The 288,358-nt window shown below is 40.4% G+C and overlaps 2 protein-coding genes and 1 pseudogene across 3 annotated transcripts; 1 reads left to right on the top strand and 2 right to left on the bottom strand.

The window, feature by feature from the left end:
- Positions 1 to 12,805: 12,805 nt before the first annotated feature.
- LOC121476581 lies at positions 12,806 to 14,599 on the bottom strand (annotated as a pseudogene).
- A 106,465-nt stretch (positions 14,600 to 121,064) lies between these two features.
- USP47 (ubiquitin specific peptidase 47) lies at positions 121,065 to 238,354 on the top strand. Of its 2 annotated transcripts, XM_041729779.1 has the most exons (29): positions 121,065 to 121,318; positions 160,066 to 160,125; positions 165,383 to 165,586; positions 169,513 to 169,626; positions 171,104 to 171,242; positions 176,612 to 176,708; positions 178,301 to 178,446; positions 178,880 to 178,959; positions 186,884 to 187,033; positions 204,395 to 204,490; positions 204,567 to 204,719; positions 207,227 to 207,394; positions 209,535 to 209,666; positions 210,106 to 210,182; positions 210,694 to 210,749; positions 213,173 to 213,285; positions 214,213 to 214,317; positions 216,435 to 216,642; positions 218,992 to 219,107; positions 221,316 to 221,435; positions 223,149 to 223,926; positions 228,590 to 228,765; positions 229,115 to 229,195; positions 230,894 to 231,009; positions 231,351 to 231,469; positions 233,898 to 234,028; positions 235,689 to 235,736; positions 235,830 to 235,960; positions 236,792 to 238,354. In XM_041729779.1, the coding sequence occupies exons 1-29, from the start codon at positions 121,280 to 121,282 to the stop codon at positions 236,964 to 236,966; spliced, it is 4,128 nt and encodes a 1,375-aa protein (XP_041585713.1). In that variant the 5' UTR covers positions 121,065 to 121,279; the 3' UTR covers positions 236,967 to 238,354. The 2 variants fall into 2 exon arrangements, with proteins under 2 accessions (XP_041585713.1, XP_041585714.1); XM_041729780.1 differs by lacking the exon at positions 160,066 to 160,125 and having other exon boundaries at positions 121,066 to 121,318.
- A 4,524-nt stretch (positions 238,355 to 242,878) lies between these two features.
- Positions 242,879 to 286,298, bottom strand: DKK3 (dickkopf WNT signaling pathway inhibitor 3). Its single transcript, XM_041730730.1, has 8 exons — positions 286,198 to 286,298; positions 285,722 to 285,957; positions 277,723 to 277,857; positions 274,616 to 274,699; positions 247,663 to 247,755; positions 246,275 to 246,419; positions 245,316 to 245,472; positions 242,879 to 244,474 (listed from the first exon to the last, which is right to left on the bottom strand). The coding sequence occupies exons 2-8, from the start codon at positions 285,932 to 285,934 to the stop codon at positions 244,255 to 244,257; spliced, it is 1,047 nt and encodes a 348-aa protein (XP_041586664.1). The 5' UTR covers positions 285,935 to 285,957; positions 286,198 to 286,298; the 3' UTR covers positions 242,879 to 244,254.
- Positions 286,299 to 288,358: the final 2,060 nt, after the last annotated feature.

Here is a 288,358-nt window from a genome sequence, read left to right as displayed (position 1 = left end):
GTCTACCCACCCCCCAGGATGGTAAATAGAGAATCTCAAGTCAAACAAAGGTCCTTACCATTGCAGTCTGGCTGCTGAATTCTCAGGGCTGAGCTAGAGGAGTAAAACCAGTTAAGTTGCTATTACAGCTGTGCCCTCCAATCCTAAGCTCTCTCTCCAGACCGTTTCAGTATCTCTGACTCCTCTCCATCCCCAAGCCACTGAGCAAGTTTAAGTGTCATCTCTCACCTCAACCAGAACAATAGCTCCTTGACTGGTTTCATTCATTCATCAAATATCTACTGACCTCCAGCTATGACCTTGGAGAAAAGTAGTGAACAAAAGAGACAGAACCTTCAGGGCACTCATAGTCCTGTGAATCCCAGCATCTAGTATCACTCCTCTATAGTCCATCCCCCACATTAGCCAACAAAGAAATCTTCTAGAAACCCAGACTGATCATGGCCCTCCAAGGCTGAAAATCCTCCCCTAACTCCTCACTCCCAAGGATGAAGTTCAAGCTCTGCAGCTCACAAGACCCTTCCAAATTTAGTCCCACCAAACCATACAGCCTCATCTTCACCTTCTCCCTGCCCTAGCTTCCCCCTTATGGTGAAAAGAGCTTAAGGAACAAAAAGCAACAAGTAGCACTTGGTGCACCTGGAACTTGTGGGCAGAGGGCTCAGCAGGGCCCAGCTGATTCTAATGTACAGCCAGGGCTGGGAGTCACAGTGGGGCTTGGTCTTCCAGGTTTTTAATGGCTTTATGGGGCTATAACTGCCAGATCTGTCACCTGAGATCATTTCTGGCACCTAACAGAGAGAAGCCCACAGCCCCTCTGTCCACCTGAGTACCAGCACCCGAGCACCTTAGAGCAGGTAACATGTAAGATGTGGTAGGTTATGATGCTTCACCAAGAGGGTCCCAATAAGCAGGTGGAATTGAGTGGGCAGAGCTGGTTTGCTGCAAAGAGGAGCTAAGGCAGTTGTGCCCTCAGGAAGGAGCTAACAAGCCCCATTTGTCATTCAGTTAGGACTTTTTTTGTCCATCCTCCAATGGGTCAAGTAACCTTTCCAGGGGGCAGCTCTCCAGCCAGGTTCTCCCTCAGCCCTGCAAGTAAGAAATGGAACACAAGTCTTGTAGCTTATTCTAAAAGCAGTCCTCATTGTTTCGGCATAAACATTTTTGAGTAGAGAAAAGTTGTCATCAGATCTATGTTTAGAAAGATAGCTCCGACAGCAGGGTTTTTATTAGTAGTATAATATCTTCCAGTCCACAAACTTTTACTGCATTTCTTCTGGATACCAATCACTGATCTAGAGGCAGGAGATTTAAAAAATAAATAAATAAGATACAACCTTTCCTCCCCATAAGCCAGTAGGGAAAATAGGCTGGTAAATAGATCATTATAGACAAAGAAGGAAACGGGAGGCTAATGATGTGCCCAAAGTATCACAGGTGACTTGACCAGGAGGCAATTCCTGAATTAAGTCAAAGAAGATGGATAGGGGAGTTGGCCAGGTGGAGGTTAAGTAGACATCCTAGGGAGAAGGTCAATGTGAACAAAGGCTACTTAAACAGATTAGGGATAGCCTGACAGAGAGGAAACTACATTGAGTGGAGGAAGCTACCAGGTGTTTGAAGCATTGTGTATGGGGAAAGGAGTCATCATAGCAAATGCTTATACGGTGCTTACTATGTGGCTGACACAATTCTAAGCATGTGTGTATGTGGGTGTGTACATTTATTTTGTGTACATATATATGTATGTATGTACCCATTTAATTCTCATAACAACCTGATGAGATAAGACTATCACCCAATTTTACAGATGGGAAGAGCGGGTCACAGGCAGTAAAAGTGACTGCTCTAAATCACACAGCAAGTGGCCGAGCCAAGATTTACACCAAAGTAGGCTGGCTCCTGAACATACATTCTTAACTGCCGTGTGCCACTACTTTCTATGACAGATCATTGGACCAAGCCACACTCAAAGAGATTAGATGCTATCATATAACAAAGGGAGCCAGTGAATTGTTCCATATCAGAAAGTGGGACTATCACATGCATACAGAGACAGAATTGATGGAGGAGATTTGAGGGCAGGAATAGCCAGTGAAAGATTGGCTATAGAACAGGGAAAAGGAAAGTCTGAATCAGGGCCATTGTTCCAAGGGTGAAAAGGAGAAAAGAGACTCGAGAAAAATTCTGGCATTTGAATTAGTAGGACTTTGTGATTCACTAGAATTGGGCAGATAGCACGGATTCAGAATGCCACCCAGAGTTCTAATTAGGATGGAAAACAGAATTGAAGGGGAGGGATGATGGTCAGATTTAGATGCTGGATTTGGGGTGTCCATGGGCATTCAGTAGGGATGGAGGACAGGCAGCTGGATGTGCTACTTCCACAAGGGCAGCAGGGCCAACAGCTTTGTGTGAGCATAACAGGGAGGGGGAGGTGAGGATGAATGTTACAAGAGGCCCCACTGCCTATCTCTCCCCATAAACCTGAGTACCTCTCCACAAAATGGGTTATCAGTACCTGTCACTTATCAAACTCTCCAACATACTGAAATATTCATTTTTGGCCGACATTAGGCTTTCTCTACAAGCAGGTGACGTTAGATTTTCCCTCATCAAACTCTATTCATTATTCTAATTTAATTTCTCTGCAACCAGAGAGTTAGAACTTTTTTTTAATGTAAAGTCATCCTGACCTGAAAGGCACAATTGCTTCATACCAACATGACAGATCAATTTAGGAAAGCAAGAGGCTGATAGCATAACTTCCAGGCTCATTTCTGAGAGCTGAAGCTCATTCCAGCAGTCTGGGGCCTCTCAGGCAGTTTGCTGAAGTGGTGAAACTCCTCTTATTGCTGCTATATAGATTCAAGTCAGAACATCGTAACCAAAAAAATAGCCCCAGAATAATGACTGCCTCCTGGTGTTCTCTCTAGCTTTCCTGGCTCAGCTGAAGATGAGAAAAGATTGCAGGAGACATGCTGCCCACATGCTCCATTCCCAATTCTCCTCCTGATTGCAGGAAACATGGCTGTCCATATGCTCCATTCCCAAAGCTCCATTCCCACACCCAAGGAATCCACTTCTTTCTGACTTGGCCTCCGGTCAGCTCCTTCACTCCATCTCGTCTCCATCCTTCACCCTCTTAGTCTCTGCTCATCATCATGCAGGAACACAAATTAATATCAATCATGGCATTGAAAGCCACGCTATCCCTACTTTGTTCCACAAAACCTCATCATTGGTTCAGCCTGACACTTCCCTCATCCATCTTTACTTACAGGTAGAAGAGATCTCAAGATGGTGGGAAAAGCTAACATTCTATTGGGTGGAGAGTGCAATGACTAGTTATCAATGCAGTAACCACTCTCCCTTCCATTCTGTAGGGGCAGAGTGCCCAGCTAACCATCTCCAGGGGTCTCAACAAGAGGAAAGAGGCCAGGGCTTCTGGGGAACCATGTTAAAGAGGGCTAACTCAGCTGAAAGAACACCTTTTGTCCCTACACTCTTTCTCTTCTTCCTACTGGCATGTGGTTGTGACAGCTAGAGCTCTTCAGCCCTAACTGCTGACCTTCAGACTACTTTTAAAAGTCAGAAAATAACCTGATAATGTGTTTAAGCCATTGTATCTGAGTTTTATTTCCTAGTAACTCTGCTATTGTGATTCCCCCTGAGACTGGAAAGTAAGAAGACCCAGAATGGCCTTTCCCAGCCTTAGCAGATATTTCTTTGGGAACAGACACAAGAGCATTGCATTGAAATTACTATTATGTGTGTCCATCTTCTACCTTAAATAGTGAGCTCCTTAAAGGCAAACACTCTTGATGCATTCACAATTACAAAGCAGCACCTACCACAGACCTGGCACAAGGCAAGGACTGTGTGAAATGTATGTTGAATAAATAAGTGGAAGCTCTATTGGGGGTCTTGTGTTAATGACTGAGTCCCTGGAATTAGCTAATCAATGAAGTTATGTACCATCCGCCTTATATGCAGGATGCCACTATTTTCATCAAAATGCAAAATGCACCAGGCTTCATTGTCTCCACACAGTGGTTGTTGAATTGATGCCACCTTGAGATGAGAAGAAACCCTTCCTGGGCATTAAAATATTCTCTCATGGTTAGTTTTTTTTTCTTTTTTTTTCCCCCTCAGTGCCCGTCACCCATTCACCCCCACCCCCCGCCCTCCTCCCCTTCTACTACCCCTAGTTCATTTCCCAGAGTTAGGAGTCTTTATGTTCTGTCTCCCTTCCTGATAACAAAAACATGGTATTTCCTGAGGATCTTCTAATGGTTGATAATTAATCCTAACATCTGCTTCATGAGTTACATGCCCTCATTGCCCCCATTTTACAGGTGAGAAGTCTGAGGTCCAGAGGTGAAATGAGTTCATGTACTATTCCACAGTAAGGCAGGGATCCAAGCCCAATTGTGTCCACACCACTCCTACGTTACCTTGCTTCTTTTCTACTTCAAAGCAGTTTTAGAACTGAGACTCAGATAATCTCAGTTCCAAAAGAGAAAACACCAATGCACAGAAGGAGGCCTATGTTTCTCACCTTGTGATCTCGAGGCTCTCTTAACCCCAAGTGAAGAAGTGGTAAGAGGGAGAGGAAAGGGCCATGAGTCACTGGTGGCCTAAAGCCCCAGAGTTCCTCCTAAGACCTGAAAACGTGTGCAATTGCCTAAATTAAAATCAATATGCTGCTTGGCTGGAAGGCTGCACAATTGTTTTTGATGCTGGGTATATTATGTTCTAAATGTTTAATCTGGCAGAGGCCATAAAAGACAAGTTCCAGGCCATTTGGAGCTTATATTGCGAACAAGATGGTCTGGGAGGCAGCTAAAATGAAAGAAAAAAAAAAGAAAAAAAGACAGAGATCCCAATAGAGTGGCACAGACAAATTGATCTGGTTCTGACATGGATGCTAGGCATCAATTCAGGGTGAAAGAGACTCCTTTGTTGATAGGAGAAAGGCAGTGATAAAAGCAAAATGGTCAGCCGTCAGACCTTACTTTCTAATGCTTGGGGAAGCTTCCCTGAGATGGCAAAGAAATCAATATATCTAAGGCAGCCGTGTTGATTCGTGGCGCCAGACAGTCAAGAAAGGCAATCCTACCTTCCAGATGTTAATAGATGACCATTTAGCATGCACAAGTCTGATGCACCACATGCCCAGAAGGGCAGATCCTCCCAACCCAAAGCCTGGACTGCAATAAGCACATATAAAGTCCCCTTAAGGAATCCTCCTATTGAGGGCTTCCTGACTGGGGGAAAAAAGTCTAGCATGGGTGGTTAAATGCTCAGGCTTAAGTGTTAGATGTAAATTCAGATTTTAGCTCTTCGACCTACTGACTACATCCACTTTGTAGCCTGTCTGGGCTAGGCCTCTATTTCCTCATCTAGTGGATTCCTGTAGGAATAGAAGGAGTATTGGTCTACCAGCAGTGAGGTGAGAATTAAAGGGCATAATTGGGGACACCTGGGTGGCTCAGTGGTTGAGCGTCTGCCTTTGGCTCAGGTCGTGATCCTGGGGTCCTGGGATCGAGTTCCATATCAGGTTCCCCCTAGGGACCCTGCTTCTTCCTCTGCCTATGTCTGTACCTCTCTCTGTGTCTCTCATGAATAAATAAATAAATAAATAAATAAATAAATAATCTTTAAAAAAAAAAGAAAAGAAAAGAAAGGAGATAATCGGCACAGTTTCTGGGATATAGTAAGTGTTGAATACATGTTACCTGTTAGTATTAAGGTTCTCAGTATGTAAAAGAGCATGGACCAAGCAAGGCACAGACAGGCAGGGGGAGAAGCAGGCTCCATGCAAGGAGCCCGACATGGGACTCGATCCTGGGTCTCCAGGATCACACCCTGAGCTGAAGGTGGCACTAAACCGCTGAGCCCCCCAGGTTGCCCGCAAAGCAATATTTAAACGTCAGAAAAGGTCAAGACTTGGCCTCTCTTTTTTTGTACTGCAGGCATTAGGTGGCATTCTTGGCAATGGACAGTGTCTGGCATCTCTTGGTTGTACGGCATTAGGATTTCAGAGCAGGGCAGAGCTTGAGCCTTGAAACAAACTCATTGAAGTGTACCCAGGGTTGATTAGATGGAATCCTCCTTCTGGAAATACCCCAGGGCATGAGGGCCATCACAGATTGTATAGTTATTACATGCCAGACACAGTAGCAAGCACTTTATAGCTACTCTCACTGATTTCTTGAACAGAGGCACAGAGAGGGTAGAAAATTTGCCCATAGTCACACAGCAACCTTGGAAGGAGGCAGAAATCACGTTTTTTTTTTTTTTCCAAATTTGGGTTTCTAAATCCAGTATTTTTTCCACGACATCACAGCTGTGCCTTTATTTATAGAAATATAAAAAAGATGGCAAAGGAAATGTTTAGCTTACTTATGAAAGCCAACAGTTTTTTAAGAGTCTATAAAATTACTTTAATTTAACCCATCTGTCTATAGAAACTTACTGCAATAATTACAAATGTTACCTGTTCATTTAAAGAACAAATATGCAAAATCGCTACTTGTAATACTATGTTATGCCAATAGTGTGCATTACCTAGTTTTTCACTAAAGAAGTATCACCATGTAGTAAAAAATAAGAAAAGTGGGTTCAAATCCTGGTTTTATCATGCATCAGTTCTGTGGCTTTGGACAAGCTCCTTAACTTCACTGAACCTCTATTTCCCTATAAGTGAAAGGCAGCTTTTAAAACTAATCCCAGGAAATGAACTAGGGGTGGTGGAAGGGGAGGAGGGCGGGGAGTGGGGGTGACGGGGTGGCGGGCACTGACGGGGGCACTTGACGGGATGAGCACTGGATGTTATTCTGTATGTTGGCAAATTGAACACCAATAAAAAATAAATTTATTATTAAATAAAAAATAAAATAAAATAAAACTAATCCCAGGGCAACTGCAACAAATAAATTACATAATATATATGAGGCACCAGTGTCTGGTAATACTAAATAGTGGGAAATATCATTATTCCTGAGAAATAACTCTTCTTTAAAATATTCTCTAATTCAGACATATTACTTACTGTTCATATAAGCAGATTTCACTATTACACAAGTCTGATTAGCCAGCAATTCCACTTCCAGGAATTCAGCACAAGGAAATGCTCATAACTACAGAGAAAGATGTGTGTGTGTGTGCATGTGTGTGCGTGTGTGTGTGTGTGTGTGTGTGTGTGTGATGAGTTACAGAATTGTTTATAATAGGGAATCCCTGGGTGGCTCAGCAGTTTGGCGCCTGCCTTCATCCCAGACATGATCTGGAGTCCTGGGATCGAGTCCCACATCAGGGTCCTTGCGTGGAGCCTGCTTCTCCCTCTGCCTGTCTCTCTCTCTCTCTCTCTCTCTCTCATAAATAAATGAATAAAATCCTTTAAAAAAAGAATTGTTTATGATAGTAGGAAATGGGAAACAACCTATATATCCATCAAAAGAAGAATGGTTAAATAAATGATGATTTATCTATATAAGGACAAAATTCTCCTGTTAAGAGCTTGAGAGCAAATATTTTCAGTCTTTGTGGGCCATGCAGCCTATGTGACAATTACTCAGGGCTGCTGTTGTAGCACTACATCAGCCGCCAACAATATGTAAAATAATAGACCTAGATATTTCTCAAAAAAAACAAATAGAACTGTATTTAGAAAAATAGATGGAAGGCCACATTTGGCCTCAGTGTTTTCCAACCCCTGATATATATGACTGAATACTACACAGCTATTAAAATAATAATAATAATAATAATAATAATAAAGTAGACCCTCATGTATTAAGACAGAAAGATATCCACAAGACCTCCTACAAGTCATAAGAAAAAGGTAAATAGCACAATAAAAATTGGAGAGAAAATACGAACAGGCAATTCATAAAAGAGAAAATTCAAATAGCCAGTTTGAAAAGTTGCTCAACTAATTAACTTTTCCAAATGCAAACTAAAACAAGAAGATCCTAGATGCACTCATGACATCTGCAAAAATTAAAACACTGACAAAATCAAGGGTTGGTGATACTTTAAAGAAACGAGTACTATCATACACTTTTAGAACAAATATAAAGTAAGACAATCACCTTGAAATTTTCTTTGGCAGAATCTATTCAAACTGTAAATGTGCATATCCTATGACCCATCATTTCCTCTTCTAGGTCTATACCCCAGAGAATCATGTTCACATGTGTTCAAAAAGATTGAATAAGAAAACTGACTGAAGCATTATAATAGAAAGAAAATGAAAATGACCAAAGATCCCCAATAATGGAATGGACAACTATAATCCAAAACATTCATGTGGCAAAGTACAATTCAGCAGTTAAGAGGTGTAAACTCAATCTATATTCATAGATAGTTCTCAGAAATATGATACCAACTTTCAGAACAATCTTTACAGTATGACACAATGTAGGTAAGAATATGGACATAATTTAAAAAAAAGAATATGGACACAAACTACAAATCATACACTTGTTACAGGAAATGTACATGTGTAGAAAGGTATTTATTTATTTTTATTTAAATTTAATTTAGTTAACATATTCTGTATTATTAGCTTCAGGAGTAGAATATAATGATTCATTATTTGCATTTAACACCCAGTGCTCATCACAACAAGTGCCATCCTTAATGCCCCTCACCCAATTATCCCGTCCCCCCACCCACCTTTCCTCCAGAAACCTTCAGGTTGTTTCCTATAGTTAAGTCTCTTATGGTTTGCCTTCCTCTCCGTTTTCATCTTATTTTATTTTTCCTTCCTTTCCCTTTGTTCATGTGTTGTTTCTTAAATTCCACATATGAGTGAAATTATAAGGTATTTGTCTTTCTCTGACTTATTTCACTTAGCATACTACCCTCTAGTTCCATCCACATTGTTGCAAATGGCAAGATTTTATTCTCTTTGATGGATAATATTTGATTTTAGATAGATAGATAGATAGATAGATAGATAGATAGATAGATAGATAGATACACTCATGACATCTGCAAAAATTAAAACACTGATGAAATCAAGGGTTGGTGATACTGTAGAGAAAAGAGTATTATCATACACTAATACTACATATATATATATATAGTGGACCTTGCTTCCATAAAGATTGGAGTATTTAAAGAAAGATCTGGAAGGTTATGCAGTAAATGCAAACAATAGTTATCTTGAGACATAGGAGAGAAGATAAGAATTAGAAGTGGTGGCCCACAGAGACCTTAGATTTACCCATAATGTTTTACTTTTTAAAAATGAAATAACTATGTAATATCTCATAATTGAAATAAATATTCTTAAAATTTTCATGATATATTAAATGAATAGCCGTTACACAACCATATATATTGAATGATGGTATTTTACTTTTAAAGTTTTTGTGTGTGTTTGTGTCTGTCTGTCTGTCTGTCTGGAAGGGTGATTACCACATAGTTAACAGGATTTTTTTTTAAGATTTTATTTATTCATTCATGAGAGACTCAGAGAGAGAGAGGCAGAGACACAGGCAGAGGGAGAAGCAGGCTCCATGCAGGGAGCCCGATGTGGGACTCGACCCGGGTCTCCAGGATCACGCCCTGGGCCGAACGCAGCGCTAAACTGCTGAGCCACCCGGGCTGCCCAGTTAACAGGATTATACAGTAGTGGAAAGGGAATTAGAGCCCGGGAAAGAATAATATATTAGTCTGCTCAGGCTGTCGTAACAAAATACCACCAATTAAGTGGCTTAAACAACAGAGATTTATTTCTCACAGTTCTGGTGGCTATAAATTCTAAGATCCAGGTACTTACAAATTTGATATATGGTGAGGGCTCTCTTCCTGGCTTATAGATGGCCACCTCCTTGCTGTGTCCTCACATAGCCTTTTGCTCCTCCCTGTTTCCCAGGGAGGAAGAAAAGAGGGGGGAGGATCAAGGGGAGTAAGCCCTAAGAACTCTAATCCTATCTGATCAGGAGTCCACCCTTATGACCTCATTTGAACCTTAATTAACCTTGGAGGCCCATTTCCAAATACAGCTGCACTGGGATTTGGGGCTTCAACATAGGAATTTTGAGGCAACACAAACATTCAGTTCATAAGATACACTTTCCTCTGTTGATGAGAGAGTATGGTGTGGAAACCACGCTGCAGTTGGAGTTGGCTAGATTCTAACCCTACCTGTGTCACTTCAGAGCAGCACGGCCATGTGAAAGTCAACCTCTGTTTCTTCATCTGAAAAGTTAGGATAATATTGTTGTTTAATATGGTCCTTACTGTGTCTCAGGTATCCCTGGCATGTATGTATGTATGTATGTGTGCGTGTGTGTGTATATATATGCATATATATACATATAGATATATACATATACATATATACACACATATACAACATATACAAATATACATATATACATATATGTATACACACACACACACACACATATATATTCCTCAGTTCAACCTGTGAGGTAGGATCATATTCCCATTTTAGAGATGAGAAAACTGAGGTGCAAAGAAGTTCAGTGACTTGCCTAAGTCCTAATGCTAGAATGTGATAGACCTGGTTCCAGAGATGACAGTCTTAAGTCATAACTAGCCCTCTAAATGTAAGTTTTTGTTATTTTCACTTTAAATAATACATATAAATATGTATTTCTATAATCCTTGAATTTTGTAACTTAGAATATATATGTGTGTGTATACGTGTATATATATACACATATATGTATGTATATGTGTATGTGTGTATATATGTAGTCTTAGTTTCTTATTGCTGCCAACAAAGTCATGCTTAAGACAATAAAAATGTATTTTTAACAGTTACAGAGGTCAGAAGTCTAAAACCAAGATGGTGCCAGGGCTATATTCCTCTTGGAGGCTTCAGAGAGAAACCTGTTTCCTTGCCCCTCTGGCTCCTAGAGGCTACCTATATTCCTGACTCATGCTGTCTTTCTGCATCTTCAAAGTGCATCTGGCTACATCACCACATCTCCTTTTTCTAACTCTGACTCCTTTTACACCCTTCTCACAAGGACTTCATCCTTATGTTGAGCCCACCCAGATAAATTCACGGTACTCCCCCATCTCAAGATCTTTAAATTAATCATATCTGCAAAAGACTTTTTGCTATAAAAGGTAAACATATTCACAGCTTCTTGGGATGAGGATATTGTCATCTTTAGAGGCCATATATTAGACAGAATGTACATATACACATCTACCAATATAGTTTAATAGAGGAAATTTGACACTTTAACCACATGTTAAACATATATAAAGTATACTGATTAATAGCACATTTGCCTTCACAGCACATTAGACACAAACTATATTTCCATTTATATTTTTTTTAAATGCAAGAAATGAGCTAAGGACAAGGAAATCTGGCTGAGCCTCCTATTCAGGAGATGAGGGCCCCAGGAGGTCAGGTCTCATGTTTGCCACAGTTGAGGAATCACTGATCTAGTCCAGCACAGCAGGCTAGAAAAAAAGTGGTGACTAACTGGACACACAAGTGTTCTGAGCCCCAGAGCATTCAAGATACTTGCTTTGGGACAGCAGGACAACTTGAAGAGCCCACCTCCAGCAGTGGGTCAGAAAGATCCAGACAGAATCAAAGGGCCACTTGTCTCAACTGGTCCCAGGGTCTGAATCAGTTTTGATGCAGCTCTCTGACACCTCCTTGCTCAGGCTTTGACAATGTCTCCTAAAATAGCTTCACTCTAACCAACCTAAGTGCTAAATCTTCTGCTCCAGGAAAGAAGAGAGCTTTGTGGTTTCCTTGAAAAATCCTTGCATCTGGTGTTCAGCAGTAAGAGCCTCAGTGCTGCCACTAAGTTGATTCTGTTTCTTCTTGAAAAGACTCCCCACACAATTCCATGCATTTTAATTTCCAATCGGCAATGCTTTGTCACGGTAACCACAGCGCCGCTGCGTCTCAGCAGCTGCTGTATGGATCTTCAATGATCTCCTGGCCGAGTCTGTTTCAAGGGACCATCTGTAGTTCTGAGTTACACACACTTCCCCCCAACCCCACAGGGCAGCTAGTCTGACCAACCTCCCGTCATGTGTGAGCCCCACCAGGATGTTCCTTTGCTTTGACTTTGGTCTGTGCTAGACCCTTTCCCAGTAGTTAGATATAAATATGGTAGCTTGGTAGATATGGTCAACTCTCAAACTATCACTCGCTGCACTCACAGGTGAATCTAGACCACGATAGGAAGGCATGAGGGGAAGGTCAGAGGTCAGAGGATCTGGTCCCTCTGCATGCCCTGCTACTGCCAATTGGTCAAGGGAAAGGCAGGTTACCTCCAAGTGTCATATGACGAGTAACAGACAGATTGATACAATGTCCCTGTCACTAACCCTGTCACATCTTATGTAAGCCACTCCTACTCACTTATCAGAGTCTGAGTGTCCTTTATCAGATCAGTTTATGGGTCAACTAACATCTCTGATAACAGCCCATAGCACTATCATTTGCATTTATTTCAGATCATCATTAAGATTTCTTCCAGCTCAAAAAAGTCTACATTTTATTGAGGTAGCTCTAAATTATATATGGAAAAAAATAAACTTAGACCATGATTTTTTAATGAAATTATTCAAAATTAAAAGTTTTTACAACTTAAGATTGATCAAGAAGAATGTGATTGTTTAAATATGCCTTCCATTCCTTCATTCTTACACACAACTTTGAAATAGGTGTTAAAAACTGAAACATGGTGTCTTCTACTGTAGTCAACTTGGAATCCTGTCTTATAAGACATACACACCTCTTGACACCATGGGCCATATGGCTGAGGGTTCTTCCCCCATATTTTTTTTTTACCACCAAGCAATATGGAACCTTTATTTTTAAGGTAATTTCTGTACATCTGGAGCATGAGAGTAATCCTTTTACAAATGGAACTGATTACTAGAATAAACGACGACAAAACCAAACTGGCATTTGATGTGAATCCAGAGGAGTTTAAGCTTCAAATCCAGCCAAGAAGTTTGTGTTACAATCTCTTTCAGCTTAGCATCTGATTGTTCTGAGATCTTTCCATCGGTCCTTATATTGCCTAAGAGGGCTTGGTGATAACATGAGCCAAGAAATCATGCTCAAACTTTGTGATCTTGCTGGGCTCCAAATTATCAAGATATCCTCTGACACCAGCATAAATAACAGCCACTTGTTCTTCAACAGCCATGGGAGAACACTGTCCTTGCTTCAGCAACCCAGTCAGTCACACGCCGTGACTCAAGGGTTGTTGACACCATCAAGGTCAGAACTGAATTGAGCAAAAGCAGCAACTTCACGATACTGAGCCAATCCCAGCTTCATGGTACCTGCCACCTGCTTCATGGCACTCGTTTGGGCAACAGATCCAACACAGGACACAGACAAACTGACATTAATAGCAGGGTGGATACCTTTGTAGAACAATTCTGTTTGCAAGATCTGTCCATCAGTGATGGAAATGACATTTGTTGGAATGTAAGCAGACACATCACCAGCTTGCGTTTCTGACTGGTAAAGCAGTCAAGGAGCCACCACCAAAAGAATTGTTCATTTTGGCTGCTCTCTCTAGCAGACGGGAGTGTAGGTAAAACACATCATCAGGATAGGCCTCACGACCAGGGGCCCGGCGGAGCAGCAGAGACATCTGACGATAAGCAACAGCCTGTTTGGATAAGTCATCATAGATGATCAAAGCATGTTTGCTGTTATCTCTAAAATATTCTCCCATAGAATATCCAGAACAAGGAGCCAGGTAGTTAAGTGGAGCAGCATCAGAAGCAGTAGCTGACACCACAATGGTGTACTTCATGGCATCTGCATCTGTAAGTCTCTTCACCAACTGGGCAACAGTAGACCTCTTCCGACCAATATCAATGTAGATACAGTATAACTTCTTCTTTTCATCAGTTCCATCATTGAGATGTTTCTGATTAATGATTGTGTCAATAGCAATTGATGTTTTGCCAGTTTGCCAGTCACCGATAATCAGCTCACGCTGACCACGACCAATTGGCACCAAGCTATCCACAGCCTTAATGCCAGTCTTCATTGGTTCACGCACAGAGATTGAAGGAATGATCCCAGGGCCTTTCAGGCCAACTCACCTACGGGTCTTGGAACCAATGGGACCCTTTCCATCAATGGCATTACCAAGGGCATCTACAACATGGCCCAGTAGCTCCTTGCCAACTGGAACATCCACAGTGGCTTCTGTTCTTTTCACAATATCTCCTTCCTTAATTAGTTTATCATTTCCAAACACAACAACACCAACCTTGTCAGGTCCCAAGTTCAGAGACATACTCTTTAAGCCTGAAGAAAACACTACCATTTCTTTGGCCTGAACATTCCATGTACACGGGCAATACCATCACTCCTGCTTAGGACATGCCCAGTCTCTCCAAGGTCAACAGAGGTATCAGCTCCACGAATACGCTCTTCAAGGACAGAGGACACTTGGGCAGTGCCAGTCTTCTGAAGACGAGTGTCAGAGGCATGGAGGTTCCTTGCAGCAATGAAGGATGATCTCAAAGCCTTTTTGGAGACCAGCCCAGCCCACCGAGGGAGGACACAGGCCACAGCCGGGGTGACGCGCACAGACAGCATCTCTGCAGTTTCTCTCGGGTGGTTCCTCTGCAGCCACAGCCTCCAGACTGACTGGGCTTCCTCCATATTTTAAATATGACTTATGTCTACCAAATGTAGCAGAGATCACACGGCTAAGACAGCACAGAAAAGAGAAGGGAGGACTGTGCACTGAGTAATACTGAGCCTATTATGTATCAGGTATTGTAACAGACATTTTCTGTGAGACAGATGTTGCCCCTAAATTTCAAATGAGGAAACACATTCAGAAATGTTACATAAGTGACCTAGGTCACACTGCTAATTATGTGGATGTTGGGATTCATAATCTGTCACTAAATTCCATGCTAATGTTTCTATATCGTGCTGCCTCTCCAGCATGTTAAAGCAGGCTAAGTTTTCAAACAACCACAGAGAAGAAGGTGTTGGACGTGACCATAAAATCTGCAAGTGAGCAATATAAAAGATTATGACAAAGTTAGTTAACCACAAGCCTGAGCTTCAGTTCTCTCAACATTTCACTAGGTATTTATGAATGTATTACTCTAGAGAAAGACTCTATACTTGTAAGTATATTCTTGGAATTTGTGTGGAAACCAAGTCAAGATTCCATTTCTTCCCCCCAAATGCCTTAAGGTCTTTTTTTTTTTGCCCCAAGGTCTTTAATGCCTCCCATTATTTTGTTTCTTATTTTCTATCCCTTTCTCTCATAAAATTCAGAATTGACTCTATATCAGGGTTTCTTCACCTTGGCACAGGCTCACCTTTCAGAGTCCTGATAGTTTGGAGGATAGAGGTATCACAGGGGCCAGTGAGAAGGAGCTTTGCAATGACTCATGATTAGATGGTATCATCTCCAACGAGGTACCAGGCAGTAGGACAGGATGGGTTTCTGTGTCTTATTGGTCATGGATACATTTCATGGCATCCTCCGCACTTGTACCACTGCCATCACAGAACTTACAGGATTACAAAGAACTCAGTATTACAAAGAACGGCCCTACTCTCTTTTCTACACTGCTATGTCTTTGACCCTGTCAAAAATTGTTACATTTGATGAATATAGAGCATATTTTAAAAGAAAAAGAAAAAAACCTCATTCGAATAGCTAATAGTGTCAAGAGACATGCCATCTCTCACACGATAGGAATTCAGAATTGACTCCAGATCAAGGTTTCTTCACCTTGACACTATTGACATTTTGAACAGATGATTCTCAGTAAGAATTACGAAGTGGGTGGTCTGTATCCCCCAACCCCAACCCTCCTCCCCTAGCTAAGTTCTACTCATCTTTCAGGTTCCTGCTTAAACATTATTTTCTCTGAGTAGTCTTCCCAGCCTTCCTGCACTCTAGTTGACATATCCCCTCCAATTTGCTTCCAAGGCACTCTGAGCTTTCCCCACTGAATACCGTTGTAATGGTCCATTTATTTAGAGGATGAGGCAGAGAATTCGCATAAAACTCTATTTTATCTAATTCCTCATTCATTGTTTTTCTCCTCCTACAGCATCTTTGCTAAACTGTTATCAAATCTCTACCTTCACACCTTCAGTAATGAACCCACTATGTTTTAAGACCTTCATCTTATTGCTGAAGAAGTAAAAGTGTGTCCGAATAGTAAATCCCAATCTTTCTTCTTATAATTTTCTCTTGGCCCTGGCTTTACCTCTAGGGGCCACTTTCAGAATAACAGGTAGACGTAAGCAACTTAGAATTGTTCAACATTCTCAACCTAAACAGACCTCTGCCAACCACCCAATCTTTCCTGCTTTCATATCTCCTTGACTGGTCAGCCGTGTACTTTCAGGGAATACAGAGTCTTGCTTTCTGAATGAGAGATGTGTGATAAGAAAAGCAAACCACAAAAAAAGAAGGAAAGAAAGAAAGGAGAAAAAAATGAGTGGGAAATATCAGAAAGGGAGACAAAACATGAGAGACTCCTAACTCTGGGGAAAAAAAACTAGGGATGGTGGAAGGGGAGGTGGGGGGGGGGGTTGGGGTGACTGGGTGATGGGCACTGAGGGGGGCACTTGATGGGATGAGCACTGGGTGTTATTCTATATGTTGGCAAATTGAACACCAATAAAAATAAATTTATAAAAAAGTAATAGTAAATAAATAAATCTCACCCACAATAGAAAAAGAAAGAAAAAAGAAAAGAAAAGAAAGAAAAAAAGAAAAGAAAAGAGAAAAAGAAAAGAAAAGAAAAGAAAGAAAAGAAAAGAAAAGAAAAGGAAAAGAAAAAAAAAAAGAAAATCACAGGAGGGATAAATAAGTCTCTTCCAGGCCCAGCCTAGAAAATTAAGGTCTAGGTCCCAGGGAGACTCAGGAGCAAAGTATCAACTATGCAACATCTGGAATCAGCAGCCCCTCTGCTCCTACACAGGGTTTTGTGAACGCTCTTGAGATACCAAGTAGAGGCAAACCCTGCATATACGCTGGGAAGTCCAAATGTATATACCAAGCCTCAAACCTGGTCATTTGCCCAACATGGGTGTCACAGCCTGACTGTGTCCCCCTCAAAATTCCCAGGTCGAATGCCAACCCCCCAACATGATGTCAATTGGAAATGGAGCCTTTGGGAGGTAAGTAGGGCTAGCGTAGGTTGTGAACGTGGAGCCCTCCTGAGGGGAACAGTGGCTAAATCATAAGGAGAGGAAGAGGAGCGAGATCTAAATGTGCTTACACTGAGGAAAGGCCGTGTGTGGACATAGTGAGAAGATGGGCACCCGTGAGCCAGGACAAGAGCTCTCACCAAGAACCAAACTGACCAGCACCTTGATCATGGACTTCCCAGCCTCCAAAACTGTGAGAAATGAATTTCTGTTGTGTAAGTCACCCAGAGTCCGGTATCTTGTTGTGGCAGCCTGAGCACACTACTACAGCAGGCAACCCAGAAAGAGGTTCACACACTTCGAGGAAAGTGAGCAGCAAAGTGCTTGCCTCAAAAGACATGAAGAGAAATCTCACAGAGGAAGACATGGACATGGCCAACAAGCACATGAGAAAATGCTCTGCATCACTGGCCATCAGGGAAATACAAATCAAAACCACAATGAGATACCACCTCACACCAGTGAGAATGGGGAAAATTAACAAGGCAGGAAGCCACAAATGTTGGAGAGGATGCGGAGAAAAGGGAACCCTCTTACACTGTTGGTGGGAATGTGAACTGGTGCAGCCACTCTGGAAAACTGTGTGGAGGTTCCTCAAAGAGTTAAAAATAGACCTGCCCTACGACCCAGCAATTGCACTGCTGGGGATTTACCCCAAAGATTCAGATGCAATGAAACGTCGGGACACCTGCACCCCGATGTTTCTATCAGCAATGGCCACAATAGCCAAACTGTGGAAGGAGCCTCGGTGTCCATCGAAAGATGAATGGATACAGAAGATGTGGTTTATGTATACAATGGAATATTCCTCAGCTATTACAAACGACAAATACCCACCATTTGCTTCAACGTGGATGGAACTGGAGGGTATTATGCTGAGTGAAATAAGTCAATCGGAGAAGGACAAACAGTGTATGTTCTCATTCATTTGGGGAATATGAATAATAGTGAAAGGGAATATAAAGGAAGGGAAAAGAAATGTTGGGAAATATCAGGAAGGGAGACAGAACATAAAGACTCCTAACTCGGGGAAACGAACTAGGGGTGGTGGAAGGGGAGGAGGGCGGGTGTTGGAGGGGAATGGGTGACGGGCACTGAGGTGGACACTTGACGGGATGAGCACTGGGTGTTTTTCTGTATGTTGGTAAATTGAACACCAATAAAAGTTAATTAAAAAAAAAAAAAAAACAAAGTGCTTGCCTCAGGTTTCTCACCTCCAGGCTCTCCCCTCGCTCAGGCTGCCAGCAGCCCCCCCTCACACACCCAGGCCGCTCAAGGAAACACGTTTCTCTCCCCAGAGGGTGGTTCCCCGGGTACCATGCCAGGCTCTTTACTCTCCCCAAAGCCAACTTCAGACCTCCCAGCACCTGCACCCCAGATGGTCCCACCATTTCTCAGAAAGGAGCAGTTACATTTGTATCTAGCCAGCACCACTAATTAAATGTGATTTCAGGGTCTCTCATGGAAGAGAAGCTTGTCTTCCTCAGGGGTTTCTGTCTCCAATCTTACTTCCCCTAAATCATTCTCCACACTGATGCCAGAAGGGTCTTTCTAGAACACAAATATAATCTTGTTACTCCCCTGCTTAAAGCTTTTTGAATGACTGCCCACTACCTTTAGGGTGAAATCTGAACTCCTTCACCAAACTCCTCAGTACTGCCCCTGACCTCTTCCTGTGAGTCATGGCTGACCACTCACCACTTGGCCCCTAAGTTAGAGATCCCACACATCTGGCAGTTCCCCTAGGGTCCACACTCCCTAGGACTGTTGCACCCTTCCCTGAGCCAATCCCCCACCTTCATCCCCTCTCTGGGGGCTACTCCATGACCTGCCCCTCAACTCCATATCCACCAGCTGAATTAAGTTCTCCCTTCTCTATATTTCTACACCTCATATGTTTGCCTCTAATATACACAACAACTCACAAACTGTATCTGTCCTTTAATCTGCTTATTTTCCCCCTCACCCATAAGCCAAGACAATCATTAGTCTTTATTTGTAGCCCTCCTGCTCAGTACAGAGGCTGGCACATAGTTGGTGCTCATGTATGGTTTTTGAATGAATGAGTGAAGGAATAAGTGGCCTGTGATGACTGAAATAATGATGAGTAATCTCACCATTATGACAATTTCTAAGACCTGCAAGTGGCCCATGACCTGGTTAATGCTATATTAACCTCTCTTGTATATCCACTTCCATTTCACAGCAAGTTTCCAAATCCATGAAACACTGTCACTGTCCAAGTTGGTGACTGTTAGCCGCATGTGGTATTTAAGTCATATTAAAATTAAGTAAAATGTTAGTTCCTTGGTCACACCAACCTCTAATAGCTATCATGCTGGACAGTGTGGATATAGAACATTTTTATCATCACAGAAATTTCTACTGGACAATGCAGGTCTAGAATAAAGCACACGAATTGGGATTACAAAGAGAATATATACATTTTTGCCCTCAGGAAGAACAAAATCTAACCTAGTTAATTCTGGCTTGTCAGAAATTAGACAAGCATTTTTGTCTTACCTATGGTTCTGAATATTCATATGTAAATTATTTCTCTGTTATGATAAAGTAAACAATTATTTTAAAATTCCTTGCTCCTTAAAATTATCCTTTTTTTATAATTGCCATATGGCTCACTGATTTACAAGGGTGTTAAGAGACTTAATTAATGTTTATTTGGAGATTTGCCTGTCAGGGTTGTTATTAGAGGATCCACGGAGATTCTGCTAGTAACAAAAAGTTTGGTGGAAAACCCTAGCTCATTTGAATAGAGGCATGCAAACAGTGGGAAGAATTCTCTAGTCAGATTTAATTTATCACCTTCCTTTATCAACTATTTATTGAGCATGTACCATGTGTTTCGCAGTGAATAGCAGAAGGAAAATGTGGCTCCTGCTGGAAACTTGTCATTACTTCCTAGTAATGGAATCCCTGGCATCCATCAAAATTGCTATCACTGGGAGTGAAGCTATAAGGAGATGAAATGGAGATGTAGAGGGTACTGGCTCGTGGCTCAGGCTACCCCTGCCTTGATGGAGTCACCATAACCCTGGTTGTTAGCTTTGTGGTTCTAGAACTGAATTATGCCCATATACTCAAAAGGGATGGATCATGATCATGATCATCATTATCATCAACATCATCATCATGATAATCACTAACACTTAGATAATACTATTATGTGCCAGTCACTGTGCTAAGCCATAAGTCATGGATATATGACTTATTAATCAATTACTTGCCAAATGTGATAGCATTTCCTACTGACCTAACACTAGTGTTTGCATCTGGGAACCTGCTTTAGAAGTCCAGAGGTTGCTTGGTGGGCTTTGACTACTGTAGAACGCATAAGGTATCTAGCACCCCCAGCTTACCCTACCCAGTTTACATAGTTCCTAGAGCAGCTTCGGAGCTCTTTCACTTAATCCACCTTCTAGACATGCCTGATTGGTCAAGGTAGATGCTTAACTCAAATGGGCCATAAGCCTCCTCTTCAGGATATATAACTTGGGACAGAAGAAAGGACAGTGAGTCCCCTTGCAGTGGTGAAGACTATAAGGCAAAACCCAGAAGCCATTGGGATCTATTTTCTCCACCATTTGGAGATAGTGTGTAGAGAGAGGCAGAAGCCAGCCCATGAGAGAAGCAAGGAAAGTCCTAGCCACATTCAAGCTCCTGATCCCCTAGTGCCCTGACTCCAACCTCATCTCTGATCCTCCTTCACAGCATTCATCTCTTCCTTGGATCCCAAGCCAATAAATCTCTCTTTTGACTTCAGGTTTTTACATTGAATTCCTTTCACTTGCAACCAAAACAGTTTTAATACAGATGTCCTCAAAATAGGGTCTAAGCCCCTTAGCACGGAGCAAAGGCCCTGCCTGACCTGGACCCCACCTTCTTCACCAAGGTCATGTCCTGCCACTCTCCCTCTCTCAGTGCCCAGGATACACCATGCTCACTTTCTCCTCATGATTTTCTTGCCTCTCAACTAGAAGCTCAAAGATGATAGGGGCTGTATCTGTTTTGTTTACTTCTTTATTCCTAGGGACTAGCAAAGTGTCTTTCATACAGCTGGGACCCAATAAATATTTATGGAATGACTTCATGGGCCACTATATCAATGGAAAGTGAATAGTCCTGAACAACTTTCACCCAACCACTGTGAGCGCCTGAGGAACATCACATCCCTGCCTGCAACAAGAACACTTCTCTAGGTCAAGAACACTGTCTCCCCGACTTTCAGAGCCTCTACCCTGGACAATGTTGGACACTCAATGACAAGTCTGGCCCTAAGGAATTCCCCGTAAGCCCTCACTGCAGACTAGCCTTCTCTATCAGCAAACCTCCCTCAAGTGTTGACCCGCAGTTAAGTTGCAGCTGCAGCCAAGTTAACACACGTAATGATGGGAGATGCTCCAGTTTGACTGAGGCTTGATAGACTTGGTACTCCCACACAGCTTTTTACTGACTATCTTTTACTAACTTCCCATTTTATGAACTCTTGGGACATTTCTATGGAGAGCTGATCTCATTCTATGACATTTTTATTCTTCCTAATTTCACTCATAGGAGGAAAGTAAACTTGACTTAAGGCTCTAGGGTTTCCAGGCCTGTTATCACTCATCACTGGGATCCCTGTCATTGAAATTACTACAGCAGCACTACGGTAACCACAGCACAGAGAGGAGGCTGGCTCCACCAGCACCATCACCACAGCATCAGTTAGCAACAGCAAACTCCAGGCAGGGTGAACAATAACAGTTAATTGGGGGTTTTTTTTTTTCTTCATCATCATTTAAATCCATGCAGACCTCTTCTTTTTTTCATTCAAATTTAACTTGCCAACACACAGTGTAACACCCAGGGTTCATCACATCCCATGCCCTCCTTATTGTCTGTCATCCAGTTACCCCATCCCCCCACCCACCTCTCCTTCTGCAACTCTTTGTTTCCCAGATTTAGGAGTCTCTCAGGGTTTATCTTCCTCTCTAATTTTTCCCCACTCAGTTTCCTCCTCCCCCTTCCCTTATGGTCCCTTTCACTATTTCTTATATTCCACATATGAGTGAAACCATATGATAATTGTCTTTCACCACTTGACTTATTTCACTTAGCGTAATACCCTCCAGTTCCATCCACATGAATGTAAATAGTACATATGCATCCTTTCTGATGGCTAAGTAATATTCCATACATACGCCACATCTTCTTTATCCATTTATCTGTCAAAAAACATCTCAGCTCCTTCCACAATTTGGCTGTGGTGGACATTGCTGCTGTGAACATTGGGGTGCAGGTGTCCATCGTTTCACTACATCTGTATCTTTGGGGAGGTGCAATTACTGGATCATAAGGTCGTCTATTTTTAACTTTTCGAGGAACCTCCACACGGTTTTCCAGAGTGGCTTCACAGTTTGCGTTCCCACCAATAGTGCAAGAAGGTTCCCCTTTCTCCACATCCTCTCCAACATTTGCTGTTTCTTGTCTGGTTAATTTTAGCCATTCTCACCAGTGTAAAGTGGTATCTCATTGTGATTTTGATTTGTATTTCCCTGGTGCCAAGTGATGTGGAGCATTTTTTTCATGTGCTCATTGGCCACGTGTAGCCCTTCTTTGGAAAAATGTCTATTCATGTCTTCTGACCATTTCTTGACTGGACCGTTTGTTTTTTACATGTTGAGTTTGGTAAGTTCTTTATAGATCTTAGATACTAGCCCTTTCTCTGATATGTCATTTGCAAATACCTTCTCCCATTCTGAAGGTTGTCTTTTAGTTTTGGTGACTGTATCCTTTGCTGTGCAGAAGCTTTTTATCTTGATGAAGTCCCAACAGTTCATTATTGCTTTTGTTTCCCTTGCCTGTAGAGACGTGTCTTGCTAGAAGTTGCTCTGGCTGAGGTCAAAAAGGCTGCTGTCTGTGTTCTCCTCTAGGATTTTGATAGATTCCTGTCTCACATTTACATCTTTCATCCATTTTGAGTTTATCTTTGTGTATGGTGTAAGAGAATGGTTCAGTTTCATTCTTCTGCATGTGACTATCCAATTTTCCCAGCACCATTTATTGAAGAGACTGGATACTCTTTCCTGCTTTGTCAAAGATAAGTTGACCACAGAGTTGAGGGTCTATTTCTGGGTTCTATATTCTGTTCCATTGACCTATGTATCTGGGTTTTTTTGCTGGTACCATACTGTCTTGGTGATCACAGCTCTGTAATTCGGCTTGAATTCAGGCATTGTGATGCCCCCAGCTTTGGTTTTCTTTTTTTTAATATTTTATTTATTTATTCATGAGAAACACACACACACAGAGAGAGAGAGAGAGAGAGAGAGAGAGAGAGAGGCAGAGACACAGGCAGAGGGAGAAGCAGGCACCACGCAGGGAGTCCGACGTGGGACTTGATCCTGGGTCTCCAGGATCAGGCCCTGGGCCAAAGGCGGCACTAAACTGCTGAGCCACTGGGCTGCCCCCCAGCTTTGGTTTTCTTTTTCAACATTCCTCTGGCTATTTGGGGTCTTTTCTGGTTCCATACATATCTTAGGATTATTTGTTTCAACTGTGTGAAGAAAGTCCTTGGTATTTTGATAGGGATTGCACTGAATGTGTAAATTGCTCTGGGTAGCATAGACATTTTCAAAATACTTATTCTTCCAATGTTTTCCCATCTCTTTGTGTCTTCCTCAATTTCTTTCCCAAGTGTTCTGTAGTTTTTAGAGTACAGATCCTTTACCTCTTTGGTTAGGTTTATTCCTAGATATCTTATGGTTTTTGGTGCAATTGTGAATGGGATTGATTCCTTAATTTCTCTTTCTTCAGTCCCATTGTTAGTGTGTAAAAATGCAACTTGACTTCTGTGCATGGATTTTGTATCCTGCCACATTGCTGAATTGCTGAGTTCTAGCAATTTTGAGGTGGAGTCTTTTGGGTTCTCCATATACAGTGTCATGTCATCTGCAAAGAGTGAGAGTTTGACTTCTTCTTTGCCAATTTGAATGCCTTTTATTTCTTTTTGTTGCATGCAGACCTCTTTTATCAATTCCTTTCCTCTTTGTTCCCTGCCCTGCCCTCTCTTCACTTCCCTATGTTCTCAAGATCACTGCATTAGAGGCTACTGTGGATCAGAAAACAGGAGAAGAACAAAAAGAGGAAGGAGAGATGACAAGAGAAGGTACTCCAACCTCTCACCCGCTCTCCCTCAGGTGCTTCCTTTTCCTGAACCCTAACCCCCTTCCCTTGCCCCTACTGTCCCCCTTACGCAGATTGGCACCTGGCCCCAGCCTGCCCTCCAGTGCCCTGCTTTGATTGCAGATTCCTGGGCTGTGCAGCTGACAGTTTGAATCCCTGGGCTGGCTGCCAGGGTGTTCCACTTCTCATTACTTTTCTCACTGCAATTCGTTTCCCTATGATTGGAGACAATCAGGATGCCAAGAAATGGTTGTCCCAGCCCTGTTTGGCAGTTACATAACTACAAACAAGTGTGCACTGCCCCATCAGAAGCAAGTGAGCTGCTAATGAGGAGGATTAATTACAAAGTGAAGGTCACCCCCAGAATGACCCTTCACCACATTTCACCCACTGTGGGAGAGAGGCCAGGCACCAAAGTCTTGGCTGCAAGGACCAAAATAACTGCACAGGGGCCCTTTTGGAGAGTGGATTGCTGAGCCCTATTTATGGGAGCAGAAAGGGGATGGGGAGGGGTACAGTTCTCCCATCCCTGAGAACCTTATAGCATGATCCCCCAAGGTTGTCCCAACATCAAAAGAATTATATACTCTAGACCCCTTGACCTATTTGTCATATTCTTCCTCCTTATGTCCTCTTGAATGACTCATGGCTTCGAGTCCTTACTTATGTTTCCTGCTTCAATATACTGAAATATATCCAGTGGTGGGGGGTGAGGGGAGTCTTCAATGTTAGTCAATTCCCCCACACCTCTTAGTGGACTGTGCCCTAATGAACCACCTACCAGTTATACTGAGGGTCCTGGGAAAAAGCAACATAGAGGAACCCATCCAGCACCATCTGTGGATCCTAGCCAGATCTTTTCAACAAGCCATATCTGTGCTACCATAAAGTTTTCTCTTTTATACCTTTCTATGAAAACCTAAGCAAACTTCTTTGATACTTTCTCCCTCTTCAAGCTGCCACAAGTTATGACAAACATCACTTCTTATGTGATGAATGGGAAGACAAGTCCCAAACCAGAAAATGGAAGAATTAGGAGAAAATCTTTATTCTGAGCATGAGGTAATTGGGTATGTGGCTCAGAATTAAAGCTGAAACATATGAATTGACTGGAAGTCCACTTGGTTGCAGTCCGACTGGTTGCAGGTATCTACCCAGGCCTTAGCTCCTATAGAGCTATAGAGTTTTCCTGTGTCTTGTAGGTAGTAAAAGTCATCTTCTCCAGTTCACTTTTGTCCATTCCTTTCTCACTCATTGACAAAATAACACGAATCAATACACAAAGTTATTTTGTGTTATTGCGTTTCTTATCTTCCAAAACTACCCCCTCCTCCAATGTTTCTATATTTTTGATTGAATAATAACATACCAATACCAATAAATGTTTTCAGATTTATTACCATAAGGCCATGTCTGTTTTCATCAAATGCCAAGAAATGTACGTTTCTAACATACTATAAATGTAATCTATTAGCAGGAATCTGAGGTCCCACCAAATTCCCCTTTCATTCATCATTTTTAATTTACAATATGAACTTAGTCCTTTCTTCCCCAAGAATAAATATAAAACAGTTTTAAGGACGCCTGGAGGGGCTCAATGGTTGAGCGCTTCCCTTTAGCCCGGGGTGTGGTCCTGGAGACCCAGCATCAAGTCCCACATCAGGCTCCCTGCATGGAGGCTGCTTCTCTCTCTGCCTGTGTCTCTGTCTCTCTCTCTGTCTCTGTCTCTCTCTCCATATCTCTCTCTCTCTTTCTCTCTGTGTGTCTCTCATGAATAAATAAATAAAATCTTTAAAATAAATAAATAATTAATTAAACAATTTTAAGAGGTAAGGACCAGGAGTGTACAGTACAAGGTAGGGAGTGGCAGAGAATGAGGTTGATGGGGTAAGCATAGGCCAAATAATGAAGACTACGAGATTTGCACTCTATCTCATAGACAAGTAGTATACTTAACATTTTTCTATAGACAAATCATGATACTGTTCAGATGCACACTGCCAAAGGCATACCCAAATTTACACACAATTCCCCAACTACCAGCTATAAATCCCCCTTTTCACTCCCCATCAAGGAACACCTCACCATGCAAGTGATTTAGGATAATGTTATTGTAGGAATAAACATGTATCCACTATAAGATTGAAGTAGATAAATCATTCACAATCTTTAGGACTTTAACTCACCAATAAGTTTCTAACAACATGCAGAGATTTTTGCCTATTTTTATTCCCTGACATATCCCCCCTAAAGACTTTCAGTAGTAACTGATACATAATAAATATTTAATAAATACTTGTTGGATGGATGATGGATGCATGCATGCATGCATTTGCTCTAGAGGTGATGTGACAAACCAATGTGTTATGTCACCAGAGGCTGACAACCACTGTGGCCAGAAAGCATGCTTCCACTAAGGCTTTTAAGTAAGGAGTTGACAAGATCATATGCATGTTTTTGAAAGATCACTCCACCTGCTGTGTGAAGGACAGGAGAGGAAGAGCCCAACAGCAGGGAGACCAGTTAGGAGGCCAATGTAATGATGCACATAGGAAATGATGAGTTCCTGAATCATGACAGTGGTGATAGGCTGGAGGGGAAGGAAGGAATTCAAGAAATGTTTATTAGAAGTGGAAAAAACGTAATCAAGGGATCTTTTGCCACTGTGTTTTTTAACAGAATTAATTATGTAAGCCAGAGCCAAGGACTGGGAATGCTCATCATACTGAAATCATAGTGGCAAAGCCCAGCTGCCATTATATGTAGGCAGAGTAGGAAGTCACCTCCATATTATAATGTCAGGAGCACATGGAGGAGCTGCAATCCAAAAATATCCATGCCACCCACGGCCTGAAATTATACCACCAAAGCAGCATTTCTTGGTTTTAATCCTCACCTCTCCAGATGACTTTAAAGCATGCTAATATACTTGAGAAGGGGGAAAAGGAATATTTACTAAGTGCAAATAAGACATTAGGCACTCTGCACACTTTTATCAAATTCTCACAATGACCTTGTGATTTCAATATTGTTAGGGGGAAACTGAAGCTCAGAAAGATACCTGGGGTTTGAACCCAGGTCTTTGTAATTTCCTTTTTCTTGAGAGAATCCTGACTGATACCATCATCGTTATTGTTTTTTTTTTTTTTCCATCATCATTATTGTTACTGACACTATTTCTCTTTTGTTCCTTTTACAACTATGAAAGTAGTGGGTCCAAGGGAAATGAAAGTGGTAGAGGCTTTGAGAAGTATGAGTGGTGCAGACAAGACGGAGTAAGTGTACAGATAGTAAACATATTCAACTTCACAACTTTCCCCAGGACTACACTTCAGTGGGAAGTGTAGGCAGGCATCTGAGCCACATAAGTTAGTGTGGTCTGGGATTCTGAGCACTCTCTTTCTCAGGAGCTACACGTTATCAGATCGCAGCAAAAGCTCTCAGGACAAGGTCGCTGTGGTCTTGAAATAGTGACAAAACCCAGATCAAGGAGCTGAAAATGGAGACAGGAAGAGTCATTTCCCCCATATTTTCCAGATAAATGGGAAGAAACTAGCTGACCCTGACCCTAAGAGGAATACTGCCCACATTTAAAAATTCACTTTTCTCTTGAAGATTTTTTCATTTGACTAATCCTTTCTTGTTCTTTTCTTCCAGAACTCAGTATTCATCTATATATGAGCAGTCCTTGAGTCCCACTTCACAGCTCCCAGAATTTTGCTTTCTTCCTACTTTTTTCACGTGAACACTTAAAACAGCTAACAGAGCTGGATTGTAATATCACACTTCACCAACAGGTGCTGCCAGCTATGTTGTCATAATGTGTCCATGATGTTGTCAAACCTAAAAATAAGTTAAATTTCAGTTTATTGATATGGAGATGTATGCTGGCTTAATGGTTTGTAAATTTGAAATGTGTACATTGAGTTTACTTTATCAAGGCATACAATGGAAAGGAGGGACATAGGAGAAGTCAAGCTCAGAGGAAGAAGGGCGAAGGTGAGAAAATAGTGAGAGATTAGGCAGGACCAGCACCAAACCTGAGTGAGAGCACATGAGAGCTGGGTGAGAGCCAAACTGGGTCAGACTGAGCACCAGCGAGAGGCCCAGGTTAGATCTGTTAACTCTCTCAGAACTAATGAGGACCTCTAATTCATGTTTACCAAACTTACAAAACACTAATTGATAAACCAAATGCAGAGCCATTAAATTTCAGAGAAAAATTTAAGCTATTATTGGTCTGGAACCCAGGACCTCCCCCTGGATAATGGTTAAGATAAACTGACAATATTTTAGCATCTGGCACTCAACTTTTCTAGAGTCTTTGGAACATTCCATCTGTGGGCAATATCAAACACATGCTACATGCTGGTATAGCTAAGTTAAATCTCATGCCAACCTTCACAGTCTAGAAAACCTTCCTGAGACTACACTGAATTTTCACAGCAGTTACATCCACCCACTCTCATAGAGTTATATCCACTCTTTCTTTCATTCATTAATGCTTATTGATGTCTACTACATGCCCAGCAGTGGGCTAGTGGTTGAGGGTGTAACTGGTGAGAGAGGCATGGCTTCAGTTCTTATGAAACTTAATTAGTTTGGGGAGTCAGACTGTTAACAGAGAAACGAAATCACTACAGAGTGCATGAGGGATATGAAGGCATAGGATCCTGCAAGAAAGGAAAATGGAAGGCCTCCTTAAATGGGGTGGAAATGTGACTTTTAACCTGTGACCTGAAGAAGCCAACCTTACAAAGATAGATAGAGAATATGTAGCAGGGGCTGGGATTCCAGGCAAAGGGAAGGCATGTGCAAAGTCTCTGAATTTGATGTGAAAATAATTTGATGTGAAAGATGATCGGCGTTGCTGGAATATAAAGAGCAAGGAGATCACACTGTATGAGATGAAGTTTAGACAGGAGGCTGGGGACAGATCATGCAGAGCCTTGTGTGCTATGATAAGAAGTTTGGATTTCATTTGAAGTGAAATGGGAGTCATGGAAGAATTTTAAGAAGTAGGGTGACGTGATATGAGTTGAGTATTTAAAAGATCACCCAGGCTGCTGTGTGGAGAATGCATTGTGGCTTAGGTGAGGGTCATGACCTTCTAGATAGAAGGAAGTAAACTGAATTGAGACATTTAGGAAGGAGAATCGAGAGATTTAGTGATGGATTGGATGTGGAAGAGGGAGAAAAGCTAAGGATGACTCCTGGGTTTCTAGGAGGTGGTGGGACCATGAACTAGAGAAAGACAAATTATCTCCTAGGAGAGGTTTCCTGTACCAAGGTCAATAATTTATGCATTCAAAATTCTAGAGTCAAGCCTTTGTTTATATTAGTAAAGGTTCTCCCCCACCCCAAATCTCTGGGTTTATTAAAATCAACCACAAAGGCCAAACAGAGTAGCAGGCACTCACAATCCTCCTAAAGAAACATCAGCTCAAATAACAATGTTAAGAATGGACTCTCTCCCATTTTAACCTCTGTAATATGGAGGGGCAACGCCACACATCTTTAATTTACCATCTCAATCAAATCAGACTATTAAGGTCACTCTTTAGACACTCAGACACAACATTATTAAATCCTATCCACTTATCATTACTATTGTTCCTGTTATTAAATGTTTATAGGTATCTCTGGAGACCTTTCGAATGCTATTCAAGAACTAGAATTGTTTACATTAACAGTTAAGACACAATTTTCAATAGATTTCTTTTACTTAGCCACCATTTATGAATTGCCTACTGTGTGCTAGCCTTTATCAGATCTTAACAATTGCTCCGTGAGGTGGGGGTCATTGTTCTCACGTGAAGTCTGAGAAAATTAAGATGCACAGAGGACATGACTGGGCCAAAGTCATGAGCGGTCCTTGCCACTTAGGTACCTTGGACACAACAGTCATGTTCTTTTCCACTCTGCTCTTCTGAGCATGCTTCTATTTATGATTTCCTTGGGGTTATCAACAACCTTGTGCATAAGTGACATCTTTATAAGCATCAAGAAGAACAAGCCAAATGCCAGGGATAGCACACTGAAGAGCCTACTGGACCCAGACAGATGCTAATTAGTGAACAGACCTGATAGAAGGAAAAATTGGGAGTCACAGGGACTGTGGTAACCTGGGGAGCACATGCCCCTTCCAAGGAGAGCAGCATCTTCTGACCTTCACATGACTGCCACTGCTAGGGATGTGGCCTGTGTGACCAGACCTTCTGCTTTATCAAGTAAACAAAAATTCCAGCTTTCCATGTGAGCTCCCCCAAGTTTTAAGCTTGCAACAAAGCTCAAATATTCCTAAAAGTACTGTGTCTGCCAATACCATGCACACCTAACAAAATGGGTATGTGAGCAGAATCCAGGCTACAGGCTGCCAGTTTCCGGCCTTTATTGTACAGATCGTTGAAGCATTATTTACAATCTGGAAGAATTTTAAATGATCTTAATGTCCAGTGGTGTGGGCTGGTTCAGATAACTGTGATGCAGCCATCTGATTGATTTTTTACAGCCTGTAACAGTCAGCAGTATGAAGACATGCAGCATACTAAAAAATGCTTAGGATAAACAGCAGGGTGACATGATCCTGCTATGACATTAAATTCAAAAAGCAAACTACAATATGATACCCAGCCAAGTGTTTTATATGTTGAACTGGGGGACAGTTACGAAAGTGAACACATGTGAAAAATCATTGAGCTATACAGATATGCATATCTCACAGCACGGATGTCATACCCCAATAAAAAAATTAATGATGCCTGGGCTATGATCACTATTCTGTACATTTTTGCATGAATATGGACAAGAATTTCAAGGAAGCATGGGCAAAGAAAACAATTCGATTGTGTTGGTAGTGCATTGCCCTTTCCTTCCTATTAATTTCTATTATTGTAATACGGTATGGGGGGGATTCCTCAAAATATAGTATCTAAAAAGAGTAAAGAGTGGAACATAAGCTGATTAAAAATAAACAAATCAGTAAGTAATTACCTTCCTATTTCAATGCAGATTGAAAGCCCAAAGGGGAAATTCGGCATTTACTGTTTGATCTGGGTCACTTTCTTTTCACTCCTCCCCACCTACACATATTGAGACCCCCACCTGCTGCCTCAGCACCATTCTTAAGTAGGTCGGAAGGGAAACTGGGAGCCCCAGCCCTACAAGATAAAAGAGACATGACATTGTCAGCCCACGGTCCCCTGATAAGCTTCCAGGAAGTCAGAAGCACCTCTCTGCCCATTGAGCTACCCTTGTCCCCACTGAATCATGTAGAATGATTTCTGCTGCAAGTAATGGAAAAGGCAACCAAACACTTAAATACTGGAAGAAGTTCATTATCTCATGTATCTAGAATTCCAAGTCACCCTACCTGGATCCAGAGGACCACAATCAATAAGTCAATGATGTCAGCAAGGGCTCAGGTTCTTTCTATATCCCTGCCTTCCCATGGCTGTCCCTCCAATCAGATAGCAGTAATAGTTAGAGGTGCATGTAATCAGAGAGATAGCAGAGAACAAGTACTTTGTTCACATCCAGCAAAGGAGTGATGTCGTCCTCTGGTTTTTTCTTTAGGAGGGATTTTTTTCCCCAAAAGCCCCAATTAGACTTCTCATGTCTCAGAATCAGTCACATGACTGTTTTAAAATTAGTCCCCAGAAAGTAGGATGATGAAATTACCATAAACAACTTGGACTAATCACTTCAATTGAGGCTGATGTGGGACACCAACCCCAATGTCCTTGACACCCTTTTTGATTTTACCTCCAAAGAAATATCTTAAATGTGTCTACCTCATTGGTTTCCAAGTTACCATAATCTCATCCTTGGACTATATCACACTCCTCTGAACTAACCAATCTACAAGTTGCTGGTGGGTAGGAACTGTCGTTGCACACCCAGCTCAATCAAAGAGCCAGAGCATTAAGTCAATCTGCCTAATAAAGTGTAGGAGGTAGGCGGCATCAAGGCAGAGAGAGAAATGGAAGAAAACTTTGTCTTGATGTTGAACTGTGCTTCTTTGCATATGGCACGGCACCAGCGTTAGCTCTTGTGACACCTTAGGTTATAATGTGATTCCAGGACTAACTGTACTTAGAAATCAGTAAGCTTCTCCTGGAAATGCCAAGTTTCAATCTCAGAAAGAACCACCTGCCCAGGCAAAATAAAATGAAACACACAAACAAAAAAACCCAAGGAAGTTATTCATTCATCTGATACATTTTTGAGTACTTATCCCATCCAAGGCAATGTGCTCGACCCTGAAGATAGAAAGGTGAACAAGACTGACAGTCTCCTCTCTTGGAGCTAACACTATAGCAGGAAACACAGTGATTAAACAACCAATTACAGCCTAATTATTTAATTGCAGTTTTGACAAATGCTATTAATAGGGAAATATAGGCAACTGACACCATATAATGGTTTGAGGTGGGAGGCATGAAATCAAAAGATGCTTCCCCAAGGAAGTGACATTTACTCAGAACAGAGTTCAACCAGAGAAAAGCTAAGGGACAAGCATTCAAGGCAGGGAAAACTGTGTGTACAAAGACCCTGAGACAGAATGAAACAGGGAAAGACTAAAAAGGAGTATGTCTAGAAAATAAAAGGAAGAGCAGGAGGAGATAAGCAGGAGAGGCAGGGGCTTGTAAATAGGGGTAGACCAGCAGGACCTTCTGCCCTAGAGGTTTAATAAAGTGATATGAGCATGACACCACAAGCAATTGGGAAGAGACCATCAAAAATAGAATAAATAAGCTGTTTCTAGAGTTCTAGGAGAAAGAGGGCACCCTGATGAGAGAATGGGGCTCTGATCAATCTAGCTTGAGTCCAATTCACGTTCCCTACCCAGCTGTAATACTGTAGCTGCCACACAGCCACTGATGGTGAATGACAGGATCACCTTCCCAGTGCCCTTAGGGCTAATGTGCCCCATGTGTAGGCTGGGACGTATTCCTAGATACCTGGGACATGGATCTCCCCACTGTCCTGGTCCTGGAGTCAGCCTCCTTCCTACCCCAAGATTTTGCATTCCAAACAGGAGCGTTGTCTGTTCCTCCAGTCACTGGGCTGTGAGGAGGGGTTAATTTGCCTGTTAATTTTCCACATGAGGTAATATGCACAATGAAGCACAAACGAGAAGCAGGACCTCGACACTGGCTCCAGCAGAGAAATCAATTCATGCTTTAAATTGCTCTGGGTGACCCCCAGTCACCACTGGGTTCCTATTTCCATCTATCCTGATTTGTATAAAGTTGTCCTCCTGGAGCGTGCAGACCCCAAGAGTACCCTGGGAGGTTTCACTGCTGCACCCCGGTGGCACAGTAATGGCCCGGTGAGAAGGAACGCCACTGGGGCGGGCAGGCAGAGGTAAGGCCTGCTTGGCCAGCTCAGTGTCAGCAACAGTATCAGCCAGCCTGAGCTCTAGCAGGCTACCACCAGGGGTTCAGAGGCCACTCCCCTCTCCCCACCACCTGATATCTCGGCTGATTAACTGTCTGGATCACTTATCCATTTTACAAACATATAAATGAGTGTCAGATATTGTGTGTGGTTTAGAGGAGATAAAAAGATTAAAAAGATGCCCTTGTACCTTAACACTGGAGATTAGAAGAAAGTCAAGCAACCTGGGTGTCAGTCCTAGCTCTTCCATTTAATAGCTATGCGACCGTAGGCCAGCTGTGTAACCTCTCTGCACTTTCTTGGTGCCTCACCTGCAAAATGGAGACAACACTTATTTCCCAAAGTGGTCCTGTAAATAAAGTTTCCATGTACTTGCTTTTCACAGACTAGGTTGCATAGATCATCAGATGTGACGGTTATAATTGGGATGATCTCACAGAAAATATAAGCCACACGCAGGGCGCCTGGGTGGCTCAGTCAATTGAGCATCTGACTCTTGATTTCAGCTCAGGTCATATCTCAGGGTCGTGGGATGGAGCCCTGCATCTGACTCTGCGCTCCATGCTCAGCAGGGAGTCTGCTGGGAATTCTCTCCTCTCTCTTCTTTTGCTCCTCCCTCTGCTTGCATGTGCTCTCTCTCTCTCTCAAATGAATAAATAAATCTTTAAAAAATTAAATTATTAAAAAAATATATATATATATTAAAAAACAAAGAAGAGGGGTCCCTGGGTGGCACAGCGGTTTGGCACCTGCCGTTGGCCCAGGGCCCGATCCTGGAGACCCGGGATCAAATCCCACGTCGGGCTCCTGGTGCATGGAGCCTGCTTCTCCCTCTGCCTATGTCTCTGCCTCTCTCTCTCTCTCTCTGTGTGACTATCATAAATAAATAAATAAATATAAATAAATAAATAAATAAATAAATAAATAAATAAATAATCAAAGAAGACTAGTGGTTGCTGAGCACTGGGAAAGGGGAGAATGGGAAGTAACCGGAATGGGCACAGGCTTTCTTTTGGAGGTGATGAAAATGTTCTAGAGTCAGATTGTGGTAACATCTATACAACTCTCTGAATATGCTAAAAATCACTGAATTGTATACTTTGAAGGGATGAAGTTTATGGTATGTGAATTGTTTTACTTAAATGTGTAGGAATGTGTGTGTGTGTGCGCGCGTGCGCACGCGCCCCATGTGGCACATACAAAATCCACTTTGGATATATCTCAGGAGGAAATATATGCAATATCAATTAATATGATGCAGATAGGAAAAAAAGCAGTGCATTCTATCATGAGTCTAAAGCAAGAGTTTCAAGAACAAGCAATGGGGCTTGCAGGTTTATTAGGCAATCCTGATGCTTCTTGCAGAGGCAGCCCATCACAAATTGGACCAGCCGCAGTTCAAGTGTCACTAGCTGCTTACGGCTAATGGCTATGATTTTGGACAGCACAGTTTTAGAAGGAAGACTGAAAAGAAAGGAAGGAAGGAATTGAAACCTTCCCACCAATTGAAACCTCCTGCACGCTGGCCATGCTTTCCAATACTACCTTATTCCACCTGCAAGGTAGATGGCACTTGCTCCGCTTTGACATTTGAGTGTCATTTGAGGCTGAAAGAGGTTAAGCAAGCTTATGAAAAAGGGAATTTTGTTTTTAAGTAGGGAGAGAACATGCCTGAAGAGAGGAAACAGCTAACACAAGAAAAGGGGGGCAACATGATGGGCAGAGGAAGGTCCCAGGAGGTGTATGTGGAAGGTCACTTGAGAAGGACAAAATCTCACAAGATAGTTGTGTTTTACACATGCAGAAGGTGTTGGAATTAGCTTTGCCTTGTAGAATTCTCAGATGCCAGAACCATAAGAGCAGATAGAAGGCCACTCCATTATCAGCTGGGGTCAACTTGAACAAGAGCATCAACAGAAACGTGTGTCTGCTCAGCAGAAGCTGGGATCCCAGCTGCAAGGGTTTGCAGCAATGACAGAAGCAGCCCATGCCCATGCTGCTCACTCTGCATCTCCTGGCTGCCTTCCCCCCGACCTCACCAATGCTCCCATCCCACACCCCAACAGCAACAGCAGCCCTGGCCTCTGTCTCTTCAGACTCTTCAGAGTCCCTCTCCAATCCCTTTCTTTCCCCTTGCCTCTGTGTCACCTGCTTCCTTTTCTCTACAAATCCTTATTTGCAAGCCCCTTTCCTCCCCATCGTCATAAATAGTCCAGGAGAGGCATTTCTAGAAGCTCCTCTTTCATGTAGGTAATTAAAGTAGCCCTCTCTGAGGTAAGTCTCCTCCCTAAATCATTTCTCAGATAAGGAAACTGAGGAAAGGAGGGGGACAGAGCACCCACTCCTTCTCCGGTGGCATTTCCCAACACCGGAGTGTGTGTTGGACATGACTATTGGTTCTGCTCCAGTGACCAGCTCAACATGCTCCCTGACTGCTCTCCCAAACTTCTTAAGATAATGCTTTAACAGGGACGCCCGGGTTGCCCAGCGGTTAAGTGTCTGCTTTCGGCTCAGGGCGTGATCCTGGGGTCCTGGGATGGAGTCCCACATCGGACTCCCTGCCTGGGGCCTGCTTCTCCCTCTGCCTGTGTCTCTGCCTCTCTCTGTGTCTCTCATGGATAAATAAATAAAATCTTTAAAAAATAATAAGCTTTTACAACTTGAGGAATAGGAAGGTTGGAATAAAGCCAAATTCTAGTTCAGCTTCCAGCTCACAGTACACTCCAACCAGCGTTAAGTTAAGCAGCTTGATATGGTGAAAAAAAAAAAAAAAAGATTTTAAGTATCCAGACTTGAGTCTGTGTCCTGACTCTGCTACTTTTTTAGCCGTGTGGCTTTGGACAAGTTACTTAACACTCTTCTCCCAACCCTTAAAAGCTTGATTGCCTTGAGTTTTAAATATATATATATATATTTTTAAGAATAGGGAGATTTAGGGGCACGTGGGTGGTTCAGTGGTTGAGTGTCTGCCTTTGGCTCAGGTCGTGATCTCCGGGTCCTGGGATCAAGTCTAGCATCAGACTCCCTGCAGGGAGTCTGCTTCTCCCTCTGCCTATGTCTCTGCCTCTCTCTGTGTGTCTCTCATGAATAAATAAATAAATAAATAAAATCTTTTAAAAAAAGAATAAGGAGGTTTAAAAATATAAATGGCTTTCCCAGTTGCACTAATAGTTAAACAAAGTACATGCACAAAAGGACCAGTTCCTCAGCTTCTCATGGCTGTTACTTTCCTTCATACCTTTCTTCTCCAAATGAAGAAAATCAGGCTAACCCTGCAGGCCAGTGTAGACACAGGGTTACTAGTTTGCAGGACTCTCAGCCCTGCACACTCCCCTGTGCTCACCCCATGGCTCAAAGACTCACTTGCTTTTTCAGAGAAACACCCAAGTGGAACCAAAGTGATGCTACCTTTTTCCCTGCTCCTGCATTCTTCTGTTTATAGGACCAAAAGAAAGCTAAAAAATCCAACCCTCATTCTGAGTGTGCAGACAGGATGGCCTCCTGAGATTTCTTCCATCCATTAATGAGGCCTTGGGTACTTTTGCAGCTCTAGCATTAAAAGCCCCGATTAGTCACACATGAGAATCCTCCCTGGGGGCAGTGTCAAGAAAGGGACAGGATGGAGGAAGTTGGGTCTGCAAGGATTTTGTGGTTCAGCAAACCCAGACACCCAGTTCTTTTTATACTCGGCATCTAAAATAGTGCCAAGAACATGGGTAGAACTCAAAAAATTAAATAAGTAAATGGCATTCTAGGAAAATAAGACAGGATATTAAAAAGCCTAAATATGTAACAGAATATAGTATGTTTGAGAGACTGCATACAATTTGGTTTTACAGAAATGTAAAATGGAAGAGAGATAGGGGGGTCTGACCAACAAAGTTCAGGCAAGCTCTGTGTACCCACCTGAAGGCAGACCCAGACCAAAGTCTACACCCTCACCCAAAATCCTCCCTCCCTTGCCAAAGTCTATACCCAAATCCTCCATTTCCCCATGCCCTGCTGTAGCTGGTTTTTCTTTCCCTTCTTCTGCTCATCCTTTGCCTTTATGAAATATGTCATCATAAGATTTGTGTAGTTTTATCCATCGTAGCCAAAAGCAGGAAACAACCCAATTGTCCATAAATGGATTAATGTATAAATTGTGGTATATCCATACAATAGGATACTACTCAAAAATTTAAAAGAATAAACTGATATACACAGAAACATGAATGAATTTCAAAAACATTATGCTAAGCAAAGGAAGCTAGAGGACAATGAAATAATCATCAAAGTACTGAGATAAAAAAACTGCCAGCCTAGATTCTATACATAGCAAAATATCTTCCAAAACCACAAACAGAATTACCATATTTTTAAACTAATAAAAATTGATGAATTTGTCAGAAATCTTAATGAAAAGTTTTAATGCTTTGAACTAAATGATACTGAAAACCTGACAGAGCAAAACCAGGAGGATAGGGTTAAAACTATGCTTAGAGAAAAATTATACCCTTAAAAAATACTTAGAAAATAAGAAAATTGTATTAATCTAAGCATCCTTCTCAAGAGTTAAGGAAAAAGGGGATCCCTGGGTGGCTCAGCGGTTTAGCGCCTGCCTTCCGTCCAGGGCGTGATCCTGGAGTCCCAGGATCGAGTCCCACATCGGGCTTCTGCATGGAGCCTGCTTCTCCCTCTGCCTGTGTCTCTGCCTCGCTCTCTCTCTGTGTGTCTCTCATGAATAAATAAATAAAATCTTAAAAAAAAAAAAGAGAGAGAGTTAAGGAAAAAGCAAACCAAAACACCAAGAAAAAAAAGAAGGAAGAAAATAGGATGGTAAGTAAAGAAATAAACATATGATAGAGAAGATCAACAAAGCCAAAAGTTGACTCTTTCAAGACTAATAAATCTTATAAATCCCTATCAAACTAATAAAGAAATAAAAACAGAGAAACAAATAACAAAGGATAAATAAATGGAACATCACTACAGATTCCATAACCATTAAAAAGATAATAACTACCATAACTCACCCAAAATGAAGTAGATCAAATAGTCCAATAATAAAAGAAAATAAATTTGTAATTTTAAAATTCTCTCAACAGAAATCTCCAGATCCAAATGGTTTCATTAAAGAATTCTACCAAACATTGAAAAAAAATACCAATTCTACATAATATTGTCTAAATAATAGAAGAGGAGGGAATACTTTCCAACTCTTTTAAGAAGCCAAGATTATTCTGATACCAAAACTAGACAAAGACAGTGCAGAAAGAAAGAAAGAAAAGAAAGAAAGAAAACTACAAACCAATATCCTTCAAAAATACAGATTAAGTATTATTAAGAGAATGTTAGGAAATAAATTCAGCAATATATAAACAGAAGTATACACCATGACCAAGTAGAGTTTATTCCAGGAATGCAAACCTGGTTAATATGCAAAAGTCAGTCAATGTACTCCATCATATGTGTAAGAGGCCAAAGAAGAAAAACCACATGCTCATCATGGAAAGCTTGTAACAAAATTCATCACCTATTTATGATACAAGCTCTCAAAAAAAAAACCCCAAAAAACATACAAAAAAAACCCCTAGAAATAGAGGGGAATTTTCTGAACTTAATAAAGAACATCTACAAAAGCCTACTATACCATTTCTACTAGATGGCAAAAGACTGAATGCTTTCTCCCTAAGATTGGGAAGAAGGCAAGGATGTTCATTCTCATCATTTAAAAATCAAAACAAGGGACACCTGGTGACTCAGTGGTTGAGTGCCTGCCTTCAGCTCAAGGTGAGAACCTGGGTCCAGGATCGAGTTCTGCATCAGGCTCCCTGCGAGGAGCCTGCTTCTCCCTCTGCCTATGTCTCTGGCCCTCTCTCTCTATGTCTCTCATGAATAAATAAATAAAATCTTTAAAAAATAAAAAACAAGGGCAGCCTGGGTGGCTCAGCAGTTTAGCGCCACCTCCAGCCCAGGGCCTGATCCTGGAGACCCAGGATCGAGTCCCATGTCGGGCTCCCTGCATGGAGCCTGCTTCTCCCTCTGCCTATGTCTCTCTGCCTCTCTGTCTCTCTCTCTGTCTCTCATGAATAAATAAATAAAATAAAAAAATTAAAAATAAAAAATAAAATAAAAAACAAAACAAAGCTTTATTGAGGAATAATTGACATACAAAAAACTGTACATATCGAAGAAGGACAAACATTATATGTTCTCATTCATTTGGGTAATATAAATAATAGTGAAAGGGAATAGAAGGGAAGGGAGGAGAAATGGGTAGTAAATATCAGAAAGGGAGACAGAACATAAAGACTCCTAACTCTGGGAAATGAACTAGGGGTGGCGGAAGGGAAGGAGGGTTGGGGATGGGGGTGAATGGGTGACGGGCAATGAGGGGGGCACTTGACAGGATGAGCACTGGGTGTTATTCTGTATGTTGGCAAATTGAACACCAATAAAAAATAAATTTATTATTAAAAATAAATAAATAAATAATAAAAACAGAAAAAACTGTGCATACTAAATGCATGCAAATTAATAAATTTGGAAATAAGTGAACATCCATGAAACCATGACTATAATCTATGCCATAAATATATCCATCACCTTTCAAAGTTTCCTTCTGTCCTCTTCATATTGTGTGTGTGTGTGTATCTTTGAAAAGAACATTTACCCTAAAATCTACTCTCTTGGCAAATGTTTAAGGATACAATACAGTTTTTGTAAACTTACTAGGCACTATGGAATACAATAGATTCCTAAGTCATATTCATTTTGTATAACTGCAACTTTGTGCCCTTTGACTAATAACTTCCTGTTGCCCCCTGCTATCATTATACTCTCTGCTCCTGTGAATTTGACTATTTTGTTTTTTGATAATAGCCATCCTAACAGGTAATAGGTGATATCTCATTATGGTTTTGATTTGCATTTCCTTGATGGTTAGTAATGTTGAGCACCTTTTCATGTGCCTGTTCTCCATCTGTATGCCTTCTTTGGGGAAATGTCTACTCAGTTTCTTTCCCCGGTTTTTAATCATGTTATTCATTTTTCTGCTATTGAGCCGCAAAAGTTCTTTATACATTATGCACATTAACCATTTATCAGATATATGGTTTGCAAATATTTTCTCCCACTCCATAGATTGCATTTTCCTCTTGTTGACGCAGTTCTGCAGAAGATTTTTAGTTTCATTTAATCTAACTTGTCTATTTTTCCTTTTGTTGCCTGTGCTTTTGCTGTCATGAACAAGAAATCATTGCTAAGGCCAATGTTAAGAAGCTTTTTCCCTGTGTTCCCTTCTGGAAGTTTTATGGTTTCAGATCTCGCAAGTAAGCCTTTAATCGATTTTGAATTGATTTTTGTGTACATTGTATGTAAGGGCCCGATTTCATTCTTTTGCATGTAGATATTCAGTTTTCCCAAGACCATTTATTAAAGAGATTATCCCTTCCCTGTTATGTATTCTTGGTACCCTTGTCAAAGATCAGCTGACTATATACGCATGAGTTTATTCCCGTGCTCTCTATTCTATTCCATTGGTCTATATGTCTAGGCCAGTACCTTACTGTTTAATTACTGTACCTTTGTCATATATTTTAAAATCCAAACGTGTGATGCATCCAGTTTTATTCTTCTTGCTCAAAAGTACTTTAGCTACTCAGGGTCTTTCATGGTTCCATACTAATTTTAGCTTAATTTTAGTTTTTTTTTCTATTTCTGTAAAAAATGTCATTGGCATTTTGATAGAGATTGCATTGAATCTGTAGATCACTTTGGGTAATACAGACATTTTTACAATATTAATTCCTCTAATCAATAAACACAAGATGTCTTTCCATTTATTTGTATCCTCTTTAATTTCTTTCATTAATGCTTTATGGTTTTCAGTATACAAGCCTTTCACCTCCCTGGTTAAGTTTATTTAAAAGTATTTTATTCTTTTTTCTTGCTATTATAAATGGTATTTTTTTTCAATTTCCTTTTTGGATAGTTCATTGTTACTGTATTGAAATTTTGATTTTTTTCCCATGTACTTATTTATTAAGCCTTTTTTAGTCTATATAACACGCATTGCACAATACATGGCACTAGTAATTCAGTCTTTATTGCTATTAGGTCAGGTTCTCTACAACCAGAAAGGTGCAAGAATGATAGAACTTATGAGAACACCTGTCATATAGACCCAGCAGGTTTTAATCTATCAACCTGGTCCAGGGAGGAAGATGGGGGAACATAACATATTGATTAAAGCAGATCTGCCCATCCTCCTAGGATGCAGCAGTACAATGTTCCCTATTTTTCCTTTGTTCCTGCAGTCCATACCAATCCACATGAGTCTCCACTGCCTTTCTCTAAAATCCATGTTAAGCAACTACTGTAGCACTTATCTTTCCTTGAGTATCCAGCCCCTGTGCTTGTATATGATACCAGACCTCAAATGTCTCACTCCCTGTATCTCCATTCCAGCCCTCAAGTACATCTATACCCTGTGCTTCAGCCTATTATCAACTGTCTCTGTCCACATTCTGAGTGCCTCCACTCCATCTAGAAAACTAGTGTCTTCATTTACTTCTTCTCTAGCCTCTGTCTAAACTTGCGTATTTCTTCACCCTGTACCTGCAGCCCATGTGTGCCTCAAGTTGTCCTTGCCTACTGTGTCTCACTTGGTTGCCATTTACCTATTAAAAGACATCTTGATTCCTTCCAGATTTTGCCTGGAATATTCATTTGACAATAAATATGCCTTATATATGTTCTTAGTGGTTTTTAGATGGACATATGTTTCACACCAGTTAGGTATATACATGGGGGCACAATTGCTGCACCATATGATGACACTATGCTCAGCTTCACAAGAATCTGGCAAGATATCTTCTCAAGAGGTTGTGCCATTTGTATTTCCATCAACAATGAATGAGATTTCCTGTTGTACCACATCCTAACTGGCAAGTAGTATTATCAGTTTTTGGTATTTAGCTATTTTATTAGATGGATATGGTATCTTACTGGTATTTTAATGTGCTTTTCCCTAATGCACAATGCATATACTTTTTCAATAATTCTCCAATGCTGAGCAATTTTTACATGTATATATATGTATATATGTATGTATATATGCATATATATTTAATTAGTAAGTTTCTATTCACGTTGCCCAATTTATTTTACTTTGGGAAGTTTGTTTTCTTATTATGGAGTTTTATTAGTTCTTATTTCTTATTTCTTATTGTGGAGTTTTATTAGTTCTTTGAATATTTTGCATGCAAATCTTTCTTTAGATATGTTTTGAAAATACATTTTCATAGTAAGGGGCTTGTCCTTCCATTCCTTGAACTTTGTCTTTCACAGAATAGACACTTTAAATTTAATAAAGTCCACATTATCAATTTCTTTTTTCATACTTTTTGCGTTGGATCATACTTTTTGCATTGTACATGAAAACTAATTATCAAACTCTAACTCATGTAGATTTCCTCCTTCCCTGCCTCTTGCAACCACCAATTTGTTCTCTGTATCTATGAGCTTGGCATTTTGTTTTGCTGTGTCTTGTTTTTAGATTCCACATACAAGAGAGATCATATGGCATTTGTCTTTCTCTATCTGACTTATTTTACTTACTATAATGTCCTGGAAGCTCATCCATGTTGCTGCAAATGGCAAGGTTTCACTCTTTTTTATGGTCAAATATTATTCCAGTGTATGTGTGTATGTGTGTGTATATATGCATATATGTGTGTGTATCATAATTTTTTATATATTTGTCCATTGATGAATACTTAGGCTATTTCCATATCTTGGCTATTATAAATAATGCTGCAATGAACATGGGGGGTGCATATGTCTTTTTTAATTAGTGTTTTCATTTTATTCAGATAAATATTCAGAAGTGGAATTGCTTCTGTTGTTGTCAAGGAAACAGAACAATTAGAACTTCCAGATTCTGCTGCAGGAAGTGTAAATTTGTACAACCACTATAGAAAACTCTTTGGCGCTGTCTATGAAATTTAGCTGCATTCATAATCCATGATTTAGCAATTTTATCAAAAGATGGAAATCTAAATGACCATCAATAATAGAATAGATAAATAAATTGCAGTGTAACCTACAATAGAACAGAGCAATGATAATGAGTGAACTCTTGCTATATGCAACATCAGTGTTGAATCTCACAACATAAAACTGAATGAAAGAAGCAAGGCACAGAGAATATTTCATGGCTCCATACAATTAGCAAAAACAGGTTTAAAAATCTATGATGTTAAATTCAAAGTCCAATTTATCTTTAAGAAAGAGAGGGAGAATAATGACTAGAAGGTGACATTAGATGTCCAGAGGTGCTGCTAATGTTCTATTTCATAACTTGGTTAGTGGTTTTATGAGTGTTTTCATTGGTGAAATTCGCTGAAATTACTTAAAATTTATGTGTGTGTTTTGGTATGAATGTTACCTTTCAAAAAAATTTTATTAAAAAGTTAAATTTGAAGTGGTGATGATCAGCAAATACTAGACACAAAATGGGTAGAAACTTTTAGATATAGACTTCCCCAGGGAGGATGCCAGGAAATACCAATGATGCAGGGGGCCAGATGCCCAGAAATGAAGAACTGATCAAGAGTAAGCCTCAGGAACCAAGAGCAGGTCGGGCCAGGAAAGAATGCCAAGATACCAGACCGCGAAGAGGTGAAGTTAGAAGATCCCTAAAATACAGTGGCTGAAAGAAGCTCAAAAATATTTTTTTTAATTTTTATTTATTTGTGATAGTCACAGCGAGAGAGAGAGAGAGAGAGAGAGAGAGAGGCAGAGACACAAGCAGGCTACATGCACCGGGAGCCCGACGTGGGATTCGATCCCGGGTCTCCAGGATTGCGCCCTGGGCCAAAGGCAGGCGCTAAACCACTGCGCCACCCAGGGATCCCCCAAAAGTATTTTAAAATGAAGGAAGTAGTACCCAGATAAGCATTCAAGCTAGGCATTATAGAGCAATGAGATGATCTGAAATTGTGACTCGCTTTAAGCATCCATCCCAATCATTTTTTAAGTCTGGGTTCCCAACTGACACAGGTCACCTTGCAATCTTAGACTACAGAACTTAACTTTTATCTGACAATTCCCGAAGGATTTCAGTGGTGGAGGGGAAACGGAGTTGTCGCTCTGATACATACTAAATATTCAAAACCACCCTTTCTCTGTCTCTCCTTGGTCTTTGAAAAACCAAGAATGTTTATAATACAATAATGAAATAAAAATAAAGTCATTCATCAAGAACCCTGTATTTATTTTCTTTATGTCTGAAGGTTGTTAAATCCTAATTATCCTGAACTATTTTCATACTGCTGAGCAGCCTCCACTTATGAAGTCAGTAATTAATATTCAATTTGCCTAGAGCTTTCAGATTTGCATGTTAATTATTGATTTCTTAATCACCAGGATGGGTATTTGAAAGCTTTAGAGAACACTGACATTTCAGTAAATGTTAGAGTGATCATCTCTGTAGATTGGGGTTTTTAAGAAAATATTTTGCAATCTTTTATTTTCAGATTTCCTCTCCACCTGCAGCTCTGATTCTTTCCCTGAGGCATCTGCTCAAGCTTTGCACTACTGTTATTGATAGAATCATGAGTATAAATCAGGAAAGGGATAATGTCACGGTCTCAGCCTGGTCATCCTTCTACCAAGTGTCATCTCTCCAGAAGGGCAGAGTGAGGTACATTAGCAACCAAGAGTAGAGACAGACAAACCTAGGACTTACTTGGCTGGATATTGGGGAAGTGAACTGGCGATAGCGGTTGGTGTAGTTGATATATCTGGATTACCCAAAGCATAGAACTCAAAGAGACTCTAGCTGGGAAATTGAGAAAATTGATGGGAGGAAATTCTGATGGTAGGGAACACCTGACATGCAGGTAACAGCAGCATCAAGTTGTGGCCAATCAGTTCTTTCACAGCAGACACCAGCCAATCACAGGAGGACCCAAGGAACAGGTCTATCCAAGCCCCAAGGGAAAGAAACTGACAGAACTGAAGATGTTTTCATTAATTTTCCTGACTGAGTTGGAAGCCTCATGTCTTCTGACCATCGTCTTTCCAGGGTTGGAGTCAGAGAAGCAACACACACATATACATACACAAGGGCTCATCGATATCGGGAAGCTCATGCAGTATTTCATGACTGAGGGTCCTGAGGAAAAAGAGGTCAATATGCCAAATCCATCCAGGCCATGCCCTAATCAATCAGAAGGAGACTACTGAGAGCCAGGAAAAGACATGCTTGGTCAAATGCTGAAAGAAATAAGGTAGAAGGAAAAGACACTGCAGGGATATAAGAGGTTGGATTACAAACAGACAAAGATAGAGGAGATGTGGATATGGAATGCGGCTGCTGAGAAATAATTCTTGAAAATACAACTTCTAAATCCCTTTATTTGCTGTGTGACGCCTCACTGGCCAAACAGTGAACAGGTATAAAAATGAAAGGCTCTCACTAGACAAGTGTTAAGAGGGTTGGGATAGGAAATGCTATGGCTTAGGTGCTCACCAGCAAACAGTCTCCCTGGAATAGCAGGTCTGCAACAGGTGACTCATAAACTCCATCCAGAGTGGGGGTGGATACGATACAAATTTCGTTCCTGCTGTCAGGTTTGGCTCACCCATGCGGTGGGCCTAAGCCCACTAAGGGTGAAAGGAATGAGGCTTGACAGAAGGCTGCTATGGAATTCCAGGCTCCCAATTTATGCTGACCACTACATTGATTCTACCTCATGTGTTGATCTAAAGATGATACTTCCCAGCAAGAAATTTAACCAATATAACAGCATATAAATATCAACGGCCCCTGTATCTTTAAGTACCCAAAAGTACCCTAGTGCAGTTTTCAATAGATTATATGACCACTCTTCAACCATACAAGAGAAATAGATTTGGAGACCTTGACAGCTAGTATCTTAAATCACCTAGCGGGGTTAAACATGAATCCACTTTTTTAAGCAACTTCATGCAACACTTCAAACTGGGGGCATCAGGCTTGCAGTTATCCCAAGGTATTAAGCAATTCAAGAGGAAGCCAAATGCTTGGCCATGTGTACGTCCATCATCATCTTTTTATTCTATTCCATTCTTTACCTGAAACATGTCTGCCCCATACTGAGCTCTAAGCCTGGCTTTGAAGCGCTCCAACATAAGCTGATGTAGCAGCCACTTAAAAATGGCTCACCCAATGTTCCATCTCGACCATCCTCTCACTTACCTGCTGTGGTAGACTGTATTAATAGCTCCAATTCTTTATCCTCCCTGGGCCCATTCCCTTTCATTGTGACATTTCTGTTCCTCCTACTAAAAAGTCAAAGAATATTCCCAGCCCACGTCCACTCGGCCCCCAACTTGGGTCCTGTCATATGACTTGCTTTACCAAAGTGAACGTGAGTAGGCATAAGTGAACAAATATCTGAAAAGTCCTTTTTCTGGTTCCAAGAAGCATCTTCTGGATCTTCTGGATCTCTGACATGCTCTCAGCCTACTCCCACATCCATTTTAGGAGTATAAGAAAATACAATTGCTCCCCTACACTTTTGGGGGCAGCAGGAACCCAACAGTTTGTCTAAGGCCCTTCCTGCCCCTAATACCTTTATTTTAGTTTCCTGTTCCCATCCCATGGCAGCATGGGAATTGCTAAAACACTGTCATCTTCTAGCATTCCATTAACTCTTGGCTCCTCCATATTTTCTAAAGATGATAGACCCTTCATAACCAATTTGGAGCTAAGACACAGGAGGCTTTCCCAATGATCCTCACCTGCACACACTCTCTTCCTTCACTCCCAACTTTTCTCTCTCTTCGTCTAAGTAGAGAGATTTTTCTTTTTCCTCTATTAGTAGAAATAGAGAGAAAAGGGAACAGGCTAGCCAAGTATTATTCCAAACCTATTTCTTTTTCTTCAAGTTTTTGTTTTAATTCCAGTTAGTTAACATACAGTGCTATATTAGTTTCAGGTGTACAATATGGTGATTCAACAATTCTATACAACACCCAGTGCTCATCACAACAAGTGCACTCCTTAATCCCCATCAGCTATTTAACCCATCCTTCCAACTATCTCCCCTCTGGCAACCATCAGTTTGTTCTCTATAATTAAGAGTCTGTGTCTTGATTTCTCTCTTTTTCCCTTTGCTCATTTGTTTTGTTTCTTAATTCCACATATGAGTGAAGTCATATGGTATTTGTTTTTCTCTGACTGACTTATTTGGCTTAGCCTTATACTCTCTAGCTTTGCCTCTGTCGTTGCAAATGGTAATATTTCACTCTTTTATGACTGAATAACATTCCATTGTGTGTGTGTATATAAATGTCTTCTTTATTCATTTATCAATCGATGGACGTTTGGGGGCTTCCATAGCTCGGTAACTGTAAATAATGCTACTAGAAACATAGGGGTAGCCCTTTGAATTAGTCTTTTTGTAGTCTTTGGGTACTCAGAAGTGCAATTGCTGAATCATCAGAGTTTTATTTTTAACTTTTTAGAGAACCTTCATAGTATTCTTCATAGTGGCTGCACCAGTTTGCAATCCCACCAACAGTGCACAAGAGTTCCTTTTCCTTTACATCCTTGCCAACACCTATTTTTTGTTGTGTTGTTGACTTTAGCCATTTGGATAGATGTGAGGTGATATTTTATTGTAGTTTTGATTTGCATTTCCCTGATAGTAAGCAATGATGAACATTTTTTCAGGTGTCTATTGGCCATCTGGATGTCTTCTTTCAAGAAATGTCTGTTCATGGCTTCTGCCCATTTTTAAATTGGATTATTTGGTTTTGGGTGTTGTGTAAGTTCTTTATATATTTTAATTACTAACCTTTTATCAGATATGTCATTTTCATATATCTTCTCCCATTCCATAGTTTGCTTTTTAGTTTTGTTAGTTGTTTCCTTTGCTGTGTAGAGCCTTTAATTTTTATGAAGTCCCAATAGTTTATTCTTGCTTTAGTTTCCCTTGCCTCAGAAGACATATCTAGAAGAACGTTGCTATGGCTTCTAAGAGGTTACTGCCTGTGTTATTTTCTAGCATTTTTATAGCCCCAGGTCTCTTATTTAGGTCTTTAATCCATTTTGAATTTATTTTTGTGTACAGTATAAGAAAGTGATCTTGTTTCTTTCTTTTGCATGTTGTTGTCCAGTTTTTCCAACACCATTTGTTGAAGAGACTATCTTTTTTCTTTTGGACATTCTTTCCTGCTTTGTCAAAGATCAATTGACTGCATAGTTGTAGGTTTATTTCTGGGTTTTCTATTCTGTTCCACTGATCTATGTGTCTATTTCTTGTGCCAGTAACACACCATTTTGATTACTACAACTTTATAATATAACTTGAAGTCCAGAATTGTGATGATGCTTCCAGCTTGGCTTTCCAAGATAGCTTTGGCTATTTGTGGTCTTCTGTGGTTTCATACAAATTTTAGAATTATTTGTTCGAGTTATGTGAAAAATGCTGTTGGTATTTTGATAGGGATTGCATTAAATGTGTAGTTTGGGTAGTATAGACATTTTGCCAATATTTGTTCTTCTAACCCATGAGCATGGAATGTCTTGCCATTTCTTTGTGTTGTCTTCAATTTCTTTCATCAGTGTTTTAGTTTTCAGAGTACAGGTGCCTCCTAACCAAACCCACTGTGAAATCCTCTAAGGACTAGATCTTTTTGTCCCTTCTCTGTCTCACTCATCTCTCTATCCCCAGGACCAGCCTAGCACAGAGTCTGGCATAGATTAGCCTTCAGGAATATATAATAGTGGTTGTGGTCAAAAAACACTTGAAACTAGGGATGCCTCGATGGCTCAATGGTTGAGTGTCTGCCTTTGGCTCGGGTCATGATCCCGGGGTCTTGAGATTGAGTCCCATATCGGGCTCTCTGCAGGGAGCCTGCTTCTCCCTCTGTCTATGTCTCTGCCTCTCTCTGTGTTTTTCATGAATAAATAAATAAAAGCTTAAAATAAAAAAAAGAGCACCTGAAACTAATTGCAGTGTCACTTATCCTGGTCCAAATATCTGGACCATGACTTTGGGGATCTCCTTAGGACAGCTGACAAAAAGCTCCTAGTGATTTCCTGCTGTTGGCCTTCACCCGTTACCCTGACCATGAACTAAATCTCCCATGTGCTCACATGGTTCTAGTATCGACCTGAACTTGTTTCTGTTCCTCCTTGAGTCTCAGAGCCTCAGAAAAAATATCTAGAGAGGAGGAAAGGGGAATTATTTGAGTAAGTACAGCCTTGAACACCAGTCAGAGACAAGCTGTGGAAGAATAAACATCCTCCATGTAAAAATTGATGTGCAAAGCACTCTGGGGCAAGTGCGAGGTGCTGTCTGGGTCAAGGATGATCATTACCTCTGCTGTCTGGACCACTGGAGACAGGATCCATGACCCCAATGCATCTTTTCCATCTTTGACATAGATTATTCTATGAATTTTTGATGTTTCAATCTGTGTACTTTGGGGAGAATAGTGGTGATTACAAAAGAGTACTTTCCATCCTCCCGGGGATGTGATAGATGGCTGGCTTCCGAGCGTGGCTGCAGCAGGGAGACGCTGAGGAGGCATCCTCCGCTGTGAGCTGCTCTCACGTATACCTCTTTTGAAAGGCAGACTAAATCCTTTCAAGATAGAAAGCAGTGGGTTTACCTCTTCCCCATTTTGGCAATTATCCTTGGGCTGCTCTGTCTCCTACAGTTATGGAGTGGTTGTTTGGGATTAAAGGAGCAATTGAATCTGTATCAAAAATAAGTTTGAGATTCCTTGCCTCCCTGACAAACATTTTATTACTGCCTTTGCAAAGGGGCATTTACCTGTCTGTCAGAAATATACTTTGTTTTCATTTCATGTGAAATCCTCTTTTACTTCTGAAGACATATCTGTGGAACAAAATGAATGCTTCTGACAGACATTTCCCAAGGGGAAGCATGAGCCTTCACCCTGCCCGAGGGGTCCTGGCCCTTAAGCAGCACTATTTTGTTGATGAAATACAGTCATGGCCCCATGTGCTTTAAAAGCAGAATCCCATGGATTTCACTCATTGCCAAGGTCTCTGCCGCTGCCCTCATTCACATGCTATTTAAGAGATTCCTTTCCTGAACACTCTCCCTAGGTTTTTTTTTTTTCCCCTGAAATAAGTACTTTGCATTTAAAGGGGGAAGGTGTTGTAGCTCTGTGACTGTGGAGTCCCTACCTAATTAAATCCTGGGATGTGGGCTCTCTCCTCTTTCTTAAATATGCTTCGAGTTAGCAGCACACATCCTCTGGGGTGAGTCATCCAGTTTCCAGGCTGTCATCTCTTGCACATAATGAAAACCTTGAGAGTGTGTGGTCAAGAGCCAGCTCTAATATTAGTGATAATACCTTCCTAGAGCTTTAGGTTTGCAGACCACGTTCACATCTCCTACCTTTTTGGAGCCTTTAAACAATCTTAGGAGGCTGATGTTTTCCACTTCCCAGACCTGAAAGTGAAGACCTCATGAAGAGAAGGGTCTAGCTAGAGTCCAAGAATTCTATGGATGGTCTAATCCAGTTCTCCTGAATAGATATCCCAAGCTTCTTGCATTGCCAAATAAAAAACATTACCAGTTAGACCAAAAGTTATGGGACTGTGGCTTGGCTCCAGGTATATGTTGGGCAGGTCCACAGTTTCCTGGGGAATTCTAACAAGCAGTCAGGGCTGAGAACAGCTGCATCCCCCCAACCCCCACACACAGCCCTCCTCCAGACCCTAGCTCTGCACCCAGGGATGAGAGTGGAGGTAATGACCTTTCACATAGCAAGAGGCTGGGATGTGCATATATGATTTTATTTCAGTTTCTCAATCTCTGCTCCATTGACAGCTGAGGCCAGATAAGCCTCTTCTGTGGTGGCTGTCCGATGTATTAGAGAGTGTTTGGCAGTATCACTGGCCTCAACCTATTAATGCCAGCAGCAACTCCCTCTTCCCTAGTTGTGACAGCCAAAAATGTTTCCAAACATTCCCAAATGTCTCCAAGGGAACAAAATCATCCATCCCCAGTTGGCAACTACTGTTTTATTTCATTGTATTTAATGTACACTTATTTGTCTCTCCTTAACTGTGGAGCTACTTGAAGGCTGGGGCTATGCTGTACTTACGTCTATAATCCACAAACCTAGCAGCACACAGCAGAGACCTTTCAGTTCAAAGTGACCATTTAAATTGACCTGTTATTCCTGGGAGTGATCCTCTGAGGGTTTGCACTTCACAGTCCTAGTCCTTTGGCCATTGTTTATTAGACAAAAGGTAGGTACTAATTCAAACTCAGTGAGTCAGATTCTCTCCCCTTCCTGTTGGAACTGAGGAACTGAGACTGATAGACCCAACATCAGCATGGGTAGCTCTTTTGCACAGATGAGTTGAGAGCTGTGAGCAGCCTTTTGCACCTATCACATGAACTGAGATGCAGAAAAAGTCAGTCTTCAAAGAAATAAGAGTGAAACAGATGTTCAAGCAGAGACTAGGGACCAGATGAGAGCATCTCTGGGTTCATGATGGCTTTTCAGATATTGCCTTATGATTTTTCCAGTGCCCTCTGAGGCCTGGTTGCATTCTTGTCCTTGGGTTCTATAAAACTTCCCTCCATCTTTATGACAGACACACTTTTTGCATGTAAAATAGCTTGAATTGGATTCTGACACTTGTAATCAAAGAAACCTTATGAAAACATGAGATCTGGCACTGGGTAGATAAGCAACAAACTTTGTTTAATTAATTGATCAATTAATGAGTGCGTCAGCAGCCCATGACAAGAGGTGGTGAGAGTAGAAAGGCTCTACAAAAGCAGTACTACCAGCTACCTGAGGTCCACTGGAATGGAAAAATGGTTCATGCTTCTAGCCTGTGCCCAGCCCTGCCTGGAAACAGAGGCTGATCCAGACACTGGGCGAGAAAGGGTTTGGTGGTAGAGTAAGAGGTGCAAAAATAAAACCTGATAGGGTGTTGACCAGAATCCAGCCCTCTGGGATTCTAATTCAAACCACTGAGTCTTTCCAAGTTGGGCCCAGCCTGGAATAGGCCTCCAACTGGCCTGCAGAGAATCTAATTATTCACTCAGCCACAACTGTTGTCCTAAAGGGGGACAACAAGGGGACTCCCAATTCTTAGACACCACATCACAAGGCAATTTTGCTCCCATCTCCCTGAGAGTCACCCAGGATGAGCTGAGATTGCTCCTCAATATGAGTCTGCAGCAGACTAGGATCTGAGGAACACTCCCCCGGCTTTCCTATGGGCACACCAGGATGGCATTTTGTTCTAAAAGGCAAACAGGAAGAAATGTGATACCAAGGGCAAGGAGGTGCCCCTCTCATGAGGCCAGAAAAGAGAGGCACAAAAGGTCCCTGGACTGAAGGACAAGCAGATGAGTGTGGTGGAAGGACTGAATTTCAACGGTCATCAGGAAGGCTCTGTAGCGTTAAGAGTCGCTACGCATTGTGGCAGCAAATAAGTGAAATCAAAACCACAATGGCCAAGATGCTCAACCTCACTAATCACTAGAGAAATGTAATTCAAAACTGCAACGTGATACCACCTCACATCCATTGGGGTGACTATTATTTTAGAAAACAGAAAATAACAAGGTGAGGATGTGGACAAGTCGGAACTCTTAAAAACTGCTGGTGGAAATGTAATATGGTGCAGGTGCTCTGGAAAACAGTGTAGTTGTTCCTTAAAAATTAAAAATAGAATTACCCTATGATCCAGCAATTCCGCTTCTGGGTATATATCCAAAAGAATTGAAAGCAAATTCTCAAAGACATATTTACACACCCATATTCATAGCAGCATTATTCACAATAGCCAAAAGGTTAAAAAAAAAAAAAAGCCAAATGTCTGTCAGCAATTGAAGTAATAAACAAATATGGTACACAACCACACACACACACACACACTCACACATGCACACACAATAAAACATCACTCCACCTGAACAAGGAGTGAGATTCTTGTACATAACTACAATACAAATGAACTTTGAGGACACAATGCTAGGCCAACACAAAAAGACAAATGCTGTATGATTCCTCTTATATAAGATACCTAGAATAGTCAAATTCATAGAAACAGAAAGTAAATGGTGGTTGTCAGGGGCTGGGAAGAGAGGGTAATTGAGGGTTGTTGTTTAAAAGATAAAGTTTCAGTTTTGCAAGATGAAAAGAGTTCTGGAGATTGATTGTATAGCAGTATGAATGCAACTAACAGTACTGAGCTATATATACGTCTAAAATGGTGAAGATAGTAAATTTTATGTTATGTGTATTTTACTACAATTTAAAAAAACAACTGTAATGCAGTACATGTTAACTAAACTGAGTTTAAATAACAGATTTTAAAAACCATAAATAGGGATCCCTGGGTGGCGCCACGGTTTGGCGCCTGCCTTTGGCCCGGGGCGCGATCCTGGAGACCCGGGATCGAATCCCACATCAAGCTCCCGGTGCATGGAGCCTGCTTCTTCCTCCGCCTGTGTCTCTGCCTCTCTCTCTGTGACTATCATAAATAAATAAAAATTTAAAAAAAATAAAAAATAAAAACCGTAAATATAGGGGTGGTGGAAGGGGAGGAGGGCAGGGGGTGGGGGTTAATGGGTGACGGGCACTGAGCGGAGCACTTGACAGGATGAGCACTGGGTGTTATTCTGTATGTTGGCAAATTGAACACCAATAAAAAATAAATTTATTATTAAAATAATAATAATAATAAAAATAAAAAACCATAAATAAATAGTAAAATAAATAATAAAAACTGCAATGATTGAGAGTGTCACCAACTTGCCAAAACTAGAGAAAGTGGACAACCAACATTTGCTCACAAAGCAGATACCTTTTTGTGAATAGTTCATTGCATAAGGCAAATTACCAGCAGCCCAGAGTTTTAGGCAAGGGACTTTGCCTGAGTAATTTCTCTTGGACAACCTTTCCCTGGAAAACCCCCAAGGCGTTTGTTTGCACAGCACGTTTCTGTGTCCACTCTTGCTAATCTATTGTACCATCTAGGGCTATCTCAGGAAGCCATGATACAAAGGCAACCCGAAGAGGGCACCTAATCCTCTCCATCAGCTTTGTGAGTGTGGACTATCCCTGTCACCAGGGGATCATAGGAGTTGGGATTGCAGAGCAGAAAACAGAGAGATAAGCGATTTTGACACTGTTAATATTGGAGACTACTGAAACTGCTGGGTATCGAGGTAGATGCTATCATTGCTGTATATCAAGAAGATAAATTTTGGTGGCTTGAAAGAGAAACCTATAAGAAAAGTGTATGGTCATGGAGGAAAATGCCTCCTTGATAAGTAAGGACTATCATTCAGACTCATGATGGTGGGCAGCCAGTGGAATAAATCATCGCCCACAGCCCCACTGAACCCTTAGCAGGAGAATCCCTGTAGGAATTAAATAGACTCATCTTTCCTTTGCTCAGTCTTCCTGGGACAACCCCATAAGAGTGAGCCACTCCTTCCTCACAACCCTAGTGATTCCAGGTGTTCTAATTCAACTCCATCTGGTTTTGTCAGGACCTCCCAGATGCAGAGACAATAGGCATGAGACCTATATATCCTACCCAGACTTCCTTCCCCTACCAGGGTGGTATCAGTTTTACCCAAACTCCCATTTCCCCAATTTCTGTCCTCAGACAGCCATCAGGACATGCAGTATGCTTAGGATCACTGGTCTGAGTCCCCATCACTTACCTATAGACCCCACATCTAGGGAAGAATCACCTAGGGGAGGATTCAGGAGTGTGGAATCCTACCTGGTAAGGGAATATTGGGAATATGAAGACATTCAGAAACCCCAGGAAGAGGGTCACCCATCCAGAGGCACAACAGGACAGCCCTTCAAAATCTTTCCACTTACAGGCCAAAGTGATTGATTTTTTTTTTCCCCTGAATTCTCCCTCTCCCATCTTCCTTCTTCTGAGACAGCAATTGAGGGTAGATAAGCTGCCTATTTGTACAGTAGTGCCTCCCAGTTTTATTGCAAATTAAACATGCACACATTATAAACAAACAATAGATGTCTCTAGAGCAAATATAGGGCTTTCAGACCTCTCATAAATTCTTCAAGAGGAGCTCTTTCCGTTTATAGCCTCAATACAATTGTGAGTGAGTTACAGCCCTGTGTGGGACGTTAACAAGGAGACTGCTCACTTAGGGGTGTTTATACCACAACACCACAATTCTTGGACTAGGGAAATTGTATCCAGTCACTCACTCTTACTTCCTTAAAGTTTTAAGTGGGGAAACCAAAAAGGTTGAGAAACTCACCAGTAAGCAGCAGAGCCAAGACAGAACATAGATCTACTGACTCCCAGCCCAGTGCCCTTTCTGATACCCTGTGAGCTCCAGGGACCTGACATAAATAAAAGAGCTTTTAAGTGCTTGTAATACTCAAAACTCTAGATGATCATGTCCTGTAAAAAGTAGGAAACCAGAGCAAGAAGCTAAAAGGTAGTTGTAGGAGATAGAGTTATAATGTCAACGACAAAATCAGGAGTCAAATGGAAGAAGCAGAATGGGAGCTGTGTGGTCAGATTCTTATTTCTGAGGGATGATGCAGAAAACACATAGACACGCAGGACCAATCCCAGGGATTAGGAGATGGACAGGAAGCATGGGGATTTCTAGTACTGAATCTGGGAGCAAGTTTGCTCTTAGAACATTCCTCTTTTCTATGGTATGGGCTTAGTGCCTTTTTAGAATATCTACCTCACAGCAATTCTTTGTTCTGGGTCTTATAGAAAGTCAACAGGGGCATCATTCAAGTAGGTCCTAGACCCAAGTGGGTTCTGGGAGGCTTTAGGAGAATGCCTTGTCCCACACAGCAAATGGCATCATGGCCTCTCCAGTAGGCATCATGTGACCCTGACAGGGGGTAGTTTCCAATTAAGATAGGTGCTGGGATATTTGCTACCATATTCAGATAAGGAAACTGAGGCCCAGAAAGGCCAGCTTACTGAAAATGACATAGCTGGTAACCAGAGCCAGAAAATTCCTTATTTAACTCTGTCAGACTCTCATTCTGGTGTTCTTCTACCCCAAACTTTCCTCTAAACTACACCCTGGCACTCCTGCCTTTCTAAACAATGTTTTAGGTGATCATTATTAAAATTAAAATTATTATTATTATTTTCTAGTCAATTGAATTTTACTTTTTAAGGACATTGTCAGTGTCATGATGCCCTTCAAAAATTATTGTCAAAATTCTAGAAGAACTTTCTCCAACCCTCACATTCATGGGCCTGAGGAAGGGTAAAAGAAAGCAGGCAGTGGTAGAGAGCAGGAGGTCAAGATGAGTGAGTGATGTTACCTCATATCTTCCCAGCCCTTCCCTGCACTTCTTGTGGGATTGTCTCTTATGGAAAGCGACAAACCCTATGGAGATAGCTTTTTTCTCTCCTTGTCCTCTCCACAGATATTCCCATTTGACTCTAGACAGCTAAGACTATCTTTCCTAAAGGAAATAATCTATAACACTGTAAAACGTAAAAAAAAAAAAAAAAAGATACTAAATGTCCAAAAAGAGTGAAAGACTCAAGAAAATCATGTTGTATTCATTAGATAGGTAATGTGTAGTCATTATAAGTGACATTTATGATGTTTATAACATGGGAAAATGCAGTCTGCAGAGTCTTCAGTAGAGAATGATCACAACTATGTGAGAACTGGAAATAGAATTCTATATAGGGAAAAGGCTGGATAGAAATGTACCTAAATACTAACCATGGATGATTGGAGTGGTAAGACTATGAGACATTGTTAGTGGCTGAATATTCATGTCCCCTCATCCAAATTCATATGTTGAGATCCCAACGCCCCCAGATATTGCTATTAGCAGGTGGAGTCTTTGGGAAGTGATTGGGTCATAAGCACAGAGCCCTCAGGAATGGGATTAGTGCCCTTATCAAAGAGAGCCTAGAGAGCTCTCTCACCCTTTCTGCCATGTGAGGACACAGTGAGAAGACAGCTGTCTATGAGCCAGGAAGTGGGCTCTCACCAGACACCAAATCAGCCAACACCTTGATCTTAGACTTTCCTGCTTCCAGAACTATAAGAAATAAGCTTCCTGTTTAAACCAATCAGTATATATTTCTGTTATACTATCCCATATTTTCTTTCTACTTTCTGTTTCTCTGATTTTCAATTTTTTAATAATGAATATAAATTGTGTAACAGAAAAAAAAGGTAAACTTTTTTAAAATTGCCTTTCCAAATCATGCTAAAATTTCAGAGAAAATAGTGTGTAGTGGCTAAGACTCAAATTCACTTACTCCAGTCAGAATGGCTAAAATTAACAAGTCAGGAAACAACAAATGTTGGCAAGAATGCAGAGAAAGGGGAACCTTCTTACACTGCTGGTGGGAATGCAAGCTGGTAGAGCCACTCTGGAAAACAGTATAGAAGTTCCTCAAAAAGTTAAAAATAGAGCTACAGTACAACCCAGCAACTGCACTACTAGGTATTTACCCAAAGGATATAAACACAATGATCTGAAGGAGCACCTGCACCCCAATGTTTATAGCAGCAATGTCCACAATAGCCAAACTATGGAAAGAGCCCAGATGTCCACTGACAGATGAATGAATATGGAAAATGTGGTGTGATATATAGATATAGATATAGATATAGATATAGATATAGATATAGATATAGATATAGATAGGAATATTACTCAGCCATCAAAAATGAAATCTTGTCATTTGCAATGACATGGATAGAACTAGAGGATATTATGCCAAGCAAAATAAGTCGATCAGAGAAGGACAATTATCATATGATTTCATTCATATGTGAAAATTAAGAAACAAAACAGGATCATAGGGGAAGGGAGGGAAAAATAAAAGAGGTGAAATCAGAGAGGGAGACAAACCATAAGAGACTCTTAACTCTAGGAAACAAATTGAGGGTTGCTGGAGGGGAGGGGAGTGGGAGAGGGAGAAACTGGGTGATGAGCATTAAGGGGGACACTAGATGTAACGAGCACTGGGTGTTATATGCAACTGATGAATCACTGAGCTCTACCTATGAAACTAATAATATACTATATGTTAATTGAATTTAAATAAAATAAAGTTTAAGAAAAAGACCAGGTTCAAATAGATTTGTCTGAATCCCAAGGTAAATTGTTAATTGTTAATTGCTTTATCCCTCTGTGCCTCCATTTCCTCTTCTGTGCAGTTTGGATAAAACCAATACCTAATTCACATTTTCACTGTGAAAATTAAATGAAGTAAGTTTGAAAAACATCTCTCCCAATACCTGGCACATAGGAGGTGCTTCATAGTATTTATTACTGTTGCCATTTATTACTGTTGTCATTATTACTATTGTTGCTAAGTCCAGCGCACAAGTTGGTGGCCAGAGTGCATACAGGATCAAGAACAGCCTGGGTCCTCTCTGGGTGGATTGGACCCCTGAAGATGGCAATGCTAGAGGTAACTTTGAGCTTTTCGATTCCTTCAGAGCTACCAGATGGTTTGCAGGAAAAAGAAGCTCCTACGCAAAGAACATTGGTCAGTTAGCCAAGTCACCATTCTGCTTCCCTCTGAGTTTTTCTGGTTTTAGACCTTCTACAGACAGAATTGCACTTTCTAGGGGGACTCACTGTGAATGAATTTTTCCAAGGAAAAGATTCCCAAGTTGTTTTCCAGATTTATATGTGTTCTTTTTTATTGGAAACTCAATTCTTACAGTATAAGGAATGCTCCTGCTGCCAAAAGCATTCATCAACAAAGATGAGAGATTGGACAGGATCACCACAGAATTCCAAATTGAGTTTCTCTCAGGAAAATGACCATTATGTGTCCAAGAAGTTCTGCTAGCTACTTGGCATTAAGGATACGTGACTGGAAAAGTAACAGTCAGTCTTCTGAAGTAACATATTTCCTTAGAATAAATGAATGGTTCCCTTAATTCAGGTCCTTAAAATACTATTTGAGCAAGCTCTAGCCCATCACATCTCTGTTCTGAGAACTGTATTGTTCATTTACAGTCTTGGATTATTAGGTGCAAACAAAGATACTCCATAGAGAAAGACCCTCTTCGCTGCTTACAGATTTTAAGTATGAAACTGGTATCCAGGGTGAAGATGAAATCAGAGGATTTCTGCCAATAAATCACCTTAGCAATGCCCGTGGGGACCTATGGAACTGAAAGTCACTGTTTGCAAAGATATGTTGATGACGTACTGTTAGTTTAAAATAACTATGAGTCCACTGAGCCCAGTATTTTCTGCCATTTCTTTAAAGCTTATAGTAAGATAAGTCCAAATTAGCATGCCTTCCTTCAGAGGTTTCTAGGATAGTTTGCATATGTGCCTCAGTGGCACTCCCACACATCATCAGGCTGATCAGTCCTCATGGGAAAACTGAGGGAGCTTGGCACCAGAGAACAAAGACTGGACATATCCACTCCTTGTTTTATTTCCAGGTAGCAGCATCTCCTGATACATACTCCTATACTTTCACCCATTTCTAGTGCTGGTGGAATAAATAGTTATAAAGAGTTGAATCTGTTTTATGGATGCAGATTTTAATGAATACAGAGATATGTTTACCCCCAATTTATCCTCTGCCTCTGGCAATAAAATTTGACTGCATCTGAAGGAGATTTTCATAGTTCTATAATGAAAGGCAGCTTATAGCATGAAAAAGCTTATAGCATTTCAGAGAAAAAAGAAAAATTGAAGCCAGGGGTGGTTAAAAAATATCTCCCACATCCCTTACAAGAAACAAACTATCCTATCCATGCCCAGAGTATTTGAGATTTGCAGCAGAGAATCCTTCTAGTATTTGATGTTTTCATTTCCACGGTGACTGACACATCTCAGTAGCATAGTGAATGCCTTTCTTCTGGATTCCTTTCCAGCATTATCATTATTATTACCATCACTGTTAGGCTAGGCACTAGTTTTGCCTAAAGCAACAAACCATCAAAAACTCAGCTTTCAAGGCTCTCCCTAAGTTATCCTTATACTTATAATGGATCTTATATTATCATTGTTGCATTTTTATTTCCATCAGACTAAGACTCTCCAGAGACCTGAAAACTCCCTTCACCTCTGAGAACAGGAGAGCATGCTAGGGCTCCATAGATTTCTCCCAGGCAAATGAAAATATTATTACCTGGAGAATTCAGACCCCACTGTTGCTTTTGCCTGAACTAACAGAAAGATTTCATTCTTCATTGCCTTTGATCTTGCCTCTAGCTCTGAGAAATCCTACCCTACTGGAATGGAAATTTAGATGCAATATGTGGTAGATTCTCAGTAAATGGGCCAGCCAGCCAGGGGAGAAGTACTGTTGTGGGCAATATTGCAAGTCCCTGGATGTAGGAACTGTGACTTACTTGTTCTCCATCTCCTGGCATTTAGGAAAGGATCCTTGAGTGCTTCCTGAATCTCAGTTCAAACAAAGAAGTTGGTTCCAACAAGAGCTACCAGATGGTCCAAGACTCAGAGTCTAACAGGTTCTGCACTGAGTCAGGCAAGGCGACGCCATTGGTGGGGTGTGATAATGGAGGAGGGAGGACAGGGGGTGATGCAGTGAGGATTATGGAAGGATTTGGTATTGAAGGATATGCATATATAGGTGATGGCAATTCCAGTGATCCTTACATTATTGGCAGGACTTCGGTGTCCATCGAAAGATGAATGGATAAAGAAGATGTGGTTTATGTATACAATGGAATATTACTCAGCCATTAGAAACGACAAATACCCACCATTTGCTTCAACGTGGATGGAATTGGAGGGTATTATGCTGAGTGAAGTAAGTCAATCAGAGATGGACAAACATTATATGTTCTCATTCATTTGGGGAATATAAATAATAGTGAAAGGGAATAGAAGGGAAGGGAGAAGAAATGTGTGGGAAATATCAGAAAGGGAGACAGAACATAAAGACTCCTAACTCTGGGAAACGAACTAGGGGTGGTGGAAGGGGAGGAGGGCGGGGGGGGGGGGTGAATGGGTGATGGGTACTGAGGGGGGCACTTGACGGGATGAGCACTGGGTGTGATTCTGTATGTTGGCAAATTGAACACCAATAAAAAATAAATTTATTTCACATTTAGATCTCTCATCCATTTTGAGTTTATCTTTGTGTATGGTGAAAGAGAGTGGTCCAGTTTCATTCTTCTGCATGTGGATGTCCAATTTTCCCAGCACCATTTATTGAAGAGACTGTCTTTCTTCCAATGGATAGTCTTTCCTCCTTTATCGAATATTAGATGACCGTACATTTCAGGGTCCACTTCTGGGTTCTCTATTCTGTTCCATTGATCTATGTGTCTGTTTTTGTGCCAGTACCACACTGTCTTGATGACCACAGCTTTGTAATACAACCTGAAATCTGGCATTGTGATGCCCCCAGCTAAGGTTTTCTTTTTTAAAATTCCCCTGGCTATTCGGGGTCTTTTCTGATTCCACACAAATCTTAAAATAATTTGTTCTAAGTCTCTGAAGAAAGTCCATGGTATTTTGATAGGGATTGCATTAAACGTATAAATTGCCCTGGGTAACATTGACATTTTTACAATATTAATTCTGCCAATCCATGAGCATGGAATATTTTTCCATCTCTTTGTGTCTTCCTCAATTTCTTTCAGAAGTGTTCTATAGTTTTTAGGGTATAGATCTTTTACCTCTTTGGTTAGGTTTATTCCTAGGTATCTTATGCTTTTGGGTGCAATTGTAAATGGGATTGACTCCTTAATTTCTCTTTCTTCAGTCTCATTGTTAGTGTATAGAAATGCCATTGATTTCTGGGCATTGATTTTGTATCCTGCCACGCTACCAAATTGCTGTATGAGTTCTAGCAATCTGGGGGTGGAGGCTTTTGGGTTTTCTATGTAGAGTATCATGTCATCGGCGAAGAGGGAGAGTTTGACTTCTTCTTTGCCAATTTGAATGCCTTTAATGTCTTTTTGTTGTCTGATTGCTGAGGCGAGGACTTCCAGAACTATGTTGAACAGCAGTGGTGAGAGTGGACATCCCTGTCTTGTTCCTGATCTTAGGGGAAAGGCTCCCAGTGCTTCCCCATTGAGAATGATATTTGCTGTGGGCTTTTCGTAGATGGCTTTTAAGATGTCGAGGAAAGTTCCCTCTATCCCAATACTCTGAAGGGTTTTGATCAGGAATGGATGCTGTATTTTGTCAAATGCTTTCTCTGCATCTAATGAGAGTATCATATGGTTCTTGGTTTTTCTCTTGCTGATATGATGAATCACATTGATGGTTTTACGAGTGTTGAACCAGCCTTGTGTCCCAGGGATAAATCCTACTTGGTCATGGTGAATAATTTTCTTAATGTGTTGTTGGATCCTATTGGCTAGTATCTTGTTGAGAATTTTTGCATCCATGTTCATCAGGGATATTGGTCTGTAATTCTCCTTTTTGGTGGGGTCTTTGTCTGGTTTCGGAATTAAGGTGATGCTGGCCTCATAGAACGAATTTGGAAGTACTCCATCTCTTTCTATCTTTCCAAACAGCTTTAGTAGAATAGGTATGATTTCTTCTTTAAACGTTTGATAGAATTCCCCTGGGAAGCCATCTGGCCCTGGACTCTTGTGTCTTGGGAGGTTTTTGATGACTGCTTCAATTTCCTCCCTGGTTATTGGCCTGTTCAGGTTTTCTATTTCTTCCTGGCCACAATAGCTAAACTGTGGAAGGAGCCTCGGTGTCCATCGAAAGATGAATGGATAAAGAAGATGTGGTTTATGTATACAATGGAATATTACTCAGCAATTAGAAACGACAAATACCCACCATTTGCTTCAACGTGGATGGAACTTGGAGGGTATTATGCTGAGTGAAGTAAGTCAATCAGAGATGGACAAACATTATATGTTCTCATTCATTTGGGGAATATAATAATAGTGAAAGGGAATAGAAGGGAAGGGAGAAGAAATGTGTGGGAAATATCAGAAGGGAGACAGAACAATAAGGACCCCAACTCTGGGAAACGAACTAGGGGTGGTGGAAGGGGAGGAGGGCGGGGGGTGGGGGTGAATGGGTGAAGGGCTACTGAGGGGGGCACTTGACGGGATGAGCACTGGGTGTGATTCTGTATGTTGGCAAATTGAACACCAATAAAAATAAATTTATTATTAAAAAAATAAAATAAATTTTAAAAACTAGTTAACTTGGGAAGGGGTGGTTTAAGAAAGGGATTTCAGCATCTCTCCATCACCATCTCCAACAGGGAGGGGAGAAACTGAACTGAGTGTAATCCCAACCACAGAGACAGACTTTAAGTCAGGCTCCAATGATGGAGAGAGATTATAATACAAGGCATGTTATCCAGGTGACTACAGGGCAGAGATTGAGACAAATGCCCAATTCTGGCAAAGTCTGATATTAAGTCAGAAAGTACCAGGACTGGGCAGCCCCTCAAACAGAGAGAAGTCATCCTTGCCAATCAAACATCAAGTCTTGGGAGTGTGACTTAACTCCAGGCCCACCAGTGATGAATGTCAGGCTGCTAATGTAAGCTATGTCCTAGTCAAAAATGGCTCAGGGCTTTATGAGGTTCTGGATTGCAGGCTAAGAGGGCCTGAGTGAGGCTAAGACATAAGCAGTGAAAAATCTACAGTCCCTCCCCAACCAGTTTCTCCTAAGGCCTCAGAACTACCAAGGGGAGTTATGGCTTGAATTAAATTGAAACAGTACATTGTGGCAGAATACATATTAAAAGATGATCTTGCCCTGATTTCGTTGTTGTTATTATTCGAAGGAAAAGAACAGGTTGTACAATATCTTTTCCTAGGCAGTAAATCTAAGTTCTTCACTTCTTAAGAATCTGGCACAAGATTTGGAAAGTTTGGTTGGGCTGAATGTGTCCTGCTTTGGGGAATCTTGCCTGGCATCAGCTATGCTCCCTCAGTGTAACCAGGCAACTGGATGATTTTATCAAGACTGCAAAGGCAGGAGAGCTGGCCAAGTTCCATAAATCAGTGCTCTGGGGAAAGGTACGTTGATGGCTTCTGGGAGTTGGCGAGGAGAAGAAGGAGGAAAGGAACCACTCACAAAAACCTCAGCACAGAAAACAAGAAAAAAGGACAGAGGTCATGATGGGAAGAGGAAAAGAGACTTTTTCATTCAAGATCGAAGGTGTCTGGGGATAAATGACAGATGTGCCTCCTGTGACCAACTGGAATCTAAGAAAGGACAGAGTCTCCACCCTTCTCTCCTTCTACCATCATCTAGGTTTTTAAACATTATATTCTATAGCCATTGTATCAGTGAGAGTTCAACCAGAAAAAGAGACTCCTCTAGGTTTTCCAAATAGGGAAGGAAGGTTTTAATATAGGGAATAGACTCTCATGTAACCAGCAGAACAACCTGAGCAAAGATCAGGGTAGCAATTTCCAGAGTTCATGAAATCAAGAAGTGCCCAGGAAGGTGGCTGCCACCAATCTCTGCCATCTACAGCTCAAGTCAAGTGAAACTGGACATTGCCCAGAGGTGCTACGAAACTCAGGAATTTCAGAGAAACTACAATCTCAGCTCTCTGTAGCAGGTGGTTCACAAGAACTCCCTTGGAAGCTTCGGAAAACCTTACTTTTGCCTCCTTTCCATCTGCCTACAATTGTGCTAGAGAATAATGACTTCTACTCTACCACCACTCAATTCTCATGTGGGTTTACAGAATCTAATCCAGAACCACCCTGGCAAGGAATTCCGGGAAATATATTTGCTGGCTTCTCTGTAGTAATGATGCGATGATGAAGATAATGTAGAAGCAGATAGAAAAGACACGGAGTTAACAGCAGACAATCCAGCATTGAGAATGGGGGTTTTTGCCAGTTCCACTTCTCTTTGACGTGTGACTTGTAGATTTGAAGTTTGTTATTGATTCTGTTTTGAGTCTATCGCCTTCTGCAGGCTTGAACAATGGCATTTGAATATTTGAAATATGGTAGAGATTGCTAGCTTATTTATTCACTCATTCTCCTGAATATGTGCTGAGCTCTTACTGGGTGCCAGATGCTAGCCTAGTTGCTGAGGACAGAGTGGTGAACAAGACAGACAAGGGCACTGCCCTCTGAGACTTACACCCTGATCACACAGTGCCACACAGTAATAAGGTGAACAAATTAAACAAGGTAATTTCTTTTCCCTAACAGCTTTATTGAGGTATATTTTACATATCATAAAATTCACCCACTTTAAGTGTGCAATTCAATGACTTTTAGATTTACTGAGTGGTACAACAATCACCATAAATCAGTTTCAGAACATTTTCATCCCCACAGTAAGATCACCCATGCCCATTTACAGTTAATCCCAGTTCCCAACCTCAGCCTCTCACCAACACCAATAGGCCAACATGAGCCTATTTTCCATCTGTATAAATTCACCTTTTCTGGACATTTCATATAAATGGAATCATACCATAAATTTAAATTTGAGATAAATACATGATTTAAATGAATCATCTAAATATGATAGAGTAACTAGGCAGGGGAGGGGTTCATCTTTATTTTGGATGGTGGGAGAGGGCCCTCTTGAGAAAGACTAACATTGAGCTAAGATACATCTAATTCAGTAAGTCAGGCCTATACTGTCAAAAAACTGAGGTAGAGACTACGTGAATTGGCATAAAATACACTAAATACATTAAAAGACACCAACAGACTAAGATCGTGGTTTGGCGAGATGTGAAGTCTCATTTCCCTGGCAGTAATCATCTGTGGCAGCGATCATGCCCAAGGAGGGGATGCTGTAGAGACCTGTGGGCTTCTAGAAGGGTACATTCTCATGGACAGAACTCAGGAAGAAGTTGGGAGACTCTGAAGAAAGGGATAAAGGGCTTTGTTCTCCATCTAAACAGCGAAGTCCTCAGATTTCGTTGACAACCATGCCCCAGCACCTACAAGGATACTCAGACATAAGAAGAGGCGGAACCAAACAGAACATCTGCCTCTGCTCCAGGAGCTAAGCCAGGATATAGCAAACTCAGCCCTCACTATGGGAGAGACAAGGGCTAAGACTCTGGAATCAGGGTCTTTCCAAAATGAGTTCCTATACTTGCTTGCCTTGTGATTTCAATGACTGTCTCCTTATCTGCAAAATGGGAATTAAAACTCTTATCTTGATGGACCACTTTGAGGGTTAATTGTGATCATACAGGCAAGTGATCAGCACAGAGTCCAGCCCATCATAAGGCCTCAATAAATGATGTGTCATTTTGAAGGCAGGAGCAGCAGCCTCAAGATTCAGGGAGACACAAGACAACATGAGGTTAGACACTATTTGGGACATCAATTTTGACCAATTTAACTACTCTAGCTGCCACATGTACATAAAAAGACAGATACCGGTGCTGCTACCAGGTAGTTAAATAAATTACTGCCAGGTAATTAAAGAAAATGACTATTGTCTCAGAAGCAGCCAGGGTCAGGTGAAACTACACCAATTCTGCAAACACAGGAACTTAGAGCACAGGGGGCCATGAGACTGAGAGCCCAGACCCCACCCAGGAAATGCCCAAACATCTCGGGGAGTCTACTGGATATCTACCGAGATGGGATGAGGTTGCAGCCAATCTTATCTTGAGGGTAAAAAACCCAACACACAGCAGGGTTAGAGCAGCTGCTGTGTTGTTATTATTATCACTATTTCTTGTTGTCATCCCCCCACCCAAGTCCAATTTAGCAGATGAGAGAACTAGCCAATAAGACCTAGGCAGACAAGGAGATTGAAAGTTCAAGAAGCTGCGGGCCAGGAAAAGCTAAAAAATGAGGGTGGGAGTAGGGTGCAAAATCCTAGAGGTCCCATGACCTGGAGATGGTCATCCTCACATTCACTATATCCTTCCCAATTCCCTTCCAGGAATTTTTCTGAAAACAGAGAAATGAAAACCCTAAAAGGATTGTCCTGAGGTAGAAAAACCCATGAAAAGGATGAAAAAAGAACCTGCAGTTTCTGTGTGGGTCATTGCTTGCACAGAGTCTCATCGCAGAATTCTGCTCAGTGAGCAATTCAAATGAAATACAAGGAAATATCCAGCACTTAGCCCCAGGGTTTCCAAAAGGTGATATTAATTAGTTCTGACTAAAGAAAAGCCAGCCACCAACTATCTTTCTTTTTTTCTCTTTTTTTATTTAAATTCAATTAGCCAACATATAGTACATCATTAGTTTCAGATGTAGAGTTCATTAATTCATCACTTGCATATAACACCCAGTGCTCATTACATCACGCGGCCTCCTTAATTCCCATCACCTGATTACCCCATTACCTCCAGCAACCCTCAGCTTGCTTCCTATAGTTAAGAGTCTCTCACAGTGGGGCACCTGGGTGGCTCAGAGGGTTAAGGATCTGCCTTTGGCTCAGGTTGTGCTCTCCAGGTCCTGGGATTGAACCCCAACTCCAGCTCCCTGCTCAGCAGGGAGTCTGCTTCTCCCTCTCCCCTCTGTTAGTGCTTGCTCTCTCTCAAATGAACAAATAAAATCTTTAGAAAAAAAAAAAAAAACAGAGAGAGTCTCTCATGGTTTGTCTCCCTCTTTGATTACTTCCCATTCAGTTTTCCCTCCCTTCCCCTATGATCCTCTGAGCTGTTTCTTATCTTTCTCTTCCATCTTCCCAGTGGGCTGTTGTCACTTCTGTCCAAATATGGAGAAAAGACCTTTGAGGAGGCCTGCCATATGAGATGGTACCCAACTGAGCCCAGTGCTGAAGGATGATAGCACTGGCCTTCTCTGAGAGGGGAGATCACTGGAAGATGATCCATGATTAGAAGACACAGAAGAATGTGTTATCCACTTTCAAGAGCAAAGCGTCAGCAGTCATCAGAACTAGGCTTAAATCCTGGCTCTGCCACTTAAGCAAGTGACTTAAATCTCTCCGTGCCTCAGTTTCTTTCTCTGAAAAGTGGGACTATTAACAGTTCCAGCATCATAGGGTTGTAACAAGAATTAAGAGACAATTTATGCAAAGCATTTTGTAGGGTACCTGTCACAAGCTCAGTGCAATAAGAATTGATTATTACCGTTCATATATTCAAACATAATTGGTTTCCTGTACTATGCTGTGAACTGAGGTATGGATGCACTTGGTGTGGTGAAGAAAAGTTGGTTTGGGAGAATGAGCACCTGAGTTTCAATTCTGGTTCTGCCCTTTATTAGTTGTTCCAACTTAGTCAAAGCTTTAAAGCTTCTTGAGAGCCTGCTTCCTCACTTAGCAAATGGGAGTACTAGGCTATATCCCCAGTATCGTTAGGAGGATTAAATAGAATATTGTCTTTAAAATGCATGTTGAAAAGGAGATACGGTTAGTCATCTGTGGATCTCTTGGGCATTTTACTTTTCTTCTTTCCTTAGTCCACTCCTTTTGTGACTATTTTCTTTTCTACTTTGTTGGGTTTGTTTTTTTTTTCTTCTCTGTTTTGGTATCAACCAGAAGCAAGGGAAGTGAAGGAAAGCAAACTGACCCAAACCTCAGTCTGTTTTTATCAGCTACTATTAATCCTATGATATTTCTGATGGGAAAAAAAGTTGAAGATGTGATTAATTCATACACAGAACCTAGAGCATAAGTATATTTCTACTTTCCAGGGTAAATACAGGTTTGTATAAAGAAACAGATGTTATTAGGATGTCTGGGTGGCTCAGCGGTTAAGCATCTGCCTTTGGCTCAGGGTGTGATCCTGGTCTCGGGATCAAGTCCCACATCGGGATCCCTGCGAGGAGCCTGCTTCTCCCTCTGCCTGTGTCTCTGCCCCTCTCTGTGTATCTTTCATGAATAAATAAAATCTTTAAAAAAAAAAAAAGAAACAGATGTTACAATCATATCTGTACTCTAACTCTTAAAATATCCTTATTCTGTTCCCTTTATACCTCTGTGACCATGGGTGAATTACTTAACCTTTCTGAGCCTCATTTTGTTTTTCAACTAATAGGGGTAAATATAGCTAACAAGTAGAGTTGTTAGATTTAAATATAAAATAGGTAAAAATACATAGTCTGGACAGGTAAAATGTTCAATTAAGTGGCAATTATTACAAATTGAAATGTTTATTTCAAGTCTTTCAAGTCTTTCAAGTCCTAATATGATTTTTTTTTAGCATTACCAAGATCTTGTTATGAAATACAATGAAGTCCTAACCATCCAACAGACTCAAATGCAACTTCTTCATTATCCTCCCCTTCCTGTCAGACCTATGCTTCTTTCCTCCTCAGGCATGACAATATAATTCCTCAAATCACCTCTCCCAAGCTTCTTGCTTTCAAACTGGTGGTTTGGGGATCCCTGGGTGGCGCAGCGGTTTGGCGCCTGCCTTTGGCCCAGGGCGCGATCCTGGAGACCCGGGATCGAATCCCACGTCGGGCTCCCGGTGCATGGAGCCTGCTTCTCCCTCTGGCTGTGTCTCTGCCTCTCTCTCTCTCTCTCTGTGACTATCATAAATAAATAAATAAATAAAATCAAACTGGTGGTTTGGTCTTTAACAACAGCATGCATCTACAGGATTAATCACTCTCCGGAACCAATGTTCTGTCAGGAAAGGTGTGCTGAGTGCTACCATGTGCAAGCAAGCACTCTGCAAGGCCCCTGAGATAGATAATTGTGGAATGCACAGTCCCTGACCCCCGAGGGAGACAGACCTGTTCGCAGTGGCAGTACCCTGATAACCAACGTTCAATGAGGACCAACACTGGACAGCCAGTGAAGGTAGCCTTTAGGCTGGGCCTTGAAGGATGGGCAGGGGTTTGAGAGGTGGTCAAGGGACAGAGAGGAATGATAATTGACATGGACATGGAGACAGGAATGGTGTTTCCAGTTTGGGTTACCTGAAACATGGTAGGTTGAAAAAGTGACAGGAAAAGAGATTAGAGAAGCAGTATGGGAAAAGATGATAAAGATCCAAACTACAGCAGTGGTGCTGACGGTAGAGAGGAAGACGTGTAGAAGAGCCATTTCTGAGGGCGCATCATCAGTTCTCAACCAGCAGAAGACATTGGCAGAGGTTGAGGAGGGGCACCTAAGGGGGCTCTCTGGTTCAGCCTGGAGGACCAAGTGGAGCGATGGCTCCACTGACTGAGAAGGAGTCTAGGTAGGAAGAACAGGCAAGTTTTCAGCTCAGTCTGGCATATGTTGAATTTGAGATGGATGTGAGGACCTTCCAGGCGGAGGTAGGTTCCCAAAGATGCATCCAATGTGTAACTGCTGTAGCTCTGGGGGCCATACTGGCTGACGTGTATGTTTTCCTCTCTGACAAGCGGCCCTGTCCAGTATGAATCAGCCCAGCAGATGTGTCTGAACAGGACAGAGGATTTGAGCAGTCATCTTCATAAATGCAGTCACTGAAGTCATAAGGTGGAAAAGGCACTCCTTGTATCCCTATAGCTCCCAGCAGAGGCAAGAGCTTGTGGCTGGAACTTGATGAATCACATCTACCGAGTTGACTCTCTTGACCAGCTGTCCTCCCTACCCACCTCATCTTTTCTATCGTGTTCACATCTTTTTTCCTTTCATCTCCTCCTGCTTCTCCTTTGCAGCTCCCAGTGAATGCTGATGAATCCTGGCTTAGCGAATAGGCTAAACTCACCACTTAGAAAACAAGCCCTAGCTTTTATCTTCCTCTGTGGGTTTGAGTCTGCTAGAATCAAAGTAATATTAGCACGATTTGTTTGGATTAGCATGAAGACTTCTAATCCACTCCTTTGCAATATTCCATATTTTAATAACTTTAATAATTACTGCTTCCCTTTTCTAATTAAGAGCTTAGAGACAGAGACCTTGGAGAGGGACCAAAACAGTGGCGTTTGCTATTGTGGAGAATGGGAAGAAACATTTGCAGAGCAGAATCAATATTCAGAGCCAGCTAAGAAGACTTGGATTTCAGTTCTGTGAGTATTTATTATGCCCCACTGTGGACAAGGCCCCGAATCCTGGAGATACAGATGTGCCAGATACAGATGTAGCCTCCATCCTATTTGAGGTCTGACAACAATAGCATAAATTCCATAACAATATTCTTCTGGTAATGTGCCTAGCAGGACTTAGAGCTTAGAAGTCTAGACCACCTTGGCTCTGACTCACTGTTCTGACTCTTAAGGAGGGACACTGGTGGTTGAGCTAAAGTTTCTGTTGGGGAGTTGCTTTTCAAACCACAAAAGTGCTTTCGAGTCCTCAGCTCCAGCATTAGTTGTGCATTTTCAGGCGTGTCCTCGCCACCAGAAGCTAACCTAAAGGGCCAAGCCCAACCCTCAGGACCCTCAGGACCCTCAGGCTAATCTTTTTCAACTTCCAGACACTACGTGGATGTGGAAGCCATGATAAAAGAAAGCTCTATCATCTGGGCATGGGGTGAGTCCAGAGGCTTGGCAGAGGAGGACCTCCAGAGTGGCAAAGTGCTAGCCGTGCTGTCTGAATGCCTTCTCCTGAAGAGGTTGAGGTGGGTCTTCTGTTCCATCTCAACCCAGCCCAGAACAGTTCTTATACTGTACTTTTTCTCTTTGAAGCCCAGTTTGGGAATGAGATCAGTTCTGGGGTCCCCCAATTCTTGGACTCAAAATCACCATCCTCTTCCCTCCTGGGGAAGAGGAACAACTTTCACTTTAAACTCTCACCCATGGGATTTTGTTAAGAACCTTTCCCTCAATCATACTACATCTCCTCTTTTAATAAAATCTATCTTTAGTGATTCTAGGGACCACCACTCTGGTAGGAATTCCACACCCCAGAGGTAAATTGGATGCCACCTCTGCCTCAAAAAATTGTGGTCTTTTGAGGAAATCGGGTATGGGCCATTACATTTCTATAGGTAGGATGGAATAAGTGCTAAATATAGGTTCAAAAAAGCCCTCATTCATTCAGAGTTGGTGAATTGAGGCCAGTTTTGAAGAGGAAGTATTTGATCTGGTTCTTTGAGGATAAGAAGGATTTAATAGATAGATAATAAGGGAAATAGTATTCCAGGATTGGGGTACAGAGTGAGTCAGCCAGGGAAGCTTGAAAATGCTTTACTTAGGGAAAAACTATGGGTCTGGTACTGATAAAAAAAGCAGGATTCAGACCAGGCTGGATGGAACATGAAGCTGAAATATATAATGGCATCCAACCACAATGCCTTGAGCGCTGCTGTAAGGAGTCAGGTCTTTATTCGGGAGGGGTTGGAAGAACCTCATGGCAGTGTTCGAGAGAGAGGAATGATCTGATTCTTCCTTAGATGAATAAGATTCAGGAGGATCATTGCTCATCCACATGAAGGATGAAGAAATTAATAACATGCCACTGCTTGTAGGCTATTGCTACTGCCCCAGGACTGAGAGACAAAACCAGGGAAGAGTAGGTACTAGAACGCAAAAGAGAGATGACACAGAAGAATCAGTAGGTTTCTGCAGCTGACTAGCTCAGGTATCAGTGCCTGACATATGTTTGAGCTCCCTCACCAGAGTACAAATCCCTTGAAGGCAGGAACCGTGCCTTATTCACCCTTATGGCCTTAGTGTTTAACACAAGTGATTCTCATGTTAGTAGAGGTCTTAACCTGGTGGCCTTAGGTAGATTACAAGGGAGTCTGCAAGTCTCCCCAAAATTATATGCAGATTTTTTTTTGTCTGTGCACACATGCACCTGTTAGAGAGGGCTAACAGCTTTTCTCACATCCTTAAGGGGCTCTGTGACCCAAAAAATGGTTAAGAACTACTCTAGAAATTTGTCACCTTCATAAATGTTTCTGACTCTTGGTTTCTGTTTTTATTTCTTCTCTAAATACTAACTTCCTATTAAAAAAAAAGACAGGGTCAAAAACATTAAATGGGTACTGTGAATGTTATTATATTTTATTTGTAGTAAAAACCCAACATATAAATTTAGCTGAGTCTAATATGCCGAAACTCTGAAAGACATTTTCCCTGCCTGTATCTGACCTCATTCTCTGGTAACATACTCCATTCCAGAACCTACTCTCTAATAGCTGATGCATCTATGAGGATGTGAATCAATTTTAATTTGGAGTTTAGCTTCTGCAGCAAGTGCCTTTGAAGAAGCACCTTCCTGAGAATGCCTAACTTGCACCTTTCAATTACAGCCAGATAATTAGGATGGAGCCTCGCCTGCTGCGGTTCCATTTCTGTGTGGGTGGTAGGGGACAGATGTGGCACTTCTGGGCAACAGACGCTTTCACCAAACATTGAAAGGGATTATATTGTCCAAACCCAAGTGGAAGAAGGAGTTTGTGCCACTTTTTGCATGCCAGAACAGTCTAGGAGACGTGTCCAGGATGCCAAATTACTGGATGCTCTGTGATAGCCCAGTGGTTTATAAGGACTACATAACAGAGTATTTACAAGTGGGACTGGCCTAGAGAATTTGGAACATATGTTCCCTAGGAGGAAAAATAGCCTCAGACCTCAAAAAAAAAAAAAATGCAGTCCAGTTGTGGGGTGGAGAGGACAAGATACACACACTGGGAAAAAAAAAAAAAAAAAAGAACCTACTTAAAGGGACACAGAAGTGCATGCTCAGTTCCTTCGGGAAAGCCCTCAGTTGAGTCCACTTGAAAAGTTCCAGGTAATATCGCAGGTTTCAGGTGCAGAACGAGAGCACTCATCCTCACTGGGCTTCAGCATCATTCCAGGGCCTTGCCACATGGAAGCTAGAATCCAGTCACTGGCACGCTGTCTCAGCTTGGGTGGCTGGCACCCCCCGGCTGCCAGCAGTAGAGATCCATCCTCAGTGTTCAAGAGGCAGCTTAGCTCGTGTGGCCATCAGGGTGTGCAGTGCTTCTGCTGCTCCCAGGCCTGTCTCTAGAGATCCAGTGAGTGAGCAGGAGACAGAGGCCATCTCTAATCCCCACAGGACAATCCGTCTGCCTGTCCAACAGGCTTCTGTCTGCGGTCCCCTGAGCAGAGCTTTCCCATCAGTCCCCTGCCTAGACTGGAGCTCCCCTCCGCCCCTGTTCCCAGGTCTGCTGCCTCTCACTCAGCCCAGCATCAGCCCCAACATCTCTGCTGCTGATAGCCATGTAGAGGGTCTTGAGATGCCCAGTGCCCTCTCACTTCTGCACTGGTTGTCCTGGATCTGAATTCACCTAATCCTCTAGCATTGGACAATTTACTATTCTTTCAGCATACCTGCCCAGGCATCCCTCTGCGAGCCTGCACTCCTCTCCTTCGCCCTGCACTAGGGCCTCACCTCACATTTCATTCATTCATTCTACAAATATTTATTATATGCTATGAACATTTTATACTAAATTGCACAATTATGAAATAACTTCCATATACATCAAGTTCTGTATTTCTACTGCGATATGGATGACAGGCTATTGAATTTTTATGAATTTATTACCATAGACTGGATATAATTCAGTCTTTTTCCTAGAAGAGATGTTCTCCCAGGTAGTTACCATTATAGTACTATAGCCCATCCCACTGACATGTCGTAACAACCAAAATATGAAATAAGTACTACTGTCATCCCCATTTTATAGATTAATATCTGGAGCTAACTAAATCGCCGACAGAGCCAGTATCCAAACCTAGGCATCTGACACCAGGCCTGTACTCTTAACCACTATGGCATTCTGCCCCTCCACAGTGCATTTCTGCATCCAATCCTTGGACAGCTTCCCCAAAATTCATAAATGGCAGCTTTGGGAAAGCCTGGAAGATGAAGGGTCCAGGACCTCAAATGAGAGCAAGAGCTCTGGACTCTGGTCAATGGAACTCCTTAGCAAGCTGAGTGATCTGTAGGCAGTGGGCACCATTGTCTAGCATGTTCCAGTGATGTGATGAGAGGTACATGGAGGCCAGTACTGAGGACACAGAGCTGTCAGTTCTGTCCTGCCGATAAGAGATGGCCATTCACACTTACTCTTCTTTCAACTCTAGTCATCTCCAAGCTTCTCTGCATGGTGGTTAAGATGTCACTTTGAGAAATAAGGGCAAGGATTCTGAGGTCACAGTGTCTAGGTCCAAACAAATCTTGGTTCTACTAGTTCATAGGTATGTGACCTTGAGATAACTTGAAAAACATATCTGTGCCTCAGTTTCCTGGTATATAAAATGGTACCAATAAATGTGAACTATTTTAATACCATCCCAAAGGCCAGCTGACCACTTGGGAGCAGCTGAGACAGTGAACATAAAGCCACAACAAAAACACTTGCTCTTGTATAGGTGCTATACAAGGTGCATTCGGCGTGGGGCTAGATGGCAGTAGAATAGCAATGTGGGTAAAAATAGCTGCGTTAGTTCGTTAGGACTGAGGGAATACTACCAAATACTGAGTAGGTTAAATGACAAATTCGTATCATGTCTCAGTTCTGGATGCTGGAAGTCAAGATCAAGGTGTCAGCAGGACCGGTTCCTCCTGAGAGCTGTTAGGAAAGGATCTCTTCCAGGCCTCCCTAATTGGCATAGACTCCTATCTTCTCCCTGAATCTATTCACATCATCTCCCTTCCATGTATGTCTCTGTGTCTAAATTCTCCTTTTTGTAAGGACACCACATCTGATTAGGGCCCACCTAAACAATCTCATTTTTCTATATGTTTATTTTTACAATTACAGGTAAAATAAGAAAAACACACAAAAAATAATAAACAACTGTTATCTGAAAAGTGCTAGTGCAGTCTCGGAGTTGACAACAATTTTTTCTTTTTAGATTTTATGCAAATTCAAGTTAGTTAAAATATTAGTTTCAGGGGTATAATTTAGTGATTCATCAGCTGCATATAAACTCAGTGCTTGGGGGGTGGGGGGAATGGGTGACGGGCACTGAGGGGGACACCTGACGGGATGAGCACTGAGTATTTTTCTGTATGTTGGTAAATTGAACACCAATAAAAATTAATTTATTAAAAAAATAAAAAATAAAAAATAAATAAACTCAGTGCTCATTATATCACATGCTCTCCTTAATGCCCATCACCCAGTTCCTCCATCCCCCACCCACTTTCCCTCCAGCAACCCTCAGTTTGTTTCCTATAGTTAAGATTCTCTTATAGTTTTACCTCCTCTCTATTTTTGTTTGATCTTATTTTTCCTTCTTTTCCCCTGTGTTCATCTGTTTTGGTTCTTAAATTCCACATATGCGTGCAATCATATGTTGTCTTTCTCTGACTGACTTGTTTTACTTAATACCCTCTAGTTCCTCTAGTCCACAACATTGCAAATGGCAAGATTTTATTATTTTTGATGGCTGAGTAATATTCCAGTGTGTGTGTGTGTGTGTGTGTGTGTGTACTCACAAATATATACATACCAAATCTGTTTTATCTGTTCATCGGCCAATGCACATCTGGGCTCTTTCCATATTTTTGCTATTTGTGAATATTGCTGCTATAAACATTGGGGTGCATGTGCCCCTTCAAATCATTACTTCTATGAAGCCAGCTTTATCTTGATCCCAAAACCAGACAACTCACTAAAAAGGAGAATTACAGACCAATATCCCTGATGAACATGGATGCAAAAATTATTGACAATATACTAGCTAATCAGATCCAACAGTATATTAAAAGGATTATTCATTAGATGGCTGGGTGGCTCAATGGTTGAGTATACACCTTCGTCTCCGGGTCCTAGGATCGAGTCCCACATTAAGCTCCCTGCAGGGAGCCTGCTTCTCCCTCTGCCTATGTTTCTGCCTCTCCCTGTGTGTCTTTCATGAATAAATAAACAAAAAATATATTTTTTAAAAAAGGGATTATTCACTACAATCAAATGGGATTTATTCCTGGGCTGCAGGGGTGGTTCAACATCTGCAAATCAATCAGTGTGATACACCACATTAATAAAAGAAAGGATAAGAATCATATGATACTCTCAGTAGATGCAGAAAAAACATTTGACAAAATGCAACATCCTTTGATAAAAACCCTCAAGAGAGTAAGGCTAGAAAAAACATATTTCAACATCACAAAGGTCATATACAAAAGACCCACAGCTATTATCATCCTCAATGGGGGAAAAGTGAAAGCCTTTCCCCTAATATCAGGGATGTCCAATCTCACCACTGTTGCTCTGCATAGTACTGAAAGTCCTAGCCTCAGTAATGAGACAAAAAATAATAATAATAATAATAATAATAATAATAATAATAAAAGAAATAAAAGGCATCCAAATCAGCAAGGAAGAAGTGAAACTCTCACTCTTTTCAGACAACACGATACTCTATGTAGAAAACCCAAAAGACTCCACCAAAAAAGTTGCTAGAACTGGTACAGGAATTCAGCAAAGTCACAGGACATAAAATCAGTGCACAGAAGTCTGTTGCATTTCTAAACACCAATAATGAAGCAGCAGAAAGAGAAATCAAGGAATCAATCCCATTTACAATTGCACCAAAAAAATGAACTAGGGGTGGTAGTAAGGGAAGTGGGCCAGGGGGTGGGGATGACTGAGTGACGGGCACTGAGGGGGGCACTTGATGGGATGAGCACTGGGTGTTATTCTATATGTTGGCAAATTGAACACCAATAAAAAATAAATTTATTTAAAAAAAAAAACAATTGCACCAAAAACCATAAGATACCTAGGAATAAACCTAACCAAAATGGTAAAAGATTTGTACTTTGAAAACTATAGGATATTTATGAAAGAAAATGAGGAAGACACAAAGAAATGGAAAAACATCCCATGTTCATGGATTAGAAGAACAAATATTGTTAAAATGTCTATACTACCCAAAGCAACGTGTAGACATTGAATGCAATCATCAAAATAACACCAGCATTTTTCATAGAGCTGGAACAAACAATTCTAAAATTTGGATGGAACCAGAAAAGACCCCCAAATATCCAAAGTAATGTTGAAAAAGAAAACCAAAGCTGGAGGCATCACAATTCTGGACTTTAAGCTGTATAACAAAACTGTATTCAAGACAGTATGGGACTGGCATGAAAACAGATACATAGATCAATGGAGCAGAATAGAGAACTCAGAAATGGACCCTTAACTCTATGGTCAACTAATCTTCAACAAAGCAGGAAAGAATTTCCAATAGAAAAAAGTCTCTTAGTGACCTCATTTTAACTTGATTACCCTTGAAAAAACCATATCTCCAAATAAGATCATGTTCTGAGGTACTGAGAGTCAGGATTTCAACATACGAATCTTCAGGTGACACAATTCAACCCATAACAATCACTAGTGAAAAGAGTTACCATTTATTGGGCAACTATTATGTGTCAAACACATAATAAACTCTGATACTAACCCACAGCAAAAAAAAAGAACCCACAGCAAATCTTAAGGTATCTACTAAGAAAGTCAAGATTCAGGGAGTCATACTGACTTACCCAAGATTATATAGCTAGTATTCAGTGGAGCCAAGGTTTGGATCAGGACTATCTGACTCCAAACCCATGTTCTTTTAGATGCTTATATAATTACATCCTGTTCAGTTGGCTCCTAACTTGCCAGTGACTTGGGATCATTTCTACAAAGATACAAAGGCTTATCTAATCTGTGTCTCCCTCTGGAGCTCTTTTGAACAGAAGGGGCCTAGTTCTATTCACATACAGATCCATGGGGACTCCAGAAAAATCACAGTCTGGCAGAGCAGGAAGAAACTTCGGTGTCATCTGGTCCATCCCCTCCTTTACAGATGAAGAATGAGCTACTTACATAAGATCACATAGGTCGAGGAGAATAGTCTTGAGTCGGCTCTCTACCCTACCCTGCCTTGCCGGAAGAAATTGTGAACTTCGCTGGCTGGTCTCATTTATTTAGCAAATTGTCTAACAGACTTGAGCCATTTATATAAAATCATGAGATTAGTCATTTTCAATCAAATAGAGTCTGACACAGTATGAAATAGCCAAGGATAGGTCTGTCATGCAAACATACTGCAGCTTTAATTACCAAATGGCCAGCCCCTCACATTTATCACAAAAAGCATTAAACTCCTTATATAACTTATTTTCTATGCCAATACTTTGAATAGTAAGAAAGCAGAAAAAAAAGTAATCTGTTCTTGTCACAGGAATTATTATACAAAAAGGGGAAAATGCATCAAATTTCCACATCCATTCTCCAGACTGAAAGTGTGGTATTCCATTGCAGTAGCATATATCTTCCCTCAGTCACCAGCTCTGGGGCACAACCTCCTGCCCCCCATCTGGGTCAAATGTCCTCTGTCATGCTGGTTTTCTCTGTCCCTGAGTATAGCCTGAGTTTCTCAACAATAACCAGGCAGAAAGTTAGGAGAACTGAGACAGAAATGAGACTGCAGGCTGATACAAAAAGTATGATTCCAGGAACACTGTCAAAAGCCTAGCAGCTCCAGACCCAACTCTGCCTCTTAAGAAACAGGACCGCCTCAGGCAGACTCCTTTAGCCTTCAAAAACTCAATTTTCTCATCTTTAAAATGAGATAAATGATTGCCTGCATCACAGGTAGTGAAGATTAAACACAGCGCAACACTTGTGATGAATACAGCATAATGTGTCAACTCAACAAATTGCTACGTTCACTACCTGAAGCTGATGTAACCTCCTGTGGCAACTATACTAAAAATAATAATAATAATTAAATAAAAATAAATTTAAAAATAAAATGCACAGCACAGTGGCTGGCACATAGTAGGAGCTTAAATATTTTTTTAATTGAAAGGGTATGGCAAATAATCTTCTTCCCTCTAAAACTGATTGGAGTAATCTCTTCCCTCCATATTTCATATACGAATAAGGAAGGAATTGGGAGTATCATAGAGCCTAATGTGGCCAATTTTTGTTCTAATGCTGCCACCTGCTGCTGGATAGCCAGCATCCCATGCTGCTATTTCCTGGGAGCGCACTGAAATACATGAGGGACTATGGGGGGCGTGTATGTAGACCATCCCTCCTTAGCACACTTCTCTTCGTTGCCAGCATTCAGATCTGAAAACACGGACATACCTGACTTATCTGGTCCTGGGGTTACAGCCAAATTTCCATAGCAGGAGGGACTTTTCAGACAGAAGATGACATTTTCCTAGTAGGTCACATTTCCAGCATTAGGAACATTAGAACAGCCAAGAGGTGAGCTGTACCAGAAGTCAAAAAGTACTATGCAGCCTGCAGACATGTTTCACTGAACCTACATAATGTTGGCCCACACTGTGGTTCATAAAATTCAAATTAACCTCCAGTGCTTAAAACTATCAGATTTCACCTTAAAATGTGGATTTTCAGATTGTCTCCCTAAATCCCAATCACAAAGACTTGCAGAGAATAAGATGGCTAAATAGAGTAAGATTGATTTACATCTTCAAGTAATAATAATTAGTAACTACCAAGCACCTCGCTTATGTCAGGCACAAAGGGGAGCATTTTAACCCTAAGTTATGACCTCAAAGATATTTTCATCCATTGTGCATTCAGGTCTCATAGCTCTGCTCTATACATTTATTTTGTTCTCTGGGCAAGAAATATAAAATCACCAACACATCCAATCCACAATAAATATGACTTGCATAAATAATCTACACAAAGTAAAACCTGCTATTGAAAAAGCTTCAAATGGTAAAATTTATCATTGACTAAAAAATGACAAAAAGAATCATATCTTCTAGGTAATACTGAAAACATCAAAATTTGAACTGAAAATTTTATGTAAAAAAGACAATCTTCTTCACAAAACTTTGATCTGATCATTTGCCCAGGAGAACCAAACTTGTTAAAAATAATGGCCAAAAAGAAAATTCACAATAACATAAGTTATAGTCAGTCCAGCTAGATAGGAAGAAAATGCTCATTATTGAGTCTTTGTCAAAAAATGTTTATGGAAAAAATTCACCCTAATAAAAAAATTTTCAGTAAAATAAAAATTTAAATTGGAAAAAATAAGTAAATGTGGAAAAATTATAAATTTTTGAAAAATTGTATTTTGTAAAAATTGTTGAAAAATTATATTGGCTTTAAAAATCTGCCCTCCCTCCAATACCACAGAAACCCCATGTTGACAGCCTAGTATGCGTTCTTCTGTATATTTCTCCATATTATAATCTCACATACTCATATTCACATTGGCAAAGGCTTTTCATTCTTTGTCTTATAAAAACCGAATAATATATGTTTCCAGGCATCTTGTTTTTCTCATTTAACAATACCATAAAGAAATTCTTTCAAATCAGAATGGGTTCAATTTTATTTAAAAAATGTCAGTGAGGGACACCTGAGTTGGCCCAGTCAGTTAAGCATCTGACTCTTGATTTTGGCTCAAGTTACAATCTCTGGATCCTGGGATCCAGCCCTTTGCTCATTCTTTCTCTCTCAAATAAATAAATAAATCTTAAGGGGGGAAAAAGTCAATGAGAGGAATTGCTAGGCTGAAGGAAAAATAATTTTTATTTTTAAAAGGAGTTGCCAAATTACTTTGCAGAAGGACTGAAATAATTTACCTTTCCTTTGGCAAAGTATGCAAGTACCTCTCTATAACCCACCAGCAGTCAGCATTATTCCTTCTCTCCACCAGTCTGATAGAGGTAAGGATTAATTTCATTATTATTTTAATTTACACTTCTCTAACTCCTAATGAATTTGCGCAGCTTTTTCATATGTTTGCTGGCAACAAGATTTGCTCTTCCACAAAATGCCTGTTTATATGAGTTGGCCATTTTTACTGGACAGTTTGTCTTTTGCTTGCCATTTGTAAAAGTTCTTGGTACATTTTCATTGCAAATTATCTACCTATCACCTGTATGACAATCCTTTTTTTTTCTAAATCAATCATTTGTCTATTGATCTTCAGATGACCTTTGACATACAGAAGTGTGAATTTCTATATAATTAAATATGATCAAACTTCTGGCTAAAGGAGTCTTTCCCCATCATTCCCAATTCTTAGGAAATCTGGGAAAGTAAACTCCCAGATTATCTTGCAAGATATTATTGCATAATTTTTTATATTTAGTCTCTATATTTAATTTTTTTGAATAAACATAAGACAAAAGTCTGAGTTTTTCTTCCAAATGGATAGCCAGTTTTGACAGGACCATTCACTACAGAATATATCCTTTTCCCTCTGATCTAAACTACCAACTTTCTAATGTAGAAGATGCATATATAGTCCAAGACCTATTTCCAGAATCTTTATTCTATTTTACTGATCTAGTTACCTATTCTTATGCCATTGTAATATTTAATTTATAGTATACTCTGACATCTTATAAACCCTCTCTCACTAGTCTTCTTATCATATTTTTCTGAGCCATCTTTGGGCATTTATTCTTCTGTATAAACTTTAATATCTTTTTATCAAATCTTTCCCATCCCAAAGCCACTGAGACCTAATTAGAATTGTATTAACTTTACATATTAATTTTAGAAGAATTGACTATTCTAACTTATCTTCCTATCCAAAAACATGGTGTTTTAATTTTGTTTATATCTTGTTTTATGGCCTTCTACAAGACATGTAACTCTTGCTGATTTATTTGCTTCATATTAAGTTCTATATTTTTCTTGTTAAATTTCTTCCTATTAACTTTGTGGTTATTAAGCAGTTGCTAACATTTCTATTTGTAGCTATTTATTCTTGTAGATAAAAATTGCTGATATTAATATATTTATCTTGCATTTAGACACCTAGTCAAATTACCTTATTAGCTCTAAGAATCTTTTACTATGGCTTCCTGGATTTTTCATGCATATAGTTATACGGTCAGAAAGACAGCTTATTTTTCTCCTCTTTCTCAGTATTTTTTTAACAATTATTTTACTTATTCATTGTATTAGCACAAATCTCCAAGACGATGTTAAATAATAATGGCAAGGGTAGGCATTTTTGTCTAGTTCTAGGTTTGAATTAAAATGTTTTACTATTTTACCATTTAGGAAAATATTTGCTGTTCATTTTGGTAAATAATCTTTATTTTGGGGGGAGTTCTTCTTAGGGACAGTTCCTAATTTTTAGTCAGTTGTCTTTTTTTTAAAGATCTTATTTATTTATTCATAAGAGACAGAGAAAGAGAAAGGCAGAGACACAGGCAGAGGGAGAAGCAGGCTCCAAGCAGGGAGCCTGACAGGACTCGATCCCAGGTCTCCAGGATCACACCCTGGGCTGAAGGTGGCGCTAAACCGCTGAGCCACCTGGGCTGCCCAGACAGATGTCTTTCAAACTGATATCTGGATGTTTTTCCCTTAATTTGTTGATGAATGGATCATGTTGATAGGTTTCAAGTTATATTCTTGAAATAAACCATACTTGTTTTATAGTTTATACCCCTAGATACATTATTAGAATCTATTTGTTAATATTTTATTTAGAAATGTTGCACATATATTCCTATGGGATCACTGTAAATGACCTGGCTTATAAACATTTGAACTGTCCTTAAAAATGAGAAAAACAACTGTGGCTCTCTCCAGGCCTGTTGTCTTCTTCAATCATAAGTTTTTAATCACCTTTCCAACATGTTTTATAGTAACTGATACATCTGTATTTCCTACTTCATCTTATTTCCTTGAGGGATTTAGATTTTTGGGGGGGCAATCAACCTTTTTTTCTCTGTATCCAAACATGCTGCTATAGAGGTGCATGTAGTACTCCTTACAAGTATTTTCATCTCTGTCATTTTCAATTGTACATACTGTTTTTTCTCTAATCATAGAACCAGGGTTTGAACTCTAGTCTTTCTGTTTCTAGCCCCAGTGCTCATGACCTTGCTCCATACTATATCCTTAAGATTAATTTAGGCTGAATCTATAAATGTAAATCATTTTGACTGATTTAATTGAAAAGATTAGTCAACTGCAAAAAAATTAGGTTTTTACGAAGTTTAAATTATCCTAATTTTTCCTTAAAATAGTTATCTTGGCACAAATAGAATAAGCAGTAATATATTTATGCTTGGCAAAATCTTGGAGGGTTTGAATTGTCTTCAATTAGAAAGGAGACTCCTTTGTTTTCCTCCATTCTAAAATTGGTTTTGACCAGCACCAATAATTTCCATGGAGGAAAGCAAAATCCTCTTTATCTGAGACTATAAATGTTATTTAATTCTTGAAAATGGTATTCAAAGTAACATGAGATTTCTTTCAGTTTAATAAAATACTACCTAATTAGGAAGAAGCTTTACTATTATCTCTAGGGATGTATTAATATCATTAAAAAGAACATATGGTTGAAAAAGTTGTATGTACATTTATAATTTTGTTCCCTTCTGAATATGAAACACTATTTAATTAAGATTATTACTATCTTTAAAGCTTTTTCTCAAAGGAAATGTTCTTCATTCTAAACTACATATCTTCTCTTGGAAAAAAATATATTTTTTTAAAAATCCTGAAATTCTACAAATAGATATACTCTGGTTGTATCCAAGGGAGGACTCCCTCCTTCCCTCCCTCACTATATTTCAATAGCACACTATCAATCAGGGCTACTTGCATGTGTTTGCTTTCTTTCTCTCTCAATGACAATTTCTTTTTTTAAGATCTTATTTATTTATTTGATAGAGAACATGAGAGAGAGAGAGAGAGAGAGAGAGAGACAGCACATGAGCAGGGGGTAGGAATAGAGGGAGAAGCAGACTCCCAGCTGAGCAGGAGCCCAACGTGGGGTTCTATTCCAGGTCCCTGGGCTTATGACCTCAGCCAAAGGCAAACACTTAACCCACTGAGCCACTCAGGCACCCCACTGATGACAATTTCTTAACTGTTTTTTCATGAGAAAATTGAAGAGATAAACCAACTCTCCATATAACTCAGGCAAAAACAAAAGAAAAAGTGTAAGGCCTGGCAGAAGGGTACAGAAAAGACCATCCTCTGGATTTAGATATACACTCAGACTATTATGCCTCCATCCATCTTGCTTTCTCCTCATTTTAAACATCCTCTCTGCCCTCATGGTCAATATACTTCAATTTGTCCCATGTTTCTCTATTTTATTTGTTAGAGTTCCACTTTCTTATTTTTCTTGCTCTATGTATAATCTGATCTCTGCCTAAATTATTCTTCCAAAGTCCACCTTCCCTGTTATGAGTTTGTGTCCCAACAAAATTCATAGGTTGAGGTCCTAACCCCAGTACTCAGTATGTGACATTATTTAGAAATAGTGTCATCACAGATATAATTACTTAAGATGCAGTCATACTGGAGTAGGGAGGCCCCCAATCCAACATGACCAGTGTCCTTATTATGAAGAGGAAATTTGGCACACACAGGGAGAGTGCCATGTGATGACAAAGGCAGAGATTGGGACATGCCAAGGAATGCCAAGATGGCCAACAAACCACCATAAGCTAGGAGAGAGGCATGGAGCACATTCATCCTCATACTCTCTGAAGGAACTAACTCTACTGACACCCTAATCTCGGACTCCTGGCCTCCAGAAGTATGAAACAATACTCACCTGGTGTTTAAACCACTCAGTTCATGTTACCTTGTTATGGAAGCCCTAGCAAACTAACATATTCTCCTTTCAAATTTAAAGGTATTTGTTCTATACTCATCTGCATTAGCTTCTCACTTCAACTGATAACAGTGATCATCAAGTCCTTCTAAAATTCTTTCCTAACCCTGCAAAACTATGGTCCACTGGCCCTCTTCTGTTGATTTTTCTTATCTTCTTCTCTGATTTCTCTCCTCCAACCCTCCAAAATGTCAGTGCCCCCAAGTTTCTGTCCACAATCATTTCCATTATTAGTGGTAATATGTTGTTTGAAATAATTCACTTTTATTGAGCATATGCCAGGCATTATACTAAACATTTTACATATACCATATTACTGAATCCTCACATCTGCTCTGAAAAAAATGCTATTTTCTATTCCATTTTGTAGATGAGGAAACTGAGGCTTAGAGAGGTTCAGTAACTTGCCCTCAGCAAGATCATGTGGCAGAGCCGAAATTCAAACTCAGGTCTGACTCCTGAGCACAGACTCACTCCCATACTTCCTCTCACTCTTTCTCCACAGAGAACAGATCTCTCTCCACCTGTCCTCTGAAACCTTCCAGAATTCTGCTGCTTTGTTTTATCCACAATGGAAATGAGCCTGTATTCTGTATCTCCAGAGCCATTTCCCTCCCATACTCCTAGTCTGAATCCCACCTCGAATTTCTCTTGTCCAAAACTGAACTCCTCCCAAACCCCTCCAAATATGCTTTGCCTTCTCTACCCTCTGCTAGTTCCAAAATCTCCTCTGCCACCCATGCTTAAAAACGTCATAGCATTTTTATTCACCTCTGTCCCTAACCCCTTTTTATGTTTCCAAGTTGTGTTAATTCTACTCCTGAACAACTAAGTTGCCCACCTATCTCCAATCCACCTGCCTGAACCATCCCCCAAATTGCCTCTGAACTCACTTTATATTCTATTTCTATTCATCTTGAGTCATTACCACTTTCCACCCTCTACTCCAGGGATTAGTCTACATGTCTTATATCCCCCACCAGACTATGAGATGAAGAACTGAGATTCATCTCAGAAATTGCCACAGCACTTAACACAGTATCTATCATATGGTAGGTACCCAGCAGGTATCTACTGGCTTAATTTGTAAAGTCTCGAAGCCAATTAATGTATTAGCCAAACTGACCATTTGAAATCCACAGAGCTCAGAGCAGCAAAACCTTGAGAATAGATTCAAATCACCAACATCGCCAGGAGATATGACTCACCTGAGTCCCATTCTGATCCAGTCAAAGGTTGTCATTATGCACAGCAATCCTGCTTTTTTGTTCCTGTGGAACACTCCAGGCTACCATCCACTGGCACCAAAGTCCTTTTCCCACCACACCCTGGAAGGTCAGAATATGTCATTATCCTTCATGTTTCAGTCTACAAGATGCCAGGTAGATGCCTAAACCCCTTTGCAGTGATAATAACTCTTGCCAAAGTGCTTTGAACTTGGCAGGTCCCATTCACCCTGTTGTTATGAGCATTCTCATGGCCAGAGGCCACCACTAGGAGGCTCCAGCATGTCCCTGAAGCCTGGCTGTTCAGCAAGTCTGGGAATGATTGGAGAGAAACTTCAAAGTCTTGATTCCAATCTCCAGATAGGGGAATGCAGGACAATCCCAATGACCACTCACCTGAGCATATAGCCAGAGCGTGTCCCAGGGCCTGATGAGGAACAGGTGTTTATCTTGTCCCTGCATACTGGAGATTTCTGATATGGTAGTTATGTGGATGGCCCTCCCCACAAAATAAGAGACTGATAAGACCTAATCATCTCATGAAGGGAAGGGAAAAGGGGAAGGGAAGAGAGGCTTTGAAGAGTGTAGCATTACTCTTTTCTTTGGCCCTGGTCAACTAACTATGCATATAAAGAGTGTCTCGGTGGTACTGTTCAATGTTTATGGCACAAACACACATAACCAAGTATCCCCATTTAGAATGTTCTTCACTGATTGCAGCTTTTTACTTTTTACATATATCAAAGGGATCAAAGGTTGTATGTAGGAGTGGAAATCCAGACATATGAAGTATTTCAATCTTAGAATGACTGTAAAGAAAAAGGCAAGGCCAATAACTTTATTTCTTTCACAAGCTTGATTTCAAATGAGGTAATGACAACTAAAGTCATTCACAAATTTCTGTATATATAATATGTAGCATAATCTGAGAGTTGCTTCTAAATTGTACGAAGAACCAAAAACATCTGGCAAGTAATATATTCTACAAATTGAAAATACTTAAGTCAGTTTTCCAGTAAGTTCCGACAAGGAACATTTGCACACACCTCTAAACTGTCTTAGCATTTACACATGCACACTGAGAAAAATATTGTATATTGTGGTGAACATAAAAGCAATATTTTAAAAGAACAAATAACCTTCCAACACCCAGTTACACCATATACTATATCATATCTATTCTCACATTGGTCAAAAGTAGCTATAAAGTATTAAATAGCATGACTTTATTACAACACAGGAACAATGTACAAATAATATTTAAGATCGAGAGTTCCCAAATAGTGAGCTTTGAACCTTAAAAATCGTATTTGGAGCCACACTTGGGTGGCTCAGCAGTTGAGTCTGCCTTGGACTCAGGGCATGATCTCAGGGTCCCAGGATTGAGCTCCACATCGGGCTCCCTGCATGGAGCCTGCTTCTCCCTCTGCCTGTGTCTCTGCCTCTCTCTCTCTCTCTCTCTCTCTCTCTCTGTCTCTCATGAATAAATAAATAAAATCTTTAAAAAAATAGTATTTGGAGTAACGTTAATTTAACCTCTTTTTTTATTTTACATCTTAAACAAGCAAAAAAGACTAGATGATGTAATTGGGAATTTAAGCAATCACCTATTTGTACAAAAGCACTCATATTTCTAAACTGCATAATGTTTTAGAATAAGCATAGTTTTAATTTAATAGCTAAGGATCAAACTAAGTTTTGTTTAAATAAGTATTTCTCATGTGGTAAGGAAACCTAAACACAGGCTGTTTACAAGGCATCAAAACCTTTGGGGAAAAAAATTAAAATGTGGTGATTTTTACATATGCCAAAAATCCCTCTTTGCAAACCATCACTGAACAATTTGTGTACTATTCAACTGTTTCCTATAATTAGATGTGGCTCCACTGAGAGAAACTACATTTTTTGAAACTTTTTTCTGGAAAGGTAGACAACCAACCCTACTATTGTCTATTCTTATTCAAAATGGAGGTCAACTAACATTGCCTTGTATATTTGTTGGTAACTTGATGTTAACATCCCAAGAAATTACTGTTGCCCTCATCCCCAACCCATTTTCTTCAATTTACAGCAATAAAATATGCTAAAATTCAAAATTATGTGTAAATGTGTGTACATATGTATCATACCAAGATTTTTTTCATCTTTCTTTCTTTTTTTGTTTTTGTTTTTTTTTTTTTTTTTGAGAGAGAGAAAGAGAAAAATAGCAGAGGAGGAAGAGGCAGAGAGAGAAGGAGAGAGAGAATCGTAAGCAGGCTCTACACCCAGATCAGAGCCCAACACAGGGTTTGATTTCACAACCTGAGATCTAGACCTGAACTGAATTCAAAAGTCGGACACTAAAAAAAAAAAAAAAAAAAAAAAGTCAGACACTTAAGTGACTGAGCTACCCAAACACTCCTAGATTTTTAATTTTCTTAATAAAAAGTAACACTAAGGGATCCCTGGGTGGCGCAGCGGTTTGGCGCCTGCCTTTGGCCCAGGGCGCGATCCTGGAGGCCCAGGATCGAATCCCACGTCGGGCTCCCGGTGCATGGAGCCTGCTTCTCCCTCTGCCTGTGTCTCTGCCTCTCTCTCTTTCTCTCTCTGTGACTATCATAAATAAATAAAAATTAAAAAATCTTTAAAAAAAAAAAGTAACACTAAAACATAAAAACTAAAAAACTCTGCTTTAAATTCAGATTTGCTCATATTCCTGCATAATTTCTAGGCTTGCACTTTTGCCTTGGCTATTTTCCCTAGCAGCTTTCCAGGAATATTAGGATATTGGTCACTTTTGAGGAAAAATTATTAATTCCATCTTGTTGGATATATTTTATCTAATCTGTTTTTTGCAACCTGATGCAACCCCATCTTTCCCTCTGGCTATAATTACTAAGTCATTATACCTGAGTCTTCATTATTATCTTCTACAAGACTTACAACCTCCAAAACATTTTTGGGAGCCCTAAGTACTCCATCACAAGCATCCAGGACGTTACAAAATACACTCAGCCACTTTTAACCAAGCCCTGCTTCCTCCAGTCCAACTCAAATCCAGGGGCCTTCATCCAAATCTACTTTCTTTCTGAAGAGCAAGGCAGTAGCTATGGCTGAAGAACTCAAGAAATCTGACTAGCCTCCTCTTGGACGCCCACATGACTTCTCATTCTCTTAGAGGATCTTAAGTTTCTCTGAGTGAGGTGGCTTCACTCTTGAATTGTTTCTCCACTTAAAGATCTCTTCTAAATGTCTGCAGAATCACAAAATGGTGACTCTCTTCCCTACTTCTGTCCCTAAAATGTTTGGGAGTTGCTAAAAACAAGTAACTGCAGTGACTACTAGGACAACTGGGGAAATGTCTCAATTAAAAAAGTCTTTTGAGTTAGAAATATCTATTGACTATAATCAAAACTATTGCCTATCTTTCTAGTGCTTGATGTGCTCATTTGAGAAACCCGCTTATCTTTCAGATTCCCCACCCAAAATTCATCTTCTGAGTTACATGTTTTCAATTCCAGCACAGATGGACTGGATGACAAAGAAAGCTCTATGCTACGAGGACAGCTGTTTATTTCAGGGATGGCAACTCCTAATACAAGGCCAACAATGATTTCCTTTGTGTGCCCTTTTCTGTTTTTTGGAATCTGCTAGGATCCTATCATCAAAATAGTATGAAGCAGTTTTAAGATCTTCATTGCTATTATCTCTAGAAGTACTAGCTATTTGGTGTTCACTGTGTTCATCTTGACAGGCAAGCATATATACTTACACAGCTCTTGGTCTTGTCTTGATTTACTTTCCTGGGAAGAGATAAGGTTTCTCTAAAACCTTTTATAAGTTATGTCTGACAATGGGTCTTGCCTAAGACTTTTTAAGTGTGTTTTTCTTGTCTTCTTTCTTTTTTGTAAATAATTGACAAGAATCAAGATGAAAGAAAAGGCTTGATCCTGATAAATGTCATCTTTGGTTGGTTTGATATTACCTATACTCTTTTTGTCATGCTTAGTATGTTTTTCTTAGGAGTTTTATTCTTTTTACAAGACAAGGTATGAAAGCATTTGTGATATTTTTCAAAATATTCGTTTTCTGAATAAAATATCATATCTTCATTTTCCTTATACAGCTGAGGTATATTTTGATGATCTATGGGAATCTTCCACTTCTTAGTTGATTTCCTAGCTTTATCCTTCCTTTGATAATGATGTGTTCTGAATTTTCCCTTATAGTCATCAGTTATCAAACTAGTGCTCATCAGGTTACAACTGATGATACTTAAGACAAGTATACTTAAGTATACTTAAGAGAAGGTAAGCTCCATTCATCTATATAACACATATTTAAGTCATCTCTATATGCACACAAATAGACACTAGGTGTTATCTATGGTCATATCTCAAGAAGGTTCATTGGAGAAGGGGAGATATAGGTCTTTGAAAAGAAAAAATTAAGCCACTATATGAGCAAGTACATAATAGGTGGTCAGACTAAAGATGGTTATATCTATAAGTAACTATGCAATAAGTATTCTTCTGGTAATATTACAGATAGTACATATTATAATACTTTGATTTCAATACAAGTAGTATTGGATATATTTGGCAATACTGTAAAATAACTCAGCTATAACTGGTAGTGACTTGATGTACTTTAGGTAGAAACGATTACTTTCCTGAGCATGTGCTCCCTAAACAAAGTGCAGGCTGCGATTTGATTTTTAAGCAGAAAAAAAAGTTTGTTTCCAACTTGCCAATTTAGTGAAGTTTAAAGAAGAGAATGTTTCTGTTTGATAAAGTATATCAAAGAGGTATGTGATGTTCTGAGTAAGAAAGCAGAGGATCAAAGAGGAAACCTCATCTGGGGATCATGTGCCTAGATGAAACATCATTTTAAAACTAAACACATCAAATCACCAAAAATTAAAGATTCCAATTTACAATAACAGCTGTATTCATTTAATAACATACCATGAAACCAACAAAGCCATGTTCTGCTGTGAGGTACTAGCAAATATCTACATAAACCCCCCCTAAGACTTGCATATTATGAAGAACAGTAATTTACACTTGTATGGTGTTTCTGCTTTCAAAATATTTTCATATCCCATATCAATAATAATGAAAAAGGATGTTATATGATGTGCCAGATACAGCTGTAATGTAAACTGAGAGGGAAAATGTCTGGTCCATTAGGCAGTGGTTGCAGGCATGATAGCTTTGTCTTTAGCATATTGTATTATGTGAAGATAAACTCCAGACCATGAAGGTGGGCTCCAATGAAAACAAAATCAAATAAGGCTGACAAAACCAACTAAAAGCCAAGGCAAGAAAAGCACATTGGGTATGTGAATCAAATGTCTACCTACTGACCTACACAATAACAAGGAAGGAATAAAAATAGAACACGGGTCTAGATTCCACTGGTTAATTTAAACTGCTTGTCATTTCATCTTTAAATCTGCCACTCTGACTGATCAGGGTTGGCAACAAGGAAATAGAGTGTGGTTTACAGAAAGGACCTGGTAGGAAAGAGAGAAAAAGCTATGCACCAATATGTTCACTGAGCCACATGGCAGTTCTCCAAAGCTAAACATAATGACCCCAGAAAACAAAACAAAACAAAACAAAACAAACAGTGAAGTGGCTAGGGCCCTCCTTTGGGAGTATCCCCTTTCTTGAGCTATTTCTCATCTTGTCTATGACCTCCCTATGACAAATTATTAGTCCCACCACCTGATAGTCATACCCCCCAACCCTCACTCTCAGGCCTTGGAAACAAGAAAAAAGCTTCAGTGTGAGTCAGTTGAGGTCAGATATTCTTAACTATAATTTAACATATAAGATCAGCTCTCTGGAAGTGACCTTAGAAGTCTTTTCCTCCTAATTTTTCACCTTCTGCATCAATTCTCCTCTAATAATCCCCACACATGGAATCTAGCCTGAATAAACACCTCCCCTGACTGTAAGTCAAGGCTTCCTGGGGCAGCCCATTCCATTTCTGGACTTTTCTATGCATTAAAAGGTTTTCAGTCATGCTAAACAAAATTAGCCCCCTACAGTCTCTCCTCACTTGAGAAATATAAAACAAGTCCTTCTCTTCTTGGCAAACTTTCACTTTATTTGAAGACAGTCACCTCCCCACTGAGTACCATGCCCCTGCAGGTCAAATAATGCCCAACTGCTCCTCATATGCCATGATTTATAAGCTCCTAACCATCTTGCTCATCCTCTCTGGGACATGCTGCAGTTCAATAAAGTCCCTCTTCAAAAGTATGGAAGACATTGCAGGGAGTCTCTCTTGCCCAGAATGAAAGAAAATATTGTAGGAATGGCCACAATATGGAATGAAAGACTTTATCTGCCATTAAAAGAATTGCAGGCATCAAGGATAGACTGAACAAGAGAAGGGTTCCTATTATTATTATCAGGCTGTGAGGGGAGGGGGCAGTGGCGGGAAGGTGGGAAACAGAGTTCACCATGCTTTTCATTCTGTGATTTTGGAATTAGATTTTAAAACACAAATGAGGGGATCCCTGGGTGGCTCAGTGGTTTAGCACCTGCCTTTCGCCAAGAGCCTGATCCTGGGGATCCAGAATGGAGTCCCCCATCAGGCTCCCTAAATGGAGCCTGCTTCTCCCTCTGCCTGTGTCTCTGCTTCTCTCTCTCTCTCTCTCTCTCTCTGTGTGTGTGTGTGTGTGTGTGTGTGTCTCCCATGAATAAATAAACAAAATCTTTTAAAAAAATAAAAATAAAACACAAATGAGAACCGGCTGTGTGCAATGCTCTCTGCTAGGCACTTTTGGAAAAACAAATGAATAAGATACGGCCCTGAAAGAATCCCACAAACCCATCCTCTGCCCCTTATCCCTCCCCCCAGCTTCATGCAGATCACAATCACACAGGTCTTTTTGATGAGGCAGGCTTGAATTACTCATCTATGTCAGAGCACTTGGTTGGGGATAGAAGCCCTCCTCGCCCCCCACAAAGGATGTTAACATCTGTTCCCTTGGACATTAGTATTTCATATGCTTCCATCGCCAGTCCCATCGACACTCATCACACCAGCCTAGCGCTTGTATACTGTACCCCCTCTTCCCAGACTGAGAGCGCCCCCCTCTTCTCCGAACACCTGCTCCTCCTTGTCGGCCCGGATCCCCTGAGACTACACAGCTATCATCCATGCTCCCTGACCCTGGCAGAGGTGGACTTCCCCGGTTCCTGCTGACTGGCAGCACCTGAGCACAGGGCTAGCCTACCTGTCCGAGTCCTGAGCACCTTGCATTCTCTTTGCCCTGGTCACTGTTTGCGTTAAGGACACACGTCCTGAGGCTGTTCAGCTATAGCAGACTTTTAGAGAATCCAGAACCTAAAAGCCCTGGGGACCATTCATTCATTCTACAGTCGACAAAATAAGGGAAGCCCAGAAAGCTCACTGAGCCCTTGGAGGTTGACAGAGGAACCCTCGTGATGGAGTCTACACTATCTTGATTTCCGGCTCAGGGCTCCTTCCGAGGGAGGACGTTTTCAAAATCTAAACACTTTCTGTGAATTTGAAGACTCAGCCCGGGAGCGGATGCCTATGTCGTCCTCTCAATATTTGAAGAAAGAAGTCTAAATCTCGACGCTCGCCTCAGGGGACAGGAGATACGCCCCCTCGTTGCTGGCTGCCTGTCAAAGAGCGGGTCAGGGTGCTGGTCTCCCACCGTCCCTCCCGCACAGGGCGAGGATTCCCAGCGCAGAACCCGGATTCTCGCAATTGAGGGGCTCCCGACGGCGCGGGCTCACCAGCGCATCACCAGGCCGGGGTGCAGGGGGCAAAGCTGTGGCCGCGCTGACCCGGCCTGGCCTTCCCCGGAGGGGGGCGGGCACTCGCGCCGCAGCGCCCCCGGGGGTGCGGACTCCACCCCCGCGCGCGGGACCCGGAGGCGACCTGGGCTCCGCGCCCTCCGCCCCGCCTTGGAAGCACCTGTGCTAAGGGCCCTGCCGGCGGGAGGATGAGCGGAAGCCACGCCCCCTCCAGGCCACGCCCCCATAGCCACGCCTCCGCCAAGGCCCCGCCCCTCCTTGCTCCCTCCTGGCCCCCGCGGTCCCGTCCTTGCACCCCTGCGCCCCTCCGCCCCCCTCCCACTCCGAGTGCCTCTGCCTCCCCTTTCCACCCCGCACATCCACCCTCCGCCCCCCTTCCAGGCCCCGCCCACACGGGCGCAGAGCCCCCCAGCGCTGGGGCAGTGCCCACTGGCAAGAAGTCCGAATCTGTCCTTGCCCTCGGTGTGAGCCCCCACGCGGGAAGCATCTGTACCGCCCGAGAGTGGACCCTTAAATATAGTAAGATGAGCTAACAGAGAATGTCGGAGGTGCCAGGCTCTGTTACGAGTTACCAGTATGGTGCCCATTTTACACATTAGAAGACTGAGGTACAGAGTGATTAAAAAGTTGAAGATCGATGGATAAGTGGGAAATGGTATGTCCATACAATGGAATATTACTGAGAACCAAAAAGGAGCCAACTGCTAAGTTCGAGAACTTTTTTTCCCTAGACAGAAGTTCTGTAATATTTATTTATTTATTTATTTATTTATTTATTTATTTTTATTAGAGTTCAATTTGCCAACATATCACATAACACCCAGTGCTCACCCCGCCAAGTGCCCCCCTCAGTGCCCGTCACCCAGTCACCCCAACCCCCCACCCACCTCCCCTTCCACTACCCCTTGTTCATTTCCCAGAGTTAGGTGTGTCTCATGTTTCTTCTCCCTCACTGACGTTTTCTAAGTTCCAGAACTTGGATGAATCTCAAAAACACCATGCTAAGAACCCAGACACAAAAGAAAACACAATAATGCCATACACATGAAACTCTAGACAAGGCAAATCGATAGCAACAATAAGCAGACCAGTGGTTGCCCGGGGCCAGAGATGGGGTAGGAAGGAACTTTTGGGGGATGATGGATGGGTACCAAAACTTTATTGTGATGGTGGTTGCACAACTGTGTGCACTTACCCAAATGTATCAAGCTGTACGTTTCAAATGGGTGATTTCTGTGGTATGTAAAATGTACCTCAAAACAACTGCAAAAGGAGAAGAAGAAGAAGAAGAAAAAGAAGAAAAGAAGAGACAAAAGAGAATAAGAGAATTCAGGATAACACCAAGGATAAATAGAGAGGAAACAGGAAACGTGAAGAGATGTCAGAGCAGTGTGAGAAGGAAGAGAGACGGTACCAAAGCCAAGTGGAGAGACTAGTGCCTGGGGTATTGTGGATGCAAAATAAATTCTTGTGGAATGAATAAATGAGCAGTGTCTAGAGAGAGGAAGTGGTCAACATGCCACAAAGAGGTTGTTGATGATGAGATCTCTAAAGAGGCCCCTGAGAGTTGAGCTAGAACCAGGGAGAACAGTCTTAAGAGGAAAAGTTGCCTGTTTTTGTTTTGGTTTGGTTTGGTTTGCTTTTATTCTGCATCAGTGTCCTGAAAGACTCCAGGGAGAGAGATGTAGGAGCAGGGTATGCTATCAGCAGACCACTTGCCCTACAAACAGTTCGGTTACTCTTAATACAGTTGTAAACAAAACCAATGGATTATTGGGCTCATGTTGATTTTCCTCTTTACAAAATCCACGTTGTTTTTTTTTCTTTTTTTTCCCATCATTGTTTTAAAAGTATTCAAAGTACTTCTTTTTAAGAGGGTTCAATTATATGTAAACATTGTGCAGTATCTTTAATGCCGCTTGGCCAATGGCTTGAAAACGTAATAAAAGATGTTCTGTCCCGTATCCTGAACTCTTGAAATACAGGCTCAAGGCTTTAGAAGAGTGAGAATCATAGAAGATATGTCCCCTGCAGTGTGAATTTTCTGACAGTGGTTTACACATGTATGATTAGTAGCATGCTGTGGTATTCAGCAAAGCCAGCCCACAGCGTAGGCTTTCCAAACCTCATGCCCCAACTTGCAAGATCTGAGTCACAATGACTGATGGAAGAGGGTGTTGCCCGTTAAGTTAAAGGCTGGTGGGCTGATTAATAGTCTCAGCATGAAGCTATGAGCCTCTAACCCTGACAGATCATTAGCTCCTAGAAAATGTCCAGCCTCTGGAGGTCACAGTTATTATTACAAACTAATACATGAAAACATAAAACAGAGCAAATGGCCTTTTTATGTACTGGATATATTTAAAAACTAAGCTGCATATTTCCATGAATATAGAGTTCTGTTTGTAACATAAATCCTCCCTTAGCTTTTTGAAAGCAGGAGCAGAGACCATTAGAAGAGCCATACTTCATTGTTAATGTTGCATTAAATTTTAACCACTGAAGTCATGGTTAAGGAGATATTTTTATTATAATCCAGTATACTCAGGACCTTGCAACTTAACTTAATTCAACATTCTTTTTTGGCAAATTGATTATATTCATACTGGCTTCTTATTCGAAGAATATGAGTGTCTTAAGTTTGATAAAACTTAATCAGTCCTTAAGGTTATTTAAATGTTAGAAAAGATAAAATCCTCAGACACAGAGTAGTACATATTATGTGAGGAAAATATTAAGCCCCTTTGGGCAGAAACACGGTTCAGCCACTGTTTGTTATTAAGTACAATATGTTCCAGTGAAAAATACATATGCTACCACTATAAGCTGATAGTATGTAAAAGCAAACAAACATACAAGGAAGCCAAAAGCTCAAGACTGTTGGAATCATTGTCTGTTTCTTTAATTTCTACTTTATATCTTCCTGGAAAAAAAATATATGAATTGGCTAGCAAAAAGACAAATGCAGTAATAGGAAACTAATCGTGGAAAAAAGGCAGACTACAACTATTCCAATAATAGGTGCCATTTTAGTCACCAGAATGAGGTCAGAGATCTGGGATCCCTGGTCCTAAGGCTCGAAGGGAAACTTGGTAAGCTGACATAACCATCAAAAGAAAAGAGAAAATGTGTGTGGGGTCCCCCAGAAAAGCAAACTATTAAATTTTAAAGATCTGTTAAATGTGAATCATGTCCCTTTCTCTTTGACCATTAGACTGTGGCTCTTTAGTGACACTTTGCTGTGAGCTGAATCCCACCCTCCCGAAAATAATATTTTTAAGCCCTAACCCCCAATGTGACTGTATCCAGGGAGGTTCTATAGGAAGTAATTAAAGTTAAATGAAGTACTAAAGCAAGGGCCCAATTCCAAAGGACTGTGGTCTTACAAGAAGAGGGGGGAAAAAAAAGAAGAAAAGGAGGAAGAGAGATCTCCCTCTCTCTACCATGTAAGGACATAGCAGGAAGGCATGCCAGGAATAGAGCACTCACCAGAACCTGACAATGCCGGCACCCTGATCTTGATCTTCCAGCCTTCAGAACTGTGAAAAAATTAATTTCTATTATTTAAGCCACTCAGTCAATGGTATTTTATTATGGCAGCCCAAGCTGACTAATATACACTTTGACATAAATGCTGTCACCCATAAAACATGAGAACACAGTATGCAATCAGGTGTCTGGATCTGATCCTAGCTCTCTATACCTCCTTTCCTGACTTATCAACATAGAAGACAGTAGTTTCTAATTAGATATTTTTACCTATAAATGGCAAATAAATAAAGTTGACTCTTCTTCTATGCCATGCACTAAAATCATATGTTTTCTTTAACAAACTATACCATAAGTCTATTCATGTCAATCTGTTTTTAACAACTTAAAAAGAAAAAGCAAGGTATCTACATAGATGTCCCACAATATGAGACTGATTAATTAAATGATGTGCTTTGACTACATAACTATGGACTCTTATTTTAAGAAATTTTGAAAAATACTTATGACATAATATTAAGTAGAAAAATTAAAATTGAAAAGACATACGCTAATTAAAATGACATAAAAGAAACTATAAAGATAATATAAAAATGGGAGCAGTAATAGGTGGTCAAAATATGCGTTACTTTTGCCTATATTCTCTGAAATGTTGCTAGATATCTTTTTTTTATTATTATTTACAATTTTGAAAACAAATTCAAATGCACCTATGGAGAACTGTCTTTTATTACCAAATTGACTGTGCCTTTCATTAGTTACTGAAGATTCCAATTGTGATTAAAGTTTCGTTTGATTGATAGAGCTGTCATTTTAAGTACACAGAGTCAAAAATGACTAAATTGAAACAACCAAATGTTTCCATTTTAATGAGATCTGAAAGCTAATTTAGCTAAATACCTTCAAAAGACAAGATCAGGATAAATGTTGGAGGGATTGGATGTAGTCGTCTCACTATAAATACCAAGACTGTCCAGTGTGTCAAGATGAAATGAGAAGGTATTCTTAGAAAAAGGAAAGCATTCAACCCCCACCAAAGCTAGATCCTGATCACTAAGCATGAGCGAATAACAAAGACCTCTTACCATTTATTTATTCATTAATTTACTTGTCATTCATTCAGTTGACATTCACGAATCAGAATAGGGTAGTGATTTGAGACATGGGCTTCAGAGCCAGACTACCTGGATTTAAATCTCTGCTCTATCACTTACCAGAGTTCTGATCCTGCATATAAGTCAAGATTAAGTTAGATATGCTCTGGTGTCTCAGTCAGTTTGGGCTGCTATAACAAAAATACTATAGATCGGGCAGTCTATAAATGACATTTATCTCTCACAGTCCTGGAGTCTGGAAAGCCTGAAATCAAGGCACCAGACAGAGCCTGCTTTCTGGTTTATTGACAGCTATCTTCTCACTGTGTCCTGCATGGCAGAAGGGCAAGGAAGCTCCCTGGGGTCTCTTTTATAAGGGTGCTAATTCCATTCATGAGTGGGATCTGCCCTCATGAGCTAATCACTGCCCTGCCCAAAGTCCCTACCTCCAAATATCATCACCATGGGGATTAGGTTTCAACTAATTGAATTTAGGGGAAAGGCTCTAAATTTCAGTCTATAGCATGTGTAGCAGATGACAACTGAAATCTCAGTGACTTAATACACTTCAATTTATTTCTCACTCAAGCTACATTTCCTCTGTGAGGGAGAGAGCTGTGCTCCACATAATCACTCAGCGATCCAGGGTGGTGGAGACCTTAGCATCTTTGAACTGTGTGTGCATGTCAGCTTTTTGAGCACTGGAGAGTCTCATACCAGCAATTAAATGCTCCAGCAGAGAAGTGATCCATAGCACAGAAGTGACACATATCAATTCTACTCAAAGTTTATTGATCCTTACTAGTCACAAGACAACCTAACTGCAAGAAGGCAAGAAAATTATCCTCCTACATACTGAGAGAGCGAGAGAGGAGACTCAGGGGAAGGATGAGCACTAAATACCTCTATGACAACTTGGGCAAATTACTTAACCTCTTTGTGGCTCCATTTCTTTATCCATAGAATGAAGATAATAATAGTGTATAGCCTATAAAGTTATTGTGAGGATTAAGTTAAGATACATAAAGCACTTTGAACTGTGCTTAACACCTAATACTCAATGAATGCTACTATTATTATGTACCAGTCATTGTGCTCAGCAGTAGGAACAAAAATGATGAATTAGACAGCTCTCCCTACCCTAGGAATTCACACATTAGCAGAGAATAGATATATAGATGTAATGATTCCACAGTAAATCTGATTAATATCACTCGGGAAAATTATTTTAGTTCTGATTACCCAGTAATGCAGAAAAACAGAACAGCATGGGAAAGTGGAACACAGGCTGTGGAATCATCAATTCTTGATTTGACCCTTGGCTTTGCCACTTTTACTGGCTGTGACTTAAGACAAGTGACTTAACCTCTCTGGGCCTCAGTATCCTTCACTGTAAAACAGGAATTTAAAAACATTCACCTGAGGTTAGTTATGAGGATTCAATGTGAAGCATAATGCATACCATGTACTTCAATTAATAGGAGCTATGGTTCTGAATATATGCAACGTTCTAGATAGAAACTTTCGTTGATCTATTCACTTCAAGTCAGTCAGCATGCAGAGAACACCTATGTGCCTACCCATACTCATTGAGGGAATATAAATTTAGTTAGCTTGTTTTTTTCAGGTCACATCAGAGCAAAAAAGAAAAAGAAAACAGAATAAACCTTCATAATCCAGAGCAATATATTCCTTGATCTAGCCTTCCCTCTGCTCCCATCTCCACTCTCCAAAATCGAGTCCCACTTAGAGTCTTCCCAGTCATTTTGCAAGTTTCTCCCCGATATAATCTTCCTTCCTTCCTCTTCGTTCATCTTCCCGCATTGAAGCCCTAGAGAGGACTCTCCACCTCACCAGCTCCACTGCCCGCCAACCCCATCCCACTGAAATGCATAAGGTGGTACACAGAGAGGAGGACAAGATGCTTTGCAGTAAATCTCTATTGTGGATATCCTTTAATTAACTTTTGATTTACAAACAATAAATTCTCAAGCTCTACATCACATTCCTATGAATACCTACTTGTCTTTGGTCAAGAATCTTCTCTGTAACCAATCTTTCATTTTGTGCAGATATTAGGACGATCAGGAGGAGTATTCACTGTTAAACCAAAGTCAAGTTACAAATCTACCCAACCAGATGACACCTCTTCTATCACAAGTTAAGAAAAAATTACCTCAAATACTATAAAAAGATAGACAGTTGGTATTTTTTTGATGTGAGTTCCAAATAAATAATTTCCCATATACTTTTCTATTGTATAATTCCTGATATCCTATAAATAATAGTAATAGCTTATAACATAGCTATAAATTAATAAATAATCTTGTTGAAATAGTTTCAATGGAATTAAATCAGGTCTTCCCAAGCCACCAGCCTGAGCATAATGGCTATAAGCACTAGAAAACCAAGAACATCAGAGGAGATTGGGGCTAAAGTTTCTACCCCCCTAGTCCATTCAGCTTCTTGATGAACTACTAGGAGTTAGAGAGGGATGTTTCATGCTCTTTGCTTGCCCTGCCCCTGAGCCCTGACAACCACCAAGGACACCACATGTTGCATTTGCCTGAAGTCCATGGCCACCTCCTCCACAGCACAGTGCTGCTCTGAGGCAGCATCCTGGGCCTCTGGTTGAGGCTCAGTTGCTGAAATCACTCCTTCCCTACCCATTTAACCTAAATTTGGAGAGAACCTTAGGTTTCTATCTGTCTTTTTCCCCCAGGAACCTGTGTGTCCCAGGAAGCTTTATCTGCCTCTTTGCCTCTCTGGCATCAGCCAAGTTCACTGAGAAGCAGCATGGAAGCCCCCCACCCCCCACCAGAGGAGGTGAGCACCAGTGTGCCTGGCTAGGATAAGGCTGTGTCTCCCTCAGTTGGTGACCAAGCCCTCAACTACCAGTCACCTGATCTAAGACACCTCCTGTTTCCTTCCTGCTCTGGCAAGATTCCTCTCATTGGAGCTGCAAATGTTTTCCTTTTATCCTTTTTTGGAGAGGTACTGAACATAAGTGCTAGTATGTGTGTCTGTGTGTGGGTTTTCTTTTTTTTTATAATAAATTTATTTTTTATTGGTGTTCAATTTACTAACATACAGAATAACACCCAGTGCTCATCCCGTCAAGTGCCCCCCTCAGTGCCCGTCACCCATTCACTCCCACCCCCCGCCCTCCTCCCCTTCCACCACCCCTAGTTCGTTCCCCAGAGTTAGGAGTCTTTATGTTCTGTCTCCCTTTCTGATATTTCTGTGTGTGGGTTTTCATGTAGGGCAGCGTCTAGCACTATTTCTCAGTATATATTCATGTTTACTTTAAAAATGTGAACTTGCTTTCCCGATTGACTTTTCCCTTTTATAACAAACACTTTGGTTTAGAAATATTATTCTTATTTTCTTTATTCATTCAAGAGATATTTATTCCTGCCAATGCTGTGACAGTGATGAATAAGCTGGCTCTAATGGAACTTGCGTTAGAAAAACGTTGAGGAGCCAGTACCATAATTTTTTAAATTACAATTATGTTAAGTGCTAAAATGTAGAAAAACAAATTGCTAAGAGAGGATATGACAAGGCACCTGACTTATCCAAAGAGGGAGAAAGGCTTCCTAGAGGGGCTGCTGATTAAGCTGAACTCTGCAGGGTAGGTAGAAAAATCTCTGGGCAAAGGACATGTGTGGGTGGGAAAGCACCACACTAGAGAACATTGCAGGAAGTTGAAATAACAGGTGCAAAGGGCCTGGGGAAGGGAATCAGTGAGGACTCTCAGGAACTGAAAGAATGTGGTTGAAATGCAAAGAGTCAGGAAGACCATGCCCAAGAGGAAGCTGGTGAGCAAGTAGACGCCAGATCCCTAGGGGCCTGTTCACCACACCCAAGACTCTGGTCTTAACCTTATGAACTATGGGAAGAACTGGAAGACTATAAGCAAAAAAGTTATATGATTCTTTTTTTGAGAGATAATTCTAGCTGCTGTGTGGCAAAAGGATCAGAGGGAGAGAATGGAATTAAGAAGTTATTTTATTAGTTTTAACTGAGAGGTGATACTGGGTTGGCTTAGCCTGTGGCAATAGAGATGGAGAAAACTGGGCAGTTTTGAGATATGTTTAGGAGGTAGAATTTAAAAACAACGAAGGCCTGAAGCTTCAAGCTAGTAGACGTGAATTTAAGTTTAAAAGGGGAAAATACTTAGCTGGAGGAATGTCCCTATTTAGAAAGGGCGGTGACAGAGTTTACTTTGAGATAATAACGTTTATGCAAAGGTTAGGTAGGGGGTGTGATGGCAAAGTCAGATTTTTATGCCTAGAATCTAAAATTCTGGGTTGTTGGATCTGTCTATCCTTTATGCTACATTAAATGTAATAATTTATGGATTATACATTCTTTTCATGAATATTCATGTATTATGTGAATACATATTCATATTATATTTATGAATATCTGTGTATTCCACATATACCCTTAACAACAGTGAGGAACTCGGAGGTGTTCAGCTCACATTTCTCTTGAACATTGGGCTACAGTGACTGGGCTATTCAGCCTCCACAGTGTGTTTGGGAAACAGTGGAAGTAGTTAGAGAATGTGTTTATATTACATATTTTAAACTGTATCTGCATATTTATTGCTACTTTGTTTCTTCCTCATTCCTTGGAGAAGAAGGACCTGTAACAACTAACGCTATGGGTTCCCAGGGAAGCCAGACACAAATACAGCAGTGAGAGAGAAAAATCTCTAACATCTCCATTTCCTTCAGCCTTCTGGAATCAGATTCATTCCTGGCACTTGAGGAGGTCTGACGAGTAAGAGATGAGTTGTGGCCATCTGGTACTTCTGGCGAGGTGCCATTGGATCATGAAGAAAACACTGGATGAGGAGTTAGGAAATAGGAGCTGTTCTAGATCTGGCTTCCTGGCTTGCCTTGAGTGGATTACTTGACTCTTTGAGCCTTGGTTTTTCAGCAGGAGAATTTGAACTAGACTGTATCTGGTATCCCCATAATACTCATTCTATGATTCGAAGGGAGACTACAAAGTCTCCTACCTAATAGTTCACAGATGTGGTTTCTCTAATCATTAATTCATTTGACAAATGAGAACCACTGTGTGCCAAGCATTCCTATAGGCATTAGGCACACAGCAATGAGCGCAAGCAGACAAATATCCTCATGGAATTTACTAGTGTTGGCAGTGACTCTATTCAAACTCTGGTATCTTTTCAGGCTCCCTGCTCAGTGGGGAGTCTGCTTCTCCCACTCTGTATGTTCTATCTCTCTTTTTTCTCAAATAAGTAAATAAAATATTTTTTAAAGGGGGGAGTATGCCTAGGTGGCTCAGGCAGTTAAGTGTATGCCTTATGTCATGATCCCAGGGTCCTGCAATTGAGCCCAATGTTGGGCTCCCTGCTCAGTAAGGAGTCTGCTTCTTTTTTTTTTTTTTTTAAGATTTTATTTATTTATTCATGAGAGACAGAGAGAGAGAGAGGCAGAGACACAGGCAGTGGGAGAAGCAGGCTCCATGCAGGGAGCCTGGGCCAGGCCCTGGGCCAAAGGCGGCGCTAAACCGCTGACCACCCCCAACCCCGGGCTGCCCAGGAGTCTGCTTCTCCTTCTCTCACTCTCTCATACTCTCTCTTTCTGTGTCAAATAAATAAATAAAATATGTTAAAAACAAAGAAACTCTGGTATCTTTAATAACCAGGTAAAAGAGATGGTTTTTGGTTTTTGGGTTTTTTTTTAACACTAATCAGAAAAAGTTGTCCTTTCAATACTTATTTATCATCCCACGCAGCATCTCCTTCCTTCAGGAGACCATTTCTCTGAAGACCCGATTAGGGCAAAGTAGTTCTTCCTTCTGTAGGTTATAGCATTCTGTGCTATGGGATTTATTCATAAAGCATATGTATATGTACATACTAATAGACATAAATAAATAACTCATTGAAATTTGATATTAGTGTTAGTCACCTCAGTCAGACTAAACTTGCAGAAGTGACCACGTCCTCTCAGACCCTTAGCACAGTGCTGGGCCGCAGTAGGTGCTGAATGGCTCTACGCTGTGGGAACGTGTTGGAGCTGGAACCCCAGAGTTTCATAGACCTGCCCAGAAGAGCCTTCAGAGCAGGATTACGCCTACAGCTGAAATCTGGCACATGGGCTTTTGCCAGGTTTCCTTTGCTCTTCCTGCCCTTTCTCGCCCCCAGTTTCTTTCCCATCCCACAGCTCAGGCTTGCTCAGGTCCTGCTTCCATAGCTGTCAGACGGTTCTCCATGGCAGGCTATGGATCTCCTCCCAGCAGTGCATTCCAGCACATGGGCCTCCCAGGTGGGGTGGGCGCATCACAGGGAACACCCTAGAAATCCACTGAGATGTGAGAAGAAAATATTAGAATACACATACACATACACCTTTTATCCCCAAAAAAGAGGAAAAATTAAGATTTACTTACACTGTTTATGTGGCTTGACTCCAACACCCCCACTAGGCACGTGTGTCTGATGGCCTCTCAGCACATACTGTACACAGATCACTTTAAGGGAAAGGGGTAAGGGGAGTTTCCACAGTAAAGACAGGGTCACTGAAGGTTCAGTGAGGTAGATTTACAGATTACGTTATCTAGTTTTAACTAACTTGTCCCACAACATAGAAAGGTGGCTTTAAAAGATTCTTGCCCCCCAAAAAACCATGGTTGGAATATAATGTCAATGATATATGGGATACTTACATGGGACTTACTACACGCCAGTCACTATCCTAAGTGCTTGTCTCTATTAATGTATTTAACCTGTACAAAAACCCCATGAAGAAGGGACTATTTTTACTCGCTCCCCCACTTTTTTTAAGTAGGTCCCACGCTGAGTGTAGAATTTAATGTGGAGCTTGAACTTACAACCCTGAGATCAAGACCTGAGCTTAGATCAAGAGCCCAACACTTAACTGACTGAGCCACCCGGGTGCCCCCTTTTATTCCCATTTTATTTTTTTATTTTTTTATTTTTTTTTTTTTATTCCCATTTTAAACATGAGGAAACTAGGGCATAGAGAGTTTGTTTCTAGTTCTTAATCCAGCCCAGACAGCCTGTCTATGCTCAGTGCTGTTAAGTACGAATGACACTCCTTATAAGCACAAGGAAACAAAATAGCAGAGTGAACCCTTCTCCTCCTTTTGGTACAACATTTCAGACATCTCAGGAAGTTAAGGTTTTGACCAGTATGATAGTCAAACAAATTTTTTATGAAACTATCAAGAAAGTATTTGCAATATGGATTTGCATTCACTATCCCTAATGATGAACTTTGCCTTGCTTATTATCTCTTGGGATATCAGGACATGTGTTAAATTTAAAAATAAATGAATCAACATATGTTAGTGCTTTCTTAAATAAGCACCAAATCAGAACAATTTGGAGATCACTCTCCTAGAAATTAATGGATAGCTAAACAAACAACTTTCTATGAGGGTTCAGAAGCTTGCACACCATATTATTTGTTGTGGTTACTTTCTGGGAACTGAGATTATATGCAAGAAATAGTGTTAAGATAAAATTTCAAAAAAACAAAACACAAAAAACAAAAACAAAAACAAAAGATAAAATCTCCACTTATTATCTCTAGATTTAAATAGTGTTGGAATTTTCCAAACTATCGTGAAACATTTTATAAGGAGAATCTGAAGGATAAAATTTATTTCTTAGGTCTCTGCTAACAACCCTAAAGTGCCTGACTTCTTAGCATGGCATTTAGGATCTTCCATGATGTTTGTAGTCCTCTTCTCCAGCTCTCAGAGTTCCCAGGTCACCTTTGCTTTCCACCAATCTCTCCTCCGCAGCCTCTTTATTGTGTTGTCAGTATTTGGTTGCATATGGGCCATTGCATTAGCCATGTGCCCCAGACTGGGCCAATCATAAGGGGACCCCTTTTCCTCATTGTAACACATCTTTCCAGTTATCTGAGGCTCAAATGTCATGTCCTGCCAGAACCTACTTCTCTACATACTCAGGGTTTTATGTATAGGTCTATTATATATTTTATTTTAAAAAATATTTTTTTATTTATTTATGAGAGACATGGAGAGAGAGGCAGAGACATAGGCAGAGGGAGAAGGAGGCTCCCCGCAGGGAATGGGGACTCAATCCCAGGACCCCGGGATCACGCCCTGAGCCAAAGACAGACGTTCAACCACTGAGCTACCCAGATGTTCCTATAGATCTATTATATATTTTAAACATTTGTTTCAATTATAGCTAAAGCTTCTGCATGTGAGTGTACAGGTTGTGAAAAGTACACAGGTGCCCAGCTGAGGGTGGATGGAGTCTGAAGTCTAGCCCAAACATTCTTCACTGGGCTGGGCACCTAGAGACACCTTTTCTTAATTCACACATTGGATAGAGCTATTCAAACTAGATTGTAAACTCCCTAAGAGTAGAGAGCATTCTCGTTCATCTCTCTGGCACAGTTCCTGGCAACATGCCTTGTCAAAAAGCTCTCAATAAATACCTGTTGAATTGAATTTCAGAGTACATCTTCAGACATGCTCCATCATTTTTAATCTTCTTTATTCAATTATGCAGGAAATCAGCCACCACACTGACTTTATGCTCTTTTAAGCATCTATCACAGTGTCAAACACCTTAGGGATATTTAGTGGAGATTAATTTATTATGATAAATGACCCTTGCTCTTTTTCTATTCTTTTCATCACATTTTCTTATCTATTTTTATGGTCTACTTTCTTACTTTTATTTATGTTTTATCTTCCAAAGAATCTTACATGATTATAGTACTCACACATAATAAATTTTGAAGTTTTTGTAGTTAAATCAAATGAGACATTGAATCTGGCTAAGAATTTATGATTCCTCATAAACAGTGCCATATACACAGCAGGAATACAATAAATTTGATTATTGACAGAATAAGATCCTGGTTGAAGATCTTGAAAAAATTTTTAATTAAAAAAAATGGCCTAATTATCTGTGCATATATAAAATTCTATCAACAACTAACAAATGTTAATTTCATTGGTTTTCTACTAGAAGTCTCATGTAACCAATGAGAAAATAGTCCTTTACTCATGTGTATTGTTCTGTTAAAAGGTCTTGATAGGCAAATTTAGATGATGTTATGCAAAATAAACAACAAAGAACAATATGAACAACAACAAAAAACCCTACCTGCTCTATAAGAAGTGGGAAGGTGAGGAAAGGAATAACAATTGCTATTTATCTTTTTAAAGAAAAAGTTTGGGATGCCTGGGTTGCTCAGTCTGTTTAGAGTCCAACTCTTGGTTTTGCTCAGGTCATGATCTCAGAGTAGACCCCCAAGTCTATGTCAGTGCTCAGCAAGAGGTGTGCTTGAGATTCTCTCTGTATCCCTCTATACCCCCACCTCCGCTCACTCACATGCTCTGTCTCTAAAAAAATAAATCTTTAAAAATAAAAGGTTCAGGGATCCGTGGGTGGTGCAGCGGTTTGGCGCCTGCCTTTGGCCCAGGGCGCGATCCTGGAGACCGGGGATCAAATCCCACATCGGGCTCCCGGTGCATGGAGCCTGCTTCTCCCTCTGCCTATGTCTCTGCCTCTCTCTCTCTCTCTCTCTCTCTGTGTGACTACCATAAATAAATAAAAATTAAAAAAAAATAAAAGGTTCATATTCAAGGTATGTAGAGATTCATAATCTCTCAGAAAAGAGCAACTATAAGGATTAAATAACTGAAGGCTTTTTTTTTTTTTTTTTGAATAAGCTCTATACTCAATGTGAGGCTTGAACTCACAACCCCAAGATCAAGATTCACATGCTTCACTGACTGAGGCAGCCAGGTACTCAAAGGATTAAATAACTAAATCTTTTTAAAATGATAAAAAAAAATGGATCATTTAGTGAAAACTATCAAATAATTGAAGATTAGTTTGAACATGTAGGATGTAAAGAATCAAACTGCAAAGCTCATGTGCTGAAATGTATTTTTGTTAAATATTTTATTTATTTATTTGACAGAAAAAGAACACAAATGGGGGAGGGGTAGAGAGAGAAGGAGTTGCAGGCTCCCAACTGAGCAGGGAACCCCTATGTGGGGCTTGATCCAGAACCCTGGGATCATGACCTGAGCAGAGGGCAGATGCTCAACCAACTGAGCCACCCAGGTGCCTTTCATGTGCTGAAATTTAAAAGAAAGGTCCAGGGACTTTGAATCGCCCAACTTAGTTAAAAACTATGGGCAGCCCATGTGGCTCAGCAGTTTAGCGCCGCCTTCAGCCCAAGGTGTGGTCCTGGAGACCTGGGATCCAGTCCCATGTCAGGCTCCCTGTGTGGAACGGAGCCTGCTTCTCCCTCTGCCTGTGTCTGTGCCTCTCTCTCTCTCTCTTGCTCTCGCTCTGGCTCTCTGTGTGTCTCTCATGAATAAATAAACAAAATCTTAAAAAAAATGTTATTAGTCATCAATTTCCTCAACTGAAGGTGAATTATATTCATCACTTAACCATTAAGGAAGTTATGGAAATATATTCTATATGTTAAAATATTTTCTATAGTATCTATAGAAACAAACAAAGCTTTCTCTATGATCAAAGACTATGGGGCAGCCCGGGTGGCTCAGTGGTTTAGCACCACCTTCGGCCCAGGTTGTGATCCTGGAGACCCTGGATCGAGTCCCACATCGGGCTCCCTGCATGGAGCCTGCTTCTCCCTCTGCCTGTGTCTCTGCCTGTGTTTCTGCCTGTGTTTTTCATGAATAAATAAAATCTTAAAAAAAAAAAAAAAAGACTATGGAGTCAGACTGATTGGGTTCCAATCCTGTCTACACCATTTATTTGTCTTGTGACCTTGGCAAGTTACTTGATTTCTCCATTGTTTTCTTGTTTGTAAAATGGGGATAATGATTGTACCCAACTCAGAATGTTGTTAAGGGAGAACAATGAAATACCGTGTGTAGAATATTTAACACAGGGCCTGGACCATAATAAATACTCAACAAAAATTTGTGTTTGTCATTAGAGATATAATTAAGAACTTATTAATCAAAGCTGATAATAAAAAAACAAAAGTTTTCAGGACGCCTGGGTGGCTCAGTGGTTGAACGTCTGAGTCTGCCTTCGGCTCAGGGTGTGATCCTGGGATCAAGTTTCCCATTGGGCTCCCCACAGGGAACCTGTTTCTCCCTCTCCTTATGTCTCTGCCTCTCTCTCTGTGTCTCTCATGAATAAATAAAATCTTAAAAAAAAAAAAAAACCCAAAAGTTTTCAAATACTGAACATCTACAAGATATCAGTCACCATGTTAGTCAATTTCCGTACCATAGTTTTTTAATTAGTTGCTTTTAAATTATATAAGACACATATGTCTCCATGGCAAAAGAATTAAAAGAACACAGCATGATTTAATGTGAAAGTGAAAATTAAAAGATCCCAGTCTACACTGATGTTGACGTTGACAACCTCTGTTCCAAGGACTCAGAGATAACTACTGTAAACTTCCTTTTTGGTGGAATAAGATCATGTGCTCCCAGAGATTTCTATGCCTATAGTAGTATATATATATATAATCCTCATCTTTTAGTACACCAATGCTAAACATACTATCCTGCAACTTGCTCTTTTCCATTTTTTATATCTTGATTTTCTTTCTATCTCACTTTTTAAATGTAAACTTTTCATACTGGAACAATTTTGGACTTACAGGAAGTTGTAAGTTATTGCACTTCTCTTTATTGCACTTCACAGATCTGAAGTTTTTACAAATCAAAGGTTTATGACAACCCTGCATCTGGGAAGTCTGCCGGCAACATTTTTCCAACACATTTGCTCGCTTAAGGTCTTTGCCCCAGATTTTAGTAATTCTTTCAATATTTCAAACTTTCATTATTATGTTAATTACAGTGATGTGTAATCAGTGATGTTTTGTTACTATTGTAATTGTTTTGGGGGCACCATGAACCATGCCCATATAAGGCAATGAATTTAATTGATAAAGTTGTGCAGGTTCTAACTGCTCCACTGACCAGCTATTCCTTAGCCTCCCTATTCCCTGATACACAATATCAGGCCAGTTAATAACTATACAATGGGTTCTACGTGTTCAAGTGAAAGAAAGAGTCACATGTCTCACTTTAAATCAAAAGCTAGAAATAATTAAGCTTAGTGCGGAAGGCACATCAAAAGCCAAGATAAGCCAAAAAGTAGGCCTCTTACAACAGTTAGTTAAGTTGTGAATACAAAGGAAAAGTTCTTGAAGGAAATTCAAAGTGCTACTCCAGTGAACAGAGGAATGATAAGAAAGTGAAACAACCTTATCGCTGATATGGAGAAAGTTTTCATGGTCTGGATAGAAGATCAAACCAACTGCAACATTCCTTTAAGCCAAAGCGTAATCCAGAGTGTGGCTGTAACTCTCTTTAAATCTAGGAAGACTGAGAGAAGTGAGGAAGCTGCAGAAGAAAAGTTTGAAGCGAGCAGAGGTTGGTGTATGAGGTTTAAGGAGAGAAGCCATCTCTGTAACATTAAAGCGCAAAGCAAAGCAGCAAGTACTGATACAGAATCTGCAACAAGTTATCCTCTAGTTCAGATAAGCCTTGGAGGTGGCTACACTAAACAACAGATTTTCAATGCAGGTGAAACAGCCTTCTATTGGAAGAAGGTATCATCTAGGACTTTCATAGCTAGAGAGGAGAAGTCAGTACCTGGGTCAGAGCTTCAAAGGGCAGACTAAAAATAAAATAAATAAATAAATAAATAAATAAATAGCAGACTGACTTTCTTGTTAGGGGCTAATGCAGCTGTTGACTTTGAATTGAAGCCAATGCTCATTGACCATTTTGAAAATCCTGGGGCCCTGAGGAATTATGGTCAATCTACTTTGCCTGTGCTCTATAAATGGAACAACAAAGCACATCTATTTACCACATGGTTTACTGAATGTTTTAAGCCCACTGTTGAGAGCCACTGCTCAGAAAAAAAATTTTACTTTCAAAATATTTCTGCTCATTGACAATGTACCTGGTCACCCAAGAGCTCTGATGGAGATGTACAATGAGATGAATGTTATTTTCACACCTGCTGACACAACATCCATTCTGCAGCACTTGGATCAGGGAGTAATTTCAACGTTCAAGCCTTATTGTTTAATAAATAGGTTTCATAAGGCTATAGCTGCCATAGATAGTGATTCTGCTAATGGATCTGGGCAAAGGAAATTGAAACCTTTTGGAAAGTTTTCGCCATTCTAGATGCCATTAAATGTTTGTGTTTCATCCTTTGTGGTTCATAGGAAGAAGTCAAAATATCAACATTAGGAGTTTGGGGGAATCATCCAACCATCATGGTTGACTTTGAGAGGTTTAAGACTTCAGTGGACACCTGGGTGGCTCACTGGCTGAGCATCTGCCTTTGGCTCAGGGCATGACCCCCGGGGTCCTGAGATCAAGTCCTGCATCAGGCTCCCTATGGGGAATCTGCTTCTCCCTCTGCCTATGTCTCTGCCTCTGTGTGTCTCTCATGAATAAATGAATAAAATCTTAAAAAAAAAAAAAATACTTCAGTGGAGGTGATAATTCCAGATTGGTGGAAGAGCAAGAGAACAAAAATTTGAAGTGGGGCCTGAAGATGGGATTGAATTGCTGTAATCTCATGATAAAACTTCAATGGATAAAGAGTTGCTTCCTGAGGGGAAAGAGAGAGAGAGAGAGAGTTTTCTTAAGATCTAATCTGCTCCTAAGGCTGTGAAGACCATGGAAATGACAACAGAGGATCTAGAATGTTACATAAGCTTAGTTGATAAAGCAGAAGCAGGGCTTGAGAGGATTGACTCCAATTTTGAAAAGCTAACTGTGGGTAAAATGCTATCAAACAACATCACATGCTACAGAGAAATCATTCATGAAAGGAAAGGTCAATGTGGCAAACTTCATTATTATCTTATTTGAACAAATCACCACAGCCACCCCAACCCAACCACCACCCTGATCAGTCAGCAGACATCAACATTGAGAGAAGACCCTCCACCAGCAAGATTATGACTCATTGAAAGTTCAGATGATAGTCAGCATTTTTTAGCAATTAAGCATTTTTAAATTAAGGTATGCACATTTGTTTCTTGGATGTAATGCTACTTGTACATTTAATAGACTACACTATAGTGGAAACATAACTTTTGTATGCACTGGGAAACCAAAAAATTCATTTCACTTACTTTATTGAGATGTTCACTTTATTGTGGTGGTCTGAGGTCTGCAGTATCTCTGAGTAAGCCTAAATATCTTTGTTCATTTGTATGGTAGGATAATCTTAGAAATAGAACTGCTGGGTAGAAAGATAATGTACATTTTGTGTATAATTTTGATGTACATATTGCCTTCAAAGAAGTTTAATTCATATTCTACAACATTTAAATGAGTTATTTCCTTATAAATCCTGCTGATCTGAAAGTGAAAATGGCATTTTTTTTTTCATTTGCAGTTCTTTAGTAATGAGTAAAGCAGAGCATCTTTTCAGATATTTATTGGCAAGTTGTACTTCATTTTTGTACGAAATGCCAATTTTTCTCCTTTATGCAGAAGTTGTTCATCTTTTCCTTATTGATTTATGAGAGATCTTTTATATTAAGGAGATTAGCCCCATTTGTTATATTTGTTGCAAATATTCTTCCAGCTGATATTTTCTCTTTTGACTTTATTTATATCAATATTTTGCTACACACAAGTTGAAAAGATTTAATTACCAACTTTCCTTTTACACTCTGGGTTTTATTTTTGTTCCATGACAATATTTCTATAAAATATTCACATCTGTATACATTATTCTAATACTCATAATTTTGTGAAGTAATTATTACAAAGGACACTTGACATCCTCAAGGAATATTGGGATGTCTTCAGACACCAACTTTATAAGCACTAGTCTATTACAAAGATCTTATGAAATCATTTCAAAAGATTAACACCATGACTCCAACTTTGCTTTGTTGGATTCCACCTTATTTGGACCTTGAAGCTGAAGTGTTTGCAGAAACCTAGAGAAAGCTAGGGTGAATCATGATCAGTTTGTCTTCAGTTGCGTTAAACTCTGATAGTTGTGTCTCTTCCTTTGATATATCTGCAAGGCATTTGTTGATGTGAGCCTCCTTTTTTGTTGTCGAACATACTAACCCATAAACAGTTTCTTTCATTAACTTCATAAGCTCAGAAGGAGGCAAGCACTTCCGAGGCAATGGTTATTTATTTTTATTTTTATTTTTATTTTTATTTTTATTTTTTTAGTTTACATCAATAGAAAAATGCTATGTCAGGTCCTTGCACCAATCTTTCTTTGAGGCCAAAGTGGATTGAGAGCTCCACTGATGTCCTCATTAATTGCATCATAAAAGTACTTGTATATATTACTAGGTTTCTCTTGGATTACATTTTCTTGAGCATCATGCTTCCTATTCTTATCTTTACACCAAGAGTTAGTCATCTTTTTAGTGTTTACTAGGTTCTCTACTCAGTTGATGCCAATTTTTTTTTAATCCCAGTGGTGAAAGCAGTCACTGATTATAGTTAGTTTCCCAAATTGTTTTTTCTTGCTTCTTTGTTGATGATGTCATTCCGATCACAAATATAAGCCTTTGACTAATTTTATATTCTGCTCTCTAGCTTAATCAGACTATCTCATGGCAAAGATCCATCACTTTATTCATTTCTTCAAACTCATTGCTAATAGTTGAATTTTGTTTCAGAGCCATTTTCAAAAAGAGAACATTTTTAGCATTTTCATGGAGATACTACATAAGTGGAGAAGAGTAGGCAGTAAAGATTGGTTTATTTACTCATTTATTCCACAAATATTCAAAAGCACCTACTATATGCCGCGCATTGTTAGGGCTGCATAATCCCTTGTGGAGCTCAGTCAAATGGTGGGATAATTAGAGCCAGTATGTATTGATTGTTTACTATGTGCTGGGCAGTGTGAGGCATGCTTCAAAGGCTAAATCTATATCAGGTTCCTCACTTGCAAGATGAGGATAATAGTAGTAGTTATGCTTAGAAAGTAGAAAGAATTGAATGATATAATATGTGTAAAGCTCCTAGAACAAGACTGAGTATATACACATATCTTGTTATAGTTTTATTATTATTTTCTTTGCTATTTAACATGCCTTATAAAATTGTGCTATTATTATCCTCATTTTACAGATAAGAAAATGGAAGCTTAGTGAATTTAAGAAATCTGTTCAAGGAATACCACACAGTTAATAATAACAGAGGTAGGATTCAAATTCAGGTAACCAATTCTCAGCTTATTCTTTCAACTACTCAACTTTCCAGTTTCTTATACTTTGGCTAATGTGTGAAATTTAAACTTCCTCTTTACCACAATTACGGACAATTATACATATCAAGGGCTTTTCTGGTCAAAACTGCAAATATTAAGTTGGCAAATGCTAAGGGTTCACTTTATTACCTCCATTTTCTAGTTGAGAAAAAAAAGAGGTTCAGAGAGGTCTTACATGGAAAAACTGAGCTTAGATCTCAAAACAGGCGTCTAAAGCCATATCACACTGACTAATAGATCTTTTTAACTTTATTAAAACATAGCCATGATAAAAATTTCTATTCACATTTATGGAATACATATAACAATATTACTGATAGTTATAGTGGTGTACATCATCACTAGCTCTTAAATTGTACAAGATGACTGACTATATGGCTTTAAAGAAAGAGTTTAAAATATAGAAAGGTTTTGTGAAGGGTCCTGAAGTATAAAAAAAAGGAAAAAGAAAAAAGAAGTGTCTTAAGTATTACTATGGACATTTCTAAAGATTTGATTGATTGATTGATTTGAGAGAGAGAGAGAGCCGAAGAGAAGCAGAGGCACAGAGAGACAAGCAAACTTTGCATGGAGCATAGAGCCTGAAGTGGGGCTCAATCTCAGGACTCTGATATCATTCATGACCTGAGCTGAAATTAAGAGTTGGACGCTCAACAACTCTGCCACCCAGGTGCCCCCTGGACATTTCTAAATACACTTTTTATTTTGGAGAAATTTTAGATTTGCAGAAAAGTTGCTAAAAGAGTCCATATGTACCCCTCCCAGTTTCCCCCTTACATTGCCAGTGTACAGTACCATCGTACACTTGTCCAAACTGAGAAACTGACATTGGAACATTATTAGTAACCAAATGACTCATTTTATTTGGTTTTCACCAGTGTTTTCATTAATGTTCTTTCTTTCCAGGATCCGATCCAGGGTACCCCACTGCATGGGGTTGTTGTGTCTCCCCCATCTCCTCTGGTTGTCACAGTTTCTCAGTCTTTCATTCTATTTCTTTCCTTAAAAAAAAAAAAAAAAGATTTTATTTATCTATTCATGAGAGACACAGAGAGAGGCAGAGAGAGGAGCAGGCTCCATGCAGGGAGCCCGATAAGGTAACTGATCCGAGGACTCCAGGGTCATACCCTGAGCCAAAGGCAGATGCTCAACCACTGAGCAACCCAGGTGCCCTTTCATTCTCTTTCTTGAGCTTCACTGTGTTGAGGAATAGTAGCTAGGTATCCTGTAGAATATCCCCCCGTCTGGGTTTGCTTATGTTTTTTTCATATTTTGACTAGGTTTATATTGTGAACATTTTAAAGTGAAAGGAAAAAGAAAAATAACCTAAAAAAATATATAAGGAAAAGCAACAAGCTTCTGACTTATACTAGTCCTGACAACTTTAAAAATGTGAATCTCACCAAAAAAAAAAAAAAAAAAAGTCATTAATTCAACAAAAATGTATTAAGCACCTACTATGTACGAGACACTATTTCAGGAACAGAGAACACATTAGGATCAAATGGTCATGAAAGGCCTCTTTGAGGAGGAAACATTGGAGAGGCCCAAATGACAAGATGGAACTATATAAGAGCAAAGATTTGGGAGAAGAACATTTAGAGAACGAGATAACTGCAAAGACTTTGTAGCACAGGGTAAACTAAATGTATTTAACAAGCTTCAATAAGGGCAGAGCGGCTGGGTCATTGGTATAAGAGGAAGAATGGTAGGTGAGATGAGCCAGGTAGTCAGGGGCTAGCTTGCACTGGACTTTGCAGGCCATGGCAAAGAATATGGATTTTATGCTGAGTGGGATAGGAAATCTTTGAACGATTTTAACTAAGAGAAAGCTTATCTAAGAATTATATAGAATGTCATGTACTTTAAAAGGATCATTCTGGATGCTTTTGGAGTATGAATTTTGGGGGATAAGAGTAGAAGTTAGGAGCCCCGTAAGGACACCATCGCAGTAGTGTAGGCAAGAAAAGATGATGATTGGAGCAGGATGGGGGAGTGGTGGATTTACAGAGAACTGGTTGGATTGGTATATAGTTCAGTGGATGAAGCAACAGCACTTAGTAATGAATTGAATGTGAGATCAAGATTCTCAAATGTTCAGCTTGATAAACTGAATTGATAATGATGCAATTTATTGAGATGGAGACAACTGCCAGAGCATATGTTGCAGAAGGAAGATGGGGGAAGCTCAGAAATCAAATAGATCTGTTCAAGTCAAGTGAAATTTGAGATGTTTCAAGTCATCAGACAGGTAGATGTAACTATCAGTTCGGCATCCACATATGCACGTAGTATTAGTAACTTATTAGGAAGAGTAGCCATACATCAATATTTGTTCATTTATCAATCATCTCATTGATCCATATACTTATTCCAGAAATATTTATTGCAGAACAACAAACCTATGAGGCTTTAGTACAGACATGTCAATGGCCTCTAAAGAGAATAATACAACCAGATAAGGTGGATCATGAGACAAAAACCATTAGAATCTTAAAAAAATATTTATTTTTATCTAAAACCAGAAAAAATTAAGTCTTGCAAATATTTAACATATAGGTTGACACTTGTATCTCACTATTAATGAGTGAAAAGTGTGAGTTATGCAATGTGGAGAATGATTCAGGGATTTCTTAATTTTCTTTCATTTTAATATATTGTGATTTCTGTGTTTCTGTGTGCTGAATTAAGTAGATTTGCCAATTACATTATTATTTCATTAAACTGACCCCTCACTAAAATGAAAGTAGCTAAAAAAGATTTCTGGAAAGAAAACATGAGTTGGAGGTAATAATGCAAACATAAGCAGAAAAGATAATAGGAGAGATGACATGTCTACTTCAACCATGAGCTGTACAGAAATCATCTTATTAAGTAGTTGGGATAACACTTTGAAATAAAAGATTTAGAAATATTTCTATTATGGGATTTTGATGCAAAAATAAGGTTTGTTTGCTACCTAAGGCTAAAACAGTGATAAAATAAGTGAAGCATTCACCTTGGGTGCAAAATTTAAGGGGGGTAAACTCAGTAATCTAGATAAATAATATCTTAATACCATATTTTAAAGATTCAAAATCAATGCAAAAATCTATGAACAAAACATCAAAATTTTAAATAAAGACAAGATCAGTACCCTAAAAAAAAGTATACATGTACACTAAAACTTGAAGGCAAAATTTTTTCCAAGCTATTGAAAACTCTTCCAAGCAATGCATTCCAATGAGTTCTGAACCCATTTGTTAAAAATATAAAAATGCAACATTTTCTGGCTGACATCAGGGAAGACAGAAAGTTAGTAGTTGAATTTCAATAAAAACTTTTCACGATTGGTGGATGGAAGAGATAAAAATGGATACTTGCATTAGTAAGAGCCGCCAAAGATGTACTTCTTCCATTAGGATCTACATATCTTTGTGAGTTATCTTTCTCAGCTTATGACAGCTATTAAAATGAGGTACAGAAATAACCTGAACGTTGAATCAGACAATTTAATAACTGCTTCGCAAAGTATTAAAGATTTCAGAAACCACTGAAACCTAGTCAATCATGTTTCTTTCACTAAATATTTTTAGATAGAGCAACAATTCTCCATACCATTAATGTCCAAAAAAAAAAAACCTCTTACAGTTACTTTTATTTCATTTTATTTATTTTTTAAATATCTTATTTATTCATGAGAGACGCAGAGAGAGAAAGGCAGAGACACAGGCAGAGGCAGAAGCAGGCCCCATGCAGGGAGCCTGATGTGGGACCCGATCCTGGGACTCCAGGATCACGCCCCGAGCTGACGGCAGATGCTCAACCACTGAGCCACCCAGGCGTCCCTATAGTTACTTTTAAGTGTCTATTTTATTTTTTTTTATCTTATCCTCTATTACATTTCAAAAATGTTTTATGTCCACATGTAGCGAGAGGTGTATACAACTTACAGAAGTGTATAGACTTAGTTTTTTTTTTTTTCTTTTTTGCTAATAAGAAAGTGCAATCACTAAAAGTTTGCAGAGCACAAGTGCGAGGTAGTTAATACCGTGCAGGATTCTCTGACTTCCGCACGGGGTGAAACCCCTTGTACCCACAGAAGTCTTCCGGAGGGGCACCCCGGCGAGGCTTCATAAAGGAGAGTCGAGGGCAGCCCGGGTGGCTCAGCGGTTTAGCACCTGCCTTCAGCCCAGGGCCTGATCCTGGAGTCCCCGGATCCAGTCCTGCATTGGGCTCCCTCCCTGCATGGAGCCTGCTTCCCCCTCTGCCTGTGTCTCTGCCTCTCTCTGTCTCTGTCTATCATGAATAAATAAATAAAACCTTTTTTTTTTTTTTTTAAAGGAAAGTTGAATGAGCGAGGTTTGGAAAAACAACTATTGCATCATTTTGTTTAGCCTAAAACTGAGCCCGGTGCATGCAGGCAGAGCCGACTCGGGCACTCTGAAGACATCCTGGGGGGGGGTGGGGGGCCGAGGTGCAGAGCGCAGCCCCAGGCCGCAGCCGGCTGCAGAACGAGGCTCCCAGAAGGCGCACAGGGGAGCGCCGCTGTAACGCACGGGAGGGGCGGGGGTGGAGGGGGGACGCCGCCGCCTCCCCTCCGGGCCCCCGGGAGCGCCGCCGGGGCCGCCCGCAGGCTGGGGAGAGGGGAGGGGCGGAGGCCGGGAGCCGCGCGGGCCGCCCGCCCTTCCAGGACGGCGCCAGGCCGGGGAGGAGCGGACGGAGCTCCCGAGCCTCGCCGTCGGGGGGCGACCGGGTCGGCGAAGGCGCCCTGGGGGCCGGCCCCTCCCCCGCCGGCAGGGGGAGCCCCGACGGGCGCGGTGCGGAAGGCCTCCCGCGGAGGGCGCCGCTGCTCGGGCCGCTCGTCCCGCCCCGCGCGCCCCGGCGCCGAGCTCGCGCCGCGGGAGCAGCCGGGCGCTGGGCTGCAGCCGCCTCGGCACCTCGGGCGCGGGGCGCGGGGCTGGGAGCCCGGCGGCCCGAAGTCTCGCGAGAGCGGCCGCCGCCATTTTTCCATTGATTGCAGCGAGCGGGGGGAGGGGCCGACGACGACGGCGGCGGCGGCGGCGGCGGCGGCGGAGCGGCCGAGGTCGGTGTCTGCGCGCTGCTGCTCGGGGGCCGCGGCCGAGGCCTCCGCTGTGTTGCGGGAGCGCGGGCGCCGGCGGCGATGACGGCTGCTGCCCTCCTCTGCTGAGACACAGAGCGCCGCCAGCACCCGGCTCCCCCCTCCCGGCAGGGCGGAGAGGAGCGGCCGGAGTCTGAGCCATGGTGCCCGGCGAGGAGAACCAGCTGGTCCCGAAGGAGGTGAGGGGCGGGCGGCGGAGGAGGCCGGGCCCGAGGCCCGAGGGCGCCGGGGGCAGCGCAGGCCGGGCCGGGGGGGCGCGGGGGCGGCGGCGGCGAGTGCGGGCCGGGCCGGGCCGGGCCGCGGCGGGGGAGGGGCGGGGGGGCGGGGGGCAGTTGGGAGACCCGCCTGGATCCCGGGCCCGCGGCGGGGAGGGGCGGGGCGGGGCGGGAGGGGCGGGGGGAGGGGAGGGGAGGGGGCGAGCGCCGGCCTCCCCTCTCGGCCTGTCGGGCCGGACCCGCTCGCCTTCCCCGTACCCACCGAACGCGTCGAGCCGAGATAACCTTCCAAGAAAAAAGAAAAAAAAAAAAGAAAGAAAAACAACCACCACCACCAGATTCTGTACCGACGGCGCCGCTCCTGGTTGCGCCCGCGGCCGAGCGTGTAGCTGCCCCCGGGGCTCGCCAAGTCTGCACCCGAGTGGAGATCGTGGGAGGCACAGTTTTGCTTTTTTTTTTTTTTTTTTAACTGTTACTTTTTTTTTCTTTTCTTTTTTGAACTCCTCTGTTACTTGGTGAGCCTGTCGGGGGCCCGTGGAAGGAAGATGGGTGGTTCGGGGGTGGGACACATAAATAAATTAAAAAAAAAAGTAAACAGGACTTTCCAGGTGCAAGGTAAGAGAGAGCCGGACGTTAGCCCCTGGAGAGCGTCGCTGCCCCCTCCCTGCGGTGGTGCGCGCTCAGTTTGGGTGACTTCTTGAATTCTTTAAAAGCGAGCGATACGGGAAGGCCCGCACTTCTTGGCTTCTCTCTCGAACAGTAGTAGAAGATCAGTGGCACACAGAATCCAGCACCGGCCAGTGAATTTCAATATATTAATAGTATCCCTGTCGGCTTTATAAATATCTTCAGCGTATCCAAATGTGTATTTTTAACTGGTTGATCATCAGACTGATGTTTGGCTTTTTTTTTTTTTTTAAATTTGTCATATACCGTGCATAGAGGCAGGGTCCTGTTGCAACGGGCCCGTGTAGAATCTGGATCATTTGGAAGTGATGTTCATTAAAGATTTTATTTTTGTTTTTTTGCTTTCTGTTAGCCGCCTCGTAGCAGTTGGTTGCCACTTAAGCAAGCTCTGACACTGCAAAAGTCGCCCTGGAGTTAAGGATCTAGGATAAAACATTTTTTTTTTTTTCTAACTTTATCAGATAATGGTTGTTTTCTGGGTTATTTAGAAGTGACGTTCATTAAAGATTTTATTTTGTTTTTTGCTTTCTGCTAGTTGCTTCCTAGCAGTTGGTTGCTACTTAAGCAAGCTCTGACACTGCAGAAGTCACACTGGAGTTAAGTATGATAAAACATTTTTTTTTCCGACTTTATCAGATAATGGTTGTTTTCTGGATGATTTAGAAGTGATGTTCATTAAAAATCTTGATTATTTTTTCGCTTTCTTTAGTTGCTTTGTAGCAGTTGGTTGCTACTTAAGCAAGCTCTGACACTGCAGAAGTCACACTGGAGTTAAGTATGATAAAACATTTTTTTTTCCGACTTTAATCAGATAATGGTTGTTTTCTGGATTATTTAGAAGTGATGTTCATTAAAGATTTTATTTATTTTTTTTGCTTTCTGTTAGTTGCTTTGTAGTACTTGGTTGCTACTTAAGCAAGCTCTGACACTACAAAAGTCGCCCTGGAGTTAAGTATCTATGATAAAACATTTTTTCTGACTTTATCAGATAATGGTTGTTTTGCAAGGACAGTTGTTTGTTTTTTGGTTGTTGTTGTTGTTGTTGAACTTAGTTATCATGTGTCAGTATTTATTCATGGAGCATCACCAACTCTGTGCAAAGCAGATAAACAGATGAATTAATCAGAATTCTTGCCTTGGGAGCTTTCAGAGCTACTAGGAAAGAGAATGCTGATCATATTTGTTGAACTTCATTTAAGGGAGAGGTATTTTACTACACAAGTAGCTGTTACACAAGGACAGAAGTGATAGGTGCTGTAAGAAGGATAAACATGCATTTTCTTTTAGAGCTACATACTGCTGGTTTTCATTCCTACAAAACCAATTTGTCCTTTCTTAATTTTTTGACCATTAGAAAAATACAGTATAGGTGCTTTAAGAAAATGCAACATCAGATTTATTTCCCTAAGAATTTGATGCCTAAAACAAAAAAACAAAAAAACATGGTATGGATATACAGCTCCACAGGAAAATACTTGTGTAAAAAGTCAATACTGTAATACTGCTCTTACCTTTTTTGGATTTTAAAGATTAATTGCCTCTGCTTTAAGACAAACTCCTTACCTGAGGCTTCAAGTACATTCCAATACTTCGATACTTTTTTCTTATACACTTTTTGGAACATATGCCTATATGCCTCCCCCACCCTCCCCAATCCATCTTCTGGCTGTTCTTTTTCCCTGACTCTTGATTCCTGGAAGCATGCACAATAGTCTTAAGTCTCAAGACTGTCACTTTAAGTTTTTGTCTTTTTTAGCTTGCTAACTATAACTAGCTCCTTTTTGATTATGGTCATACTCTTCCTGAATTATTCTTCTCTTCCTTGGGTTTTCTGTGGCATTTGATAATTTTAAAAAAGTCCTTGATTTTAGCAATACTGTACTTTTTTGGTCTTTTTTCCTATATGTGTCTTTTCTTATCCACCTGCTCATTCAGTCAGTTCCTTTTCTCTCGTACGTCCTTAATTATCCCTTTTGTCTTTGTCATTCCCTGTCTTTTTAAAGTTGGAGTAGAATCATACAGTGTTAAAGCTGAGGGAGAGTGTATAGTGATCTTCTAATAACATAAACCCCTTCACTTTACAGATGAGGAAATTAGGGCCAGAGGATTGAAAGTGACTTGTTTAGGGTCACATAGTGAATAAATTGACAGTGTAAGGACTAGACCTCATATTCCCTTCCCTATTTCTTGACTATATTTTATCCATTCATATGACCTGGACAGTCTGTAAGAGTAGTTTGTAACTCTCTAAGTACATTACTATGTGAAAATAAATTGCAAAATTAAAACAAAATTGTGCTTCTGTTCTAATGGCTTATTCTAGAGGGTCTTGTTGTTGTTTGTTTAGGACCATTGTTTAGGGCATCCGTGATCCCTACTAGATTTAGATCTTTGTTAGGTGTGTGCATTCATGCATGTGTATAGTTGTTGAATGAATAAAATACTATTTTGGTCCCTGAAGCTCAAGAGCAAATGTATCTTAGAGGACTCCAATGAAGGCAGCTTAGTGTACTACAGGTATTGGCAGATCCCGTGGACCGAATCCAGCTCGTGGCCTGTTTTTGTATGACCCATGAGTTAAGAATGACTTTTATATTTCCGAATTGTAAAAGATAAGTAAAATAATATTCCATGACACGTGAAAATCTATGAAATTCAAATTTCAGTATTCATAAATAAAATTTTATTGGACCACAGCCATGCCCATTTATTTCCTATTGTCTATGGCGATAGCAGAGTTGAGTAGTAGCTACAGAAGCTGTTTACAGGATAAATTTGAAACTACTTAGCTTGGTATTCAAGGCCTAGTACACTTGATTCTGGCCACAACCTTCCTTTTCAGCTTATCTCTTTTCCCAAGAAACTCATTTTTAATGCAGCCAAACGGGTTTCTCTCTAACTTGCATTTCACTTGTTTTTGTACTGTCGCTTCTTTTTTATTTCTCTGTTCAGAACCTTCTTACTTCTAATAACATAAACCCCTTCGCTTTACAGATGAGGAAATTAGGGCCAGAGGATTGAAAGTGACTTGTTTAGGGTCACATAGTGAATAAATTGACAGTGTAAGGACTATATGGACTTAAGGACTGTAAGGACTTTACATTTACATTTAAAACCCATTTTTACATTTTTCCGTAAGTACCCCAGAGCTTGTTTATTCTAAAAATCTTTTTATGACCATTTTAACCTTAGGGATTTCTCCTTCTGAGAAGACCTTTATACATGACTAGAATTCATTTGGCAATTAATAAATAGTGCTTGGTAACATCTATTATGGTCTAAAACTGTAATATACATTTTATATATTATTATGAGTTCCTTGGCAGCAGAGATCTTTGTGAATTTCTCTCAGTTTTCTGTTTTTTGTATGCCTTATAGGTCTAGGACAGTATCCTTTCTGGAGCAGATACTTAGTAATATTTATTGATGTGGTTACAGGGTTGTGAGAAACTTAAAATTCTAACCAATTATCCCCTACTTGGATGTTTTCTGAGGCACCATTTGTTGGCAAGCTGTTTTCCAACCTTTGCTTGAACGCCTTCGTGACTAATCTCTGATAACATCTTTGCCTTAGAAGAGATTTGTTATTTTAAGTTTTTGAGTTGAGAGAAATCTACACCTCCGTCTTTTGATAATTGCCTTGGACAACAGAGAAATCTTCAATCATTTCCCATAGTACAGTTTTTTCTTATTGTTGACAGTGGGAAGGGGTGTGGATAAGGAGGGCCAACCCCCTCTGTTCTACAATCTCAGGATCCTTAGTTCTTGTTTCTCAGTTGCTCTCTTTTAGACACAATCCAGTGTTTTTAGTATTTCTCCTAAATTGTGCCCAAAGAAGAGCAAAGGGAGTGTGGTCTGTTCATTGTGATTAACAACAAAGCTTTTCAACTCATTTTTTCATTCTATCCTTTGCCTTTGGATTGTATTGATACTGGCTTTTAGATCTCTTGCTTTTACGGTCATCCCACTTTTTGCTTATTGTTTTGTTGTTTTTATTATTCTCTTTCTTTTTTATTTATTTATTTTTAAGATTTTATTTGTTTATTCATGAGAGACACAGAGAGAGAGGCAGAAAGAAAGGCACAGGGAGAAGAAGCAGGCTCTCTGTGGGAAGCCTGATAGGGGACTAGATCCCAGGATCCCGGGATCACCACCTGAGCCAAAGGCACATGCTCAACCACCGAGCCACCCAGGTGCTCCTTATTTTCTTTATTAGGATTTGTGACACTAATATTATTGAGTCTTCACTCAATATTACTCTGTCATGTAAGGAACATTTTGAGGAGATAGCAAAAATTCATTCTTCCCTCAAGTATCTTAGAGTAGAATTAAGGATGAGGTACATATTTACCAATGGTTTTAAAATAATACTTAAAGTGACGTCCAAGTATATAAATGTAGAGAAGATGGAAAAATGGAAGACAAAAGAGTATTTAGTTTCATATCTAAGGTTTTTTTCTGCCTCTTTTCTATGCAATGAACAGTTTTCACATGGAACTAATGGTGATGATAGTAATAACATTTATTAAGCATTTATTATATGTCAGATCCTGTTATATGTGTTTTGTGTATATTAACTCCTTTTGAGTTTCACAGTGACCTTACAAGTATATAAAGACCATTGATGCTGAGAACTCCTAAAACATTAAAGCAACTTGTTTTTTTTAATCTCTATTTTCTGGTTTTTAATAAAATCCATCAATATTTATTACATTCCATATCAAATGAATATCCTTTTAATTTTATGTCTCCTAATTATATTACTTGAGAAAATGTGCTTCTTGTACTTGAGGAAATGGTCTTTCTTGTGTTTGGTCGTTCTTTAAAAATTAGCCTTTAAAAGAAATTGGGGATATTGATTCTCCTTTACTTGCAGGAGGCAAATATGGCAGTTAGGTCAAGTGACACTCATCGGTGGTTTACATAAATTGGAGTGTTTAATAAAAAGTCATTGGTATTTCAGGTACCATTGGAAATACTGATTTAATAAAGCAAAAAAAGCTGAGTGCAGTTGTATGATTCCAAATTTGTCAGGGAAAAAGATGGATAATTTATGGTTATATGCATTGAAAGATTAGAAGGAATACTCTAAAATATTAACAGTTGTTGTTCCTGGGTATCATTGGGCTTTATTTAGGCTTTCTTTACCTATTTCAACAATGGGCATATTTACTACGCATTAATAATAAAAAAAAAAAAAGAAACTTAGATCTAATTGTAGTTTTTGAGGTAATTATTGGTATCATGTTATAGGGTTTTTCGTGCTCATGATTTTTATCTTTCCCCTTTCTTGTTGCTCTGTTTGCCACAGAGTAATCTGATCCACTTGCATGGCTTCGGCCTTTGATTGTAATATACCCATTTCTGTCTCCAGCCCTGACCTCTCTTCTAGATTCAGATTTCCACCTGCATACCTGATCTCTCTATTTGGTTGTATGCCACAAATTACATGTAGGTAATATCAAGCTCATAGCTCTTCTCTCTCCTCATGTTCTCTTCTCAGTTCTTTCTGTGTTCAATTCAGTTAGTGTTGTCAGCCTCTATTTATTTGCTTAATTAAGTTAGGAGATTTTTTTGACTCTTTTTTCCTTTTTCTCATATTTAAATTAGTTCATCACTTGGAAAATACCTCTTGTACCCTTAAGTTTCACTTTGTAGCTTTGCCTCTTTTTTCATTCAAATGTAGCCCTGCTAAGAGGTCTCTTTGACCTCTAAGCTCTTCTCTTTCCAAAGCCATCCTCTCTGCAACTGTCAAAGTTACTTTGTAAGACAGGTGAGATTATGATTTACTTAAAGTTTCTAGTTATTACTCTCTGATTGCAAATTGAGTAATAGGTACTATTTATAAATGCTGTATGCCAGACACTGTCTTATTTCCTATCATACTTCTTGGCAGCTATTATTTTTCATTTTTATAGATGAAGATTTTTTATAGATAAAGAGATTGAGGACCTTGCTCAAAGTTATAAAGTTTGGTTCTAAGTCAGTATGGCTGTAACTAGTGTAATTATGTTCTAGTACTTCATAATCTAGCTTCAGTTGTTTTTTTTTAAGTTTAATTTTTATCAAAGTTATATGCACAGATTTAAAAGAGTCTAATAGTTCTGCAGGACTATTGACGAAACAATAGTCATCTGCAAATTCCCCCTTCCTTTTATTTTGGACTCTTCAGAGACAACTACTTTCAACTCATTACTTTGATATTTATCTCTGTATCTCCAATGGCATGCTTGGAGTGTTCTTTCTTGAATTTTCAGTTTAAGGCACTATCTGCTGACTTACTATAGTAGAAGATATGGTTTCCTGCTTTCCCCAGCCACACACACACATACACACACGTCTCTGTCCTGCTCAGTAGACATACTGAGTATTGTCATACTCCAGGGAGTTTGGTTATACCATTACTGAGTAATGGTATAACTCAGTGTGACTAGAAGCTGGTTAAGTCCTGTAGTTTACTGTAGTTATTTTCCTTTCCTGTACATTTTGTTTTTCCTGGGTTTTTTGTTTGTTTTTAATTTGCTTTTGTTCAGTTTTCTGTATACTCATTGTTAATTTATCCAGGAAATTCTCCAGTGGGGCAACACAGTGGACATTTGGCAATGTTGGGTGGGTGAAGGGGGTGCAGGGAGTGTGCTCCTGATACCTAGGAGTGGAAGCCACCATGCTGCCTAACATCATCCTTTGCTGCACAGGACAGCCTCCCACAACAAAGAATGATGTGGACCAAAATGTCAATATTGGCACTGTAGAGAAGCCATGATTTCGTCCAGCTCTCTCAAGTGTGTAAATCTCCTCTTACTACGTTCAAACCTACTAATTTTTTACTTAAATTTTCTTGAATTGCAGCTGTTGCCTTAGATTTTCCTTTACTAACATCTTAGCAGTTCCCCTCAGGTGTCTCTTGTATTGGGGCTCCTGGTTCTGTATCTGATGTCTTCTTTCTTTGCCTGTTTTCTCATTTTGGAGGACCACTTTCAACTGCGCTCTGGATGGGATATAATTTTTTCCAGACCTCACATATCCTCTTGCTTTATAGATCACTTGGCTGGGCAGAGAATTCTTGGTCAGAAGTAATTTTCTCTCAGAATTTTGCAAACATTGCCCCATTGTTTTCTTTTTTTCAGCGTTGCTGTTGAGACATCAGATGCCTAGAAGATTCTTTTCCACAATTTTGAAACTTTTTTTTTTCCTTTCTGGAAGCTTAGAGAATTTTTTCCCCAGAGTTCTGAAAACTCTGTATTATGTGCGTTGGCATAGGTCTTTTTAAATCCACTTCTGTTGAGTTCAGGGTAGTCTTACTCAGAAAATGATTTCATCAGTTCTGAGAAATTTCCTTAATTTCTAAAAAATTAATTAATTAATTAATTAATTATTTAAAAAATTTCCTCCCTTGGTTTTCTCCATTCTCTCTCCTGAGTTCCTATGGTTTAGGTTTTGGGCCTACTGACTGGTTTCTCTAATTTTCTTATCTGTTTTTTATCTATTTTTCATTTCTTTCTCCCCTGCTTTCTGGGAAATTTTTCTCAACTTTTATCTTCCAGTTCTTCTACTAAGATTTTATTTTTGCCATCATGTTTATAATTTCCAGGCACTCTTTTTCTTCTGAAAAAAAAAATTTAAATATCCTGCTTCTGTCTTGGGATGCCTTATCTTTCTTAGGAAATTTATAGTTTTCTTCTCTGCATAATCCTTCTTTCCTCCAAATTTCCATTTTGTGTTTATTTTCTTGGACTTTGTCTTTCATATGAGATGCTTTCTGGAAGTCTGGTGATCCTTCAAGTCAACTCTTACTTAAAAGAGAGGACTTAAAAAGCTTAGAAGCACTACAAGTGGGAGATTATAGTTTTGCCTGTAGAGTGATAGGCTGAATAATTTCCGTGCAGACTCCCAATGACACGTCTTTTCTCTTGTGCTGGATTGATTTCCCAGAAAAGATTTCTGATCTTATGCCTGGAGAGGAAAAGCTTGGGAGCTGAGTAGGAAAAAAAGGATTTGGGTTTCATCATTAAGTATGCAAATACATTTTCATTTGTTCTCTAGTTTTCAGTATGGCATTCCTCACATTCATTTGTGCCTGGCATTCTCTAGTGCAGAGATACTGTCTCATGCTCTCAGAGGTCATTTAGCCTTTTGCCAGGGAGGGTCAAGGAGCAGAAGAGAGGTCTGGGGGTTCTAACTGCTTCTTAAATAAACTTCAATTGGTTCTCCTAGTTTGGACTCCACCCTTATTCCCCAGAGTGTCTGAAACTGAGGTTTTTCACCATTATCCTTTATTTTTTTTTTTTGTATCCTTTAACATTTTTTTGTGGAAGAGTCACACAAAGGATAGAGAATTCTCATATACCCTTCACCAAGCCTCTCCTTATTTTAGCATCATATATAAAACTATAAGATTCTTATCAAAAGTAAGAAAAAGGGCCACAAAAGCCATTTTTGTTGCAAGATCCGAATTCAGGATCTTACACTGCGTTTAGTTGTCTTTGTCTCTTTAGTTTTTTCTTATCTTTGACAGTCCTTACCCTGTCCTTCTCGTTTGGGACCTTTACACTTTTTAACAGTTATTTTGTATAATGGCCCTCAGTTTGTGTTGTCTGACATTTTCTCATGATTTATGACCTATCTTAAGAAGTTGTGAATTAAAGAGAGGGATATTACAGATATGTGCTTATTAGTACATCATATGGAAGCTGTGGGGGAATGTGATGTACTGTTAGTGATGTTAACCTTGATCACTTGGTTATGGTGCTGTGCTGGGTTTCTCCACCATAAAGTTACTATTTCATCTTTAATAATTACTGAATATTTTGAGACTGTGCAGATACTGTGTTTAGGCTTAAACGTCTGCCCACTAGTTTTAGCATCCATCTGTGAATCTTGTCTTCTTACTGGTGCATTTTAATGGTGATTTTTCTATTTTCCTCATTATTTCTGCATTTATTAATTGGAATTCTTCTGTGAGGAAGAGTTATCCCTTCTTCCCATTTATTGATGTAATTATTAATATTGGTATAGGCCATTCGGTATTTATTTTATTCTTTGTATTATAACCCAATACTTATAATTTTTCTTGTTTTTCAAGCTGTTCCAATATTGGCCAGGGGAGCTCTTTCTGGTTGGCACCTGTGTATTCATTCTTGCTTTCTGAGCACTTACTTTCTGGCACCACATTATGCTTCAGCCCATGGCATTTTTTCTCTGTCCCAACCCTGGAAGCAACCACGTCTCCAGGGAGTATAGGGAGTCTTTTGGTGTAATTGTAAATGTGACATAAACTAGGTATCTTTGGTTTTTTTCTAAGTTAATGTAGCATTCAACCTCTTCAGATGGAATGGTCATTACCATTTGATCTGATTTCCAGCTTTTGTTTTTAAAGATTTATTTATTTATTTATTTATTTATTTATTTATTTATTTATTTATTTATTTATTTATGAGAGACACAGGCAGAGGGAGAAGCAGGCTCCAGGCAAAGAGCCCGATGTGGGACTCGATCCTGGGTCTCCAGGATCAGGCCCTGGGACGAAGGCGGCGCTAAACCACTGAGCCACCCGGGCTGCCCTGCTTTCCAGCTTTTGAAATCATGTTTTTGGTTTCTTATGGGTTTGTGCTATTAAAAAAAGAAAATCTTCACTCTTTTTCAGAGCTATCTTGGGAAGCTTCAGAGCTAAATGCTTATATTCAATCTATCCTTTTAAACCAGATATTCGTAACTTAAGTATTTGTCTTCTGCTCCAGGCCAGTTTTGCTTTAGTCATATTTGACTACATTAGTTGCTGTTCCCAGTGTGCTCTATGCTTTCGTGTGTCACTTCTATATGCCCTTGCCCTGAGTGACTAGTATAAAGTATTATCTGGTTTTTAGGAAGTTTTAAATAGGTAAACTTCGATTTTACATGAAAACTAATATGTAAGTACTTTCTTAGGATTGCCTCTTTTTTGTTTTCTAGTTTTTTGATTAGTCACATAAACGTTTGCATCTTAGTGTCAAGGTACTGTCATTTTTTGCTGAATTGAAGGGATTGTATTAGTACATTTCCAGGGTACTAGAGTATCATGATGACCCAACTTGGAAAGAAAAGATTGTATTGAAAATAGGGGGCTGTGAAAAACATATCATTAAATACACATATTTAAATATCTATTGTAAATTAAGGTTCCGGAAGACATCTACTTTTAAAACTGGTTCATTTGTTTTTAAGGATCTTCTTCAATTCAGGCAACATGTTTAGGTGTGCTGATATGCAGAGGCATATTCTTTTATGAGGTTTACAACACAGATTTTAAAGTGTTCTGCCTGGATAATGTTGGCTTAAACTCTAATTTTGTACAAACATTCTCCATTGTACAGAGTCTTTGTATAAAATGATTGAGATTGGCAGTGATGGCAAATGATTAGCAAAACTGATATAATCAAGATTCTCAAAGAGAATGCATTTCTCCTGAGCATGATTTGCTAATGGTAGAGTGGAAGAAGGAGTGAATAGAGGTGTAGTGTAAGTAAACAAGAGGCTCCTTTCTGTCTTATTACATACTTCCGTTTGCTTTGTCTCTGGGTGTGGGAGCAATAATAACTTATCTATTCTTTCGTTTAATAGAACTGAACTGAACTATGCATGTATAAAGTAGCCACGGATATGAACATTTTCATTTACATAAAACTATTGCTGTTGAGAGATTATTATTTTTGTGAAAATTACTGAGATATATGTCTTGAATTTTGATGTTGTGTAAAAACATGCTCTTTTTTTTTTTTTTTTTTAAAAACATGCTCTTATAATATTATTCAGCCAGCAAAATCTAGCCCCTTTTACTTCCCACAAGAAACCTTTCCTGATTCTCCTCTTTCAACCTAATTGCATTTCCTTAACCCTGGAACCCACTGCACTGTATCTTTTGACATTTGAAAAATTGTATACCCCCTTATTAAAAGTTACATATTACTGCATTAATGCTTTTATTAGATCAGAAAATCTTCAAAGTCAGAACATGACAGCTAAGAGTGCCTGGGTTCAAGTAGTAGCTTTGCGACCTCGGGCAGGTTATTTAATCTCTTTGTACCTTAGTTAAATGAGAATACTAATAACTATGACCTAGGCTTGTTGGGAATAGGAAATGAGTTAATGCATGTAAGGTCTCTTGCATGTAATGAGCGCTCTATAAATGCTAGCATACCCCTTCATTATGTTGTTACTTTCATCCTGTATTCTTTCTAGGGGCTAGCGCAATGTGCTATGCATTGTTGTCCGATTAATATTTATTGATTAAATGAAAATGAAGTCATATTTAGTTATTAAATATGCTAGTCATTACAGCTATAGTTCTGATTATGGTCTGTCAGCTAAATATATACGTGTTTGTGCAAATCCTAAATGATTGTTGTATTTGACAGGTCCTTTTATATCCTCAGATGTTGCTGATATAAACATACGGCTAAAAGAAACATACTGCTATTCTTACTGCTTTAATTGAAGACTGGAACATGTAACATAGTATAAAGGTTAAAAATAAATTTTTGAGTCTATTGAGGTTCTGAGAAAAATTGGTTTAGTAAATATAGATATTTGCCAAGATATCTTATGAGATTAACAAATACTGCTTTGTAAGATTCAGTGTGAAATGTTACTTTAAATCAGGATCCATGTTAAGAATAGTTTGTTTCTGAAAGAGCTTTATGTATGTGATAATTCTGATTTTCTATAACTCTATAGTAGAACCAATTGACATGAATGGAAGACCGTGTTCCGGTCAGTTGTACATTGATTATTGATTGTCCTCTAGATTTGATTCTGTGTAGTTAACTGATATGAGACTTGCAGTGTTTCAAATATTAGCATAATATGCTTATATTCAGTAAATATAGTGGCTTTCCAGTAGAGAAAAATTAAGGGCTGTTAAGTAACGTAATTAAGAAAAAGTCTGGAATTTAAATTTTTCTGTGTACAGTAATCTAATACCTTTGGTAAGATTATAGGTTTAGCTTTAGGAAGACCATCGAACTCATTTATGACTTAAGTGAAATTTTCTAGTATAACCAAAGCATTGTATTTTGACCAAAAACCGATACTTTGCTGTTTCAAATGATACTTAGCTATTTTTATTTAATCACATCTTTTAATTTTTCTTAGTGTAGGTTTCTATAATTCCTGATGCAGTAGAATTCATTCATTCAGTTAAAGCATTGAGTTTGTACCTGCTAGGAATCCCAGATTCAAAGATAAGAAACTGACCTAGTTCTAGATGCTATCCAGTTAATTTAGTTAGAAGGAGTAGCATTTAAAACACAAAAGTTTGTACTGATTTTAGAAAGTGACAAAAAGTTTAGTATATATGAATGAGTTGCCTGGTATTGAGTAGAAGATGGTTCTGGAAAGTTATGTCTTAAGAATGCTGACATGCCTAAAAGAAGAAGTTTAGATTTTTTTTATTGTGTAGATATTAGGGGACTTGAAAAAGTTTTTCCAAGAAAAAGGGTTAATAGTTAATAGTTTGTATATAATACTTACAAAGTTTAATTCCTGAAACTTTTTCACTGAAACATTTTTTACTTACCTGAATGTTTTACGTCCCTGCATCGATAATAAAAATCTACACACAAATGAAAATGGGGAAGAGAGAGCTTTCTAATACCTTATTCTCTTACCTGTTTGTTTCCTTTTCATTTGCAGTCATTTAGGTACTTTTTGTTTTTTAAGAATAGAATGTTTTCCATTGTCATGCATTTTAAGTGCTTCCCCACCTAGGAGTCATGCTGGTAAAATATCTTTTGGCATAATTGTTACATTTTTATATGGATAACACACAGGTAGGCATCTTCAAATATGCTAAATAGGTAGGCTTCATTTGCCTCCAGAGCTGTTTGAAGTCCTGAGCAATTGCTTAGACTTGATGCTTCAAGGGAAATTTCCAAGTGGGGAAGTCCAGTGTACTTCTGATTTTCACTAACAGTACAAGGCTTATAATAATATGGATTCTTCACATATAAGTACATTCTTGTGAGTGACTTTTGTAGTTGGTTGCTTGCTAAGTGCTTTACCACTGATCTGTTTGCAGGCTTGGTATAAGGGTCATAGTATAGAGAACTCCAGTGTTTGCCCCCCTTTCCTGTGGCTGAAGCTTAGCAGGCTAGAGGTGGCACTGGCACTGGAGAACTGAGACTCTCCTGGTGACATTATCTCATGGTGGCAGCTGCACAACAGAGAACACCACAAGGAATGTTATTAAGTGGAAGATTAATGAAATCTTCCTGAAGAAATCTCCAATGTTCCAAATAAAATTAAATCTTTAATATTTAACCACGAGGAGCTCTTGATTACAGTCCCAGTTCTAGGTTGCATTAAAAAGTAGAATTTTTGTATGACTCATCTCCTAAAAGCTACGTATTGATTTTACTAAATATAAGTAAACTATGAATTTATATACATTTATTCCATTTTATTGGTACAAAATGTCTACCATCTTGTGTGTTTAGGTGTTTTAATTTTATTGCCTTTAATTTTTAGTTTATACCAAGTTGTATAATTTATTACACTATGTTTATTTATAGTACTTTGTGGTAATGTAAGGGAATTGGTGAAAAATTAGATACTTAACAATGAAATCTCTTATTAAAAGACATTTGAGAAACATTATTGCTCTGATTTTGACCTTTTTTTAGATTTATTTATTTATTTATTTATTTATTTATTTATTTATTTATGATAGACATAGAGAGAGAGAGAGGCAGAGACACAGGAGGAGGGAGAAGCAGGCTCCGTGCTGGAGCCCGACATGGGACTCGATCCCGGGACTCCAGGATCGTGCCCTGGGCCAAAGGCAGGTGCTAAACCGCTGAGCCACCCAGGGATCCCCTAATTTTGACATTTTGTATTCACATGTCTTATATTTATTTACCATTACATTATTGACCACCAACATAAGACACATACAGACATAGAACAGACACAGAGAGAAATAGACACAGAAAATGCTTCTATGATTCAGTGATATGATTTAATACTGGAAGGGATATAGTGGTTAGGTATTATAGCCCCTTTGTCTTTTTTCCCTCTTTAGTTTTAGATCTGGAAACACAAAGGCCATAAATCTCAATAACTTAACTCAAGGTCTCAGCTGGTAGAAGAGCTTGAATGAAACCTTTTTCTTAAAAGTTAAGTTTACCCAAGTATAATTTATGTAGTAAAATTTGCCCTCTTATGGTATACAGCTTTGTGAATTTTGACAAACTTAATTCAGTTGTATAACCACCACCAAGATACAGAATATCTCCATTACAGCAAGAGTTTCTTAGGCCCCTTGTAGACAACTCCCGCCCCCCCCCCCCCACACATTCAAGGCCCTGCAACCACTGATCTGTTTTCTGTCCTCATATTTTGACTGTCTAGAATATCATATAAATAGAACTCATATAGTATGTAGCATTTTGAGTCCCACTTCTTTCCTCTAGTATAAAACTATGAGATTCATCCATAGTGTTTCATGTATCAGTAGTCTTCCTTCTTAGTTAGTGCTGAGTGCAACAATTGTTTCTCCATTCACCAGGTAGTGGACATTTGTTTCCAGTTTTTGATGACTCTGAAGAAAGCTGCTACAAGTATATGCATACAATTTTTTGGGCAGTAAGTGCATGCTTAACTTTGTAAGAAACTGCCAAACTTTTCTGAAATGGCCTTACTGTTTTGCATTCTGATAAGCAGCGCATGAGCATCTTAGTTGTTCTGCATCCTCTTTCTTGGTACTTCGCAATGTCTTTGTTATTATTTTTTGCTTTTTTTTTTTTTTAACCATTCTAAAAAGTGTATAGTGATATTTTGTGGTTTTTAATTTGCATTTCTTTAATAACTCTTGATGTGGAGCATCTTTTCGTGTGCTTGAGGGTTTTTATTAAGCATGATCTGAACAACATACTTTATGCAAGTATTATATTTACTAGGTACTGATAGGAGAGAGAAGGTAAGAGTCCCTGTTCCTAAGGAGTTTATGATTTACATAGGGACAACTGGTAATTGTGTTAAATAGTGGTGGTATTTGAAAACCCAGTTCACATAGTCACTGATCTGGTGAAAGGAAATGATTTAGGAATCTGAAAACTCAGTGGTTTGACTTTGCTGTAGTCGATTAGCCCTCTTTTTTTTTTTTTTTTTTAAGATTTATTTATTTATTTATTTATTTATTCATGATAGACATGGGGGTGGGGCAGAGACACAGGCAGAGGGAGAAGCAGGCTCCATGCCAGAAGCCCGACGCGGGAGTTGATCCTGGGACCCCAGGATAGCGCCACGGGCCACAGGCAGGCACCAAACCAGTGAACCATCCAAGGCTCCCCGATTAGCCCTCTTGAGTCTTTGTTTTTACCTTCTTTTAAATGAGTGACTTGGGCCAAATAAAGAATAAGATTTGTCTCTATAAGCCTACAGAGACTTTTAAAGTATTGGGTGTTTTTACTACTTTTATAGTAGTAGGTTTTTAACCTTTGTGAGAAGGCTATGCAATCAGAAAACAAAAGATCTTTGTAGATTTTTCTTGTTTGATGAAACACATATTCTCGTAAGATAATCTTCAGCAGTTTTAAATATTATAAATTATAGATTTTATAGTGAAGGATTATATTTTTCTTAAATCTATTATAAGGATAGTAACTGATAGTTCTATAATACCTTCTCTTTGATATATTATCACTTGTAGAGTATTTTCAAGATATTTTCTTTTGATCTTCAGAAAAACTCTTTGTGGGCCTTAAAAGTGACAACTAAATGACTTGCATAAGATTATATAGCTAAAAGAAAAGTAGCCAGCTTGTTTGGAGGGCTTGATACTTTGCCCTGTGAAGTACATTTCTTTTTGCATTATAGGCCGCTCCAATAGGAAATAAACACTCTTCTAATAGTTTTAAGTAACCTTTACATTTTTTTTTTCAATTGTACAATTTCATGTTCAGAGGATTATAGGAATGTAATATTCCTACATTAAAATTATTATCCATGCTTCTAAATAAAAGCATGGTAACAGACACAATAAAATAAACTAGTTTCTTTGATTTAGTAATAGTGCTGTAGAACATTCAAGACCTGTAAACAAGTCAGTTGTATCACAAGCTGAGTCACTGCTTGTCAACAACAGCCTACTCACAGAAGAAAACTTAGCTGTAATCAAAATAAAGATAACAGGAATAGTAAAGGGCGTACTATTTCCTCTCCTGAGAGTAGTTTGTTTAGCTTCTAAGTTTAGATACCTACAGTATATTATTAGTGGGTCACTCGTTACCAGTAGTAGAACAACTATTAGAAGGAATAAGGCAGAAATGAGAAGAGTATTAGGGTAGAATTCAGGAGAAAAATAATGGCCTTATAACTTTATTGCCACAAATACGTTAACATTATAAAGTCATCAGAAAGGCTCTATTTCTTAGGAGATTGATGTTCATATGTAACTTTAAAGCAAGTCACTTTAGGTTCCAGAATTTCTTTTTATTCATCCGTTAAAGGAGGAGCTGGATCACATGTCTAAACGTCCATCCAGCCTTAAATATTATAATGCTGTGTCATGTGTGATGTGTTATCTGATTGATGGTTTCTTAACTGTCAAGTAAAATATATTGCTCATAGTTTGATTTAAACTTTTTTCTTAAAGTTCTGAAACTATGTTAATTTTCTAATTGAATGGGAACTTGATGTAATTGTTACAAGTAAAAATAGTTTACATAGAACTCAGTTTTATATAATTAGTTTTCTGATTATAATATGATGGGGTTCTGAGAGCTTGTTTTATGGGTATTTTAGAAGAAAATAGAATGCAGATATCAGAGGGACACACTATAATAGAGCACAGAGAACGAGTATGAACATAGGTATTTTTACAAAAGTTTTAAAACATGCTGTAAGTCATACTATTATACTGTATTACTTGAGATGTTATATGATTTGGAAACAAATGTCATAAATTGACAGACAATTCATGTCATATCTTACTCAGTATTAGTTTAAATTCAGAAAATCCGTATCTTGATATATTGAATAAGCACCTGTAATTAATGCAGATTAGTTTATCACAGACTTTGCATTTAACTAAGATAGTAAAATATAATGTAGCTATATATACAGTTTTTTATGCTTTGAACTTAGCTTTTATAATAGGTGCATTGTTGTCTTTTAGAAAATTCTTATATGAAGATTTGAGCAGAGAGTGATTATTATCAAACTTCCTTTAAATAGCAAAAGCCCCGGACACCTGGGTGGCTCAGTGGTTGAGTGTCTGCCTTTGGCCTCGGGGTCCTGGGATTGAGTCCTGCATCAGCCTGTTTCTCCCTCTGCCTCTCTCTCTGTATCTCTCATGAATGAGTAAATAAAATCTTAAAAAAAAAGAAATAGCAAAAGCCCTTGCACTACAAATGTTTTAAAATTTAAAATCAGTTTGGAAAAGTTTAAAACTTTCAAAATCAATTTTTATAAATTTATTGAAGAGTTTTAAGAACATATTTTATGCTCCAACAGCAGAAGCTATGTATTAATAAATTATTTTCCTGAATTTAATTTCCCAAATATATTGTTTAGCAAATTCCCTGAAAGACTTAGACTTAACTCTTCTGTGGTTCATTTTCAGTAGTAAAGATTCTAAATTAGCCATTTTCATTTCTTACCTAATAAACAGAACCTTGCATATGAATCTGCTTGGTTTTTTCTTATGTACTTGTTGGTCTTTATTCATGTTCATGTTGAATTTTTATGATTCTCTGAAGTATTTATGTATTCCTGGCCAGTCTTCTCAAATCTTTGGATGTAATTGTTTTCTTTCAGTATATTAACAAAAGAAGCAAAATTCCATTAAAAAGCTAAAATAGATCCTAGATATATGAAAGACACTTCTTTTGAGAAATTTGAGCCTAGAGTATAATTTCACGCTGATGAAAAGGTAGGGTTAAGAAGACTGGACCATTTGGGGGAAGTTGTAGAGGGAAACTAGTGGGAATGGAGTTGAGGATAATTGGATCTAAGAAAGTCTTTTATTTTTGTTAGTATATGGAGCTTGTATCATTTTCTGATTATAATGATTCACAGAGATGTTTTGTTAGAATGGTTTAACTGTTTAGGAATGCTAAACAGCAAGAGGAATGGGAAATTTGATATATTTAATGATGTACTTTAACTTCAGTTTTCACCCACATTAAAACGGAAACAGGAAATGATTTAATTCTCGAGAAGTTAAAAGTTGAAAAAAATGGCTAAAAAAAATGGCTAAAAAACTTGATTCATATCAAATTTGATGATAATGTCCTTACTCTTAATTCTCTTTCATTTATATATTCCTTCCTAAATTAAATATTGAAAATACACTGAATAAAAAAGTTCATGATCAGATTTTTTAAAAGTATGATTAAAATTTTTATATTTAATTTAGGAGCTCAGCTTCTTGGCAATTAACTTCTGTAGTTAACATTTTAGTTTTATTTTTTATTTATTTATTTATTTTTTAACATTTTAGTTTTAAAGTGAACAAGTGAGATTTAAATTCTGAAAATTAATTTTTTTCTAAGGGATTCTTAAGGAGTACTAAGTTAGTTATAGCCATTCTCTAATTAGACTTACTGTCCATCATCAGTATTTTAATATTATTCAGGAAATAGAACTTTTTTTAAGATTATTTATTTACTTACTCATGACAGAGAGAGAGGCAGAGACACAGGCAGAGGGAGAAGCAGGCTCCATGAAAGGATCCCAATGTGGGACTCGATCCTGAGACACTGAGATCACGCCCTGAGCTGAAGGCAGATGCTCAACCGCGGAGCCACCCAGGCCTCCCTAGAACATGTTAACTATTAAATTTTCAGCTTACCTATGTATATATTTTTAGTCATTTAATTACTTCCTATCTGATACAACAATCTTTTAATGTAAACTTTTCAGTTGAATAAATATTTATTTTGATGTTCAACTTATCCAGATTTGGCCAGTGAGAACCTTTTCAACTGGCTCCTGAGTCCTTCTAACATATCTCACCATTCTTGGAGTACTTCCTTACTTTCTGTGACAGTGCAGGATATTCCAAGCTATTGTACTTTTCCAACCCTAACACTAAGATCAGTCATTTTACAAAGACCTCTGAATCCTTTTGGTGGAGAATGGTATTCAGAAATCATGATCTGGGGACTAGATGTATTTATTGTCACATGGGTATCCTTGCTTCTAGATCTTCTCAAAGGAGCTAGAAAATATGCACACTTACATATATAAATGTGAAATCTGCACTTATTTATATATCCTATTTCTCTCTGTATATGCATATGTACAGTCAAATTATGAAAGCCCTTAATAGGCAGATTTTATATTTTTTGAATTAGAAGAGAAAATAGAAATGTATTCCATGCTTATACATATATTTACATATTATCTATAATATGTTCTTATGACTATTATGTGTTTGTAATGTAAAACCATTAGAAACCCAGTTTGCAGACATATTTGCTAATTCCACAGACTTAATGGTCATAAGTTCTATATTTGACTGAAAAATATTTAATTTTGGTAAAATACACATAACAGGGCAGTCCCAGTGGCGCAGCAGTTTAGTGCCTCCTGCAGCCTGGGGTGTGGTCCTGGAGGACCCGGGATTGAGTCCCATGTGAGGCTTCCTGTATGAAGCCTCCTTCTCCCTCTGCCTGTGTCTCTGCCTCTTTCTCCTCTGTGTCTTTATGAATAAATAAAATCTTTAAAAAAAATACACATAACATAAAATTTACTTTCTTAACCAGTTTTAAATATACAGTTTGTTAGCATTAATTACATTTACATTGTTATGCTATTACCATCACCCATCCACAGAAATCTTTTCATCTTGTGAAACTGTACCCATTAGCAGTAACTCCCTGTTCCCGTACCCTCCCATCTCCACGCCCTCAACCTCTGGCAACTACCATTCTCTCTGACTTTGATTCCTCTGGGTACCTTAAATAAGTGGAATCCTACAATGTTTTTTTGTGACAAGATTATTTCACTTAGTATCTATTCCTCAAGGTTTATCCATATTGTAGTTTGTGTCAGTATTGCCATCCTATTTAAGGCTAAATAATATTACATTTTATGTATGTATACATACAGACCCATGTACACTACACACACACACACACACACACACACACACACACCCCACCCTTGTATTTCCTTATATTTAATCTTAAATCTGTATAAATATCTGCTTCCATCTTTTGGCTCTTGTGAATAATGCTCCCGTGAACATGGTGTATAGCTATCTATGAGTTCTGCTTTCATTTCTTTTGGTTATAAACCCAGAAGAGAAATTGCCAGATCAGTAGACAAGTTTTAGCACTCAGAGCAGGTCATGTATTTGGAAAACTTGTAAGCTGAAATGATATAAGTTGAATTTTAGTTTGCAGCATAGTTATAATCTTGACTAAGAGCTCATGATGTCTAGCTTTTTGTGGAAATAACCTAAATGTCACATTGAGTCAACTCAGTTATTTTATGTGTGGAGTTTTGCACAGTGTATTAATCGAGAAATGCTCTAATTACTTAACATAAAATAGCAGTGCTCTAATTACTAATACAAAATACTTCTATAAAATATACATTATCATAGAATGTAATATTTCATTTTTAATACAAAATGATTTCTTATTATCATCATTTCTATTTAGAGAACTTCCGTTAGCCATTCTTCTAGGGTAGATCCGCTAGCAACAAATATTTTAGTTTTCCGTCATCTGAAAATGTCTTTATTTCCCCTTCATTCCTGAAGGATATTTTCACTGACTATAGAATTCTAGGCTGACAATTCTTTTCTCTCAGCTCTTGGTAAATATTACGGAAAATATCTACCTTTGTGATATTTGATGAGAAATCTGCTACATTTGAATTGTTTTTGTCATTATAGATAAGCTGTTATTTCTGATTTTAAAAGCTTTCTCTTTGTCTTAAGTTTTCAAGGATTTGTCTAGATTATGATATGTCTTGGCATGAATTGCTTTGTATTTAATCTGTTTGGGATTCATTCAGCTTTCTGAATATCTGGGTATATGCCTCTTGCCAAATTTGGGGTTTTCAGCCATTATTTCTTCAATTAGTTTTTCACATCCACCCTCTTTCTCCTTTCCTTCCAGGACTTAGTTGACAAGAATGTTAGTTAGGTCTTTTGTTATAGTCCTACAAATATTGAGAGTAATTTTTTTTGTCTTTTTTTTCTTTATTCATATAAAGATTTCTGTTTTTTTATCTTCAGATCATTGATTCCCTTGTCATCTTCATTTTACTATTGAGCTCACCTATGAGTTTTAATTTTAGTTATTTTATCTTGCTATTTCTTTGTTGAGACTTTGTTTTTTCATTTGTTTCATGTTCATGTTGAACATTTTTATGACAGCTGCTTTAAAATACTTGTCAGAGGGGCACCTAGGTGCCTCAGGAGTTGAGCATCTGCCTTTCGCTCAGGTCGTGGTCCTGGAGTCCTGGGATCGAGTCTCACAGCAGGCTTCCCTAAGGGAGCCCACTTGTCCCTCAGCCTGTGTCTCTGTCTCTCTGTGTGTCTCTAATGAATGAATGAATGAATGAATGCATAAATCTGTAAAAAAAAAAAAAAAGTCCTTGTCAGATCATTCCAACATTTGTGTCATCTTGGTGTTGGCATCTGTTGATTGTCTTCTTTTCATTCAAGTTGAAATTATCCTGGTTTTTGGTGTGACAAGTGACTTTGTTTTATTCTGGATGTTTTGGGTACTGTATTATGAAACTCTGAGTCTTACTTAAACATCTGTTTTAACAGATCTCATCTGACACCATGCCAACAAGAGAAAGAGGGTGCTCCTTCATTACTGAGAGGTGGGGGTGGAAGTCCAGGTTCCTCCTCCCACCTTTATTTACAGCCTGGGGTGGGAGTGGTACCTTGTTACTCCTGGATGAGGACGAAGTTCAGGTTTCCTTTAAACTTCTGTGGATACCTGCTTTGCTGCGATGGGGAGAAGGACTATTTCTCCCATGAGGGCTGTCCTGATAGAGAAGTGAGGAGGTGCTTCTTATCACTGGGATGTAATGAAAGTCCCATTGCCCACTTGGTCTTTAATGCCACTCTAGTGGAAGAGTGTGGGAGTGCTTGTTTTAGACAGATGAGAGTGGAAATCTCTTGGACCTTGATGATGGGAGTGGAAATCTCTTGGACCTTGATGATGGGAGTGGAAGCAGAGCAAGTTACTTATTTATTTTCTCCCCCTGTAATATTTGGGCATAGTATGATTAATGTCTAAAAGTATCCTGTTTTGTGAAGATGTCCCTTTTCTGATCCTTTAGCTAGAGAAGGACAGTCTTGTCTTGGGGCATTTTCATTTTCTGTCTGTGCCATTCACACCAGGATGTAGTAGGCAAAAAGAAAAACAGGGAATTAACCACCATCTCCTTCATTCTTTGGGTCCTGAGGTCCCTAGCCAGTCCGCTTCCTCTTCACCTGTCAGTGTTTTCTTATCTTTGTTTAATGCATAGTGCTTTTAGTTGTATTTAACAGATGGAATAGGGAGAAGTGTAACCACTTGCTCTTGTCCCAGAAATGGAAGTATTAGATATTTTATTTTTTATTTATTTTTTTTTTAAATATTTATAGCAGCTTTATTTGTTTTTTTTTTTTTTCTTTTTAATTTTTTTTTTTTTTTTAAATTTATTTATGATAGTCACACAGAGAGAGAGAGGCAGAGACACAGGCAGAGGGAGAAGCAGGCTCCATGCACCGGGAGCCTGACGTGGGATTCGATCCTGGGTCTCCAGGATCACGCCCTGGGCCAAAGGCAGGCGCCAAACCGCTGCGCCACCCAGGGATCCCAGTATTAGATATTTTAATATGTAGAATGTTATGTGTGGCTTTAAGACTATAAGCAACATTGATTTTTTTTTTAAACTACTACCTAAATGAATAGTATTTTCTTTATAATTTCCTTTTAAGAGGCTTCCACCCTTCTTTCTGGCCTTTATTTTTCCAGAAATATATTACTTGAAGTAGAAGAATCTTAGTAGTAGAAGTTTATCATCGTAAGTCTTCTGTGTTTTAGATATCCTTAGTTCCTTTAACTATTTTCCTGTGTAGTACCCATATATTGCCCACAGTCTGCATATTGTCTGTTTATGGTACCTGATCTTGACTGTGCTGGTTTTTATTGTTTGTTAATGTGTAGACACAGCAGTCTGTTGGTTGTACACACTGAGTGTAGTTCTTCAACTCTCCCTAGATATCTTTTCCATGTGTATTGTTACCTAGGCAAATTGCTTTTGTTTTCTAATTGTGCTCTTTGATTGAGGGATAGGTATTTTGTCTCTTTTGTTTGAGAGGGTAGGAATAGGCTAAAACTTTAAAAATTTTACTTAATATATTAAATTGACTAAATTTGCTGACTGTATTTCGTATGATTTGCATATAAATTATAAAAACAAGTACACGTGCAGTGCTAAATATTTGGAAACTCCAGAAAGCATAAAGGGAAAAAACACCTCTAGCTCTAACCCTCAAAGACAATTCTATTAATACTCTGATATGATTCTTTTATTCTGAAATTTTTCCTTCCTTCTCCTTCCCAATATAGACTCTTAAAAGTGCTATTTATTATATTTCATGTTTTAAGGTTAGCATTGTTTCTTAGCAATATATATTAGATATTTTCCCTTATCTGCATATCTCATACGTTACTTTTATTTTTTAATTTTTATTTATTTATTTATTTTTAAAAGATTATATTTATTTATTCACAAGAGACACACACATAGAGAGAAAGAGGCAGAGACACAGGCAGAGGGAGAAGCAGGCTCCATGCAGGGAGCCCGACGTGGGACCCAATCCCGGGTCCCCAGGATCAGTCCCCGGGCCGAAGGCGGCACTAAACCACTGAGCCACCCGGGCTGCCCCTCATATGTTACTTTTAAAGACTGCTTGGTATTTCACTGCATGTTATTTATTATAATTTTCTTATAAATTATTTCTTTTTTGGTTAGACAGCTTTTGATAGGTTCTTCTTACATTTATAGTAGTGTTCTACTGAGTATCCTTTTATATTCACATCTGCACATGCATTGACTATACCCTTGGATGAATTTTTAAAGGTAGAATTGGTGGATTATCACCTAGGTCTAGTTTATTTTTTGAAAGAAAATTGGTTTTATTTCTATTTAAAATTTTTGTTTTGGGGCACCTGGGTAGCTCAGTGGTTCAGTGTCTGCCTTTGGCTCAGGACGTGATCTTGGGATCAAATTCCGCATCAGATTCCCTGCAGGGAGCCTGCTTCTCCCTCTGCCTGTGTCTCTGTGCCTCTCTCTCTCTGTCTCTCATAAATAAGTGAATAAAATCTTAAAAAATTAAAATTTTGTTTTGGCCATATCTATTGAGATAGGTTTGAAATTGGTCCTTTTTATTGTAGTAACTATTCCTTAGATTTTTCTTTAAATTTGATCATCTTTTTTCATGGCTTTGTCTATATAATTACTTAAAATGTTGAATATAACAGAACCAAAGATAGATAAGGTGTGCTTTTCTAAGTCAAGATATTTTCTGCCTTTTGTATTTGTTGATTTATCAATCTCATACTATCAAAAATAAGATGTGGGGTGCCTAGATGGTTCAGTTGGTTAAGCATCTGCCTCTTGATTTTGGCTCAGGTCAGGGTCTTAGGGTCATGAGAATGAGCATGGAGCCTGCCTAAGATTCTCTCTCCTTCCCCTCCCACTTGTGGGCGTGTGCACTGTCAAATAAAATATTTTTAACAAATAAGCAAGATGTGCATTGTTTGTAGTAAATTAAACTCTAAGTCATCTGTGTTTTGTTCCCATTTTGATTTCATTTTATTATGAAGAATAAGACACAAAAACAATATGTTAAGTACAGTTTAAAGAATAATAATAAAATACTGGGGCATCTTTTTCAGAATATAAAACATTACTGGTACCACAGAAATTTTGTATAACTCCCTCCTCAATTGTGTCCCTGCCTCTACCACCATTCTAAATTTTTGATAACTATGTTTTTCTTTTTCTTTCACCACATGCTGTGTCAGTAAACAATAAGATGACTAGTTTATATGTTTTTGAGCTTTATATAAATAGGATGATTTTGTGGCTTTTAGTCTGGCTAATATTTTGCTGTGACTTGGCTCTTTCATTTTATATTTTTGAGAGACATTCATGATGATGTACCTAATAGCAGTTCATTTATTTTCACTGTTAGTCTTCTATTTTGTGAATAGACTACAGTTTATCATTGAAGGACACTTAGGATATTTACAGTTCTGTGCTATTTTGAGAAATGGTACTATAAACATTTCTGTACATATCTCTTGTTACTTGAGACAAGAGTTTCTTTAGGAGATAGATGATGGCTGACTGGCTGGCTGGGTGGCCAGATAGATAGATATTCCTAGTGATGAATTGTTGGAATGTAGGATAAATACATTTTCAGATTTATAAGTAATGGCAAAACTGTTTTCCTAAAGGGTTGTATCATTTTACATCCCCACTAACAGTGAGTTAGAGTTATTGGTATAGCCTTATTCACTTACTAATAATATTGTACATTCAAAAAATTTCTTTGTGAGCTCATTCTTTTCTTACAATCTCCTGTTCATGTCTTTGGCCATTTTTCTATTCGATTGTCTTCATTGTTTATGGAATTTATTATCGTTCTGGGATACTGGTTTTTGTTACGTTTGTTGTAAATGTCTTCCCAATTTGTTTATTTTTTCACCCTTTTAATTTTTTTAAAATCAAGAAGTCCATAATTGATCTTAAATTTTGTGTGTGTGTGTGTTTTTGTTTTGTTTTGTTTTTGCATACTTAAAACTTTTCTTTCCTATCCTAAGATTTAAAAAACCACATTCCTTTTTAAAGGATGTGTCATGGGGCTCCTGGGCAGCTCAGTCAGTTAAGCATCCAACTTTTGATTTCAGCACAGGTCATGATCTCAGGGTCCTGAGATCAAGCTCTGTGTCAAGCTGGTTGCTGGGTGTGGAGCCTGCTTGGGATTCTCTCTTTCTCTTTAGCCCTCTGCCCCACTCTGGACCCCGTACCCCCCATAAAGAAGGAAGGGAGGGGAAAGAAAGAAGAGCGGGAAGGAGGGATCAGTTTATAGATATGGGCTTTTAATTTCTTATTTGGGCTTTTAATTCACTTAGATTTTTTTTTAATGTATGATATGAAGTATGCATCAAATTTCTGTGGGTTCCTTTGTATCCCAAGATAATTCTAAAAAGTTTAATCACGTTTCTATATATATATCTGGCTCTGTTTTGGAGGTAACATGCTGCACCAGTGTCACTATCCTAATTCCTATAGTTTCTTACTAATTTTTAGTATCTGGTAGGATAAGTTCCTCAACCTTATTGTTCAGGAGTGTCTTGTCTATTCTTGTAACTTTGCACATTCATGTAGATTTCAGATTTAGTCCCTCTTACACCTCTAGTAAACACACACATACACAAAGTTGGAATTTTGATTGGAATTACTTTGAACCTATAGGAAAAGTTGACTTCTTTACAATATTGAGTCTTCCGCTTGATAAACTTAATCCATGTTTCATTAATCTTACCCTTTCTTTAGATCTTGTTCATTTCTTACAAAGAGATTTGGTTACATCTATTCCTGAGTACTTTGTATTTTAGGATGCTATTGTAAATTATATTTTTATTGGATTTTAAATTTATTTCTGATACTTTTTTAATGACATAGAAACTTTTATAAGCTTTTATTGATAGTAATAATTTATATGTAAATTCTTTGGGTTCTCTAGGTAGACAATCATGGCATCTATGTATAAGGACCATATTCTTTCTTTCTAATCCATTTAGGTTGTTTTTCATTTTCTTATTGTACTGTCCCTCCAGTACAATGTTAATCAGAAGTAGTGACTAGTGTGCATCCTTGTTTTCTTCCTAAAGTAAAAGCTTTCAGCATTTCATCATTAAATTTATTTGCTGTAAAATTTTATAGATGCACTTTATCAAGGGAATTCTCCTTCTGTCTTGTTATGCCCTATCATGAAGAGATGTCCAAGAAAAGACTTAATTTTATTCAAATGGGTTTTTTGGTATTGTATGTATTGACATGATTTTTTTTCTCCATCTGTTACTGTGTGGCATATATATATATATATATATACACACACACATATATATATATTTTTAGATTTTTATTTATTCATGAGAGGCACAGAGAGAGAGAGAGAGAGAGAGGCAGAGACACAGGCAGAGGGAGAAGCAGGCTCCATGCAGGGAGCCTGATGTGGGACTCAATCCCGGGGCTCCAGGATCATGCCCTGGGCTGAAGGCAGGCGCTAAACCACTTTGCCACTCAGGGATCAATCCCCTGTGATATTTCCAATGTTAAGTGAACCTAGTTATGATATATTAAGTTTTAATACATTGTAAGATTTAATTTCCTAAAACTTTGCTTCAGACTTTTTGCAGTTTTCGTGAGTGATACGGTTTATAATTTTTCTGTCTTCTATTGTTAGTCTTTTTAAAGTTTACTATCTTACTAGCCTCATATGATTGAGGGAGCAGTTCTCATTTTCTTGAAAAGTTGAATTATCTTTGAGTATTTGGGAAATCATCCAGGTCTGGAATTTTGTTGTTTTTAGGAGATTCTTAACTACTGATTCCATTTGTTTAAGACCTTTAGGACTGTTGAGATTCTGGAAGTTTATCCATTTTATTATGTTTTCAGATATGTTGATTTGCAGATTTTTTTCTACTATTCTATTCTATTCATTACTTTTTCGCTCTGTTGTTCTTTGATACATGAAAGTTTTAAATTTTGATGAAGTCCAGTTTATTTTTGTTGTTGTTGTCTGCTTTTGGTATCCTGGCCAAGAAATCATTGCCAACTCCAAAGTCATGAAACTTTTCTTTTGTTTTCTTTTAAGAGTTTTATAGTTTTAGCTCTTATACTTAGTTCTTTGATCCATTTTGAGTTAATTTTTGTAGTTTTTATATTCATTTCTTTTTATATTTCACTCCTTTGTTAAAGAGAAAATAACTCTGGAACCAAAGTGTAAACATTGAGTAAAAATTGTACTGCCCAGGAGGGAACCAGATCCAGTATAGGAGGTGGGGAGTGAGAGTAAGACTCAAGGCTCAGAAGAGCAAATATGGCAGGTTTTTTAAACCCAAAATCCATGAATAGTCTCTATTCCATATTAGATAAGCAAAGTCTCTCCATGCCTCTGATTTGCTGGCAATATATGAGCTAACTGTTTAGCATTGTGTATTTATTGAGTTTATGGTGGTTTTTTCAGAAAATTGTTTTCATGGTAGACATGATTACGGTGCCACATGATTATGGCACTACAGTAGTTGTTTAGTAGAAATTAGGTAAGCATTATGGTCGTCAGCCTAGATAGCCAGATCAGAATTCATTACCTTCTCTCTAGGATCACTTTTCTTCCTGCCTATAATAGATTTTTTTTTTGAGATGTTACTGTGAAATATAATTCTGCATATTGTAAATAGACTGAAGAGGATACATCCTGTCTTTCTTCAGGTCTTTCAATAAAGTTCTAAAAGTATATGACTCCTCAAGCTTTGATAGCCTTTCCAAGCCTCAGGGGTCTACGAGTTGATCTGCCTCAAGCGAGTGATTCTCACTTGAAGTCTCTCATGTAGTTGCAGTCAAATGGTCACTGGGATTTTAGCCTGCAGAAAACATTCTTGAATGGGAAAAAAGCATGGATTCCCTAGGCAAAGGAACTGGTGAAGAAGGAAGAGAATACTTTTTTTTTTTAAGTTTCTTTAACTTTACCTGTGATCTACTGGTCACAAAAATCTCTGCTTTTGCATTCTTGAAAGACACTTTTGCTGTATATAGCATTCTGGGATAGCAGGCTTTTGGTTTTTTTTTTTCCCCCCTCCAGAACATTAAAGGTATGCTTAAATTCTGGTTTCCATTTCTCTGGTTGAGAAATCAGCTGTCAATCTAATTATTGTTTATTTGAAGATAATCTGTCATTTTTCTGGCTGTATCTAACTATTTTTGTTTATTTTGCTTGGCATTTTGTTGGTTTCCTCAATCTGATTGTTCTTGTAAGTTCTTAGCCATTATCTGTTTAAATATTCCCTCTACTTCCATTCTCTCTCTCTCTTCTCTTGGATGTTAGATTTTCTTACTATATCCTTCATGTCTCTTAATGCCCTAATGTTTTACATCTCTATGTCAGTAAAAGTTTAGGAAATTTTAGTTCTATTGTAGAGGTCATTAATTCTTTTTTCAGATATTTTAAATATACTGTTAACCTTTGTGTTTTTAATTTGTTATATTCTTTTCTAGGAATCTTATTCAGTACTTTTAAAAGCCTGCTAGTTGCTCACATTTACTTAAAATTTCAAAGCTCTCTTATTTCTTGGAGCATATTAAACAATCTTTCATGATGTGACTGGTAGTTTCAATATTAAAACTTTTATGTGTGCCATCTGCTGTATTTTGGTCTTTGCTGTCACTTATGATGCCTTTTTCCTTATGTAATTAGTGATTAAAAAACAATTTTGAGCCATTTTTTAGAATTATGAAAATAATTTTCAGGGAAATTGAGCTTTGAAATACAAGTGGGTTCTCCAGAAAAAAAAAATGTGACTGTTTCTGTTATGTACTTGGGAAATTACTATCTTAGAACCATTTCCGATGTAATTCATGGCTTGGGATTTTTCGTACCACTCAGTGTGAATTGGAACTGCAAATCCATATGAAAGCTAACTGGTGACTGCACATTCTCAGGAGTACCCCATTCCACATTCTACTTCTATTCAGCTTCAAGGTTTAAAATATGCAGCCCTCTCTTAGTCTCTACAAGAGAGAGATAAAAGAGTAGTATAATACTACTACTAAATAGGACTTATTATTTATTAAATTAAGCTTTGTATTTTCAGGTAATTGTAGACTCATTTGTAGACAGTTAAGATAACTGTATTCTTTGCTCCATTTTCCCCACTGGTAGCATCTTCTAAAACTACAGTTTTCTTCATTTCCCTGTGATATTGTTGAAGACGACAATTGCTGGGTTGAATGGTAGTTGCGTCATTAGTTTTTAAGAAATTACCAAACTGTTTTCTAATGTAGCTGTACCATTTTACATTCCCATCAGGAAAAGTATGAGAGATTCAGTTTTTCTACATCCTTGTCAGCATTTGATATTGTCACTATTTTTAATTTTAGCCATTGTGATAAGTGTGTGGTAATATCTCATTATGATTTTAATTTGCATTTCCCTAATGGCTAGTGATATGGTCATTGACCATCTTGTGCTTATTTGTCATTTGCTTATACTCTTTGAAATGTCTCATGATTTTTGCCTAGGTTCTAATTAGGTTTTTTTTTTTTTTTGAATTTTGTTTGGTTCTAATTAGTTTGTGTGTGTGTGTGTGTGTGTGTGTGTGTGTGTGTGTGTTGCTCAGAGTCCTTTATAGTCTAGATACTGGATCTTTGTCAGTTATGTTGTTTGAAATATTTCTTCCTGGTCTTTAGCTTGTCTTTTCATCCTTGTAGAGTCTTTGTAAAATAGACTCAATTTTGGTGACATTTAGTTTATCAGATTTTCCTTTTATAGGTCATGCTTTTGATGTCTTCTAAGAACTCTGCCTAGCTTTAGTTCTGGAAGATTTTCTCCTGCTTCCCCCCAAAAAGTTTTATAGTTTTATATTTTTCATTTAAGTTTATGATCCATATTTGCATACAAACTAGTGTATACTCTAGTTATATAATGAGCCTTGAAATTGAGTAGACTGAGTTCTCCCACGTTGTTCTTTTGGCTACTTTAGTTTCGTTGCCTTTCCGCAAAAATTTTAGAATAATCTTGTTTATATCTTCAAAAACTCTTACTGGCATTTTGATAGGACTTGCTTTGAAACTGTATCTGTTTGGGAAGAAATGAAATTTTTAGTATGTTGAATCTTCCAATTTAAGAAGACATTATATTTATTTATGTTCCGATTCTCTGTTATCCACAGTGAGCAAAGAATACACTGTAATAGCACTTCATTTCTTTTAAATTTAAGTTTATTTTGTGGCCCAGAATGTGGTCTGTCTTGGTATGTGTTCCATGCACATCTGAAGAGAAAGTATATTCTGTCTTTGTAGGTTGGAATGTTTTTTTTTTTAATTTTTTTTAATCTTTTTTTTTTTTTAAATTTTTATTTATTTATGATAGTCACGCAGAGAGAGAGAGAGGCAGAGACACAGGCAGAGAGAGAAGCAGGCTCCATGCCCCGGGAGCCCGACGTGGGATTCGATCCTGGGTCTCCAGGATCGCGCCCTGGGCCAAAGGCAGGTGCTAAACCGCTGCACCACCCAGGGATCCCGGTTGGAATGTTTTATAAATGTTTATTAGATCTTCTTGGTCGATGGTATTATTTTTTTCTATGTCTTTATTGATTTTCTGTGTAATTGTTCTAGCAACTTTTAAGAGAGAGGTGTTGAAATCTAAGTATAATTGTAGATTAACTTAATTCTTCTCTTAGTTTTATCAGTTTTGACTTTGCACATTTGCTGCTCTGTTTAGTTCATACACATTTAGGATTGCTATGTCTTCTTTGTGGGTAGACCCTTTTATCATATAATGTTTGTTTCTGTCTCTAATAATTTTCTTTGTTCTGTAGTCTACTTTATATGATATTAATTTTTAAAATTAACTCTTGTTCTCAATTAACGGTTGCATGATTTATTTTTTCTATCCTACTTTCATGCAAAGTATTTTATATGAAATATATTTAAGTATTTAAAAATATTTTATAGATCGTATATTAGACATATATTACATATATGTGTATATCTATATATGTGTGTAGTGGTAGTGAATTTTTTTGAGATAGCATATTGTTGGGTTGTTTGTTTTAATCCACTCTGGCAATATCTATCTTTTAGTTGATGTATTTAGATAATTTATATTTAATGTAATTAATATTTTAACACTTAAGTCAGCAATTTTATTTTGTGTTTCCTGTTTGTTCTCTGGGTTTCATTTTTCTGTTGTCTTTTACTTGCATTCCTGTGCATTTGCTTGAACATTTTTTAAAATTCCATCTTGTCTATAGTGATTTTGATTGTATCCTTCATGATAGTTGTTTTTAATGATTCCTCTGGGTATTACCTTATATATGCCAACTTAACGCAGCCTACTGGTGTCATCATTTTATCAGTTCAGTTGAAATACAAAATCCTCACTCTTTTATGTCCCTTTACCTTCCCTTGTTACAATATAATGGTGTCAGATATTTACTCTATACATCTGTAACCATATCAAGCAGTCTTTTCATTTTTACGTCAACTGTTAAACTTTTTTTTAGATTTATTTATTTATTTATTCATGATAGAGGGAGAAGCAGGCTCCACGCCGGGAACCCAACGTGGGACCTGATCCCGGGACCTCAGGGTCATACCCTGGGCCAAAGGCAGGTGCTGAACCGCTGAGCCTACTGAGGGATCCCTAACTGTTAAACTTTTAATAAAAACTTAAGAAGAGAAGGAAAGTGTACTGTAGTTAGCCTTATTTTGCATACTGTCACCTTTCTTCCTTCCTGATGTTCTAAGGTTTTTTTTTTTTCTTTGATCATTTCCTTTTTGTTTAGAGAATTTCCTTTTCCATTCCTTTAGAGTAGTTTTACTGGAAACAAGTTCTTTTAGTTTTCCTTTATTTAAGAATGTCTTGAATTCTGATTGACTACTGAAACAATTTATGGGTCATTCCTGAGGGACATGTTTTTCATTTTAGGATTCTGGGCTAACCGTTATTTTCTATTAACACCTGAAAAATATTGTGCAACTTCCTTCTAGCCTTTATGGTTTCTGTTCCACTTTTTGGGTTTCTTGTTTGTGTGTATGTTATTTTTTTCCTCTTTGTGTTTCTCTCTCTCTCTTTTTTCTTCCTAATTTAAGTAGAGTTGACACACAATGTTACTTTAGTTCCAGGTGTACAACATAGTGATTTTGACAAGTTTATTTTTTTTAATTTTTTTAAAATTTATTTATTCATAGACACAGAGAAAGAGAGGCAGAGGGAGAAACAGGCTCCATGCAAGGAGCCCAATGTGGGACTCGATCCCCGGTCTCCAGGATCACACCCCAGGCTGCAGGTGGCGCCAAACCGCTGCGCCACCAGGGCTGCCCGACAAGTTTATACATTATGCTACATCACCAGAAGTGTGGCTACTGTCTGTCCCCATACATTGCTGTTATAATACCATTGACTGTATTCCTTATGCTGTGCTCTGTATTCCTGTGATTTACTCATTCTGTAACTGGAGGCCTGTATCTTCCACTTCCCTTCTCTTTCCCATTTTTGCCTACTCTCCCGCCTCTTTCAGCCATCAGTTTGTTCCCTGTATTCTTAGGTCGGATTCTGCTTTTTGCTTATTTTTATTTTTTTAAGATTCCACTTTGTCTTTCTTAGCCTTACTTATTGCACTGAGCATAATACCCTCTAGGTTTATGCATGTTATCTCAAATGATGCAGTGTCTTTATTTCCCCAAAGAAAACAACACTAATTTGAAAAGATATGTGCATCCTTATGTTTATTGCCGCATTATATACAATAGGCAAGGTATAGAAGTAACCTAAGAGCCCCTCAGAAGATGCATGGATAAGGAAGATGGGTGTGTTTGTGTGTGTGTATGTGTGCATGTGTGTGTACATAGGAGTATTTTGCAACCATAAAAAAGATGAAATCTGAGTCTCATTTTTTATAGTTTCTATTGTTATGTCTTCAAGTTTATTTATTTTTAAAGATTTTACTTATTTATTTGAGAGAGTGAGAGCAAGAGAGCATGAACTGGGGAAGAACCAGAGGCAGACTGCCTGCTGAGCAGAAGCGGTATTGCCCTTTCCCCCTGGTCTTGAAAGTCATGTTGTATATCCCAGGTGCCCTGTCTTCAAGTTTTTTTTTTTTTTTTTTTGAGGTCGTCGTCAAGTTTATTAATCTTTTATTCAGTGTACCTAATCTGTTAATCCTATCCATTATATAGTCATTTTAGATTGTACTTTCCATCCTTAGAAATTTGAGTGGATCTTTTGAATACTTTCCATGTTTTTTTTTTAACATCCTTATCTACCTTCTTTCTTTTCTAAAGATTTTAAGTAATCTGTACACCCAGTGTGGGGCTTGAACTCAAGAACCCAGAGATCAAGAGTCACATGCTTTACTGACTGAGCCAGCCAGGGGTCCCCCTTATCTACCTTCTTGAGATACAGAATATGGTTGTAAAATTTTTATATCATTGTCTGCTAATTCTATCATCTATATCGTTTCTGGGTTGGCTTTCATTGATTGATTTTTTTCTTCTTATTACGGGTTATAGTTTCCTGCTTTTTTTACATGCCTATTTATGTTTGATTGGATAGGAGACATTGTGAATTATACTTTGAGCCTGTAAATGTTCTTGAACTTTGTTCTTGAATGCAGTTAATTGTGAACAGTTTGGTCTTTTTGAGGCTTGCTTTTAAGCTTTGCAAGATTGGGCTAGAGTAGCCTTTAGACTAGGCCTAATTTGGTCCCACTACCGAGACAGTACTCCTTGAGTATTCTTGTCTGATGCCTTGTATATTGCAGTTTTTAAATTCTGGCTGGTGGGCACTAAAACAAGCTATGAGGATTCTTTCCTGTGGCTCAAGGAGTTGTTCACATGCACTTACTGATGAGTGCTCAGCCAAATACTCAAGGAGGGCCCCACTGTAGACCTCTGGAGTTTGCCTTTTGCACAGCTTTCTTTTCTTCAGTATTTTGCTCTATAAATGTTAGCTGAATTGGCCCCTTTGAACTCCTACCGCATTTTTTTCAACTCAGGAAATTGCTGGACTCTAGCTGGATTCTCCCTCCCTGCACTGTAATCTGGAAGGTTAGCTCATCATGTTTGTTTTTTACCTTCACAATAGTCACTGTCCTACATTGCTTGTTGTTTAATACTGTTGAAAATTACCTTTTCATATACTTTGTGTAGTTTTTTTAGTTTTAAGTTGGGGAGGGTAAATATTGTCTGTTATTTCATCTTGGCTCATAGGAGAAGTTTCTTGGACATAGACAATAGACAAGTAAAATATAAAGAAATATGTCAAGTGGCTAAAGTACTGTGGGGAAACTTGAAGCAAGGAAGGGTGACGTAAACTGTAAGTGGATTGTAACTTTACAAGGATGATAAGAAAAAGACCAGATTGAGAAATCGACTAGTCTGATCATCTTTTGCTGTATAGCACCCTGCCCAACTTAGTGACTTTTGCTTATGGAGTTGTGGTTTAGGAAAGACTGAGCTGGGACAGCTCATTACTGTTCTGCTAGGCATCAGCTGGGCAGCTGAAAGGTTAGGGACTGGAATTATCTGAATGTTTCCTCACATGTATGGTGGTTGATGGTGGTTGCCAGCTGGGATCTTATTTGGGCTGTGGCTAGAACATCTATGCATGACCTTTCTATGTGGCTGCTTGGCTCCCACACAGCTTAGTAGCCATGGTCCAAGGGCAGGTGTCTGAGAGAGAGCCAGGCAGAAGCTGTATTGCCCATTCCACCTGGGTCTTGAAAGTTATGTTGTGTATCACAGGCAGTCACTAAGGCTGACCCATAATTAAGGGGACTGAAGTTAGACTCCATTCTTGCTACTAGAAAGCATGTCAGAGAATCTGTGGACGTATTTTGAAGCCACCACAATGATATTTGAGCAAAGGAAGTAAGGACATCCATGGGAAGAACATTCCAGTTAGAGTGGACAGAAATGTAAAGACTCTGAGGTTGGTGGATACCTCCTGACTTAGATTTGTTTATGGTTGAGTTCCCACCGTAAAGTGGCAGCTCTTTGAGGGCAAGGGTTTTATTTACTGCTATTTTCTGAGCACCTAGTGGTTGACACATATTAGCAGTTCGGTTCTTATTTGTGGAAGAGATAGCCTTTTGGCACCATGTATTAAAAGTCCTAAAAATGAGTATATAACCTTTGATTTAGTAATTCTTTCTTTGGGAAATTATCTTTAGGGAAGAAAATGTACAGATAAGTAAAGCTGTAGTGGAAATTTGAAAGTGTCTAAATGCCTATTAAAAGCAGATTAAATAAATTATGGTTTTCTATGTAATGGAACACTGTAGTTTTTATTTTTATTTTATTTTTTTAAAGATTTTATTTATTTATTCATGAGAGAGAGGCACAGGCACAGGCACAGGCAGAGGGAGGAGAAGCAGGCTCCATGTAGGAGCCTGATGCAGGACTGGATCCCAGAACTCCGGGATCATGCCCTGAGCCAAAGGCAGATGCTCAAATGCTGAGCCACCCAGGCGTCCCAACACTAGTTTTTTTTTTTTTTTAAGATTTTAAGATTTTATTTATTTATTCGTGAGAGACACACAGATAAATAGGCAGATACAGGCAGAGGGAGAAGCAGGCTTCATGCAGGGAGCCCAACGTGGGATCCCGGGTCTCCTGGCTGAAGGTGGCACTAAGCCACTGAGCCACCCGGGCTGCCCCCATCACTAGTTTTAAGCTAAATGTTTTGACATAGAAAGATGACTGAATATCAAGGGACAAGGAGCAGAATTCAAATGATGGTGTACAGAATGATCTTATTTGGTTAATAATTAACAATCTGTATAATAAATATATGCATGGAATGGATAAGGATCTGATAGGATGTATATCAAATTGTTAATAATTGCTATAGGGGTTATTTTAGAGTTACTTGTTAAAAATTACTACTGCTATTGTAATAGAAATATGTTTCTATTGTAAAAGCAAATTAGAATAGTATCCAAGTTACTGTGAGTGATAAAAAGCACGTTTTAAAATAATACATTGGCCTGTCTTTTTATTAATTAAGGAAGGTGGGGGGAAAAACAAGATTCATAGTGAAAAAGTGTGAAATGATGTAAAACCAAGATTTTTCAGATTATCTCTTGATTATAGGTTATCTTTATTTCCTTTTGCGTATTTCTGTATTTCTATTTTTTCTTTTTAAGATTTTATTTATTTATTCATGATGGAGAGAGAGAGAGAGAGAGAGAGAGAGAGAGAGAGAGAGAGGCAGACACAGGCAGAGGGAGAGAAGCAGGCCCCATGCAGGGAACCTGACATGGGACTTGATCCCAGGTCTCCAGGATCATGTCCTGGGCCAAAGGCGGCGCCACCGGGGCTGCCCTCTGTATTTCCTTCTTTGGAAAAATAAGCTTGTCTCATAATAAGGAAAAGATTTACATTGAAAGAAAATAGCTGGTAGTGTTAAGCAGCCCTGCTTGATTGATTACTTATCATGTGAGAAATCCAGATTTACAAACCAGCTAATTCAGGGATCTCTAGGTTTCCCTGCAAAGTTCCTTTAATGGACTCAAAATATTATGTGACTTAGGAAAAAAGAAAGGTATATTGTCTGATATGATTTATATGTAGAATCTAAAAAAAAAAAGAACTCATGGAAACAGATTGGTGGTTGCAAAAGGAAGAGGGTAAAGGAAATAGGTGAAGGTGGTCAAAATTCAGACATCCAGTTGTAAGATAAATAAGTTCTGGGGATGTCATGTGCGGTGTGGTGACTATAGTAGCAATACTGCACTGTATATATGAAAGTTGCTAAGAGAGTAGATCTTAAAAGTTGTCATCCCTAGGAGAAAACATTGTCACTGTGTGAAATAATAGATGTTAACTAAATTTATTGGGTAATCATTTTGCAATATATATACATATATCAAATCTTTATGTTGTACACTTTAAATTATTACCATGTTAGATGTTAATTATATCTCAGTAAAACTGGAAAAAATATTATGTGGCTCAGAACATTTGATTTGCAGATAGTTCTAAAGCTACCACTCCTTTAAAATGTGGTTAGTCTTTTTTTCCACGCTAATATTAATCTTTATCACTATAGCACAGGTTTTCAGTAACCTTACAAGAGTAAATGAGGCTTAAGGTAAAAATTACAAATGTAATTTATAAATAAGATCCTAGGTGGTGTACTACTTAATACATATTTTGTTGCAAAAATGTTTTTAGCTTAATTGTTCTTATTTCAAGTAGTTTGTAATTCATTTTGTTCTTATATACCATAGGATGTGTTTTGGAGATGCAGACAAAATATCTTTGATGAAATGAAGAAGAAATTTTTACAGGTAGACTGCTGATGTAATTGCTTTAGTATGATAATCAGCAGAACAAATAACAGCATGTTAGTATTTTTATTTAATAACAAGGCATGTTTTAAGTTTTATGCTTGTTTGGCTTACTTGAATTTCTACTTGATTTGAGTAAGACGAAAGTCACCTTAAATGAATATATATGTCTAGATAGTCACTTGTTTTCAACATGTGAGTAAGGGAGAAATCATAAAAATGCTATAGAATCCTTTGTTTTGACTTTCGGGTTGGTGGTTTATTTTTTATACAGATATAGTTCATTTTCTGAAGTGTTAATGGTGCAAGAATGAAGTCATTTAATAATTTAGAGAGTCAAAACCCAGAAATCTTATTTGAATAATTAAATGAAACTATTACTTTTCCAGCGGCCTGAATGCACTGTAACCTAAACTTTATTGTGATGAAGCATCCCATTCCAACTTTTACTTAATACCTCATTTTCCTCAGGTCCTTTCAACTCCAGTTCTTTCTTCAAGGTGCTTCCTTGAGTCTCTTGCCTTCTCTAAGTGATCTGTGGCAAAAGACCACTTAGGAAGAGGTCATATAACATTGTGGAGTTTTCTTGGGGGGAGAGGGGATGGCCATAGGGGAGGAATAGAATGGCATGGAGGGAGGACCTTAAAAATATCCTCCATTTAAAGAATTTTTTTAATGTAAGTTAGGGCCCCCATCACTGCCCTAGTTATTGTCACTTGTTCCATTGAAAATGCAAATCTGAATGAGGCTGATACATTTAACAAATTTCAATCAGCAAAAATATTCATACCTTCTAGTTCTCTTTTTTAATCTATGGCAATATTAACCGTGGCTGTCCAGAAGGGTAATGTACTGAGGCCTGTCTTCTTAGCTTGTAGCAGCTCCTGCACCAAAAAGCAGAAAAAACGGGTTTTGTGCATATGTGTAAGTTTGCAACCATAATATTATTCTTTGTAATAATATTGAAAAGAAAGAAGTCTTAAGGGAAAATGAGTTGACTGTTACATTTAGAGGTAAAATCCCTTTGTAATGTTTTAAAATTCTTTATATAGTTTTTCTTAGAAAAATCTGAATCTTGGTAACTTTGAATATTGGTTGATATTGTTTTCTACATACTAATAATATTCTGAATATATGCCACCAATTATACACCTTCCTTTTAAATAAGAAACACCTAGGAAGGGTTTTTTATGAAACAAAAATTATGGTGTTAATTTCAGAGAACTCAGATTTGAACTTAGATCTCTTTAGGAAGGCCAGGAACAGGAGATGACATGACTTAAGAGGTGAACGAACATACCTTCAAGCAGGCTGTGAGATTCCACAGAATTATCTCATGTCGACCTCTACAGGATGTCCCTAGCAGCAAACCTTTCTTTGGAAGAAAATGTTTAGTGTTTTTATCCCAATATGTTTTATCTTTTGTAAATAAGACTGTGGTTTGTTTATTTATTTTTTACTCTGTTCTTTCAAAGATTCTTCAGACTTTGTTAGGAAATCTAGCTTTGTTTCTTCAGTGAGCATAGACAGGTATGGACAGAATCTCCATAGTGTTCCTAGTGTTCTTGTAACTGCTGTTGACGTGCCCCTTATTCTCACAAGTATAATATTGCCATGAGTTGTCCATAAAATAAATAGCTTTAATTTTATACTTTATACCTGTTTTGTAACTGGCTAGATTTTCTGTGTCGGGAACTTTGTGCCCCTCTAATAGCTCACCTAAGATAGATTAAATATTTTCCCAAGTGGATCATGCTAATTTAGACTTCTCTAAAACTTTGCATTTATTTTCTCCTATCTGTTTTCTCTTACTCATCATAAAACTTTTAACTCAAAAATTGTGCTGTCTTCCCTATGATATATCCTCTGATGCCTTACCTTAATGTTGGGTGTCTTATTTAAATGGATACCCTCCCTCCTGCTACCAACACTACCATTACTACATCCTAATGCTCGGGTGTGTTTTGATGTGTGTAAGTGTATTTTTGCTATCTATTGCTGTGGAACAGCCTACCCCTTAGTGGCAGGGAACAACTAGTTTATTTGTTCATAATTCAGTGGGATGGGATTTGGGCAAAGGCTCAGCTGGCCAGTTTTTCTCCTTCTTGTGGCATCATCGGGGATCTTACTTGGCTGCATTTAGCTGGTGGCTGGCTTTGGATAGAATGTCTGAGAAGACTTTTCTCCATATTAGATACTCCATTGCGCCACTAAGTGGCTATTTTCTCTGTGTGAATTGTTAGGGCTTCTTTGTAGCATGTGGTCCCAGGGTAAGTGTTTTTTTTTTTTTTTTAATTTTTTTTTTTTTTTAATTATAAGATGGAATCTTCCAAGGGGTATGAAAGTAGAAGCTGCTGATTTTTTAAGGTTGTGCACCAAGTCACAGTGTCACTTCTGTTAAATTCTGTTGGTCCTAGCTGGTCAATAGGCCAGTCCAGATTCATATGAAAAGGCAAAAGAAAATGGATGGCAAAAAATTTGTAGCCATTTTTCATTTACCTCAAGGTGATTGCTTTTTCCTTTGGGCATAAGTGGGATCGACCAGGGTCAGAGCTCCAAAGAAAAGAAGAAAGATAGCTACCCTATTTTTCTAATTCTAAGAAACATCTTTTGATTTGTAAATGCTCTATAAATCTGCATGTTTAATATAACATTGTAGAGTCCAGCCTGAGTCAGTAAAATGGAACTGATAGAATAATTTATTATTAATCTGTAATAAAATACTATCCAGCTGTTAAAAATGGTAAGTTAGAAAATGACAGGAAAAGATTACATGATATATTTATAAGTAAAGAAAGAAATTACAAAACAGCATGTATATTCTAACCCAGTGTGTGTGTTCAGGAATGTGCATGTATATGTACGCATGCGGACAAAATATTTGGAAGGATGTGCTCCAAAATGTTAATATTATCTGTCTGTTATGGGATTACAGATGACTTCCCTGTTTGCCTCTATACTCGTCCTATTAAAAAAAGGAGCAAAGTTATTTATGTGCAGTACACAGAAAAGAAAGCTATTTTCATTCAAAAGAATAAAAGGCACACATGAGACTAAATTTTGTGTTTGCTATAGTACATTTAGTCTTCAGATGAGATTTCTTTGGGGATAATTTCCCCACATGTTTGGGTGGAAAGAGTGGAGGTCCAAGAGTACCTATGCCTTGTGCTGATATATTTTAGAGAAAGCTTATGATGTTGTTACATCACCATTCTAATGTATACTGATGTATTCTGAAGTAAATCACACTTTGGATTTCTGAATTCTTTGGTAGGTTCATCTTCCTTGGACTATCAGTTGCAGCATATCTGAGATTTTAAAATCTGGCCCTGTGGTATTTTATACCTGGAAAACTTGAATCTACTTCTGAAGTTTACTATTAAAACTATGAAAGTGGATCTTTTGTATTTGAAATTTATTTTGAATTGTTCATTATTTTGCTGTAAACCAGAGTTTTAAAAGGTCCAGATTAAAAAATAAAAATAAATAAAAGGTCCAGTTTATGTTTCTCAGTTTGGGATTAAAAGGTGTGAAAAAATTAATTACATGTGTTAATATAATACCTTAAGTTTATAGGTGAAGGCTTTTTTTCTCTTTTCTGAGAAACATATTAGTAATGCTCTTATTATCCTGTTTATTTTATGGAAATGTATTTCTATTTTATAGAAATGTATTATCCTTTTCATTCTTAAATGGATTATTATTTTTAATTAAATATTTTTATTTGTCTGAAATATGCTAGCCAGTCTGTTTTAAATATTATACATCTTTTGTAGAAATTTATTTCTGTTTTAAACTACTTGGATTAACCTTAATTTGAATAATATCTTGCAAATCCAAAGTTGTGTATAGCAGAAACAAATTACAATTGTATTACTCCACCAAACGAAAAAACCTTGTGGCTATTCTGTCTTCAGCACTAGTCAGTGATAACTATTATTTAAAAATGGGTAATATAGAAGCAACAAAAGGGGAAAAAAAGCAATAAAGGTTGGCCTTGATATTGTAAAAGAGAAGGAAAGAAATACATTATTGTATACAGCAGCAGTTTGTGCAGTTCAAACTTCTGTAAGCCTATTATGGGGATGGTGATACATACCCCAAATAAGCAACTGCTGCACTTGATTTTGAGGGAAAGCAAGAGATTTAAATAATCAGATTTGCATGTTATTCTGGATGGAAGGAAGACAAGATTAGAAAAAGTTAAACTCATGAAGCCATGGCCATAATCTTGTGTAAGATTTTGATTGCTGTCGGCAGGAATGAAGAGAAAGGGGGTGGCTCAAGATATATTCAGAAGGTGGAATTGATAGAATTTTGGTGATTGTGTGAGGTGTAGAAGAGGAAGGAGATGAGGAAGATGCTCAGAACTCTAGTTTCAGCAGTCAGTGGATGATGATGCCATTCATGGAGTTTGGCATTATAGGAGAAGGAGGGAAAGAACTTGCACTCAGGTATCTGATGCAGCCTTCTACCTCTGTGGAAGTTGAAAAGAAAAGCAGTGTCCTTCAACAGCTTGAAGGGAAGGGCAGAGCCTTCCTGAGAAAGTCTCCTTTGAAGACTTTTTGTCTTAATAATTACTGAGTTATATGTTAGATGGAAAAGTTGGAAGGAGAATTTGTGACCCTTTCTTCCTTCTACATTGGTAATTGAAAAGTTTTTTTCCCTTGCTTTTCCTTACCTCCCTCTGCTGGCTGATCTGTTTAAATAAGCTTGTCAGCTCCCAATGCGTTGATAAACGGGGCTCTTAGACATCTGGCTTCTAGGAACAGTAGCATAAAGATCAGAAGGGTGGTTACCTGTGTCCTTTCGTTAGGGATTTTGCAAGTTGAGATGATCCTCAAAGTTCCCTGTTTTTTTCAGGAAACCCAGAAATGCTTGATTTGGCTGTGCTAGTGTGGTAATAACACATTTTTAAGGATGAGATTTTACTGTTTTTCAACTGAAAATTACTTGAGTATACGGTCTTCATGGCTTGTTGACTGTTGTACTCTTAAAAGGCGAAAGCAAATGTCCACAAGAATGACTCTTGATTCTTAAATATGCTGCAGTTTTTCCAAAACAAATATATATATATATATATATGGAACTTTCTTATGTTTGACATATCCATTATGGCATATTTCAGACATAACAAAACAGTAAACTAGCTAGGAGAAAATATTTTGTGGGATATTTTTACATTTAATAAGAGAAAATGTGGCTAATTATAATTGTTTTTTAAAATATAAATAATATTTGTTTGTTTTAATTTCAGATAGAAAATGCTGCTGAAGAACCTAGAGTTTTATGTATAATACAAGATACTACTAATTCAAAGACAGTAAATGAACGGATCACTTTAAATTTACCAGCTTCTACTCCACTCAGGAAGCTCTTTGAAGATGTGGCCAACAAAGTAGGCTACATAAATGGAACCTTTGATTTAGTGTGGGGAAATGGAATCAATGCTGCTGATATGGTAAACCCTAGACATAAAGCCTGTTCTTTTAAACTGCTAATAATATCACAGTCATTATTGTTGTTGTTATTAATGAGTATATTAAATCCTGGAATCTTTTTTAATATCATAAGCAAAACTATAGGGATGCCTGGGTGGCTCAGCAGTTGAGTGTCTTTCCTTTGGCTCAGGGTGTGATCCCATGGTCCCAGGATTGAGTCCCACATCGGGCTCCCTACATGGAGCCTGCTTTTCCTTCTGCCTATGTCTCTGCCTCTCTCTCTGTGTCTCTCATGAATGGATAAAATCTTTTTTAAAAAATTAAGTAAAACTATAATAAATAATTTAAGAGCCTATTTGCAACTCAGTAATTGGATCCCTTTTCATCTCTTTGCCTTCATTCTGGATTTAGCATTTGCTTATCCTAAAGTTTGTATGAGGATATTTTATTAGTTTCTTTGTTCCTGTAAGAGGACTAGCATATTATATCAACTATGGAAAATTTTCCAACTTTACTGTGTGGAATGTTAGTCATATATATATTTCATAAAATTTCATTAATTAATGTATTATTAAGATTTCATTTATTTATTTATTTGAGAGCGTGACAGCATGTGTGTGAACTGGGGAGGGCCAAACAGAGAGGGAGAGCATCTCAAGCAAATTCAGTGCGGAGCCCTATACAGGGCTTGATCTCATGACCCTGAGATCATAACCTGAACCCAAATCAAGAGTTAGATGCTTAACTGAGCCACCCAGGTGCCCCTATTCATCTTATATTTTTAAGCAAAAAAAGGATACAGAATCAGGTGTATTTTTTAATCTAATTTTTCAAAGAGAAGAGAAAAAAATTTTTTTTTTTTTGAGAAAAATTTAAGTAGAAAGAAAAAAGAAAGATATTCACTCATGTTAATAGAGATTATGTACCAGATAAGGTTAAGCACTTGATTAAGAAGGTTGGTGGTATCATGACTTTTGTGTCAGAGATCTCACAGTCCTGTTATAGAAATAATTGTATTGACAAATAATTACATTAACATGTTTGAAATACTACGTTGTAAGTTTGTTCTGAGTGCAAAGAGGAGGTGTTGATCACTTTTGCATGTGAGAGTAGCAAAGGACACCATTGAATTGGATGTCATCTGCACTATTAGAATAATACTGCAAATGTTTTTTTTTTTATTCCCTGTCTCTTTGTCCAAATTACCCTGCATATTACTGTTAGAATTGTTTTCAGTCATCTTAAATTGTAGCACTTACATCACCTACCAATTCAAAACCTTCTGTGAGCACACTGCCTGCCAATTTAAAATCAGATTCCCGGGGGCACCTGGGTGGCTCAGTGGTTGAGTGTCTGCCTTTGGCTCAGGTCATGATCCCAGGGTCCTGGGATCGAGTCCTGCATCAGGCTCCCCGCAGGAAGCCTGCTTCTCCCACTGCCTATGTCCCTGCCTTTCTCTGTGTCTCTCATGAATAAATAAATCTTAGAAAACAAAACAAAACAGATTCCCTTAGGTGAGCAAGCTTGTTAGACAAATTGCAATGGGTCCTTTAAGACTTTGTAATCTCAACTCCCAGATACTGGGCTAATTTGTTTTCTTAACACAAATTTCCACGTTTTTCCATCTCCATGTTTTTGCTTACATTACCTTTTTCTGTCCTGTGTCATTGCTACTTTTTAAAAAAATTTTTTTTAAATTAAAAAAAATTTTTTTTTTGTCATTGCTACTCTTAAGTTTTCCAGGAAACTGCCTCTGATGGGAAATGAAGTTGAATGTGTTATCTCTATAATATTTGAAGGGCAGAGTTTTAACTGGGTCCATACAAGAATCACAGATGTTTGATGTTGCTTCATTTGCCCTTAAAATCCATGATATTTTGGTTTCTATTCTATAATATATTTACATTTTTAAAATGTGCAACTAATGTTTTACATTAACCAACTTTTTCCCTCTGAAATTGATTAGTAAAATCAGGAGTCCAACAAAATATGCAAAGAGAACTAATATTTAATCTGAAATTCTGAATACTCCCTGTTACATCACCATGTAACTTCTAATGTTGCCTCTTTTTTAATTTAAAGGATAGTTCTATACGGTCATGTGTGTCTCCTCAAGTCTTATTTATCTTGTACTTTTAAGAAACCTTACAAGATGTTTCCTTATGCCACTTCAACAGTAATTTCTTTCTTTGTCCCCCAACTGTATATTTTCTTCTTCTGCTATGCCACTTATCATAGCATTTTTAAATTATAGTTGTTATTCATTTGTGTCTTTTCCATGTGGTAAAATGCATATATTTTGGTGGCTGATATCTCATAGTATTAATTTTGCATCCTCCATCTCTAGTCTCCCTAGGCACTCCAAAGATGGGTGTTAAATTAACATCTATAATAGCTTTAAATCTATGTCAAGATTACCTATTTCTCTTTCTTTAGCTATGACTGTTCTCAAGTACTTGACTTCTGTATTTTTATTTGCTTACTGTACATTTCTGTAAATACACTTTTTTACCTGGTTACTGCACTGTGCTACATGTTGCTTTTGTGCAAACCTAACCCACTTAGCTACCCACCACCTCTTACACATAGATACATATATTTGTTGAGGTAAAATCCCTATGTATTCCTGCTATATTATCTGGTTTCTTATCAGAAATGTGAAGGACCCAAACATATCTTTCCTCCTTTCATGTGGCTTCTCCTAGCCTCTGATTTTTTATGTCCCATTTTTCTCATGGACTTCTAGATGTGAGCCAGTTAAGAGAGATCATATGTTTATTATTTTATTTACTTAACACTTTAAACTTACTGTGTACTTAGAATTGTTCCTGTGTGAGGCTTTATACAAGTAAAACCTCATTTAGTTCTTAATAACCATTCTGTGAGGTAGGTCCTATTGCAGCCTCATGACATAGGTAAAGAAACTGAGTCATGGGGAAATGGAGTTAACTTTCCCAAAGTCACACAAATAGCAAGTGGCAACATCTTTTACAGTTAAGAGTTTTTGTTTTTGTTTTCCCTAGTACCTATTCATACTTTTATATAATGTTAAGTTCCTAAGAAAGGCATTGCCCTAAAATAAGTCCTCCTAAGGAGGCATTTCTCATGTTTTGGAAGCATTAAAAATATTCTTTAATATAATAAAATAGTTTTAAAGCAAAGAATGGAGTGTTCGTTTCATCTCTCATTTTTCTCAACAATGTATTAGCCTGTGAGTGAGTTCCTAGTATAGTCTTAAAGCATGCAGAGCTCCTTGTATCATCCACCAACCAGAGTGCATCAGAATGAAATTGCCTTACCAGATAAAGAGTTATGTAAAGACTACATATCTTAGGTGTTTCATTTTCAAGAGTGATCACTTCTGTTCCTGGGATCCTCTGGATCCTGGCAGCGGACTTGAGATAGGCTATCACTTCTTTCAGGAGTTCTTAAAGTGCCCGTGTTGGTATATTACAAATTATTTTGGTTGGATTTTTAGTGTGTTGCTTATCTGGAAATTCTCATATTCATATATCAAAATATGTTTTTACAGTTACATAAAGTTATCTTTAGCTAGTCTTCATGAAAATCCATTATATATTGTATTGAATACATTTTAGAGAACATAGAAACATAAATGTTTATACTTATTTTTTTTTGTATAATACTTACATTACTCCTTTACCTTTTTTTCCTCCGGGTTGTTTTTTTTTTTTTTTTTTTTTAAGATGTTAGGCAATATGCACATCTGGGATAACTGTCAGTATATGCACGGTCATGGGGTTAGCCATCCTAATACATAAGTAAATAAGTTAATTCCGAGTCCAGATTAACAGAATTTACCAGAATCTTTATTTAAAAAAATAGTTTGAACCCAAAAATTGTGGATTCATTTACATATTCCTTGTTTTATTTTATTATACTTAATGTTCCTTGTAATCTGAGATATTTTATTTCATGCCCATAGGCTCCACTGGACCATACCAGTGACAAGTCTCTTCTTGATGCTAATTTTGAGCCAGGAAAGAAGAACTTTCTGCATTTGACAGATAAAGATGGTGAACAGCCTCAAATACTGCTGGTAAACTTTTTAGAAGCCTCGTATTCATAATTTTTCTGTACTGTCACTATTGGGAAGAAGTATTCCAAAGGAAGGAGAGAGATAATTTGTAATTTATGTATAATAAATTATTTTTCTGTTTTATGTTGGCTTACTGTAAGTGTATATGTTAACATGGCAACAGTGGGCATGTAGACCACTGTTGCTTGTGTTTGTAGCATGGTCTGTTGCTGCCCTGGAAACAGGGGTTGCTGTTTTCAAGACTACCACCACGACAGGTATGGGGTAGATCCAGAATAAGTGAAAACACTGCAGAGAGCTCCTATTATGTGTCAGTGGTTTCTCCTTTGGTTAAGTGTTTGCTTGGTTGCTGTAAGTCCTTGGCAGTTATGCCTGGATTTTTCTGTATTTTAGGGTAGGGACAGACCCCCAGAATTCTCCACTCTGATAATTTTGCTCCTACTCTCACCCCCCTTTCTGGAAAAATTACTTTTTCAAGTTACGTGCTTTTTATTTCTAATCATTTAGTATTTGCTTCAGTTCATATTTCAGTAGGCTTTCCGATATGGTCCAGTGGCCCTAGAGCTCATCTAATCCAGTAACTCCCAATTTGAGGGTTACTCCTAAAAAAGATTGAGAAAACTTGGTCTGATTTACCTTGCTGTTTTACAGGCTGAGGAAACTAAGGCTCACAGACTTTATTGACTTTTTCAGAACCCTTCTCTTCAATGAAACTTCACTCAGGAAAAGTTCTTCAATTTGATGTTTTTCATGTAGAAGTCTGTTGTGAATTAGAATACTTGTCTGGACAGTAGACAATAATTAAACACAGAGCATCCATACTGAAGCAATACTAGAATATGCTCTATCTCATCACTTATTTTTAGGACATAGTGAGAAGATTTTGATTAATCTGAATGACTTTGAAATATAAATTACCTATTAATTTTGGGAACTCTAAATCCACAGTTTGGGAATTTTTAAAAATGCACAGTAATTACTCTTCAGCTGTGTCTTAATTATTTATGCTGATTTTATATCCCTGAATCCATTTTAACATATTCGTTAATAGGAAGTTTTATTGGAGACAATAGGAAATGATCCATTTTATCCAAAACTTTTTAAGTATGGCCTACCTGCTAAGTCTACTTGGCAAGGATGATATAAAAATAAATGACAGACCGTGTCATCAAAGAGTTCACAATGGAACTTTCTCCTTCTCTCCTATAAACAAAATTTGAAAGAGAATTAAGGGAAATTGCAAAAGTAAGAACTTTGAAAAGAGACATGAGCACCTCTCCACAGTGTTTTACATTGGGCATCTATTGAGCCTTCCTATAGGAAATGGGAGAGTATGCATGCCTTTGAATATTGTGGTGGTAATAGTAATGCCTTGTGTTTTTTTCATTGCCTCAGCAATTAGTATGTGTTTTTTTTTTTTTTCCATTGTTTCAGCAACATATGCCATTCAGTAAATATTGGTTATGCTGCATTTTAGGAGGATTCCAGTACCGGAGATGATAGTGTCCATGACCGATTTATAGGTCCACTTCCAAGAGAAGGTTCTGTGGGCTCTACCAGTGATTATGTCAGCCAAAACTACTCCTATTCATCTATTTTGAATAAATCAGAAACTGGTAAGATTTATTACTATTTTTGTGGTCTTTTCACAAAATCATGGCGTGTTAGACTCAGTAATCGGAGAGCTCTCAAGCCTAATCCTCTCATTTTATGGATTAGAAAATTGAGACCCAAAGCAAGATCACTAGTTAACAGAAATAGAACAATAATCTGGCTTCTCTTTCCCTCAATTCGTTGTTTCCCTTACTATATTGTTACTGCCACTATTTAGTAATAAAGTAAAAAAAATATTGAATACTGTATTTTGAGGGAAGACTTTTCTTTTTGTTAGTTTTCTATTTTGAATCTGATCTTAAGGTGACTTTCTTTGGAAGGAGTTTCTATTATATCTTCATGGATTAGGATAGACTATGGGGGGGGATACTTCCATTTTGAAGCAGATGGGCCAAGCTTATTAGACCTACTGTGTCATATTTTAGTTTAATCATGTGTTTGAAACTAATCATGTAATTTTAAAATTCCTGTTAACTTTTTTTCTGAGCATTAATAAACTTAGAATTTTGAATTTTTTCAATTTATTGAGCGCTAAAATTGCTTTATTTATGTAAGAGTTTATCCCTTTATCTGTAAGGTTGATTAATCGCCTTACATATAATCTGAGTACTTCTACATAACATTTGATCTCACAGCAAACCTTTGCAGTAGATACTATTATTCATGTTAAAAGAAGTGGAACCTGGGTTCTGAGAAGCCTTCGATTGCACAGCTGGTACTGCTAGGTGTGACTGCAGAATCTCTTAAGTACTTCAGAAACAGAGATGGTTTTAAGTACTATATGCAAGTATCTAGTATGAAAATAAAACTATAGCATAACATTGCAGATGTTGTCCTAATGTGATCTGTAATTTTCTAGTTAATATATTTTGTAATTAAAATGTAGAATAATGTCCTCATAGCTGATCATTTGTACAGGGTTACTGGCGTATTTGTTCTGAAAATACCAGTAAAAGCTGGTCATGTTTGGTATTTAGAATCATTTGTATCAGTAGAACATTCTATAGTTAAGTACCAGGAATAAAAGAGGGTACAAAATTATTTTCTGTTTCAGATAATAGGAGATAATAAAGCTATTCATTGTTACACTGTCTGTCTAGAATAGTGATTCTCAAATTTTTGTTTCTTTAAAAGTCATTTGGGGACACTTGTCAAAAGTGGGTTCCAAGGCATTACTTTTCAAAATTTCTGGTTAGATAAATTCCATTTTGTTTTAAATAAGCACCCTAGGTTATTCTGAGATAGTTGGAATACTTTGAGAAAGTTCCAGATTTAACAAATCAGGATTCTTGAACTATTTGCTTTGTATTCTGACAACCAATTCAGTCCTTTATGTAGGAGTATTTACAGAACTCCTACTTTGTGCTGTATGCTCTATGGCTCTATGATGCCTATAAATTCCTAGAGACTGACTCATACTTTTTAAAAAAAGTTCTTTCTCTGATTATACAAATGTAATACATGCTCATTGTCATACTTTAAAATGAAGAAAGTGAAAATCACTATACTACTAGCAGAAACTACTTAGTGATTTTGCTTATTTCTATTTTATCTTTCCTCCATATGTGTGCTTTTAAGAAAATAGGGTATCATATGTTATGAGCATTTTTTACTGTGTATTTTTCTTTAATTCTCTATGATAAACATTTTCAGTGCTATTATATAGTATTTTAATATAGGGTTTTCAATGACTGAAAAACGGTATTTCATTGAATGATTTAGATATTTAAGCAAATTATTACTGATGTTATAATGAACATTCTTTTTTTTAAAAAAAGATTTTATTTATTCATTCATTCATGAGAGACACAGAGGCAGAGACACAGGCAGAGGGAGAAGCAGGCTCTGTGCAGGGAGCCCGATGCAGGATTCCATCCTGGGACTCCAGGATCACGCCTTGGGCTGAAGGCAGGTGCTCAACTGCTTAGCCACCCAGGCATCCCTATGATGAACATTCTTGTACATAGGTTTTTATTTTTATTTCTGATTATTTCCTTATTTTTATTTCTGATTCTTTCTGATCATTGAATTACTGTTGAAGTTTATTTAAAAAAAAAAATTTAGAGGCCTTTGTTCTAAATTGTCACGTAATAATAGCCTTCATTCCCAATTATATTTCTCACGCACTTCTACTCCACTCCTTTTTCCTACCTGTATATTTTTCCTCCAGTTTTCTAGGGGTCCTGCCTTTCTGAACTAAAATAGTTTATAAGTATCCAAAGTAGTTGTGTTTCAAACATAATGTTGTTAGTGACTGTTGAATTTGCATTTTCCTTACATTATTGTAAATCTTGGCACAGTGTACAAAGTATTTTTATTGGAAAATGCCATCATGATTTCGACCCAGGGCTCCAGGAACACATTTCTCCTAATGCAAGAGGTTTAGGGATTTGATAAATTCTTTTCTGTCTCCCTTGCCTACCAACCCCAACCCCCTCAGGGTAGCTAGCTACTGTTGATAGGAGGTACTATGAGCCGGCCAGGGTGGGGTATTGTGTATATGAATACTAAGGGATAAGGAGCAGATTGAAGGCTAATATGGACTTGAGGTGATCCATTATCTGAATCTATGATAACTGTCCTTGGCCAGTTTCTTTAACAATTCTTTTATTTTATCAGCTCTAGGAGTTGGCCTGTTGCATTCTATATTCTTCATTTTGGACCGTTTGATGGCTACTTCATTACCTGCTGGTTCTGTTCAGGATTTCTTTCCACATGTGCCCTCACAGAATCCCCTTCTTTTCCCTTAGTGGCTCACATTTACAGTATTGATTCATAGCTGTTTAAGTTACAGGACCCTTTTTATCTTTAAGATTTTATTCATGAGAGACAGAGAAAGACAGAGATACAGGCAGAGGGAGAAGCAAGCTCCCTGCACGGAGCCCAATTCAAGAGCCCAGGATCACGACCTGAGCCAAAGGCAGACACTCAACCACTGAGCCACCCAGGTGTCCATACAGGACCCATTTGATAACAGTTGTCATTTGAAGTTTTTTGATGTGGACAATGCTTAATGACAAAAGATTTCTATTCAGTAGCGCTTTTATGAATATTACTGAAATCTTCATAGTTTTGCAAATAGTACCTTTACATGAGACACTGTTCATTCTGTGCAAATATGGTGCGAAATCAAGTACAAATGACTATATGTTTTTCTGTATGATTTTTATTGCTGATGAGAAAATAAAGAACATTGGTAATAAAGTACTGCCACTCCCTCCTTTTAAACTCTCTTCTCCTATCATCTTTTTTTTAAGCCCGGGGAAGGGAAACAAGTCACCCATAAATGATACATAATTGGTATATGGGTACACAAAGGACAATAATAGTATTCATCCTGACTGTTGAGTGATTACGGGAGGGAGATGGAGAAAAAGGGAAATTCCAGGCAGTCTTAGCCAACAAGATGTAGACCAGCCTTGTCTCCTGCCAAAGCACTGTTGTTTGTGTCAAAGAATCTTTTTATATGAACTAAGAATGAAATAGTACTTCATTATTAATAATCAGGGCAGATATCATACAAATTTGTGTTTCATATGCACTTTCCCCTTAAGTGCACCTGCGGCTATGCTAAGTAGTAGGATAGAGAGATTAATCAGATTTGATCTCTCCACTCACAGTCTGATAGGGAAGACATATAAGTAAATAGGTCATTACAGAATAGTGAACTGAAGGCTCCAATATAGATTAAAGACAGGGTGCTATGAAAACTCAGATTGGAGATGGTTAGGAATTGAAGCAACTTAAAATTCTAAACGATGTACAGTAGAATATATGTATGTATATACACACACAACACATGGTAGTTTTTTTCCCCTTTTTTTGAGAGGGGGGGTGGGGAAGAGAGACTCTTAAGCAGCTCCATGCCTAGCATGAAGCCCGATACAGGGCTCCATCTCAATCCTGATATCATGCATGAACTGAGCCAAAAATCAAAAGTTGGACATTTAACCTACTGAGCCATCCAAGCACCTCTATAAACACAGTATTCTTAAATATGAAAGGCATTAGAAATAAAAACTTGAACCTTAGTCCAAAATGAAAACTGGGCAGCTACTTGATCTCTTCTTAGAACCATACAGATAACATGAAATCTGTTCTTCTTTTCCACAACTGACCAAGTTTTAGCATGCATATTTGTCCTTTCATCACTTTTGGCAATATAGTTATCTACAGAACCTAGCATTTCTCAAGACATTATAGTTGGTAAATTGAAAAAGTATTTTGAAAAACTTCAGTAAACACCTTCAGCATCTGCTGAGAAGAGATTTGATTGATTGATTTGAAATACCCAAGTCATTCAGTATTAGCTGGGAGTAAATAAGTTTAATTATTAAGCAAAGTGTTTACCACATTTTGCTCACTTAATGAGGCATAACTAAAATGATGGGACTGATATTTTTTTGGTGTATGTGTATCTCATAAACTGGGCCTAAAGTCTACTTCAAAGGAGAAATTTCAGAAATGTTCTCAACAATGGTAGCCATATCCAAACAAATATATAAGCCTAAGTAATTTTAAACATTCACTTGAACTTTAAGTTGCTATGAGCTTCTCCTTTTTTCTCCCTCTTCCCTTCCCCATTCCCTCTCTCTATTCTTTTTTTTTTTTAAAGTTTTTATTTATTTATTCATGAAAGACACAGAGAGGGACACAGACGCAGGCAGAGGGAGAAACAGGCTCCATGAAGGGAGCCCGATGTGGGACTCGATCCTGGGTCTCCAGGATCACGCCCTGGGGGCGCTAAACCACTGAGCCCCCAGGCTGCCCTCCCTCTCTCTATTCTTGCCTATTTCTAACTTCTTTCTTTGTAGTCACTCTTTGCATAGTGTGCTGATGTAGACAATCTCATACTTCATGTTCTTGTTAAAATAGAGGAAGTCATTCTAAGTTATATGTAAAATGAATTTATCTCATATGTTATTAATTCTTGGCATAAATTGGTTTATAAGGCCTGATAGCATGCATAGCTGGTTCAGTTCAGTCTTCCTGTTTCAGATGTGTGATAGTTAAAGTAAATGTTTATACTTTTCCACTTTAATCAACAAGTTATCAATTTGGGGAACGAAGATTATTTTTATATCAAGTAAACATATTGAAGTATTCCTCTTTAAATTTTATTAAATGCTGCATAATATCCTTGTATATCTCTGGATATTTAACAAGATATCCTCACTGTTTCTGAGAAACAAGATTTACATAGTACAGCATTTTAGAAAAAGGGGTCTTTCTTAGGTATTGTTGAAAAAATTTAAAGTAATTTCCTACTGAGTAACCTTAACCTCTCAATTTTTACTGTTCATTAAATTCTTATTGTTTTTTTTTTTAATGTAAATGCTGATTTATATATACTTGTGTTTTCTTTTTAAAGGATATGTGGGATTAGTAAACCAAGCAATGACTTGCTATTTGAATAGCCTTTTGCAGACACTTTTTATGACTCCAGAATTTAGGAATGCATTGTATAAGTGAGTATTCAAAGAAAAATTTTATAAATAAAACCGATATAAGAATGAAAGTACAGGTTTTAACTGATAAAATCTAATTTACTTTCTTATACTTATTTGTAAAGTTTGGGGCATTTCTCACTTGTGAAACACATCTTGAATACTATCTAAGAAAAAGATCTTATGAGAGATTGACATATAAAATATTTGTGGAGAGAAAAAACCGTCTGTGTGTAGACCAGAAAAGGATAAAATTAATAAGATTTACATTTGGGTTAAATTACCATATTAAAGCTTCCCTACTTACATCTTTAATGTCTTTATAAAGAAATTTTATAGGGGCTTTTAGGCTTTTTGTGATAATCTAGATATTTAAACCATATTCTTCTTTCCTTACACTTCTCAATTTAAGACACAGTTATCTTTTTAAACCTGCAAACTTTGTTTCTAATTAAAATATAATTTAGAGCTGTCCTTTGAGGGTTGTGTGTGTGGTGTAAAAGCCAGTATTGTATACGCCAGGTACTTTAAAATGCTCTATGAAGGAAATCCTTTTTTTTCTATGAAGGAAATCCTACTTAAATAAACCGTAAAAGACAATTATTTTTATGAGTATCTTATTATAATATGTTTAATATACTGTTGTGTATTTTCTTTAAGGTATGCATACTTATTTTTTAAGACATTTTAAAGAACAGATTAATTTTACCCTTTTCTTGTGTTATTTTGAATAACATCCTTGAATATATATTTAAAGTATTTTTGGAACTTCTAATATTGATTGTGTTGCTCAATCAAACATTATATTATCATTCCATTCATGTGGAAGGTCATCATCTGAATTTACTTTTGAACATAGACCTTGTAATGAATCCCTCTGTACCCATCACCTAGCTTTGAATATTATCAACTCGTGATCAGTCTTTTTTATTTAATATCCTCTATTCTGATTATTTGGAAGCACACTCCCGTTGTATCATCCACCTGTAAATATATCTCAGGTTATTGCTAATAAGGTTTCCTTGATTGCCTCATAATTTTTACAATCTGTTCAAATTAGGATCCAAACGAGAGCCATACAGTCAACTGACTGTTAAGAGTCTTAGTCTATTTAATTTATTTTTTAATCCCCTTCCATCTTTTTTTCCTCCTTGCAGTTTATTCCTTGAAAATAAATATATTGAAAACTGGTATCATTTATCCTGTAGGTTTCCACAGTTTGGATTTTGATAGTTGAATGCAATAGTGTCATTTAATATTGTTCTATTCTCTGTATTTTTATGACTTAATAATTAGAAAAAGAGAGTTGATCAGATTCAGGTTCTGTGATTACTTTTAGATGAGCTTTGCCTTTCATTCGTGTTGCCTTCTTATGCTTTTTCTTGTGAAAGTCTAAATTTTTTCTGTATTTATGAATTAGGGAAAGGCAGCTATTTCATTAGATAATAATAGCTTCAGTTAATAGCCAAATTCTGAATACCCCCAGAGTCAAGGTCTTACATTATTATCACGTTAATATTAATGATAGCTTTTTTTTTCTTTTTTTTTTTTAATGATAGCTTTAAAGAATAAAAATGTTTTATAAATAATATTCAAATATTTTATTTCAATAGGTGGGAATTTGAAGAATCTGAAGAAGATCCTGTGACAAGTATCCCATACCAACTTCAAAGGCTTTTTGTTTTGTTACAAACCAGCAAAAAGAGAGCTATTGAAACCACAGATGTTACGAGGAGCTTTGGATGGGATAGTAGTGAGGGTACTAATTTCTCTTGTAATGATAAGTGTTTCTAATATTCAAAGGAATTCTGGGAGACAATATTATGAACAAGATATATTAATAACTTAGTTAACTTTACTATAAACCTCATTGCCTTTTGTTGGAATTTAAAAATAGCTTATTTTTAAAATTTAAGAACTAGGGGTAAAGTTTTGATGAGTTAAAATTTTCTTGTAAAGAAAGTTTAGTTAAACTCTTAATTTTATGTATGTAAACTAAAATTTTTAGTTGTCCTAGATTTTTCTTAATATCTTTCTTAACTCTCAGTGAAAAGTAACAAAAATAGCAAATATTATAGCATTGTGAAGCATATGTTACTTTCCCATGTTTTTGACAATTTGCTTTTAAGCAAACTAATGTTTAATTACACTAAATTTATTGCTGTTTTTAATTAAATTTTATCTTAAAATAGCTTGGCAGCAGCATGATGTACAAGAACTGTGCAGAGTCATGTTTGATGCTTTGGAACAGAAATGGAAACAAACAGAACAGGTAATTCATCTCAGGTTGAAGGGAATGTTTTCTAATAAATTATTCATAAGTGACTTTTGTTCTATTGTAACATTTTTAAAACTTTGGCATTATTCCAGTTGTTAAAGTATCAAATGGGGAATTGAAAGTACTAGGTTCTCACTTAGCCATTAACTGAGTCCTACAGATCCTCATTAAACCACCCTAGACCTCATTTCCTCATCTTTAAAATAAGGAAGTTGGTTTCTATGATCTAGGTGGTGTCTTTTTAACTGAAAACTGTATAATTCACATATAAATATATACATACATGTGTATGTTTGGTTTGGGGGGGATTTTTGAACAATATTTTCAGATATTTACCAAGTAAATTATACGTATTGTTATCTATAGCAGGTTAAGTATAGTTGAATATTACCTTCGTTTTGACCAAGGAGATACTCTTTTGACTTCTAAGATTCCTGTTAATCTGACTCTTTTGCCAGTAGAAAAAGAATAGGTTAGAAATGGGGAGAGCATTAGATACACCATTGTGGGATGAAGAGAAGGCTGAACTGGGTGGGATTCAGAACTCAGGAAAGAGGAGGGTTTATACTGGCTCTAATTATGGGGGTTGGGATGTCATAGGGATAAAAAGGGAGGAAGAATCTGTAAGATACTTGTTATAATTATGATGATGGCTGGGGCCAGAGTTTTCGAACTGTAGGTTGTGATCCATTTGTGGGTTATAAAATCAATTTAATGAATCTACATCAGCACTTAAAAAATGGAATAGTATAGAAAAGTATAAGAGTATCACAAAAGTAAGGGTACTATTGTGCAAATTTTGTTAAGTTAGACGTACTAGGTTGTGATATAACATTATTTTCTTACTGTGGGTTATCAAAACTCTTTGAAAAACACTGATTTGAACCACTTAGAAATGCCCTCCGAGATGCAGAAGATATAATCAAAATATGACTGAGGCAGATGAATGAAGAAAGCTTCATTAAATAAATGACATTAGTATAGATGATGATGATGGGTTATAAGCCCTAGACACTTGAAGAGATGTACATTTATGAAAGAGGTAAATTGTAATATGCTTTCCTTTTCCATTCTTACTTAAGAGATATTAAATAAAAATTAAGTTTACTTAGTGATCTAGTTTCTTTACCTAGTCCTATTGCATTTTAGTAAATTTATGTATATAGTAGGGGCTATTTCTTCTTCATAGGTCTGAAGTTACTCTTGTCCTTAAATCCCTTTTTGGGACAAGAATTTTGAGGCAAGACATTCACTTGGAGGGTCCTTACTAATGGAGTTACCTGCCTTTTTTGGGACAGAAGGCCCAGTTGGCTAAGTTTGGGGACTTAGAGATTCATTCACGCTTTTATTTTTTTTTCACTATTCACATTTTAAAAAAATTAAATTCAATTTGCCAACATATGGTTTAATATCCAGTGCTCATCACTTCATGTACCTTCCTTAATGCTTGTCACCCTGTTACCCTATCCCCCCCTACTGACCTTCCCTTCCGCAACCCTTTGTTTCCCAGAATCAGGAGTCTCTCGCAGTTTGTTTTCCTTTCTAATTTTTACCCACTCAGTTTCCTCACCTTCCCTTATGGTCCCTTTCACTATTTCTTATATTCCACATATGAGTGAAACCGTATAATTGTCTTTCTCCACTTGACTTATTTCACTCAGCATAATACCCTCTAGTTCCATCCACATGAATGCAATCACATCTTCTTTATCCATTTATCTGTCAAAGGACATCTCAGCTTCTTCCACAGTTTGGCTGTGGTGAACATTGTTGTTGTGAACATTGGGGAGCAGGTGTCCATTGTTTCACTACATCTGTATCTTTGGGGTAGATAGCCATTACTGGGTCATAGAGTAGTTCTATTTTTAACTTCTTGAGGATCCTCCACACTTTTCCAGAGTGGGCTTCACCAGCTTGCGTTCCCACCAATAATGCAAGAGGATTTCCCTTTCTCCGCATCCTCACCAACATTTGTTGTTTCCTGTCGTTAATTTAGGCACTCTCACTGGTGTAAAGTGGTATCTCATTGTGATTTTGATTTGTAGTTCCCTGATGGCAAGTGATGTGGGGCTTTTTTCCATGTTTTTGTTGGCCATGTGTAGGCCTTCTCTGGAGAAGTGTCTGTTCGTGTCTTATGCCCATTTCTTGATTGGATTCTTTGTTTTTTGAGTGTTGAGTTTGATAAGTTCTCTACAGTTTTTGGATACTAGCCTTTTATCTGATATGTCATTTGCAGATATCTTCTCCCATTCTTTTGGTTGTCTTTTGGTTTCATTGACCATATCCTTTGCTGTGCAGAAGTTTTTTATGTTGATGAAGTCCCAGTAGTTCATTTTTGCTTTTTTTTCGCTTGCCTGTAGAGTTGTGTCTTGCAAGAAGTTGCTGTGGCTGAGGTAAAAAAAGTTGCTGCCTGTGTTCTCTAGGATTTTGGTGGATTCCTGTCTCGCATTTACATCTTTCATCCGTTTTGAGTTTATCTTTGTGTATGGTATAAGAGAATGGTCCAGTTTCATCCTTCTGCATGTGACTGTCCAATTTTCCCAGCACCATTTATTGAAGAAACTGGATATTCTTTTCTGCTTTGTCCATAGAGTTGACCATAGAGTTGAGGGTTCTTTCTGGGTTCTCTATTCTGTTCCATTGACCTATGTATCTGTTCATTGACCTATGTGACCTATGTGACAATATGAATTTGACCATAGAGTTGAGGGTTCTTTCTGGGTTCTCTATTCTGTTCCATTGACCTCTGTATCTCTTCATTGACCTATGTAACAATATGCTGGTTCTGTATTGTCTTGATCACAGTTTTGTAATTCAGCTTGAATTCAGGCATTTGATACCCCCAGCTTTGGTTTTCTTTTTCAACATTCCTCTGGCTATTTGGGGTCTTTTCTGGTTCCATACATATCTTAGGATTATTTGTTTCAACTGTGTGAAGAAAGTCCTTGGTATTTTGATAGGAATTGCACTGAATGTGTAAATTGCTCTGGGTAGCATTGACATTTTTAAAATATTTATTCTTCCAATGTTTTCCCATCTTTTTGTGTCTTCCTCAATTTCTTTCCCAAGTGTTCTGTAGTTTTTAGAGTACAGGTCCTTTACCTCTTTGTTAGGTTTATTCCTAGGTATCTTATGGTTTTTGGTGCAATTGTGAATGGGATTGACTCCTTAATTTCTCTTTCTTAAGTCCCATTGTTAGTGTATAGAAATGCAACTGACTTCTGTGCATGGATTTTGTATTCTGCCACATTGCTGAATTGCTATATGAGTTCTAGCAATTTTGGGGTGGAGTCTTTTGGGTTTTCCATATACAGTATCATGTCATCTGTGAAGAGTTAGAATTTGACTTCTTTGCTAATTTGAATGCCCTTTATTTATTTTTGTTGTCTGATTGCTGAGGCTAGGACTTTTAGTACTGTGTTGAACAGCAGTCGTGAGAATGGGCATCTCTATCATGTTCCTGACCTTAGAGGAAAGGCTCTCAGTTTTTCCCCATTGAGAATGGTACTTGCTGTGGGCTTTTTGTAGATGGCTTTTGTAATATTGAGATATGTTCCCTCTATCCCTACACTTTGAAGAGTTTTAAGAAAGGGTGCTGTGTTTTGTGAAATGCTTTTTCTGCATTAGTTGAGAGGATCATATGGTTCTTGTCTTTTCTTTTATTAATGTGACCTGTGACTTTGATTTATGAATGTTGAACCACCCTTGCATCCCAGAAAGAAATCCCACTTGGTCATGGTGAATAATCATTCTAATATACTGTTGGATCCTATTAGCTAGTATCTTGGTGAGTATTTTCACATCTATGAATTCTTCATAGAACCAGCTCCAAGGGCAGCCCTGGTGGCTCAGTGGTTTAGTGCCACCTTCAGCTCAGGGCGTGATCCTGGAGACCTGGGATTGAGTCCCACATCAGGCAGGGCTTCTCCCTCAGTCCGTGTCTCTGCGTCTCTCTCTCTCTCTCTCTCTCTCTCTCTCTCTCATATGAATAAATAAATAAATAAATAAAATCTTAAAAAAATAAAAAGAGCCAGCTCCTAGTTTCATTGATCCGTTCTACTGTTCTTCTGGTCTCTATCTTGTTGAGTTCTTCTCTAATCTTTATTATTTTTCTTCCCCTGCTTGGTTTAAGCTTTATTTGCTGTTCTTTTTCCGGCTCCTTTAGGCCTAAGGTTAGCTTGTGTATTTGAGATTTTTCTTTTCTTTTCTTTTCTTTTCTTTTTTTTTTTTTTGAGAAAGGCTTATTTTGAAATGTGTTTCCCTCTTAGAACAGCCTTTGCCGTATCCCAAAGATTTGGAACAGATGTGCTTTTATTTTCATTCATTTGCATGAATGTTTTAAATTCTAATTTAATTCTAATTCTAACTTCTTGGTTGACCCATTCATTTTTTAGTAGGATGCTCTTTAACCTCTAAGTGTTTGAGTTCCTTCCAGATTTCTTGGTGTGATTTAGTTTTAGGTTCAAAGCATTGTGGTCTGAAAATATGCAGGGAATAATGCAAGTTTTTTTGGTATTGGTTGATACCTGATTTGTTACCCAGTATGTGGTCTATTCTGGAGAAAGTTCCATGTGCAGTTGAGAAGAATGTGTATTCTGTTGCATTGGGATGGAATGTTCTGTATGTATCCAGGAAGTCTATCTGGTCCAGTGTACCATTCAAAGCCTTGTTGATCTTCTGCTTAGAATATCTGTCCTTTGCTGAAAGTGAAGTGTTGAGGTTGCCTATTAATGTATTATTATCCTTGTGTTTCTTTACTTTGGTTATTAATTGGTATAATTGGCTGTTCACACATGAGGGGCAAAAATATTCGTAATTATTAAGTCTTCTTGTTGGATAGACACTTTATGTATGATACAGTGTCCCTCTTCCTCTCTTTCTACAGTCTTTGGTTTAAAATCTAATTATCTGATATGAGTATACTACCCCACCTTTCTTTTGAGGTCTATTTGCATGGTAAATAGTTCTCCACCCCCTCATTTTCAGTCTGAAGGTGTCTTAGGTCTAAAATAAATCTCTTGTAAAGATAGCATATAGATGGGTCTTGCTTTTTTATCCAGTCTGATACCTTGTGTCTTTTTTTTTTTTAAAGATTATTATTATTTTTTTTAATTTTTATTTATTTATGATAGTCACAGAGAGAGAGAGAGAGAAGCAGAGACACAGGCAGAGGGAGAAGCAGGCTCCATGCACCGGGAGCCCGATGTGGGATTCGATCCTGGGTCTCTAGGATCGCGCCCTAGGCCAAAGGCAGGCGCCAAACCGCTGTGCCACCCAGGGATCCCACCTTGTGTCTTTTGACTAGAGCATATAGCCTATTCATGTTCAGAGTAATTGAAAGATAGGAATTTAGTGTCATTGTATTAGCTGTACACTCCCTGTTTCTGCAGATTGTCTCTGTTTCTTTGGGCTCCCTTTTCGATTATAGGATCCCCCTTAATATTTCTTGCAGGGCTAGTTTGGTGGTCACATATTCTTTCACTTTGTCTATCCTGGAATCTCTGTACCTCTCCTTCCGTTCTGAATGACAGCCTTGCTTGGTAAAGTATTCTTGGCTGTGTATTTTTCTCATTTAGTACCCTGCATATATCATGCCAGCCATTTCTGGCCTGCCACGTCTCTGTGGATAGGTCGCTGTTAATCTAGTACTTCTCCCTCTATATGTTAGGATTCTCTTGTCTCAAGCTGTTTTCAGTATTTCCTCTTTATCTCTGAAAGTTGCAATTTTCACTGTTATAAGTTGCAGTTTTCACTATTATATGTCAGGATGTTGATTGTTTTTTGTTGATTTGGGGAGGGGGTCCTCTCTACCTCTTGGGTATGAATGCCTGTTTCCTTCTCCAGATTAGGTAAATTCTCAGTTATGAGTTGCTCAAATATACCTTCTGGTCCTCTCTCTCTATGCTCTCTGGAATTCCAATAATACAGATATTATTTTTCAGACTATCACATTTCTTAGAGCCTCTCCTGTGGGCTCTTGTTTTTCTCTTTTCCTCAGCTTCCTTCCTATCAACTCAGTTTCTGTGTCACTTATTCTCTTTTCCTGCCTCATATACCCTAGCTGCTAGAGCATCCAGTTTAGACTACATCTCAGAGTTTTTTAAATTTCAGCCTGATTAGATCTCATTTCTGCACTAAGAGATTCTCTAGTCTTTCATGCTTTTTTTCAAGTACAACTAGTAACTTTGTAGTTGTAATCCTGAACTATTTCTCTGACAAGTAAATCCATATCCATTAGATCTGTGACAGAGAGTATTACCTGTTGTTCTTTCTTTTGTGGTGAATTCCTTCTTCTAGTCGTTTTGTCCAGTGCAGAATGGCTGTACGAGTGAGCAGAGTAAAAAATATCAACCATGACCCAAGCAAAATACACACTAGACAATTCTGAAGAGGTCAGGGACCAGAAAATAAAAGAAAAAAGACCAAGAAAAAGAGAAAAGAGAGAGAAACAATAAGAACAAAAAAGGAGGGGGTGAAATGGGGAGAGAGAGAGACTATAATCTCACTCAGTGGACCAAAACAGCGATCCACTTGGTTCTGAGTGTATCTTGGTCTGTATGTTAGAAGGCACTTAATTCCAAAATTTTATATATATATAAATATAAATTTTATATAAATATACATATTATATTTAAATATATATTGTATAAATAGGTATATTTACAAATATATAAATTATATATAATTTATATATAATATATAATATATATATATGCAAAAGTTCTATAGGGAAACAAGAACAACAAAAGGGTTGGGGGGGGTTTGGGAAGAGAATATAATCTCACTGAGTTACCAAAACAGTGACCCATTTGGTTCTGAGTGTATTTTGGTCTGATGTTAGAATGTACTCCATTCCAAAATTATTAAAAAACAAAACAAAACTTACATACATACAGAAATAAAATTGTATACAGTGAAAGGAAGCTGAGGTTCTGCCCCACTTCATCTCTGAGCACCTTTCAAGCAGGGAAGTCTCTCACAGGAGCAGATTTCTAAAGGTCCCCGTTTTAGCTCTAGGACTGTATCACTTCACTGCAGCTGGCTTACAAAGGCACCCTTTCCCCACCGTTTGTCTTCAGTATAGCACCTTCATTTCTCTTCTCTGCACTCCTACCTTGAAAAAAGTGGTCACTTTTCTATTTGTAGGGTTCCAGCCATTCTTTCTTTACATCTCAGGTTGAATGCATAGGTGTTCAGGATTGTTTGATAGTTATGTAGCTAAATTTGGGGGACCACGTGAAACGAGGACCCCTCCTCTTCTGCCATCTTGCCTCCTCTCTCTGGGAGATCCATTCTTTTAAATGAGGATATTTTGATGGAGATGGAGTTTAAAATTTTTTTTAAATTTCTGTATATATATATATTTTTTTTTAATTTGCAGTGTAATGTTTCCCCTTAAAAATTGTTTTATGTATATTACTGAAAGTTAAAAAGTTTCATTTGCATCTTGAGCTAGAAGATAGAACTTTAGAAAATCAGAATATAGTATTGTATGAGAGTGGTGGTATGCGTATGTAAAGCTGTAAAACTAGCTGGTTATTTGGTTATGTAATTGTCAACATGCCTAAAGTGGTAATGTATTCTCATCCTAATGAAAAGATAACATGAAGCTTAATAGTATAATAAATTGGTAACTGACTTCAATAAATTGTGGAGTTTTTAGTGATAAGAGAATTAATCTTGTTAATTTTTATACATTGATTCTTAAATTCATTTTAATCTAATTTTATTGATTTTTAGTTGATTTGTTAAGCTTTCATTTTTTTTAAACAGAATTCTAGATAAATCAAGGCCTTCTAAAACTTCAACAGTAAAGAATGAATATCCTTTGAAATTTATTTTTAAAGCAGGAATTATTGTGTCTTTTGTATTTTACAAATTATTTTTAAGGAGCACTTTTTAATCTTCTTATTTTTAGGCTGATCTTATAAATGAACTGTATCAAGGAAAGCTGAAGGACTACGTGAGATGTCTGGAATGTGGTTATGAGGGCTGGAGAATCGACACATATCTTGATATTCCATTGGTCATCCGGCCTTATGGGTCCAGTCAAGCATTTGCTAGTGTGGTGTGTACCTTTCAGCTGACTGCTTGTGTATCCATACACAGAATACATAATAGCACAGTGGTATAATCTGTTGTAAGGTAAGTATCATCCTAGATACACCTTCTTGGGTTGTTAGTAATTCCTGCACTTACACTAGCAAGATCTAGAAGATTTTTAACCCTTCAGTGAGTCCTAATAGTGCATGTATAAAAGGGAAAGTGAATGCAAATGTACTGCCTCATGGTTTAGTATTTTCTCCTTTCTGATAGATGACTAGGTTATTTCACTTTATTCTTTTTTTAAATCTCTAAATTTAGTCTGTTTTAGAAATGCTATTTTGTGACGATTTTTTGTATTGGAAAGTACTTTTTGTTTTGCGTGCGTTGTTAAGATTTTATTTAAGAGAGAGAGTTAGAGCATGACTGGGGGGGAGGGGTCAGGAGGAAGGAGAGGCAGAGGAATAGGGAGAAGCAGACTCCCTGCTGATCAGGGAGCCCGATGTGGGTCTTGATCTCAGGGCACAGATAGATCATGACTTGAGCCAAAAAGACAGATGCTTAACCATCTGAGCCACCCAAGTGCCCCTGTTCCATATATTTTTAAACCTGGAAAAAATAACCTCTGGTTTTTATGATAAACAGAGGCCACATTTTTAAAAAGAACATCCTTATTCTAAAATTTAATTTAAAAACCATACATTGTAGGAACACAAGAACTTGAAGAATCTGATATGTTAATTGATTAATTAAAAATTAGCTTGATTATGTATATACTAAGAATCCAAGTGAGAGATTATGTAAGATTTTCTTGTTCTTCATATTATCCGTTTTTAATTGCTTTTTGATAATTTTGTTACTGCATTTTATTGTGTTTACTGATACAAAGGAGAGCTATGGAAAGAGTTGATTTTTAAAATTGGAATATTCAGAAACATTTATTGTGAATCTGTTAGGAGCCAGGGGAAACTTTCAGAGCTATATTGTTTTGGGCCTTATTTATTTATGTTATTACCAAGCTTACGGTGGCTTGTAGCTAAAATCAGTGTTTTTAAAGTTACTCCATACTTTATCCTCTAAAATAGTGCTTCAAATATGGTTTGGTCCTCTGGCCTCTAAGACAGTTGGTTCCCTTTGCTTTTTTTCTCCTACTTTCATTTGGCTATCAATAATGAATTATGGAATCACTTGGTTGGAATCCAAGAAGACTTTTTCTAGATCATATAACACCAAGTCTTCTTTCCTATACTATGTTTCAGTTTCCTTTATAGATTTGAAAAATTTTGTTAATAGTACCTTTTGTAAACTGCCATCCTAGGTGTATGAGCTTGGCCTTGGTTTGAGTGGCTCATTTTGTTTTTTATTTTTTTTTTAACCAATCTATTTCTTTCTTTCTTTCTTTCTTTCTTTCTTTCTTTCTTTCTTTCTTTCTTTCTTTCTTTCTTTCTCTTTCTTTCTTTCTTTCTTTCTCTTTCTTTCTTTCTTTCTTTCTCTTTCTTCAGTTTAAAGTAGGAGTGGCATAATGAAAAATTATCAACATTTATCTTTAACTTATTTTCTAACTCATTTTTAAATATTGGCACTTCATTAGCAGAATAAACTAGAGAAATATTTGGTAGTCCCAGGTGATAAAGACAATATTTTCTGCTTTGGTTATGAAAGTATTTTTTTATGAGAGATTTTTCACACATATGTGCAGTTTAGTGTTTTTACAGATTGTATGTTGAGGAAGCTAGTGATATTTGTTGTGTTATTTTGGAATATCGTATTTGAACAGTCAGCAAGTCCAGTTGCTTAGCTAAATCTTTGTGTCCTCATTTTCTCACCTGCTGAATTCCCACCACTGTCAAGTATGTTATAGACATAGCAGCAGTGGGGCACTTTGGAGGATAGTTTTGGAGAAGTGAATAAAAGACACATTTCCAAATGGAGTTCTCCAAAGGTGGTGTCTTCCATTGATATATGGATGGTGGTGGTAGTAGTGGTGGTGGTCATTCAGTGAGAATTGAAGTTAGAGCTATGAAGCAGTATGTGAGCAAGTTTATATAACAGACATGCGCTAATAGGGCTTGCAGAAGGGAACTTAAAACTTGCTAGACTTTGCTGGAATCTCTTTAGGGAAATTACAGCAGGTAAACTACCCAAGATAGGGGTTCTAAGGAGGATACTACCTTCAGAGAACTTTAGTTAGAGGTAAGTGAATTCCCATCATTTTCTGAATTCAAACCTGTAACCTACACTTCTAAATCCACAGAAGTCATCACACAGCATCTGATAATAGTTTTATATCACTGCTTGCCATTGTGTATTTTGTTAATTCAATGTGTTTTAAAAAGAATTAGGTATAAATGTGGATTATAAAAAATCTAGTTAAATATCACTCAGACTATATATAATACTTAGCTTAATTTGGATTGAACTCTTAAAATTTATTTTCCTATTTTTATTGATGGATTCTGGTATTTTTGTCTTATTGGATATATGTATACACATAAACACATGTACATACATACACAACATTGATAATTCTGTGTTCTGTTTACATTCTTTCAGTGATCCACAATATAATAGATATATATATATAGTGAGGTTAACAACCTGATGCTCAATTTCAGGCAATTAAGTGAGGTTCTATTAAAAATTGAAGTGTTTTTATTAACCGTCATCTGAAACATCCAATTTATCCTCTGTGTTCAAATAAGTTAACTTGAGTAATATTTGAGATTAATATATAAATGGAATTAGCACTTAATTTATCATTATGATATTTATAATAAATGTTCATGGTCCTCTTTCAGCTTGATTGATAGCAGACTGCTTTTTTAATGATTGCAAGGAATTGCCTACAGTTTTTAAAAAAGCTTTTCATAATTTCTTTGTTGAACTATTTTTTAGTCATTATAGCTAAGATATTTATTAAGTTTCTGGCCTTTTTACTTGGACACATAGGGAATCCATGATTAGGGACTCTTTTGCCACTCTTAACCTCTCAGACGGAGTTCTTTTTCACACTCCTCTCCCACAAGATTTAATAGAAGTTTAGGAGAATGCTTCCTTGATTAAATTTGGGAAACAATGCAACTGTAATCCTCTTTGAGATGTTTACTCTGCATATTTTATTTTAAATGCCCTGAGGATCCCTGTAATAGAGAAATTTGCTTAACTGTGCTTAACCTAACGTTTTCTTTCTCTGTGGGATATTTGTGACTATTTTAAGGGACACTAGAATTCTGAGGAACATATTTTGGGAAGCTCTGGACTAGAATAAGGTGACTTAAGGATTATCTGTACTTTATTACATTACTGTTTATGTCCTTGGGATGTTGAGGGTGAGTGAGAATCCTAAAATATGTGTTATAATTTACTGTTGTTTTCCGTATCTCCTTAATCCTGAAAAATTAATATCAGCTGAAAAATTCCTTGTATTAACTTTTTAAAGAAATTTCTTTCTAATGGTTTATGAGAGAAAACCGGAACCTTTTATTTTCATTGATTAGAGCTGTCTAAACTAATCTCTCTGAATTTCATTATCAAATAAACCTCGAATCTGCTTATTGCCAAGCACATTGAAAACATACTTTTTATAATGAGATAGTCCTAAACACATACTAGTAATACATAAAAATTGGAAGTATAATTTTTATTGGTTGACTATGAAAGCATATTTCACAAATTAAAAACAATAGAACCTCTTATGTTTGACATTAACTAGGGAGGAGCTTTTCTATTTAACAGTAAATTTTAGATACTGTCTTCATGAGTATCTTTTACCATATATTTATTGAATTGCCTACTCTATGCAGTGGGTACTATTATAGGCCATTTTCTTTTAATATATTGTAAATTCTATTATTAGATAAGTACACTTCAATATCTTTATTATCACAAAATGTGTTCAGAAGTCTGAGATTGGGTTCAGCTATATAGTTCCATATAGTGTCTTTGGAAAGATCAGATTATGTGAAAGACTTCTGTGCCCTAAGTAAGCATAGTTTAATGATCATTTTAAAGTTTGAGTGAAAAACTGTTAAATTCATAAGTATTTATGAAATCATAAGCATTTCAAATGTTTGGTGTGCACAAGTTTATATCATACGTTCTACCTGGAATTAACAGATGATTTGGACATTCTTAAATGTCTGGCTAAACCACATAACTCATTTGGATGGTGAATTGGTCCATATTTGTCCAAATATGTAAGCATCACATAAAGAAAAATCTCTTCCACAGACTCTACCCTCATTTTTCCAGGAATTTGTGTGGTTGGACATAGTGGGAACCAGTTTAAAAAGTGGGGACTTCTGCTTTCAGGAAGATGGAGTAGATGTACATTGCCCTATTCCTCCTGCTAAAACAACTGAAAATCTTGAACAGTATATATAAAATAAAACATAAGAAGACTCTGAAAGGTGGAGAAAAGGCATAAAGACTAGGGACCTCAGGACTCAAGGAATGACATGGGGTGAGTTCCCTGGGTTTTCTTTTTGCCTAATATAGCCCAAACTTGGAGCTCCAGCAGCCTGGAAACAGCAACAGGCATAGACTGAAAAGTCTGCTGTCTCCAGCCAAAAGACTAGGAAAGAGACAGCCTAGCAAGGCAGAAAACTTTTAGACAGTGCCCAATCTGCTCTAGCCAAACACCACAGAAAGACTGTGTCCCCCATCTCACCCCATGCCAGCTGAGGCTGAATAGGGAGCCCAGACTTCTCTTCTCATGAAGATGTTACTAGGCTTTCTAGCCCCTTGCCTTGGTGGTTACAGAGAAGGCGGAATAGATAGCCAGGGGTTTCATCCCTCTTGGGCAGTAACAAATCTCCCCACAACTACTCTCCGGTTCCTCTGGTTCACTGTCATTAGAGACACATGGGGAGCCTAGCTTTCCCTCCTACCTCATAGTGAGGAGATGCTTCTATCTGTCACCATTGATGTCAGAAGAAGCCTAGTAAAGAGTCAGGATTTTGCTATCTTTGAACTGTAAGGAGACTAGCCCCTTCCCACTACGGTGTCAGTGGAGGCTGTAAGGGGCTATAAGGGGCTGTACGGAGACCGTCCTACCCCTCATAGCCAAGATTATATCAGCAGAGGCCTACTGAGCAGCCAGGACCCCAACCCTTGCCCTGAAGTAATGAAGAGCCCCTCACCTCAGGTGTCATTGGAGGCCAAGTGGGAAACCTGGACTTTTCCCACTGGCAGTAATGAATCAGGAACCTTTTCTCTCACTGGAGCAGTGTCAAAGGAAGCCAGTAAACCAGAAGATTTAAATTTGGGTCTAGAAACTCATAATATCCAAAGTGTTCAGGTTTCAATAGAAAAAAAAAAAAACACTCTTTATACTAAGAACCAGGTAAATCTTATTTCGAATGAAAGAAGAGACAATCAGTAGATACAAACACTAATATGATAGATGTTAGAATTATATGACAAATATTTTAAAGCAGTCATCATAGAAATACTTAAATAGGAGATCCCAAACCCATGTGAAACAAATGAGAAAATAGAAAAAAATAGATAAAAAGGAAATGAAGGGAAGAAATACCGATAAAAAAGAAGAAATACAGATAAAAAGGAAAATAAAAGGAAAATGAAATGAAAAAGGAATTTAGAACTGAAAAATGCAATACCAAAGTGGAAAACTTGACCAATAGACCCAATAGCAGAATGGAGGGGACAGCAGAAAGAATCCATGAACTTGAAGATAGAATTTAGAAATTGCCCAGTCTAACCAGCAGAGAAAAAACAGATTGGAGAGAAAATTTAAAAGGTCAACAGGATTTTGGGGACTATAATAAAAGATCTAAGATTTGTGTCATTGGAGTCCTGGAAGGAGAGGAAAAAGAAAGCAGTGCTGGAAAATACTTGAAGAAATAATGGCTAGAAATTCCCAAATCTGGCAAAAGGCATAAAGCTGTAACATCCAAGAAGCTAACAAACCCTAAATAGGATAAGCCAGAATCACTCTGCATTAAGTCCAGCTATAGTCAAACTTCTGAAAACTGAAGACAAAAAAAATAAGAGAAGCAACTGAGAAATACGCCTTTTCTTACAGGCTGAAAAGTACTCTGATTTCTCATAAGCAAATGTTTCATCAAAAACAGTGGAGACCAGAAGAAAGTGGCACATTTTTCAGGTATTGAAAGAAAAGCACTGTCAATGATAGTCTTTTACTCAGTGAAAATATTCTTCAGGAATGAAGGGGAAATCAAACCCATCCTGGATAATGGAACACTAAAGGAATTTGCCACTAATAGACCACCTTAAAAAATGGCTAAAGAAATTCTCTAAACAGAAAGGAAAAAATAAAAGGAAATCATCTAGGAATGTTAGAAATGAAGAAGGAACATGGTAAGCTGAAAATCTGGGTAGATACAATAGGCTTTCCTTCTTGTAAGTTTCCTACATTATTATTATTTTTTAAAGATAGTATTTATTTGACAGAGAGCACAAGCAGGGGAAGCAGAGGGAGAGGGAGAAGCATGCTCCCCACTGAGCAAGGACCCCAGTGCGGTACTTGATCCCAGGACCCTGAGATCATGACTTGAGCTGAAGGCAGAGGCTTATTAACCAACTGAGCCACCCAGGTGCCCCCCCTACATTATGTTTGATGGTTAAGCCAGACTATAACATTGTTTGGTATGGTTCTAAATGTATGCAGAAGAAATATTTAAGACAATTATAAATGGGAGAGGATAAAAAGACTTAAAGGGAAGTAAGATTTCTGTACTTCATTTGAACTGGTAAAAGGATGAAAGTTACGTATATATAATATACCTAGAGCAACCACTGAAACACTCCAAAAAACTAGATAAATCAAAATAGAATTTAAAATATATGTACAAGTAATCCACAGGAGAGCAGGAGAAAGAACACACACACAAAAATAGCAGGCTTGGTTACATGTAAACGGTCTAATTATACCAAATAAAAGATAGAGATTTGCATATCAGATTTAAAAACATGACCCAATTGTGTGTATAAAAACTCCCTTCAAATATATTGGCAAAGACAGGCTGAAATGTAAAAGGATAGAAAAATGTTATATCAAGTAAACATTAATCGAGGGAAATGACTATATTAATATCAGTTAACGTAGATGTTATAACAAAGAAAATTACTAGAAATAGGGGCATTAATGATAATGATAAAAGGGGCATAATGATAAATGGGTTATTAGTTCATCAAGAGGACAGCAATCCTAAATGTGTATTTACCAAATAACAGAGCTGAAAAATATATAGGAAAAACTGTCCAAAATGAAGAGAAATTGGCAAATCTATAATTATAGTTGGAGACTTTACTGTCCCTCTGTCAATAATTCATAGATAGAATCTCTAGGCAGAAAATTAGCAAATAAAGAATTCAACGCCATCAACAACTGGAACTAATAGACATTTTTAAAACATTCCACTCAACAGCAGAATACACACTCTTTTTAATGGACTATATATATCAAGAAAGACCATATACCTTGGACCATAAAACAAATCTCAACAGATTTAAATGAATTAAAATCATTGTATGTTTTTCAACAACGGTAGAATCAAGTTGGAAGTCAGTAACAATAACATAACTGGAAAACCATCAAGCACTTGCAAAACACACAATATACTTAAATAATCCATGAGTCAAAGAGGAGACCTCAAGGAAAATTGATAAAAACAACAAAACGCTTTGAAATGAATGAAAATCTATAAAAATTTTTGAGACACAGCTGAAACATTTCTGAGAGGGGAACTTAAAGTACTAAATGCTCACCTTTACTAAGATCCTTACATTGGTAAGAAAGAGGAGAAGTGTTGAATCCATAATCTAAGCTTTCAGCTAACCTGGAAAAACAAGAGCAAAAGAAACCTAAAGTAAGGAGGAAGGACAGAATCAATGAAACTGATATTAGGAAAATGAGAGAAGATTAGTGAAACACAGAGCTAATTCTTTGGTAAGATCAATACAGAAGACCAACAGAAAAAAAAGACAAAAATTTACAGTATTAGAAATGAAATGAGTACTACTACTATGGATCATACACATATCAAAAGGATAATAAGAGACTGCAACAACAAACTGCCCTGCACACATAAATTTGATAAATAAATCAATATTTCGAAAAGCACAAACTATAATTCATCCAGTATGAATTAGGTAATTTGAATAAGCCCTATAACTGTTAAGCTATTAAATTCATAATTAAAAATTTCTCAAAAATGAAGTCTCCCACACTGGGATGATTTCACTAGAGCCTTGTATCAAACATTTTAGAACAGTGAGCACCAATTCTACACAATCTTTTTTTTCAAAAAATAGAAAAGGAGGGAAGCCTTCCCAATTTAATTTATTAAGTTAGCTTATCCTGATACTAAACCAGACAAAAAAGTTAAAGCAAAACTGACCAAGCCAGTATCTTTAATTCATATAGGATGGGAAAATCCTTACAATATCAGTAGACAGAATTAAACAGTATGTGAAAGAATTATATACCATGATCAAGTAGGGTTCATTTCAGGTATTCAAAACTGGTCAATATTTAAAAATCAATTCGAGTAATCTACCATATTAATAGGCAAAAGAAGGAAATTCACACCATCACATCGTTGGACTCAGGAAAAACACTGGACATGATTCAGTATCTACTCATGATAAAAAAAAAAAAAAACTCAGAAAACTGAAAATAGAGGGTAATTTTCTCAACTTAATAAAGAACATGATCCAAAAGCCTAGCTAACATAATATTTCATGGTGGAAGACTAAATGCTTTCCCCCTAGATTGTTAAGTTTGTCTCTAAGCAAGGATTTCTGTTCATGGTGGAAGACTAAATGGTTTCCCCCTAGATTATTAAGTTTGTCTCTAAGCAAGGATTTCTGTCTGCTTTCACCACTCTTAATCAATATAGTACTGGAAGTCCTAGTCAGTACAATAAAGGAAGAAGAAGAAATAAAGAACATTCCAATTAAAGGAAGAAATTAATTTGCCCCCCCCCTCCTTTTTAGGGAACACTTTTTTAATGTAGAAAATCCCAAGGCCCCCACAAAAAAAATATGTGGAATAAGTCAGTTTAGCAAGCTAGCAGGATATGAGATAAACATACAAAAATTAGTTACATTTCAAAATACTAGCAAGGGTAGCCTGGGTGGGTGAGCAGTTTAGCGCCGCCTTCAGCCCAGGGCGTGATCCTGGAGACCCAGGATCGAGTCCCACATTGGGCTCCCTGCATGGAGCCTGCTTCTCCTCTGCCTGTGTCTCTGCCCCTCTCTCTCTCTTTCTCTCTGTCTCTCATGAATAAATAAAGTCTTTTTAAAAAATTAAAAAACTAGCAAATAACACGTGGAAAATGGCATTCAAAATACCCATGCGGCAGTCCAGGTGGCTCAGTGGTTTAACGCCATCTTCATCCCAGGACGTGATCCTGGAGATCCAGGATCGAGTCCCACGTCAGGCTCCTTGCATGGAGCCTGCTTCTCCCTCTGCCTGTGTCTCTGCCTCTCTCTCTCTCTCTGTCTGTCTCTCATAAATAAATAAAATCTTAAGAAAAAAATACAATACCATTTACAAACATGGGGGTGGGGAACGCTTTAGGAGTAAATCTAACAAAATATGTATAGGACTTAATGTACAAGAAACAACTAATTCTGAAAAGAATATTTCAATAAATGGAAAGTGTGTTCATTGATTAGAAGATTCAACATAGTAAAAATGTTGGCTTTCCTCAGTATTACAGTTTTAATACACCCTTCTCCTCAAAATATGGCAAGATTTTTTGATGATATAAACAAGCTCATTCTAAAATTTATGAAGAAGGCAAGGGAATAAAAATACCTAGACTTAGGTTGCCTGAGTAACTTAGTTTTAGTGTCTGCCTTTGGTTCAGGTCATGACCCCAGGGTTGTGGGATAGAATCCCATGTCCGGCTCCCTGTTCTGCAGGGAGTCTGCTTCTCACTCTGCACCCCCCCACACACTAGTTCTCTCAATCTCTCTCTCTCAAATAACTCTTTAAAAAACAAATAGCTAGACTTGTGAAGAGAGTTTTGGGAAAAGAATAAAGTGGGAAGAATCAGTCTACCTGATAACAACTTACAAATTACAGAGCTACAGTAACCAAGACTGGGTGGTGTTGGTGGAGAGGTAGACATATAGATAAATAGGACAGAACAGAAAGCTGAGAAATAGATTTGCACAAATATGCCCCAATGGATTTTTGAGAAAGGCCCAAAAGTGATTCAGTGGAGAAGGATGGCCTTTTCAACAAATAATGATGGAATAATTGGGCAACCATATGCACAAAAGTGAACCTCTACTTAAACCTTACACCTCTACACAAAAAATTTTCTCAAAATGGATATTTTAAATGTAAAGTTACAACTTTTTTTTTTTTTAAAGATTTTATTTATTCATTCATGAAAGACACAAAGAGGCAGAGACACAGGCAGAGGGAGGAGAAGCAGGCTCCATGCATGGAGCCCGATGGTGGAACTCGATCCCGGGAATCCAGGATCATGACCTGAGCCCAAGGCAGACAAGTGCCGCCTTTGGCCCAGGGCCTGATGCTGGTGACCCGGGATCGAGTCCCGCATCGGGCTCCCTGCATGGAGCCTGCTTCTCTCTCTCTGCCTGTGTCTCTGCCTCTCTCTCTGTGTGTGTGTCTCATGAATAATTAAATAAAATCTTTAAAAAAAAGAAATAAGAAAAAGTCTTCCAGATCTAGGGTTAAGCAGTGAGATCTTAGATTTGATACCAAAAGTACAGTCCGCAAAGGGAGAAGTTGCAAGTTGCATCTCATCAATGTTAAAACATTTACTCTCTGAAAGCCCAGGGAAAGAGGATAAAAAGAGGAGCTACAGACTTTGAGAATGTATGTGCAAACCATATATCTGACAAGAGATGATATCTAGAATATATAAAGAAGCCTCAAAACACAATAGTTAAAACCCACAACCCATTTTGACAATTGGCAAAACACAGTATTTCATCAAAGAGGATACACAGGTGTCAAGAAAATACAGGAAAAGGTGTTCACTATCACTAAGGGAATTGCAAATTCAAGCCACAATGAAGGTGATACTCGACCTACAGAATGGCTAAAATAAATAGTGACAGCACAGAAAGCTGGTAACAATGTGAAGAAAATAGATCACTCAAATATTTTATGGGAATTTGAAATGCTACAGGGAATTTTTTGTAAAACTAATACACACTTACTGTAAACCCCAGCAATAGTCCTTTTGGTTGCTTTATCTAAGAGTAATGAAAATTCATGTTCACGTGAAAACCTATAAACCAGTGTCCATAGCATCTTTATTTTGGAAAAGATAAAGAAGGAATCTTTAAAGATGGAAAACTGGAATCAGCCTAGATGCCCTTCAGTGAGTGAATGGTTTAATAAACTTTGGTACATACAAACCATAGATATTACCCAGCAACAAAAAAGAACAAACTATTGATACACACTAAACTGGAATGAATCTCTAGAGAATTATGCTGAGTGAAAAAAAGCCAATCCCAAAAGGTTATAGATGATATGATTCTATTTATATAACATTTTTGGTTAGCAGACATTTAGAATTGGGGGCAGATTAATCAAAGCTTATAGGTTTGATAGGGCCAGGGGAAGGATAGAGGATGGGAAATGGGATCCTTGTATAGAACCTGTTGAGTCTCTTGACTATGGTGGTGAATACTGAACCTATACAGGGGATAAATTATATAGAACTTAATATACATGTATAGACAAAGGAGTACATTAAAACTGGGAAAACCTGAATAAGATAATGTAGATTATATCAATGTCAATACCTTGATTGTAATATACTATAGTTTTGCAAAATGTTATTGAAGGAAATGGGTGTACAAGGGACTGTATATTATTTCCTATCATTGTGAATTTATAATCATCTCAAAAATTGCGATTAGAAAAACTGAATGGCTTAGGAAAAAGTTCTTTTCCTAATTAAAACAAAACAAAAAGTATATATCCTGGGAAAGAGAGTTGAACATATCTGTAAGGAAGACCTGTTACTTTATATAAATAGCACATGATTGCTATGTACATTAAAATCAATTAGGAAGTAGTTACCAGTGGCAGTTCTGATTTATCTTTTTTCTTTGTTCGGTTTTAAAATAAAGTATCTTATTTTAGCACCCATCTCCTCATTCAAAATAGACACCGAATGATGAGAGAAGAATTTTATATACAGGTTAAGAGTTAAAAAAGAAAAAAAGAATTCATAGTGCCATTCCTTGGGTATGCATTATAATTGCATTGTGTCTAGATTTTCTGCATTAACTATGAAATTGTAATAACTCATGTTAGAATTTTCTGCGTTCTCTTCTGAACTCTGAAAACTATAAAAACGTGCAAATTAGATTTTAAATAATAGTGAGGAGTAAGCTCTAGAAAATAAATCTATTATCTTCACCCTGGAATGATGAAAAACAACCATAGTCAACCCAAAGCTAGTTTAGAAGCACGATACATGAATAATTTAACATACTTAAGAGAATAGCTGTTAGTAACCAGAGCAAAATTTTTTGTGTATATTAATCATGGTACACTATTTGTAGTATTTTGTTCTATTTTTATGATCCATAGTTTATTTTCTTTAATATGTAAAATATAGTTTGGCATGATGTTTCTTAATTCTCCTACATCACATTAAGGTGAAGATAAATATATACAGCCACGTTAGCCCATCATTTATATAATTTATTTGTTCAGTGGAAGATGAATTGAAGCTAATTTTTATAACTGTCTAATCTTATTTATAATTAACCTGGAGCCATCTTGTTAAAAAGTGAATTAGGAAGCCACAGAAAATTATTATTATATAATTTTAACTGGCTTCTGGATTTGGAGGATAATGGTGGCTGCCTGAATCTGTATATCTCTACACATTCTACCCCCAAAACCATAGACTAAAAGGAATACAGATAAAACCCAGGTAACCCATAAATTCTGCATTACTAGGAGACTAAATACCCTAAACTTCAAATTACCTGTAAATAGCAAAATAATCACCACGTTCCAACAGTGGAAAGCCTTTGAAACTATGAAATAGAGAAGAGATCGAAGGACGTAACAGAACAAAGACAAAACTCACCTTCAAAATGAGAAGGTACAGTAGTACATGCCAAAAGAGTGAGTGCCAAATGGGACTCGGGGAGTTTATAGCACCAGCTACAGGGAAGGAGTTCTAGAGTGAGAAGAGGAATTTTGCCTTTTGGAGAGAAGTAGAGAAGCATTATGCATCTAGATGAGTCATAGTGGTGAAGAGAAAACAAGGACAAAGAGAAAAATAAGTTTCCTGCAGAATGAAAGAAGACTTCAAGCTCTCCACTCCCATTACCCATTTAAGAACCTGTGCTTCACTAAGTTGATAAAAGTTTGAGGTACTCTCAAAATAAAGAATGCTGTCCACAAAATGTTGAGGTGGTTGGGGAAATAAAAATTTACACAGCACGGTTGTTAAAGTATGTATTAAAGCATTTCAAAAAATAATAAAGCATTTCAGCTGATGAAAATCTACCCTGCTTAAAGAAAAGAAAAAAGCTCTTAGGAAAAAAACCACACGTAAGAATACTGTAACACAGTACTCTAGACTAAATGAAATATTCTCAAAATAAAACTTGTTATCCAAAAATTTGAGAGAAATTAAAAAAAAAAAGGAAATACATTATGAATTGATCAAGCTCAGGAAAGAAATTGAAGAAAAAGACAAAACTATGAAATGAATAAACTATAAAATGTTCAAGAGACTAGAACAGAATGGAAATCTAGAAGGATATAGAATGAAAATGAAAGGAAAGTAAAAAGGACCTCAGAGAAAATGACTGAAAGGGAAGACTGGCAAAGGATGTCCAAGGAGTCTGAAGAATAAAACCATAACAGTAGAACAAAACTTAGGAACTACAAGTCAAGTAAAGTTTCTGGGAATAAGGGAAATTTCAGTCTACCTTTTGAAGGACCTACCATGTACTTGGAAAAACTAATGTAGAATACTCAACTCAGACATATTTTGGTAAACTGTTCAACTTTAAGGTAAACTGGGCTGGCATCATACTTTTGAAGAGCAGCATGCAAATCATGGCAACAGGATAGTAATTTCCAGAAACTCAAGAAAGTACAGGCCAAGGATTTGACACCTAGCCAAGTTTTTCTTTAATTATGATGGCAATGATTAATTCCATTCTTGAGCATGACTTACTGAATATTGTATCCATGAGCCCTTCTTGAGTTTATTAGGGGATAAGCTCTAGCCACTGAAGAGATAGATCCCTGGGGAAGCTTCAGCAAAAGGACTATGAGCACTTAATATATTAAATTATAGAAACAAAGACTAAATGAACAAAGATCGGGACATAAGTAGAAGAACAGTATATGTTAAGAGTAGACGGAATATCATTCAAAAAAGTGGAAGGGGGAAAGTAAGTGAAAGAATGAGATCATAGACTGCTGAATGAGTAGGAGACAAAGGATAGCATTTAGTAAACCATACACTAAAACCTTAAGTAAGAAAAAGGGAGAAAATGAAGATTAAGGGCATTAACAAAAGTAAAAATTCACGAGAACAAAATTCTAACCTTTCTAAATACCAAAGGAAAATATAAAAGGTGTAGCAAAATTGTATACCACATGGAGATAACACAGTAAATATTACTCAATACACACAGTAATTATAATAAAGTAATTTTGATGAAACAAAACAATGTCATAGCAAATATGAATGTGCTTAAGTTTCCTACTATAAAAAAGATTTTCAAGATGGTACATAGAACATTAAAAATTGATTTAAGCAAGTATTCATTAGTGGATGCTAAATCTAGGGTGGAAAGTTTAAGACAGAATTTTTGCGTGGTCTCCAAATATCTCCTTTCAGATTGCATATTAGCTGCAAGGATAAAAGAGTATGTAGTGGAGAAGCTGGATAACACTTTGACCAGGTGGTTGAAGTTCATATCACCATAGGGAGGTTGGAGATATTATGGCCTGTGACGGTGATACCTCAGGACACATCATAACTTAAATGGTAGTCTAGCAAGGAATACATAGAACTTAAACCTAATTATGAGGAACATCAGACAAACCTAAATTGCAGGCATTTTATAAATAACTGGGCTCCTACAAAAACCTTTTATGCCCTGAAAGGAAGAAAGGCTTTGAAACTGTTCCAGACAAAATGAATCTGAAGACACGGCCAAATGTAATCTGTGATTCTGGATTCAGTTCTGTATTGGATGGGGAGAAATGCATTATTAGGATTGGGACAATTGATAGAATTGCAATATGGCAGAAGTACTTTTTATCAGTGGTAAATTTTCCTGAGTGTGATAACTCTAGTATTTATGTAAGAATAGCCTTCCTCCTAAAAAATCACATAGAACTATTAAGAGGGAAAGCATGATATGTTAACCTACTCTCACATGCTTTAGAAAAATGTATGATGTGTGTGAGAAAGGTAGAATGATAAAGCAAGGGTGACAAAATATTAAAAGTTGGTGAGTCTGAGTAAATTATGAGAGTTTTCTTTAAACTTTTCTCTGAGTTTTAACTTAAAAAATTAGAAAAAGCGCTAGCTATGAACTGTAGCCAGAGACCAGTACACATCACACAGTTAAGTAGAATTTGAGTTCCATGATTGTCTCACTCTACACACCTCCCCTTGTTTTAAGATATTGAGTGTTTCAGTTTCTATGTGGAAAGCATGACTAATTTGATATCAGCCTATGCTAAGCTATATGATTTCTCTTCAAGCTTTTTCTGTGTTGCATTTTTACAGGATTTGCCTTTTTCATGCTTAAAATATACTTTAAAGAAAAAAGAATCATTCTGAATGTGCCCCATTCTGTGACCTCCAGTAAAATGCTTGGTCATGTGGGAAGAACCCCACTCTTTGATTCTCCTTCTCCTACCCCTGCCCCTTGCTTCCTTGGATTTCTGAGAACAAAATAGGGGATGGGAGAGGTTAGAGGCATTTTAAAATCGTTTCATATTTTTTATTCTTATCCCAGAATGAACTGTATGTGGATAGTAGTTTTATTAGTATTGTCAGCTATTTTATGTTTTGCCAGGTCAAGCTCCTTTATCTTTTGAGAACAACATGTTCTGAATCAAAAGAAAAATATTTGAAGATATTTTGTCTTAATGATACAATTTTTTTCTTTGTATGTAGTAAATGTGGTCAGTTCTGATTAGACCAAGTGTGAAGCGATCACAACAAATGAAACTTGAGATTATACAGTCCAACCTTAATTGTTGTATTAATGACAATTTATTTTTTATTGTGAAAAATCAGTGATTAAAAATTAAAAACTTTGGGCAGCCCCGGTGGCGCAACGGGTTAGCGCCGCCTGCAGCCCAGGGTGTGATCCTGGAGACCCAAGATCGAGTCCCACAGTGGGTTCCCTGGGTGGGGCCTGCTTCTCCCTCCCTCTGCCTGTTTCTCTACCTCTCTCTCTCTCTCTCTCTCTCTGTCTCTCATGAATAAAAAAAAAAATCTTTACCAAAAAAAATTTAAAATTTTATGCCCACTGATTCTTCACCAGTATTCATACTAAGTTTCTTGCTCCTGTCTTAAGGCTGTATGGAGAAAAGAGAACCATGTGGTTCCACTAGGTGAACAGTCCTGGAGCTCATACATTTTCAAATGGAACAGTATCTGACATGTAGGGAGAAAGCTACCCAGTGTTTTCCAGTCTTTAGTGCAGTAGCAAATTATGGACTGATGCTAAATATGGTGGTAAATGATGGTTATTAGATTTTTTTTTTTAGTGTATGGATAGTTTGAATTCAGAGTTCTCTGTTATTTACTGTATAGTTTATAAATGTCACCTTTTACAAGAAGATTGAAGTGATGCATATAACTCCTCTAAGAAGTATAGAATTTTTAATCTAAAGGCAGGATTTTTTTTTTTAAGATTTTATTTATTCATGAGAGAGAGAGAGAGAGGCAGAGACTTAGGCAGAGGGAGAAGCAGGTCCCATGCTAGGAGCCTGACGTGGGACTTGATCCCGGGACTCTAGGATCATGCCCTGGGCCTAAGGCAGGCGCCAAACTGCTGAGCCACCCAGGGAACCCCTAAAGGCAGGATTCTTATTAGATTATTTAGCCAATTCCACAATGTAAAGTCCATAAAAATTAGGTAGCGGTAACTGACTGATGTGCAGTATTAGGAAAGACAGATTTTGTGCGGAATTAAGGCAATTATTTTGTTGCTCAGTTTTTATAATGACATTATATTGCTGTTGATATTTTTTTTTCCTTTTTGCATTTTGAGTTCCTAATTTTCTAGCCATTCTACTTCTAAGTATTTTGATAATTGCAAAGTTTTTACATTCAGGGCTTTGTCATTAATATTATAACACTTTAAGTAATTATAAAACAATTTTTTTTCTTATTAGGAAGAAGCACTGCATGCATTTATTCAGCCAGAGATCCTGGATGGCCCAAATCAGTACTTTTGTGAACGTTGTAAGAAGAAATGTGATGCACGAAAGGTAGATGCCATGTAGAAATTAATACTAAACTATCTGAGATTATATTCAATATTCAATAGGTCCCTTTTTTTTTTAGGGTCTTCGGTTTTTGCATTTCCCTTATCTGCTCACCTTACAATTGAAAAGGTTTGATTTTGATTATACAACCATGCACAGGATTAAATTGAATGATCGGATGACATTTCCTGAAGAGCTAGATATGAGTACGTTTATTGACGTTGAAGATGAGGTAAGATACTTATTCATATTTTTTTGTTAAAAAACATTAGTCAATTCATTTTGATTGATCATGTGTTTAAAAGAGCTATTTGGGGTAAAACACTGGTAGTGTTTAGAGTGTCTTCTTGATAGAAGATATTCCTTTCCTCCCGTATTTTATAATGCCAAGTTCTATAAAAAGATCTAGATTTGTGTAAGCTTTTTTGTCCACCATAAATTAGATTTATGATATTCTTTTTTGATCAGAATAACTTACGATATTCTTTGAAAAGATAAAAAGGATCTCAAACTCTGGAATTATTTCTTTAAATTTGAGCGATAATCTTACATTTATAATTTAATTAGCAAAACCAATCTAGAGGTGGGCTGCACTGTGCTTCTGGTATGTAGTAAACAGAACACATGTCAGTGAAAAAATGAGCAAATTGGGTAGTATGGCCTCTATTTCTTGTATTTATCTTAGTGTCTTTTTCAAGGACTACTAACTTTTTCAAGTTAAAGTTTGCCACCTCTTAAATAGGCCAGGCTAGAAATAGAAAGCTAGAAAATAAAGGCATTTTGTCTGTTTTCCCTTTTAAGTTAGTTTTTTAGTTAAAACTTTAAATATTTTGAGAATGGGAATTTGAAGGACACCAGTAATCCTAATTATTTTCTTCTACTCATTAACCACCCCCCCCCAATGTTTTCTGGTTCCCCTAACCTTATTCAGTAGAAGATTCTTAATGTCCCACTCTATTCTTTGGAAACTTCTGATTTCATTATAGATTGTAAATTATAATTACAATCACTGGACATAGTTGTTAGTGATAAATCTTTATATTTTTCAAAACCATCATGAGTCGTTAGTTTCTGATTGGACCTGATCACTGTAGTTATAAAAATACCTCTTTCCAAAAGCTCAGAAATGTGCTTAATTAAGTTTAGTTAGTGCTCTTAAGTATTAAGAGATAATGTAGCATAGAAAAGCAACCTTTCTGAGCCTTACTTTCTCTGTTAAGTAAGGACAATAATTGTTTTGTATGGCTTTTATAAAAAGAGAACTCTTTAAATAAAGTAGATGTTCATGGAGTGGTATCTATGACCAGGTTTACATTTTGAAACGTTTAATTTAAAATAGTATTTCCAGGGCTCCTGGATGGCTCAGTTGGTTGGACATCTGCCATCAGCTTGGGTCATGATCCCGGGATCCTGGGATCGAGCCCCACATCAGGCTCCCTGCTCAGTGGGGAGTCTGCTTCTCCCTCTGCCTCTCCCCCAGCTAGTGCTCTCTCCCTCACACACACTCTCAAAAAATAGAATCTTTAAAAAATAAAGTAGTATTTCCAACGGTTGTGCTTAAGCTAAGGACTCTCTGCAAAGTATATACCAGGTTTATTTTTTATTTTTATTTATTTATTTTTTTATACCAGGTTTAAAGTAGACATAGTCTTTATAGGAGTCCACACAAACAGAGATCAGTCAGGATTGGATTGGTTTTTCTATATGTACCTAATATATTTCTTGTAAAAGGAGATCTTCTACAAATAAAGATAACCTAGATATAATTTGACAGGAACTTTTAGGAAGTTCTAGGTGCATTTGTTGGGAGAAGAGATGTTCCAGCCTCGAGGAAGGTCAGGAATGATCTCTTTGGACTTAGTGTAGAGTTCTAGAGTGGGTTTTCACTTTGAACCAAACTTTATTGAGGAGTGAAGACTATATGTTAGATGCAATCCACACAACAAAGTTCTTGGCAAAAAGTTGGTGCTTATTCTTATATATTGCTTAGTTAATTTAGGAACTCCTGTACAACCTGTTAAGAGCCTACATCTTAGAGATGAATTCTCAAACTATTAAAATAAAAATATTTTAGGTATGTATATTAAATATTTAAAGGGGGCAGGGAGTTTTTTGGGGATTTCTAAGAAGTAGAGTCCTTCAAATAAAATTTGCATGAGAGGGGTTTAAAAATCATAAAAGCACAAAAGAGTATGATTTTTTTGTTGTTATATTTCTACCTCTCTGCACTAGAATATAAAGTTGTTGTGAATAGATACAATGTTGTTTTTCTTTCTGATTATCTATAATACCTACCACAGTGATAAATTGAACTTTTTGTTCAAGAAAAGAAATGATATTCTTTTGGGATTTGAGAACAAAAGCTCACTTTGGTACTTATGTTCTCTGCTTTTATTTTTATTATTATTTTTTTTGTTCTCTGCTTTTATAGACTGATGAAAGATGGTAATTTAATTACTTTGCAACTATAAACATAAATGGGTTTAATTAGAAATCTGAATCACTAATTTCATTGTATTTAAATTTTAAGGATTGATGGAGATGCTTTTACAATACATTGTTTTGGCTTAATTTTACTTAAGGACTCAGTAAGAGAAGACAAATTTATTTAAAATAAATACTTTTATTAATAATATCTGAACTTACATGAAAAAGTTAGCATGTAGACAAAATATTTTGCTGAGTATGTGTTTTCCCTTTGTTCAGCTTGTAATTGTAAGATAATTATGTTTTATTAAGAAATCCCCTCAGACGGAAAGTTGCACAGACAGCGGGGCAGAAAATGAAGGCAGTTGTCACAGTGATCAAATGAGCAATGATTTCTCGAATGATGATGGTGTTGATGAAGGGATCTGCCTTGAAAGTAATAGTGGAACTGAAAAGATTTCAAAACCTGGCCTTGAGAAGGTACCTTTTACAGTTTATGGGTTTTAGTTGAAAGAATAAAATAATCTCCTAGCTGCTGTATAATTCTGTAGCTACTGTGACCAATAAATTCTCTTTAAGAAAGTAACTTTTGAAAAGGAATATCTTTTAAAAGATTTTCTTATGCATATATGTGATCATAATTATACTTTAGGAAAAGGTACTTATAGGCAGGGGCATGAATTTCTGAGAGGCTCAACTATAGCTATGTGACCAAGCTGAGTGGTGGTACGGAAAGGGTGTTTAGTGGTCAGGAAACCGCTCTGCCTTTAAAGCTGCACCAAGCCTCTAAATCTTATTATCAAAGTCTTCTCATATAGCCAAATGAAAGTATTAGGCTAGACCTGTTGATTTAAAAAATTTTGGCTGTGTACTCCTTATGAAATAGAACCAATCTTTTAGAGATGGGGGAAAGCTAAAGCCCTTAGCCTCCCTCCCCTCCCCATGACAGCCCTTAAGACACTTTAAAAAATGATATAGTTCAAAGGCACCTGGGTGGCTCAGTGGTTGAACATCTGTCTTTGGCTCAGGTCATGATCCTGATTCTAGGATTCTAGGATTGAGTCCTGCATTGGGACACAGGGAGCCTGCTTCTCTCTCTTCCTATGTCTCTGCCTCTCTCTCTCTGTGTCTCTCTCATGAATAAATTTTTAAAAATGATACAGTTCCATGCCTCTCCCTCTGCCTGTGTCTCTGCCTCTTTCTCTGTGTCTCTCATGAATAAATAAATTTTTAAAAAATGATATAGTTCCATGGATTATAATTTGACAACTACTGGACTTGATAATCTGTCATAAAACCTTTTATGTCACTGTGTTAGTGATTTTTAAAGATTTTATCAAACTGTTTCTTTCATATTCATATAATCTGCTTTATTGAGGGGAGAGTTATAGGTCAGGTATCTTCAGCATGTGTGAATTGTGAATCACTAGCCTGAAGTCTGATCAGTAGTTCAAGTCTTGCAGAGTCATATTAACAGTATTTAAGAATGGCATTTCTCTTACATAAATCTATTTTTAGACCAAGACCATTATTCTAACTACTATTGTCATTATCCTTTACTTTCTAAAATTATCTGTTTCAGGGCATATAGGTAGGTGATCATGAATTGCTATGTATGAATAACGTTATGGATACATCATAGCTTAGTATAAAGAACATTGTATCAAGTATGGATTGGCAAACTATTCCCTGCCTGTTTTTCTACATAAACAGTTATGTCTGGGGTGTTTTGTTTTGTTTTGTCTTTTTTGTCTTTTGGTTTTTTTTTTTTTTTTTTTTGGTCTTACTGCTAAGTAAGACTTCTTACACAGTATTGAATAAGAGTGGTAAGAGAGGACATTCTCACCTTGTTCCCAGTCTTGCCTTGTTTCCAGTCTTAGGAGGAAAGTGTTCAGTTTCTCACCATCAAGTGTGATGTATTCCTAAGTTTATTTGTAGGTATTCTTTATCAGGTTGAGGTTTCCCTCTTCCTAGTTTCTTTAGAGTTTTTATAATGAATAACTATTGGATTTTGTGGAATTATTTTTCTGTCGATTGATAGGATCATGTAATTTTTCTTCTTTAGCCTATATTGCATAGATTGATTTTCTAATGTTGAACTATCTCTGCATACTTGAGAAACCAGTAGATCACTGTATCACAGATATTACATAAATACATACAGATATAACATAAATACATTAGATGTTCCAAATCATTTTGTCACTCAGCTCTTTTACAAAGAAAATAGAATAATCTTACTGGAATAAAAACAACTATGTTATTTGGGAATTCTTCATCTTGACTGTACATATCAGAACAGTCTTCCATTTAGCACCTGCTTCTAAAATTTCAGACTATTATTTTCTTTTTACATAAATAACATTGTATTTCAGATGTACATAGTTCCAAAGGTTATAACATAAGTAAAATGTGAAGGAATGCACTGAAAGAAACTGTCTTATATGAAATTATGTGGTGACTTGCCATTTTAATGATCTAAGAGAAAAGTGTACCTACAATAAATATCTAAGACAGCTAACATGTTATTTTATTTTCTATTAATAGATAATAGGAAATATACAAATAAAGGTTTTATATTTTTCCTCTTTTGAGTTACTTTTATTTTTCCCCCCCTCAGAATTCCTTGATCTATGAGCTCTTCTCCGTTATGGTTCATTCAGGGAGTGCTGCTGGTGGCCATTATTATGCTTGTATAAAGTCCTTCAGTGATGAACAGTGGTACAGCTTCAATGATCAACATGTCAGCAGGGTAAGGAGGGTTTTTTTTTTTAAAGATTATTCTGAAAGACAGGAGTAGAGATGTTTTTAATTAAAAGCAGGGTTTATTAAAAATGGGAGACTTTGTCCAGTGAAGTGTTTTAAGACACATGCTAAGTCAGTCTTTTGTTTTGGTTTTCAGTAAATATCCTAGTTTGTTTTCATAATTACTTCTTTTGTTTTGTTTGAGGCTTGATGAGTGTTTCCAGAGACAGACTCCTGCCTCCCTTTTTTTTCTCTGAGCTGTCATGCAGGCTACCTGTTGAGGAGCACTAGACCTGATTGGTAGCGGCCACTGATTGTGATTAGATTTTGTGAATTGGTAGTTGTGTGGTCCATTTAACTGAGGTTAAAAATAGGCTTACCTGTTGACACAGAGGTGATAGTATTATAAATTTTACAGAAAGGCAAATAATGTAATAACTTTTTAGATAACACAAGAGGACATTAAGAAAACACATGGTGGATCTTCAGGAAGCAGAGGATATTACTCAAGTGCTTTTGCAAGGTAAATAACTTCCTAATTTGTACTGCTTATAAATTAGAATTAATTACAGCTTCTCAACATTTTTTTAACCATTAAAGAGGTTTAACCTAGGGGTCAGCAAGCTATAACTCAAGGACCAAACCATGCCTGCCTCCAGTTTTTGGAAATAAAGTTTTATTGGAACACCAGTGTACTCATTTGTTAAGTATTGTGTGTTGATCTTTTCCCTTAACAACAGAGTTAAGTAACTGCAACACAGAAATATGGCCCAGAAAAAATTTGCTGACTCCTAACTCAGTTATATTAATTGTTATAAGACATAAGTTTTTCAAAGAGGAGATGTGGAAATCTCATAAATTCGTTGGGAAGAACAAAGTACATTTTTCCTTTTTTTCTAGAATATTTTAAGTTTGAACCTACAGTTCTAGTTGTTTGAAATAACAAAAAATTATTTAAAAAATATATTGGTGCTAGGAAATGGAAGCTTTACATCTCCATTTTGTTGACATTAATTTTTTTATATTTCTACTAGCTCCACAAATGCATATATGCTGATATATAGACTGAAGGATCCAGCACGAAATGCAAGTATGTCAATATGCAGTTATTTGATTTTAATCTGTACTAATTTCTCCTTGCAAGTTTTGCAAACCTAGATAACTACTTTTATTTTTATTTTTTTATTTTTATTTGTTCATGATAGAGAGGCAGAGACACAGGCAGAGGGAAAAGCAGGCTCCATGCTAGGAGCCCAATGCAGGACTCGATCCCGAGACTCCTGGATCATGCCCTGGGCCAAAGGCAGGCACTAAACCGCTGAGCCACCCAGGGATCCCTGATAACTACTTTTCAATGATAGGACGATTAAGTTTTTTTATGCCCAGAAAAATTAATTATAAAGACTGTCATGAGGGACCCCTCGGGGCTCAACAGTTGAGTGTCTGCCTTAGTCCCGGGTCTGACAATTGAGTCCCCCCAGGGAACCTGCTTCTTTCTCTATGTCTCTGCCTCTCTCTGTGTGTCTCTCATGAATAGATAAATAAAATCTAAAAAAAAAAAAACTAAAAATAAAGACTGTCATGAGATAATACCAAGTGGCAAAAACACTTGGAAAAAAGTTGAAATGTTTTTTAATACACTAAGAGACAAAACTCTACATTAAAAAATTAGATATTTATTTACAGTAAGAGTATATTCAGTGATAACCCCTAGACCTGTGTAACAGTCATAATTTGCCATCTAGATGGCGTAGAGCTAGTTATTTAATTTTTCTAAATCTTAATTTCCACATCTGTAAAATGGGATTACAGTATTTTATAGGATTGTAATGAAAAGTTAAATGAGATAACAATATTTTTGTCACACCTGGTACATAGTAAAAACTCAAAATTAGCTATTATTGCTTTTTTTTTAATTATAAGTTTTTGGGGTACTTTAATTCCTGTATACACAGCATGCAGGTTTTCTTTTTTTCTCCTTTTTTTATTTTTAATTAAAAAAATTGCAGTTCCCCATTTTTCTTAATGCCAACTTCTGACTGAAGTAGTATTGCAAATAAGTACGGATGTGTGAGTGTACCTATAGATATATACACAAATGGTATGTTAACTCACATTTTTTTCACAATTGTTATAATCATTGTCCTTAATTTCAACATATTTCCCTTGTTTAGCAACTACCATACTGTAAAATTTATTTTAGGTAGTGCGATGTTTTTGTTTACATTTTTGTAAACTCATTATATTTTAAATTTAGTTGGTCAAGGCTTAGGACTTAATTTATCTTTTCACTAGTGATAATTCAGAGTCCGGAGTCTGTCATACAGTGACTGTTTAATAATTTACTATAAAATTAATGGGGTTGTGAAAAAGGAAATTATAACAAGAAGTCATTTCAAAACAGATTTCAGAGTAGTCATTCTGACTTTACAGATAAAATAATAATACTCCACGGATAAACTTGTCCAAAGTCATAGCTTCCTTGGAGGTAGAGCCAGGATTGTAGTTTGTGTGTCCTCTGTAGCACCCAGCATTCCACAGGTTTCCCTTCATTAGGTCAGTAACATAGCTTTCCTTGATTACTCCCCTTAAACTGTAGTTTTGCGATGAAGCACCAGAGGGCGCGCGGTGTATGATTTGGAGTATTTTTACCACACCTAGAGCTCATTTCTAGAAATAGTGGATTTTTACCTTCCACAGGGATGTGATTTATATATATATATAATATATATTTATATATATGCATATATGTATATATAACATGCATATGTATATATAACATATGTGTTATATATATGCATATGTTATATATATGTGTATACATACATACATATGTGTTGTTATCCCTATTTAATGCCTGGTAATCATTGGCTTTATTAAATAGTGTCATAATCTCATATTGTCGCTTTTAATGCTTTGAGTTACATAAAATTTTGTGGATAGAAGGTAGCTAAAAGATTGCTTTGAGAACAAAGTAAAGAGGAGTGTATTAGTGAGTAATAATAAGCAAATAGCATTTGTAATAGTAGCAGCAGCAACAATATTTATTGCATTTTATTATATTCCAGGTAATTACTCTGTGGGATAGGTGCTGAAGGTGCTAATAAGCTGAAGAAACTGTGGTCTGGACAAGTAAACTTGCCCAGGGTCACATGGTTTCATGGTGATAGCACAATTTGAAATTAGAAATGATTTTATTTCCAAGTTTCAGGGAGCCTTTTTCAATCTAAAAGTCTTAATCTACATGTTACAGTTGTCCTGGAGCCAAGAGATACTATGGATTAAATATATGGCTTTTTAAAATATGAGACCTAACCTTATGTCATTATCAACTACCTCTGTACCCCTGTCTGGAAGAAGCTGATGTTCCAAGTTGAGAGATTGATGGAACTGAGATATATTTTGATGAGAGCAGTTATAGAAGTATATACTATGGAAACATAGTAGAACAAAATTAAGTAAAGGAAGATCAATTTTCAGTGACTCTGTCTTACCCTGTTTTTATTACAATAGAATTTCTAGAAGTAGATGAATATCCAGAACATATTAAAAACTTGGTGCAGAGAGAGAGAGAATTGGAAGAACAAGAAAAAAGGCAACGAGAAATTGAACGCAATACATGCAAGGTTAGATTTCATAATTTTACTTTGAATTAAAAAGTGCTATTGAATTTTGCTTGATTGCAATTCTCATAACAAATTCATTGAGAGATTCTGTAGACAGTTATGCTATCATGATCATTAAGCAATGTAACCAACTATATTACTGAGGTAACTTATGGTTTTGTTTTATATGTTCATAAACGCTAACATGTAGTGATAATACTCAGTGCTGGTAAGGTTACAATGATATGAACATCACATTCTGCCACAAGAATAATAAACTGGTAAAAACCTTACTGCATAGAAATTGAGTAAAATTTATCAAGAGCCTTAAGCAAATTCATATATTCTTATATAATTTTCTTAAGGAAATACCTAATGAGATAACCACACATGCTATACAAACTTTGACCACAAGGACATTCATCACAATACTTTCCAAAGTAGAGAAAAATTTGAAACACCTAACTATATGTGAGTAGGAGAATGATTATTTAAGTTGTGATATGTGCTTACCAAGAAACGTACAGTTGTTAAAATTAATGTTTTTTAATTCTTTTTTTAATGAGACATAATCACTATCAATTACTGAGAAAAATAGACACAGGAGAGAATGATCTCAATTATGTTTTTTAAAAATTACAATATTTGGGGGTTCTGGGTGGGTTGGTCAGTTAAGCAACAGACTCTTAATTTTGGCTTAGGTTGTGATCTCAGGGTCATGAGATTGAGCCCCCTGTTGGGCTCTACATCGACTGGGAGTCTGCTGGAGATGCTCTCCCTCTGCCCCTCCCCCTGCCCACTCTCTTTCACTTACTCACTCTGTCTAAAATAAATAAATCTTTAAAATATTGCTGTATTTTGACTATTAGGATAAAAATGCTGTCTACAAAAGAATTATGTTTTGATTGATGACCTGCTGAGGTGATGATGATATTTTACATTTTCCAGATAAAGTTATTCTGTTTGCATCCTGTGAAACAAGTAATGATGGAAAATAAATTGGAGGTTCATAAGGATAAGACATTAAAAGAGGCAGTAGAAATGGCTTATAAGGTATGTCTAATTGTACTGTTTATAATATCGATATCTCAGATAACAGTATTAACATTTTTCCCAAAATTATTATTATTTAGTAGCAATACAAGCACTTGCAGTTATGTTCATAGCCCATTTACAGAATCTGTCTCTCTCAAGTGTGTAGTTCATACCTCTCCTATAGAACATAGAACAGATGCGTTTGAGGAATTCATTACTCTGAAAGCCAGTTCAGTTTTGTAGAACAAGAATTAGAGTTAGAAACAAAAATTCTTTTGTTCCTTTCATTAATTTAGCAGATATGTATTGAGAGCCTCCCCACAATTTGCAAATATGTTATGGTTTAGATGCTATAAAGTAAATCAGTAATATATTCAGATTATTTCTTCTGATACATTAACCAGGAGAAGGAAGCAGCTATGCAAAAAGTTAGGGAAGAGTATTTTAATAGAGATGACAGCATGTGTAAAAACTGCAGTGAGGGCTTGGCTGGCATAAAACTGAAAAAGGGAACAGTATATTCAGAGTGGCTTGACTGAGAATAGAATAGCATAAAATCAAATTAGAGACTTTGTATGAGTAGAAGTTTGCAATTTATTCTAAGAATAATGGGAAATTATTAGTGGGGTTTTGAAAGGCATTTAGAAAAGGAAGCATTCTTTTTTTTTTTTTTTTTTAAGGAAGCATTCTTTAATCAGCTTGTTCTAAATGTCATCTGTAATACTTGACAAAAATATCTTTTGCCCATTCCATATAAATATTAACATCACTGAACTGAAATTAAAGTAATTAGTTAGGGAAAAAATGGCATACTACATCATTTCATTTATAATTTATGTATAGAACCAATGAGAGAACTAAAAGTAGTACTCAAGATAGCTGACATTGTTTCTCAAAGTGTGATTCATATTTGATTGTATAACTATTCTAATTAATGCCACTGTTCCTTACTAAACTATAAGTGATTACAATGGCAAAGAGTGTTTTGGTTTGGCTCACAATCACATTTCCAGTACTTTACCTGGTATGCAGAAGAATCAGAATTTGGATGGGTATGTGGATGAGTAAATGAATGACCAAATAGTAAAATGGATGGATGGTTCTGGATTTACCTCATTAAAAGTAAAAATCCTTTAAACACAGTGATGGACTCTAAATATCATCTTTGCAAAACAATAGTGAAGCCAAATGAGACTAAAATGGAGAAAACATCTTAATTAAACTGTTTTACAATTAGTGATAGCAGTAACCGTAGTTTATGTATTCCAGCGGTTTTTAATCCAGGAAGGAAAAAAATGTCTTAAAAATAAGAAGTAAAAGTTCATAAATAGTCAAATGGAAGAGAGAAATAAGTCAGTCTTATGTACCAGAAAGAGATCTCTATCTTTGGGGAGAATTGAGGGTGAATAGAGGTCAGTGGGGACACACCGCAAGGCTTACTGTTTTTCTTAAAAATCATAATCACAGACCATAAATAAGTATAAAATACTTTGAAGTAATCCCATGTGTCTCCAGGCCATTTATTTTTCACTTAAGAGATGTTGCATCCATAGTATGTCATCTACCAGTGATGTGAGCTAGGGAGAAATTGATGAAATTCCTGTGCCCTGAACCATAGGGACTCTGGAGGCTCATATGGAAAGGGAGTTGAAGAGTGGTACATGGGAGACACCAAAATTGTGGCCTCTGTGGTGGCTCTCCAAGGCATGCTGTTCCCCTGCGCTTAGCAGAATGGTTAAACCCAAACATGTGAGCTGCCAGTTCTTCTCCAGGTTGGGTTAAACAGAAGCCTCATATTCTCACTGATGATTCTCCCGTGTTTCAGTTTAGCGATTATAGAGCAGTAGCTTATAACACATAGATTTTTAGTCTATCTAAAGTTTAGAATGTTAACTTTCTTTAAAACCAGATGTCTTTAAAATTTGTTGATGCATAAATTGTATGATTTGGGGGATAATGAAATGATGATTATTTAAAAATAGCATTGGCATTGTGCCTTTAACTTTGATGTCTTTGGCTTGATGCAAATCATAAATATATGAATTTTGTTAGGAGCTATTGGTAGTGCAGTTAAACATCAGACTAAAATACTGTATATATTTTTTTCTTGTTTCTTGGGCATTGTTTCCTTTTAGATGATGGATTTAGAAGAGGTCATACCCATGGATTGCTGTCGCCTTGTTAAATATGATGAGTTTCATGATTACCTTGAACGATCATATGAAGGAGAAGAAGATACACCAATGGGACTTCTACTAGGAGGAGTCAAGTCAACATATATGTTTGATCTGCTACTGGAGACGAGAAAGCCTGATCAAGTTTTCCAGTCTTATAAACCTGGAGGTAAAGAATTTTATGGTATTTTTAAGTTGTACTAAACTTAAAATTTGCATGAGAAGGTTTTTTGCTACTAAAAATGAGTTTAATTTTAAATTTTATATGTTCTTAAAATGCAGAATAATTTTAATAGGTTAGGAAGTAGTGAGCAACAAGCTTGCAATGAGGTTCTAGATTACTTTCAAAGAGCTATGCACAAATTTTTTTAAAATAGGGTTTTTTTTTTCAAGCTTATAGTTTTCAGTGGGATTTTTCTCTTTTAGTACTCCCTTCTCTCCTCCTGTTTCTCAACCCTCTCTATTTATAGGAGAGACCCTGGTCCAAGAAAAGCATATTCCCATAAAGTTTCAGAAGTAGAGTCTATTTTTCAGGGCCTCCTTGAAGAGGTGGTTTCATAAGCCATCACTGCCAACACTTTTTATTTTTCTCCATACTCTCCAGGGACTTCAGCTTTTTGTTTTGTTTTCATTAAAATCTAGTACATTCCTCAATATCTTGGGTGTTTTTTTCTTTGCTTGAGACTGATCTTAAAAGCAAATGACCATACCCCTAGCTGTACCAGGAGTAGTCCCTAAAGACAGTTACATGTCCAAAGTCTTCTAATAATCACTATATGTAAACTGTAACAAATAGAAGACAATCAAAACGTTTAGAGAATTCTTACTATTGTTGTTGTGACCCTAAATCCCTTGCATTGATTGTTAATCAGAATTCAGACTTATATTCTCTACTTTTATTCCTAAAATTTGAACTTATAAAACCTTCTACTCTTTCTTTTTTTTTTTTTTAAACATTTTTTTTAATCTTTATTTATTTATGATAGTCACAGAGAGAGAGAGAGAGGCAGAGACACAGGCAGAGGGAGAAGCAGGCTCCATGCACCGGGAGCCCGATGTGGGATTCGATCCCGGGTCTCCAGGATCGCGCCCTGGGCCAAAGGCAGGCACCAAACCGCTGCGCCACCCAGGGATCCCCCTTCTACTCTTCCAAATTCTGTTCCTCTTTGGATCGATCCTACATATCTCTCCTCTCTCTCTCTCTCTCTCTCTCTCTCTCCCTCTCTCTCTCTCTCTAATCAGGGCTCCTCTTTTCTAAGTAGATTAAGTACCATATTCTCTAAAGGGCTTCATCAGTCAGACTCTGCTCTATTTATTTTTTTAAAAATATTTATTCATTCATGAGAGACACAAAGCGAGAGAGGCACAGACACAGGCAGAGGGAGAAGCAGGCTCCACCCAGGGAGCCTAACGTGGGACTCGATTCCAGGTCTCCAGGATCACGCCCTGGGCTGAAGGTGGTGCTAAACCACTGGGCCACCAGGGCTGCCCTCTGCTCTGTTTATAAAGAGTTCCTTTGGAGCATTTGCTTGCAGGTGATTTTTGGACTAGGTAACAAAAATTATGATTACAAGTGTAACACAGGTCAGGAATAAAACCACTTTTTAACAAGAACTCTCCATGTGAGTATGGATTGTAAAATTAGGATTTTACTATCCAAATATGGATTGATAAAGTATTCTTTATTTATAAATAATTAATTTTAGCAGAATATTTTGTCTGATTTCAATTAGCAACTTAGGGAAAAACTGAGGATTTATGTATACTTCATAAAAGAAATTAAAACATTTAAGCCAATGTAGTGTTTGAAGATCGTTTGCTTTCCTAGTTACTGAAAGTTCAGTTATCTACAATCTGAAAACAGAAGAGGGAGAATATAGGATTAAATTGTAAAATGAATTTAAGTGAAAAAAACAAACCATGTAAACCAAAGCAGTTTTTCTGTAGAATTTTCTGTAGGATGTAGAGAGTATTATTTTGAGGAGAGGGAAGTTTTTGAGTATGAACAAGATCTGGAGTGGTATAATGAAAGTTGTTCAAAAGCAGGTAGGCTGCTATGTCCCCTTTAGAATTTGTTTTATGTTCTCTAGTTACATTTATTTAGTGTTGTGGTTTGGGTCTGTATTTTGGAACTTTGGGTGTTTTTAATAATGCTCGATAAAAAAAAAAAAAAAAAAAAAATAATGCTCGATAAATTTGACTGTGTTATGTTTTACAAAGAAACAAAGTATATACTTTTAAAAAATCATGTTTTGACTGTTGTTTTAAAGAGATATAGGAGAACCTTTCCATTAGCTTCATTTCTATTTCTTTTTTTAGATGTTTGTAATATGATAAACTATGAAAGAGAAGTTTTAACTTTTATTATTACATGTATAACATTGTGTGTTTATCATCTTGGTGATTAGAAAAACATTCTTTGCCATTTATTGGAAACACATTAAAAATGCAGTGCTCATGTGAAATATGTTTTAAAAATAACCTCCAGTTATGTTTTTCTGTTTTTCAAATGTGACAGAAGTGATGGTGAAAGTTCATGTTGTTGATCTTAAGGCAGAATCTGTAGCAGCTCCTGTTACTGTTCGTGCTTACTTAAATCAAACAGTCACGGAGTTCAAACAACTTATTTCAAAGGTAAGTTTTAAAATTGGTCAGTGAATATTTTTTAGTGGCTTCTCTGTATAAAGCATTATGTGATAGTTCGAGTAAGGTATAGGAATTAATATCTACTAGCAGGAGGCAAGTATAGTTAGAAGGACTCTTCAAGGGGAAGACATCAATTGACAAAAGTATGGAGGTCAGGAAGTGTGAGGTAAGTGCACATAGCAATGGCATATGGGTTTGGCTAGATCTCTGTCAAGTACATGCCTTGAAGTAGAAGGTAGTTTATTTCACAGAGAGTCTTTAAGTGGTAGACACAAAAGGATGTGCTCTATTTGACGTAGGCAATAGGAAGTAGGTTGTTTTCCTAAAAGTACAGTGGTGGTATGATGAGAATTCTACTGTAGAATGGTTGTCTAGTGACACTAGGCTAGTATTTCAAATGGATAGAGGGAGGGGAGGAGTCAGGAATGTAGATGAGGAGGCTCTTGAAATAATTCGGGTGAAGGCATAGGACTAAAATGAGAGAAGGTGTGGCTTGTTAGAATGGTATAAAAGGTGAATCTGCCAGACTTGTGATTGGTTGGAGTCAGGCAGGAAGGAGCACAGATGACCTGAGAAGTTTCAGACTTGGGTCACCACGAAGAAGCAATGATCTATTAATAGATATGGAGGGGCACATTTGACAGGGGAGGTGGTGAATTAAACATTGGCCACATTTGGTGACTTAGTGATAAAGAACATAGACTGATTCAGAATCTTTGACCTGGAAAAGTATGATGAAAACATTCCAATTTCCCCTGACCTAAAGCTAGTCCACTGCAAATAAAATGATTATACTGGTCTCTGTAGGTAACATAACTAAAATTGTTCAGGGTTCTTGAGGCCCAGGTTCAGATGCCTTCGTGTAGTGGAAATTGTTCTGTAATTGCAAGCCAAGAAGTTGATCCACTTTCTAGGCATTCATCTTACTGCAGTATTGTCTGTTATCTCATCTGGGTTTTTTTTTTTTTTTTTTTTTTTTTATGATAGTCACAGAGAGAGAGAGAGAGAGGCAGAGAGAGAGGCAGAGACACAGGCAGAGGGAGGAGCAGGCTCCATGCACCGGGAGCCTGACGTGGGATTCGATCCCGGGTCTCCAGGATCGCGCCCTGGGCCAAAGGCAGGCGCCAAACCACTGCGCCACCCAGGGATCCCTCATCTGGGTTTTTTAATGCCTATTTTAACAGGGTTGGTGTTAATGGAACAAATAAATGCTTTGTTTGTGGGGGAAAAATTATAAAGTATTATATAAAAGTTGGGTTTTAAATATCATTATGTTAACAAAGCAATGACTTCTAACTCTTCTGCCTAAGTAATAATTGGAGGAGACAGATCCCGTTTTGAAGTTACATTTTACAATTAAATTTCTCAGAAAAGGACTACATTAGTGTGCTTGCTCTATATTACAGTTTAATCTAGAGTTTGAGCCCTGAGGTAGACTGCGTAAGAAACACGTGATGTTCCCTTCCCTGTAAAAGCTAATAAAATAATAATAATTTGTTGGGGAAAAATACATCTGTAGAGAATAAAGGCAGTTTCAAAATATTTTGCCAAGAAGTACAGTGGAAAAGGTATAACTAGACTGCCTAAGAATTAGTTATCTGTAATTGTGTTGAAAACAAATCATGCTTTTAAAATGTGAATTTTTTTTGTCTGCTCATTTCTTGTGAAATTCCTATAATGACACCTCAAATTAAGGACATGTAATTTTAGAATAACTAAATTTTACTTATTAATTTAATGCCATTTTACACAGAAGAAAAATGATTTAGTGGAAGTATTAACAACTGTTCACAGAATACAGAATAACCTATCAAAAGTTAAGAAGTTAAACAGGGTATTGGTTTGATATCCGCTCTCAGTTTTTGTTTCATTGAAAGCAGATCACCTCATTTACTTTGTGCAAGTATGAGAGGAATTGAATTTTTAGTGAAAAATCATTACCTTAAAAATAGTTTGAGCATACATTTGTAAGGGATACTTTGTTTACCTAATGTACAGCATAATTAATGTGTAGGACTAAAATTTTTCCATAAATTCTTAAAAGTTTTATAAACCTCTGCAAAAATTATTTTCTCTGAATTTTCTTTCTATTTTTAAGAACTCAGCAGTGTCTCATTGTCCACATTTCCATGTCAAGCAGAATTATCCTTGTGAGACTTTTTTTTTTTTTTTTAAATCAAATCTCTTCCATTACAGGCCATCCACTTACCTGCCGAAACAATGCGGATAGTGCTGGAACGCTGCTACAATGATCTGCGTCTTCTCACTGTGCCGAGTAAGACCCTGAAAGCTGAAGGGTTTTTTAGAAGTAACAAGGTATGTCTTTTAGTTTTTCGTTACTATTTTCTATGCTGATAATAGTAAATCAGGTTTTATATTACAAGGCTGGCCTATAGAGCTATCCACCATTTGTCTATAATTTACTTTGTTGAATTCCCCCATTCTCTCAGTAATTACCTTCTTTTGTAATCAGGTGAGATCAGGCTTCTTTCCATCCTTCTCAGTCAGTCCTGCTGGTTCTTCTCTGTCTTGTTCATGAGCTACCCCCACCTGCAGTGTTCTTCCCCATTCCTCCCAATTTTTTTTTTTTTTTTCCCTCCAATTTTTTTTAAGCCCCAGATTAGTTCCTGGTGAAGCCTTCCTAACTATTTCTATCCACAAGTGTCCGGTCCTCTTAATTCTTGAATCATGAATTCTGTGAATTTTGTTCATTCTTGAACTTCTCCCCTAAAACAGTACCTCATGGTGAAAGTCAAACATATGCCTACTCTAGAGAGGATTGTCACTTTGAGTTCGCCCAACATTATTCCCTTTGCCTACTTATTTATCTCTGATAGAAAAAGGAAGTTCACATTGATCTGTTTGTTTTATCTCTTGATAGCATTATGTGTTCTGTCATTTATTGTTTTTCCTGTGTGTTTATTCCTAATGCCAACAGTTTACTCTGGATAAATTGCATCCAAAGTTTTCCTTGTTAGTCATGTTTTATTTATTGTCTTTTCCAGTCTCATTCATCTTAATGCAGTCTTGAGACTTTTATATCATTTAACCTTATTTAGTGTTGTCATATTAATCCCAATGTGTAATTTTTACTTACCTCTGTTTTCTTTGGATACTTTCATGCACTGCTTGTGTGCATATCATTAAAATCTCTAATCTATCCTAATAGCATTCTAGGGTGAAAAATGGGAGGGATCTCACTTTATTTCTTCTTTAAATGATCAGCTAATAGTCCTGATTTGTAGCATTTATTGAACAGTCCATTCCCGTTTGATCTATATTTAACCACCTACTTCCCCCTAAGATTATTTGAAAAACATCCCCAGATGAAATATTTTATTTATAAATAATCTTTATTATATCTCTCTAAAAGGTGAGAACTTTTAAAAAAACATAACCGTAATTATATTATTACATCTGGAAAATTAACATAAATGCCTTCATATCAAGCAATCTCTAGTTAGTATTTACATTTCCCTGGTTATCTTGTAAAATTTTTTCTGATAGATTTTTTTGTTCAAATAGGATCCAAATAAAGTCTAGGATATACCGCTCAAGTCTATTTTAACCTAAAGATCTCCCTATGTGTGTTTATTTCCTTGCCATTTTTTTGCTCTAGAATCAAGTCATTTGTCCATTAGATTTTTTTTTTCCCTATAATCTGGATTTTGGTATTGCATTCCCAACATGTCTTTTACACGTTCCTCTATCTGTATTTGTGCTAAGCTTATTTTCCTAATGGGCAAGATATGGAATACAGAAACATTCTGAAAGTGGGCAATTCAGTAAACAAGATAATCTGCATATGCATGTGTGCATCCCAACTGTCTTGTCAGTTTTATGGCTAAAAAGACATTAACATAATATTAATTTTATTTAGTCTCCTAAAATAATACACATTCCCTTTAGAAATGTTTTCATCCCAAATTTTACAACTTACTATGCTCTATCTTGTAATGAGATGATATGAATGAGAATGAATGTCACTAAAATTAATGATGTAATGTAACTTTTTGGCTTACTGTTTAGGTGTTTGTTGAAAGTTCTGAGACTTTGGATTACCAGATGGCCTTTACAGATTCCCATTTGTGGAAACTCCTGGATCGTCATGCAAATACGATCAGATTATTTGTTTTGTTACCTGAACAGTCCCCAGGATCTTATTCCAAAAGGACAGCATGCCAGAAAGCTGGGGGCGATTCTGGTAATGTGGATGATGACTGTGAAAGAGTCAAAGGACCTGTGGGGAGCCTAAAGTCTGTGGAAGCTATTCTAGAAGAAAGCACTGAAAAACTCAAAAGCTTGTCACTACAGCAGCAGCAAGATGGAGATAATGGGGACAGCAGCAAAAGTACTGAGACAAGTGACTTTGAAAACATAGAATCACCTCTCAATGAGAGGGACTCTTCAACATCAGTGGACAATAGAGAACTTGAACAGCACATTCAAACTTCTGATCCTGAAAATTTTCAATCTGAAGAACGGTCAGACTCAGATGTGAATAATGACAGGAGTACAAGTTCAGTGGACAGTGACATTCTTAGCTCCAGTCATAGCAGTGACACTTTGTGCAATGCAGATAATGCTCAGATTCCTTTGGCTAATGGACTTGACTCTCATAGCATCACAAGTAGTAGAAGAACTAAAGCAAATGAAGGGAAAAAAGAAACATGGGATACAGCAGAAGAAGACTCTGGAACTGATAGTGAATACGATGAGAGTGGCAAGAGCAGGGGAGAAATACAGTACATGTATTTCAAAGCAGAACCCTATGCTGCAGACGAAGGTTCTGGGGAAGGACATAAATGTATGTACTTAGAAAGAAAAAGGCTCTTTGAAACAGCACCAGTTGTTTTCTCAGTTTATATAAATTTTTAGTTGAGAAAAGAATCAGCTAAGAGTTAGGTACTTTGTTCTAAGACCACCCATAACTTCCTGGATTTTAAGAAGGTCCTCTGTTGCCTTTGCTTTCATGTTCGGTGCAGTTGTAGTAGCAAGTGTTCTTGGATGTCTGCAACACGTCAGACCTGTGACAACCGCGATGTCACAGCTCTGGGAAAGATAAGTGAAAAAAATAAAAGAATTAAGTATTTTTTAAAGGCAAAGAATTACGATAAAATACTAAGTATGAACTTAAGCAATAGCTTACAAAGTAAATGATATACCAAAAAAAAAGGAAGAACCAGACACTAGAATTTTTTTTTTTTTAATCAGACTCTAGGAAATTTGTTAGTCACTGATATTCACTGCCCAGGAAAAATTTTTTATTTGTGCATCCCCTTTCTTTATCCCACAGTTCAGCTAACTCCCTTCCTACATCCCTTCAATAGTCCATAAGTATCTGGGAAAGTCAAAAAGAAAAGGGGGCTTTTTTTTAACGTTCATACTTTGGGGGTAGGAAAAACAAGTTGATACTTTGAAATAAGCTCCAGGCAAAGTAAACTAGAAATTCTCCATTGTATAATCACAAAAAGATTGAAGAGATCTGTCAATTTGGGCCTTTGGGATAAGCAACAACAACAAAAACACACCAACTTTAAAATAAATAAAATTAAACTTTTATAAAAACATGAGACTAAAAACAGCCAGAGAATTAAGATAACCAGGTTCAATATAAAAAGTTTTTCTTCAGGTTTGCAAGGGATAGCTCAAATAAATACTTTGCATTAATCTTTAACAATGCAAATATTGATATTACCCCTTATATTTTTATATTTTAGTTTTCAAAACAGTTGTTTGATCTTACTTGAAGCTTCTCTGAAATTTTTAAAGCAAACATTGATATCCCCATTTGACTGATAAGAAAACTGAAGTTCATAGAGGATGAATGACTTGCCCAAAAGTACATGTGTAGCTAGTAAGTAGAAGAACCATTACTAGAATTTAAGTCTTTGAATTGAATGCCTTTGCTCCATTACCTTTGTAAAAATGGGAAGGGAGTCCCACTCTTTATCCATCTGTTCATCCACCCACCCAATTAATTTTTCCTGGATCCATTCAATATGCCAGGCCCTATGTAGATTTTAGAAGTAGAGATGACAGAGATTCAGCCTTATGTTTCATCTGGTAGTGAAGGCACACAACCAGTATAAAAGTTAAGTGCTATGATGCTTATAGTCCCAAAATTTAGTCTTTTAAAAGGAAGTGGTAGAAATTATGAAATCAGTTGTGAAAATACATAAATTTGTGTTTAACTAATTAGTTCCAAGTAACACTGAAACTATGTGACACCCATACATAAATATCTTCCAGAAACTCAAGTGGGAAAATAATGAATTAGTGAGCCACAGTGGAGCAGAAACTCTATAATAATGCTTTAACTTCCTATGTAGCTTTTACTTCATAAGGCTCATTAATTTTATTTCATGTAGTTCTCAATAACTGTGTGAAATTGATGTTGTTAGACACTTATCACTGATGAAGAAACTGGCTCACACTCACTAATTTGTCAGAGGTCACACAGCTAGTCGGTCACACTGCTGGGATCAAGCTCCTGTATTCTGATTGTAAGCCTGGTATGCATTCCTCCACCTCATAACTGCTACCATTGTCGCCTACTTTCCTCACATCCTAGTAAAGGAAAAATAGCTAGTAGCTACTCTGCTTTCTTACCATCCTCAACTTTTCAAGGGCATTGGAAAAATTAGAAACAGCTCCTCTTTAGGAAAAGGTTAGAAATTCCAGTGGTTTGTTTTACAATGGTATGCTGGATATTTGACTGCATGAGAGTCTCAACCTTAGGAATTTAACAAGAATACTTAGAATTGTAGTCTGAGGAGTCTTATTCCACTTTTCTGGAAATTCATAGTGGACTAACTCACTAGCGTTAATTGAAATAGTAAACATGATCAAGAGAACCCATTTACTACAGTTTACTTCAGCTTTCAGATGCTGTTTGAAAAGAAAAAATGAAAACCATGGAAACTGGTTTAGAGGGAGAGCAGTAGGGATGATAGCCCCAACCAGGTGTTTCAGGAGTCTGTACTAAGAAAGGAACAGTTCATCACAGTTCCTCAATGATCTGAAAGTAGATGCCTGGGTAACGTGAATAATATAATACAGATTCTTCAGAGGGTTGAAATGGCAAAGTATAGTAGACAAAGAATTTGATACCTACAGAATGACATTCTGTGTACAGTATAAGCAATTAATTTAGGTAACAACTAAAATACACTTAAAGAGGTGGGTTTTTTTGTTTTTAGAGTTTATGTATTTAAGGAAGAGAGTATGTGAGAGAGCACAAGGGGGGGTGGGTGCGGAGGGTTGGGGGGGAGGAAGAGGGAGAAGCAGGCTCCCCACTGAGCAAAGAGCCTGACTCCGGGCTCAAGACCGTGGGATCATGACCTGAGCCAAAGGCAGATACTTAACCAGTGGAGCTCCCCAGGCTCCCCAAAGAGGTGGTCTTTAAGCTATCTGTTACAATCCAGAAACTGTTTAAAGGAGTAATTACAGACTTTCTCTGAAAATGCTATTCTACTGTGACCTAGTTGCAGTCTGAAGGCATTCAGGTGTAAACAAGGAGGTCAAGGTAATAAAAATGGCAGTGCATTTGCCCTGGAAATCCTTTGTACAAGTGAGGTTACCACCTTGTTCAAGAAATACATCAAAGAAAGGAAAGAAAAGGAAAAACCTTAAAGACATTTTGAGGTTGCAGCATGAAGAGACTGAACTCTTTAGTTTGAAGAGATAAATAGGAAAAATGGTATGATGGTAATCTCTAAATTATAATTATAGCCAATCAGTTAAGCCAACAATTTTGGCCAGGGCTGTGTTAAGCATTTTACTTATACTGACCCCAAAATACATGAGGTTATAAATACTCCTGTCTCCACTATACGAGAGGCAATTGAAGTACAGATCAGAATCACAAATCTAATGTACAAGGAGGAGCCAGGAATTCATTCAGGCCAGGCCATTTCACTGCAATACCACTTGGTCCTAATCACCATATTGGACCACATCAAACACTTGTGTCTTCCCGTGATACATTACTACAAGTTATCACAGAAATCAAAATGGCAATAATAGCATATTATTTGAGTAATGATTTAGAATTTGCTACATTTGTCAGCAGCAATCAGCGAGACTTGTGTAATGATCCCATGAAAAAACTGGCTCAGAGACATTGGATGGCATAGTGACAGCCATTTATCAGGCAAAAGTGGTAAAGCTAAATCCAGCCATTGACTTATTATTTTTAATCAAGTAATTTTTCCTTATATTCTTCTCTCAGGAACCTGCTAGGTGGTATAAATAGAGGCTTATTTGCCAAAAGCTGCATTAACATTTAGGGGCCACTCCTTAAAGTTTAGAAATGGACATTTTAAAGAAATGAAATGCTGCCTAAAACATATATAATAAAATTCATCATGTTTATATTCTAACTCATACTTGTCACCTTTTCTGTAGCGGATCTGAATCTTAAAACCAGAAAAACAGTAAATGAACATTAATTTATTTGAAAAAGTCCACTCAAAAATTCATCAACCCGAAAGCTGGGATGACCTGAGAACATAAGCCAGCCATGTTTTAGATGTGAATTTCACAGAAAACCAAAGCCTACCCTAGAGAGAGCCTTACAGCTTATGGCTGCAGAGGAACTATGGACCCACAGCAGCATGGCAGCTTGTGTATTCTGCACGGCCTATTGTAAGAGAAAGAGAAAAATGAGTGAAGTTGTTGCTCTTTACTAGATAGAATATAAAGACCAGAGTATATAGAAATATTCCAGAAGTATGTTTATGAGTGGCTTAGGACGAAAGATAAGTATTAGAAGAAAAAAGCTTGCCAAAAATAATCCTAATACAATACCAGGAGAGCTTATATGGAAGCTTGAAGAGGTGGGAGTTTGTGATCATTTACTCTTCCTATTACAGTCCAACCATGTAATAAAAGACCTCTTCGTATACTAGTCTTGACATTTTTATTCTAGTAGAAATCCCAGAACTAGATTTACTAACAATTCTGAGGCACTTACTAGATACCTGGCACGGTGCTAAGAGCATGATAAACATATTACCTCATTGAATTCTCACTGCAGTACCATTGTTTAAATGAAGAAGTGGATGTACAAAAGCTGGGGGCTTGCTCCATGTCACATAGCTAGTTGGGAAGGAGAAGAGACAGGGTTGGAGCCCAGCCAGGGCCTACATTATTACTGTGTAGAACTAGAAATCTATGCAGTTGAAACGAATTCCTGGAAGTCTGGTTTGGAATCAGCAGCCTAAATAAATAAATAAGCACTTAAATGTCTCTGAACATTTGAAGCTGTTGGATTTTATCTATCATATGCTCAGTGTCCATGTTTTTTGTCCATTCAATGTTGTGTATATTAGCTAAAAGTCAAATAATTGAAGGGGGTACTTTATTTTCTGCTTACAGTATAATAAAAAAGCATATAATCTGTTTATATTCTCAGAGGTTTCTTTTACATTTTTGTTTCTGTTTTGTTTTGGTTTTTTTGTACTTAGGGTTGATGGTGCATGTTGATAAAAGAATTACTCTGGCCGCTTTCAAACAACATTTAGAGCCCTTTGTTGGAGTTTTGTCCTCTCACTTCAAGGTCTTTCGAGTGTATGCCAGCAATCAAGAGTTTGAGAGCGTCCGACTGAATGAGACACTTTCATCATTTTCAGATGACAATAAGGTTGATTAAAATAATTTTGAATAATTAGAATCTGTTTTAAATGATAGATTTGAGAACATCTTGCCCTGTTTCCAAGTAAGGTGAAATACATAACCCTAAGAGGGTCATTTTATTTTTATGTTTAGTGGTTGTTTTTGTTGTTGTTTTTCATTCATCTAACAAACATTTGTTAAATGTTAACTGTGTGTCAGTTACTATTCTAGGTGCTGGGAATCAGAGGTAAAAAATATACCTGTTCTCAAAAGTCCATAATCTAGAGAATTTTTGAAGACCAAACTAAACAGTGTGGGGAGAATGGGTTGTTTATTCTGCTGACATAATGCATCTAAAAAAATGTTTTAATTTATAGATTACAATTAGACTGGGGAGAGCACTTAAAAAAGGAGAATACAGAGTTAAAGTGTACCAGCTTCTGGTCAATGAACAAGAGGTAAGGAATACCCTTCAGAGCATTGTAAAGTCACTTTTGGTAGTTAATAAAAACATAATAGTACAGAGATTTTATTACTAGTCATTTCTTTTTATCTCTTTAAAGCAGAGATCAGCACATTATTTCCAGAAAATACTTTAGTTGTACAGGCCATACTGCCTCTGTTGAAACTACTCATCTCTGCCACTGTAACACAAAAGCAGACATAAACAATACATAAACCAGTGGGGTTAGCTATGTCCTGATAAAATTTTACTTACCAAAAACAGGCAGCAGGTGAAGTGGCCCTCAACATTTTTTTGCCATCCTTCTGCATTAAAGTGTTATTATAAATGCTGGAGTGAAGCAAAAATATCCTGCTTTTAAAGGGGGAATTGTTTGTACTTGTTTTCTAGATATGATCATGTAGTACTATAGCAGTTAGCACTATCCTATAGTTAGGATAGCAGTTAATCTGTAGAGTCCTTATACAGAACCTTTTGTGTTCAGAGAGTCATTTTGTATTTAGCAAGCATTTACCTATTAGCATTTACCTTATGCTTGCAGAATTTAACTCCTTTAACCCTTGTCTGTTAGCTATGACATGAGTACTATTTATTATTCCCATTTTATAGATAAACTGAGGCACAAAGAAATTATGTCATTTGCCCAAGGTCATACAGTATATGCCAAGCTATGGCAAATACCCAGAAAAAGGCAAAGTCCTTGTTTTCAGGATGTTTATAACATCTTATTGAGTACCTAGACAAGTATGAAAACCAAATAGCAAATATAATAGTGGCCCCACTCCTCTTATCCAGAGGATATGTGTTCCAAGATCTCCCCTGCCCAGTGGATGCCTGAAACTGGATACTACCACACCCTACGTATACTGTGCTTTTACCAAGACATGCCAACCTTGATAAAGTTTAAGTTAGAAGTTAGGCATGATAAGAGATTAACAGATACCAATAATTAAATAGAAGAGTTACAACAATATACTGTAATAAAAGTTTTGTGAATGTGGTCTCTCAAAATATCTTTTTAAAGTATCTTGCTGTGCTATATTTACCCTTGTGATGATGTGACTTGATAAAATGCCTGTATTATGAGATACAGTGAGGTGAATGATGTAGGCACTGTGACTATTACAGTGTAGCATTGGGCTATTATGAGCCTTCTAACGATTTGTGAGAAGCAGGATCTTTTGCTTCTGGACCCCAGTTGGCTACAAGTAACTGAAAATGCAGAAAGGGCAACATATTTTATTGAGCACCTGTCATATCTCTCATATGTGGATGTTTCTTTTGAGTTTGGGGTTTGCAGAGATAGTGTCCCTTCTGAGACAATGAATAAATGTGTTTGGAGAATTAGTTTGCATTTCCCTCATTTAGTCCATAAAGGTGATTCTTTTTACTTTCAAAATTGTGATCATTTTGTTTTGAGAAGAGAAATATGAATGCATAATTTAATCTTCCCAATGACTCTGTGAGGAAGACATTGTCCCCAGTTTACAGATGAAAAAAAAGGAGGCACAGAAATGTTGAGTAAACTTGACCAAGATAGCAGAGTTAGTAAGAAGTGGAGCCAAGATTTGAACCTAGGAAGACAGACTCCTAAACTCAGGCCTGTAATTGTTACACTATAAAGTGCAAATAAGATATCTCATATATCCCTATTTGAATGTGTAATTCAGTTCTCTGATGATTATATTCCTAGCCATGCAAGTTTCTGCTAGATGCTGTGTTTGCTAAAGGAATGACTGTACGGCAATCAAAAGAGGAATTAATTCCTCAACTCAGGGAGCAGTGTGGTTTAGAGCTCAGTATTGACAGGTAAAGTAAAATTAGTGTCCTCAGCAATTGGAAGGAAGACTGTGTGTGGTCAGTTGGTGTGGATGGAGTGGTATAATTTTCTAAAACTAGAATTAAAAATTTCTGAACTATTCAGTATTTTTAATAGAACTAAGCAAAACTATTAGAATTTGTTTGGACTTCCTCTGGCATACTAAATTTGACATTTAAGGAGTATCTTATTATATTTTCCCCAAATTTTAGTGAATAAATACTATTGTATTTAAACATAGTTCATTTTTCCTTAATGTCAGATTCATGTCATTTTTTTAGGTTAAGAATCTCAAAATACAGTAGTTTAAAATGTCTTATCATGTTCGTAGATTTCGTCTAAGGAAAAAAACATGGAAGAATCCTGGCACTGTCTTTTTGGATTATCATATTTATGAAGAAGATATTAATATTTCCAGCAACTGGGAGGTTTTCCTTGAAGTTCTTGATGGTATTATCCGTATTTTTGTGGGGGAAATATCAGTTAGAAAGGCTCTAATAGAAGCCTGTAGTTTTTATCAAATACCAGGTTTTCTTTATCTTTAGTCTGGGTTCCATTTGCCTTTTAAATATTTATTTTCTCGGGGATCCATGGGTGACTCAGTGGTTTAGCACCTGCCTTTGGCCCAGAGCGTGATCCTGGAGTCCCGGGATCGAGTCCCACATCAGGCTCCCTGCATGGAGCCTGCTTCTCCCTCTGCCTATATCTCTGCTTCTTTCTCTCTGTATCTCTCATGAATAAATAAATAAAATCTTTAAAAAAAAATAAAAGTAAATATTTATTTTCTCTAATTGTGAGAATATTAATTTCTCCTTACCGGAAGTTCCAGTTTCAAAGTTGCATTTTTAGTACTTTTCACAGAAAATTCTGCCAACATTTTCTTACCTGGGTTTGTTAGTTTCCTTTTTTTTCTTTTAAGAATTTGTTTGAGAGTGCAAGAGCACAAGTAGGGGAGGGGCAGAGGAAGAAGCCCTCTCCTGGCTGAGCAGGGAGCCAGACTTGAACCCCATACTCCAGGATCATGACCTGTGCCTAAGGCAGACACTTAACCGACTGAGCCAGCCAAGCACCCTGTTATTTAATTTCTTTCTTCATTATGGCTTATTTTGTTAGAGGGTGTAGTATTGATAATTGATCAGAGATTTTGAGAACAGTAGCTGTATTAGTTTCCTAAGCTGCCATAGCAAAGTACCACAAACTAGATGGTTTAAACAATAGAAATTTATTGTTTCATGGTTTTAGAAGCTGGAAGTCTGAGATCAAGGTGTCAGCAGGGTTGGTTCCTTCTGAGAACTGTGAGGGAAGATTTGTTCCATGCTCCTCTCTTAGCTTCTAGTGGTTGGTTGGCAAGGCTTTGGCATTTGTTGGCTTGTAAATGCATCGTCCTGATCTCTGCTTTGATCTGCACATGATGTTTTCCCTATGGGCTTGTGTCTGTTTCCAGATTTCCCCATATCATAAGGACACCGGTCATATTGGATTAGGGCCCACCCTAATAATCTCATTTTAACTTGATTACCACTGTAACAACCCTATTTCCAAAGCAGGTCATATTCTGAGGTACTAGGGTATAGGATTTTAAATGTCTCTGACACAGTTCAACCTGTAACAGTAACCTAGTCGAGGACTTGTGTTTGTCAAACCTCCTGGTGTTAATGTTCAACATTGGAACACTTCAAGTATTGGTTTTTTTGGAGGAGGAAATGGAAGAAAGATTGGCTGTGGGGAGATCATATCAAGGAAACAACTATTCTGTGTTCTTTTGTGACTGCTATTGCCTAGAAAGATTTTAATTTAACTTTTTTTCCCCATAGAAATTAAAATATAAGATTATGATAGTTTTCAGAAGGTTCAATAATACTGATACCTCACCTATTTCAAGCTATTTTGGGTCCAATTTGTTTTAAATTTTAGTTAAAACTATGATTAATAAGTTAATGGAGGAGACAGGATCAAGTAGGACACTGTCTACCATGCTGTGGTGTGCAGGTGCTCTGGATTGTTTCTTTCTCTGAGTATCTGGGGCCTTAGAGAATAATCACTGTGTCTGGGTAGGTCAGGAAGAGATTATGAAGGACATGGAAGTTCCCCTTGTTAGGAAGGATTGAGTGTGTATTGGCAAAGATGGATTAGCTGCAAGATGTTAACTGGATGGTAGGTGCCTGCCTTAGTATCATTTCAGTATATATTTTAGCATCAAAATAGTTGAGTAAGCCATAAGTTATGTGATTAAGAAACATTTATTGACCTGTGAATTGTCAGCCATTGCTAATCTCTGTTGCTACAAAAAATGAGTAGGAACGAGTGATTGCCCTCTAGATGCATAGTCTATAAGAGAACCAGAACTGTAAATCTGTAATACCAAAATCATAGGTATTGAGGACCAAATCAGTAGGTGCTTTGTGTGTACACCAGAGAGAAAGGTGACAATTGAGCTGGGTTTTGAAGAACAGTAAGCTTTGAGTAAATGAAGAGAGGGGTTAACTAATGATAGCCTGAGTGAAAAAAGATTAAAGTGAAGATGATTTGATCATGATAGATTGTGGGGGTAGTAGCCAACACGAAGTAAAGATTGGCAATCCAGAGAAGAGAGTAGTTGGTAGAGCAATGTCCAGTGGGACTCAGGATGGAAGAGAATTAGGAGTCCTGGTGGAAGGAGAGCTTGCAAAACAGTAATGAATTACTCTTCAGAGACTGGAGGGAAGAGAGGAAATATTTTATTCTCAAAAACTCCTTGGGATAATTGGGTTCTTTTATGTCCCCTATCTAAGCATAAAACTTGAAGTAAATCTTTTTGTTCAGTCAGGTAGTACAAAAAAAGTCAAATTATGAACCTCTAGAGAAAAGAGAAAGATGACCTAATCTTGTATCTTCCTAGGGGTGGAGAAGATGAAATCCATGTCCCAGCTGGCTGTTCTGTCAAGACGGTGGAGACCTTCAGAGATGAAACTGGATCCCTTCCAGGAGGTTGTGTTGGAAAGCAGTAGTGTCGATGAGCTGCGAGAGAAGGTAAGTTCATTTTAAACAAATTGAACTAACATGTGTTTTTCTCTGTGTTGCTTAAGAGAGGAACTAGGAAGTGAGTGCCAAACACTAACATGGCAACCTTTCTCTCTCGCATTTTGTGACACCTTGTCACACACTCTTCTGTTTCTTCAGGCTTCTGATGCTGTGAAAAATTACACTGGCTTTTAGCCATCAAGAAGTGGACCCTCACTTTTAGTTACTTAAATCAAGTTTGTCCTAAGTAATTAGGATTAGTTAGAACTTACTAGAATAACTTCTATGGCTCTCTAGGGAATAGGTGAATCATTTATAAGCAGTACTAGAACAATTAGCATCTTGAAAAAAAACTTTATTTCCATAATTCATACCAATTTTTGGGACTGCACCACCCCCAAAATAAATTCTAAATATAAAAAATGCAATAAACTTATAATTGTACTAGATACAAATATTGAAAATATTTTTATGTCTTAGAAAAGGAAAGATATTTGTAAGCATAATACCAAAAACTAAAAAAGAAAAGATCATGTAAAAGCATAAAACTTCCACACAGAGCCTCCTCCCCATTTTTTTTTTAAAACAACCTTGTTGTTTTAACAAGAACCTGTGTAAACACAGATTAAAAAACAAGAAAGGGGGAAAATACTTGAAATAGATGTGAAACTATGAAACATGATGGTCTGTATTTATTTATTTATTTATTTATTTTTTAAAGATATTATTTATTTATTCATGAGAGACACACACAGAGAATGGTGGAGACACAGGCAGAGGGAGAAGCAGGCTCCCTGCAAGGAGCCCAATATGGGACTCCATCCGGGGCGTTGACGCTCAACTTCAACCGCTGAGCCACCCAGTTGTCCCACAAGAATTTCTTCTTCTTTTTTTTTTTTTTTAATGATAGTCATACAGAGAGAAAGAGAGAGAGGCAGAGACACAGGCAGAGGGAGAAGCAGGCTCCATGCACCGGGAGCCCGATGTGGGATTCGATCCCGGGTCTCCAGGATCGCGCCCTGGGCCAAAGGCAGGCGCCAAACCGCTGCGCCACCCAGGGATCCCGATGGTCTGTATTTATAAGGAGCTACTACATTAATAAGAAAAAGATGAACAATCTAATTTTAAAATAAAGAACTTGCAATTTGTTGAAGAAATAGTTAAAACAGTAACAACATTCTTTACCTCTTAAAATGGTGAAAATTTAGAACATCAAAAATGCCTAGTCATAAAATGGGGAAACAGGCAATATCGTAACTGGGAAAAACTAAAAACAGGCTTGATGTCCATCAATAGGGTATAAAATAGTATATTCAACTGTTGGAGAGAATGAGGTTACTCTGTGCCCTATTCTTATAAATAGGATATATAAAATTATTCTATAGAGATGTTTCAAAATATATTTTATGTATTTTAGAAATATGTGATGTAGTTTATATATGCATAGGAAGGGGTCTGGAAGGAATATACTAAATTGGTATTTCTGGGACATGGCATTTGCAGGGTGGACAGGAGACCATTACTCTTTCTGCTTTTTTTTCTAATTTTTTATATCAAACATTTATTACATTTTTGAAAAAATCCGTCTATATCTGTGTGGGTTAAAAGGTTGACTTATTTTAGCAAATTTATTTTTTAATGAACTCATATAAAATGTTTCCTTTTATAGCTTTCTGAAATCAGTGGAATTCCTTTGGAAGATATTGAATTTGCCAAGGTAAAGCTCTGAGAATGTTTGCATTTGGGTACTAGTGCTCAATAAACATGGCTAACAGCATGATTTACTCATTCACTCATTTTTTTCCTTTAGGGTAGAGGAACTTTTCCCTGTGATATTTCTGTCCTTGATATTCATCAGGATTTGGACTGGAATCCTAAAGTTTCTACCCTGAATGTCTGGCCTCTTTATATCTGTGATGATGGTGCAGTCATATTTTATAGGTACGTTAACAAACTACTTGTTATTCCTAGTGATACAACATTTTTTGTTGTGCGTGAGTATCTTCTTCTCCATAAATACCTTAACTATGTTTATGATATAGAGTAGTCCTGATCAGTAGTTAATACAAGAGCCACATATTACATTCTGAATTTTTCTAGTAGCCACACTTAAAAAAGTAAAAAGAAACCAGTGAAATTAATTTTAATAAATATTAAAATAATAAAAATAAAATATTTTAACCCAGTTATATCCAAAATGTTATCATTACAACATGTAATCAATATAAAAAGTCATTCATGAGATGTTTTACGTTCTTATAGTAAGTCTTCAAAATAATGTTACACTTCCAGTAGGTCTCAAGCATTCAGTAGGCACATGTAGCAAGTGGCTACTGTATGAGCCAGTACAGATACAGAAGAAAAAGAACAGTCATTAGAGCCTGGCAGATAAAGAGTTCACATTAAGCTTTGTTCCTTACTTTGCTCCTCATCTCTAAAATGATGACAATGATGTGAGCCTTGCAGAATTTTATAAGAAATAGAACTATTGCATTTTTTAAAACTGGCATAGTACTTAGTATATATAGATGTGCAATAAATGATAAGTATTATTATGTTAATACTAGCAATGAAATTATTCTATGCCATTTTTAAAAATGAGTGCTCTGTTAATAAACATATCAGAAATCCAAGACATCTTAGTGTGAGATTACTTAAATTCACCAGTGACATTCAGATTTCATTTTCTACCAAGAAGCATTACAACATTCGAGCATAAATCAATGCAGATAGCTATACGGATCTAATATGTAATTAATATTTTAAATACAGGGATAAAACAGAAGAATTAATGGAGTTAACAGATGAGCAAAGAAATGAACTGATGAAAAAAGAAAGCAGTCGACTCCAGAAGACAGGACATCGTGTAACATACTCACCTCGGAAAGAGAAAGCACTAAAAATATATCTGGATGGAGCACCAAATAAAGATCTGACTCAAGACTGACTCTGCTAGTGTAGCATTTTCCCTGGGGGATTTTTGGTTTTAATTAGATGGTTCACTGCTACTGTGTAGTGCCATTATGGCCGGACATGGTTAGGGGTAACCCAGTGACACCAGCACTGATTGGACTGCCCTTCACCAATCAGAAGCTCAGTGCCCAATGGGCCACTGTTTTGACTTGGAATCATGTTGTGCACTATAGTCAAATGTACTGTAAAGTGAAAAGGGATGTGCAAAAAAATAAAAACAAAACAAAACAAAAAAAAAAGCAAAACCTGCTACTAGAAAAGGGGGAAGGGGAATGAGTACACTTCTTTTATTGCGGACAAATGTGCACATAGCCGCTAGTAAAACTAGCCTCAAACAGGATGCTCATAGCTTCATAATAAAAGCTGTGCAAAGGCCATGAATGAATGAATTTTCTGTTTATTTCACTGATACACACATTACCTCATTGACAATTCGGAAGTAAATGCAACGTGTGTTGACCTTTGGAAAGCAGCAAAAATAGGAACTGAAGAAAGAAATTCTTAGAACCAGCCATAACCCAGTAAAGAATTGTGAAGTTGTGTTTTTATTTTGTTTCATTTTTTGCAAAGTATTAAGAACATTATTCTGGAACATCAAAACGTTTCCCTTAGACCGCTCCCAGCAGGTAGCAGCTCAAATTGCTGCAATATTGTAATTATAATTGATTGTACTTAAGTTATGGATGTAGAGAATACGTTTCACTCGTTCATTCAGCATGTAAATAAAATTGATCCTATTGAGTTATCATAATTGCAATTCAACTATTTCCCATGGTTATTCTTTTCATATCATTCATGATGTACATTTGTGTACATTGAGGAGTATAGCAGTCTATGTAAATGTAATCCTCAGTGAGGTTCCTCAGTGCTGGGTCCCATACGATTGTATTTGCCCTTGTTAATGAGGTTTTTCTGTTCAGTGGCTTCAGTTTTTTTTCTTTGTACATTTATCTTTGAAGATTTACTTCAAGTTTGAATCTTCTAGAACCCTTGTAAGTCTCACTTTAATTTTTGGAGTTGATTTGTAGTTACATGTAGTTTAACTCTGCGGAAGCGTCTTAACATCGTGTTGAAAAACTTGCTAGTAAGTCAGGTCATGGCACAGGCTGATGCAGTCAACATGATTTCATTGCAAAGTCTATTAGAATTGGCAAGTTTTTGCTTTGCTAAATATGACTTCAATGAACACGATTCTACATAAATTTTTGAAAATGCCATCTAATTTATAAAAATCAATAAAAAGGTTTTGGTAAAACTTTTTCATGCCAGATGCTGTTTACAACAATGAACATGCCAATAAAACATTTGTTCATTCTGTTGTGTTATTTTAGTCATTAAACTTTTGTGGATGAAGAATCTGGATTAAGAATAGATTTGTTTTCTTTAACATTTTGTAACCTGTACTCAGTAATTATCTTATTTCTGTAAGATACATTTACAGTAAAGTTCTCATAAGAGAGATGAAAAGATGTTAATATTTAACTTTGGAGGATCCTGTCAATATTTTAAAATCAGGTTTCTGCCTTATTTCCTTTTAAGAAAGATAGAAAATAGTATTAGCAGATGTTGGCTCTGTAGTTTGAATATAATAATTGAGAATTACATAATATCTTTAAAGTTTCTTGAAATCCACAGGGGGGGAAAAAAAACTTTTCTATGGTATTTTTCTGGCTAATTTTTATTCCATGTAAACTGTGTAGCATTCTGCTAAATTTCATTGAAGTATGTTCCAAGTTTGCATTAGTGGCCCTGAGTTGGTGTTCTCAGAGGAAGAAGTTGGAAGCATTTGTGGTGCATTGTCTTTTAGATCACTTGGATTTTCTGATGTAACACGACAGCTCTTTGGTTCTGATACGGGCCTACTTACTTGGAATGTAGGGGTTAATAGTTTCTGCTTTGGAGGACCCACTCTCTGTGAGCAGAAGAGGCTGATTGTAAACAAAATGGGCTCTGGGTTTGGTTTGGGGCAGTGTTCCTTTAAGAGTAAATGGTAAAATTCTTCTCACACCTGCTCCTCATTCTGTGCCTTCTGCCCTGCTTTTTGTTTTTGTGTTTGCTGTTTCTAATTGCAGGCATACTACAAATATCAAGAGTAAAGAAAATATATTTCATTATCAAAAAGAAAAAGCTTCCTGCTTTTCAGTGCCTGTTAGAGTGAGAACACAATGTTGCACTTTAACAATTTCAGTAAAGGGGGTGGCAAACTTTTTAAAGATTGTGGTGATGGGAATGGTAATTTATGTGAGGGAGGTTAATGTGTGTCTACCCGCCCCCCCTCAGATTCAGAGAATCTCGCGAGTACCCTTCAGCCAAGAGGCAGAGCGCTGTGTGGTTCAGGTGACACAAGCCACATGCAATAAATTGTGACCCTGTTTCTCACAGGTCACGCCAAAGTTTGGAAGAGCTTCTACCGTGGGAGAGATGGGTTTGCATCAACCAGGCATGCCAGGTGAGGACCAAGTACCGACATATCTGAGGCAGGTGCTGAAGGTGAGGGATGTATCCTGGTCAAAGAAGCAAACGCTGTGGTTTCAGGACCATCCTGTGTCTAGCTGGTCTGTGCAAAAGCTTGCTAGCTGGAAGTCCACCTGCCAAACTAGGGAGTGTAAGTAAGGGCTAATAGTCATAATGAGATTAAAATAGTGAAGAAGCCCTACACTAGAGTATTCGGTGGTCTCTTTGCTAATGGATGGAAAGTACTTACATAAGATTCTGAGATGAGGGCGGGAGGAGGGGGGGCTGTGGAATCTGCCACAGCTAGAAAATCATTGCCAGACTGCATTGTTAGAAAGGGTGTGGCATCTCTAGGCCAGGAGAGAACTAAACTTGCAACGCGGTCTAAACTAAACGAGTGCACAGAATCAGAGCATTGCTAATCAGTGTTGTTGCTAACTCTGGAAGTGACCTGTGAATGTATGGAATACAATAAAATCGTTTATTCTGGTTCATTTGCTAGTATTTCCTTTCTGATTGGCTACTTTAGTTCTCCTGAGTTGTGTCCCTTTGTTTAGCATCAAGACCCTAACCAACTCTTTTGCACTCGTGACTTACAAATTGTATGTAGTCTAAGGTATATGGAATAGAGGATAATCTGAAGTAGGAATTTTTTTTATTTGCTAAATAAAACTAAATTGTTTAATTTTTGAAAAATCATTATGTGGTCACTAGTAGAAGCCTTATAAGGTAATTCAGGTCTTTTAAAAAAGCAATACTGTGCCTAATGTAATTTTCTAGGGGGACTAGTCAAATATTTTTTATCAGGTTTGCAAAGGAGTTCGTGGCCCAAATAAAGCTTGTGGTCAAGACTGGGTGTACAGGAAACCAGATGTTCCTTTAGTCTCATTCTTGGGAAGAAGTGCTATACAACCACTTGGTTAGATACAGTGTTTTCAAAACTTGGCTTTTAGAAACAATCAAGAATACATGACAAAATCAAGTGTGTGAAAGCATGTGTGACCATTTAGAAAAACCGCAGCAATCGCAGTGGCCAAGCTGGAAGGGCAAAAACGCATTGGGGAGGAGGGCTCTCCCCCTCCCGGTGACAGCACTGAGAAGCAGGTCTTCTGATTGGTCATAGCCTGAGAATTCACCAGGCCAAGAATTATCAGTGGACCCTTACAGCCTTGCATGAGAAGTGGGGACCATGCTCCCCATCTGCTTCCTTTGCTCCCAACCTGCCTCTTGCCCCAGTACAGAGAGCACAATGTTCACCCTCTTACAATGCTTAAGTAACCCATTTAATTAAGGAGTACCATACTCCTGGTTAAGGAGTATCTCAACCAAGTCTGTTGAGATACAGAAGTGGTTCTGTTTTTCCAGTAACTCTGCCAACTGTGTTATGTCGATTGCAGTTTCCCACTGGAAGTGGACTCTGATGACAAAGTGGAGCAAGATAAACCTGCACATAAATTCCATGAGGGAGGGACCTCGTTTTATCTCATGTACCACCGTCTCCTGGCAGCTAATGTAGGTAGTAGGGCCTGACATACAGTAGGAACTCAATAAGATTTTTGTTGCATGATGAAACCATTTTAAACCTCTTCTTCAAACACTTGTTGAAATCTATCTTGCCTCCCAGCTACTGTGAATTACTTTGGTTCCTCTGTATACCATCCCTTTTTCTTGCCTCCCTCCCTCTGCCCCTGGCTCAGAATGTCCTTTGCTATTCCTTCTGACCACCTGATAAACTCCCTTGATCTTTGAGCACCCATGCCCATGCCAGCTCTCCCAAACCAAGTGCTCCTTTGAGGCTCCCATAACACGGTTATGATATCGGGTTGATTGCTTTTGTTTTGTGGGTGCTAGGTTTAATGTGTATCCCTCATGAGGCTGTGATGTGTTCATGGTATGACCTTCACACCCCCAGAGCCTATCGCAGCACCTGGTTCTGAGCAGGCTCAATAAATACCTGTTGAGTAATAAGGATGTAGAGTGGTTGTGATCCCTTCTGACAATGAATAAGAGAACAGCTCTATATTTGGTCTTAAAATCATCAGCATACCCTGGGCAGACTATGTTAGATACTGTTTTTGTTGGACTTTTAGCTCTATCACCTAATTTTTGAACTTGCATTTTTTTCATCTGCTAAATGAAACTAGTCCTGGATTCAGTGAAGGTTATATGGGAAGACTGCCTAAGCTGGCACCTGCCACCAGCTGACCTTAATATATAGTAGTTTTATCACGGCTCCTGAAGATGTGTTATAATCCAGAACTATATTTGAGTAAAAAGAAGAGTCAGGGTCACCTGGGTGGCTCAGTTGGTTAAACATCTGCCTTTGGCTCAGGTCATGATTCCAGGGTCCTGGCATTGAGCCCCGTATCCGGCTCCCTGCTTAGTGGGGAGTCCGCCTCTCTCTCCCTCTTCCTCTGCCCCACCCCCCAGTCATGTGTACACACTCTTTCTCAAATAAATAAAATCTTTTAAAAAGAATCCTGGAAAAAACAACAACAAAAAAAAGAATCCTGGGACGCCCAGGTGGCTCAGCGGTTTAGCGCCTGCCTTCTACCTAGGGCGTAATCTTGGAGACCCGGGATCGAGTCCCACATCGGGCTTGCTGCGTGGAGCCTGCTCTCCCTCTGCCTATGTCTCTGCCTCTGTGTATGTGTGTCTCATGAATAAATAAAATTAAAAAATAATAATAATCATAAAAATAAAAAGAATCCTATCCATTCCATTTACTCCTTCAGAAGACTGAAGTAGGGCAGCTCGGGTGGCTTAGCGGTTTAGCACCACCTTCAGCCCAGGGCATGATCCTAGAGACCTGGGATAGAGTCCCACATCGAGCTCCCTGCATGGAGCCTGCTTCTCTCTGCCTGTGGCTCTGCCTCTCTCTCTCTCTGTGTGTGTGTCTCTCTCTCATGAATAAAATTTAAAAAAAAAAGAATAAGCAAAGGACATTAAAAAAAAAGTAAAAAAAAAAAAAATTGAAGTATTCACACTCTTAAGACTAATCCCTGACAAAAATGGTTAGCATTTCTAAAATACTTTGATGCTGGGGCAGCCCGGGTGGCTCAGCAGTTTGACCCCGCCTTCAGCCCAGGGTGTGATCCTGGAGACCTGGGATTGGGTCCCACACTGGGCTCCCTGTGGGGAGCCTGCTTCTCCCTTCTGCCTACGTCCCTGCCTCTGCCTTTCTCTGTGTCTCTCATGAATAAAAAAATAAAATCCTTCAAATAGAAAAAAAAATAATATAAAATAAAATACTTTCATGCTAAAACAGGTATGCTTCACTTGTCTGGAAAATTCACTTAGGTGGAAGAGTTTTTTGGGGGGGTTTGTTTTTGTTTTTGACAATGCAGTTCATTTCCATGTTATTTTTTCTGGCTAAAAGGGTATTTATTCAAAGTCAAAAGGAAAAAAAGACACCCAGGAACTACAAAGGAGTAGTTTCAGTGATTTATGCTTGATTTTTTTAAATGCAACATAGGTGTTTATACATAATTTAAAACTCAAAGCATGCTTATACAATCATGTCCAATTTTAAATTTTAATAACTCTGGATGAATACATGATGGAAACAGTCCATGGCACCTGAAAATATCATTTATGGAATAACATCCAGTCCAGTGCTCTCAGTTTGGATATTACAACCATATTTCATAGAGCCTTGCTTGGTTTGATTTTCTCCATGTGGTTGGTAATGGTCTTCAGTTGCTGGTAAGTGATTTTGCAAATTTCACTTATAATCCTGGCCCTACAATTACTTAAGTACTATTTCTGGCAAGTTAACATATATACTATGCACCAGTCATGTGCCTTCAAAGTCACTAACATAACTAACTGCCATAGGGGGACAGGGTCAATATCATTTGTCTCCACTAGAATGATGGCCACCCCCACATTACGGATAATGCTATTTCTAACAGTACAAGTTTAATCTTACAGTGAACTAGTTTGACCTTAATTCCAGATATGCCTCAAAAAAAAAAAAATTCCCATCTATCCTCTTTTAGAGGGTACTTCTGGTGGCAATGAGGCTGACAGGGAGTGGTAGGGAAAGCATGCACTTGGAATCACACCTGGATGAAATCCTGCTCTGGTCTTCACTGTGTGACTTGGGCAAGCAACTTGATGTCTCTGAGACTCCAAGATCCTGACAGATGGGGAGACCACCACCCTCCTCGCCAGACTGTGGTGAGTGATAGAAACTGCTGCCCTGGCACAGAGGTAGGAGGCGAGTAACACTAAGGACAGGACAGGAATGCACGCGATGCACAGTGAGCAGAACACGTCACCCGCAGCAGCTGAAGGCACAGCTTGCCTGTGCCCATGGGAAGAAGTACATGGAAAATTCATTTGTTACATTTTCACCAGGTTTATGTTTGCAAGGCAGGACACACTTCTCCGTATGTGAAAGAGTCAACATTTCCCCAAAACCCGTCATGGGGAAACCTGCATCCTTTTCCATCCCATCCCCACCCCTCCAACAATTCCCAAGGTGATGTAGAACAAAACGAAGTGTGCCACATGCCAACCATCGGAGGCAAAGTGGCCAATAATCGGGACCAGCTTAGCAGCCCTCCACCTCCACCCTCCCACACAGCCCTGTCTTCCCCAGGCACCCGAACTGTGACATGTAGGGTGTACAGCCTGGGGGAGCTGGGCAGATGCACAGCACCTCATTTTATTTAAAGCCAGAGGGAAAACATACTGGGAAGAGGCCATGGAAAAAAGCCCGGTAAGCCCACACCTAGAGGACACGGCTGGGGAAATAAATTAGCTATTTCTATCGCACGTCTACCCGCACAACAGGCCTCGGTCTAAATCTCTCCTCCTTCCAGCAGCTCAGAGGCAGCATCGGGCTCCCCGAGGGCCATCTCCACAGACAGGCTCCTCTCCAGATTCTCCAGCTCCTGGCGCACCTCTTCAATGAAGCTGCCATCCTCGTACTCGCTGGGGGCCTCTCTGGGCGCCGGGCTCTCTCCGTCTCCACCACGGCTCCCCACGAAGGCCGGCTTGCACACGTACACCAGGCTGTGGCTGGGGAGAGGGCTGGGGCTCAGCCCAGGGGCCTGGGCTCTCACATGGGGGCAGCTCCTCCCTTTGAGCTCACCCTCACACCTCCTCTAGCACCTCAATGGAGTCTCCCCTTCCTGTCAGGACCTTCCAGAAGACTGCTGAGGGAGGGTCACTTTTTGAGGGGCGGCTCCCCCACCTCCATGGAGAGACTCTCTGGGGCAAGGCCTCAGCACTGCAGGGCCTGACGGTGTATGGCAACGCGTGGCCCCTCCAAGCCGCCTGCCCCTCTGGGCGTCCAGGTAAGAGCAGCCCCTGACGGCAGGGTGGAGCCTGGGGGCAGCCCGGGGCAGGGCCAGGGAGTTCTGTGTGTCTGCCCAGCCCCCGGATTCTGCTGGACGGACAGGTGAGTAGACTGCCAGGGGGCCATACTCAGATGCCTCACGGTCTCTCAGTTTCGGACACTACTCGCGGTGCCCTCCAACTGGGTGGCCCACTCCCTCCTGGTTTCCCTTCTACCTCTGACTGTGCCGCTCGGCCTCAGCTTGTCCTTCGCTGTCAGGGGCCTGGGCTCCTGCCTCAGCCCTCAGCTCTTCTGTCTCCACGCCCTCTCCCTGGGTCACCTACTCCTAAGGCTTCAACCACCACGCAGGTGAGCTCCAAATCTGTACCCCCAGCCGCACCTTCCCCTGAGCCCCAGGCTGACATCTGACAGCTCGGAGACCCTCCACCTGAATGACCCAAGGACACCTCAAATTAACCCTACCTTAAACTAACTGCATCACCCCCTCTGCCTCTGAGATCCCACTGGGCGGCAGGTCACCTTGCTTTCAACCTCTGATAGGGAGGGCAGGTGGGGCCTCACCTGTGGGGCTGGCAGAGAAGGCCACTGGCACACGGGCATCGGTCCAAAGCTCCATCAGGCTCTAACTCCCAGGTGATGAGGTCCAGAAGCCGGCTGGCGGGGTCATGGCACAGCTCACCCTCCACAGGTAGGGGTGTGCACACAGGAAACAACAGACCTGGGGCCAGTGGACAGTCACCCCTGAGTGCTCAGCATCGAGCAGGGAGGCTCCACAGAAGGGAGCCGACAAATGCGGGGGCAGCCCCGACCTTCCACCCTCAACCGCAAAGTGGAGATTCATTAAAATGGAAGAGGTGGGATGAAAGGAAACTATGGTGGGATGGACTCAGGAGGGAATGAGTCCCGAGGGCTGGAGCAATTAGGGAGGACTGCCTGGAGGCGCAGGCTTATGCTGGCTTTTGAGGCCAAAGTTCTAGAGAAATGTGCAGCACCAATAAAGGCCTGGCAGTGGGCGTAGCGGGGAAGGTTGGGAGCCCCGGAGGGAGAAGGCACCGGAAGCTGCAGCTGGCCGAAGCCTTGAGAGGCAGAGGAGGAGCCTCACTAAGGAGACAACAGGGCAGCCGCAGCCCTGCAGCCCCAGGAGCCACACTGAGAGCTCAGGAGGGCAAGTGGCTGAGCAGCCTCCCTGGAGGGGCGGTGAGAGTGGAAGCGGAGTAGAAGGGGGCCATCCATCCTCAGGAAACAGGGGAGAGGGTGGAGAGGGGCTGCTCAAATCCCCCGTCTGGGGGTGTCCTCCTGCCCTGGGCTCATGCATCCTGAAGGGATTGAGCTCTTCTAGATGGCAACCGGGGGCAGAGAGAGAGACGTGTGGCCCAGTGGAGGCGGAGGCTGCCTCGGGCAGAGGTGGTGGGGCTGGCACACGCACAGTGAGCCGGGAGCCTGCCCAGGAGGCGCGCCCCTGGAAAGGTGTGTTGGGCCTGGACCGGGCGTGCCCAGTACTCAGCCGAGAGCCCACCCACCTCTCTGGAAGGCACAGCACAGCCCAGGCTGGCAGTCCCTCTGGTTGTCACAGATGGTCCCGTTGCCACCTCTGGTGGCTGTTTTGGCGCAGCGACCCCAGACGCACAGCTGGTCCCCACAGCACTCACCGTCCCGGGTGCAGAGCTGCAGGGGGTGGGGAGGGAAGGCAGACAATGGCACCCCGGCTCTCAGACCTGAGAGAACCCGGCTGGTACGCTCCTAGCCCCGAGAGCCTGAGCACACCACAGGAGGGGCCCCGTTACTCTGGAGAGGGAAGGGGGGGGCCAACCGAGGTCTGAGGTGTGCGAGCTTTTAGTGCAAGTCAAGGGGGCAGAGATGGGAGGGGTGAGAACACTGGAAAAATAGCACCTGGGGAGGGGCTGGGTGGCTCGGTGGGTTAAGTGTCTGCCTTTGGCTCGGGTCCCCATCCGCTCGTGTGCTCTGTCTTAAATAAATAAGTAAAACCTTAAAAAGAGTCTAAAAAAATAGCACGGGGGGGGGGGTCACATGTCTGAATCTCCTATGCAACGTCAGTTTTTGCAAAGGACACAGTGTGTCTTTGCAGTCACCTCCCAGACTTGCCTCCTTTCTATTAGGTCCCTAGGTCAGGGGCCCACAGATGCAGGCAGCAGCCAGATTCTGAGAGCCCGGAGGCCTTGTGGATGGGGAGGGCGCATGGGGCTTCCCCCTGGGGCCTGGGACTGACCACTGCGACCCCACAGTCGCGCTCGACGTGGCAGGCGGCAGGGAGAAGTGCAGCTGCCTAACCACAGAAGGCACTGGATGGGGGAGTAAGAAGCCCTCTATTTTCCAAACTTGTTATCCTGCTGTGTTACTGTCTCAATAATGAAAAGACAGGAAAAGTCTATGAGCCCATATGGCTTTGTCCAAAACATCTGTCGGGTGGAGGGAGTTTCCGCTTCCCTGGCTCCCAGCTTCTCAGTGAAAGGTCTATCGGGGAAGTACTCTGGCTTCTTCCTGGCTCTCCTCCTGCCTTCTCTGAAAAGAATGGGATCTGGAGGATGGGATTGGGGGCTGCAGTAGGGTCACTGGCTGTATCCAGGGGGATGGGTCTGCCCCAGGGGAAGGGACAGGTGGAGGGCCTCCTGCTGTGTCTTCCTGCCCTCCCTCTGCCATCCAGGAGGCAGGCAGTGGAGCCAGGGACCATGCAGCAGATGGCTTCCCAGAGTCAGTCCCACTGGGCGCCATGGAGAGGCTCGCTCAAGCATGGACATGGACGTGGTTCTGAGCCCCACTGAAGGCTTCCAGAAGCCCAACTGAGAACCATGGAGCTCCTGGCCTTCTCCCCCACATGCTCTTCTCTGAGACCCAGCCCAGCCCCCATGGTCCTGGTGCTGCAGCCTCAGAGGCCTCTGGGCACACTCACTGTCTGCTGGTCCCGGCAAGACTGGCAGGTGTACTCGAAGCTGGCAAACTGGCAATACCTGGTGGGTCCGCAGTCTTCGTCAATGATGCACTCCTGGGGGGAGGGAGGGAGCAGCTTCATCAGTAGAAGGCAGAGCAGCACACCCACAGCGCCCCGGAAGGGCAAGGCCCCATTTTATCCCAGGCCCCACAGGCTCCGGATGCTCCAGAAGGGTGTCCAGACTCCCCTCACTCCAGAGTTGGCTCCTGCTCCTCAGCACCCGCACGCTCCAGGCGAGGCGGAGCCCTCGCCCACACAGCGTGCTCGCCCGTCTGCCCTCCAGGATGCCGCCCCAGTTCGCACAATGGCATCTGTGTGCAGCCCCCTGCCACATATCCAGGGCGGGAGCACAGAGACGGGCCAGTCTCCATGCAGAGCAGATGGATTTAATAAAAGAGCTAATGAGTTCCAGCCCCGGGGCGGCTGCACAGGAGGAGCCAGAGCCCAGGCGGCTGCCCATGCAAAAGGGGCTGCGGAGGGCTCCCTGTGGCCCCCCTCCTCCAAGGCCTGGGTCTGGGTCTGCCTGGCAAAGGCAGCTGCTGGTTTCCAAAGGAAGGAGGGGTGCGGCTGCATGGGCGCTGCAACCCAGCTGCCTTCTCATGGCTGCCTGCCCATCAGGCTGGAGAAATGGGGGAGAGAGGGAGGCCATGGGAGAGGGCTGGTGTTGGAAGAGTCCCCATACGGGAAACTAGCCATATCATGTTGGGGGGCGGGGCCCTTGGCCTCTGAGAGCCTCCATCTCTAGGTGGAGCAGCAACAGGGGAAAGTAATCTCTACCTGCTGCCTGCTGGGTGAGGTCACGAGGTAGATTGACCCCCTGGGGCTGCACCATGCCAGGTCATCGGTGGTGGGTCTTGTCATGGCCTCACCATGGCAAGGTGGGTGGCCCAGCAAGAGGGGTTCTCCCTCTCAAAAGGAGGGGGTCAATGCTTATCCTGTTCCCATGGCAGCAACCCTAAAATGCCAGAAGGGCTTAGACAGGGGCGGAGGGCTGCGCACCATTTGACCCCAAAGCCCATCATGGCTTGAGAAGTCCACAGTGCAGTAAGCCACAGACCGTGACGCCCTCCTAGACACACCCAACTCAGCCAGTTCAGCTGGAAGCATCCAGGTCCAGACACCTTCCAAAGCAGAAAAGCAAGAGAATGGGGTGGGAAGGCCAGAGGGAAGGCCGACAGGCATTGAGGAGCTTCTTTGAATCTGCCCACATCTTCAGGCACTGGGAAGTAAATGTCAGTATGAAAAACTCCTTGCCCTCCAGCAGGACTTCCCCTGGAGAAAGACTTTATAATTCAACTGAAAACAACCGCCCCCCCCCCACAAAAAAAACCCAACCAAAGTCAACCCAACAGAAAAGGAGACAAAAGACACAGACAACAATAATAGAAACCTTCCACCTCTCCACACAGAAGAAGATGTTTAACCTCACAAATAATTGACAAAATGCAACTTAAAAGGGCAGGATAGCATGTTTTCACTTAGAGTGGACACAACTGAAAAGGTTGATAACATCTGCGTAGGCAGAAGACTGCCCCGCCCCCAAATGTCCACATCCGACTCCCTGGAACCCATGGACGTGTTGTGTGACCAGGTAAGGGGACATTCAGGTCACAGGTGCAATTCAGGGATGCTAGTCAGCTGACCTGATAAGGAGAGAATCCTGATTACCCAGGTGCACCCAATGTAATCCTAAGGGGCTCAGAAAATGGAAGGAGGCGCAGAAGAGTCAGTGTCAGCGTGAGAGAGACCCCAGACTTTGCTGGGGGTTTTTTGGGTCTTTGTAAGATTTATTTATTTGAAAGAGAGTGAGAGAAAGTGTGTGTGTGCACAGGCACATGAGTGGGGAGAGGGGAAGAGGGAGAGAGAGAATCTCCAGCAGACGCCTCACTGGGCCCAGAGCCAGATACCCTAATGCAGGGCTCGATCTCACAACCCTGAGATCACTAGTGGAGTTGAAACCAAGAGTCACAGTCTCAACCGACTAAGCCACCCAGGTGCACCCAGACTTTGCTGGTTTTGAATATGGAAGGGGGCCACAGGCTAAGGAACAGTCTCTCCTAGAGCCTCTAGAAGGATCACAGTCCTGCTTACACTTTGATTTCAGATTTCATCCTGGTGAGACGGGTTAGACTTCTGATCTCCAGAACTGTAAGTGATAAATTTGTGTTGTTTTAAAACCACTAAATTTATGGTAGGTTGTTCCAGCAGCAACAGGAAATTAATATCCAATATTGGTAGGGGGGATTTGAGGAAATAGGCATTGCCACATGCTTTGGTGGTAATTAGAACTGAACTAGATGTTTTTTGCAGGCAACTCATCAGTATCTTTCAAAAAATTGAAATGTGTCTCCTCTGAACCTGTAATTTCCCTTCCAGGTGACTGTCCTCAGAAACACTGGTCCAGGGCAGTCTGGGTGGCTCAGCGGCTTAAGCACCTGCCTTCATCCCGGGGCATGATCCTGGAATCCTGGGATTGAGTCCCATGTCGGGCTCCCTACATGGGGCCTGCTTCTCCCTCTGCCTGTGTCTCTGCCTCTCTCTCTCTCTCTCTCTCTGTCTATAATGAATGAATAAATAAATAAAATCTTTTTTTTTTTAAGAAAGAAACACTTGTCCAGGTGGGCAAATATCTAAGTATAATCCAGAAATAATGCAAAGACCCAGTAAGAGGGGAAACGATTAAATGATTGTATACGGGGTCACTTCACAGGGAAGTCTACCCCCGGGCAGACATGGAAAAGAATGAGATAGTTCTCTGCATTGTCCTGTTTACAACAGCTCAGTAAGTAAAAGAAGCCAAGGGAAGACCCACAGAATCCCACTTGGATAAAGCAGAGTAACTATGTGTGATGCGTGTCTGTGCCCGGCTCGGTACCTGGCATATAGGGAGCACATGAGGGTTAAGTGTGGAATGGATGAAACGACAGGTATGTTACTCTGACAATCAGGTCAACAAGATGCTGATCATTAGCAAGGATTTGAGAACCAAAGCAAAAAACACATATTCCACTAATTGGGCTTCTCATTTCCCAGGAAATGAGATTTAGATTATAGATTTGGCATTTTCACTTCTGTTTCCAGATCTTAAATTAAAAACATATGAGCTAAAAGAAAAAAAAAAACATATGAGCTAATAAGTCCCTTCCAGCACCGGGCAGCCCGGGTGGCTCAGCAGTTTAGCGCCGCCTTCAGTCCAGGGCATGATCCTGGAGTCCCGGGATCGAGTCCCACATCAGGCTCCCCGCATGGAGCCTGCTTCTCCCTCTGCCTGTGTCTCTGCCTCTCTCTCTCTCTCTCTCTCTCTCTCTGTGTCTCTCGTGAATAAAAAAATCTTAAAAAAAAAAAAAAAAGACCCTTCCAGCACCAATCCCTGTGAGGCACTGCTACTTCCCGTTCTCCATCAAGAGGAGTGCACCTTCATCCCTTGGAACATCGTCCTTTCCCTAATGACAAAGTATTCCCTGCAAAGCCACAGTGAAGCAATTCATGTTCTTCCAGGTATGAAAACATTTTTGGCACGGAACCTTGCCAAACACTTTTGAAGTGTCTCGGTACACTAAACCTATAGGTTTCCTTTGGTGACATGTTTTTGCTAACTACCAGAGCTCTGCTAGGTTGGCTCAGCAGGACTTCCCCTGGAGAAAGCCTGGTGCTTTTCTTCTAATCATCTGCCAGCCTGTTTGTTGTGGATGTGTCTGCTCAGTGGCCCCTAGAAATGTTCTTTAAGAATTGTGATCATGCTGGGACACCTGGGCAGCTCAGTGGTTGAGCATCTGCCTTCGGCTCAGGTCATGATCCCGAGGTCCTGGGATTGAGTCTCGCATCAGGCTCCCCAAGAGGAGCCTGCTTCTCCCTCTGCCGGTGTCTCTGCCTCTCTTCTGTGAGTCTCTCGTGAATAAATAAAATCCTTTTAAAAAAACTGTGATTATACTGGAAAGCCTGGAACTCTAAGGTATGAAGAAACCCTAGAGGCCAATCCTGGTTTTGTCATTTAATAGCTGTGTGACTTTGGGATACGGATTCAACCTCTTCTGAAAATGAGGGTGGGGGGTGCCTGGGTGGCTCAGTTGGTTAAGTGTCTGACTCTTGATTTTGGTTCAGGTCATGATCTCAGCGTCCCAAGGTTGAGCCCTGCGTCGAGCCCATCCTGGAGCCTATTTAAGATCTTCTCCCTCTCCCTCTGCCCACACCCCCACCTTCAGCTCACACTTTCTATCACTCTCTCTTAAGAAAAAAAAAATTAGGGTGATAACAGGACCAACTCCACAGGGCTGTGTGTTGAGTTAGTGCCTGTGAACAGTAGCCATAGCAACAGAAAGCTGTGCAGCCTCCGCCCATCGAGCGCCTTATTCCCATGGAGCACCCCTGCCAGAGGACCAGCGTGTCAGCAGAAGGGCAGTCTAAACAGCGCCTCTCTGTCTCTGTCCCTGGCAACACTTGGCGATTTCACATGTAGCCCTGACTTATCTCTATCCAAAGAGTGTCAGATCAATGGGCAGTGGCCTGTACACCCAATAGGAGTAAAGTTCCTGGAGCAGAGAGGCCTCTCCTTGTACGAAGACCAGGCTTTCCATATGATAAGGCTGTTAGTTTTGGGTCTCCTCTAAATATTCCTAAATTGAAGGAGACAAGGTCCCGCCTTTCCCAGTGTTAGAGACCTGGGGAGCAGGTCAGGACCTCCTGCCTTAAACAGAACTCAGTGGTTGGGGGCTGGGAGCACACCGGTTGGTGCCTCCCTAGCAGAGTCAGGCCTGGAGCTGAGAAATCCAGGATTTTATTCCATTCAGTAGTTCCAGCTTCTCTTCCCTTGTTCCCATACAGGCTGATGTTGTAAAGGGGCCTCTCGGCACCCAGCTGGGCACAAGCTGGCTGAGGAGTTAAGTTCTGGAGGACTGGCTGCTGCCCTATCTAAATGGCGTGGAGGTTCTGTGCTTTGGGGTACCTCTCAGACCATTAGGACTGGAAGAGGGGACCCCATGCTACACCAAGGCAAATGAAAGACATACCCCGGTGCAGACTGTAGGGGTCACCTGAGTGCCACAGAGCTGCTGGGATGAGATGCCACACCACGTGCCATCCTCCAGAGCCATACGGGAACCCATGGCGTCCTGACGCAGCCCTGGCCCAGCGGGGGCACGAGTGCCGGCCACCCGGCACACAGTCTCTCTAATCCCCTCAACAGGGGACTCTGACCCTCATTGCACAGATGAGAAAGGAGTTTAAGATGAAGGACCTGCCATCACTCAGCTCAGAGGTGGAGCTGGGAGCTCAACCCTGACCGCAGGCTCTTTCCTCCTCCTGAGATCATCATTTTTCTCCTCCTTCAGCGCTGACCCGTCTCTTGTCCCTCGGTCACAGCACAGCCTGCTTGGGACAGGGCCCCAGACCCCAGACCCCTCAGGGACCGAAGGCAGGAACGCAGGGCCATGGCCCCTGGGCATGTGGGCCTCAGTGTCCCCTGTGTCCAGTCCTGGCCACTCCCTGTCTAGGCTGCTCCTCCCTCCCACGAACAGCCTGGAGGCTAAGCCTCAGGACGGAAGCCACGCAGAGGATCTGGTCTTTGCCGTCTGGAGGTCTGGAGGAGGAGGAAGCTATATTTAGAAAGCTCTGGCCCAGGCCCTGCAGCTCCGTCCAGAGGCTGTGCCAGGGGCCGGGGGCTGGGCCTGCAGACGGCCCTGCTGCTTCCCGGATTTTCCAGCTCAGGGTTTCTCAGAGGAGAGCAGCTGCGGGGAGAAAACAGCCCGAGGCCACGGCTTTCCTCAGCACCACATGGGGCTTCTCCAGCCCCCCCCACCCCGCCCTGCTCCCCCGTGCCCACACTCCTAGGGAACCTGGGCACTTGCGCTCTCGTGAGGCCCCATGGAAGAGGCCACCTGGGTGGACCCCTCGGGGCCCAGGGCCATCCGTGGTGTCAGTGTCGGCTCAAGCCCAGGGCTCCGGACAGGACACCCTCTGGGGAAGGAGTGAGGACACAGGAAATGGAAGCCCAGGGGGGCCTCCACCCACCGAAACCGGCTCACCCTCAGAGCTTTGCTCACTGTGGCTGGAGGGGGCCTCCCTCCAGGGGACATTCAGAGAGCACCTACCGCGTGTCTGCACCTGCAAGGTCCTGGGCACCCAGGAGAGCCGCCCCCCCCACCCCCGTGGAGTGCATGCTCCCACGCCACCCTCTCCAGCCCTGTCCTGCACTCCCCACACCGCTGCCTCACCCCCTGTTTCCTCCACCCCCTCACGGCCCCCTGGCACCAAGTGTACCTGGAGCAGCATGAGGGGCGGACACAGGTGCAGGGCACACGCCTGGGCTTGAATACAGGGTCACTTACAAGCTGGGGGATGTTGAGCAAATGACAGAGCCTCTCTGTGCCTCGGTTTCCCTATCCGTAAGACGAGAACCTCCTGTGCTTGTTGCACAGATTAGAAGGGATGACAGGTCCGGGTGCTCAGGACAGTGCCCGGCCCCCAGGACTTGGCCGCCAGGACTTAGCCCCCAGGGCGCACCTCCATCTGCAGTGCTTACCCCACGCCAGGAGCTTAAAGGTGCCAATGGAAACACCTGAACAACCTTCTGAGCTTAAGCCTGAGCCAGTGGATTTCATCCTATTAACAGAATACCGTTCTACTGAAAAGGCCCAGAACATCAGGTCAAGCCCGGGATCCTCATGCACCACATGACTACCTCCCGCGTCACCCTGGAGCCCTCTGCTCCAGTCGCACAGAACCATGAGGAAGCCCAGGACTTGCCATCTGACCGAGGAGGATAAGCAGGTGTGCAAGGAAAAACAACCCCATCGCCCACGGGTGCCGGGCACCTTGGCACCCACGGTCTATCCCCTCCATCTTCCAAAGACAACAAGAGGAGCCCCATTTTATAGACAAGGAAACCAGGGCAGGGAGCTGACATCACTCATCAAGGTCATGGGGGAAGAAGTGGCAAGGACGGCGCACAAGCCCAACCCAGGGCTCTACGGAGCTCGGTTGGACCCCGGGGTGCAGGCATGCTGGGGGCCTGGGTGCTGCTTCTGCAGGACAGCAGGGTCCCCAAGGCTGGGCCCTGGTGCCAGGCTAGGAGAGGTGCTGCGAGAAAGCCGCAGGAAGCCTCCCCTTCATCCCACGAGATTCTCAAGGCGGGTTTTCCTCTTCTTCAGCCTTTTTTTTTTACCTTAAAAGCAGGCCAGTCGCAGGAACATGTAAAATGCACATTTGTCTCGAACGCAGCAGGGCGCCCCCAGCCTCCCCTGGACGCTGTGCTGGAAACTTTAAGCCAGCTCGGGCCGGGTGGGGGCCCCAAGCCTCATCGAGAGTGCTGGCCTGACCCACGAAGCAGAGCTGGCCCTCTGGAGAAACCCGGGCAGGAGCCAGCAGCGGACGCCAGCTATTCTTATCCTGACGTTGCGATGTCTGCAGAAGCCCGGGGCTCCTGGGGCCTCCCCCCAGGTTGCACAGCCCATGAAAGAGGCGCGCGCGTCCCGCCTGCGCTGGCACACCAAGTACGGAGAACACCCGCTCCCCGCCCTTCAGTGCCAGGGATCCTCCGGGAAATGGTCCTGAGCTCTCCCTCTCCTCCTGCCCCTCCCTCACTCCCGTCCCTGCCCCCCCCCCCACCGGGCCCTCTGACAGCCCCCTCCCTGCACCAGCCTGCTGGGGAGGCCTGCACACCCACCGAGCTTCTGCAGACGGGGTGTTCCAGACCAAAGCCTGGGTCCTCCTGCCAGCCTCCAGCGACGGCCAGCCCCACGCTCAGAACTTCCCAACACATTCTTTAGGCCTGAGTGAGGTTTCCCCTGTCAAAGTCATGCCTGTATTTAATTCCAAAGGAAATTTCTCCATGAGCCGGAGTCCTCCCTAACCGAATGAGCACTGTCGCCCCACCTAGGCTAGAAACAACGCAGGGAGCCCTTTCTAGCACCCACCATTTCTGGGGTCTTGGAGTCTGCACCGTCCCCACCCCCCATTTCCCCTGCAGACAGTTGGGGTGGAACCACTGGGCCTTGGTTGGGTCTGACCTCTGCCAAACGCACCTAGGATGCGGTCAGCGTGCCACATGCACAAGACGCCTGCTGCTCAAGTCATCAGGAGCCTGCCAGGAACTCCGGGTCCCAAAGTACCAATAATGTCGCTGTACCCAGTCCTGGAGCACCTCCAGGCTCCCAGTATGAGGTAAGTACCCAGTCCTGACCACCGGGACTCCTGACTCCTCGTTGGGACTTGCATGAGACCCCTTAATTTTGGGCCTTGACAGTGGTAGGACTGCTGGGTTCAGCAAATAAAGATACAGGATGCCCAGGGAAATCTGAATTTCAGACAAATGAATAATATCTTAGCAGAGTATGCACCAATGACAGACTGCACGGGACAGACTTATACTAAAAATGACTTTAGTAGCGTCCAAGGCATCTTGTGTTTTATCTGCCAAATCTATTAACAAGGAGAAGATTCAACAGGAGTGTTTCTCAGAAGACAGAGAGGGACACTGGCCTTGGGAGAGGAGGGATCAGTGACCACAGAAGAGGGGTGGCCTCCACGATACCCACGATGACCAGCCAACAAGGCCATCGGAGAGCCCAAGTCGCGCAGAGGGGCCGCGTGCGCAGGCACAGCCTCTGTACTTGGGGGAAAGGCCTCCGGATTCCCCACGATGATCGCGATCACGACAAGGAATCGTAAGGCAGAGCTTAGGTCCCGAGGCCTGGCGGCCGGCGCTGTCCTGCGCTCGACGCATTAACTTGGGGTCCTCCCCACGATGCGCTGAGAGAAGTGCTGCTACCGTTCCACTTTAGGGGTGCGGAACAGATGCCCGGAAAACCCCAGGACGCTGCGCGACTCACAGAGGTGTGTGAGCAGCAGGAACCCAGAAGCCAGACCTGCCGGCTCCTGGTGAGGTCACGGGGCGGGGGGCGTCCTGCGGGGCCCTCCCTCCACAGCCCCCCTTCTACCCCCGTCAGGGAAGTGGGGGCCGGGCTGGGCCTGGTCAGGAGCCCCGCTCCCAGGACTGCCCCACCCCGCGGCCGTGGTTGCTGCAGCCCTGCACGCGGCACAGGAGCCGTCTCTGCTCCTGCCCTGCTCCTGCGAGGGCCTGCGAAGTGGGAGACGGGCTCACTCTCAGCCTCCGAAGAGCGAAGAGCCCGGCTGCCTCCCAGGGGGGAAGGGCTCACTGGCCTCACAGAGGGCCCCCCCACCCCGGACCCTCTACTGAGGTCACGCCTCACTCTTGGCACCACAGTGGTAGCCGAGGGGCTGTGGCCAGCCTCCCCACCGGGCTCCTGCTGCAGCCTCAACTGTCTTCCTAGCACGTCCCTCATCATAATTGTTCTGAAAGCTGCTCCAGCAGAGGAACCCTCGAGAAAGCTGAGCTCGGACTAATTCAATCTACACCTAATGGGAGGAGACAGACGGCCCTCCAGGCCCGGGAACCGCCAGACTGCATCTGTGACACAGCATAATAAAGTAATGTGACAAGGGGGAGTGAGTAAAAAAACAGGTGTGTCCCCCGGTGACCTGGCAGGCGGGCCTGGGGTTCAGGCGGTAGGGAGCTCGCTACTCCAGCTGCAGCAGCAAAGCCTGGAACCCATGAATTGCCCCCCACAGTATCAACCTCCGGGGGTTTGAATTCTTACCCAGCAACCTTCAAACAACCAACCTGGCTCCCCAGGACCTCGGCACCAGATTGGGGGTGTCCTGGATGGGGTCTCAACATTTCTGCCACTGGGAAGAGGTGCACTCACTCTTATAACGTTGCTTTTTGGTGTACGCATCAGTGAGGTCCGGATATAGCTGGCGAGAGGACCAGGAATGCCGTCTCTGGATCTACAGGGCTCGGAGGTCCTGGATTCTAGCAAATTCATGAAGATTGTTGAGTCCCCACAAGACCTTCAGCTTGAGGACACTCCACCTTGCAACTGATTCTTTCCACCTTCCCTGCCAACCATGACCTGGAGTCCAAACTCTGCATGGCGTCCAGAGCCTCTAAGTTCAGGTCAGCTCCCAACCTGCTTTCCCACTGGAGTTCCTCACCACCCTCCTAAGGTCCAGTAGTTCCTACTTCTAGAATGCCCTCACTGATTCATCTTTAGGGAGCGGCACAGATGTTTCCTCCTCGATGAAGCCCTCCCTCGCTCTCCCCCTGGGCAGCTAGCACTTGTCTCTTTGGTGCTGCTGGCCCTCCACGTCCACTCCAATAAAATTTGTGAAGAGAGGAAAGGCATCTGGACTCAAAGGACCAAAGGAGGTTTTTAAGACTTGTCAAGACCCACCATGCAAAAGCTAAGATTCAGGTTGTGTGTGTGTGTGGGGGGGATCTTTTCTCTCTGATGGGTAGGCCAAGGTGACCCTTGGGTGTTGGTCATTGGTGTCACTAGGCTACCCAAGCTGGGAAACACTGCAGTCCCCAAAGCCCCCTGAGACCTGCACTTGAGGCCGTGGCATCTTCTCACCCAGAGAGCACTTATAGCTCTTTGGACCCATGGATTATTTCTAGAAATAAGTAGGAGAAACTGGAAGGGCAGCGTACCCAACACCTAATCATCCCATCCTCACCTCTACAGAGCACACAGGCTCCAGCGATTCACTTGAATGAACAGTGAAGGGAGTGACACCGCATGACTTACAGAGCCAAGTCACAAGAGGCAGCATAGCTTCCACTTGGCTCTTTCCCTCTTCAGATGTCCTCTGAACTACGCCTCCATGTTGGGAGGAAGCCCAGGCTGCACAGAGAGGCGAGCAGCATTAGCTAGGGGCCCAGGCAACAGCTGAAGCTGAGGGCAAAGAGACCCTAGATGATTCTGGTCTTAGCAACTGAAGTCACCTGTGGCTTCAAGTCCGAGCTCCCAGACTGTGGAGCAGAGATGAATCATCCCCACCATATTTTTCCCAAACTCCTGACCCTTCATCCACGAGCATAACAAATGGTTGTCCTGCACCGCTGAGTTTGGGGGAAGAGATAACTAGAGCAACGTTTCCCAAAGCTGTAAGTGCCTCTGCTGGGCCGGCTCCCCTACAGGTAGGCTGCTAAGAAGTATGGCAGGTTATGGGCTCTCAGCAATCGCAAGCCGCCACCTAGAGCGAGGTGGCCATTTCCACATCCTTCTGCTTACTCGCCTTAGAGCTTGCGGGCTGATGGTATGAACCTTTTGTCTCCACTTCAGTCCTCTCTGGACTCAGCCACTCTCCAGCCTCTGTGGCCCTTGGCTGCCCTCCAGGCCAAGCAGGTTTGATGCCATTTCCATTGGCTGGATAACTCCACTCATTGTTTAAAAGTCCAGCAGAGCTAGCATTTCTAGGAATTCAAGTGATTTTTCATAAAACACCAATCCTCGTTGATGCTGAGTCTCTGGGATTGGCTGCTAGGGGTGCCCCCCGTGGTCCTAACTGGTCTCTGAGGAGGAGGCCACCCCCTAATCCTAGTCTTGACCCCACGGTGCAGGAAGAGAAGGCCATGGTGAGGGTCTTGATGCTTTCTGCCTTTTAAAATAAATGTTCTGGGGATCCCTGGGTGATTCAGCGGTTTAGCGCCTGCCTTTGGCCCAGGGCATGATCCTGGAGTCCCGAGATCGAGTCCCATGTTGGGCTCCCGGTGCATGGAGCCTGCTTCTCCCTCTGCCTATGTCTCTGCCTCTCTCTGTGTGTCTCTCATGAATAAATAAATAAATAAATAAATCTTTAATAAATGTTCTAAGCAAGGAATGGCAGGTGTCAGAAGCAACATCTGGGGAGCGATGGTGGGTCCCCCTGGGTCATGCTTTGCCTCAGGAGCCAAGAGTGCTCCTTGACTACGATGTGCCGGGGGTCTGGAAGGAGACACAGAATTGTGAGCAGCCCTCCAGGGGGGAGAGGGATCGGGGATTTCACAGGTAGGTTTCCTAGGAGACGCCCCAGGAAGCCATGGCAGTAATGTCTTGGGAAGGCAGGTCGTGGTTCTTGTTTCTCACGAGCTTTCTGGCACTGGTCTGAAGGGCTGCAGCTGCTTTATAGCTCCTGGCCTCTCGTCTACAAACTGAGCTGCCCCAGGCATTTGGGCGTCATCGCCTTCCTCTTCCTTCTCTAGTTCTGAACTGATGTAGCTGTCTGGCTCCCATTCTGCCTCCCTTTGCCTCCAGTCTCGCCAGGCCTCGGCCACTTCTTATGACACATTCAACCAAAATCGGAGCTCCCCGTGGTGCTGGCATCTGCCCCAGACAAACAGTGCTCAGCCTCGGAGGGCAGCAGAGCTGTTGCCTCGGCAGCGGTGTCCTGGGCCTTTTCACTTCTGACTGGAGACCACAGCCAGCGTCTTGGGTTGCAGACCAGCGTGCTGCTCCCACGTGCCCATGGCGGGTGGGAGCCAGCCAGGGCCTTGGGGGGTAGCCACCACTCTGTGTCCCCAGCCTCAGAAATCTTACACGGCCCCTAATGAAATCACCTTGCTTTCCACAAAGCAATTAATGGGATTAAAGTTAGCCACGTTCCCATCATTTACCTGTGCCCACTAACCCTGGCCTCATTCATGCGATTGGTTATGTGACTCCTTCATTCCCTCAAGGGGAAGAATAACATGGAAAATGCAGAGTAGGACCAGGGCAGGTTTCAGGGCAGGGTGCAGGATCTGCTATGCTTGGCAGTAATTACAAACAGCTGACTGGGTCCTGAGAGTGTTCCTGCCGCTCAGACACATCTTGGTTACGTGCACAACCCTTCCTCCGTCATTGGGATGGATAGAGTTTCACAGTATTTACTCAGTTGGTATCTTGTTTACTCATTTCATATGAGTGTGAGCTGACTCAGCCTAGCCCAATCCCTTCGCAGGGATTCTCCTTTGCCTTGGGAAGAAAGTAATAAATGTGTCGTCATGTCCCTTCTTACTCTTAGTCCTTGGAGATGGTGCCTATAAAAGATCTAGTTCCTCAGAGTCTGGTGTACTGAGACTTGGCCCCCTACGCACGTGTACTGGAGGGAACCGCGAGGTGGTGAAGACTAGCTCAGCTTTCTTCTCTTCTTGTCCATCCCAAAGGCGCGGGGGGCTGGAGTCTTCAGGGGAGCGAGTGAGGTCTTCTCTGAGAAACAACAGGCTCTGGGGGCAGTGCAGTGATCCTGCTGCCATCCTGGATATCTCCAACTGGACGTCTTTTCTGTATCCTTGAGCTGAGCCATCAGTGACACAGGCCTCGGAGGGAGACAGAGGTCACGGGATATTTCAGGAGGTGGTTCACCTGCTGAGCAGCGACGAAGGCCTCCAGCCTTCCCAACTGGGCCACACGGGCATCAAACGGCAGATCGGGGAGCACCAGCACACTCCTCCATCTGAGATGGATGCCAATCTCAGCATTTTCAAGAACCCCCACAATGTTGGTGACCAGGATCTGTTCAAACTTCAGTGTCCTGTGAATGGGTCCTCATGGTCTTTAGGATTCAAGCCACTTGAACGGAGGCTGGCATTCCTCGGAGACTGGCGGTCAAGTTCCATCTCCGATGGTGGGGATTCTCCAGGAAAAGCAACAGATGGATCCCCTTCACACAACCCCTCTGCCCTAGAGGCCATGTCCAAATCCAAATGACTCAGAGGCTCCAGTGTGGGCACTGGCCACTGGCCTCTTTCAAAACAGGAGCTTCTTAACCCTTTTCGTGCCATGGACTCCTATGGCAGCTGAATGAAGCTTACGGACCCCTGCTCAGAACAACGAATTTAGGTGAACGGAGGAAAACACACCAGATTACAAAGACCGAAATACAATTACCAAAGTATTTTGAGATACGGTGCTATGAGCTTCTTTACTAAGTCACTCCATAGTAAGACCTAGCAGCAGGCCTGACCACACCTCAACTTCTAAGGAGTGAGGAGGGCAGATGCTATTTCAAAACATCTGGAACAGTAAGAGAATAGGAAATTGACACCGGCCACAAAGGCACTGCTAATAGCACCGCGCTTCGCTGCCTACACTCAAGATCCGAGGAAGCGCCACTTTAATTTCAAAGTCAGTGGAGACAAATGTCTATTTCCTTTCCACAAGTTCTATCCAGGTTAAGGAGGGGATCCTTATGCACATCCAAGGTTAAAACACCACTGCTTTAGGGACGCCCGCGTGGCTCAGCGGTTGAGCATCTGCCTTTGGCCCAGGGTGTGATCCCGGAATCCGGGAGCGAGTCCTACACTGGGCTCCCCACGGGGAGCCTGCTTCTCCCTTGGCCTGTGTCTCTGCCTCTCTCTCTCTCTCTCTCTGTGTCTCATGAACAAATAAATAAAATCTTTTAAAAAATAGTAATAAAAAAACAACAACACTGCTTTGGTGCCTCCAATCTCGTGCCCTCTTTTAAAGATACACCCCAAAGAAATCCTTCTACTTAAAAAAACAGCAAAAAGAAAATTTAAAGCAACACGACACAAACGTCAAGTTGTTTCCCCGCAGAAACAGGTCGTCTCCCAGCCCTCTGCCAGGCGGCAGTCACGCTGGGCCACCCCGCAGCCCCGAGCAATGACCCCCTCTGCTCCCCACACACCCCACCACGTCCTACGACCTCGAGGGCGGCAAGGGGGCTGCTGGGCCTGGGAAACCTTCCAAGTTGAACGGTTCATGCTGAAGAGCGTGGAGCGGGCCTTAGCGTGGGGACACGGGCTCGGGCCTCCTGCCCACAGGCGGCCGCGGGCGGGGGCTTGGGGGGAGGCAGGAGCGCGGGCAGGGCGCCCCGGAGCCAGGCGGCACCCCCGGCTGGGCCTCCTCAGTTCTCCCCGCCCAGCGAGCCGGGCTAGGTGGGTCACCACCACGGGGCCCCAGCGTCCTCACCTGTGAGAGGACACGGGCCAGCCCCCGCGTGCCCACCGCCCGGTGCCCGTGGTGGCCCCATCTGCCCTCCTGGCACCAGGCGCCCAGGCCTCGGAGTACCAGGCGGCGCCCAGCGCAGCTCCGCTGCTGACCAGCTGTGCCACCGGCAGGTCTTCGCATCGGGGCCAGGGCCCCCCCGTTTTGGGGGGTTGGGAACCGGTTACAGTCTGTGGCACCCAGGAGGTGCCCTTCACCCTCAGGTCTCAGCAAAGCTCTTCGGGGGCAGGGGAGCAGCTGGGCCAGGCAGGCACGGAGGAGGCCGAGCGGCCTTTCCCGCCACGGTGTGACCCCTCGGGGGAGGCCCCCCCCCCCCCCCCCCCCCCCCCGACAGGGTCGGGGCATGGGGGGGGGCTGTGCCCAGCGCTGGGCCTACCTCCTTCCGGCAGAGGTGCGCTCCCTCCGGCCACTCCTCACGAGGCCCCGGCTCCCTCCTCAGGGGGGCCCTGACCCCTGAGACCACGGGGAATTCGGGCTGTCACCCTGAGGCTGTAGCTTCCACATCACGTCGCTGAGATTCGTCGGTGGCCAACTTGGCCAGATACGGGCGGATGCCACCCACTTAAAATGCTTCTCTCCAGGGGTTTAGAACGTTCCTGTTCAGTGGCAGCGGGGCTCAGGCCCGGTGGGCGGCAAGAACAAAAGTGGGTGAGACATTCCACGGTTTCCCGAGTGCCCTCCCCTCTCGGTGACCCCAGGGGGCTCTGCCTTGGGGTGGGGTTCCGGGGTTCGCTGCCACGGACGGGGACTGGTGCTTGGTGAGCTTGGTTTCTCATGTTGGGCATATTCGGGGGTGGGGGGTGTTCAATGACTCGATATAAACGACAGGAATGTAATGAGGGGTGGAGGGGTCGTGACAACCCCTTCAAAAGCACTTGGATTCACGGCTGCAAACTTTCATGACTTTATCACAAATATATATATATATATATTTTTTTTAAGATTTTATTTATTTATTCATGAGAGAGAGAGAGACAGAGAGAGGCAGAGAGGCAGAGGGAGAAGCAGGCTCCATGCAGGAGCCTGATGTGGGACTCGATCCCAGGACCCCAGGATCAGGCCCTGGGCCAAAGGCAGGCACTAAACCGCTGAGCCACCCAGGGATCCCACAAATATATCTTTTGATTGAAAAGGCCAAAAATTATGCCCGGGCTCACAGTCCGATTCTACCGTTCAACCAACCAGCCACCACAGACCTGGGAATTTAACTTCTCTGAACTCTGGTGTTCTCTTCTGTAAAATGGTATCTACTTCTCAGGGTTCTAAGGATTAGAAAGTAAGACACGTAGGGGTGCCTGGGGGGCTCAGTGGGTTGAGCATGTGCCCTCGGCTCAGGCCATGACCCCAGGGTCCTGGTATGGAGCGCCACATGGGGCTCCCTCTTCAGCAGGGTGTCTGCTGCTCCCTCTCCCTCTGCCTGCAGCTTCCCCTGCTTGTGCTCACTCTCTCACAAATAAATAAATCTTAAAAAAGAAAAAAGAAAGAAAGTAACACATGGAGGAGCACCTGGGATGCAGCCCAAGAAACAGGAGGTGTTCAATAATGTAGACACATGCACAAAAGCAAGAAAACCCAGAGGGGATCTTCTTTTCTAGCAAAGAAGTCCTCTGCATACTTGTAGTTCTTTGCTGAACCTTATCTTCAAGGATTTCTGCTCCCAAGTTACTCCTTGGTCCTACAGCTTTCATCCCTAAATCCGTTCACTCCACTACTAAGCACCTACCCCTCGTCCATATGGAGGTGAACGTGACAAGGTCCCTCCCTTCCCGGGGCTCACCACCGTCTTCTAGACCCTTCTCCCGGCTGCCACTTTATGAACTTCTGATTCTTCTCCGCAGCCCTGAGAAGACCCTTCCCCACGGGTCTTCACCATCTTTCTCAGTGTTAGACCACTTCTCTGCTACGAACCTTAGGAGAAGTCACAGAAACAGCGGTCCCCAGCCCCTGCTTCCTGAACAGGAAACAACTGAACAGGACAAGAGGTCCCAACTCCAAAAGCTACATGATTTGGAGAAAATTCATCTCCGCTTTCTCATTTGTAAAATGAGAGGTCTGGCCTAGAGCAGGGATGAGAAATGGATTTTTAATATACTTCCCATGGACCACCAGTGGCTGCTTGAAGTCCTGGGTTGTCTCAAGCTCTGAGGCCCTGTCTGGGCTCATTAGGAAACGACTGCAATTGATTAGCGATGGTGGTTGCCATAGTCACGGTGGGGGTGGGGGACAATGCCTGGGCCACAGGCTTTCCTCCCTGGTCTATAGGAGCTCGAGGGTCCCTCTGATTTCTGCCACTTATAATTCTGTGATTCAGTGCAATACCGCTTTACTTTAATCTTTGGCACAAGGACTATCTTCACAATCAATAGCTTTTTCATCTGCTTTTGTCCAGCACCTCGGTGGCCATCATCTGAGAAAGTTTCTCAATTATTGTGTTTCAAGTGACAGTACAACATATACTGACTTGACGCGCTCATATTTAGGAAGCTACTGTTTCCTGCCCCGGGGTCTGGGAAAGCATGTCAGAAGGAAGAATTTACGTTTACTAAGCATCTATTAAGTATCAGATGCTTTCCACGCAATGTCTCTTACTTCTTTTTTTTTTAAGGATGTTATTTATTTATTCATGATAGACACACAGAGAGAGAGAGAGAGGCAGAGACACAGGCAGAGGGAGAAGCAGGCTCCCTGCAGGGAGCCCAATGTGGGACTCGATCCTGGGACTCCAGGATCATGCCCTGAGCCGAAGGCAGGCGCTAAACCGCTGAGCCACCCAGGGATCCCCAATGTCTCTTACTTCTAAAACACCCCTGGGGCAGTCACTAAATCCTCCTTTCACAGAGCAGGGACCAGTGCTCAGAGCAGTGAGGGGAGCTGCCCCAGGAGCGGGGATTCGACCTGTGGCACTTCAGACTCCAAATCCCACTGCACTGTCCTCCCCTAAATGTACCCAAATGTCTTGTTTATCCTTTCTCTTCCAGGAAGTGGAGGTGACAAATGAAACTGACAGCGGCTCTAGACTGAGCCATGAGGTCTGTGCAAACATTTCCGTGACCCCAACCCCAATTATTTTTCCTACAGGCCGTTGGACGTGGCACCACAAGCAGGTGTTCCCTCCCGCCTGACAGGGAGACCAGATAAGCTCATCGGATCCCAGGCTGATGGTGAGTCCCCAGCCTCACCCAGGTCCCTTCCACCAGCCCTACCTGTGAGCCAGAGGAGGACAGGGCATGACCAAGGTCTCTACTGGCCCCCTCCTCTGGCCCTTCTCCCAGGAAGTGCTCCCTACACCAGTGGGAATTAAAACACTGCTGCCACCACCACAAAACCCTCTCCGTGGACGTCCTGGGGGAGGAGAGGCCAGAGGGAGTTTTGGTTTAATGCGTATGGTGTTCCAGTTCTGCAACATGAAAAGATTTCTGGAGACTGGTTGCACAACAATGTGAATGTACTTACTACTCAACTGCATACCCCAAAATGATCAGTTTTAAGTTGTATATATTTTGCCACAATTTAAGAAAATATTCCATTAAGAACAGGGGTTTTAGGAGTTTAGGAATCCACAAGACCGAAGTGATTTGTTTTGGTTTTTCCTTTTAGTACTGGCTCTGCCACGTACCTCTGTTGTACAACTTCTCTGAGCCTCAGTTACTTCATCTATAAAATGGGGTCAACAGAATATCTGCCTTATATGGCTGTCATGCATGCGGATCATGGGAGGGGAAGTTGGTTGGATCCCAAGCAGGATGCTTGGCACACAGCCAGGATGCCACAAATGGCAGCTCTGACCTTCATCATCATCATCTCTATTAATGTCATCATGGTCACTAATTATTAGTGAGCACTTGACACCACACCCTGATGGGGTTGGTCTGAACTCTAACCAGAATTTACCCTGAAAATGAGAAAGAGGTGGATCTGGAGAGAGGTGGTTCATCTGGTTACTTTCTGAGCCATATCTACTAAATGAGAGGAGATGGTGGGATGTTGTGGCCTTTGATACTATTTTTGTTTTCCTTGATGTTATTTTTAAAACAAAACAAAATGGACTCATGAGCTTTGTGGGTGTCCCAGAATAATGCCTAGGGGCAAGGAAGGGCAGAGCCACATATCCTACCGCCAGGATGCAAAGGCTCTGTGGTGCATGTTGCCCAGGCTGCTCTCGAGGGGTCCTTGGGTCCACGTAGCAGCGGACAGCCACACACCTGCATGGGGAGCTTTTCAGCCCCCGACATGCTCCAGCTACCCAGCAACCACAGAAACCGGCTTGTTCTGCAGCAGACGCCATCAGCCTAATGAAATTTCAAATTAAATCACTGTCACTTAGCTAGTGGCACCAAGCAAAAGCAGACTGTTCCCCTTCTAGGTAAAAATTTCCAGAGTCTAATCTCTGAGGCAGTTTTGCAGGGCACGAGGGACTCAGACCTTGAACTTCAGCAGGATTAAGCAAAACTTTGTCTCCACCCATGTTTCCACCATTTAAACCGTCTTCCTGGTTCTTTCCTCTGGGGATTATGTGGCACCTCAGTACACTGTACATACAGCACAGGGCATGTTGAAGTGTTTCAGACGAGGATGTTACTAACTCAACATGTATTTCCAACACCTTGGCTGGGCTCTGGAAGCCCTGGCTGATCTAATTTCTGCCCCTCCCCCACTTCATTTGCTGTTCCCCCAAGCACACATCCAGCTCTGGCATTTTTTTCTTTCTTTTTTTTTTAAGATTGTATTCATTTATTCATGAGAGACACAGAGAAAGAGGCAGAGACACAGGCAGAGGGAGAAGCAGGCTCCATGCAGGGAGCCTGATGCGGGACTTGATCCCAGGACCCTGGGACCAGGCCCTGAGCCAGAGGCAGGCGCTCAACCGCTGAGCCACCCAGGCGTCCCCCAGCTCTGGCATTCTAAACTATGCAGCGTTCCTCAAACATGGTCTTATTGCCACATGCCTCCTTGACTTAGAACACAGAATGCTTCTGCAAGGAACGCCCTTCTTTCCCACAATTGAGAATCCTGGACATCATTCAAAATACTGTTCAACTGTCACCCCTTGTAGGAAACCTGCCGAGAAACGTGAAGGGTCTTCGACTTCAGCCTACTTGCAAGATGACGAGTGAGCCTTCCACAGTTTCATGGATGGCAGCAGAAGACATGAGCTGCCCGGCTCAGAGACAAGGGACCTCATTGCTGACAGCACAGAAGCAGCACGTCTGCAACAGTTCCCAGTCCCATGGGGCAACACAGAGGGGCCTCGGTGGGTGCTGTGCCCTCAGTGGGCTCAGGAATGTCAAGCTTAGAGAACTCAAATCTTCTATAATGACATGCAGTCACACCTGCCCTCTACCCAGGAAGATGAGCTATCTCTGTCTTCCAAGGCTGCCTGCTGTAGCAACATCCTTGAAAAGACAGTCTGGAGCAAAAGGGCTGGGAGTGTCTCTGTTTATAAAATGAGAAGAAATGCCATAAATTATGAAGGACTGTCTCCCAACAAAATCTTCCCTGGTTACCTGATCTGGCACTTGTGCAGTGCTCCCACCATGCCCCGTACGACCTCTGCCTTAGGAAACAGAAATTCACACTGCAATGACCTTGTATTTTTCTGATTCACTACCAGCCTGGGGGCTCTCTGATGTTAGGGACTGTCTTTTGCATTTATTTGTCAGACACGCAGGAAGTGCTCAATAAATGTGCAAATACAATGAGTCGAGTATGTAATACTGGGAATTTTGATAGCTTTGGTTTTGGGAGGCAATTAAATAATAACAACAGATGGCTGGCACTTACTGACTGCTTACTCTTGCATTCCAGACAACCTATGGCTTTTTTTTTTTTTTTTTTTTTGGCGTGGATTGTTTTATCCACAGGGTAACAGCATATGAAAGGTACTTTTATTAAGCCGCCTGTACGTATGGGGAAACGAAAGACTTCAGAGCAGTTAAAGAATTTCTTCAGGGCAGCCCTGGTGGCTCAGTGGTTTAGCGCCGCCTTCAGCCCAGGGCGTGATCCTGGAGACCCCATCCAGTCCCACGTCGGGCTCCCTACATGGAGCCTACTCCTCCCTCTGCCTGTGTCTGTGTCTCTGCCTCTCTCTCTCTCTCTCTCTCATGAATAAATAAATAAATAAAATCTTAAAAAAAAATAGAATTTCTTCAAAATCACAGGGCTCCTAAGCAACAAAGCTGCACTTGGACCTGGATCTGCCTGTACCCAAGCCCTCAGCCACCCTGCAGAGGTGCTTCTCGTACAGGAGGCATGGGAACATTTGTTCTGGGTGTTTGTGGAGGGTAGGGGGAGAAGGAAGGAGGGAGTGCTGTTGTCTCGAGCCAGCATGTCACCGTCACCCACTCCCCGTGTGACTCATGGTCCATCAGCCTCCTCCCTCACATGGATGCTGAACACTCAGCTAGTTCCCACTGGAACATCACGCCTTCCTAATCGGCCGGCCCCACAGTGGGGCAGATGGTGTTTGGCCTTGGGAACAGCCTGGAATGCAACACTGACCTTACTTCCTGAAAGAGGAAATAAGGAAGAAATCTGTCTGTGGAGCCTCTGTATTTGCTACAACTTACAACTCCCGAACAGCCATTCCCCTTGACCTAATAACCAAAGAAATTGAAACAAGAAGATCTGATGATCGCCCACTGTAACACCCCCACAGGTGAGGGCCTGTGAAACGGATGGTCTCAGCATCCGCTACTAAGGGTAAAACCAGTACAGCCTTTCTGGAGGAAAACTTGGCAATAGCTCTCAAAGTGTTAGATATGTCCACCCTTTGTCTTAGCCACTTAGTTCCTAGGACTTACACAATGAAACTATTTGTAAAATCATTTGAAAGTACAGAAAGATGTTTACGGCAAAACTATCAACCATAAGCTCCTTTTTAAAACATCAAAAATATTTTTAAAAATAATTTAAAGAAATAAATAGGGGATCCCTGGGTGGCTCAGTGGTTGAGCACCTGCCTTCAGCCCAGGGGGTGATCCCGGAGTCCCTGGATCAAGTCCCACGTCAGGTGCCCTGCAGGGAGCCTGCTTCTCCTTCTGCCTGTGTCTCTGCCTCTCTCTCTGTGTGTCTCTCAGGAATAAATAAATAATAAATTAAAATAAATAAATAAAACATTAAAAATATGTATACATGGATACAGGAAAAATGTCTGCACATTTCAATTCCTCCACGGATTACTACTGTTGATTTTTTAGCATATATTTTTGCTTAGCTTTTCACACACACACTTCTTCTTTCTAAAAAGGAGATATTTTTAGATGCTGTGCATGTAAAGTGTACTTTCTATATTTTATATAATGAGCCATACACGGCTCTGCAATTGCTTTTTTTCACTTAACGCTTTACTGAAGGCGTCCCTTCATATCAACTTCTATGAAACCCATATGAAACTGATTTGTGAACCTCATAGTATTTTGATTTTGGATGTAGAATCATGTGTATTTAATGAATTCCCATTGGAAGGATTTTTAGGTCGAGGAGAGTACAATGTGATATAGTCAGGTTATAGGTAAAAAGAAATGCTTACTCCCTCTTCGAGTCTGCTCACCCACCTCAACTTTATTTGGGGATTGTTTATCCACTTCTCAGAAACATCCAGAACTCCTCAAATTTTCCTATAGTTTTTTTTTTCCTACTGGATTAAGGCACGAGAGCCTTACACTTGGCCAGAAACCATACAGTCAACTCAAAACTGTAAGTCTAGAAATGCAAACGTACCCAGATGTCTGATCATAGGACTGGAGACCTGCACGTTCGCACAAGACTAAGTTATCACTCTCACAAGCAGAAGTCTCTGATTTTTTTTTTTTTTTTAGAAGTCTGATTTCTATAGAAACCGGCCCACATCCTGCCAACTTCCTGCAGCTTGTCAGCACCCGACCATGCCCTGTTCTTGCCATTCCCTGCGGCCCATCCTTCCTTCAGTGTGTATCCCCCAAAGCCCAGAACAGACACGAATGGAACGAATGCCTCCTCGCAAGGACAAGTACAGCAGGGTGAGTCAACCTGAGCGAAGAGCTTCTGGCAAAGCCGGTGACTCAGAGGGTGAGGCGGGCCTCTGGAGAGCTTATCCCCAGGCTACACACATCAAAGGAGAGAAGCCCTCGGAGGCCTCACGCAGACCCCCAGCTCCCAGGCAAATTCCATTCTTTCTGCAGTAGGTTGCTGGGAACCGGGGAGAAGCCAATTAGAACCCAGTTTTAATTACTTTTCAATAATAATGAGCCTTACACAAAGAGCTTTTATAAACCTTGCCTTCCCTTCCTAGATTCTCACCCAATTTTGTCAACCCAGGATTCTCAGCCACATTTGGTAAATAAAGAAACCGAATCCCAGAGGTCAGGGTTTGTGAGGGTCAGGGCAGGGCTTGAACCCAGGTGGGCCTCACACCTTGTTCAGACTTCACAGTGACGATAGACAGACGGGCAAGGACTGCATTTCCTGGGACTTGGTGACCAATCCCGCCCACCCCCACCCCGCCCCGACAGGACTCTCCAGGAGGCAGGGCCCTTGGGAGCTGATGGAGTTTCCCTAACAGACTCGTGCCCTCCCCGATGCACCTCTTTTAAAATAAACCCCCAGTGACTTGTTATCATGGTGCCCCCAGCAATCCCACCGCACTGATGAGGGCGACTCGGGTGTCAAATGTCGGGGTATGGGGAGCAGACGCAGCTGGTACCCCACCTGTGCCCTGATCCTTCTCTGGGACAAGGTAGTCTCAGCCGCTCAAACTGAGACCATGTGGCTGTCTGGGGTGTGAAGTGTACCTGTGGCCTCATGAGTCTTGAGCAACCCCTTGGAGTTGGCTGTACACGACTTGAACCTGTAGCTTCGGACTAGCCATGCTCAGCTGGCGGAGCAGATGAACCCACTCTTCTAGATCACATTCTGATGTGAAAACAGCAAAGCCGGCAAATGCACGATGGGCTAATAAGCTTTGTAGCTGTGAGCCGTATTTTAATGAGAGGACAGGTCCCTTCAAAATGGTGCCTTGGCTAATTGGGCAAGATTCTTCATGTTTAGGGACACGGTTCTATAAATAAAAGCTTGTCGCTCATGCATAATGGCCTGTCCGCTCTCTGGCTTCCGAACCCCTCTGCTCAAGAGTAGCCCAACATCAATCAGCCCACCCACTGGCCCGTGAAGGGAGCCGGGCCCAGGGCTCCCAACAAAAGCCTCACAGAGAGACGTCAGACCCCATCACTGTCGCAGGGGCACTCAGGTGAAATAACAAGCCCCGCTGGCCTCTTCCCCTTGCACATCTGAACGTAAAAACAGACCAATACTGGCACATGCTGTGCTGAATTTCCTAGACAGGCACACAGTGTTACTGTCCGCAACTTCCCAAGGGCCTCCTCGGGTTACCATACGTATTAATGCACATACCAGCATTCGAAGAAAGGAAAAAGAGGGGGGGGGGCTTGCTTATTTTGAATTGAATTCATCTGGGAATTTTAAATCCTGAAAATTCAGCCCCGGGTTACGGTATTTTAAGGTTTGAGCCGCGTAGGATTTTATCCTTTTGAACAGCAAATCTCTCTTTTCCATTTCAGAGAAAGTTCCTTCAGCGCCTCATGCATCTCAGAGCCAACTGTAAAACTCATTATGTTCAGAAACTACAGAATGGGACAAGGATGACAATGTTTGTCCATACGCATCCCTTTGAAGGCAATCTAGTCTTTACAGCTTCCTGCCGCCTTCAAAGGAGCCCTGCGTCTCTGTAAAGATGAGGCTCAAGCCCCAGCCCTATTGTGTTGGGACAATGGTGAACCAGGAACCAAAGAGGGGTTGAATGGAAGACTTCTGTGGGCACTTGAAACTAGACCTCGCTTCTCTGACCCTTCTTGGCCAGCCACAATGACAACGAGAGAAGCTGTTGTAAGGTACACATGCCACCATTTCTGCCACACGATATCCCTTCCCCAGGTGGCTTGAAAAGTCTCCAGTCTAGTCTCTTAAGACTCATGGGATTTGCCAGACACTGGCCAGTCAAGCACCACATGCTCCACATCTCCCTTCTAGCCACGCAAATTGGAATTCATTCCCACAGAGAAACTCAATGAGTTAATATCCCAAGGGCCTAAAGAGAATTCAAGAAAAACTGGATTTCTGTGATCTATCTCTTCCCATCACCCTCCTGCACTCCCAAGACCGTCAGGTATGGGAGTTTGGATTACACACTGCACAAAGGCACCGCGTGTCCTCCATCACAGGATGGACCTAAGACACTGTGTGTGTAGGTGTGGAGATTCTGGGCCTTTCCAGCTGGGGCCGAAGCATGAACACACATGGGCACACAAGACCATGCACAGTGGGGAAAGCTAGTAAGCAAACTCCCAGGCGGCAGCATGGACAGGTGTCAGCGGCTCCCTGACCCGAGCAAGATCTTGCCTCTCCCCTGCCTACCTGTCCCGGAGCCTCAGTCCCCTACTACAGGGCTCAAAACCTGACACAATCACCTCACCTGGGGGCCAAAAGAGGCTAGGCATGGGTGTGGGTGTTGGAGGCCGTCTGTGCACCTGGCCTGGGGCAGATGCAGGTGTGCTATTCATAGTCAGGCTTGCTGCCCTCTGGGCTCCGAGAAGCTCCCCAGAGCAAAGATGTACCCCTGTGTAATAATATGCATTTGTTTGTTTTCTTCACTTGACAACAAAGACTTTTTGTTGTTGTTGTTGAAAAGTCTTTTTCAACAAAGACTTTTATGAACCCTAATTCATAGGCCTGAGAGTTGTTTCCCCTGCCTTTCTATTCCATGGCTCGAGGCTTTCCTTGCCCCATGGGGCCCAGAGACCTAAATCTGGAATACTCCGAAGCTTTTCCCTCTTGGTACCAGACCGTATCCTATGGGTCTTTGTTTTGTTCTGTTTTTCCTTCCCTCTTCCCTCCTACCTTTGAAAGCTAGCCTATTTTCCTCCTGACCTCAGTCGATCCTGCCCTCACTTCAAAGGCTTCTGTGACCCGGATGACCCAGCACGTGACAAACTCATGCTTCCAGCCCCGCCTGCTAGAGCTCTTTCCATTTCACCGCAGACCTCGCCCCCAGGCCCCTTGGATGGTGGGTCACCTATCATCACACAGGACCAACCAAACTCTTCCCTCAACCCCCAGCCTGAAGTAAATGTCCGAGCTCTGTGCCAGAAACAATCAAAAAGAACCCACCAACTACCCACCACATCACAACCTCCTCCCTAGCTATGACCGGCACCCTGCTTCTCTTTCTGTGATGATGCCAAAAGGGGTGAGGAAAAAAATCCTTGACCCCCTCTGCAGGCCAGGAACGACTTCTGCAGCTCGGAGGATAAGAACTTGCAGCTGAAGTTTGTGTCAGACACCTGGACACAGAAAGACCAGGTCTTGGGGTCTCCATAGAGGACGCACATTTTCACTGCTGGCCACATCACACAGCAGTCACCTTGTCCACGCCTCACCAGCCGTGTGCATCTGAAGCCAGCCACCTCTTTGAGAAGGTCAAGTACAGCTGAGTCCCTGAGGCCTGGGAGTCTGGAGACCAGTGACTTCCGCTGGGTCATCTCCTGACCTGTGCCCAGGCTTTCCTTCTGTGAAATGATGCCCCTTTCCAGCATTAGGACTCTGTAATCTTATAAAACAGTCCCGCCACCGGACAAAGCAACAGGTAACTGTGTCGTAGGAACACCACAAGGGGACCAGAGCGTGAAGCCTGGAGCGGGATGGCACCCCCTTTCCCTTAGGCCACCAGGCTCTACCAACTAAGGTTCTCTTGCTCTCACGCTGCCTGACCAGGGCTGGGATTATACAAGGCCTGGCCACACCATTGGCTCTGGGGAGTCCAGGCTGGCCGGACCATATCTTGCTGCCAGGGCCCCCGATCATTGTACCTGCTACTTCCTTGCTCCCTTTTGGGGCTGAAAGGGAGCCACGCCCATGACAACTGAACTTCGTTTCCCTATTGTTTCTGAGGCAGAGAGCATTCCGCTCGAGCCTGCTAGCAGACCACATCATTCTGGTGGGAAATGTAGGACCTGGGGAATCTCCATAGAAAGGAGGCAGGAGAGGTAATTGAGAGTCAGCTCCCTCAGCCCGTGGCCTGAAGTCTGGGTCACCCTTTGCAAGCGAAGTGGGGGAGCCCAGGAGAGATGACAACTCACGTGGCTCTTTTTGCCTTCTTCATCTCCCACAGATGTGATGACCGTCTCTGAGAAGACCGTTCGTCCAGTCTGGTTGTTGGTGACCTACGGCAGAGCAACCACAGTGAACGTGAAACAGAAGGAATTCTGGGCAAATCCCACATGTTTTCTTGGTTCCATTCTCTGAAGCAGGAGCATCTGCCAAAGTGGACAGGATGCCCACTCCCCTTTGCTTTCTGAGTTCCAGCAGCAGCCGTCAGGTGGGCAACCCCCTCTCTGTGCAGCAGTCAGAAGCCTAACGGAGTCTACCTCCCAGGATTGCTCTGCAGGGAGATGAGCAGGCTAGGGCAAGGCGCTCAGCACAGAGCCTGACCTGCAGCAAATACTCAGCAGTAGCTGGTTGTTTTTTTTTTTTTTTAAGGTTTTATTTTATTTAGACATGAGAGACACACAGCGAGAAGCGGAGATATAGACAGAGGGAAAAGCAGGCTCCTCTCAGGGAGCCTGATGTGGGACTCGATCCCCGGACCCGGGATCATGCCCTGAGCCGACGGCGGATGCTCAACTGCTGAGCCACCCAGGCGTCCCCCAGCAGTAGTTGTTTCTACTGTGCTTGAGGCTCATCACTTGAAACTCAATGTCAACATCCTGATTTTCAACGATGACAGGTCTGGGTGTCTCATCCAACATGTTTCATGAGAAGCAAGCAGGTTTTAGCTACAGCTGCCCCCCTCCCGGTTCTGGTGAAATATTTCACCAAGAAAGTGCTTACGTACAATGGGAGGCTCCCCTATCTGCTGTCTGGATCGGACTCTGCTCAGCAGCAGCAGGTACCTCAGAGTGGAGCCTCTTCATCCTGACGTGCCCCCCGGGCTGCTCCTGCCCTGACCGAGGTCCCGTCTAAGGAATGCTTGTGCTGGGCACGAAGAACAGAAGAGACGCCGGCCCAGCAGGTAGGAGATCTGTGTTCTTTGAGCCTTGGCTCAGCTACCGACAACCACCTAGTGTGTAACCTGGAATAAGTCACTTCTCTGATTCATGATGTCCTCATTTCTAGGACATCTGTAGAGCTCCCGCCAGCAATAACATTAAAAGGAAGCTGTGTCCAGAACAGAGTGGGAACTCAGCCATTTTGTCATAATGGACCAAATCCCAGTTCTGCAGAGATAAGGATCATGTCTTCATAAACAAACTTTAATACTTTTAAGTAAGTAAATCCTCTCCCCAGCAAAGAGGCAGTGTCTTCTTCCTCTCAGCCAGATTTTTGCTGAATTAACTGATGGTATATGTGTTTTTTAAACTGTGCAGTCCTATAGTGCAGGTATGGGTTGCAGGACTTCTAAGAGCCTTCATTATACTCAAGTGCTTTTTTCTATCTCTAAGAGAAGAAATAAGTAAGATGTTTCCAGAATATGCTTAACCACAACCCAGCCTCTCTTTAATGAAGCACTGCACAGGACAGGCGCTCCCTGGAACCTACTGGAGAGCTGCTGCACAGTGCCAATAACATAACTTTATGGAAAGAAACAAGTATAAGAACAACTTGCTGCTGCAAGCACTTTGTAGTTTATAATGAGCTCTTATGTACTTTAGATTATTTGACTCTCATGCCACTGTCATGTACGTACTGATGTCCCTATTTCATATATATGGATAGTGAGGGATGTACTTTTAAATAATTTTTCAAGATCACACTAGTTACTGGGAGGACTCATGCTTGCGTATTCCAACATCTACAAGAAGCAAACTTAAGAAGAGCCAAACCTATTACCTAATTATTGTCAAAGAGAACGACTTAATATTGGTTTCGACAAAAATAAAAGTGACCTTTGGAAACATTCTCCAGCGCTCAGATGAGCGATGCTAAAGGATTCTGTTCAGCAGGTGACTCATTCATTTATCTGGGGGTGGGGTGGTGATGGGGGTACATCCTGAAGCTGGGTGCATCAGTCTGCAGTGGGAGAAAAGCCACACAAAGGCTACATACAGTCAAGGCGATGGCCCATAAAAATTGACCTGTTTATGCTCCATGACACAGAAACACTATTGTTTCAACCAAGTCATGACCTGGGCATTTGAACAAAAAGTGAGACTCTCGTGAGAGCCATTGGGCCTTGCACATATGAGTTGGAATGAGATCCGAGGTCAAGTTCCTTGAGGTGCACAACAGTACATCAACTCGACAGCCTCTACCAATGACCCTCACTCTGTGCACACCAGACTCTCTTCAAGAGAAACCAGGCTCACAAGGTTTGTCCTCCCAGTCCTGCCTAAGTTATGCAAGACACATCTCACGTCAGGGCAGGTTAATGCCAAGTGCCTCTGCATTTGCGATGTTTTCTTCCTCAAGTCAGGTGGGCAATGGACCTGCTTGCCCATCATGCCAGATATCAAACCAAGAGACAATTAGACATGTGGCAGGCTGGAAAAAACTCTGCTACAGAAGACTGAATGGATAACCAGCAAACAAACGTTCAATCTTATGACAACAGAGGCTTTCCCTTCCAAAGATGTAGAGTATATCACAATCGAGTTCCTCCAAAGGAAGCAGGGGAGATCTATTCACCACCATGGGCTCTATTTCCATTCTCTACTAAAATACACATTAAAACCTATGAGATAAATTCCTTGAATTCAATACTAGAGAAGTATTATCTCTAGACACTTGTTTGCACCTTTTTATCAAATGATAACCACCCCCTCCGCGCCACGGCCATTCCTTTGCAACCGGGCTGGCAGGCAGCCTAGAGTTAAATTTATTACCTAAATACAAAAGCAATTTTGGTTTGATACACAATGATCCCTCTTAAATAGCTCCCTCGTTCCCTCTGGTTGTTGTTGTTGTTGTTGTTGTTTTTAAAGATTTATTTATTTATTTATTTATTCATTCATGAGAGACACAGAGAGAGGCAGAGACACAGGCAGAGGGAGAAGCAGGCTCCATGAAGAGAGCCTGATGCGGGACTCGATCCCGGGACTCCAGGATCATGCCCTGGGCTGAAGGCAGGTGCTAAACCTCTGAGCCATTCAGGGATCAAACTCACTTGTATTTTTGGCTTGTAGCCTTAGTTCTCTGATGGGACAGGGTGCTACAGAGGGGAGGATATGCTGGCCGTGACCCCCCTTACCTTGTGAATTTCTCGGTGCACATGGATGGTATTATTTCCAACCCTGGTTTCCGTGTTGGTCTCATTGTGATAGCTGGAAGGTAAGTTTGCCAGGTTCACTTCTGATGTCTTAGCAGCGGCTTCTTCGGCTTCCATCTATTAAATCAACGAACTTAATGAGCAAACCGGTTTTCTCTGGATATAAATCAGTCCATTAGAAATAAAGAACCACTTCTCTTTTCCTCTTCCGCAATTACAAATAATGGTAGTGGTAAGAGGCACCGCTAACTGCATGTCCACGAGGATAAGATATTGTACTAAATGTTTTACATGTATCAGAGACTTAAATCTCATAGCCTCCCTAGGAGGCAGGCGTGAATGCACCCATTTTATAAATAAGGAGAGTAAGGCTCAGGGAGACTGGATAATTTCCCAAAACTATTGGTGAAAGACATCACTCATCATCAGGGAAATGCAAGTCAAAACCACAACGAGACATCAACTCGCTCCTGTCAGAATGGCTAAAAGCAAAAACACAAGAAACGACAAGTGCTGGTGAGGATGTGGGGGAAAAGGAACCCTCCTGCACTGTTGGTGGGAATGCAAACTGGCGCAGCCACTGTGGGAAACGGTATGGAGGTTCCTCAAAAATTAAAAATAGAACTACCATACGACCCAGTAATCACACGAACTGGGTATTCACCCAAAGAACACAAAAACACTAATTTGAAGATATATGGACTGCTATGCTTACTGCAGCATTATTTACAATAGCCAAACTATGGAAGCAGCCCGAGTGCCCATCAATAGAAGGATGGATAAAGAAGATGTGGTGCATATATACAATAGAGTATTATTTGGCCGCAAAAAGAATGAAATCTTGCCATTTACAAAAACCTGGGTGGACCCAGAGGGTATAATGCTAAGGGAAATAAGTCAGACAGAGAAAGACAAATACCAGAGAATCTATCACTCATATGTGGAATTTAAGAAACAAATGAGCAAAGAAAAAAAGAGACAAGAAAACAGTCTCCTAATCCTAGAGAACAAACTGGTGGTCACCACGGGGGCAGGAGGGGGGGGGAGGATGAGGGAAACAGGTGAAGGGGAATAAGAGGACACCTATTATGATGAGCACTGAGTAATGCGCAGAATTGTTGCATCACTGTATTGTATGCCTAAAACTAACATAACACTACGCTCACTAGAATTAAAAATTTTTATTTTTATTTTTTTAAAGATTTTATTTATTTATTCATGGCAGAGAGAGAGAGAGAGAGAGAGAGAGAGAGAGAGGGAGAGAGAGAGAAGTAGGCTCCATGCAGGGAACCCAACGTGGGACTTGATCCTGGGTCTCCAGGATCACACCCCGGGCTGAAGGTGCTGCTAAACCGCTGAGCCACCGGGGCTGCCCAAATTAAAAATTTTTAAATTCGCTGTGGCATATCCACAAGACACATAAGAAAGAAAACAAAAGACTGTCAGGGAAGGGCAAGGGCAGAGTTGGTATCTGAGCAAGCTTCCGTGGAACGGTCTCGGCCCTGTACACCTGCTGTTGGCGACCTGTCCATCTCCCTGTGACCTAACCTGGAAGTCACCTGCACGCACCTGCATTCACCTGCCTCACGCACCCACGGGCAGCTCTGCCTCTGAGAGCACTCTCTGGCTGCTCAGTGGGCTCAGCTGGCCCAGATGCTGGGGAGCTAACGCCCCAGGAACCGTCTTCCATCAGTGAGGGATGGGCTGTGGGGCAAGTACCCCAGCTTCCTCTCCCCTCAAAGGGGCAGTCTCTCTCCGAGGACCCAGTGGGACTGAACCCCAGCAGCACCGGCCACTAACCTGCTCATCAGTTCAGCCTTTATTCCCTCTCTTCTCTCCCATCTTATTTCCCCACTTCCTCCCGGTGTTTCTGGGATCACTTACCAAATAAATTATTTGCTCCTAAACCTTTGTTGTGGCAGGATTTGGTGGTGGGGGTGGGGGTGGTAAGACCCAAACTGCCCCCCAAGACAGCCCCTTACCTGATCCAGGTAGGGCCACAGATATGTCTCCTTCCCCACCCCACCTCTTGGGTACAGCGGGTCAGCTGACTTGTTCCCAGGACCCACCCTCCTCCTGGCTCTTGTTTGGTGCCAGGTTCCTGAGGCTGCTACTCTCAAATCTTCCAGTGTCAGGAGCCTCCATGACATCTCTACCACATTTATCGATCAACCTGAATCTATATCCAGTTTCCCCTCATGCATTTACCACTGTGCCCCACCCCAAGGGGGCAGTGGACAGTGTGACCAGGTCACAGCTGACTGCACTCAAAGAGAGGCCACATCATGGGCTCGCTGAGCCAATCAGATACTCTCTCGAGGAATTTAAAACGAGACACAAAGAGAAGTTCTAGTTGCTGGCTGGCAGTTTTCCAAACTGGGCTATTTTTACTTCTTAAAACTAATCCTCAAAAAGATTCTATTTTTAAAAAAATCACTATCTTCTATTCCCTTATGTACTAAATGAGACACCTCTTTTCCTGTCTCTCCCAGCTAGATTTACCGAGCTGGGCTGGATATGGGGACAGAACTGCCATGCCTCAGTGCAGCACAAAAACACTGAACCAGAAGTGGAGAGAGTCTGGTACTCCCAAAAGCTCAAATGATCAAACAAGAACTTGAGTCAGTTATTGCTGTGTTTGACCCTGAGAGGGTTGCTGAGATGTCTGAGACTCGATCACTGGCTTCACCATCATCACCATCATCATCATTACCATCACCACCATCATCACCACCATTATCCATCACGATCATCATCACCCCAACAACCGCCATGTTTGGGCATCAGCTATGCCTGCGCCATCGCACCATTATCTTCCATGGCTCCTTGGATATTCAAGCACTCCCACAAGGACAGTGTTGGGGCCCTCATTCTGCAGATGAAGAGAACGAGCTGGAGAGAAGTGAAGGGACCTCTACGGTCATCACGTTGTTAACAAGAGGCAAAGCTCAGATAGAACTCAGGTCAGTCTGACTCCAAATTCTGGGCCTTGTCCAGTATGTACTTCTGTCCTGCCTGAGTAGCTCATGCGTCTACTGGGGAGATAGCAGAGCCCCACAACTAAACCAGTTTGAGGGTGATTATGATGGTTTCTAGAAGCAAGCCAGGGGCTCAAAGAAAAGAAAGGTCTCCAGGAGGAAGAGGCATGATTGAGCTGATTTCTAAGGATGAGTAGGATTTGACCAGAAAGGAGCACAGGGGAGGCCAAAGCTGTGGCAGCCTGGACGAGAACGGGGTACGCCGTAGGCCAGGGCACAGGGTCCATGCTGGGCGTGAGAGAACATGGTGGATGATGAATTAGAGAGGGACTGGCGGGCAGATGCAGGAGCAGTTCTATAAAGCAGAGGGTGTTGACATGGTGAGGAGAGTGCATCGGAGTCACGTCTGAAACTCTAACATCGATATCATAGATCTATAACCAGGAGATTTGTGACTATATAGTCACACACACACACACACACACACACACACACAGATCCCTTCTGAGACCTGCTGAATTAGAATTTCTGCAGGTGCAACCCCAGGTATCAAAGAGCTCAAATGAAGAGGCAGGCCCTCCCGCCACTTACCCAGGAGAAAATCTCTCTCCAGGCCACGGGAAGTTGTAACAAGTTCTAAAGACTGGTTGGAAGATAATATATGTTCTGGAGAAGACAAAGAGGGGAGTGAGGGAACTGGCCAGAGTTAGGGGCAGGAGTAGGAAGTTATACCTGGGGAGAGGCCTGCCAAGGCAGCAGAGGTTACAAGTAAGTCTAGGTGGGTCAAGCTACTGCGAGTTAGCCACAAGGTGAGGCAAAAGTTGCCTGTGGCATGTCATAGGGCAGCATGTCACAGGGCAGCACGGCAGGAAGTGCCAGGGTTCTGGAGTTAGGTAAGGCGGGGGCAATCCCAGCTCGGCCAAGAAGCAGCTATGTGACCTTGGGCAAGATACCACAGGACAGCATTCTGAAGGTCGCTGTGTGTTACTACATCTGTGCTGGGTGGGCAGGTGCTGTGACACGCACCTGGATCTCGCGATCCATAATTCTTACATCCACTCAGCGAAGTGGGGCCATCTCCACTACACAAACAAGAAAGCTAAGGTTTAGAGACCTTAAAGAAAGCAGTTTCAGGAGAAGCTAGCGTGCTAGGGAATGTTCGGGTAGAGGTGGGAAGAGCAGACAGCAGATACTACACGTTTGAAGAATTCGCCAACAAAATGGAGAAGTGGAATGGAGCTAAGATAGGAGACAGGGTGAACACAAAAAGGACTTCAAAGAAAATATTTTTTAAGTGAGAGATCTTGGCATGTTCAGTGATAGAAAAGATGCAGCTGGAAAAGAGTAGGAGAAAAAGAGGCCGTCCAGAAGCAGAAGGGGATGTTTTCGCATTTTAAAAATTCCCACTGGAACCTGAATCTCAAGTTTGGCTTTCAAATAATTGACGAGTTACCAAATCTAGAGTTTGCTTTGGGGTGAGCAGATAGTCTTTTTTTATAAAGGCTTCTCCCTCTCAACCAGTGGTTATTTCGATAGAATGAGCTAATAGTCCTCCAATGGCACCACGAACTCAAAGTACAGTTTACAATGGAAATTTCAACCACAACTATTACTGCCACTAGCAAGAGAAACTGAAGCCTGAGGCAAAAGCAGTTGTTTCATAGAGGAGGAATGCGCATGTTATAAAAAATGGCATTTATAGTTGGTTGACTCCGTGGGTCTGTTAAAGGAGTACAATAGGAAAAATCGGAGAGATAAATCAAAGCTTGGTATTGGGGTTCTTCCTAGGAATAGGTGAGGTGATTAAGAACATTCTAGAATACGTCAGTTATAGATATCACAATCCCCTTCCCTTCCCCCTGCTCACTGGGGAGGGGTAGAAAGTGGTTGTTATCCTCAAAACACATTCGTCAGCAACACAGAATATTAAGACAGGAAAATGGGAACACCCTCGATTGAACCATTTGGACATTTGTCTCTCCCAACAATGATCCTACAAGCAGAGTTTCATCTTTCCCCTAGGAGCAATCAACAGCTTGAGTCAGCTGGAATATTTAAAATGTCAGGAAGTTACTTGAAAGCAGATTCATGATGCAGCTCTGTAAATAACTAATTCATCTGACCTGGTCCTTTCCCCAGACAACAAATAAATAGCTACTATCCTGTGTTTATGAGACATAAGGGGCTTCCTGACAGTCTCTTTTTAAAAAATTAATATCAATGGCCACAATCTCTTGAGAGCCTATCATATACCAGATACTGGTGGTTCTTTGTCGTCATCAGGATGGGACTATTGAGATGATAATGATAATGACCGTGAGTGGCCATGAGTCATGGAGAACCAACGATCTCCCATAATCCTGACAACAACCTCAAGGGATGACTTACGTTACACAATTTTTCTTACCCCATTTTAGATGGTCAGATATCTTGCTTTACTTGCATCATCTCATTTAAATCACCCCTTATCCTAAACGGGGGAGGAGGGACAAGTCTTGGATCCTACCATGTAGTAGAGCTAGGGTCAGATAAAGGAAGGTTGATCCCCATGGCCTGTTCTCCTGCCACGCAGGGGTTCAGCCTCTCTCAACCTGTCCCCGCTGCCGTTGAGGATACTCTTTGGGGAGTGACCCCTGAGCAGGACAGAGGTAGCAGCCAGTAACTCTACTGGTGGCAAACTTTCAACCAGTCCATCTTCACAAGCCTAGCTGGGACCCTGGCAGAGACAATGAGGACAACTTCCACAGAATAGATATGCCACTCAGGTCCCTCTGGTCCCAAACTGCTCTGACCAGTGAAGAGACTAGCAAGGCCCCTGCTGCTCCCCTGTCTCCTTCAAGCAAGAGCTACCATCAGAAGACCACGCTGCACAAACAAATTCACACAAAATAAAAACATGGCATTGACCTCAACAGTCTACCCAAAATCCATGTGCTGGAGGGAAAATCCTTGGAGCCCAGATAAGGAAAGCAGATGACCTGCCCTGGCACCAGAAGGATCATGAGCTCCATTTAATAGGAAGGGGTAGAGTTAAGAAATACAGGGGCCCATCTGATTCCCATTCCCTTTTAATATTCCATGTCATGATCCTTTTGCTTTCACAGGAAGCAGAACGTCTGTCCCTGGGTTTTGGAATCTGGCCTGTCCAGCGGATGTTCAGGACAGCTTCCCACACAACTGCCTCCCGGTCCAGGGTCCCCTTCACTGTATACTCCACCAGGCTGACTGCTGTGGTTGGGAGAGGGAAATACCCCCAAAGGACATAGGTTGTGGGGAGAAAGCAGCCTCTCCTGGTAGACCAGAGCTAGCATTTAAGGCTCTGTCCCAATGGAATGTGGAGAAGAAGCAGGGGTGAGAAGACGCCTCACCCCGCAGCCTGGACATCTGGTCTCCTGCTGACTCCTTCACTAGGACGCTGGCTTCTCCCCAAAGACAGGCTGCAGCCGGAGCCAGACCCGACAGTGACCATGCCCACCAACCCCAGCCACCAGGGACAGCTCCTGACACCTGGGCTGGGCCAGGTAGGCCAGCGGCACCTCCTGCCCAGGCAGCCCTGACAACACCTAGGTGCTCACCCTAGAGGATGCCACCCACAGTGCGGGGACCTGGGAGGTGATGGAAGGAAGAAGCCAGACCAAGCTTTGCCAAGGTAGGTGGTACCTGATAGTAACAGCTTATGTATATTGCCCACCTACTATACGCCAGGTGCCCACACATATCAGGGCATTTAATTCTATCAGGAAATCGAGGTCCGATGTCACCCTGCTGGTCAGCGGAGGAGAACTCTGAGCTCAGGACTGACTCCAAAGCACCCCTGGGGTGGAGGTGGGCCGCCCTTCCCACTGTCCGCCCCTCCCCCATCTGAAAATTCACAGGCCGGGATTGAGGATTCTGATTTTCCTTCTTGGCCTCACGTGCATTTGGGGAAGCCCAGACAGACCAGCAGCAAAGCTTTCCGGGCTTTTTGTCCCCACCCGGCCTCCGAACTGCGTCTTGGGAGGATGGCACAGGCTCAAAGCCCAACGTACAAGCTAGAACTTGAGATCCCTGGGGCTTCCCTGGCCTCTCTGCAAAACCCCGGCGCTGGGATACGGGCCCGCGCCAGCCTCCGCTTACGACCGGGGGGCGGGGGACAACTGCACACTGGAAGGCAGCTGCGGGGTGGTGGCCGGCAGCCTGCGCACAGGTGGTGCCCCGGTGCCCCTGCCTGAGTCCAGCCGCAGGCTCCCGGCGAGCGGGCTCAGATCCCGACCGTGGGGCAGGCAGTCGGAGGTGGGGGTTGAGCTCACCCTGCGCCGCCGCCGCCGCATCGCTCCGAATCTGCTGCCGGCTCCTCGCCGAACCCAGAGTGCCCCCACCTCCCCCCCCCCCCCGGCGCGGAGCGCTCCCCCGGCCCGGCTGCCCCCCTGCAGGGCGCTTTCCCGGCCCCCCAGCAGGGCGCTCCCCCCCCGCCCGCTAGCGAGGCGCTCCCCGTGCCCCCCAGCAGGGCGCTCCCCCCCCGCCCGCTAGCGGGGTGCTCCCCTGGCCCCCCCCAGCAGGGCGCTCCCCGGCTCCCCAGCAGAGCACTCCCCCGGCCCCTCAGCAGGGTGCTCCCCTGGCCCCCCCCCAGCAGGGCGCTTTCCCGGCCCCTCAGCAGGGTGCTCCCCTGGCCCCCCCCAGCAGGGCGCTCCCCCGGCCCCGCTCCCTCCAGCAGGGCGCTCCCCCAGCAGGGTGCTCCCCCCGGTCCCCTAGCAGGGCGCTCCCCTCGCCCCCCCCTCCCAGCAGGGCGCTTCCCTGGTCTTGCGGTCCCCCGGCAGGGCGCTCCCCCGGCCCCGCTGCACCCCCGGCCCCGCGGCCCCCCGGCAGGGCGCTCCCCCGGCCCCGCTGCACCCCCGGCCCCGCGGCCCCCCGGCAGGGCGCTCCCCCGTCCCCGCTGCACCCCCGGCCTCGCGGCCCCCCGGCAGGGCGCTCCCCCGGCCCCGCTGCACCCCCGGCCCCGCGGCCCCCCGGCAGGGCGCACCCACCTCCTCCACCGCGCTGCGCAGTTTGTGCTGCGTGTCCTCCATCAGCTCCTCAACCTCGCGGAACATCTCGTTGAGGGTGGCCTCCTCCTGCGGGTAGCTGAGAGCCGGGCCCGCCTCGGCGGGAGCCGCGGGCGCCGTGGGGGCCGGCGCGGGGGCCGTGGGGACCGCCGCCGCCAGCAGCAGGCACAGCAGGGTGCCCCCGAGCCGCCGCATCTCCGCTCTGCGCCCGCCGCCGCCTGCGTGGGGAACCGGTCAGAGCGCGCCCCCCGCCCCGCCCCTCTCCCCCGCACCCCCAGGGCACCAGCCCGAGGCCCCCGCGCCCCTCCTCCCCGCCCCGGGGCGGCCCCTCCCCGCAGCAGCCGCCGAGCCTAGTCCCCCCCGCCCGTGGCGCCCGCTCACCCCGCGCCGCCCCGGGTTCGAGCCCGGCCCCTGCCCCGCGCGCCCCCCGGCCCCGCGCGCCCCCCTCCCCAGCGGACCGAGCCGTGCGCGGGCTGGAGCTGCCGGGCCTCGCCGGGGACGCCGCCGCGGGCTGCGCGCACGACACGGGAGCGGCGCGGGAGGGGAGCGCGGGGATGCGGCGCCGGGGCCGGAGACCCGCAGCGCGCCCCGCCCGCCCCGCCCGCCCCGCCCGCTCCCTCGCCATTGGCCGGCGGCCGCCCGCGCCCCGGGCCGCCCCCCCGCGAGCCTCGGCCGCCGCCTCCGCCTGGTGGTCGCCCCGCCGCGGCCAGGACGCGCCCAGGATCCGCCCCCCCCCCCCCCCCCCCCCGGGCGCAGGGCCGGTGGCTGAGAGCCGGCAGCCCGGGGCCCCAGCTCCGCTCCTCGCGACCCTGCCGACCTGCCGACCTGCCGGGTCCGGCCAAGGCCCCTGAGCCGCGGGCGCCCCGCGGGCCCGGGCGGGGATGGAGGGGAGAGCGGGGCCGGGGCCGGGGCCTGCGGGCAGGTGCGGCGGGACGGCGGGCCCCCTGCCCCCAGGGCCGCGCAGTTTCCCAGCGATGTTTTTAAGCGTGTGAGTGCCCAGAACAGGAAGCGCCCACATATCTTTTTAATAGCCCCGTGTTTTCTTAGACCTCCTGTGCCTCGGTGTTGCTGTCTGCCCCCCCCCCGTGGTCTAGCGGGCTCCCCCCATCTTTCAAGAACTACGAGTCTCTCCGGCTCCTCCCCATTGTCCTGGGGACGGAGGGGGTGCCCGCAGCGCCTGGTGCCCCCTTGCCGCAGACCTGCCATCGGCTTTCTGGGCCCTGGCCCATTTCCCCCCAGCGGCCTGGGGGAGCCCTTGGGTGGCAGAGAATGACCTGCTCACCTTCGTGTCACCGTGGCCACAGCCGTAATACACATTGGGCTCCTGAGGAATGGATGAGCTAATCAGTGAAACAAAAACTAATTTTTTCAAAGATTTTATTTATTTATTTATCTATCTATTTATTTATTTATTTATTCATTTATTTATTTATTAGAGAGAGAGAGAGAGAGAGCAACCCGAATGGGAGGGGGATGGGCAGAGGGAGAGGGAGAAGCAGGTTTCTTGTTGAGCTGGGAGGTTGAGGTGAGGCTCCATCCCAGGACCCCAGGATCATGACCTGAGCCAAAGGCAGACGCTTAACCGATTGAGCCAGCCAGGCGCCCCAACAATATCAATAGCTATTCCTATTCTGAAGTAATAGCAATACCATTACTGAGTGCCATGTGCCAGGAACAAGTGTGAACTCATTTAATTCTCAGACAACCTCTGAAGTTGGTACTTCTAGTTTTATTCCCATTTTGCAAATAAGGAATCTTTTCTAAGGCCACATGGCAATTAAATGGTTGACCTGGGATTTGAACCCAGGAATCTGGCTCCAGGGTCTTCATCCTTCTCTGCCAGACTCCTCTGCTCTCAACTGGGAAGTGTTGGGGCTGACTTGGGAGTATTAAATGAACAATTTCAGTGCAGGTGAGGTGACCACTTGGAAAAAATGTGTTTGAGGATGAAGGAATTCAGGACATGCCACCTCAAAAACTGATTATTTTGAGCTGAGGGCACTTGAGAAATAGCAGATGCAGGAAAGACTCTGAGACTGTTCCTTTCTACCTAAAAATAGGCCATGAAATGCCACGTGAGAAAGGTGCCTTCCCTGTACCAGCAAGAAAAGAATGTCCTTATCATTAAATAGGTACTGGGACTTGATATCAAAATGGGACCTGATATCAAAATGGATCTGTACAAACAAATTTACTAAAATGACCCTATCTTCTCCTAGGTCCCTACCCCCACCCCCATTTGGTCACTTCTCCACAGTTTACCATCCTGAGCCTAAAGCCCTTTGCCTTATCATTTATTCACAAGTTTATTGTTTCTTTGTCTGAAAAGTCTGTAAGCTTTCTGACCTGGTCACTCTCTGGGGTCCTCATTTTCTTGTGAAGGCTTCTATGTATGTGTGAAATTTTAGTAAAATTTATACACCTTCTGTTAATCTGCCTTATGTCAGTTTAATGTTTAGGCCTGGCTGGAGACCCTACAAGGGGAGAGGAGAAATTTTTCTTCCCCTACAGGGCCCATTGCCTCTTTGTCCTGTTCATACACTTGAGTCCATGGGCCTTCTTACCACTGGACACCGCGCACACCCCAACTCCATAGTGAGGGCATGGAGACTCACGGAA

This window comes from Vulpes lagopus, chromosome 15 (assembly GCF_018345385.1).
Source record: "Vulpes lagopus strain Blue_001 chromosome 15, ASM1834538v1, whole genome shotgun sequence".
Taxonomy (NCBI): Eukaryota; Metazoa; Chordata; class Mammalia; order Carnivora; family Canidae; genus Vulpes; species Vulpes lagopus.
This window is presented reverse-complemented; position numbering and strand designations above follow the sequence as displayed.

Bases quoted from the DNA above. Each gene is read 5' to 3' on its own strand.
- USP47 (XM_041729779.1), top strand. From the start codon at position 121,280: ATGGTGCCCGGCGAGGAGAACCAGCTGGTCCCGAAGGAG. The intron at 210,750-213,172 runs GTATGTCAATAT...TTATTACAATAG, and splicing joins GGATCCAGCACGAAATGCAA to AATTTCTAGAAGTAGATGAA. The intron at 213,286-214,212 runs GTTAGATTTCAT...TACATTTTCCAG, and splicing joins TTGAACGCAATACATGCAAG to ATAAAGTTATTCTGTTTGCA.
- DKK3 (XM_041730730.1), bottom strand. From the start codon at position 285,934: ATGCGGCGGCTCGGGGGCACCCTGCTGTGCCTGCTGCTGGCGGCGGCG. The intron at 247,756-274,615 runs GTGAGTTGTCAT...CCCTCCCCCCAG, and splicing joins AAGAAGGCAAAAAGAGCCAC to GAGTGCATCATTGACGAAGA. The intron at 246,420-247,662 runs GTGAGTGTGCCC...CACCCCCTGCAG, and splicing joins CTTGCCGGGACCAGCAGACA to CTCTGCACCCGGGACGGTGA.